The sequence below is a fragment of the Eubalaena glacialis genome, chromosome 3 (genome assembly GCF_028564815.1).
Source record: "Eubalaena glacialis isolate mEubGla1 chromosome 3, mEubGla1.1.hap2.+ XY, whole genome shotgun sequence".
In the NCBI taxonomy this organism is placed as follows: domain Eukaryota; kingdom Metazoa; phylum Chordata; class Mammalia; order Artiodactyla; family Balaenidae; genus Eubalaena; species Eubalaena glacialis.
This window is the reverse complement of record NC_083718.1, coordinates 114107505-114395862: the sequence shown is the minus strand read 5'-3', so window position 1 is coordinate 114395862 and position 288358 is coordinate 114107505. Positions and strand designations below refer to the sequence as shown.

The 288358-nt window shown below is 41.5% G+C and overlaps 1 protein-coding gene across 9 annotated transcripts; it reads right to left on the bottom strand.

Moving 5' to 3' along the window:
- Window positions 1-86117: 86117 nt before the first annotated feature.
- Window positions 86118-284371, bottom strand: TGFBR3 (transforming growth factor beta receptor 3). 9 transcript variants are annotated; one of them, XM_061183899.1, is made up of 18 exons: window positions 283987-284371; window positions 260190-260369; window positions 199312-199496; window positions 159910-160047; window positions 137247-137430; window positions 132665-132833; window positions 130243-130390; window positions 124427-124616; window positions 122352-122689; window positions 121772-121924; window positions 118882-119022; window positions 118552-118710; window positions 114113-114412; window positions 113520-113576; window positions 111107-111227; window positions 102495-102530; window positions 100006-100113; window positions 86118-89552 (listed from the first exon to the last, which is right to left on the bottom strand). In XM_061183899.1, the coding sequence occupies exons 2-18, from the start codon at window positions 260248-260250 to the stop codon at window positions 89434-89436; spliced, it is 2607 nt and encodes an 868-aa protein (XP_061039882.1). In that variant the 5' UTR covers window positions 260251-260369; window positions 283987-284371; the 3' UTR covers window positions 86118-89433. The 9 variants fall into 9 exon arrangements, with proteins under 9 accessions (XP_061039882.1, XP_061039881.1, XP_061039879.1 ...); XM_061183898.1 differs by having other exon boundaries at window positions 102495-102536; window positions 122352-122686; window positions 283987-284370; XM_061183896.1 differs by having other exon boundaries at window positions 102495-102536; window positions 283987-284369.
- Between the last annotated feature and the right edge of the window lie 3987 nt (window positions 284372-288358).

Sequence of the window (288358 nt, the reverse complement as noted above, 5' to 3'; positions counted from 1 at the left end):
CTCAGGGTCCAGCTGCACTGCATTCTCATCCACCCAGAAACACATGCAGATATGTGCGAGATCAAAATAGGCCCACATGTGGGCTTTAACAAAGAACAACCAGACAAAGCCCCACAGAGCGTCTGACCTCTCGGCCTCTGGGCCTTCCATGGAAATGTGAACTTTCCTTTGCCACTCAGATGACACCCTTTGGCCGTTAACAACAGTCCTATAGAGACTGGGCAGTGCCCTTTGGCTGCATCAAGGGCAGGGGGCCCAGTGCTGTAAATTACTGGCATTCACACCACAATTTCCCCTTATTTCTGGGACCCACCCTATTTGGAGTTTAGCTCCCTCGGTCCTTGAGGGTAAAATCATAAATTCAGCTGGACATTCCCCAGTCCCGCGTGGTGACCTTTACTGTACATGCCTGGCATGTTTTCCCAAGGGATCAGAGAAAATGTCTTCACCAGAGAGAGACATGCGGTGTCACGGGAATGCCTGGAAGAGGACCAGACCTGTGCACAGGTCTCCTTCGGCTTGTACTTGCCTTGCATTTAGCTTGCAGTGAGGGACACTCCTGTCGGGATCCATATGACTGTCTACCCATTCAAGCACTTACTGAGCCTCTGAGCATTAGAAACTCTGGAAAATGCGAGAGCAAACAAGACAGTCTTTGCCCTTCGATTTAAGTCAAGGTACAATCAGACCATGACCGAGAAGTTTAGAGGAGGGAGAGACAATTTCCAACTGCAGTGGTGAAGTTGCAGGAGGTGAAGTGTGAAGCAGACCTTAAAACTAATAAAATTTCCAATTTCAATGTTCAAGAGACTGGGGGTGGGGTGTGAGGAAAACAGAGGATTCCAGGTGGAGGGAATGTCTTGAACAAAGTCATGCATATAGTATATTATAAAATCTTCTGCAAGTTTAATGAGTAAGACTATGGTGGTAAGGAACCTCCATAAATGCAAGGAGGGCTGTCGGACCTCAGGAACTATTGTGGCCTATTTTATTTCCTTGTGGTTATTCATTTGTCTTTCAGAATGCCGGTTATCTTCTTTGCAAAGAAAGAGGGAAAGCACAGGGGTTAAAGTAGTTGACTACTGCTTGATAATACGTGCAACAGATTAACCAATCCTGAAAGTAGAATTTGAGGATTGGGTCAAAGTGATGTGGGGCGCAGCCTGGCTTATTGATACCAAAGAGGCTGTCTGCTAACCTCTTGAATCCAGCTTTTCCAATCTCATGTTGTATCAAATAACTCACCAATTTCTTGGTAAACAATGGAAGATCCACATGGTTGGTTTTTATGAACCTCGGCACTATGAACATTTGGGCTGGATAATTCTGTTTTGTAGGGGCCTGTCCTGTGCATCGCAGAATGTTTAGCGACATCCCATGCTTCTATCAACCAGACACCAGTAGCACTCGCCCCCCAAGTTGTGACAACTAAAACTGTCTCCAGACATTTCCCAATGTCCTGGGGGTGGGGGGGTGGTGAAAAATTGCCCCAAGCTGAGAACCACTGTATTATATGAAGAAACCAAAATCATATTAAAAGCTTACGTTTATTGGGTATTTATTACGTGTTAGGCTCTTTATTAAGTGTTTTCATACATTAACTCATTTAATCCTCACAGTACCTTGATGAAGTATAGGTACAATTATTATTCACATTTGACAGATAAAGAAATTGGGGGTCAGCAGTGTTTATCAACTTACCCAAACTCACACTCCTCACGAGTAGCCGATTCAAGATCTGACCTAAACACTTAGACCTGACACCCACCCTCTTAGCCACCAAGTTATACTCTGGAGTCCCCAGGCCTCGCTCTCCTGGTAGGGTAAACCAAATAGTGTGGGCACCAACAATACAGGAGCCCCTGCCAGCAGTCCCAATTTAATTGCTGGGAATCAGACTCAGCAGGCCCCCAGGGTGGTGCACACGATGCTCAGGATAAGATCTGGGAGCCCTCCTCCCTGCCACTCCCTGAGGACCAAGTGGCTTGCCTGTACCCTACACTGACAACATCCCTTCTGGAACAGCTGCTGCTACCCCTGTTAATGCTCCATGATCATACCCCTTTGCTTATCATTTGCCACCTTCTTAATGGAGAACCAGTCTCCCTTTGGCTTCAACATGGAGATGGGGGAAATTTACCCAGAAGGGACAAAAATTATCCTTTAGGGCAAGAACATCAAGGTTGTTTACACAGTCTTCAGTGGCCATTATACTTGCCTCCCAACATAAGTTTCCCCTCCCTCAGTAGCTGTGCTGATAGTCATTTAGGTATTCACACCACCCCCATGAAGCCTTGATTTTAGGCAATTGTGTAGGTGACTATTCTGAAAACATTCACAGATCCTAGTTCCACTAGGTACTAGATGTGTGAACTTGCCCAAATTTATCGCCTGTTTGAGCATCAATTTCCTCATCTATGTAACAGCATATGTATTTTCAAAAGGCTGTCATGCAGAATTATCATATGGATTAGAAATAATATATTCTATAAAGTTCCTAGTACACTATAAGTGCTTTTAGTGCTATTATTCCTATTCTCGGTCATTAATCTCCTCACAGGAATTGGTTTGCCACGTTGCATCTTAGTGTTATTTACAGTCAGCTGAGAGTAAATGGAATGCACAGATGAGCATTCTGATGGCAGATGAGGCTGGGAAAAGATGCAGAGCACAAGTGCCAGGGGGCAGCCTGGACTGAAGGGTGGCAAACATCAAAACTTTACAGGTACTAAAAGGATGCCTGGAAGTTTCCTGCTTCTGCATTTCTGACAACATGGTGCCATGGTTGTATTTGTAGGAACCAACTGCTGGAGAAACACTTTAGGGTGGGATAGGGTGGGATAGGGTTTTTAGTGTCCCTCAGGTCATATTGTGCATGTTCCACTGACATGTTCTCATCCTGGAACCCTGCTCCTGTGTGCTCAGCACCCACAAACCCACAGGAAAATGACGCTCAGCTCTCTGAGAGACCCAGACATTTCCTATTTCAATCCTAGTTCATTAACTTGGTTCCCAGTACATGAACTTTTATGGCTTGATCTTCATTGAATTGTGAGCCAAGACCAGTCCAACACGGTCCTGGAATTGAACTTCCCATTGCCTTATATCAATTTCTGAAGTACCAATTCACTTATTTCCTTTCAGTCTGTATCCATCAAAAACACAGATGACATAACTCATTCCTGAGTACAGAACTATTGTGAACAGGTGTTCAAATCATAACAACGTGTACCACTTAGTGGGCACCTATTATGTAGATTTGAATTCTTATATTGCCCTTGTAAGTTTTTTATCCCCATTATGCATCTGAGAAAGGAACAGAAGCTCAAGGAGGTTAAATGACTTACCAGAGGTCTCCCACCTAGTAAGTGTCTAGGCCAGAATTCAAAGCTAAGACTGCCTTCTTTTTGATGATTCTAAGCTACCTCCCTCTCCTATACTCCTTTGATGCGTGTGTATTAGGTGGGGGTGGGGATAGGGGTCCACTGGGCCCAGAACAGCTTGCAGAATCCTCTTTTATTTTACATACTGCTCATGGAGCCAATCAATGATTGAATTAATGATGGAATGATTTGCAAAGTAGGAGTAGGATATGGGAGTAGACCGCTCAGAAATGAGAGCCACAGGAAGGAAGGAAGAAAGCCAAGAAGAGAAGGAGGCAGAGAGGAAGGTAAACAGGGAAGGGAGGAAGGAATAGAGGAAGGAAGAATGCTGCTTCCTCCTGCTATGGTAAGAGTGACTCAGAGGGTTATTTCCAGATGGCTTGTCAGTGAAGGGGGTGGAGCCCATGACAGCTGGTGGGGTTCATCACTGTCACTCACAAAGCATGTGCCTTCTGAGGAGGGGTGCTGACAGCACCATTTTCACCCCAGAGGGAGGGCATTTCCTGCTCACGTGGAACGGCACATGTGAGGGGTATTTGACAAGGAATACATTACAGACTTAATGAAGAAGCTGTGTCCCCCACAAGAAGAGTCACTCCAAAGTGCTGTGGAGAAAATAGGACCAAGATGTTGTCTCAGACACTCACAGGAGGTTGCCAGAGACGCCCCTGAGTTCCCAGTTCTGAACCACTCTCTGTGTACCCAAAGCTCTGCATCACAAAGGCTGTATTTAGAAAGCAGAGATTTACAATTGGCACTTTTCTGTAAACACACAGATTTAATTCCAGTTTTACAGCTCAGCTACTCGCTGTAACACACAGTCCATAAAGCACGTGCAATGTTGTGCGAAATCTATTACCATTTACATTCCCTGCCCTCCAGCAGGTAGGATGCATCTAGGAACTTGGCCAGAGTCCCGGGGAAAGAGCCAGGATTAAATAGAAACCACAAAAACTACAGCAATATAACAAGAACCCCGAATGGGATGTGCAGAGAACAGGAAACTCCTAAACACAAGTCCCCTAAGTGAAGAGGATCCAGGTCACAACGGGGCAAGATCAAGGAGACAGGAGAACTTGGGGGCCTCCCTTAGGTGACCAGATCGATGTTCAGCCCTACCTCACACCCTACATTTTATGTAAATTTGTTTTTCCAACACTCCATCAAAAACCACTTCCATTTGGTACTCAGCAGTGGATGTAAATGTCCACTGCCTCATGTCATCCAAATTTCACCAGCAGTAACCTGTACCCTGGGACCTTTCTCCTAACGCTGACCTTGGTCAGTGCCCTGGGTACTGTTGATATGGAGACTGCACCCAACATGGTTTCACAGCTCAGCAGCCCCACCCACAACCCCTCAGGTAGGCTGACCCCAGAAAGCATAGGGGTGGCAGAATCCTTTGGCCCTAGAGTCAGTTCACTCCTCCCAGGAGTAAGCTGGGGTTTGGTGAGGCCTCAAGCTCCTATGATTTCTGGCCCTTTAAAACAAATGCAACATTACAAATACAAAATCAGGTACAGGGCCTTGGGAAGGGTCTGTTCAAGAACAAGTCCCTCAAGCTTAAACCTACCTTTGCAATAAACCCACTTTTGCCCCTCGCTGTGCTCTGACCACACGAGAAGATCTTTGATGGCTCCTGTCTGGTGGTAGGAAGCAAGGCTTGACCTAATTTCCCTGGCACACAGAGATGTCTAATTGTTGAGTTTCAAGTTCAGGGTGGAAATCAGAAAGCTCAGAGTAAGAAATAAAAAGAAACTGGGCAATGCTGAGGACTATTAATAGATTGAAGCACTGGGTTAATCAATTCCAAAGTAATCATTTAAGAAGGTCATTTTATCATAGAGAGTGAAGTAAGTCAGAAAGAGGAAAACAAATACCGTATGCTAACACATATATATGGGATCTAAAAAAAAAAAAAGTGGTTATGAAGAACCTAGGGGCAGGACAGGAATAAAGACGCAGACGTAGAGAATGGACTTGAGGACATGGGGAGGGGGAAGGGTAAGCTGGGACGAAGTGAGAGAGTGGCATGGACATATATACACTACCAAATGTAAAATAGATAGCTAGTGGGAAGCAGCCGGATAGCACAGGGAGATCAGCTCGGTGCTTTGTGACCACCTACAGGGGTGGGATAGGGAGGGTGGGAGGGAGACGCAAGAGGGAGGAGATATGGGGATATATGTATATGTATAGCTGATTCGCTTTGCTATACAGCAGAAGCTAACACACCATTGTAAAGCAATTATACTCCAATAAAGATGTTTAAAAAAAAAAGGTCATTTTAGAAATTTATCATGCAGAGTATTTACTGTTTTAAATAAACTTACGAGATATTGTTTACTAGCATATAGCATTTTACATTTAGAGATTTATGTTGTTGCTGCTGTTATTCTTCAATCCCATAAAACCCTGGAGACACAGATCACCCATTGCCTTGAAACCCAACACTCAAGAAATTGAGCTATTACTGAGCCACACAGCAAGCAATGCTACCACATTCGGCCTTTGCCTTTAGAGCTGGCCTGGCTGCCAATACGGCAAGTATATGGCATGAAGCACATCTCATCTCCTGCTTAGGTTTGATCCTTTGGCTACTGAAGCTACTGTGATGTGATGAGTAGAAGAAGGAAACATTTCAGGATCCATAGTGAACTGAACCAAATGAGCCAAGTAGCCACATCCTGCAGGGACAAATAGTCCCCATGCCAGCATAGGAGATGGAATCTAAGCCTACAAAAGTAGAAGCAGCCCCTTAGACCAATACAGGTCTTGCAAACAGGGGCTTCAGCCCAGGTCCCCAAACAACCTTCATTTGCACTCAGCATCTCCAGGCCAGGTGACTACACATCAGGCTCAGCTGGAAGGACCCCAACCCAGCAGTAAGACCTGGATTAAAGAATATGTCCTCTGGATGTCACAGTCTTTGTTATTGGAAACCCCAGGCCAGAGAGGGAACTGAAACTGCTAATTAGGGACACAGCAGCATGTCAGGAAACCATATGTGACCTTGGGAGCAGTAGAGTAAAGTTCCAGTTGGGAGGAAACTCAGGTCAGTAAGGGGAGGGCAGGGGGGAAGACAGACACACCCAGCGGAAGGAAGGAACCAAGATAGGGCCAGCCAGTTACCCTTGGCTCCAGGTCCTAAGGAGTCAGTGTCTCTTTGGTGGCCAGAAACAGTTCCCCAAGGGCTGGAGCTGGGCTGCCATCCAGCTTCAAGCTACCCAGGAAAGCAGGGGAGCCTGGGACCATCCTTCTGACCCCTGTTGACTGGAAGGGAGTAAAAAGGTTCTAAGGAGGTCTCTGCTCATATCAAATCTTCTCACTTTGGAAACTTCCTGCTGGCATTTCCTGGTTGTGTCTGGCTCCTTTCACCAGATTGGAAGGTCCCTGGGAGAACATGTCTTATCTAAATGATAATAGCTTCCTCTCATTGAACTCTTACTGTGTGCTAGGAATTGTGTCAGGTATTTTACCTTAAATTGTCTCACTTCACCCTCCCAATGCCATTTTATACCTCAGGAACTCATGACTCAGACCATATTTATTTGCCTAAGATCACACAGCTAATTAAGCAGTGTGACTAGCACACAAGCCCAGGATGTCAGATTCTAAAGCCATTTACTAAATATTTGTCAAATTCATTGAACTAGTTCCTGCTGGATATGAAATATGAATATAGCTAACTCCTGATTTGCACCTATTAAAATAATCCTAAAGCAATTAATCAAAAATTCATCAACATTTGACCTCAGAGTATACTTTCATCCATATATTTGAACCATATGTTTGAACATGGGTGTATTTGTTATTCTAGGAGTTTACAACTCTGAACTAAGTAATGAAGACACTCAGTAGAAGAGCTCAAAATTGTGAGTTTTCTGACTCTGATTTTCCTGCTAGAACTTCTCCCTACACAGAGATCAGTCTTGGGCTTGCTTCTCCTCTCCATCCCAGCCCTCTCCACTTTTTATTTCCAGCCTGAGCTCCCCAGAACTTCTAGATTCACATATTCTGCAGCTTATTTGACATCTGCACTTAGTTAACAGGCATCCGGGACAGCATCCACAGTAGAACCCTGTGTTCTACCACCTTCCCAAACTGTGCTCCCAGTCTTCACCATCTCAGGAATGATATCACCATCCCCCGCAACTGCTCAGATCAAAACTTAGAAGTCATCCCTGATTCCTTTTTCTCTCCCTCCACATCCCATCCATTGCTGATTCTCGTTGGTTCCTCCTCCGACATACATCCTGTGTCTCATCTAAGCTGTCGTCTGTTTAGTGCATTCACAGAAGCCTCAGTCCTCTCATCAACCAAGTGGGCAACCCAGCTATTTTATTTTCTTAATTTATATTTTGGTTATCAAACTGTTAAGAGAAATCCTAATGTCTTCCAGGGATAGCCCTGCTCAGGAGAGGGGAATGGTCCTTTCCAGTTCTGTGATTCTGATATATAATTTGAGATGCCATTCATTCCATCACCAAAATATTTCCTGGTATATCCACCAATTCAGTACAACAAAATTCCCCTCCTGGGAAAATCATTTACCTATTTTAAGTGAGGTGTGTTTTTTTGCCTTTCTGATGACAACTGTTTGAAAAATAATAAAACTTTAGAAAGATAATATAGGTTTATCATTTTTACATAAAAACAAGAGCCAACAGTTAACTCACTTGACAAGAATGTATTTTTTCTAAATGACAAAGATGGTCTCAAAGTAAACTGGGCAATCACCAACTCCCTTAGCAGCATTAAATAAATTCCTCTTCTGTGAAGTATCAGGAACTGTTTATTTCTCCATGCCCTCAAAGGCAATCTGGATTTTCAGTTAGCCCTCACAGAGGTGGACTGAAATGAGAGCTGTAGTCGCTGGTAGATTAATTATAATTTTTTTTCAAGTATTTTGAATATACCCCTCCAGTTATGCAATCAACCTTAAAAAGCAGATCTTAAAATCTTGGAGTCTATTACACTTTGGGTCTGTTTATATAAGAGAGAGAGAGAGAAAGAGAGAGAGAGAGAGAGTGTGTGTGTGTGTGTGTGTGTGTGTGTGTGTATGTGTGTAATCTTGCCCAGGATTCCTTAGAGATCTGCTGCTGGTCTGTGTGAACTGACGGGCCCCAAGCAACACTGCAGAAATACAGATAGCACAGCTCCAAAGCTGTGGTCTTTCATATACATTCCTGGGAAATGTAATCCTTGTGGTTTCCAATCTCATTTCTCTTAGGATACAGATATGAGTAAATTTTACTTTGAAAAGAACTCATGCACTTTGGTTTACGTTAAGACTAATTTCAGATACATAAAGAAAGTAGAGCCATTTGGGATCAATATTTACTAAATCTAAATCTCCATTATACTGCATCAGACTTAATTAGTGCTTAGATTCTAACTTAACTGTGACAGGCTTCCTTCTGTTTACATTTCTGAAATTAAACATCACCTCCTCGATGGTCCCTCTTGAAGAAGGACAGCTGGCTCGAAGTTAGTTTTTGTTCCCACTCCCTCCTTCTTTACCTTTTTCTCCTCATAGATTAAACAAACAAAAACATGGTTCTGCTCCCAGCCCAGCTTTTAAGGAAATATAAGCTTTTATTGACAATTAAATTAAACATATAAATATCTTCAGTCTCTTTAATTCAAAATTTGCAGGAGTGGATGGGGCAGTGGGCGGGGGGTGTCATAGAGTGGCTTATAATTTAATTCTACCCCATTAGTAATGGAGAATATGTCCTGGTTGTTTTTCTGTCAGTTACACAAGAAGCTACCAATTAATGGTTTAAACTTTAAAAATAACAGAAGCAATTAACTCACACTCCATGCCTTTCCATTAGACAGCTCTTGGTTAACTAAGGCTACCTACAAAAATACTGTAAGAAAAGTAGATCTCTCACTGGGATTCTGGGCCCATCATTTGGTATGTTATGAGACACCATCTTCTTAGATTAGATGGAGTGTGATGGGTTAGGGCTCTATTCAACTTCCTGGATAACTGAGAGGGGTAATTCTAACCGAGGAGAGAATTTGACTTCCAATCTCAGTGTGCTAAGTATGGAGATATTGATAATTCCCTAAAAAGAAAGACCAGTTTGAAGCAACTTGGAGTCATGGTTAATAGAGCAGAATGCATCTGTGGTCAGATACAACGAAGGGAGAGAAAGAAGGCAGTCTGAAATTGTAGGTATAGGTTAAACTCTCTGTGGTTAGGTGGCTTTTTAGGGCCGTGACTTTGGGTTTACATGACTCACTATCAAGTGGGAAAGAAGGTGTCGACTAAATCACAAACTGAAGGCAATAAAGCTGAAACCTCAAGTTTCCAATATGCATAAGTTTGCATCAACCTTTCTCCCACAGATCATGAGTCCAGACCCCTTTTATTTTCTTTATTAAATCTTAAATATTTTTATGCTTAGTTTTACCCACAGAGTTGCCGTGAAGCCTAGTGGTTCTATCAGAGGAGGCAATGGGCATATTGCTTAAAATCAGAAACTCAAGTTTGAACCTGTTTTCATGACTTTCCAGGTTGCGTAAACTCTTTGAGCTTCAACTTCTTCTTCTTTAAAATAGAGGTGATAACTCTGTGCCTACCTTGTAGACTTAAATGCCTGACACATACAAGAATGCAATGAATGGTAGATGTACAAGTGTGACTTGAAAGTACTCTTTCTCCCTCCAATCAGTTCTTCAGTTAACAGCCATAGAATTGGCTGAGAACACCTAGAGAGAAGATTGGGACACAGAGAGAAGCAGCAGCTAGAAGAGCTCATTCAAACCCAGAGGCGGAGCATGGCACGGTCCCATTCAGACCCTCCTGTGGTTTCCCGTCACACCTAGAGTAAAAGCAAAGTCTTCAAAGGCCTTCGTGATCTGCACTACCCCCTCAGCCTCTCTGACCTCACGTCCTCCCACCCTGTCTCCCTCACTCCCTCTATGCTAGCTACATTTTTCTCCTTGCTGTGGTTCCTCAAACATGCCAAGCATCCTTTCTGCCTTGGGGCCTTTGCACCTGCTGTTCCCTTGGCCTGAAACTCTTGCTTCAGATATCTGCTGGCTTGCACCCTCACTGCCTTCAGGTTTCTTCTTAAATGCCTCTCAAGAAAGGCCTTCCCCCACCACTTTAGCAAAAAAAAAAAAAAAAAGAAAGAAAAAGAAAGCACCTCCACTCTCCATTCCCTTACCCCATTTTCCATGACACTAATAACTACCTAATATTAAAATGTGCATATTTATGTATTAATTTGTCTCCTCCTCTAGAATTTAAGCTTCACTGGGGCAGTATCTATTTTATTTGCTACTGTATTCCCAGAGCCTGGAATCAAGCATGACACATAGTAGGTGCTCAATAAATATCTGTGAACTGAATAAGTGAACACCAGACAAAGCAGATTCTCATCGATCAGTATAAGCTTTGGTGTGCATCAGAATCACCTGGGATGCCCATTTCTGGGCCCATTCCCAGAAATTCTGATCCACTGGGTCAGAGGTGGGGCCAGGGATGTTCATTTTAACCAGCACCTCAGATGATTCTGGAGCAAACAGACCAGACTTTCAGAAACATTACTGGAGACATAGAGCCTATTAAATTGCAGCAATGAAAAGAGACCATATCATAACTATCCATTACTTTTAATGCATCAGGGTACCAGGTTAAGCAGACCTTGACACTTCTTTTAGCAAAAGCTGTTTGTTTAAAAGTTGCCAAGCAGTGCTCTAAGAGACAATAAATCGCCTTGGAGTAAATCTCTGTTCTGAGAAGAATCACTTGAGTGGTTCCTCTTTGGTCCTTAAAGCCCACAGACACATATTGCCCCAGGAGAGTGGGGTAAGAGAAACATTTTTTGAGCCTTGACAAAGGCTGCCCTCCCATACAGAGGTTATGAAGAGCTTCACATTATTAGAGCTTCTCTGAGGGTAGAGGGTCAAAACTAAGGTCTGCTTTTGGGAAAGGACACCATGGGGTTACAAGTGCAAACTCTTAGGGGGGAAAGGGGGAGTGGCGTGGGTCCTAGAATCCATACCGGAGCCTGAGCTGTCAAAGGGGGACAGGAGATGTAGGGAGGAAAGACTTGATCTGAAGGCTCAAACTGAAATCCTCCCCACTCTCCACCCCCATGATACTGGGCTCCTTGGGAACAACTAAGCACTGAATACAAAGTTATAACTTTGGGAGCCTGAGTTGTGACCTCCTTGGCCAAGTCTAACCCTAAGGAGTGCTGTCCTTCTTCAAGAATCACTTTGACCTTGTGCCAGACTTTGTACTAATTCGTGTTTGTTTTCTTTTTGTGTGGCACGTCCCAGCATATAGTTGCTCAATTTACCTTTGAAAGAGCTGGAGAGAGGACTTTGAACCTCTGGAAGTCCCCCCACCCCCTGAGCCTCAGAGCGGTTTGATGGCACAAAGTAAACCATCCCTTGTTGAAATGTCCAGTTCATTTAGCACGGTAATAAGAAACAGTCTCTTCTCTGTGTTGGCTTTCTCATCTTATTATCGTTCCTGCCACCTGATGTGAATAATGTGGTTCACTCTACTTGTTTGTGCCCTGTAGCATGTTAAACAAATGGTGTAAATTTTAAAAATCTGACTATCAAATCATATTGTTGCCATCCTAGAATCATTGTCTTTTGAAATCAAAAGCAGCCTTGTCTGTGTGTTGGTGTGTATTTTCCAAGACAGCTGTGGCAGTTTCCAAATGTCACCACTTTCCTTTGCATTTTAATCTCCCGCACTGTAAACTCCTTGGCTGGGTGCTGGGTGAGTGTTAACACGAAGGAAAAGCTGGTAAATTTGATACCAGGGTCCTTCACTCCCATCCAGACACCTAGGGTGTGCACACGTGCGCACGCGTGTGCACGCATATACACACACACACACACACACCACAAACAATAGAGAGCCCTGTGCTAAAAACAGAAGTCACAGTGGTTCTTTCAGGTTTTCTTATCAAGCCCCCCTTGGCTTCATTTGGTGGGACAGGAAACTGGAGTTCACAGGACATCTTTGACTAACACAGCCAATAGCACAGTGAAAAGCTACAGACATGGGATTTGTACTCAAAGTTCTCAACCAAGACTAATTTTCTCTCTCTCTCCTTTTTTAACAGCTTTTATTCATTAAGGACTTGGGAAGTATTGGGCTTTGCGCTTAGCACTATGCTTAGTGCTCTTCATGCATTATCACATTCAGCGCCCCCAAACCCTGTGATATTTATTTGTATTTTATAGATGGGAAAACCAAGGCAGGGCCCTGAGGGTTAGGAACTTCCCTAAGTTCACAGAGCCAATAAGTAGCGGAGCTGGAACTAGAACCCAGATCTACTGCACTCTTAACCAGCACATAATACTGCCCTTATGCCACTTTCTTCAAGACAGTACAATCCAGAATCGCTGGATTTGGAGTAAGAAAACTTTGCTCAAATGCCAGCTCTGCCTCCGAATGTACACTTGGGCAAGTAATTTGAGCCTTTTGATTTCATCTCTGTTTTTCCTGTCTGTAAAATCCCACTAGGATTATTGAGAGGTTCACATAAAATAATGTATGGAAAATCATTTTGCAAACCAAGTGTGCTCTAGAAGACATGATAACTATCATTGAAGCCCGTGGTCCCATGGTACTATTGCACCATGTCACTTTCCCTTTGCTTGAATTGTAACGAATACAATGGATAAAGGCCTGTGTTAACATAGTTCATGAGCCCTGTGGTTTGATTTTGCATCAAAGGGAAGAGTCCCAAAGGTTGTGAATCTGGGGTCAAGCTGTGCATGTTATAGAGTGTGGGTTTTGAGTCTGTACATCAGACTGCTCAGAGCAATGTCTGCAAGGAAGACACTGTACCTTTGCAAGAAGGAGAAATGAAAGACTCTCAGTGCCTCTGTAACTTTATAGAGTAGTAATTCTTTCTGAGCAGAGCACACACCACACTGTTTACAGTCTTTGAAGAGAGTGATCATGTATGCCAAGATGTCAATGCAACCAGAGGTATCCTTGCCATTGTAAGAATGCATCAACATAGAAATTATAAACAACATTTGCTTTATGATTTGTGGGTTTTCCTCTCCAGCCAACAGATTCTCATAACCCCAGCCCCCCACAAAAATTAACTTCTATTTCATTTATAATTTTGAGTGTATATAAGAGCAAAGGTTAGCATTCTAATGAAAAATATTTCCAGATTCAGTTTTGGTTGGGAATTACCCACCATTCCTCCAACCTGAAATCTAAGTGCCAGTAGTTCTCATGGAGTTATTCCTTGAGGCTTTCCTTGTTAGAGCTGGTAGCACATCCAGTTACTACCTCCTGCGAGGGATTTGCTGGAGAGTGCTAAAGCAGGTCTTCGAAGACATAAGAAAGCAGAAAATTGAGGCAATAAGCCAAATAATTAAAGGTGGAATATCTAACTTTTTCATTCATCAGAGAATAGGTAAAGAATGCTTTTAGAATTCCCCTTGACTCTTTTTACTGCATTGTTCTGGAATATTTGTACTATAAAGACCTTTAATGAAGGCAATAAAAAGAAAAAAAGCGGGGGAGAAATTCTGAAAGCAAATGACAGAATATATCTGGGAAAATCTTTCCCCAAATCCCTTCTGCAGACTTCCCACCTGTTACTGGGCATGATTGGATCACATGCCTGGTCCTAAACCAATCAATGAAACTCCCATGATTGGCTTAAACAGAAGTTGCTCGTGGAGCCCACCCCCTGAATCACATCAGGGAGAGACAGATAGCTAAGCAGAATCAGAGTTCTCTCAGGGAGGAGGGAAGAAGGAGGAGGGATGGATCTTGAGTGAGCAACCAACCAGGTCTGCTACAGAAACCCTGGTCTTCACTGAGCCTGAGTACAGCATTACCACACGCTTCATCCTCTCCAGACAACATTACTCAGTTTACTCTGCAGAATTTTCTATCAGATTTTTATGTGAAGCATCATTTTTCTCTGACCTCGTGCTGCAATCTTGTTTCTTTTTTCCTTAGCAGAGATCACAATGGAAATCCTACTATAAAAACACTCAAGTACTATCAAAGGATCAGACCATATAAGGTGCTAGGGACCTTTTTATTTTAAATAAGAAACAAAACTATTTATACTTTTACAAGGAGTCTGCCCTATTTTAGTAAATATTTGGCAAAGCTTCTTGATTAAAAGAGCAAGCTAACCCTTGTTCTGCAGGGTTGTTTTTGCCATAACTGAAATCGTTCATTAATTTTCTGAAAATAGAAGCAAGCGTGTGTTCTTTTGCACTGTGACTAAAGTAGTGCTTACTTGTGATTTGTTTTAAGCTGGATTTACTCAGGCATAATTGGTCAGGTGTCTTTTAAACCTTGGTCCTAATCAGACCCTGTTTTGAGTCACAATCACCAAATGGTCCAATTGGAAAATAATCTCCTGTGGATGGAGCAAAGATACATTAATCTGGCCCTGGGGAGTGTGCTGTGTTTGACAATATATTTCAAACTGGATTTTGGAGGTCCTGGATTTGGTAACAAGCCCCAACTGTTTTGAGAAACAGGGATTCCCTAGCTTATTAAACAGTGCGCATTCTGAGAAAAACATGTGAAGTACCATATGTTTTTGATTCATTGGCAGTTGACTCATTCTGTGTTGTGGGGTATGTAGGAAACACTCCAGGCCCAACCACCTTTGTTTCTTTAAAGGGATCTTCTTGCCAGCTGAACTTGGAAGGGTGTGGTGCAGCCACAAGGAGGGTCTTTTAAGTCATTCTCAGAAACTTCTGTAGGACGGCCATACTACTTGGAAATGATCCCAAGATGCTGCACAGCAGCTTGGGCTGAGGCTGGCCAGCAGGCCAGGTATGGGATTTGGGCACGGCGTGCCATCTGTCCCTGTTACGGTAGAATATAGCTCTGCCTTCAGCCCACATCCCCCGTCTCTGGTCTGGGCAGATCATCTCTGATCCTGAATCAAAGCTGCTCAGAAGAAAAGTTATCAGTAGATACCAAAGGAAGGATTTAGAATCCTCAAATTTCAGGACTGGAAATTGCCTTAAAAATCATCTAGTTCAACCTCATTTCTTAGATGAGTCGTGTGAGGTGAGGCTACTTGTCCTGTGTCGCACAGTTAGTTTTCTGTCTACGTATCATTCCCTGGTTCCTTGCTGCTTCCCAGTTACTACTGGGAAATCCAAACTCCAACAGAGTCTGGAATACACTGGTTGCTTCTGGTGCTCCACCACTTAACTAACTGAAAATGAGAGAAGAAAAGGTACCCCCCCCCCCCCGCCCCGTAGAGCCAGTGAAATTAAACAACTCACAACAGTGCATGGCATATGGTGAGAGAGCTCAGTAAAAGCAGCCATTGCCGCTAGTATTCTCTCTTGATTGTTGCCAGGAGGCAAAGTGATACAGTGGAAAGAGCTCCAAACCATAGAAGGCAAGAGATATCTAGTTCCAGCCAAGTGACCTTTGGTACGTCATTCACCTCAAATCCTCGGTTTCCTCTGCCTCCTCAGATGAAGAGTTTATTTGACAGCACTTTGTTAACCATAAACTCTATAGCAGAGCTTCTCAAACAATAATGTGCATACAAATCACCTGGGGATCTTGTTTAAATGCAGCCTGTTTCCATAGATCAGCTTTGGAGCCTGAGATCTGGCATTTCTAAAAGCTCCCAGGTGACTCGAATGCTGCTGGTCCAGGGACCTCTCCCCCTCCCCGCCCCCCCCCGCCCCCAGTCTTCTAATTTGCTGCGATACAGCATAAAGGCAGCATTCTGGTTATCAGGTCAACAGCAACCTCCAAGACCCTCAAATTGTCCAGAGGTACATCCATAAGGCAGTGCCGATAAGTGACATGCTGCTCCTAAAGATTCTGCAAAAAGTGGCTCTCTCTTGATATCTAGTTTCAAGGTCTTGCATGTTTACTGAGTTGAGCCTTCAGTCTCAGAGCAATCTCATACTCTGCTCAATACCATTTTGTAGATCTGTTGACTGTGGCGTCATCATTCTGAAGCCCCTTCCCTAACAGCTGGTTCTGATTCCTTGGCAGTTAACGCCTCGGGCTGCAGTTGGGCCAGGTACCAGAGGTTGCTATTAGGAGGACAGGTTGATACCAGGGGACGGGTGGACGATAAATTCAACTCTCAGGCTGGGAGCCAAACTATGTTTAAAACAGTTTCTGACCACTTTACAAGCTTTGGTGTGGACAGGGCATAAGTGAAAGTCGAGGCATCAGCAAAATCTAGCATAGCAGCCAGGAAAACTGAATAACAGGAAAGAGACTGGAAAGTGAAGTGTATTTGTGTTTTAAGAGAATTGCAGAAATGTTAACAGGCCAACACAGCGGAGAGGACTTAACCGGCTTTAATAAAAGTGGGTGGGTTGGTGGGCTCTTGAAACTTTACTTTGGGTCCTTCTGGAGAGTCAGGAAGTTAGAAGAGTTTGGCATTTGAGAATGATTTCTTTGCACAGGAGATGGGGTCCAGAGATGGCCATAAGAAGGTTTACTACCCGTTGCCAGACTCCTCCTTTCTTGAGATGGTCTAGTGGTCAGCAAAGGGCACAACGTTTGGGCAGAGAAATGAGAACCAAAGGACAAAGGAGACCACCAGGTAACTCCTGTTTTCGCTTCAAGACTCAGCTCACCTGGCTCCAGCCACCCCTGGTCTGCTCAGCCACGGGCAACGCTGTGTTTGTTAGTCTGTCCCCTGAGGGCAGAGGCTGTGTATTCTCAGCCTCCCAGCTCCCATCACAGGCCTGATCCCAGTACACTCTTGGCTATGTGCTTCTGCAATGAGACCGGAGGATGGATGGAGAAGAGTGGGAAGGAGGAAGAAGGAACTGAGGAGGAGGAAAGAAAAGAGAGATTGAGTAAAGCTTTGGGAAGCGAGCTTCATGGTTCCAAAAACGTTTTCCCAAATCCTTCCAACCCAGGTCCTATTAAATGGCTCTGCTTTCCAGTTTAGCTTGACTGCACATGTGTAGTAAAACTACATGACATCTGAGTCTGACTAAAATGTAACCCTCTCCAAGGCATCAGCTGTGTCACCGAGCTTAAATGCTAGAGGAAGACCTGGCTGCCTAGTTTCTGCTTGGAGTTGATTCCGTTTGCGTTTGAAACCAGATGAAAGATGAAGCAAGCAGGGCCATGCCAGAGCAGACGTGGTCCCCCCTGCCTCAGAACCAAGAGGGTTGACCCCTCCGCTGGCCACCTCCACGGAGAGGAGCAGAAGCCACAGGGCCTAAGGGCTAGCTGACGCTGCACCCCCAAACCTACCACAATGAGATTGTGTTATTTCAGCCATGCTTCGTTGGACTGCAAATATGCGAGCTGCTTTATGAGGATCCAAGACGTTGCCGAGCCTTCAAGTTCACAGCTGAGCTGCCCACACATGAGTTAATCACTCATGCCAGGCGCTGTTTGCGGTGCTGGCTGTGTAAGCCTCCCATCCCCCAGCGGGTCATGGTTAGGAGATTGTGCTGAGATGAGAAAAAGCTCCTGTAAAGCTGAATTTCCAAGCGCCCTGGGAACTCTTCTTGCCCCAAACTTCCTGCTGCAATGACAGTTGTAGAACAGTTGCAAGAGGAGTTCCCTAGGCATTTACGGCATGCTCGCTGCCGTTGCCATCAGAGGAGAGAGAGCACCTCAGTTCTCAGCTTGGTTGTAGGACCAGAAAACTAAGTGTTAAATGTCACCCTTCCTGCCGGAACAAGATGTGACTTTGGGCCCAAATTGTAACCTTTGGGCTGGCGTCTTCTGGCTCTTATAAAACTAAAATATTGCTTGCAGTCTACTTTGTGTACCAGATTCCTGCATGACTCTGTGGAGTGCTTTAAAGCACTTCTGAAAATAGGGAGTGTGCCTGGTAACTTTGAAAGACGACAACTCAACCACAATGAAGCCAAGTTTCCCGGAATTCCCTTCCCTATATGGTTCCAGGCGAGATTTGGGAGGCAAAAGTGAGGCAACAGCCGTTTTACGCTCTGAAGCTCCTGTAGGCACCAGGTACCTGGGCAGCCAGCACATGTTGTTAGCAACTGCCAGCCTACCTTGTTAGTGTGGGGCTCCAGGTCCTGGACTAGGTACGTGTGCAACTCTGACAAAGGGCAGGAGCTGCTGCTCAAGTCACCCACATCCTCAAGCCTGGAGACGGGGAGACAGACGTGGGTACCATTTGTTCTCAAGAAGTCCAGCCTGTCTTTGCTCTCCCTCGTTGCATATCCAGTTTTCAGTCCCTGCTGATCTACGGTGACTACAATCCCAATGCCAGATGCAGAGGCAACAGTCTTGCATAGACTTCTCCATCAGATCCTACAATTGCTTCAGTTCTAATCCACATTAAAAAAAAAAAATCTCATTATCTATTACACATATTGGTTAAGCTTTTCTGTTTGAACCATGGCGGATACAATGTAAAGAGCCAGTTCACTGGCCCAAACTTGCAAAGATAATGTGAATAAACAACATCTAATAATATCCAACCCTAATTTCCGCCTTTAGTTTTTGTCCCCTTTCTCAATGGGGACTTTATCATTAAGAGTGTTGTTAACCAGTTGACCAAACCAGCTGCTTTTAGTATTCTGTCTTTTTATTTCCTCTCTTCCCTTCCTCCACAGTAAGCTGTTCCCATGGTTTCCACTGCCCTGATCCCACTCCCAGGAGATGACCTGCTCCCTGGAAAAGATCAGGGCCTGCTGATACAAACTCCCACACCTCAACATGTCCCTACATTTTCACCCATGCTCTCATCTTCACATCCCTGAGCAATAACTACGTTCCCTTACCCGTGCTGTCCCCTCTTCCTGGCCCTCCCTCATTTCTGTGTGCTTCATCTTTCTTTCTCTCAGTCTTTTACATCATTCTCTCCCTTTCCAGGGAATTCTTCCCTCTGCCTTCAAACATATGCAGGTCACCTATTCCATTGCTAAAAGCACCTTTCTTCGACGCGGCTGCCTCCTCAGACTAAACTCTGTATGTCTTTGCCTTCCATCAAACTCCCTGGAGGGAAAACTTGTCTCCCCTCCCCAATACCCCTTTTCTTATATGGCCCTTTAAAGTGGACTTGGATCCTCATGTTCTGTACCAGTGGTTCTCAGCCTTGGCTGCACGAAGCCATCAGCTGGGGCCTGGGATGCTCTTGAAGTGGTGAGGGAGCAACTTCCTAAGCTGATGCAATTTAAGAAAGAAAGAAGGAAAGAGGGACATATTTGCCTTCCTAAAAATTTTAAGGCTTCCAGGTAAATTATTTTGTTATTAAATTAATGAGCAAATTTTACATATTAATACCCACTGCTGGTGAGAACAAGCTTTTCACTCAGGGCTAAATGACTGGGTAGCACGGTATATCTCTCGGAAAAACAATCCAGCAAACTGTATCCAGAGGCGTAAAGATGGGCATACTATTTAACTCATTATTTCTACATCTAGAAATCAATCCTAAGGAAGTAATTCAAATACTGAAATAAGCTAAAGTCCTCAAAATGTTCATTGCAGCATTATCTATAATAGTGAGGAATTGGAAACGATCTAAGCAAACAAAGAAAAATTAATGCTTTCATAGTGCATTCAGTGGTTGGAATATTAATGTATAAAGAATAACTTATGAAGACTACAGCATAGAAGATGCTTATTATATAATAAGTGGGGGCAAAAAACCCAACACGACGTAGTTAGAATGTAAGGAGAAAGTCAGTAAAGACATTGTACAAGTCAAGTCTGATTTAAGCTAATGGTGTGGCTTTTCAAGTGTCAACTTCACATTTTAATAATGAATTCTAATAACTTGGAAATTTGGGCAAATAGGCTTTAAAACCCCCTGTTTTTTTAAAAAAATCACTCTTCCACCCTCTGTAAATTTTTAGTTTGCTTTAATTGACTTTTTCAAATATATTTGGACAAGCTGGTTTTGTCCTGATATTATTGTGCTCACCCTACACTTGAGTCTTGTAAACATGGCTCAGGATGATAACACAATTCCCTTCAGTCTCATCCCTTTTTAGGGAAGCTGCTCTCATTTCCCCAGCTGGGAGATTTATGGGAGACATTTGACTTTATGCTCTCATTTCAGTTTCATCAGCAACACGATTTCTCCAGTGAATTATTTTTTCTCTTGTGGCAAAAGGAAGAAATATTCAGGCTTGCAGTTAAATGCTGATTCTAGAAAGTGATTCTAAGGGACGTTATTCTCAGCTTTTCCTGAATTCCCTGGGATAATAATTGACGATAGTTATATTTTGAGGTCCCCATTTGGCCTGGGAAAACAGGCTTGAGGTAAAAGAGAAAAATTAAAACGAAGCTATGAAACTATCATTTAATGACAGAAATACATCCCAGAGTAAAACAAATGACTGATTGTAAATAAAAGATGGCCTCTGAGATTTTAAAAAATCAAGAGAGAGAGGTTTATAGTACAGTAGGGACTGGACACCTCAGACTTCTGGAAGACACACGTGGACAGGTTTCTCCCACCTGGATTTTTGCCAGCTGTGGTCACCCTTCGCCACCCCCTCCCATAGGGGACTGAGCTGAACGTGAGTCCCCTTGTAAGCACAGTCTTGTTCCAGGTTAGTGTTTCACTTAGAGAAAATGAGGAAGTTGAGTTCTGAGAATAGGGGCCAGATGGTGTCACAGTGAAATACGGCACCGGCTGTACTGCTCCAGGCTTCATTCAGATCAAGGGGGATATTGTATCCTGTTGGGACAACCCTTAGTTCTTGGAGGGAAAATAAAGTGCCTGCCACCTGCCCCCACCCCCATTTCTGCTTTCTGGCCAGGACGTTTTGATGAGACTGCCTCCACAAACAGGTTTAAACACGCTTTTATGAACTTAACTGAAAATATCTTATAGTTGATGCTCAAAAGGTACAAACAGATTTCTGTTTTCTGTTTTTTTTGGGAAAAGTCCTAACTTGCCTGAAGCTTGATTCCTTTCAAGCCTGCTGTACTTTTCTCTGGAAGCCTGAGGTTGTGGTAAAAACCATCATTTAGCCCAAAGTCCAATATGAGTCCAACAACATCCGGTTTCAAAAGCTCAATCTTTGTTTACTTCTGTGACTTAGGGGCTGTCACTTGTTTTTTTGTTGTTGTTTTTGGTTTTTTGGTTTTTTTTGGTTTTTGTTTTCATCAGAGGACTCAAGGGTAGGTGCGTGATATGTGGGCTAGAAGCAAAGTACTACATAATGTTATGGAAAGAGCAAAATATGCAGAAACACACCTCTTTGGCATTGTAGTTTGGAAGCCTTTTGCATAAAGGAGAGTCATGCATATATGTTGCCTTTGGGAATAGCATAAAGTTTGAGATCAATTAGTTAAAGTGATGTACGGTGCACAATTTTCTACTTCAAATTACGGAAGCATTTATGTAAAATCCACAGTGTATTATAAATGCAGCCTCCTGAACTTCCTTTACACTCGGGTCTTTCCTGTCGGGTGTGCTCTGGAGACAGAGGGCAGTGGGGTGGACCACGGGGCAGCTCTCACAGCTCTGAGCCAATTAGGACAACCTGCTAACATGCTCTCCCGGCTGAGGCCAATGTTCATGGTAAAGGAAGAGGGACACTGGAGATAGCAGAAGAGAAGGCCGTCAACATCGACTGTGTCTGCATTTGCAATACAGTGAAGGAACTGGCAGGAACTCGCTGAGAAACGGTAGCAATGAGAGAATGGGGAGGCAGAAGGAACTGAGGCAGTGATCTGCAAATGCCTAACTTGGGACTTGGACTCAGAGCCGAGTTTCCAAAGGTTGGGTGTGTTCTTTTTAAAGTGACTTTTTAGAAGGTAAGTGTGAGTGTGGGCGTGTGGGGGCCGCAGGGGGATCTCGTTCGGGCGCAATGCTGAGACTCCAGACTGCGTGAAGTCCTCCTGGTTGTGTCAAAACCCACTGCGTGAGTTGGGAGAGTAGCCTTGTTTCTCTGAGCCCCGCTTCACGTGGTGGGGAGAGGACAAATTAGGGCATCATCAAAGGCTTAAGATAATAAAAGTGTTCCTCAACCTTTTAAAGAGAGCAAATCAAAAATGCATACTTCGAGAAAAACAAAGGGATTTAGGCTTCCCTTGGAAAATACAGTACATTTAAGAAAAAACATTAGCCGATGTTCCCTTCATCTACTTAAGGAACGTATCCTTTACACAGCCGGGAAAGAAGTTTCAAAAACACCCGACAAATCATTCTGCTTCTTTGCCTATAGTTCATCACTGACTGCCTGTTGCCTACAGATCACAGGTCAGGTTCCTGGGCTCCATAGCCAGGATCCTCTGCGATCCTGCACTGCCCATCTAACCTCTCTGGAGTCAGCTCCCATACCCCCTTCCATGCACTCCCTCTCCAGGGGCTCCTGAAGGCTGTACCCAAAGGAGTCAAAGGGGCCCCAGTGCGGTGGTCACAGTGGAGATGCTTCAGAAGACCAAGGTGATAAAAGGCCTCATCAGACCATCCACCCAAGGTCAGCTGCATTGTCCTTGCCCACTCTGTGCCATACCTCCACTGATCTTCAGCAGACGTTTGCCTCTTCTCTCTCTTCGCCCTTGTTCTTGACCCCGGTTTGCTGGAAGCACTCTGATCGTGCACATTTTCTGTTGGGTTTGGTGAGAGCTCGAGTCCCAGCAGTAGCAAAGGGCACGGATTTGTCTGTGTGGAACCTGAAATGCACAGAAACAGGTAGTGAGCTACTGCAACAGGGCAGAGACCAGGCTGCTGGTAGATTGCCAAGGGCAGAGAGGCACAGGGGTTTTGACCCAGCATCCATCAGGCCCTCCCCCCTCCCCTGGGGCCTTGAAGATGCCACATTGTCTGGTGTTTGCTTTCTGGGATAGGGGTAATTTTGCTCATCTTTCCTCAGGCCTCCCACCAGTTGGGTCTTGCTAGTTCTGCCCTAGAAGTAGCAGGTTCTCTCTGGACAGCCCTGCTGCCTAGTTACCCACAACCTTCAATTGCTTCACAATTCTACCCTGGTTGCACTGAGGGCACACTACTAGGTCGACCAGGCAGCAGCCACATCTCCCTCACCCTCAGATCGTTTGGACAAGTGAGTTAAGAAACCAGATGATTACAGCCGTCTTACTCTGAGCAGGCACTGCGCCGTCCCTTTACATACGTTACTGCTTTTAACCCTCTCCCTATTCTTCAGATGTGGAAGCTGAAACTCAGGCTCAGTATTTTGCTTGAGGTTATAGCTAGAAGGGGAATGGAGCTGAGATTTCAACCCAAGTCTGACTCCAAAGACTGCTTTCTTCCATTATGCTAATTATATTGTGTTTACTATGGGCTCGATACTCTTCTCAGCACTTTGCTTGTAACAACTCATTTATACCTCACAACATCTCTAGGAGGAAGGGACTACTATTTCCATCTTACAGAGGAAAAAAACCAAGGCTCAGAGAAGTTAAGTAATTTGCCTAATATCATACAGCTAGTAAGCGGCAGAGACAGGATTCAGCCCAGCAGCCTGGCTCCAGAGTCTGCGCCCCTCACCCCTGTGAGCCACAGTCTCTCTGAGCTCCAGCCTCCTAGGTTGTCAACAGCCAGCACTCCTTGAGTGCCTGTCATGGGCCAGCATGGCTTGAAGGCACTGAGAGAGAAACAAAGAGATAAGTGTCCTTGGGCTCAAGGAGCTTGCAAGGTCCAACTAAGGTCAAGGGGGCATGAGGCCTTTACAAAGACATGTTGAGGGTCATGTCTACCCTGCATCTCCAGGTTTACTTCTAAAAAACTATAACAGAGTTCTTTTTTGGAAATCTTTACAATGCACAGGCCTCTATGCTGTCAGGGGAGGCTGAGAAATAGCAAAAGCCTGCCTTTGGCTTTATCTCCTTAGATAGAGGAGAAATCCACAGTTATGTAAGATCTAAGCAGAGCCAGGCTTTTGATGCTCTCCAGCTCTGCCTGGAGAGAAAGGCAGCGGCCGGAGCCGAGGATGGAAGCTTGAACAAGCTTAGCTCAGCAGCAAATGAGAAAACCAGGTGCCCCCCACCTGTGCCCTAGTCTTCTGCAGGCAGCTAGAAGGCCCGGTCTAGACATCTGTTCAGTGTCTTCAGTCCCTCTGGGCAGAGTTGGGGCTGGGGTGTGGGCCGGGAGCTGCTTGGTCCAGGGACTGGTCTCTACCTCTGTTCTCCCTGGGGTTCTTTTGGCCAGCCCCCAGCTCATAGTGCATGGTCAGTTAAGGATGCAAACTTTGGAGCCAGACAGAGTGGGCATTAAGCTGTGAGTCCTGGGGCAAGTTCCTGCATCCGCTACGTCCATGGTTACTTTATCCATAAAATGGGGCTAATAGCAGTCCCTCCTCATAGGGCTCTTGTGAGGGTTAAATGCAACGGTCTTACAAAATACAGGGTCTGGCACATAGCCAGGGCTCCGAAAATGTTAGCTATTAATAATAAAATTCTAAATCCCAAGTCAACTGTTAACTCTTTTCTGAATCCTCCTGCCCTTCTCTCTATATCCTCCACCCCAATTAGTCTCTCCTGTCCCTGGGCTCATACAGTACTATATATATATATATATATCTGCTATGACACTTAGCATACTGAACGGCAATTGTGTCTATCTCCTCACCTAGACCATGAACTTTCATCTGAGGGCTGAGCCTCACCTGTGTGCCCACACAGAGGCACTGTCAGTGTTGGCTGGAGTAATTGATTAAACAGGCTCCCATCCTGCCTGCCTTACTGACCCGACAGGCCTCCTCCCTACACTCTGGCCCCACTGGCAGTGACTGGAGGTCTGAACAGATGTGTCTGCTGGCCCAGGAATAGTTTCCTCTGAAGACCCTCTTTGCTACCACATGGGCCTTCATCCAGCAGTGGGACCCAGGCAAGGAAACAGATAGGAACTCAAACCCTGAGCCAGGCAGGTTTCCAGATCGGGTCAGCAGGAGATGTGTAGATTGTTATTTCCTTAGCCTGCTCTCTGCTCAGCCTCCCTGAGTCCTCTGTATTACAACACTTTCCTAAATTAGCCCCTGCATTTTTTTTTCTCCTACAATTTTTCCGTTATATCAGTGCTTCTCGACGTTTAACAGGCACGCAAACCACCTGGAGATCTTGTTGGGCTGAGGCCAAGGTGCTGCCTTTCTAATAAGCTCCCGGGAGAACAGGTGCTGCTGGTTCTCATTCAACACTTGAGTAACAAGACTGTGCTCTGCTGCCAGGATAATCTTCCTAATGCATAACTCCGATCATGTCACTTGAATGGGTTTAAACAGATCTTTCACCCAAAGACAAAGGAGAATGGCAAACGAACACATGGAAAGATGCTCAACAGCGTTAGTCATTAGGGAAATGCAGGTTGAAACCGCAGTGAGATTCCACTACACACCTATTACAATGGCTAAAAGTAAAAATTACAGTACCAAGTGGTGGTGAGGGTGCAGAGAAACTGAAACTTCCATACACTGCTGGGGAGAATGTGAAATCTTACAGCTGCTTTGGAAAACAGTTTGGCAGTGGTTTTTTAAAATAAAGTTATACATACACTTATAAACATTTATTTGAACTAGCAATCTTACTCTTATATGCTTAGAAATTTGCCCAAGTGAATTGAAAACTTATGTTAATACCAAAACCTGTACATAAATGTTGTTAGTGGGTTTATTCCTAATCGCCTGAAACTGGAAATAACCCAAAAGTCCTTCAACTGATGAAAGAATGAACAAACCGTGATGTAGTCACACAACGGAATACTACTGAGTGAAAGAAAGAAGAAATTGTTGACACACAAAAACATGGGACATCCTGGAAAAGGCAAAAATGTAGAGACAGACAGGAGACCAGTGGCTATGAGGGGCTAGGGTAGGGGAAGGATTGACTGCAAAGAGACATAAGGAATTCTGTGGGTGCTGGGAATGTTCTACAGCTTGTTTGCGGTTGTGTTTACATCACGACATACATCTGCAAACTCTAAAAAGGATGAATTTTACTGCATGTAAATTGTATTGATACTTCAAAAACAATGATGACAGCAACAAAAAACATTGAGTGGCTCCCATTTGTCCAAGGAACTAAAATAAAGTCCAAACACCAGACCCCCTACCCTTTCTAGCCACTTCTACTATTCATTTTGTTTAAATGCCAGCTAAACTTTGCTGTCACCCAAACTTGCCTTGGGTTTTCTTCTTCTCTCGGTCTGTCTCATCTCCTGGAATATCGTCTTCCTTTACAAAATAGGTAGGTAATAAACACTGAATGGATGAATGAATGAATGAATTTTCCCAGTAATATTCCTTGATTCCCCACTGACCAAAAGTGGTGCCATGGAAAGATAAACCTGCAACCCTGCCCATTTCCGTCAGTGAGGAGCTCAGTCATTTGTAAGGGCTTTGTTCTACTCTGGTTGACTCTTTGGACACAGGCGAATCAACTTAAAAAGCCCCAAGAGTGCTCAAGAGGCAGTTTGCAGCCTTGGAAAGGCCTTGCCCTGGCAAGCATCCCACCCGCTCAGGATGCCGCCAGCTTCCCCACTGCCCGGCATAAGTGAGGAGACAGGCCAGTCCCGCTGCCAGGAAAGAGCTGCGGTGGTGTCACCGGCTGGCGGTGATTGAGTCCCCTGTCCTCAGGTGCGGCTTCCCAGGGCCGCCCCTCCCAGGGCCTCTCGCCAGTTCATCAGTCTCATCGCTCTTTGTCCACAGCCCCGGAGCACTGACAGACAGGAGGAAAAGGCATGGGGATGGATTCTAGGAGCTGATCCCACGGTTGTTAACACTGAGATGATAGTCTGGGGCTCCCAACCAAGAATCCCAACTCTGACCAAGTCCCTACAATGAAAATAAGTCTTGAAGGAGGTACACGTACACATGTACATTTACATACGGGCCGGGGGGGTGGGGCGGCAGTTATGTTCCCGATTGGATCTTTGGCCACAAACCTCCAAATCATCTCCTGGTGAGCTAGGAGGAGCCAAGATTTTACAGGCTATAGGCAGGTCTGCAGGCTTAGTGAAAATCTGAGGGTGGCCAGCACCTTCACCAGAGCCCTCTAGACTTGAGCATTCTTGAGGAAAGGAAAGATAAGTCAAAGAAACAAAGGGTGAGGCTGTATGTCCCATTCAGGCTCCCTCTGACAACACGGCCTTGCTGCATCTTTGCTTGGTCCGTGGTCCAGGCATCTCTTTCTCATGAGGGGGAGGTGAGGAAGAGTCTTAAGGCTCCCCTGGGGTCCAGTGACGATGATATGGAAAAAAATTTTAAACCTGTAACATGTACATAAACTTCCGGCCAAGGCCAGTTACATAATTGGTGGGGCCCCATGCAAAATAAAAATATGGAGTCCCTTGTTAAAAAAGCAGGAAAAAAAAGTATCTTAAAGGTACTAAAATATAAAGTTTTTCATTTCATCCATTGTCTCTATTTGCCATGGTTTTATATATTTTATATTTTATATAATGTTCTAAGTAAAGAAAAATTAACATTTTAAATTAATGTCATGAATTTTACCATTCCTCTCTATATTGTGTAATACCTGTTTTAAGTGCAAATATAAGAACAATTCATTCATATGTAGAATCACAGAAATTATACAGCTTTATTTCATAGTTTGTATGTGTCTATGTATTTCATTCTTACCAGAACAGTGGAGACACTGCACAAAACGAATGCAATTGTTTTTATTTCACATCTTTCTATACATATGTTCTACCAACACACTCTACCTTCAGCTTACTGATGAATAGGAAGAACTGAAAAGAAAAGGAACTATAGTTTGTCCCCTCTTTCTTTTTCCTTCTATGTCTTCCTCTCTCCCTCTTCCCAGCTTCTGGTAAGGTCACCGTCCCAACCCCGCTGCCCTCCTGGCTCCTTAGTATGGCTCTCCTGTGAGAAGGCTGATGTCTGCACAGAGGGCACAGGCCTTGGATCTCCCCCACCACCCGCCCCAGAGCTCCAGGCCTTCCAGATGCCCTGGATCCTCAGCACCAAGCCATGTTTGAAAATGAAATGTCCCTCTTCCTAATGGGGTCTCAGATTTTATCATTAAAATAGTGGTAATAATAGTTAGCATGATTGAGCATTTAGTTTACTGGACACAAACCCACATAACCATACACAATCAGAACTGCTTATGGCTCTGTGCAGCTCAGAGTGCTAGGCGATAGAAGTTTCTCTAGCTTTAGTCTGCAGGTCCTCCCTCCAGAAAGCTCAAACAGGAGTTCATCAGGCTGGGGTGGTGGGTGCATAGAAGATCGCAAGCCAGATCCCTACTGTCTTCTCCATCTACATAGGACACTGGTGCTCTTTTGAACTCCTTCCGGTCTCCGAAAGACTCACATGAAATCACCCCATTGGGTCCTCCTTACCAGTCAGTGAGACAAATCTCAGGAGGAGAAACAATTCAGGCTATAGTGGAGAGCCCAAGTATAAGATCTCACACACACACACACACACACACACACACGGTGGCCTAATTTGAATTTTAACACCCTTGGCAGAGGGGCATCTCCTACTTTACTGAGAATCATTTCCCTCTGTCCTCTCGTGGCCCCTGATGGACATTGGTGGCAATATGCAGGAACCAGCACCCCTGCCCTCAGGTACTCTCTATTACATCATGATGTTATAGCTTCATTATAACATTTAGTATAATTTATTACTTGCCTACGTATCATCTCTCTCCCATCACCCTGGAATGTCAGCTCCATGAAAGCAGGGTCCTTATCTGTTGTGTTCCCTGCTATAACCCCAGAGCTCACGGTACACCCTCAATATGCATTAGGTGAACATATGAATGAATGAATAAGTGGTATCTTTTGTTGCTTTTGCTACCTTTGCTTAGCACCTGCACTGCCCATGTGCCCTCTAGACTCTCAAAAGCCAAATGCTCTACATCACCCTAAGGGTAGAATCCCCTCAGAAACGAAGACATCCAAAGGGGATTAGGCCTCATGCTTTGTCTCTTTGGGAGGGCAAAGAAAGGGGCTTTTATTATGTTCAGCATCTGGGCAATGATCAGTGGGGCTTTTGGCTGATGTGAGAGATGTCTGGGACCCCGTGAGCGTGGCTGGCAGGAATCCCACACAGTACCCTCCACCCCATCACCACCAGCCTTTTCAATATCTTTCGGGCTGAGTGCTGCCATCTTGTGACTCCTTTCACCCTTCCAGCTCGCCCTTGGGGTTCATTTGTTAAGGTGAGGGTAAACAGGACCCTTTGGCTCTAAGGGTATTAATGTGGGTCAGCAAACCTTGGCCACCAGCAGGTGTTGGAGCTCCCCCGCAGATGCTGCCTCCTGGTCCCTGAATGTGGACTGGCTCCAGGCTAGAGGAGCGGCAAAGCAGAGGCCTGGATAACCCGTGGAGTGGTTAAGAATGTGAGTTATGCTGCCCTGATAACAAAGGGTATTGTTTTACTTTGTCGGCTGATTGAGGGCTAATCAGCTCAGGGCTATGAAGGGAAGGTTGCAGCCGTGACCCTGGCAATCCTTGGCCTGTGGTCCCTGGGCCCATACTATGTCATCAGCACTTAATTTCAGTACACAGTTTGCAGGTGCTGGTGGAAGGTCCAGGGTCTTACCCCAGGAGGTTCCAAAATATACAATCTGTAAGTGTCCTTTTAAAAAAACAATAACATTTTAAAAATTATAAAATTAATACATAACCAATGTAGGAAAACATAAGAAAGATAATTGCCTAAATATTGGTATATATGAGTTTAGCCTTTTTCAATATATACACACATACATCTATATAAAACATTGCTTTTTATTGGGTTTGTCGGGGGAGGGGTTCAAAATTCAGTTCATATAGAATTTTAGTCTGCTTTTTTTTTTTTTAACTTTTTTTTTTTTTTAACTTTTTTTTTTTTTTTGGCCGCACAGCGCAGCTTGCAGGATCTCAGTTCCCCGACCAGAGACTGAACTCGGGCCCTAGCTGTGAAAGTGCCAAATCCTAACCACTAGACCACCAGGGAATTCCCATAGAATTTTAGTCTGTTTTTCTTACTTAGCAAAATGTCATAAGTACTTCCCTATGTCATTATTCTGATTTTAATGGCTACAGATTGTCTCATTGTATGGATGTACCATAGTTCACCTTATCATTTCTCTGTAGATGGACATTTACGATAACTCATGAGCTATTAATATAATAAAAATACAGCAATAAACAAATACTGTGAGTCAAAAGTAGGCACATATATATGAAAGATGAGAAGCTACTGAAAAGCTGTGTGCTTGTTTCCAAAACTTGTGCTCTGCAGTATCCACCTCAGAACCTGCAGAATTTATAAGTAAATCATCTCTAAATTTATATATAAATATATAAATAACAATAGCTTTGGAGATCATGGAAAGGCTGGGATCCTGTCGGCACTTGGCACTTGCTCCTCCTCTTGAGAAGTTCCTGCAGGGAATGTCTGTGACCATCAGTCAGTGTGTGCTCTGAGTAGACGGTCTACACTCTTGTTCTCAGTTACACTCAGCCAGGTCTCAGCTGAATCTAAAAGCACATCTTCCAAGATGTCCATGGCTGAGGCTTCGGGCAGACTTTTGACTCAGGGCTTCAGAAGATACCTTGATGCTAAATCACCCCCCGAGGGAAAGCTGTGTCACCTGTGGGCTGGAACAGAATTTGCTATTCAGCTTAAAGATCCAGGGCTCAACTGTATCAGAGCACAAGGTACTGAGATCAGGAAAGATCCCTGGACCGAGGATCAGCCGGGTGCGCCCACCTGCAATGTGTGACTGAGAACCGTGTCCGCAGTCTCCCACAGGTAGGCCTCTGGGCTATGTAGATATCCCCCTTTACCCCTAATCCCATGTACACCACCCACCCTTCTTCTCTCTTCTTTGGTTAATAAATTAAAAATTGGCTGAGAGGAGAGGGTGGTCAAGGACACCATGACTCCCCACGAAGGAGTCTTCACAAATGTGGCAATGTCACTATATTCTGGTTGGAAATAGTAGCAGAATGCCGGTTCCTACTGCAAACCCCAGGGTGAAAGTGAAAGATTGGGTGGAAAGGTCTAGAACTTATTTCCAGCTCACAGGTAACACAGTCCTTCATGTGAAACACCCTTTCCTCGGGAGGCGTCGGGGGTGAGTTAGCACTGACACTCTTCTGACACTCTGAGTCACTCGGCTCTGGGAATTATGGGTGTGGACCAGACTGCGAACTTGCTGGATCCTTTTCAGTGTTTCTTGGACCCACCCTAAGCATCTGAGGGACCTGAAGAGGCCCATGTCATCTGGACTAGGCCCCAGTTGCAGGCACATGGTAGACAAGCTTTAGACTTTCTGGATTGCTCCACTTCTAAGCCCACAAGGGAACCCCAGAGGCTCAAGAAATGCCAGCACCATCTTGGACTTGCCTCACTTTCTGGCCCTGCCAGACAGCCAAAAAATCAGAATGAATGAAGGAGCGCAAGAACAAATATATTGTTGCCTCCCTTCCTCTGCAAAAGCAGAATTGGCAGTGTCCCTCTGCCAGGGCAAGGGGCGGCCTGAGGGACTTAGGGGGAAGGCCAAGATGTCCAGGGAGTCCTGAGGACACCTACAGCAGGGAGACAATGGCCTGCAGTCAGCAGCCTGAACCAGGATTCAGGACAGCCCCCAAGCTCTGCCCACAGGAGCCTGGACAGCCACACCTGTGTTCCTCAGTTTCCCTAGCTCAGCAATGGGAAGAAGAGCCACAGCTCCTACACTTCATTTGTGAGACAGTAAAGACCTAAAACATTTTCACTGAAAAACTGTCATGTGTAACCCACAACCTGGGTTCTCCCTGCTGACTCTGGGGTTGGTGAGTAGCCTTTCCCAATGTAACTGTGGTTCCAGAACTTGATTTGATCCATGTGATAAGCAAAACCATATAAAAAAATTAAGTTGAAATCCCATTTTTGTATTTTTGTGCAGGAGCTCAGAAAGAACTCAAGGTGGGAAGTGTGAGAAGTATGTTGATGAGAGGAAAGGAGAGAGCTGAAGTCTTGAATGAGTCACTGGCCTTGGGTTATTGTAGTAAGAAGGGCAAGTATTTTATGTAAAACATCAAAGGGGTTCTTAACAGAAAAAGTTTGCCTCTGCTGGTAAGTCTTTCATTAATTTACTGGCTCATTCATAAGTGTATTTCATATGCAGACCCTGCTACTCTTGCTTGAGGGGTGGAGAAGAGAAATAGAAAGCTGGATTTTGGAAGACTTGACCGTGGCCTTGAAGGCCTTACGTTTAGAGAGACAGTGTAGCTGGTAAAGGAGACAGGGCACTGAGGTGCCAGACTGCCTGGGTTCAAATCTGCCATTTACTAGCTCTGTGACACTGGGCGAGTTACTTAATCTCCCTGAACTTCAGTCTTCTCCTTTATAAGACGGGAATAACGATAGTAATTCTTTCATTAGGCTGTTGTGGGGAATAAATGATCTAATGCATGAAATGTACTTAGAACAGACTCTGACACATAATAAGTGCTCAAAAACATTAGCAGTTATTATTTCCTAGAAAGAGAGTATAAGGATAGGTGGTGTCATCATCCAATATCAGCAGATTATTCCATGCATCACAAAGTCATATTTAACATTTTCTTATTCTTAATATATATAATGACATTGTTTGCTCCATTTCTAACATTTGTCATTTTCAGCCTCCATTGTTACCTGCAAACTTGGACCCTGGCTTTCAACTCTCTGGCCTTAAGATCTTTGCCAACAAACTTTTTAAAAACTTAAAAGAAGATAAAAAGGCAAGACCCTAAAATCTGGCACTATAGCAACTTCCTCCCAGGCTGTGAATTTAAACGGATTAGGGCAGGAGGTTTTGCATTCCTGTCATGTTTGGGGAAGGTATATGGCGGGAAGTGGCAGCACCTGTTGTGGGATTCCAGAGCCTCGGAAGTCACTGTGCTCTGACTCCCTGGGGCTTTGCAAGTAAGCTGGAGTGGTCCCCTACCTCATGGTCACAGCACATCACAAGGCACCCCCCGCCAACCCCACCCAGGGAACCCACAGTCTCTTCCAAACACCATCTTGTTGCCAGATTGTTGGTTGCCTGTCTTGGATCTAAAGAAACAAAGCAGACGGGCTTGGTTCAGGGTCCGCCTGCTTCTCCTCAGTGTGCTGTTGTTAGTGACTACATATATGGGGCCACTGGGGGCTGCCTAGATTGGCTCATATACACAGCAGCCCAGGAGCTCATCAGGTGAAGCTGCTCAGAAAGGCATTCTCCCTTATGGATGGGGGCCAGGAGGGAAGAGGGCAATGGGGCCCACAGAACTCCTTCCTTTGGAGATAAATAAGGACTGGCTGTGCCAAGCTTCCTTCCTGCCCTCCTGGCCATGCATCCCCTCCTCAACTCTAATCTCTGTCCTCCCACAATGCAGAAATGAAGACAAAGGAAACAGAGAGAAAGTGAGACATCAGACTCCCTCTGGAGCCCTGAGTAGCTGTTCCACAATGTACACAAAAGGGGCCAAGTTGGGGTTCTTCTGGCTTGATGGGGCTGGTCAGTAGCAACTAAGATGTCCCAGCCTTGTGGTCCATGGTCAATGAAGCAGATCATAGGGACAGCCAGGTTGACTTTTCACGGAGCCTAACCCTGTCTGGTGACGGCATCCCAGACCCAGTCTGGAAATGAAGGACCTGGCTGAGTAAGAAGGGGGCTGAGTATTTAACAGAAGCCCAGCATTGTCAGCCAGCCTCAAACCCTCACAAGTAGGGCTCACCTCTGACATGCACGACCACCTGGGGTGTGAGCCCTCTCCAGCAACCTGGCCTGGAGTGACGTCACCAGGATCATCAAGTAAAGCATCCCTCATTTGAAAAACTCATATACAAATATTAAGGCCTAGTCTGCTCACCCTCACATTTTAGAAGAATAATAGCTATTATTTATCGAAGGCTTACTATGCATTAGATAATATCTAGCCATTTTGCATGCATTAGCTCATTTAATCTTCATGAAAACCTCGGTTGTTGTTTTTATTCCATTTTTATCCCCCCTTCAGATGACAAAATTGAGGATTCAAGAAATCAATAGGGAGTTCCCTGGCAGTCCAGTGGTTAGGATTCTGGGCCTTCACTGCCGTGGCCTGGGTTCAATCCCTGGTCAGGGAACTGAAATCCCACAAGCCACACGGTGTGGCCAAAAAAAAAAAGAAAAGAAATCAAGTAATTTGTCCAAGTTTATTTATCTAGTAAGTGGCAGAGATATAGGATTTTAAACCAGATCTGCTTGATTCCAAAACTCATGTCCTCTCTCCCCCCAGAACCCCTCATGCGTTGCACAGTGGCCATGTTATTATAGTTCTGATAAGGACTGAATTCTAGGGACAGAAAGGAAACAATGGAAGGACCTGGATTCCTAAGGTCTTGACTCAAGTGACTCTGGTTCCCTTGTGGAAAGTTAAGGTAGGGATGCCCAGTTACCAAAACCTGGGTCTAAGATCTGTGCTTCCAAATACCACAAGCCTTCAGCCTGGTGCAGATAAACCATGGGCCCACCTGAGACATAGCTACAGCATAAACTCTAATCCTCTCACACAGTCTGGAGCCACCTGCTGCTCTGTGCCCCCAGGACCAGCCTTCTGAGGTGGGCAGCCACTGTTTAGAATGCGCCATCCGCCTGGGTGTAGCTCTTTCCCCTAAATCACAGCACAGACAATGGCCACTGAAAGAAAACTTGCCAATTACGTCCACAGTGGTTTCAACTCTTACTCTCAGATGTTGGCTTCTCTGCCTTGGAGGATTTGACTAAGCTGAGTGGAAAGAATAACAAATATTTTTAGAGTACTTGATTCGGTTTACATGGAAAATTGCTGTTTTTTGTAGGTCAAAAGCAGTCAAATATCAGCAACTTCATATGGTTTAACTTTATGCAAATCTTGCTGATTGAATCAATCCATTAATCATCAATTAATCCAACCAGCCAGTTTTTTTTTTTTTTGGAGTATAATTGCTTTACAACATTGTGTTAGTTTCTGCTGTACAACGAAGTGAATCAGCTCTATGTATACATATATCCCCTCCCTCTTGGATCTCCCTCCCACCCCACCCCCATCCCATCCATCTAGGTCATCACAGAGCACCCACCGAGCTGAGCTCCCTGTGGCATACAGCAGGTTCCCACTATCTATTTTACACATGGCAACGCACATATGTCAATCCCAATCTGCCAATTCATCCCACCCCCTGCCGTGTCCACATGTCCATTCCCTATGTCTGTGTCTCTATTCCTGCCCTGGCAATAGGTTCATCTGTGTCATTTTTCTAGATTTCCACTGGGGAACAAAACTAACTCATGAGCAATTATAGGACTAAAGTATGTAGTGAGGGCATTGTACAAAGCAAAAGTTACATATGTTACTGAGGTCACCAAGCTCCTAAGTGGCAGAGCCAGGTGGGTGGCAATGTCCTTCTAAATGCCTCAACTCCTCCAAGGTGGCCCAGTTGGCTCCTGACGGTGCCGGGAGAATGGGTGGGACTTAGATGGGCAGAGGGGAAGGGAAGGGGATTCTGGATGAGGGGAGCAACATGGCGCAGACACTGGGTCCAGCTACACTCAGCGTACATGGGGCAATGAGAGAAAACAACCTGACGGAGTAGAGGAAGCATCCAGGATAGTGTGTGGGTTAGAGAGGAAGTGGGGTCAAATTTTGGAGGGTCTTAAAACTTAGGCAGGGAGTTCGCATTTTTAAAATCTTCAGTCCTAGTGCTGGAAGGAACCAAAAGAGATCATCTATCCTAGCCCACAGATTTCGGACAGGAAAGATGCTACCTTCTTAATTTTAAAAAACAAACAACTGAGGCTCTGAGATTTGGGTAGAGATGGAGGGTGAGCTAGAATTATGATTTCTTGCTTCCTCGTCTGTTACTTGTTATACCTCATCACACTGAACTTGACTTGCCCTTCAGATTAAAAAATAACTATTTTGCCTAACAAGCTGTCTTATTTATAGGCTGTTACTATTTAAAACTCTTTCACATTTCTAAAGTGGCAACAAGGAATCATAGGTTCTTAAGGAGAATTTCTTGGCAGTGATATAATAAAAGTGTTTTAGAAAAATTAGCCTGTCAAAAGCATTCTAAATAGATGAGAAAAGAGGGAGAGACTGGAGTTAGGAAAAGGGACAAATCAGTGAGGCCTCAGAGATGCACTGGCTATGGGCCCTGGAGGAAAGGCAAGAATTATAGATGATGCCAGAAGAATGGTGATCCACCTACAGAACTGGGGAGGGCCAGAACGAGAGCCGGCTCTGGATGGGGAAAGATGTTAAGTTTAGGGGAGGGAGGCTGATGTTTAGGAGAAGGTTGGAGATACGAGACTAGATATATACGTGAGGTTGATGGTGGAAACAGAGATTTAGAAGTCACTAATGCTGGGATAAAGATGGAAACTATGAAAATGGATGAGTTCACCAAGGGTGAGAGTCTTGCGAGAAAACTCAAAGGCTATGGCAGAGATGGCAATTGTCTTCCAAAATCCATTTCCCCTACCATAGCATAGAGTTGTTGCTGGGGAAGGGGCTTCCCAGCCATGAACTGTATTTTCCAACTCCCCTTGCATCTGGAAGTGGCCATATGACTAGTTCTCTCCTACAGAGAATGAGCAGAAGTCACTTCCAGGCCAAAGTCTTAAAGCAGATGTGCGTTCTCCATTCTCTTTTTCCTCTTAGGCTAGCGGGATGCAGGTAATATTGAGGGGGATGGTGGGGTCATAGAATGGAAGGATCCTGGGTCCCTGGGTAGAGGAAATCCACCTGCCAATAGGAAAAGCCACTGTGGACTAAAACATGAGTGAGAAATAAACTTGTGATTGGGCCATTATAATTTTTGGAACTATTTGTTATCGAAGGTTGGCCTACAAGGGCACTTAGGGAATGTCAGGTAGAAGGTGAATGGCAGGGCAAAGGGGATAAATAAGCAGAATATTTAGCTAAAGAAAGAAGACGGATGATTAGAGAAAGAGAAGGAGAACTCCCAAAGTACAGCGTTACAGAAATCAAGGGAGGCACATCCTCGAGCAGAAAAGAAGTTCTCAGTAGTGTTAAATGTCCAACGACAGGAGAGGAGGATTGATAATGAGGGCAAAAAATACTAGACCTAGCACTAAGAAGACCGTTCACAACCTTCCAGAAACAAAATACAGACATGGGCAGGCATATCGGAGAAGACCCAAGACCACGTGGCCAGTATTCTCTTTCTTTCCACTTGTTTTGCTGTTGGGCTTTTCTCTCCTGGCTCTGAAAGAGCTTGAACTTCAGAACATCCCCAAAGGACTAGGCAGCACAGTCCAAAACCAATGGAAAAGTGACGTGAACCCTGCCATTATGTAATGCAGTGGAAGAGCCCCTTGGTTGGGCTGCTTTACGAGAACCAACTCCTGACACATCTGGGACTGCAAGCCCAATAGGACAAACAGGGGAGGAATTTTTGTTTGTAAGAGGAAAGGAAAAAAAGGATTCCAGCCTTGACCCAGACTGACTGCAGCATCCCGCCTGGGAAGCAGCAAGTGGGGATCCTCCTGCGGGCGTTGCAAGCAGGGGCAGCATCTGCAGGTCAGAGGCAGGGGCAGCACCTGCAGGTCAGAGGCAGGGGCCAGCATGGGGCTGGAGCCAGAGTGGAGCAGGAGTGAAGACGGGCCAGCCTCCAGCCAGCTTTCTGTATTTGGGGAGTCTTCAGGAAAACAGGCCAAATCATGCAGTCTGCTTTCTCCTGCCTTATTTAGTTATATTAGTTTAAATGAAGTACAAAAACAAAACAAATCCCTAGTAACATTTAAAGAGGTTTTTCTGCTCACCATGAGGTCAGCCTGAGCTTTGGAATCAGACCAGTATTTAAATCTTGACTCGCCCCACATGATGCCAAGGAGTGCTTGAGGGTGGGACGGAGGGACTCTATCCTCATCTCCATCTGCCCCCACAAGCCACCCCAGAGACAAAATAAAAATAACACCACATATATCAACCCTTTAAAATGTCACTAAACGCATCATTAGAAAATGGAAAAGAGGCAAACGCAGCTTCATGATAAGTCTCCAGGTGCTCATTCCAACCCAGTTGTTGCCCCTGATCCCCTCTTATATTAAAACTCTGAAGCCTCCACTGGCTCCGTGAATGAATATCTTCTTGCTCTTGGCAAGTTGTCTTGGGTCCTTTGTCCGGGAAGCGACTTCCCGGGGCCGTGGTGAGGACTGCACGAGATGACAGAGAGACCACCTGTTTGCTTCCACTCCCCACTTTTCCTGACAGAAGCTTGGTCCCAGGCTGCTTCTGAAGTAGCCTTTGCTACTGTGTGAGCTGAGAACTGTAGAGCACAGGAGAAAGTGGAACTTGCCTCTCCTGGGTCCTCGTTTGTCTGGATGGAGCCCAGTATTCGGAGCAGCTGAGTTCTCACAGTTCCGTGCTTTCAGTGCTTCAGGAGAAGCAGAGCCCCTCATCCAGCTGAAGAGGCAGAAATCTCAAGGGCAAAACTTCAAAACTAAGATCATTAAAATATGGATCACAGGTTCACCCAACTTCCCACCCAATATCAGAATTGCTTCCACAGCTTCCTCCATTGGGTAATCAGCCAGGATCTTCTAGAAACAGCCAGGTGTTTCACAGCCTTCCTTGTGCGGTATCCACTCCACCGCCAATCAACCTTATGTTGAGCCAAATCCACTTTTTTGTAACTTCTTCCAACTGACCCTTGTTCTGCATTTTGGAGCAAACCAGAATAAGTAGACTCCCTTTTCCACACAACCACCATTGAAATATTTTACTGCAGTTATCAGGTCTTCCCCATTCCCTATTCACGTCACCCCTTTTTCAAAGTTAAATACCTCCACTCCCTCAACATGATACACAGACTTTTAGCATCCTGTTTATTTACTTTTTAACTTGCTCTTATTCATCAAAGTGTAGTAGGGAAGAACATTTTGTATTCTACTACAAGTTAACCACTAAAGGGATGCTGCCTATAAGCTTCAATTATACATAGTGGCCCATCTCTGGGAACCCTGCCTCCCAGGTAATGAGCATTAAGCTAAAATACCTTTGTTTAGCTCACAGGAAACATCCTGACCAGGCCCACCTATGAATGACCAGGCCCACCTATGGATGACCAGAACCAGGAAATGTTTGACTTTTAGTATAAAAGAAGCCTGAATTCTAACTCGGGCAAGATGGTTCTTTGGGGCACGAGTCCACCATCTTCTCGGTCTGCTGGCTTTCTGAATAAAGTCCCTATTCCTTGCCCCAACAACTCCTCTCTTGATTTATTGTCTGTCGTGCAGTGTGCAGTATGCAATCGGACTCAGTAGCAAAGGAACCTTTGGAGATTTTATCAACAATAGGGGCCATAAGTGAACCCAAAGCTCCCAGATGCAACTCAAACAAGGCAGAGTGTAATGAGAATACTGCCAGTGTTGATCTGTATATTAACATAGCCTTTTTTTTTTTTTTTTTTGCAGCCAAGTACATTATTGGCTCATATGTAGTTTGGGTCAACTAAAACTATTGGTTTTTACTTCTGATATTAAACAGCTCTAGACTGACTGCCCTGGTAGAAACTTGCCTCATTTTCTTCTAAAGTACCTATGAAGCCACAGAAAGATAAAAACCCCATTTACCACCAAAGGCGAAGACCAACAGAAAATCAGTTACCAAAGTCTAGAAGGAATTTACACTTAAAATTTTTAAATGAGCAGGGAAAACAATTGGCTGTCAGTCTGGCTTTTCCCCCAAGAAACAGAGGATCTCTGATTGTTTAAAAGACGGCAGAATGAGGTTTTGTTCCTCCTGGCTGCTCCATTTCCCTAATCAGAGACCTGGGATCTACACCACAAGAAACCTGGCAGCTATCCCTTTACCATGTGGGTGTGACATTTCTAGTTGATATAAATATTTTTTGCCATCTCCATCTCTCAACATTCATTTAGAGACTAATTCTAGGAAACGTACGCGACTGGGAGTGTTTGATTCATTGTATTCTTAAAGAAACAATCATGAGAAATAAAATGCTGTATCTGATGTGTAAAGAAGTGTCCCAGTAGCAACACACAGTGAGGAAGGTATCAAAGACCAGACATGGAGGTAGAAACCTAGCTCAACAGAACCATACAATGGGAATGCTAGCTAAATTATCAGAATTGGGCAGACACCCAGTTCTCATCAACTCACAGAGCTGAGAAGATTCCATTATTACCCCAGTGTCCAATAAATAGAATCAACTAAAGCCTACGCATCGTGTCTGTGGGTGAATCTGAAACTAGCTCTTTCTCTTTTCATTCAAAAATGAGTAATCAGAAAAAGAAAAACTGTCATTGGAAACATGAAAAACCATTACACAAAAGAAGACCAGATGAAGAACATTCCTCTGAAAATGGCCTCCTGCAGGGGAACCAGAAAACATTTTTAGAAAACTGTGTAATATCCTCAGAAAGATGCAAGAAGAGATGGCTTCCAGGAAAGAGGGGCAGATAGTCACAAAGAGACAAAAGGATGGGATACAAAGACAAGAGTGAGGCGAACAGCAATGAAAGATAGGATGGGTAAATAAGAATATTAACAACACCAAAAATATATTGTTTCATGTTAAATAATATAGCATGAAAGTGTACATTGGAATGAGTAAAAAGCAGCACCAGCCCTATGGAAAAGTAAGTTAGTATTCTGGAGATCACACGTGAGATATTCTTCTATAATATAGAGGAAAATGAGGAAATAAAAATGGTGGGTGAGAAGATGGTAGACATGGAGGATAGAAAACATGATTCAACCTAATAAGCATGATAAGAACAAGAGCAAGAGAAACTGAGATAAATCAAAGACATAATTGAAAATTGCTTTCTTGTTATGAGAAATATTTGAGTATGCGGACTGACAAGACTTATGATATTCTAGGTAAAACTAAAGAAAATGACCTATATCTAGATGCATCCTGAGCACATTTTTGAATTAAGAGATAAAAGAATCTTTCAGGTACTCAGGTTAAAAAAATAATAATAATTTACTTACAAAGAAGCAGAAACTAGTCTAATCTCTGACTCCTTTGCAATGCTAACTGCCAGAAAACAGTGAAACTGGATGTACAAACTTTTGATGGAAAAGGATTGTGATGTATGAATTTTGTATCTAACCATGCTGTTATTGATTAATATAGACAACAGAAAGACATGCTCAGATAATTAAGGACTCAGAAAATAGATCAGCCCAGGGTCTTTTCTTGGATGTTATTTGAAGACATACACTGACTAACTGATGAAATAATCAAAATTAACAACACATGCACAAAGAAGCAGGGCTTCCCTTACACAGTTTGGAACCATACTCGGGAATTCAGTAGATTGTGTGTGTTGTCTGGCACATTGTGTAGCACAGAGACTACTTAGCCTTTGTGAGAGATATGGTTGGTTGCTACCCAACATCTTCCTTCCTTCCTCCTTTCCAACACTACCCCAATTTTGTTCATATCCATCTCCTTATATAGCCATGAGCTTCAAAGAAAGCTAGCCTCTCCCAGACACAGGGCGTGGACTGTGATTGGGCCACCTCCAGCCTGTAATTAGTTTAGGTATGGACATACGACATAATCCTGGCCAATAAGATATAACGGAAGTCCATAGGTGGAGACGTCTAGGAAAGTTTCCCCACTCTTAAAAAGAGACATCTCGGGCTTCCCTGGTGGTGCAGTGGTTGAGAATCTGCCTGCCAATGCAGGGGACACGGGTTCGAGCCCTGGGCTGGGAAGATCCCACATGCCGCGGAGCAACTGGGCCCGTGAGCCACAATTACTGAGCCTGCGCGTCTGGAGCCTGTGCTCCGCAACAAGAGAGGCCGTGATAGTGAGAGGCCCGCGCACCCCGATGAGGAGTGGCCCCCGCTTGCCACAACTAGAGAAAGCCCTCGCACAGAAACGAAGACACAACACAGCCAAAAATAAATAAATTAAAAAAAAAAAAAGAGACATCTCATAGAATACAGGCTCATCTTCCCTGGTCATTGCCATTTCTGGACCTGCCATGTCTGGGAACTGCTGCTGTCATCACACAGCCTTGAGAGGAGCTGGCCTGAGGACCATGCCAATATATGTAGGATGGCAAAGTTGGAAAAGGAGAAGAGCCTAGGTCCTTGCTGACATTATTGATTAGGTGAATTAACCAAACCTGGGCCTGCAATGTAATACTAGGTGCATTTATTATTTAATCCAAATGAGCCGGATTTTTCTGTCACTTAGAGTCAAAAAAGCATCCCAAGTGACACAGCCCTGAAGTGTTAACTTAGCTATTCCTCTACCACTCCCACTCCTCTCTTAGTACCAAGAAGCATATTTCTTGAGCCATATCCTTTAACCTACAGTTCATATGGAATCTCTTGCCTTATTTGATGATCACGTATAACAATAACTGGTGCTGTTCTTGTCCAGATTTTTCTAACAATGGCTCAGCTTATTATATAACGAAGACCTTGTGCCAAGAAAATTACTAAACAAAAGGTCTTTTCTCTCCCTCTTCACAAAAGCAGCATTGCATAGAATGACATAATGAACTTTTTCATTGCTAAAGAACTTGAGAAATGATTTTAATCATTTAATCATTTTTAAGCCTCATGTTAAATGATCTAACTCATTGGAATTTATTTTTTAATGAAGAAAGACAATAAATCATCCATGGACAGACATTATATATCATTAAATGCCTCTTCTTAGATTATATGATTTGTGAATATTCCTGTATTAAATGACACTTAAAATCAGCATATATTATTATCTCAACCCAGTAAATGCATAAAAACTAAGAAAATAAATTATATTGTTTAGGATGATTCTTTCTGCATGGTGGAGCATGACTGATTATTATTTTCTTCTTTAAACTTACAGGTACTTGTATTCACTTTTGTCATATCTCTTCCTTTTTTTGTGAGTACGTGACCTTACTTCACCCAGGAAGTACATGGCAGCCCCTCACTTTCCTGAGAGGAGCCAAGTGGGCCATTCCCCCTCCTCTCAGCTCTGAAGAACAAATATATTTTCTTTCCCAATTCAGAGTTCCCTGAATTAGATTTACATCTTCTAGCTCTAGCAAGATCCCCCTACACCAAGGCTGCAGAGTTGGCCCCTCTCCCTTTAGTGCCCTTGATGCATTCACCCACACCTCTGAGGACTGTCCTACCATGAACCCCAAGTTCTGCATTTCACCTCTGCTCTAACTTCCTCCGATAACTAGTTTCTTGACATTCCCCTTTGGAATTCTTTTTTCTGGCTTCTTTCCTGGATTACCTCCTAGAAAACTAGATGACTAGAAACCCTTTATCGTTTGTGGTAAATTGAAGGGCAAAGAGAGGGGGTCGTTCTCCAAGCCTTTCATCTTTATCCAAATGGGAGATTACCTTGCATTGGTAGCACTCAGAATGTAAAACACCTCAGGCAAGAACATTGGTCTAGCGCACAGCCTGTAGGTCAACCTGACTGTCCAGTGACCGTATTTACTTCTTAGATCAACATGGTCCCCAGGAAACTGCCATGGCAAATTACCTATTAGTTCTCTCTGTTCACTGTCTAGACCTCTTAAGAAAATGCTTTTTATTCTCTCCTGGTACATTTGTACCTGAAGGGAAGATGGACTGGCTTTGATCACCTGATATTCTGGTTCCTACAAGGGTCTCTCCTAACCCTACTTCATGAGATGCTGAACACCATTTGACCCCAAGATTGGCAGGGCCACTCCACTTGGGCAGATTCTGACTGTAACAGTTACAAATAATCATTTGTTTTGAGGATGCCTATTTTGATGTGGAGGAACAGAAGCTTGACTCAAGCCAGTTCAAAAAAAGGGGAATCAACTTTCAAAGATAAACACAAAGCAAAAAGGGATCAGTAATGGCATAGGCATTCAAGGACAGAAGCTATAGTATAGCTGGGCCCCATGGGAAAAGGAGCCAGGAACTGGAAATCTACAAGGAGCAGAGGCCACTTTCCTCGGGCAAGGCATCTGCCTCTTTCTGAATGACCACTCCGTTCTCCTCCCTAAGCTGACCAGCTTCCTCTTCTTACCCATACTTTCAAATCCCTCATAACTTTGGAATGCCTATGGCTTATCATGGCCACCTACGACCCTACCTAATGGCAACTCTTGATATAGATACTTGGCTTTTGTCTTCACTATTCATTAGCTTAGTTTTATAATAGCTATAATTTAAACAGATAAGAATAGAGAGAGGATAGATAATGAAACCCCCAAAACCCATCATCCAGCTTGCAATTATCAACATTTTGCTAAACTTCTGACTTTCTCTTATTAGAATGTTTTAAAGCAAATCCCAGAAATAATTTCATTTCACTTCTAAATACCTTTGTTGAATTTCCATATTTTAATATAATTAGATCTTTTCCATCAAAAAAGAATCTGATTGACCTTATCTCATCATTCCAAACCTAACCATACAACTGGACTGCCCATAGATTGGATGTCTTTGGGTTAGGTGACCAACCCAGTCCAATCAAGACTGACTGGGGAGGACTGTGGTCATTGACACAAAATGACTCTAATGACACTGCTTCTCCACAGGTCAAGAGTGGAACCGTTTTCTGTATAAGGGGATCAGGCATAGTACACACTGTAAAATGTGATTAAGTCATCTGTGATCACAGAGGCATCTACCAGGGCCAAGATTACGGTGGGGCAGGTGAAGTACTTGGGTCAGGCACAAAATTTAGAGAGAGCCAAAACACTTAGTAATCAAGATAAATAATATCTTAATGCAATGTTTTAAAGGAGCAAAATAACTTTTAGAAAATCTACAATGAACAAAACATCAAAATGTTAAATAAGGACAGGCTCTGCCCGTAACAAGAGTAATGAACGTCCTACATTGAAAGATTGTCTTGTGTACTTGAGGTACTCTAATTCATTAGAGCATTTACTCCTCATAATGACCTCGGGAGGAAGGTATCATTAAATATCTTATTAAAATTCTTCGTATCAAATTATATTTTCAATCTATTTTTAATAAAAAGCATTTATTGGTAAAACTAAATGTAAGGCAACAGAAACTCAGTTAAGGCAAAAAAGTGACCATAGTTTCTGTTTTTAAAATGTCTTCTTTAATCTTCCCTTTTCCCGGTTTGCCCAGTTAAATGACCTAACTTGCTTAGAAAAATAACAAACCCTTTCCAAAAGAAACAACATTTAAATCAAAGAAAATCCTTACAACAACAGTGTTTTTAAACGTGATTGTTTTAAGCTCTGATATTTCCGACAGGCTGAGTTTTTGGAACCTTAAATTGGGGTGCTTCATCACTCAGGGGACTAATCCTTCAGGGGATTGGCATAGCTGCATTTGGAAAGTTTCGGGGAGAGGTTATTTTGCCTTTGAACTATGATACCTCTTCAACAAAAAGGAGGTTTCCATTATTATTATTTAAACTGGAACCTTAATGACAGGCAGCTACTATTAATCATTTACTTATTTTACAACTATTCATTGGGTGCTGTCATGGTCCAAAGCACTATGCTTGGGACACAACTATGAAATAAGACAACCAAAATTCCTGCTGTTCTGGGACAAACATTTGATTTTTAGTATTATGGCAGAGCTCAGAGTGGTGTCTGATTTAGGGCCTGATTTTACCATATTTAAAAGAAAAAGACAATTTTCATTTGTATAATTATATGAAAAATAGGAAATGCCTCAACTGGTTATAGTTTGAATGTACTGGAATAACCCCCAATCAGTAAAAATCCTTAGACCTATATTATCATTCTCCTAAATATTCTAGCTCATTCCCAAATAATGGCTTATTAATTCTACAGCTAAACATTCAATGATTAGCAGATTTGCTGGTGCTACATGGTTTGTGTGAATTGGGAAGTCATGATTTTCCCTTTCTTCTTCTAAACTGCTTTTCTGAAAACAATTCAAAAAAGCAATAAAGAATTAGTGAATTCTGTCTTTCATGATTTTATCATGTAAATGAATAAGGGTGGTTAATTTTACGACAATTTTAATCTCCTTTTCAAATTATTTCTGCCATAAAATATTCCCATACATTATCAGATAATTCTCAGCTGCTCTATGGGCTGAGACATGACTTTTTGGTAACGCCATGGGGCTCCAATGGTAGCAATCCCAATACACAGAGATGTTCCCTCTAATTAGCCAGGTCTGTAAGACAATTCTTAAGAATTGTGTTCCAACACTGCTGGAATAAACCTTCATTAAGATAGATGATCTTATTGGTTCCATAGTTTACATTATTCCTTTTGAAATCTTACAAAGACACTTGTTTTCTTGAATAAAAATGTCTCCAGTTTCCATAGTTATACACTATCTTTGCATTGAAATGCAATTGCAGCTACAATCAGGAATGAAAGAGGTGACATCACTACTGATCTTAGAAAAACAAAAGGATTATAAGGGAATGCTATGAACAACTGTATGTCAACAAATTAGACAACTTAGATGAAATGGACAAATTCCTAGAAAGACAAAGACTATAGAAACTGACTCAAGAATAAGTACAAAATCTCAGACTTCCCTGGTGGCACAGTGGTTAAGAATCTGCCTGCCAATGCAGAGGACACGGGTTCGAGCCCTGGTCCAGGAAGATCCCACATGCTGCGGAGCAACTAAGCCTGTGAGCCACAACTACTGAGCCTGTGCTCTAGAGCCCACAAGCCACAACTACTGAGCCCGCTTGCACAACTACTGAAGCCTGCGTGCCTAGAGCCTGTGTTCCACAACAAGACAAGCCACTGCACTGACAAGCCCGTGCACCACAATGAAGAGTAGCCCCCGCTCTCTGCAACTAGAGAAAGGCCTGTGCGTAGCAACGAAGACCCAACGCAGCCAAAAATAAATAAATTTATTAAAAAAAAAAAAAGAATAACTACAAAATCTGAATAGACCTATAACAAGTAAAGAGATTAAATTAGTAATTTTAAAACTTCTCTTAAAGAAATGCTCAGGCTTAGAAAAAGAGGGAGAAAGGAATCGAAGCATATCACTACAAAACTTCATCAAATCACAAAGGAAGACAGCAAGAGAGAAAGAAAAGAACACAGGAAAACTTTAAAACAGCCAGAAAATAATGAACAAAATGACAATAGTAAATCCTTACCTGTCAACAATTACTTTAAATGTAAATGGATTAAATTCTCCAGTCAAAAGAGATAGAATGGCTGGATGGATTAAAAAAAAAACAAGATCCAATAATATGCTGCCTACAAAAAATTCACTTTACCTTTAAGGACATACATAGACTGAAAGTGTAGAGCTGATAAAAGATATTCCATGCAAAGGTAACTGAAAGAGAGCAGGCGTGGCTATACTTACATCAGACAAATAGACTTTAAGTCAGAAACTGTCGTGAGACAAAGTCACTATATAATGATAAAGGGGTCAATTTATCAAGAGGATACAATTACAAATATATATATGCACCCAACATCAGAATACCTAAATATATAAAGCAAATATTAACAGAACTGAAGGGAGAAATAGATAGCAACACAGTAATAGTAGGAGCCTTTAATACCCTATGTTCAACAATGGATAGATCATCCAGACAGAAAATCAACAAGTTGGACTTGAACTATACTTAGACCAAATGAGCTTAATAGACATAACAGCATATTTCATCAAACACATTATTTTTAAGCATACATGAAACATTCTCCAGGATAAATCATATGTTAGGCCACAAAACAAGTCTCAGCCAATTTAAGAAGATTGAAATCATACCAAGTATCTTTTCTGACCACAATGGAATGAAATTAGAAATCAATAATAAGAGGAAATGGAAAAGTCATAACCATGTGCAAATTAAACAATACATCTCTGAACAACCAATGGTCAAAGAAGAAACCAAAAGAGAAATTTAAAAAATATCTTGAGACAAATGAAAATGGAAACACAACATACCAAAACTTATGGGAGGCAGCACAGTTCTAAGTGGGAAGTTTATAGCAATAAATGCCTACATTAAGGAGGAAAAAAGATCTCAAACAGCCTAACTCCATACCTCAAGGAACTAGAAAAAGAAGAGCAAACTAAACCTAAAGTTAGCATATGGAAGGAAATAATAAAGATCAGACCAGAAATAAATGAAATTGGAAAAAACAATAGAAAAGATCAATGAAAATAAGTGTTGGTTTTAAAAAAAATAAAATAGATAAACCTTTAGCTATACTAAGAAAAAAAAGAAGGCTCAAATGAATAAAATTATAAATGAAAAAAGAGACATTATAACCAACACTACAGAAAAACAAAGGATCATAAGAGACTACTATGAACGTTTATACACCAACAAATTAGACAACCTAAAAGAAATGGATATGTTCCTAGAAACATGCAACCTAAAAGTGAGGTTATGAAGAAACTGAATAATGAAGAAATAGAAAATCTGAACAAGCCCATAATGAGTAGGAAGATTGAATCAATAATTAAAACCTCCCAGCAAATGAAAGCCCAGGACCTGACAGCTTCACTGGTGATTTCTGCCAAACTGTTGAACAAGAATTAATACCAATCCTGCTCAAACTTTTCCAAAACATTGAAGAGGAAGAAATACTCCCAAACTAGTTTTTAGTTGGATCGTATCCAACTAAAAAGCTTCTACACAGCAAAGGAAACAATCAACAGTGTGAAGAGACAACCTAGAGAATGGGAGAAAATATTTGCAAACCATACATCTGATAAGAGGTTAATATCCAAAACATATAAGGGACTCAAAAAACTCATAGTAAGAAAACAAATAGGGCTTTCCTGGTGGTGCAGTGGTTGAGAATCTGCCTGCCAATGCAGGGGACACGGGTTCGATCCCTGGTCCGAGAAGATCCCACATACCGCAGAGCAACTAAGCCCGTGAGCCACAACTACTGAGCCCGCGTGCCACAACTACTGAAGCCCGCACACATAGAGCCTGTGCTCTGCAACAAAGAGAAACCATCACAATGAGAAGCCCGCACACCGCAACAAAGAGTAGCCCCCGCTCACCACAACTAGGGAAAGCCCACACGCAGCAACGAAGACCCAACACAGCCAAAAATAAATAAATTTATTTTAAAAAAGAGAAAACAAATAACCCAGTTTTAAAATGGTCAAAGACCCGAATAGATATTTTTCCAAAGAAGACGTACATGTGGACAACACGTATATGAAAAAGTGCTCAATATCACTATTCATCAGGCTAATGAAAATCAAAACCACAATGAGGTATCACCTCACACCTGTTAGAATGGCTGTTATCAAACAGACAACAAATAACAAGTGTTGGTGAGGATGTGGAGAAAAGGAAACCCTTATACAGTATTGGTAAGGATGTACATTTTTATGACCATTATGGAAAACAGTTTGCAGGTTTATAAAAAAAAATTAAAAATAGAACTACCATGTAATCCAGCAATCCCACTTTTGGGTATATAACAAAAGGAAATGAAACCAGGGTCTTGAAGAGGTATCTGCACTCCCATGTTCATTGCAGCACTATTCACAAAGGCAAGATTTGGCAACAACCCAAGCATCCATCGACAAATGAATGGATAAACAAGATGTTATATATGTATATTTTTATATATTATATAAATGAAATGTAACTCTGAGAAAGGAGGAAATTCTGCCATTTGCAGCAACATGGATGAACCTGGAGGACATTATGCTAAGTGATATAAGTCAGACAGATAAAGACAAATGCTGTATGATCTCACTTATATGTGGAATCTTAAAAAAAAAAAAAAATGTGGAATTTATAGAAGCAGCGACTAAAAAGGTAGTTACCAGGGACTGAGGGAGTGGGAGGTGGGGTGGGAATTGGGAGACGCTGGTCAAATGGTACAAAGTTGCAATCATGTAGGATGAATAAGTCTAGGGCTCTAATGTACAGGCATAAGGTCTATACTTAATAATATTGATCACTGTAAATAAGCTGAGAGAGTAGATTTCAGGTGCACTCATCATACCCACAAAAAATGGCAGCTGTGAGGATATATGTTAATTGCTTGCATGTAGTAATTATTTCACTAGGTATATGAATATCAAATCACCATGTTTTATACCTTAAATGTATACAATTTTCATTTTAAACTATATAAATTTAAAAAAGAAAGAAAGCCAGTTTAGCAAAGTTGAGTGATAGAGATGTAGGATAAAACATGAGAGGTCAGAGGGTAAGGTGTTTTAGGGGAGTACAAAGGAAGAGTGGGGCATGTAGAGGCATGTAGAATGTTATAGATTGTTATAAGCCTTTTCTTCTGAGCAGGAAGGGGAACTATAATAAGGTTTTGAGCAGATTAGGAAAATTATCTGATTTACATTTTAACAGGCTGCAGGCGGGCAGCAGCAAGAAGACCAATTGGGAAGCTGTTGCAGTGGCCCAGGCTCAAGAGAGTAATGTGGCTTAGAGTGACAGTGGAGAAGGTGGTGAGGAATGATTAGCCTCTGTATATGTTGTGAAGGAGGAACTGACAGAATTCGCTGACAGATCCACTGGGACGTGGAGAAAGAGGGAAGTCAATAAAGGAGAAATAAAAATGGGTTAATATATGTAAGATGTTTACTTACCATAGAGCCTGGTTAATAATTTCAGCTGTTATTATTATTATTACTACTTCCTGTTGTGAGAGTCATGGAAGGTAATGTATGGAACCTGTAAGTATTATCTAGAGTAAGGTGTTTAGAAAATGATTAAACTCTGAGAGATAGGTCCCAACAGGAGATTGTGCCTCTCCCCAGAGCTGGCTGATGGGCAGGTGAGGAAGCTTCAAGCCTCAGAGATGAATTAAATGACTTATCCAGGTCCTAGCTAAGACTGTTGAATAAGATCAATAAGTGAGCACACTCTTTGTTTCCGAGTACTTAGAATCTTACTTGCTTTTTCTTTTTTTTTCTTTTTTTTTGGCCACGCGGCACATCTTGTGGGATCTTAGTTCCCTAACTAGGGATTTAACCCAGGCTCTCAGTAATGAAAGCACTGAGTCCTAACCACTGGACCACCAGGGAATTCCCCTTAGTTACTTTTTTGAGTACTGTTTTTGTAATATTTATTATGTGCATATTTTTACTAAAAACAAATGCATATTCAATGCAGAGAATTTAGAAAACATAAAGGAAAAAATTTTTAACTACCCAGAAATAATATCACTCAGTTTTCTGAGACATATACATATTTTTTAAATTAAAGCTGGGGTCATACTATACATACTGTCTTGAAGCCTGCCTATTCATTTAACAATACATTGTTTCTTTGACAATATTCTTCCACAACATCATTTTCAATGGCACATAATGAATACATTACAATCATGTATTCCCTATTGCTCAATATTCAGGCTATTTCTAATTTTTTGATATTATAAGCAATCCTGTGATGAACATCACGACTATTTCTTTGCAGAGCTCTAATTTCATAGAAGAGCTTCCTGGAGGTGGAGCTGCTGGGTCCAAGTGCATTCTTAAAGCTTCTGTTACATGTTGCCACCAACTTAATATTGATGGTCCGGGACACACATTTTTACAACTGAAGACTCCTTGGGTCCACAGGCCTCCTCCTCGAGGAACATGGTAGAACAGAATTATGAACTTAAAAGAATTTCAAGTCCAGTCTTTATATCCTATTCGAAGATGTGAAATGACTTTACCTCTATTTTTCAATGCCTCTATTTCCCAAATGAAGCTAAGGCACTTTCTTCAATGCAGTGAAAAAGCCCCTTGAAAAGACTGTGACTTCCCAAAGTACATATTACCTAAACCAAAAAATCCTCAGAGACCAGGCTCTGTCCTTACAATCATCCTTCATCTGGAGAAGGGGGAACAAATCTCCTTTGTCTTCCAAACCATTATCTCCTGTTTTATTTTTAATCACGTCTGGAACTTTACTGGATTGAGAACTGGGAACAAGGAACCAAAGAGCTCAAGAGCTAATTGTTGGGAAGAGCAACCTTCATCCACTGTCTGGTGCGAGTGGGCGTTTCAGCCAGGAGGCCATGGGAGGAGGCTGAGGGCTCTGTCCTCTCAGCCACAAGACCTTGGCCTGGTGTTGAATGAAGTCTGTGTTGCACTTGGAAATGGTGGGCTGGGCTGAGCCAGCTGACCCAGGGAGGATGTCCCTACCCTCACCCCAGGCAGGGGAAGGTGGTGTTGGGCTGCCTCCGAGGGGGTGCTAGGAGACAGGGGTGGTAAGGGCAAAGGGGGAAAGCAGGGGCAGTGGTGCCCCCGGTAACTGTGGGAACAGCCCTTCCTCAGATCTCACACCCCACCCTCCACCTTGGACCTTAGACCTTCGTGAGTCCATATCATTGGGCATCCAAACTTTCTGCATCGGGCTGATGGAGCAGTCCCCACAGAGAAAGCCGAATTTCCTCATCGTGGTTGAATTGAAGCCATTCACTTGGATGACTCAGCACTGGAGTCCGGCACTGGACTTCTTCCTTGTCCAGGTCACAAGACCGCCAAGGACTTGCTGGATAGCAGTGCTTTCCCAATATACAAAGAGTCACCATGAACTTGTACAAAGGCCATGAACGTCGACTTGGGAAGAAGGATCCCTGACCAAAACTCAGAACTCTCTCCAGGAAATCTCAGGGCCCTTGGTCAATAAATTTGGAGTCCCCTGGAAAACCTCCAAGCTCCCCCAAGGCACATGGCTTTCACAGCACCCCAAAAGGACCCACAGTTGCTTTTTCCTATGGAGGCCATGAAGGCACCCACTTGCATGAGGTCACCTAGCCTAAGGGGTGCAGCAGGATGGCTCCTCTGATGGCAAAGCACCATCCTTCCCTGGAAAGTGCCCACTTTCCTCCCTCCCAGGTTCTCACATGGACCACATTCCAGGATGGTGCTCCTCTAAGTGCACCAGTGGCCCTTCATGTGACCCAAAGTCCCGTGGAAACCATAGCAACTGCAGAGACCCGAGGAGCCACAGGCATATGTGTCATCATGATCTCAGAGATCCACCCCTCAGGCAGCTGGCTGAATGTCACAAAAATCAATTAACTACATTAAATTGACAGTTGGGGTGTTAACCCAGAGCAGGCACTGACATCCATCCCTCAGGCTTCGCAGGGCAGTGAGAGCTGATCTGAGTCATTGTACAGTGGGTCCCAGTGGAATCCAAGTATAAACAGGGAGGTGCAGGTCTGGCCCATCCCCTCTGAGTCAGAGCAGGCCTCCCGCTCGCGGTCCCCCAGACCTGGCTGCCCCTCCTCCCTTGTGTGGGGCACACTCCCCGAAGCAGCTCACCCTCCTGCAGGAGAGGACACAGGGACACCTGCTCAGGAATCCTGGGGCTGAAGGGAGGGGACAGCAGGTTGTCCTTGGGTGGTTTTAATCCCACACCTCCATTTCTGAGCAGGTGCACTTTTCTTCCTCCTTCTCCTTCCCTCCTTTCTTTTCCTTTGCTTTGCTTTCTCTTTTCCCACATCCAACTTGGGAAGTAGGAATTGGCAATACTCAAATGACCCTATAGGCAGATAAGGATAGAAAGTCTAGAAAGATACAACATCCCAAGAATTGTTTGGAAAGTATCTGCTATTATATCATATACGTTATCACATACACAGATATACAGAAAAATCATACCTTTGTTGAACTTGTTGACACTTTCTTTGTGGTTTAGTTTAGTTTATCTTTTGAATTACAGGTGGGTCTCTGGGAACAAACACCATCATCTGTTCTTCTTTTCTGAGCTTAGAGACGCTAAAGTCCTGTGGGCGAGGTGAGTTTTGAGAAGCTGTGGCTGGGGTTAGTATGGATCAGGGGAGACAAGCTTTCAGACCTAAAGTCAGGTCCAATAGTGCAATAATATTCGCGATTGTTGGTAGATGTGAGTGGTCTCAGCTACTTTGGGAGGCAGCAGTAGAGCGTAGGGTTAAAAGCACCAAACTTGTGGTCACGCAGGCTGAGTTCAAAACTCAGTTTACACCCTAAGTGATCTCAGTGAGTTATTCAGCCTCTCTCAGGATCAGTTTTGTCACTCATAAAATAGGTGGTCCTGAGGACTGAACGAGCTAACATGAGTAAACTACTTGATGCATATTGTAAGTATGCAGTAAGTGATAGCTATTATTCTGTAACATAAATTTTTAAAATGAATCTGTTGTTTGTATTATTAAGACTTGCAACATGATAAATTATGTTTCCTTTAAAATGTTTTCTAGTAAGTAAACTATTGGGTTTAAAAAAAAAAACCCTTGTTTTTTAATATAAAAAGACCCTCTATTGAGTACTGTTAAATAAGCCAAATAAGCTCTTAGATTAAGAATGTAAACCTCAATACAGGTATAATTTATTAATTTTCTCAGTTGATGATATTATTATCATGGAAGACAATTAAGTTAATACATCAAGTTCACCTATAATTTAAAAAAGTAAAAAAGATCTAGAAAGAGTGGAAACACTTTCCTTACCTAGACTCTGGTCATTACCATCTTAAGTTGACTTAGATCCAAATGATGAGAAGTGAAAGGCAGCTGACCCAAAGTGACAGAGGGTAGGAAGCTGGGGGAAGGGCTTCCATCTTGGAAAAGACCAAAACAAGAGCTTCCGCGGAAGTAAAGATTCACACAGGAAAGGCCTGGAAAACCCACAGCTAAGTGGAGGTCTCCCACTGTGGTTCTGATCCCCCGATGGTGACTGATAACTCCCATTGTGTCCAGGCCTGGTGCTTCCGGGCAGGAAATCCCAGGCCCCGAACCAGGATAAGGCCAGCCTGGGAGCAGGTCCTGTGGGGGGCATCTCACTGCCACTTCCCACTTTCCTGACACGGTCAGGTTCAGGCTCCCTTTCTCAGGACCTCAGAAGTCCGAGAGGTCAGGGCTGTTGCAGGCTGGTGTGGAATTCAGCCTCTTCTGCGTGGGGGTCAGTTGTTAAAGCCAGGTCCGGGACTGGGAGTGGGGTGCTTGCCAAGGGATGGGGTGTGAGGAGGGTGAAGGATGAGGAGTGAGAGAGAAGACACGAATTTGAAGGTTCACAAGGTGGCTTATATTTGGGGGACATAGGGAGGTCAAGGGTCATGGTAGAAGGTGATTTGAGGGTTGAGATAGGAAGAATTATCTCTCCCTTGTATTTGAATATTTTTCCCAGTTTTAACTATATTTTGGTTAATCTAGTTAACAAGTGAGGACATAATAAATCTGTGTTTTTGCAAAATCTGCTTATTTTCATGGTGATACTGAGCCCTGGGAGGCCCAGCTGGGCGTCTTCCTGGCGTCCTTTTGGCGTATCCTAGTCACACATTTGTACCAGAGTCCCAAATAAGTAGGCTTTAAAATGCCTGACCTAGGTGTGCCTCTGCCTGTGCATTTTTAAAGATGGGATAAGAGAATCTGGGAGAATTTCTAATGATAAACTAATAATAAACTCATACAGACTGTTCCAAATGCTTTAGCTATAGTAATTCATTCAATCCTCATAACAACTCTTTGAAGCAGGAAGTAATATCTTCTCCATTTTACACATATAGAAACTGAATCACAGATAAGTAATTTCACCAAGGTCACACAGCTTATAAATGGTACAGCTGGGATTGAACACTGGCAGTCTGGCTCCACTGACCATGTTCTTACTGGCTACACTATGATGTCTTTCATTAAATTATAACTTCGTATCTTAACTTTAAAACAAGAATCAAAATCTGATAATAGCTGTTTTTTAAAAAATCATGTTACTGCTTTTTTTCTGAATATAAAATTTATAGTTATTGTAGAAAATTTGAAAAAAAAATTTAAACTTCACAAAGAAGAAAATTAAAACCACCATACTCTCGCCACACAGAAATAACTACAATTTACACTTTATTATATTTTCCTTCAGACTTTTTTCTATGCATAAATATGTGTACATTATTGAGCTAATGCTCTACATAGTATTTTGTAACCCGTTTTTTCCCCCTGAACAATGTATCACGAATGTATTTTATGCTATGCAGTATTCTACAACTTGATTTTTAACAGCTGTTAAGTTTTCCATCATTGCATTCCATGATTTATTTAACCAACTCCCTGCCATTGGACATTCAGTAATTACCTTTGTTTTTTCCACTTTAAAAAATAACTCTGTGATAATCATAATAATCACCACTTTTAAATACGTATTTTCATTCTGCTAAAACAAAGAGGGTTTGTTACTGTGACAATTATCCAAGAAGGTCTCAGTTTGAAAAGAAAGTTCTGAGAAGTTTAAAAGGCCATCTAAATGCAGCATTCAGGTCTCCCTGGCTTGCAGAGCACACTGATCCTAACCCAGGCCAAGGCAGCATGGAGTATTCATACATTCAGCTGGTTAATATTTGGGGGGCACCTCCTATTTGCCAAGCACTATTTCAGGAGCAGGGGATATAACCTCCAGGGCAATCATGGAGCTTTTAAAGAGAGAGACTAAGAGCCCAGGGTCCTAGAGTCAGACTGCTTGCTCTGACCCCAAGAAGTCTAGCTGTGTGACTTTGGGCAAGTAACTTTACTACTCTGAACCTCAGCCTATTCATCTGTGAATAACAATAACAGTACCTACCTCATGGATTGTTACGAAAATTAAATGAGATAATACCTGTGAAGGTTTCCTACAATGTCTGATACATACTAAGTGCTCTACCTATTATTATCATTAACTCTAACTCTGCCCTCCTGCTTTTATCATTGAACATTTGTCCATCTGAAGCTCTAGTCCCATCTCTCAATAATTCTAAATCTCTCTATTATCTACTGAAGAAAATTCATCTATTCTCCCACCAGCAGCCTAACTGAGCCAACTGTCTAACCTATTATCACTTGAGTGGTGCACACTGTCAAGGAAAAAGGAAACACGAAGTTAACAGATAAAAATAGAGTTCAACAGTTAGCCTTCCAAACTGCAGTAGATACTTGATTAGTCTTGAAACTTAGAGTCAACAAAACACAATTGCTTAAAGTTTACTCTGGACAAAGACATTTCCTCAGTGAGAGAAAATCCTGCCCAATGCCTCATGTTCCTTAGAGCTCAGTTTCCATTTTGAAACACTAAACCCTCCGGTTACTCTTCTGCAAATTACATCTGCTGTGGCCCACACAGCAACTGTATCACTAACGCTAAGTGAGGAGCACCGAATGCTTCATTCCAGCCAGCGTATTTTCCATCTCTTTTGTGGTCAAGAGCTTCATGAGAATCCAGTACTGCAAAGTAAAAAGGCACTGGGGACAACACTGCAATGGTTATTCTACCCTTTTTATTCCCTCCCCCTGCAAAAAATCAGCATTTCATTCTCATTCTTTGATAGGGTTACAAGACGAATCTTTTTCCCCTCCCCCCCCGTAACGTGTATTATTTAAATGGCAAAACACAGTCCAATACAGTGCTAGCAGGAGTGGAGATTTGCGAGGTGAGATGGGGAGGGATGCCCTCATGCATGAAGTCACAAGAAGCCCCAAGTTAGCTTACAAATCTTCTCAGCTATTTATTCCCAGTCTTTTAAAAATGCTGCAAACCGTGGGAAAATAAAGGTGGCTCTCTGTCATCCCTGAAAATTCACTGGGCAGGAAATGTGACTTTGGGGGGAACCAAATTTAGGAGAATTGAAGGGGCTGCGTAATCTAACAGGTGAAGGATCAAACTGGGTTTTCTCTTCCTTCGGCCGTTACCAACAGGGTTCTAGAGCTGGCACACTTCACTTCTTAATCCTTTAGTTTTCTTTTTTGTAAATTGAGAGTCACGCTACTAGGTAATCTCTAAAGTCTTGTACAAGTTTCTATGAGATATTTTTTAAAACATATTTTTGCACATTTATTAGAATTGGGAAGTCCGATAAATGTATTTATTAATACTGTGGATGGGCAAAGAGCATGAACAGACAATTCATAAGAAAAGAAACAAATGACTAATGAACATTTCCAAAGAAGGTTAAAGTTTAATAATCACAGTTTTCCTCTTACCCGAATAATAACTCTTAAAAAAAAAGTTTATATTAAAGAGGTTTAAAAGAATCCGGTGGAGAGTTGAGGTAAACTTGCTTGCTGGAAAGATCATGGAGATAACAGTAAGCTCTAAATCAGCCAGGGTCTAAGCGGAGTGGGGCCTGCTATCTCACAGCCTGGTCCTCCCACTGTTCCCTGTGTGGACTCCGCTGGTTTTCTTTGCCTGCAATCCGGGCCCCTTCTGCTGTCAGCACTTCTTGGGCAGCCACTCACCCCTGACTCTCAGGCCATTTGTTTGGGGGTTGCTGGCCAATCCCTGGTCACTCCAGTGGAACAATCCTGGGACTTTTGTCAGAATTGTCAGGAAAGTGAGGTTTCTTGCTGCTGCCACTAATATCTATAAGAAAATAGCAGAAAGTAGAAGCGTGGTTGCCAGGAGCTGGGGGGAGGGGGAAAGGAAGAGCTGTGTGTAATGGATATAAACTTTCCATTTTGCAAGATGTAAAAGTTCTGGAGATCCGCAGCACAACAATGCAAATATACCTAACACTACTAAGGTGTACACTTAAAAATGGTTAAGATGGAAATATGTGCTTTGTAACCACAATTAAATTTTTTTAATAAGAGAGAAAGAAAGAAGGAAGGAAGGAAGGATGAGAGAGGGAGGAGGGAAGTAAAACATAGGCCAGGAGGTCCTATGCCCCATGAAAAGGGCCTAACTAAAAATGAAGTCAAAACAGAGAGCAAAGCTGAGAAATCAAGCCCTGATAACTTTGGATAAGTTCCTGGATCCAGTCATGCCTGAAGCTGGCCCTATGCATGGACTTTTTATGTCATTTTTTTTTTTTTTTATTGAAGTGTAGTTGATTTACACATATCGTTATTATTTTTGAGGTAATATATATACAAGGTTTCAAAAGTCAAAGAATATTATAAGGTTTATAAACAACAACCACAAAAGCCCAACTAACTCCTCCCTGTCTCCTTTATCTTCCTCTTAAGTGTTTTCTTCTACTTTGTCTGATATTTATGTCTTTATTTTTAACCAATAGGGTTATACAGCTACTTTTCAGGTCAATAGTTTTATGTATTATCTATTGACTCTGCATACAGAAGATGAGAATTCAGCACTATTGCTTCTCATTATCCCTCACCCTACATCACTCTTCCAAAACAGATATGTTACAATTTTTGGTTAAATCACTACTTAGTGATTACCTTTCTTTCCTTCACTGTTTGTTTTTTCTATAGGGGATAATTTCCTTCCTTTTAGCATCTGTTCATTTTTCACTACCATAATTTCTTCTACACTCACAAGAACATTGTAAAAACCCCTGAATTCAACTTTCGTTTTCAGTTGAATGTCTCATGCTCTTTCAGTTCCAGCTTTTCCTAGAGACATTCCCTCCGGGAGCTTTCCATTGCCTGCTTTAATCTAGACTAGTTAACTTCCAGGCCTGCTATGAGAATCCCCTGACTTGACTTCCAACACTTCTTGGGGCAGACACTACAATGTGTTCACCCAAACAGATCCTTCTCCCTGAGCACAAAGCTAGGCTGTGTCCCTTTTAGCTGATGGAATGTGAGCAGAAGTGATGCTCTCCACTTGCAGACCTGATCCATAAAATCCTCTGAGAGTTCCTCTTTCTCTCCCCCAGGGTGACAGTAGAAGCTCCGTGGTAAAGATGGCACAGACTTTGTCAGCTGAGGCGTGAACAACTTTGTGGAGTTGGAGTCTCACCTCATTCTGCCATCTTTTTACCACTGATTGGACTCATGAATGAGAAATAATTTTCTTATGCTGTAATTGTTCCTTTGTATAGCATTCAGTTCTTATTTCAAGAATGCAACATCATCTGTATCACTTTGAGGACATTGAAGGGTTTTTGTTGTTTTGTTTTTACTTTTCTTTTGCCTCCTGCATTGTCTGTTTCCTCTGAGTTTCTTTTGCCATCTCTCTGTTTTGCAACTGTCTTTCATGTTGAGTTTTTCCCTAAATATATGAGTATGATCATTGACTCTCTGACCATATTTGAAATTGAAGCATTAAAAAACAGATTAAAAGCTATGTGACCGGGCTTCCCTGGTGGCGCAGTGGTTGAGAATCTGCCTGCCAATGCAGGGAACACAGGTTCGAGCCCTGGTCTGGGAAGATCCCACATGCCATGGAGCAGCTAGGCCCGTGAGCCACAATTACTGAGCCTGCGCGTCTGGAGCCTGTGCTCTGCAACAAGAGAGGCCGCGATAATGAGAGGCCCGCGCACCGCGATGAAGAGTGGTCCCCACTTGCCGCAACTAGAGAAAGCCCTCGCACAGAAACAAAGACCCAACACAGCCATAAATAAATAAATAAATAAATAAATAAATAAACCCAAAGTTAAAAAAAAAAAAATAGATGAAAAAAAAAAAAAAAGCTATGTGACCGTAGATCCAAATGAATAAGACAATTTACCAGCTTCATTCCTGCTGGGGGACATCCCTCTTGCGACTGTACATACACACACACACACACACACACACACACACACATACATATACACACTGTATCTGGAAGGATAGAGGAGAAAATGATGTTTATCTTTGGGCAAAAGGACCGGGAGATGGTATGGGAGTGAGAATATTTTACTGACTGTACCACTGTTTGAAGATTTCCTATATGTGTATCTATGGCCTAGCCCCCTCCCACACAAAAAAATATTTAAAAGAATAGCGTTAGATCCCCATCTACCGGCTTGTGACAGCAAGTTAAAGAGAAAGGTGAATATATGATTCAATTTTTTTTAAAAAATTTAAGAACATCAGTAAAAAAAAAAAAAAAAAGCTATGTGACCATGGGTGAGGTTTAGTGCCTGGTAATCTTCATTAGGGTGATAAGGTGACTGGCTGGCTTTTTTATTCAAGAAGCCCCAAATCTCAATATGGTAGGTCTTTTCTCCTGGGCTGGCCAATCTCTCTAGAGATGAATTTCCTGTCTAGACTCCCACCTAGTCTCTATAAGCCTGACTGCTCAAGTTCTGTGAGCTAAGTGGGGGAAGGAGCCGGAGGTCTCACATTCAGAATGTGGAATTCCCTGTTTTCCAAAGACTGTCTCCAACTCTTTCATTTTCAGGTACCTCCCCTGCACAACCTTGCCATATCTAGTGTCTCGGGGTCTAGAACCTCTCTGGTTAAAGTCTCCCCCCAACAGTAAATCTTCAGTGTCTGCCAGGGTTGGGGAGAGGAGGGGGCCTCCTCATATACCCTTTCAGACGCTGTCTCTGTTTTCAGCCTCACACCACCCCCTTGCCTTCAGAGGTTCCTTCATTGTTAGTTCCTCAGCCTTTCCGGGGCTCTGTGGCATGAATGGGCTTGCCTCTCCTTTGAATCTCTTTGTAGTGAGTGTTAGCGTACACCACCCAGATGCTCCCTTTCTGATGGAGACTCTCATTTCCCAGAGGCTGGAAGTATTTTCTGATGAAGGCTTATAGCTGAGTTCCTTCCCAGGAATTGGCCCTGGATGAAGGAACCTGCCTCATCCAAGATTATCTCCCTTCCAGGGGCAGCCACATCCAATGACTGGCCCGTGGAGGGGTACAAAGGCCTGAGTCCCTTGCTTCAATTTGGGACCACTCTGAAGAGCTTCCTGTGAGGTCAGTTAAGACTGCCGTGACGGCATCCCAGCTCCACTTCTCTCTCTGCCCAGCCCTGCATCTTTCACTCCCCCTCAGGTGTGGTTTCCAAGAGCTCTGCCCAATAAACCTCTAGCATCAGATCTCCATCTCAGGGTCTGTTTCACAAGGAGCTCAGTCTAAGACCCCTTGTAGCTCTCTTTTATCTGATTTTCATATTCCAAACATTTATTGGCATTTCTCATCTGCTGTTGTCTCCTCTCTTTGGCTTTGTGAGTTTATACCTATTTTTGTGTCCTCTACTCTCATTTCAGTGATATTGTTACAAGGTATCTGAGATAAACACATATGTTAAATCCGTTGTGTTTAACCAGAAGTGTGAAAACATATACATAACACATAATGAATCTCCCAGGTTCACATAGGTCAAGCGACAATTATTAAAATTCACACCATTTTTTGAGCACCATTGAGATGGAATATTAAGAAATAAGAAAGCACAGGGTAAATACGACAGATTCCGATCGATCATCAGTGGAAAAGCTAGAGAGAAGCCCCCAAGCAATCCTGGCACACCCCTCCCAGTGAATCCACACCCAGCTCAGAGCCTGCTCTCTTTTCTCTCTAAGCATTTGCACCAGCTGCTTTCTTGGCCAGAATGTCCTCCCCTTCATTTCACTTGGCCAAATCCTCCTAGTGTCCCAGAACCCAGCACAGAACACCATCAACCCCCCATACCCAGCATAAAGTCACCTCACACTTACCTTTATACTAGCACTTAATACACCAGGATTATAATTGCCTGTGACTTTGAGCTCCTTGAGCACAGAAACTGATTATTTTTCATCTTCTTAGACCTAGTATCTCTCACACTACCTAATAGATAGTAGATACCCAATAATGTGTGTGGAATAAGTGAGTCATTTGGATTAAATGGATTGATGGATGGATGATTCAAATAGGCTCTCCCTAGGGGTCAGCCATGGAGGAGGGGAGCCCTCATGCTTGGGGAGAAAAGAATTGTTCAATCATGAATGGGTTTCCCCTGTCCAGCCCTCACCCAAACCTTGGTGAAGCAGAGCCCAGAGATACTGGAGCAAAGGAATTAGTCCAACCAAGTGCTATTGATCTAGGTTGACAGAAAATGGAAGAAAACATGCCAGATTAGCTATTTTGGAGTACTAATCTAGAAAAGGCAGAAAGGGGGAAGCCATATCTAAAAATCATTATTACCAGCCTGAAGTTGTAAAAAATCTATAAAAAGGAACCTCCATAATTGCCTACAATTTCAATAAGAGCACTACTACTAACACATATTTTAGGGATTTTTTGGAAGATCTGTACATGTTTTAACTCCTTTTACCTTCACAATAGTCTTATGAGTTGGGTGCTTATTTATATTTTATAGATGAGGAAACTGAGCACAGAAGACTTGCCCAAAGCCATTCAGCTAGGAAGTGACAGTGCCAGGATTTGAATCCTAGCAGTCTCTTAACCACAAAACAAAAGCTCCCTCTCCTCGCATTTCCCGATTTCACCAACTCACCTCCTCCTCCAAGTTGCTAAAAAGGAAATTCGCCCTTTTGGATGGAACAGTAATTCTCCTGCTTTGGCAGCTTTCCCAGCTGCGTTCAGTCTCACAGCCCAGGTGTAAAAAAGTTATAACAAAAGTTAAGTGAAGAAGGGAGCTGGGAGGGAGAAAGACCCAGTGGATGGTGCTTTTAACCCCACCCCTTGAGAAATGAAATCTGAGAAAGAATCAGTGCAGAGGAAAAAAGGGGAAAAAAAGAATCCTTGGAAGGCAGAGCTGTCCCCTCCAGGCCTTGTCGCAGGGACCTGGGGGTCTGCTTTCAGATGACGAGCTTCGGTTTATGGACCCAGGAAGAAGGGAACCACATGCAGCAGGAATCAAGTCAGAGCCAGTGACTCAACCCACACGGGGGCCCAGAGGTCCAGGAACACATCACAAGATGCTGAGACACGTCTCAAACACTTGCCAGCTGAGTCCATCTGGAACATGAGTTCTGAGCATGAAAGAGCGAGAGCAGAGAGACGAGGGGAGGAGGCCCGAATGTGCAGGTCAGTGAGAGCTGACTCAGAGATGACTTTGAAGGTCAGCCGGGATGATCCTGCCATGTCTCGGACCAGTCCCAAAGTGCTGCGAGCGGTCATAAGAATCATGAGGCTGAACCTTGAGACTAGTTTCCCAAGTAGGGAGGGAAAGCAGCTTCAGTGTCTCCCAGCTTCTGCCCGTGCCCTCCCCTTAGGCCTCCTTACTCATGTCAGGGCCATCTGTTTTCTCAGGACAGCCCAGCCCTAAACATGGGAGGCAGAATAAAGGGACTGCCATCAGAAGTCCCCGGGGGCAGTCTCCTTACTGTTCCGCTGAATCCTTTCAAAGGATTCAGAAAGAAGCTTGTAAGCTTGGCCATGAAATTGTTCCCACTTGACTAAGCAGAATGTTCACACTTGTAATTATTGAATTTGTGATGTGGAATTATTTATTCCATGTCTGTCTTTCCCCCTGAGCTGTAAATTTCACCAGAGTCCATTTAGTCTCGTTCACCAGCACCTACGAGAGTGCCTGGTACACAGTACAGCTGAATACATATTTGATGATTGATATAATCATATTAATAAATAATGATGATGATGATGACAATGAGTGGAATAAATGCATGGACTTACTCCAGCCCGTAGGGATTGGTATGAACAAAACCCTCCCCTCGCCTCTTTGCAGGGACCAGCCTTCAGAGTCTTCAGATGCTCTTGTGCCCCATCCGTCGCCCACCAGGGCCTCCTTTCCCATTTGCAGAGCTGGCAGTTAAAGCTCCCCCCAAGGAACAACCGGCGCTGGAGCCCAGGTCACGTGGCTCGGGCCCCAGTTACAGCTCAGGTGTCAGGGCTGGGCAGAGGTAGGGGCTAGACTGGGAAGGCTGGATCTCTGGGAATCGGATGAACGACTCGGATGAAGAATTTAAGAAGCAGAGGAATCAGCTTTTGAAAGGGAATGTCAGTAACTCCGGGGAAAAACAGGAAAAACAAGGAGAAGGGCGAGCTTCTTGGCTACCAAGAACTATACTGGCTCCCTTCCAGGTTTCTATTTCTGGTGTTTGGTGGTTAAATTTTAAAAAGCTTATAAACTTAACTCCAGTTAGAAAAAAATACAACTATTTCAAATATTGATTCCGGATAATCCCCTCAAACCTGAGCGGGAGACCACCCGACGAGAAGGGGCGGTAGGAGTGGGGAGGCCCAGTGGGTGGGAACCAGGGAAGGGGGTGGCAACCGAGGCTGGCGGGTGCTGCATCGGAGCGGCACTTTCCCGACTGCGCACGCCGTTTATTGGTCACCTCCCTCCCTATCGTTGGAGTTTAAGGACCGAGGAAACAAAAAGTCAATTTGCAGGCCTGTAGCCTTTCCAGACTGCTCACATCTTAGCGTTGACATGTGACATTTGGTTACTCTTCCTCTCTTGGCAGAAGTAATGTAAAAATATTTATTTCTGAAGTGGAAATGGATTTAAAATACTCTTAACGGATCAATAAAAATATGACAAATCCCAAATAGAAAAATTGGCAGGGGATATGAACTGGCAGTTCTCAAAAGGAAAACAAACACCCAATAAACACCTGAAAAGCTGTTCACCCCCAATGTTGTCAAAGAAATGCAATCAAAACAATGAGGGACCATGTTGTGTCCCTCAGATTGGAAAGGATCGAAAGAAATAATGTCATTCGCAAATTTTAACTATTGAAAAACTAGAGAGAGTCAACTGGAAGATGCGGAACTGAGACCTCAGTCAACTGACTGGTCACAACATTCTCATTAAAAAGTATAAATATACAGGCATACCTTGGAGATATTGTGGGTTCAGTTCCAGACCACTGCAATAAAGCAAATATCACAATAATGCGAGTCACAGGAATTTTTTGGTTTCCCAGTGCATATAAAAGTTATGTTTACACTATACTGTAGTCTATTAAGTGTGCAATAGCATTATGTCTAAAAAAATAATGTATACATTTTAACGAAAAAATACTTTATTGCTAAAAATGCTAACCGTCATCTGACCCTTCAGTGAGTCATAATCTTTTTGCTGGTGGAGGGTCTTGTCTCGATGTTGATGGCAGCTGACTGATCAAGGCAGTGGTTGCTGAAGGTTGGGGTGTCTGAGGCAATTTCTTCAAATAAGACAACAATGAAGTTTGCCACACAGATTGACTCTTCCTTTCATGAACGATTTCTCTGTAGCATGCAATCCTGTTTGACAGCATTTTACCCACAGAACTTTTTTCAAAATTGGAGTCAAACCTCTCAAACCCTGCCGCTGCTTTCTCCACTCAGTTTACGTAATATTCTAAATCTTTTGTTGTTATTTCAACAATCTTCACAGCATCTTCACCAGGAGTAGATGCCATCTCAAGAAACCACTGTCTTTGCTCCTCCGTAAGAAGCAACTCCTCATCTGTTAAAGTTTTACCATGAGATAGCAGCAATTCAGTCCCATCTTCAGGCTCCACGTCTAATTCTAGTTCTCTTGCTGTTTTCACCACACCTGCAGTTACTTCCTCCACTGAAGTCTTGAACCCCTCCAAGTCATCCATGAGGGTTGGAATCAACTTCTTTCAAACTCCAATGAATGTTGATATTTTGACCTCTTTCCATGAATTATAAATGTTCTTAATGGCATCTAAAATGGTGACTCCTTTCCAGAAGGTTTTCAATTTCCTTGGCCCAACTCCATCACAGGAATCACTATCTATGGCAGCTATAGCTTTACAAAATGTATTTCTTAAAGAATAAGACTTGAAAGTCGAAATTACTCCTTGATTCATGGGCCGCAGAATGGACGTTGTGTTAGCAGCCATGAAAACAACATTAATCTCATTGTACATCTCCATCGGAGCTCTTGGGTGACCAGGTGTGTTGTCAAAGAGCAGTAATATTTTGAAAGGAATCTTTTTTTTCTGAGCAGTAGGTCTCAACAGCGGGATTTTAATATTCAGTAAACCATGTTGTCAACAGATGTGCTTTCATTCAGGCTTTGTTGTTCCATTTACAGAGCATAGGCAGAGTAGACTTAGCCTAATTCTTAAAGGCCCTAGGATTTTCAGAATGCTAAATGAGCATGGGCTTCAACTTCAATTCACCAGCTATATTAGCGCCTAACAAGAGATTCAGGCTGACCTTTGAAGATTTGAAGCCAGGCATTGACTTCTCTTCTTTAGCTATGAAAGTCCTGGATTGCATCTTCTTCTAATAGAAGGCTGTTTCATTTATATTGAAAATCTCGGAATTCTCTGGCTGTCCAGTGGTTATGACTCCATGCTCTCACTCCCAAGGGCCCAGGTTCAATCCTTGGTCAGGGAAATAAGATCCCACAAGCTGCGCAACATGGCCAAAAAGAAAAAAAAAGAAAGGCAAGAAAAGAAAATCTGTTGTTTAATGTAGCCACGTTCATTAACTATCTTAGTTAAATCTTCTTAAGATGACTTGCTGCAGCTTCTACTTGCACTTTTATGTTATGGAGATGGCTTCTTTTCTTAAACCTCATGAACCAACCTCTGCTGGCTTCAAACTTTTCTTCTGCAGATTCCTCACCTTTCTTAGCCTTCATGGAATTGAAGAGAGTTGGGGCCTTGCTCTGGATTAGGCTTTGGTTTAAGGAAATGTTGTGACTGGTTTGATCTTCTATCCAGACCACTAAAACTTTCCCCCATTATCAGTAAAAAGGCTCTTTCAAAAAAAAAAAAAAAAAAAGGCTCTTTCACCTAATTATCATTCCTGTGTTCACTGAAGTAGCACTTTTAATGTCCTTCAAGAACCTTTTCTTTGTATTCACAACTTGGCTGACTGTTTGACGCAAGAGGTCTAGCTTTCAGCCTGTCTCAGCTTTCCACGTGCCTTCCTCACTAAGCTTAATTATTTCTAGCTTTTGATTTAAAGTGAACGACGTGCAACTCTTCCTTTCACTTAAATACTTAGAGGCCATTGTAGGGTTATTAATTAGCCTAATTTCAACATTGTTGTATCTCAAGGAATAGGGAGGCCCAAGGGGGGAGAAAAATGGGGGAAAAGGCCAGTCGGTGGAGCACTTAGAACACACACAACTTTTATCTATTAAGTTCGCCATCTTAAAAGGGCATGATTTGTTGCACTTAAAAACAATTACAATAGGAACACCAAAGGTCACTGATCACAGATCACCAAAACAAATATTATAATAATGAAAAAGTATGAAATATTGCAAGAATTACCAAAATGTGACACAGAGACACAAAGTGAGCAACTGCTATTGGAAAAATGACTCCGATAGACTTGCTTGATGCAAGGTTGTCACAAACCCTTCAATTTGTGAAAAATGCAGTATCTGCAAAGCACAGTAAAGCACAATGCAATAAGAAGAGGTATGTCTGTCCTTTCAGTCCTTACGTCCTTCACATTTGCTGTTGTCTCTGCTTAGAAAATAAATACTCCTTCTCTCACCACCATGGGCGGCCATGTCTCCTTCTTCAGGCTTGAGCTGAGAGGCCTACTCTAACCAGTCTAATTCAAGACCCTCCTCACTCTCTATCCCACCAACATGTGCATTTCCTTTATAGCATTCAACAAAACCACATCTTATAATTATAAATGTATTTATTCATTTGTGATTCCAATAGAGAGTTATATCATAAGGGCAACACGGGAATATGCCTACCTCGTACACCAGCATAAAGCAGTACTTGGCACAGAGGCTTGCATAAGCCAGGAGGCAACGTACGTTTGCAGGATGTATGTTGCACTCCTCCAGGTGTTGGAGATATAAGAGAAAATGAGATAGAGTCCCTGCCCCCTGGAGCTGACATTATAGGGATTGGTTGGTTGGTTGGTTGGTTGATTGATTGACTGATTGGATGATGTATGGATTGATAAATGAATGAATAGGCTTGGGTAAGATTTTCATGAGAGTATTCTATAAGAATTGCCTACCTGGTTTTTGCCTCTTCCAGGGACCAGAACCTTGGCTTGAGGCGGGGTCCAAGTATCTTTATTTACCTTAAACCCTACCCTAGCCAGTACCCATAAACTCAGCCCCAAAGCACTGCTGCATTCACGGAAGTACAGTTCAATGAAGAAATTATTGAAAAGGACTTTCATTTGTTTCTCATATCTTGACCTTCAAGGGAGTCCAATTCATAACCCCTGCAGGACTTCTCATACCTTCTCTTTTCTCTACCCCAATTCTGTCCAGCCCCACAAGAATATAGATCAATCTAGACATTTCTTTACCACCTTCCTCATTTCCCTTCTTTCCTAATCCCACCTGGAACACATTCTCATGTTCTCTCCCACCCCAGCTATTTATTAGGACTTAACCCCTTTCAAAATCCTTTCCTTCCTTCGGTCCCCTGGTCTAGTCTCTCGTGTCTTCAGAACTTCTGAGCACAACTGTCTCCACCAAAGTCTGACTGAGGCATTCTCTTGGGAAGATGGGGGCAGGGGTAGGAGAGCAATGATCTGGAAATTACTGGAAGCTCTTTGGTGGCCTGGGGAGGGGGCAGGAGCAGAGAGGAGTAATCTCTCCATCATCAATAAAATCCCTACATCCCCAACCTCTTCTCTGATCTCTCCCTTCATGACTTGCAATGTCTGAACCCTGGGGGCACCCTGAGCACTCAGCCTCTCCTGGGCTGTCAGTCCTGCCACAGCCTGTTCCACAGAGCATAGGCTCTCACTCTTCTCTAAAATCTTCAGCTCTGAAGCTCATGACATCAGATGATACTCCCACCTAGCGTTCCTTCTTACATCCTGGTCCCTCCCCTCATTTCTTGCAGATCTCTCTCTCCCTCTCCCTCTCCCTCTCTCTCTCCCCACTCTCCCCTCTCTCCCTCTCTCTCTCCCTTCCTCGTTAGTCCTGTGATGAACCCTGGCTTGACCTTCCCGGCCTCCAGAAGTATAAGAAATAAATTTCTGTTGTTTATAAAAAAAAAAAACAAACCCTGGCTTTCTCATCTCCTTAGTCTCCAAATGTTGGAATGCTCTGGGGCTCAATTTCTCTGACCCCTTCTTTATCTATACTCCCTCCCTAGGTGATGTCATCCAATCCCATGGATGGTCTGTACATCCATAAGCTAATAACTCCCAAATTTATATCTCTTTAGACCTCTCCTGAACTCCAGACTCATATATCCAACGGCCTACTCACGTCTCTATCTGAATGTCTAACAGACATCTCACTCTTAACAGAACTCTTGATTTCCCCATGTTAAAAAACAAGACAACAGACTCAAATTAGGGTTACTTATGCTAAGCCCCACATCACCAAACTGAGACTTAATTACAATTTCAGCTATCCCAGGAGTAGAATTTTAAACCAGTCAATCAGGAATCATCTGATCAGCACTAGTTAGGTAATCTGCCTGCTACCCTGCCATCCCATAAAGGAAAGTAACCCTACAATAACCAATCTGCTCTCTTGCCTAGAATCACTTACTTGTTCCTGCTCCCTTTTGCCTGTAACAGTCTTTCATTTCATACAGCTCCTCAGAGTTATTCTATCTGCTGGATTGGATGCTTCTTGGTTCATGAATCACTGAAAAAAGCCAATAAGATCCTTAAAATTTACTCAGTTAAATTTGGTTTTTTGACATCCACAGAGCAATTATCCTTACAGTTTTCTTCAGCTCAGTAAATGCACTTTGCTCGGTCCCAAAACCTTAGCGTCAACCCTTACTCCTTTCCTTTTTTCACACTCCTCATTCAACCTGTCAACAAATCTTGTCCAGAATCCATCACTCCTCACCACTTCTGCCACTAGTCAAGTCAGGCGCTGTAGCAGACACTAGGCATTCCTGTCCTTTGTGCATTACTTACCAGTTTGGTAAACACAGTGTCCTCTAGGCCCTCCTGAAGAACAGAGCTGTTGGGTTTTCCAGTGTCATATGAAGTAGCCCCTCCTGCATGCCCACTGCTCTGAGCCTTCTGGTCCTTTCTTCCACCATCTGCCACAGCAGTGTGACATTTCTACTTCACTTAATGTGGGACGTTGCTTTTTCTGAGCAGCATCTTAGCACTATTTCCCAGGGTCCATGCCAGGGTGTTCCGTCCTGTATCACAGGAGAATTCTCCCATATCAATAAACACTCTGTGGCAAGAGACTCACGGTGAACCCCACAATCCTGCTTTCTAGTGTTCACACACTTGTGTAATTCCTCCCCTGGAGTGTGATCCGGGCATGTGCTGAGATATGTGTGATTCCTTTACACAAGATTGTGACATCTGTCTTGCTAGGAGGCTCTCTCCCTTGCTGGCTTTGAATAAGCTGTCAAGCTGTCATGTCATGAGCTGTCCCAAGGAGGGGGCCAGAGCAAAGAGCTGAGGCAGACAGCCAGGAAGAAACTGAGGCCCTCAGTCGGAACGTCAGAAAGGACCTGAATCCTGCCAACAACCGTGTGAGCTTGGAAGTGGATCATTCTCCAGTCGAGCTTTTAGATAAAATCTCAGCCCTGGCTGACACATTGATTGCAGCCTTGCAGAGGACCCAGCTCACCTGTGCTAGAACTCCTGACCTATAGAAACTGAGAAAAATAAATGTGTATTGTTTTAAGCCACTAAGCTTGTGGGAGTCTTATCATGCAACAATAGATAACTAATATACTTTCTCTTATCCAACCTTATGTCCTGTCCAGCCCCCTGCTCCCCGCCCCACCTTGACCTAGGAGGCTCAGGACCCAGTCCCATCCACACTCTCCCAGTTTCTATCAGTACATACTGGCCAGGTCCTGAAGCTCCTTTCTTCTCTTAGCAGGCCCAGCACTCCCCCAGCTGGGATTTATTATGACTTGACCGTTGTTATTGGTTTTAACAATTGACTGTTACCTATTGCCAGAGGCTATGAGTACTTCACCTACCACCAGTGATGGGGTCTTCATAGCCAACGTGCCAATGAGTGAGTAAGTTCAATATCCCATTTTAGAGCCTGCTTCCTAAGACTACTTTCTGTTCCAACTGTTATAGCTCAGGTACACTGAGAAACAGATGACAAGACTCGGAGATTTGCAGGCAGGAGGTTAATTATGGAGCTCTCTCAGGCCAAACTTCTGTGAGGAGTGAGGGAGGCTGGATTGATCAGGGGGAGAAGTTGAACTGCCATGTAGTTGCAACAAAGCTTTCAGCTGTTCCTCTAGGGAGCCATACCCAGCTGGCCCATGAGAGTTGTCCTGTCTCGAGACCAGGGGCCAGGACCTTATACGCCACCTCATCCAATCTTTGAGTGCAGGCTGCTCCCAGCAAAGGAGCACGACCTTGGGCTGGCAACTCTTCCCCGAGGGAAACTCTCTCAGAGGAAGTCAGCTGAGAGCACAGTTGCTGACAGGCCCAGCGGCTGGGGGATGGGTGCCTGGATCCGGAGGCACATTCCTGCATCCCTACATTCTCGCTAGTGGTCCTCCTTAACCTATTTCTACCCTACCTCACACTTCTTCTGCCATCCCACACAGATAACCGCCTCTCATACCTTTAGGACAATTCTGTTGACAGCCCTGTGAATCAGGCTTTGGGTGTCCCTCTGAGCTGGCAAAACAACCAGCTCCCAGGGCCACAGACTAATACTCACCATCTCAGAGCAGCATGAGAAATGATTCCATCTGGATCCGTGATGTTCAGGGGGGAGAACATGGGGGAAGAAGCCACTGGGAAAAGAAAGAAGCCCTCTTCTCTCCCTCAGTGGGCTGCACACAGCCGGGCCAGTACTTTAGCTCATTTAACTGTCACAGCTGAGAGTTTTTATCTCTGCTTTACAGAGGAAGAGCCTGGGGATCGGGGACACTCAATAACACAACTGTTAGTCTCTTTGGAGTAACTGCTCCGTCTCGGGCTACTTGCTGCATCCTCCTTATCCTGACCCTAAATACTGGAATAACTCAACTTACTAGGGAGTCTCATCCCATTCTATGGCTTTACATACCATCTTTCTACTGATGACTCTAAATTTGTATCTCCAGCTCAAAATGCTCCCTAGAACTCCAAGCCTGGTTATTTATTTTCCTTCTCAGCATCTCCACTTGGATATGTAGAAATGAACTTGATAGTTCAAAAAGAATTCTTGACCTTCTCTTCCAACTCTCACCACCCCCCATTCCATCCATTCCTACCAAGAAATGGCACTGCCATTCTTCCAATTGCTCGGGTGTCATCCTTGATTTTGCATTTTCTCTCATATCCCACATCCAATCCATTGCACATATTGTCAGATTTCCCTTTGAAACGTATGCAGAATCTGACCATTTCTTGCCAACTTTGCTGCTACCATTCTGGCCTAAACCGCTGGCAGCTCTCATCAGTACTATTGCAAGAGCAACTTCACTGGTCTTCTCACCTGTTGCTTCTCTACAGCCAGAGCGATCCTTTAAACATGTAAGGTCATCTCCTTCTGCAATTCACTTTCCTGTCTCATCCAGAATAAAACCCAAAGTCCTTGCCATGGCCTACAAGACTACCCGATCTGGTGCTCTCCAACTTCTATCCTCATCTCTTACCTTCCTCTCCTTACATCTCACCCTTTCTTTATCTCACTCTAGACATTATGGCCTCCTTACCTGTTCTCTACACCCCAGTGATGTTGCTCCCACCTCAGGCCTTTGCGTTCCTTGTTTCCTCAGAGATGTTTAATAGGCTCACTCTCCCCCTTCTTTCCTTTGGTCTCTGCTCAAGTACGCTCCTTTTAGGTGCCACCTCCCAATATCAAAAAGACATTTCTTACCAGTCTAGCCTATTCCATAACACTCTTAACTTGCTCAATCTTCTCTGTACATCATCTGTTTATTTGATAGCCTCCTCGCTAAAACATAAGTTCTCTGAAAGCAGGTCTGCTGTTCACTGATGTGTCGTCAGCACATAGAATAGTACCTGACACACAGTGAGAGCTCAATACATATTAGCTGCATGAATAAATGCATGGATGAGTGAACTGCCATGGATGAGACTTGACCTGGCAAGCTTCTTTCCAGGTTCTTGGAAAATGTTCTGTGAAAACCCAAGGAGCAGCAGGTAGCAACAGAAACTAGTACATCAGCTGCCTCTTTTGTGCAGTCTAGGGATTTCCCACCCGTATTTGTTATTGTCTAATCATCTCATTCAAAATACAGTTCTAAGACCTCATGGCTTCTACCCAAACCAGCAGGGTTTGTGACACAGCACAACAAAACCCCTTCTTTCTTACCCATTTCCCAAACACACATCCACATCCACACCCACGCTTAGCCTTAGCAAGCAAATTCTTCACAGAACACGTTAAGCCAACCAAATATACAAAAATCTGTATTTACAAAAAGATTAGGAGGAGTTTATGCATTTCACAAAAGGATCCTTTGCTTTGGAAAAGGATTCACCACAGGAATCCTATAAATAACTAGTTCACCAAATGATTTTAAAATAGGACTTGACTTCAAGCATCTCCCGTAGAAAAAAGAAAGAAGACTATATTTATCAAATACCTACCTATGTTCCAGTCACTGGGCTTGTCCCATTGGTCATTATTTTATTTAATCCTGATACTCCATGACTTAGTGATTTACACCAGGTGTATATCTAGTTATTACATCAGTTTGTTTATATCTTCTGAGTTTCTTTGAACTTTATAAACCATCATATTCATTCCCAAGAAAAAATATAAAAATATATAGCACACTGGGGTCATTTTGTTTGGTGGCAAATAGATCTTACCCACCTTGAAGGCGCTGAAGGAGGCAACTTCCATTTCTAGCTGTTGTGATACCAGACTAGTCTCCCATTGTAAACAACTCTTAAACTGGCAAAAATGTATAAAATAATTGTTCTCAGACACTGGACAGGACTGTGATCCTCAAGAGAAGAAAACAAATGAGATAAATCCCTCAACTGCCCTACCTTTCTGCCTGGAGGCCCCTTACCCAGTGGGGTACAGGGAGGGGGCATTCAAACAGAGTACAGTCCCCTTGCTGAGCTGAGAAGACAGTGATCAGAGGTCAGGGCTACTTAAGTGAACGGAATTCGTGGGGCAAAGCACTGGAGAGGAGGGAACTCTGCAGAGAAAGAACTCTAGACATCTGCTTAGGGGTCCCCATGAATCTATGGCTGAATACTAAGCTGTTTTTGTTTGGGGCAGGACTCCACAAGGCTGGGCAAAGAGCTATCAGGGAAAGAACAACCACTGGGGTGCTGTGAACTAAACAACTATTGAAACTCAAACAGGACTGGGAGACATTAAAGTTCTGACCAGCCAGATGGAGAGATCTCACTGAACACTCCAGGCAGTCAGTAGAGACCGAGGAAGGCCACATCTTAGGAGAAGGGTTAGTCTAACCTTGAGTAAAGGCTACTTTAGACCCACCCTAACAAGGCTTAAAAACAACTGTTGAAGAGACCAAGTTGATCCACAAGTAGATTAACTGCCTGCTAGAACAAAACTAAACCCTCTATTAAAGAAGACAACAAAATCCAGAATTCAGCAACATAGCATTCATAATGTCCAACATCCAATCAAAGATTATTAGACATCTGAAGAAGCAGGAAAACGTGAACCATAATGAGAAGAAAAATCAGTCAATAGAAACTGACATTCCCAATATTTTCCTTGCAATATAGTACAATACTTGCTTTTAGGAATGAGAATTTTAGTTCAATAAGAAGGTAAATGATGTTCTGTTTATTTGTTTAAAAACTGAAAAGTATGATAACCTTTAGGATTTATGCCCATTCCAAATGGAAAAAAAATAGGAAAAGAGTTTGTACTGAGAGGGGTAAACTTCATCTCTTTGAGAATCACATGAATGATTTACAGCTTCATAGAATTATCATACTGTAAGTGGCCACAGAGTGTATCTATTTCCTTACTTGAAAGATGAGAAATCCAAAGCCCAGTGACTAGCTGTGATGTAGCAGCTGGGTAATCACTGAGCCAGAATAGCTTCCTAGGCCTATGCTTTTTCCATGCTGCTTCTAGAGCCATCTTGTTAATTTTTAAATTTCACAGTATTTATTATAGTTCTGTTATTCTGGACACTGGACATACAGCCATGAACAAATTGGTTAAGGCCCCTTTCTCATGGATCTCACATTCTAGTGTGAAAGGCATACAACAAGCAAGAAAACAAATAACTAAGAGTTCCAGATTGGGAGAAGTACTCAGAAGACTATAAAAGCAGAAAAACATGATAGAGAGTGATTGGGGTGAGAGAGGTGTCTAATTTGGTTTGTGTGGTCAGAAAAGTCTTCTCTAAGGAGGTCATGTGCCCTGAGGCCTGAATGATGACAAAAGAGCTTGCCATGTGAAAATCTAGAAGGAAATAATTCCAGACAGAAGGAATAGCAAGTGCAAAGTCCTTGTGGTGGGAATGAGCTTGGCATAACCATGATAACAGGGAGTAGGGAGGAGGTTAGTGATTCAGGGGTTACAGATTTGCATCCTGGACCTACTGCTGATTTACTGTACCACTTAGTTAAGTCTAGGTGACCATTAAGACTCTATCAGGCTCTGACATATTATGATTCTGTGATTTATTGAGAAAGTATGGCATGCCAGTAAAAAGTAGATGCCATGCCGAAATTTAAGGAGTAAGATAATGTCCTAGGTATGGTGTAATTAGAAGAGAACGGACTTTGAAACCAGCTCACCTCACTTGGACTCGCATGTATATAAACCACATGTTCTTGGGCAACTTCTTTGGGGGCTTATTAGAGTCTCAGCTTTATTGATAAAAGTGAACATAATGCTAACTAGCTCAGAGTGACCAGAAGGATGAAATGACATGTATAATAAAACCTAGCCCAGTGTTTGGCACATATTGGTATCAAAACAAACAAACAAGAAAAAACCATGTTATTTTCAATCTTCTTTCTAGGGAATATGTCAGGCGATGCACATTGTAAAGGCATGTGAAGATGCCTGGAGAGAGGATGAAAGGATTCATTCATCACACAATCTGTCTGACGTGCCTACTACGTGCCAGGTCCTGTTTTAAGCTCTGTGGATAGTGTGATGGGCAAGACAGACCTGTTTCTCTTGGAGCTTCCATTCTGGATGGGGAGAGACTGACGATAAACAAACTAAAACGAACAAAAAATGCTAGTGAGAAATAAGAGCTACGCAAAGAATTAAGCCTGGATGATGTGATGGAGCAGAATTGGGTGTCTACAGTAGACTGTGGTCCAGGAAAGACTTTCCCATCAATACTTCAGCAGAGCTCTGAGTAATAAGGAGGAGACAACTGTGCAATGATCTGGGGAACAGCATTTCAGGCAGAGGGACAGCAAATTTAAAGGCCTTCAGGCAAGAAAGAGATCACAGAACATCGTGGCTGGAGCATAACAGGTGGGAAGAAGATTTATATTAGCTGAGGTCAGAGGTGAGGTCAGATCCCTAGGGCTTTAAATACCAGGATAATCACAGATAAAGATCTAATCTCCCTAATGTATAAAGAATTCTTAGAAATTGAGAAGGTAAAGGACAACAACCCAATAGAAAAACAGGTAAAAAACAGAACAGACAGTTCACAGAAAGAGAAAAATAAATGATCCATATACATATAAAAAGGTGCACAATTTCATCATCATAAGAAAAATGCAAATTAAAATTACATGGAGATACCATTTTTTATCCACCAGATTGGCAAAAATACCAAAATTGGATAATGTGCTCAACTTGTGCAGCTGTAAGAAAATAGGTATTGTTGATAGAAGTGTAAAATGGTGCAACTTCAATAGAATACAATTTGGTAATATTTATTAGAAATATAAATGCATTTACTCTTTGGCCTGGTAATCCTACTTCTGGGACTTTATCCTTGAGATTTACCTGCACACAAACCAAAAAACCTGCATATGAGGCTACTCAGTGCAGCTTGTTTGTAACAGCAAGAGATAGAAACAAACCAAGTGTGCACTGAAAGGGGCAGGTTAAATAGATCATGGTATATTCCCATTGTAGAACCCTATATGGCTATTTAAAAAAAAAAAAAAAGAATGAGGAACTCCCTTATGTTCTGATATGGAAACAAAATATATTAGGTGAGAAAAGCAAAATTCAGAGCATGTGTAGTGTGCTACCATTGTGTAATAAAGAAGAAAATAAGAAGCAATTCCTACTTGCTGGCATTTCCTTTAAGAAACAGGACAAACTTGTAAAAGTTTGGTTACCTATGGGGAGAATAGAATGGGTAGAAACAGGAGTAGAAGCAAGAGTTGCTAACATATACTGTTTTCTTATATCATTTAGATTTTCAAATCATATAAATTGTATTTTTATTAAAAAATGTAAAAATTAAAAAGTTAAAGACAAAAATGAGTAAGTAAGAAAACGTACCGATTGAGCTAAGAAAAAAAATAAAGGAATTTGGAACTTTTTCTAAGTGTGATAGGAAAAATTTGGAATTTACTCTAAGTGTGATGGGAAATCATAGAGCTTTAAACAGGGGTATATTTTGAAGAGAGTACTCCAGCAGTCAAGTGGGGAACAAATTGTAGTGAGAAAAGAAGGATGCAGAAGTCTAAGAGATGTGTTAGTTTATGTTTGAGGACAGGATGACTTAGACCAGGATGCGGTGGTGCAGATGGGGAGAAGCAGAATATGTTTTGGAAGTAAAGTCAACAAGACTTGCTGCTGATAGGTAGGCTGTGAGGGGTGGGAGAAAATAAGAGTTTTGTGCCTTAAGCATGGGTAGCATGGTGATGCTACTAGAGCTCAGAAAGTGATAAAATAACTCACAGATGGGGCAACTCATAAGGTTCCATGGAGAAGTTTGTGTAACAGCAGAACTATGAAGGACGTTAGGATCGGAGGAGATGGTGAGAAGGCCATGCAGATGGATAGGAGGGAATGGAGCAGGCCAGGGGCACAGGACAGGGGGCAGGGGGAGGGAGAGGGGATGGATCGCTCTCCTAACAGTTGCTTCTGCTTTTTCTCCATTGCAGCTCAGCTCAGACTCAAGGGCATGAAATGACTTGAAACCAAATCCTCTGTTTCCATTACATGCTTCTTTTAACTGCTTCCTACTCTTCCTATGACTGTTTCCTTGCAGTAACTGAAGAGTTCCTATCACACACATTGGCATTCTGAGAAATATACTAAAAGGGGAAAATCAGCCAGTCAAAATGGGGACTCTCTGGTTGGGTTAAAGATTTGTCGATTTTTCCTTTGCTGGTACAATAACTGAATTTCCTTCTCTTGGAATGTAGTTGTGAACTGTTAACTGTAATGAAACAGTGAAGAATGGTGGATTTCCCTGGAGTCCAGGTTAGACACTCCAACAGATGCTTCTACTTTTGAGCCTAATTGATAGGCTAAGAAGCTTTTTGTTTTCACCTCTCCATTCCATTTAAGAAAAAGATTTAATAACTAGATTCCTCAGTGGAGAGACTCCTCTGCAGATTCTGTATTTATCTTGAAAGACTAGTGACCCCAGAAGTTTGTGTTTCTGAATAAGATACTTGAAGCTCTTTTCCAATTTTGGGTGTTGATTGTTATTATCTGGGTTGGGTTTTAACACCAACAATCCAGTTTTCTCTCTTCCTACCCTTCCCCTCCACCAAACAGAATCCATGTGTTTTTCCGCTTTTAAAGTTCAGTATTATTTCAACACTCTCGTGAAGTGCACTGTGTTCTTTGCAGGAACTATGTCATACACAGTTTATGAACCGGGACGAGCAACAGATCGGCAAAAACTGCTCCACCCAAGTTACTTATGAAGACTTTCAGCTTTGGATCTTGGGTTGGTCAAGTGGAAGGAACCCAGTTGGTTTTTAAAGCTGAGACATTCTTGTTCTCCTTGCCCATCCTTCTTGTACAGATGGCGTGCTGTGGTCTGTGAAAGAATGATCAGTTCTGGGGCGTCTGAGCAGAAAAAAATATTGAGAACATGTTAATTTTTTTAAAAATGAGGAAAATGTTTGAGATACAAGTGTGTGTGTGTGTGTACACACGTGCGTGCTTACGACCCTCATCTCTAAGTCAAGGTAGAGTTAACTTCAGTCATGTAGTTCTACTTTTGAAAGTTTTTTTTCTTTTTTAATGAAATCTCAGAGGCAATAAATGGAGAAGGTCATTAAAAATCAATTCAAGCTGTGATCTTCTGCAGAAGGAGAGGTGATGTCATACGGCCTTTAAGGGTGAAATAAAATCTACATAAAGTGCAGTGTTTAGTTCCTCCAAAAGAGCTGAGATTGAAATTTAGACACGAAGGCAGAAAATAGGCAAAAACTCAAACTGTAGATTATTGATGACATCTATAAAGCTTAAAGCAGCCACTTGCCCATTTTCAAACATATTTTGTTACGGAAGAGCAATGCTATAGGTTTGGCTTGCTTTGACACAAAAAAAGATGTGTGCATTTTCCTTGAAATTGGCATTTGGTAATATTTCTTCACTTTACAGAATTATTGTAACATTCACAGTGGCTGGAAGAAACCAACACTTTATAAATGATGTTTGATTAGCTAATATTAATTTTTCTATAAACATTTATGTGGAAGGACGAAGAGGAGGAGTAGCAGTAAATCATCATGCAAATCATCGATTTCTATCTTAGCTCAGGCTGCTACAACAACTACCATAGAATAAATGGCTTAAACAACACACATTTATTTCTCACAGTTCTGGAAGCTGGAAGCCCAAGATCAAGGCAATGGCAGATCTGGTGTCTGGTGAGAGCCTGCTTCCTGGTTGGTAGATGGCTGTCTTCACATTGTATGCTCACATGACAGAGAGAGGAAGCAAGCTCTCTCCTGTCTCTTCTTATATAGGCACTAATTCCAATATGAGGGCTCCACCCTCATGACCTAATTATCTTCAAAGGCCCCTTTTCCAAATAGCATCACACTGGGGATTAGGGCTTCAACATATGAACTGTGGGAAGGCACAACCGTTCAGTCCCTGGCATTTCACTCAGACCCCCGCACCCCATCATGTCCTTCTCACATGCCAAATACATTCTACCCATTCCAACAGCCCCCAAAGTCTCAACCTCATTCCAGCATCGCCTTTAAAGTCCAAAGTCTCATCTAAATATCACCTGATATCAGTGAGAATCGAGGTAGGTACAATTCATTCTCAGGCAACTTCCTCTCCAGCTGTGAACTTGTAAAGCCAAACAAGTTGTGTGCTTCCAAAATACAATAGTGGGACAGGCATAGGATAGACATTCTGAAGGGCAGCAGAACATGCCACCCCAAGATATGACTGTAGGAGTTTAGGAGTCATACTACCCCAAAATATGCAGCTTTGGTATATTGACTATTTTGAGCTGTAGGCACTTGAAAAACAGCAAATACGGGAAAAAGCTTACTCTGCACTCCCCCTTATCTGCCTGAAGACAGATCCTCCAAAAGGACCTCAATTGTCATAAATCTTCTCCCCAGGAGTTTTATCAACCAGGGGAGATTGATTGACTCATCACAGTAGAGGAGAATAGAACATCAAACTTAACCATTGTCACAAACTCATCTGTTCATTTATTTATCTTTCCTAAAAATTATTTAATTATTTGCTCCCCTAAAAGGCCTACTTCCCCCTCTTCTTTCCCTAAGACGGTATCTAATTCTGAATTCTAAGGCCGCCTGCTTGCACTACTCATTTTTCCCTGGGTGTCTCCCATGTATATATAAGGCATACATGTTAATAAACTTCTGTTTATTTTTCTTTTGTTAATACATCTTTTATTAGAGGTCTCAGCTAAGAACTTAGAAGGGTAGAGGGAACATTTTTTTTCCTCCCCCACAATTCTCATTCCAAAGAGGAAAAATAAGAAAAAAGGAAGGCATGACAGGACCCAAGCAAGTCCAAAACCTAACAAAACAAGTTCCATGAGATCTTAAGGACCGACACAATCCTCTTTGGCTTGACGTTCTGTTCCAGACCCAGCAGGGTGGCGACATCACCCCCACAGAAAGTTTAGGGTAGACCTAATATTAATCGACTTTTTCTTTTTCAGACAACTTTTTCTCTAAATGTTTTAAAGGATGGGGGAGAAAATCAGATCTGTTTTTTTACAATGAAAATGGGACAACCTATAGCTCTTATTTTTGGTCTTGGATTTATAACCATTTTGGGGTCATGGAATCCTTTAAGAATCAAGTGAAAACTGTGACTAGTTATCATATGTTAAGGTCCCAATGAATTAGATCTCTTTGTGAATGCTCTATCTGTTTGAGAAATCTATTTAACTATTCCTGTGCTAATATCATACTATTTTTATTATAAGATTTTGTGCTAAATTCTAATATCTGCTAAGGCCAAATCACAGTCACCATTCTTTTTCAAAATCTTAATTCAGTGAGAAATAGATGAACTTTTAAATAAATGGTTCTGGTAGAATTGAATAATCATCTGGAAGAAAACAAAAATAGACCCCTAGCCTCATGCCATCACAAAAATATGGAATAAAGATCTAAATTTGAAAAACAAATTAATAAAAGTATTAGTATATGCCTAGAGTTAGAGAGACACTAAGCAAGACAGGAAACCCAGAACCCAAGAGGGAAAGGTAGACATATTCAACTACATAAAAATTAAACATTTTATCTTGGCGATATCTGTTATAAACAGAATGAAAGAAAAAACCATCGTGGATTAGAAAAAAAAATTTGTCATACATGACATGTGACATATAATGCCACTAATATGGAAAGTATTAAGAAAAATACAACTCAGTAGAAAAGCAGGCAAAGGAAATAGAAATGTACAGAAGAACCTGGAAAAAGCCAATAATTTATAACAACTTAAAACTCACTGGTTATGAGGATAATATGAAGTCAACTAAGGAGATACAATTTTTCATCCATCAGCCTGGCAAAATTTAAAACGTAATGCTGGTAACAATAATAGTAGATGATATTTATTAAGTGATTAGTATATGCTAAACACTTTATGTGGATTATCTCATTTAATGTTCATGACTGCTAAGAAGTAAATTTTTTTAAATTAAGGAAATAGTTCAGCTAGCAAATTGCAGAGCCAAGATTCAAACCTAGGCAGTCTGGGAGCCCAAGCTCTGTTTCGACATGCCCTGTTCTGATGCGGAGGCCTATGGCATTGTGATTTGTTACAACCTTTAGAAAAAGTAATGTGGTAATAGATATTAATATTAAAAAACTCATTCCTTTTGACCTGCCACCCCCCCAAAATAAAAGAGGCACTGTGATCCTGGCACTATCCGTTATCAATTCTTTGACTACTAGGTAGAAGTTAGCTGTAAAACCATGTGGGCTTAGCAGCTTTTTTTTTTTTAATTTTATGTTCTGTTTCGTTGTAAGTAGATTTTAATCCCTGATTTTTTCTTAATGGTTTAAGATGTATTTTCAATTTCTGTTGCTTCTTTCCCAGGAAATCATCTGTGCCATTTACTAAGCTTTTGTCTCCCAGATCCCAATCTTCCCTTCTCTACCTGCCTGATGATGCTGGTGCTGGGACTCTGCAAACCACCCCCAATTACACCTGCTGACAATCACTAATCCCAGGGATGCAATTCTTCCTACATTTATTAACTCTGTGTTACCTCAGCGTCCTCTCTTCACCTCTTCAGCCATCCAACACCTGCTTAACCAATTCCTGATATTGATTTCTCTCTGCTGAAATACCCAGTGTGACCTCTGTTCATCCAATAGGACCCTAACTGATATATTATCCATGCTGTGTTCAAATTTATTAGAAGAAAATTATTTATGGTGATCCCTTATTTATTAAAATCTCTGTAGTATCTGTTGATTTGTCCTTTTTCATTCCTAATGCATGCATTTATTTTTACTTAATTTTTGTCTATTTCTGGTAGTCTTTTAAAATAATAATTAGTTTTTGGCATTTTTCTTAATTTGCTATATTGAATACTCTTTCACTTTCAACCTTTCATTGCTTCCCAATATAAGCATTTTAAAGCTATAAATTTCTCATAAATTATTACTTTAGCTGCATGTACGAATTTAGCATTTTAATTCTTCAAAAGTCTATGTATTTTCTGATTTCTATTATAAGTACTCCTTTGAACCAGGAATACGTGTTTTAAAATTTCCAAATATATTGAGTGTTTAAAAATTATTCTTTTCTTATTGATTTCTAAATTACTTGCATTATGGATAAAGAACTTGACCAGTATGATTAAGTTCTATGATATTTGTTGAGAATTCCACTATGGTCTATTAATGGTCAATTTTTATAAATATTCTATATGTACAAAATTCTCAAATTTGGGGTCACAGATTCTATGTGTATGCCCAGTAGATCAAGCTTAATTTTATTGTTCAAATCTTCCATATCCAAATTTTTTTATTTATTTGCTTCTGAGAATGATATATTAGTCTTCTACTGATGAATTTGTCAGTTTCTCTTTGTGATTGTCGCTTTTTTTTCTTTAAAGTACTAGAATGCCAGGACATTCAAGGATGTTACAAGGATGTTAACTGCAGCAGAGTATCTTGGCAAAACCCTGAAAATAACACTTCTAAATGTTCACCACTAGTGAATTGGCTGAATTCATTACATGAAATACTATATAGCCACTAAAAAGCATGAATTTGTTCTATGTGTACTAACTAGAGGCAGGTCCATGTTAAGTGAAAAAGGCACGTTTCAGAGTTTGTATACAGTGTAAACCAAAAGAATTTCCTCTATTTGTGAACATGTATCAGTATGTTTGCCTTAGAAAAAAGGCAGTTCCTCCAGGGAAGTGACTAGAGGGGGTGGGAAAGAACATTAACAAATAACTTTGTTTCATTTCACCTCCTTTAATGGCCACCTTTTACTTTGGCAATTTATGGAAAGTCTAGTGCAAAAGTGATGATGAGTGCTCATGAAGCTTGATAGGAAGATATGCCACGAGGAAAAAGCAAGTCACAAATGTTATAATGTGATCTTATTTATTGTAGTGACATTTACATGTTGATATGAACATTAAGGAAATGTCTGGGAACACATTCACTAAATCAGTATTATTATCTCTAAATTTGAGGACTATGGAGGCTTTTTCATTGTTACGTGTCTATTGTTTGCATTCATTTTATACATATACATTAACTGTTTGCAAAAAAAAAATAATTTTTTTATTCGGTGTAACTACAAAAGGGCTATGGACACTTTCAACAAAGAAACTCAAAACTAGAAAAAAAGTCCAGACACATCAATGCAAAAATTTACATGCAATTTCAGGTAGTTAACAGACACTCTGAAGCTCATTTATGGATCAGCTAGGTTTCTGCTCCAGTAGATACAAAGAGTTTAACAGCAGAAAAATTGGTTGACCTGCCAATTTCCCTGTTTTTCCTCTGAGGGAGGAGCTGGCTCCAGGGCACAGTCTGGGTACCGGACATTGGCTGGACTCTTGTCTGTAACGAGGACTCCAACCTCGCTGGAGTGAGATGCTGCTTAAGCCCCTCACACTGCTCTTGCTGTGTGGACACCTGCCTGTGTGAGGTGTGAGCATGGGTCACTGGCCTTGATACATTTTTGGGTCTGTTTCTAACCATCTAGCTCACTAATTCTCAAAAGGGGAGGAGAGGCAGGGATATGAGAGCGCAGTTTGTAAACACATATTCAATGTTATAATTTCATCTCTGATAGTAAAAGAAAGCTATTCTTTTCATAATATAAATGTGTCTGGTGGGAGAGATGCCACATAGAACTTGAGTTCCAGAGAGGTGAGAGAAGTAGCTGGGAAAGTAAGAAGATTATTATTCTCTTTGAACCATGCTTAGGAGGTTGAACTTTATTCTGAAGGCAAATAGAGGAATTACTTAAAGGCTTTAAGCTGGGAGGTGACAAGACTTGAGGCTGTTCAGGACTCCTTTGGCTGCGTGGTGGAGAGAGAGTTGGAGGGGAGCAGGCTGGGAAGTGGGCTTGTGCAGTGATTCAGTTTAAGAGATAATGGGCCTTGGATTCTGGGTAACGGCAGGAGGAGAAGAAATAAGTGCATGGTTGGGAGAAAGAGATATTCGAAAGATAGAATAAACTTGGATTTATTCATTTGGGGGTGTGGGAACAAAAAGGAGTCCAGAGAGATTCCCAGGTTTCTGGCTTGAGCAGCTGGTAGATGGTGATGGCGTATTGATAGAGAATGCTAGAAGCAGCACTGAGGTGTTTGGAGGGATTGGAAACAGTAGAGCCAAAATACGTATTATTTCTCATTCCGTGCCTCTAGGAGATTGACAGAAAGCCCCTGAGCGGATTCCAGGGCTGACCCCCACTTCCAGGTCTCCTGCCATGTTTTTCTGAGAAGAGTAGCAGCTCCTGCATGCCCCCTCCGGTCTGTCTACCCCCCGACCTCTGCTCTGTGAGCCTTCGCCCTTCCCCTCCCTCCTCCTCATCAGCACAGTCATAGAGGATGATAAATTTAGGAGAAAGGCACAATGAACAAGGGTTATATCAGCCTGAGGGTAGAATTTAATGATGACCAAACAAGACACGTATTAATAATTGATATATATCTTTTTATTATGCACAGATAAAGGACTTAAAACTGTGGTTATCAAAACTATACATCTAAGCATGTTCACAAGATTGACAACATACTGAACAGAGAAAAGAGTATAAAAGGGGTGCTCAAACTGGCCACAGGGATTTTCAGGGTACTCTTTTTACCCTCATAGATGATGAAAAACAGCAACAAAATCAGGCTCATTCAGGAAAAACCAGAAGAGAGAAGTATCGTATTTGGAAACTGATAATAGTCCTTTTCAGAAAAACATCTGTCAGTTTCATGAACAACCCCCAGAAAACAAACAGGAAAAAAAAAATCACACGCACGAGTCACCCAACAAAATGTGCTCTGTTAACACAATCAGCAGTACAACCATCACTCAAATCATGAGGTAGTTACAGTACAAAAAGACTGGCACGCAGGTGCACACCCCCTCCCACACTCCCAAGCACGCCCACAACAGAACACACACAGGAAACGGGTTTACAATCTCATTACAGACAAGGAAAAGACCTTTTGTTTTGTTTAGAAAATGCTATAGAAACAGCTTACTCAGAAGGAATCTGACTTTCCAAATACAGAGCAACGGCTGGTACACACCACACGGTGAAAAGCTATAGGGTGTTACACAATCTGCCTTGGAGTTTAGAGCATTTCAACAATAGCTTTAGCATCAAATAAACAAAACAAAATGGCCTCTGCAAATGAAGGGTGTAACCTGCAGAAGTAACAGAAGACTTTGCAGATAGAGGAATTTAACTGGAATATAAAAACAGTTTTAAAGAAACTTGTAGGATGTGTTATAAAGTAGAGCTTATACTTTGTATTAAAACTGTGAAGTATGAAGCAACTGGAAATGCTGTAACAGGAAGCTAGGGAGAAAACACAATTTTTAAAAAATGTTCACTTTTTAGAAACATTTCAGAAATACTTAATGACGTTCCCTCTCCAATTAACACAGGATCGGGTTTCAACATGAATTTCTTGATCTGAATAATACTTCTGGATAGTAAGACCCAAACAAATAAAAGTTGATTTCTTCTTCTCTTTCTTTTAAAATCTTTTGGTTTGCACCCATAAATTTGTAAATTAATTTTAAATTATTTATAAAATCATCGGCAATGTAGCATCTCTCTCAAAAATATACATTTAAATATATTACAAAAGGTTTTAACCCTGTCCATCTAAGAATTGGACCTTTTAATACCTCTTAATAGCTAATCATCTTTTTAACAGGATGGATAGGGATTTTTAAAAAGCAAAGAACTGATCAAAAGAATTCACAGTAACTGAAATTAAACATTTCATATGGAGTAACTTAAATTTATCTAAAACACTTAAATATATCTTTATACACAGATTTTTGTAGTAAAATATAGCTATAAGTGACTTAAAGACTCTAGTCTTCTTTGAAGACATCTTTAAACTTTTTTATACATAGAATATGCTAAAACAATACATTCTGCTGAAGGTTAGGCAAAGCGCATTATTTTCAAACACAGGTAGCATAATCTAGGTCCTCCACTCTGATACCTTTATGTTAAAAAAAGTTAACTGAAGGCAAAATTTTTTCTAATCTCCTATCTTCATCTGTCTGTGAAAATCTGCAAAATTATCACTATAGATGGCCTGGAAATCTTAGCCCGCAATCTGTTTTGATTAAAATCATCCTGATTGAATGTCTATAACTATCAAATCAATCACAGCGTGACTCCATGATGGGTTAACGATTGTCAATCTCCACCTATTTGCCTTGTAGACACTGCCCTCAGGTCTCCGGTGACATCAACATTTCCTACTTAAGGTTCCATTCACAGAGAACCAGGCACAACTTCCTTATTTTAAGAGCAGTTAGATTTGCTTATGAATAGTTTGGGGGTAGAATCTAGCCTGTTCTATTTGTAGACTTCTGAGTTGTTCGGGAGAATTCTGGAAAAAGAATAATATTTATTTGCAATGAAGTTACCTTCAGTAGTAAATGATTTGGCATGGACATTTTCCTCTGGCATTCTTTTTTTTAACATAGAGGTATCAGTTGAGCTTATTTTAGCTGCAAAGTGGCATCATATTATTCCATTTTAATAAAATTCACCTCAAATTCTTTTTGAGTTTTGGGGGTATATTTAAGGCAAGAGAACTAAAGCAAACCAAATGAGTGTCTTTTTCCGTATCTCATCAGTTTCTTGGCAGAACTGGTGACACTGTTCAGATAACCGACAGGGATCCAAAAGGATCTGCCATACATTTGCATCTTACAAGAGCTTGGTGTTTACAAAAGGGTCTATTGAAAAGGTTGACATGTTTTGCATGGAAACACTAATTCTCTCAAATATATTTAAGAATAAGTTCCAACTCTGAAGGTGTACGACATTTTAAAAATGGGAATGAATTTTCTCTTCTTCAACTGAAAAAAACGAATGTGCCAAATGACGTATTATATACTTGTACTGGTACATATATCACTGTGCAAATTCCTCCTCAACTTTACAACTGAATTTTGCCCCCATTTACACATTAATGTAATAGAACACATTGTCATAAATGGGCACAAATATGCAGTCCCAGATTTTGGCCATTTTCAATTTCTATATGCCTATAAAGAAATGCAAAATGTGCATTAAGACATTTTTGCAGCTGGTGTGTGAATGTGGGGAGAAGGAGGAAGCTGATAAGGAAATCAGCACTGGTTTTGGCCCAGGGCACAAGAAAGGAATGTTGCCTTGAGGTGTGTCAGGATGCAGTCCGTGAGGGCAGCATCCATCAAGCCGACACAGCAGTCCCCACAAGTGTGGCAGCAAGGTGAGAAGTCTGCATCCAGAAGGTGCAAATTAGACATGGAGGAACACACTGAGAAAGTCTTGAAGCATTTCTGTTGTTTTACATCTTGGTTCAGTTATAAAAGAATCTTTGGCCACATCTACTCACTGGTTCTACTATCTGACTATTATCCTTTTACCAACTCTCTGCGTCTGGGTAAAACGTAGGGCTCCAAATTACGGATGTTCTTACCTGGACAAAGCAGCATTTTAAAAACTGGCATGTGTTTCACATTGAAAACCCCCAAGCCTGTGAGGGGCTGGTGGAGAAGGCCACCACCTTAGCTTTCTCACATGAATCTAGTGTGTTACAGAAGCCCAGGGGTCACATTTACATTAGTCCTGGGTGGGGGGTGAACACAACAGATGATCGCTATATTGAAATTCACTCTCTTTACCAGGGACCCACAATCTAGCCTCCCGAGTCTGGAATCTGGACCCAGGTGTGGGCTCCCTCCCAGTCCTGCCCTTGGCGGTGGGCGGGGCAGGCTAGGCTGTGCTGCTGCTGGAGCAGGGCGTGCTCTGCGTGCTGCCGATGCTGTGTGCAGCACTGCTGTTTTCCGAGGCTGGTGGGGAGGTGGGGACCTGCTGCCTTCCTGCAGTTTCTCCTGCAGTTAATGAAGAAAAGGGGTGAGGAGAGACGCATGTTACACACGTGCACTTCTGAAAAGACCTTTTACTCAGTTTTTGTTTTATCTTATTTAGTTATTTTTTTAACATCTTTTTTGGAGTATAATTGCTTTACAATGGTGTCCTAATTTCTGCTGTATAACAATGAAAAGCCCATTTTCTCTGATGTTCTTCTCACCCATGGGCAGAAGCAACTAGACCAGAAGGCCTTGTACCATAAGGCTGTTCTGCTTGTGGGTATTTTATTTTGCTTTTAAAGCCTCTTGCATGGGCAAAAGAGAACTGATTTCAAGCGGACTGACAGTTAATAGGGGCAAAGACCCCTGATAGTTGAGGACAAATGCCCAGGATTTCAGTGCCTGCAACCTTTGAAGACCACCATCATCTGTACTGTGTGATCCAACTGACCAGCACCTGTATTCAGGAAACACCTCCTCTCATAAAGGTATCGTAGGGTTCGGAGAGTGAGACCTTTAAACTGTAATAAGAGAATCTTGGCAATTTGGAGGCCTTTTTCTGAATACCCCTGGTCGAAATAGGGGTGGTGACAGCTAGGTTCCGCCCTAGCTACAGCGGAGAGAGCACTGTGCACGGAGCACACGACCCGCCTGAGAAATGCAGGTATAGAAGGAGCCTGCTCCCAGAAACACCTTTTGAAGAAGGGGCTTAGCTGCTGCACAAGGGGACTGTGGTTGCCAGGCAACAGCCCCTCCATTCGGAGGTTTACTGCAGGGTGCAGCCTGAGTCATCTCCTCACACATCAAGCACCCCACTTTTCATCACACACCCCACTGCATTTCAGCAAAGCCCATACCTCACGTCAAGTGCGCAGGGCTGTGGGGAGGGGGGGAACCTTGGGTCACACAGATGGTCTGCATTTAGCGCTGCAAAAGGCTCTAGAGCTGTCTTTTCTTCAACAAAACTGGCCTCAGGGCAGCCCTCAAACAATGGCTCTAGGTAGGGAAAAGTGATCAAGGCTCTCTGATGACAAATACTGCATTTTCTTCGAAAAGTCAAAGCATCAACTTCGTACACTTCTGGTCAGCGATCTCCCCGCTCCAATGTGGGAAGCCCCGGAGGGCCAGGTCTGTTTATGAATGAGCCTCCTCTTTCCTGTCAGGCTGAAATACACAGCACTCCGCAGTTGATAAGCAACCCTCTGGCCTCTTCCTTAAAACAAAACACACCAGCAAAGGCTCTGCCCTCCAAGCACAGGAACTTAGTCCGTTACTTCCATTCCCCTTTTGGGGCCCCTCAAAAGCCTCTGCCAAAACAGCAGTTCTACAAAATGTAGAAGCAGCTCATGCCTCTGGGTCTGGTTACAGCTTTCCCTGTCACCCATTTATGAACCACACAGCTACAACACACATTCTGGCCTCAACCTCAGGGCCTTCATATGCTTGCTGCATATTTGGCCCTTGCTGTATTTCCTCTGATTATCTATTCTTCTGGGATTGGTGGGATGGAGAGGGGAGAGCAGGTCAGTATTCCTCAGAGGCAGAGAAACAATGTATTTTCACTCTTCTTTTTTTGGCAATCTATATTTTGGACCCTTTCCAGCATTACCCTCTACCCTTCATGTGTGCATTTAGTTAAAGGTGGGGAAGTTTGCCTCAATGATAGTGACTTTCTGCCAGATATCCACTTTCCCCAGAGTGGGAACTTTATTTCTAAAAGGAAATTAAATCTGTTAGCTATTCTGAATTATGTCTACCCCCTCCCACCCCCAAAAAACCCCAAAACCTCCAGAGACTAGAACAACTCGTGATATACTTTAAAAGTTCAGCCCCCTTACAACCCACATGTTGAAACATACCCAGCTGGATTCTCAGGTTATCAATTAGCAGGACTAAAGTGGCTGTATGTGAAGCACATTTAAAAAATATCTTTTCCCCATTTCAATAAAGGATCCGTCAGAAAAGCTGGAGGTAAGTCAATACCCCACCTCCCCGTTTTGGCTCACCTGGCTTTTGTTTGTTCAGCCTGATAGCAGCTACAGCAAGATGGCTTTGGCTGTTCTATCGACAGTGAACAGGTTTGTCTCATCCCAAATGTGACATGTGCTTGATTATTCACATTCAGGAAAAGTGCCAGTACTACTCCCTGCCCAGGAAGTCTGAATATTTGCTTTCCGATGTCTATTTGCCAAATATAATTTGTTGCCATGTCAGTTTATTTTAATCATTGCCCATTAAAAAGGTCTTTCAACTTCCAGAGTTTTGGAAACTCTTGCGCTGCTAATACAAAACACTGTCCAAAATGAAACCCCAAGCAAAACAAAACAAAGAAGTCCCCTATACTCAAGACTACAGGATACATTTCACCAGGGTGGACAAGTCAACTTAACCTAATAATCTGCTGGCTTTGAGAAAACAGTGTGCCAAGGAGTACCTTTGTTTGAGAATCTGCTTGGAAATGTTGAAAATAGCTTCTTTAGACTATCCCTTCTAGCTCTGTGTCTTTTTTCACATGTAAGATGTGAGATTTCTCAGAATAACCGAGTTGTTAAAAACTTTTACCTTTGGAAAAACTTTTACCTTTGGAGAAATCAAGAAAAGTTTTCTCATTGTCAGATGCAAGTGGCACTACAGAAAAATTCACCATGAGAAAGAAAGTTTAATGTGCAGATGTTTCTGCTTAAAAAGCCAACAGAGTCCCTTAGGTTTTCTAAGATGGGTTCTTTGGTTTTCTGCTCTCTATCACAGTGACCTCTGATTTCTTGGAGCACTGAGTTTCTCTAAAATATCCCTTGGGTGACAAATACAACCGGCCTACTTCTGGAGAAGATGGATGGTCAGGGAGGACTGCAGGGCTATGCAGAGCAGGCGCGCTTAGAGAATGCAGGTTCAAGGAAGGCTCCCTGCTCATAAATATCAAACTTGGCCATCAGAAGAAATGTGTTCAGTCTTCATGCTTTGCTCCTAAAATCTCAAACCACCAAGGAAGACATCTGGCACACGGGATACTCAGGAGGAAGGTGTGTTAGGACAAGGATTCATTCCACCCGGCTCAGTGTGAGTTGGTGGTATAACGGTGAGCATGGCTGCCTTCCATTCCACCCGGCTCACATATTAGCCTGTGGCTGAGCTTAGATATTGCCAGAGACGCTTTTAAGAAAAAAAAAAAAAAAAAAAACCCCACATATTTTAAGGGATAACCTATTTCCTTTCTTTAGCTTGGCATGGAGCTGTCCAGATCCGATTTCCTGCCACCTCTTTGGCAGTCTACTTTACAACTGGATTCTTATCTCTTAAATCTTTCACCATGGCAGGTCCTGGGGAAGAAACTTAATCTAAAGATGTGAATAACATGGAGAAGCTCTATGGGGAAACAACAACAGAAGAATTTTAAAGAAAGGTGAGAGGAATCTCAGTTATTTAGCCCAAAGCAGACAGTTTGCAAATATTGCCCACAGAGGATTATTACAAAGAGGAGCAGACAGGTGTACTGCTCCCTGGAGAGCAGTACATGAGGAAATGAGTTTAAATGGCAGTGACAGAGATTTAGGTCACATAGCAGGGAACTTGCTGATTATGAGGATTGGCTAGTTATAGCGGGAATTTATGGAATTTCTTTCTTGAGAGATATTTAAGCATTGGATTGAAAACCATATGCCTGGCGGTGACTTAGACCAAATATTACTTGATGCTGCAGAGGAAACAAAGATATTTTCCTCTAGGCCTATGTGTTGGTTGCAATTTTGTACCAATTATTGTCTCTTGATATCCTAATTATAATTATTTCACAAGCTCACTCCAATAAGGAGAGTGAACTAGACCACCTTTAGTTTAGAGAAGCTTTCAATCACTATTCATCATTTTCAAAAATTGTCCCTCCTCACTTTTCAAGCTAAAGGACTTTGCTGTTGTAGGCAAAACTCTGCAGGAGGGGTGAATTAGATGTTGTTATAAGTTATGGAGAAAGGTTCCAAGGCAGGAAGTAAAATCTTTCAAAATGTTCTGCCTCCCACTTTCTTTCTATATTCCCGCAATATGGCCAACCTGTTCACACCTGCACTTTGGTTTTCTGTAGGCATCTTACTTTAACTTAACCTGAGCACTTGGGTGAAAAGAGTGGATCCTGCCCTCTCTCCAGGCATACCAGGGTTCCCATCTGTCCCACCTGCATCTTTCTGATCCCTGGGAGTTAGTCTCTTGTCTCCTACTTTAGTCACACTTTAGCTGATCTTCTTGCTGTTTCTTTCTTCACCTGGACTAAACTGGGGGGCTTGGAGAAACTTCAGATGTCTGAAAGCATTTGAAGCCTCCAGAGATGCTCCTAATTAAAAGGAGCATCCTAATTACCTGACTCAGGTGGACCTGGGTATGTGCTTGACTTCTGCTTTAAGAACATACAGTGTGTTCAACTCAGGATTGTTGAACAGAAGCCCGAGGGATCGGGACAGGCACACCTAATTCAACATCTCAGCATTTTACTTTGTTCTGTGAAACACAGTGTTCCTTCCACACTTAGATTTTTTTCTGCCTGCACATATGAGCAACCTTACATTTTTTGGAGGACTTTGGAGTTCAGAAAACTTTTCACTTGCATTTCTTGTTTAAATACTCTCACCTTCATAACCCTGTGAAGTACAGATCTCTATGTTTACTAAAGAGAAACATGGTTCATATTCTTGGCTCAGGTAACAAGATTAGCAGTTGAACAAACTAGTGCTTCAAGTCCAATTTCTGACAATAGCCCACACCTAAGGTGGTACAGACACACATATAAGGTGGCCTCCCTCCCACTTTTCCCCTCTTCTTTCTCTTCTGCCTCTTCTTATTATCATCAGACTTTGAGTGCATCCTGTTCAGGGACCACAAAGGCAAGTTAAAGTAAAGATAAATTATAACAACATCTAACCCACCCCCTCCTACAGTTTTGCCCACAAAAGGTAGGTATTTTTTCTTGGAGAATGGGGAGGGATAATTTTTGAAACTGATGAAAAGGGATTGAAAACTTCCCTAAACTAAAGGTAGTCCAGTTTATTCTTCTCACAGGAGGGAGCTTATGAAATTCAAATATCAAGAATCAAGATATTAATTGGTACAAAACTGCAAGTCATAGGCTTAGAGGAAAACCTTACCAAAATGACAATTTACAGATTTTTAAAAGGCATAAACCTATAAGAAGAAAGAAAACCTACAAGAAGAAGAAAGAAAACAGGAGTGGAGACAATAGCAATAAAATATTGGAAGCTAATGAGGAAATGGGTGAGTAGTAACTGACTTAGCAGATTCAAGTCAAGGCTTAGGTGGAAACTAAGCCACCAGTAGGAAAAGCTGAGAAACAGCCAAGTTGTAACACAGAACTCCTCAAAAACTCAGGAAATGGTGGCATCAGGTACCCCTAGACAAGAGGGTGAACATGGGGCTGTAAGAAGTTGGGTTGGCTAAACTTCTGTTTGAGAAGCAATAACATTTCTCTAAATCCCCTTCTTTACTCCATGGTGCTGGGACCCTGCCCTTCCTCATCTGGGAGGAAGACAGGAAGTTTACTCTCTAAAGAGGATGAAACTAGGGTTCCGGGAATGACCAACACCAGCACAATTGAGGGTAGAGAACCACAATTACAGAGGAGAATTAAATTAATGTCTACATGTTGAATGTTGTGACCCCCAGAATGCTGACAGCCAGAACTACAACCTCCAGGAAGGAAACAGGAAAACCTGTTTCACTGAAAACCTGATAAGCTCAAGAGGAAAGATCCAGAGATGAGATACCAGGAGTTCCTCAGTAAAAGGCCTAGCCAGATCACCCTAAGGGAAGTTCAAAATCAATATGTTCTACCCACAAGCTCAGAACTTCCCTATTCTTAAATAACTCTATATTAATATTCTCAGAGAGATAAGACATTGCACCCATAAGAGTAGGATATATTTTTTTTAATTCATAGGAAATACTTCTTGGAATTAACAAATGTGAAGGCAGTATTAAAAATGCAATAAGAAACCAAAAGATAAAGATGAAGAAATCTCCTAGAAAATAAAGAAAGGAAAAAGATGGAAAACAGAAAAGGAAAATTAGAGGACGATTCAAGAAGTTCAACTTTCAAATAAAATTATTTCTAGAATGAGAGAACAAAAAAAACAGGGGCAAGAAAAAATAAATAATTCTAAAAAATCTCAACAATGAAGGACATAGTTTCTAGACTGAAAGGGCTCAATTAATGCCCAGTATAATGAATGAAAATATACCTAAATCAGGCACTATTATTGTAAAATTTCTTCCAGAGAGAAAAAACAGCTCAGGAATCTGAATGGCTTTGCATTTCCCAAAAGCAATCTTCAGAGGTAAAACTCAATGAAGAGTGCTTTCAAAATTCTGAAGAAAAACTAGTTGTAACCTAAAATTCTATACCTTGCCAAACTATCTACCAAGTGTTTGTATAAAATGAGGATATTTGCAGACATGCATGGTGCAAAAAACATTTACCTCTTATGTTCCCTTTAAACCAAGAAGGGGGAAGACAGGATCCATGACACAGGACATCCACAACTCGAAAGTACTGAGGAAAATGAATCAGTAGAATATCTGATGTCTGAATGTGTAAGTGTTAAGAGGAGATTGAGACAATTGGCAGAGAGTCAACTGATGAATTAGTGATAATTATATACAAAACCAAGGTAATGTGGGGGTGGAGAGAGAGACAATTATTAATTCTAGGGAAAATTAGAAGTCATGCAGGAGAAGCAACACTATTATACTACATGGCTAAAGTGTGGTTAGTATTTAGGCTGTCAAAATAATGCAAACATTAATTCTGACTTAACCAAAATGTCAGTATAATTCTATTTGGAGGATGGTGGGGACAAGGGGGACAAAAAGGGCATGAATATATAATTGGGACACAGGGCTGAAAGAGAACTAAATTTTCATTTTCCATAGTAAGAGGTTGACAGAAAAGACCTAAAATTTTTGTCAAGAAGTGGCAATATATTCATGTTATTTAGAGATATGGATTGATGTCCAAGAGAATCAGCTAAGAGTCAAAAATGGTGCTCTGAAGAGACAGAAAAGGGAGTGGGGCAGTAGGAGACTCATGTTTTTCATAACAAGTCTTACAGAACTATTTCAGCCTTTAAACTATGTGCATGTCGTGATAAAGCTTAAAAGTTTTACTAAAAATTAAAAATAAATGCTTTTGCTCCTCTCCTCAAAAAATTAATAGATATAATATTGCACATGACTTTTGGGACCTTCATGAGTCAGGTTAGGGACCATGACCTAGCTAGGCTCCCAGGAGTATGAAGATTCTATGGCTCCATTCCAGCACCATTTCCACCCTGACTGCCCCTCCTCTCTGCACCATCTTAGTGGAGAATGTAAATATTAGAAATGGAGTTTTCCAAACAGAGTGAATATAGCCGTAAGGGAGTGAATATAGCCCTACGGAAGTATCCCTTATTGTGCCCAAAGTTGTCATATGATAAAGCAGGGACCCAGCTTTTTTGGACTAACACACATTCCAGGTGTGTAAGTAGATCTCCACAATTGAAACCTGTGACTTGGTTCTGCAATCTGTGCTGCAGATGGAATGGACAGCACAACAGGAAGTTGTCTAAATTAAGGATCATTTTAGCCATAGAGGCAGATGCTGCCTGAACCCCCAAATATACCATATAAGGTCTGAGTTCCACAGCTTAGATTATTGTGGAAACTGAATGGACTGAGTCAGTGTTTGTATAGACACCTCTTACCATTGGCCACTGCATTATGATCTTCTCTTTTTATCTAAACTTGCTGCTAGCTGACCCAGGTAAGAAACTGAGGGGGTTCTGGATAGGAAACTACCATTTGGTCCTAAAGTGAGCCTTTTTCTTGCTTGCATGACACTGGTATTCCTTATGAGCAGTCTTTAAAATGAACCATAAGCTATAGCTTTTAATAAAAAGTCATTTGGGGACTCCCCTGGTGGTCCAGTGGGTAAGACTCCGCGCTCCCAATGCAGGGGGCCCGGGTTCGATCCCTGGTCGGGGAGCTGGATCCCGCACGCGTGCCACAGCTGGGAGTCCACATGCCGCAACTAAAAAGATCCCGTGTGCTGCAACTAAGACCTGGCACAGCCTAAATTAATTAATTAAATAATTTTTTAAAAGACATTTAAAGCTGTGTCATATGTGATACTAACAGGTTTAGAGCCCAAATGACAGTGTCTATAAACCTTTCAGCTTCCAAATCAGCATAATTTATTTTGCTGGAAATCATCACAGGAAGGCCTTTGTGTTTTTGTTTTTGTTTTTTAATCTACTTACAAATCTACTTCTATATGAACAAAACTTAAAAACTCCTCCTTAAGTCTCTGGTTTGGGGGAGAAGGGAACAGTAACAACATACCTTAGAATTTAACAAGCAGCAATACGTACCACAGAATCAGGCTTTGCTTTTTCCCGGGTTTGTAAGCGTGGCCATGGACAAGAGTCTGGGATTATTAGAGGGAGTTCAGTGGGATCTGTTCCCATAGTGAGTGCCATCTGGTTGCCCTCTTCTGCCTTCACCTGGCTTCCTGGCCCTACTGGCCTGAGATTAGCTTTCGGGGTTTGGGGGTGTAGCTCTATGACCAAGGCCAGTCATGGCTCAGCAGGTACGTGGTAAGCGCCTGTGGGTGACTACCCCGTAGAAATTCTCAGGGCTACAGAGTCTTCTCGGCGTACTTTCAAGTTCATTCCTAATATATACCGCATAAGCTGCCCAACAGCCCTAGAACCTTACAGCCATGCAGGAGATTAGGGAAAGTTGCAAAGAACTGTGAGTCTGAGATGTGAATGTGTCAGTACTCCTGTGACAAAATTATTAACTCTAAGATGCCCCTCTGCTAAATGCTGTGCCTTCCAGTGTTTGTATACGCTGTTCATGAAGAAGAACATTCCTAAACTGATTCACAGGTGTTCATATATCCTCAGAGCCTTACACTTAAGAGACTTATTTCCTTTCTCTCACATGAAATATACACTTGACCCTTGAACCACGCGGAGGTTAATCTGCATGTAACTTATAGTCAGCCCTCCGCATCCACAGTTCCTCTGCATCCGTGGATTCAACCAACCGCGGACCGTGTAGTGCTGTAGTACTGTAGTACTTATTATTGAAAAATATCCGTGTATAAGTGAACCCTCACAGTTCAAACCTGTGCTGTCTAGGGGTAACTGGCTTCACTCAAAGGTTGCTGATGAGGAATCTGTGGACTCAAAGCCTACTATTAAACTCCTAAACTTTTGTTTTGGACTGTGTGACTTTCCCATGCTAGGCACCATAGGGTTCATTCTTCTCCTTCTGCCATAATTTAAAGTCAGTCAGTCAGAGAATGCAGTATTTGAAGGGAAGATTCTGATGAAGATTAAGATATGACTTCTCAAAACGCCCTTCCGTGCTTCTCTTCCCTATAAAGCAGCCATCGTTTCAGCCTGGCTAGTTGGATAGCCCAAGGTAAGGCCAAAGATCGTGGCATATGTTGGTTCAATGGAGAATTAATGAAATTCTAAACAGAAAGTCTGTGCCTGTCTCACCTGAATGATCAATCCAGCAGCTTACCTAGCTTCACAGTGTAAACAAGCATCCAAGAACAGACAGTACCAACTAGCTTCCTAGACACGCCTCAAAATGCATGTCTTTCCTTTCCATATTTGCAAGGAACCTAAGAAAGAAGCAATAGAAGGGGAGTCCATTTGTTCCTTCCCCTTGCACGACAGACTCTCCGAGCCTGGCCTGCATTCTGTCTTGGAGTCAGAACAGGTTCTCTGTTCAGGCCAGAATGTTTCAACCCTGGGACTGGGGGTAAGGGGCAGGAAGAAAGGCACATGAGAATGTTTAGTGGTGGAAGAGCATAACTTGAAAACAAACTGCTTTGTTTCACCATTTTTATCTGTTTACAATTCACAAAAATATATTTTGAAAATTTAAATAATTTTCAAGCAAGACATGAGAATTCTATGTTTATCAAAGAAGACATGGTATGCATTTTAAAAAGGTCGAGAAATTCTGGTTTATGCCGTTGATTAGGGCCTCTGGTGGACAGTGCTCAGCACCTTGGCTTCCTTTTTTACTTCCTGCCCATTTATATGTTTATTCTGAAGTTTTTAGCTTTGGGGGAATGTTTTGTTTCCAGTTTGCCTGCATTATCTTTCTTTAATTAAACCCTAACCACAAAATAGCTTTATTAGCAGCTAAACTTCAGCAACATCGCAAATGTAATTAACATAAATAGTTTAAACATTCCTTTTCTAAAAGGAATTTAGAGATTTGCTTAAAGCAAATTATATCTTTGCAAAACCCAATTCATGCCACATAGGTAAATGTGAAAATGGTGGGAATGAACTTTCTCTCTTTTTCATTCATTATTTCATCCATTCATCCATGCAATGAAACACTGAGTGTCTATAGTGTGCCAGGCACATGGAATGTGCACCAACTGATATGCAACAGTCACACTAACCTGTGTGAGAATAGATGTACCATAAGGCCCCTGTCAGCAGTGCTCCAATCACAAATGCTGCGAACGCAATGCCCATCACGGTTAGGGTGTCCAGACCATGGAATATCGCTATAATGAAGAGAAACCAATGCATACTTTGAGTGACTCTGCATCACATGCTGCAATTTTATATTGTTTCACAAGTATTGTCAGAAAGGCTGAGTACCAGCTAATAAAATCTGAGGATAAAAAGCAGATTCCAACAAAATACACTGTATGTGTAACTTGCAAATATTTTCTCAAGAGAAAAATGAAATTTTCAGATTTCCAAGATACCCTCAGTTTGCAATTTATTTTGAGCAACAAACTTACTAAATAAATCAGATTTGTCAACTCTGTAAAACCTTAGGTCTATGGTTCATTGTCTCAACCTGAGGACCTACTATTTGAATGGTAAAGTGGCTTGAAAAGTCAAAGGTTAAGATGCTTGGGAAAATAAGGTGAACTTCTATCAAAATCTGACTCACGGATTCTTATTCACTGAACACTGAGACACTACACAAAAAACAACAAGACACTACATAAAAGACACACTCCAAACACTTTACAAACATACCTTCATGAACATTTAAAAGTATGAAAGATAACAGGAAGAAAGGTGGTGAGAAGGAGAAAACATACAATAAGGATAAACTATTCTTATGGATTATAAAATTTCACTGACCTCCTCACATTAAACCCTCCATCTCAACAATTACCTATTGTGTCATTTAACACAACCTACTTTTTAACACTTTTCCAACCATGATCTTTCTATGAGGTGAATGGAAATACTCCTCAGTGGGGAGTGATGTCAATTTTATGGTCAGCAAAACATATAAATAGAACCAATTGTTCCTCCATTTGGCAAAGATTTTTATATTTGAAATTAACTCCAGGCCACAGAAATAGAACATTTCCTTTCATTTAAGAGAACTACCTTCTTTGAATCACTTATAAAAAGTAAAAATCAGTTTCCCAGGGAGAGAGGTTTTTGGTGGAATAAAATTTCTAAAGTCTCTCTTTTTTTTTTTTACTATAAATTGAAGGTACAGGATGTCCCCATTATTTCAATACTGTTTCTATGCTCCTCTCCAGTCAGAAGTGACTCCAGCTGATCGCTATGTAAATTCAACAACTTCAGTGTAGAAGATACAGGTGTAGACAAATGTGACCCTTGAGCAGCCCCAGCACTTGAAAGGGCTCAGGAAAAGTATAATGTGGTAGAGAAGATTCTGAAGGATCCAAATTCCCAAGTCCTGGTCCCTACTCTTCTAGCCATGTGCCCTATGGTGTTCATTTAACTTCTAAAAAGTGGGACAGCACTACCTCACCTGCTGAAGGCAGGGGGTAAACAAAAGGAGATTGCAAAGGGGCTGGGAATCCCCTAGGAGGAGTAAGAAGTGGGAAGAACGCTATGGAGGTTAAGACGAACCAAGCCGCCATCAACCTAATTTAGTCTGTAGGACAGATATTAAAAGATGACTTGTCTTTTCATGCCTACAGATGCAGAAGTGGGGCATGAGTAAAAGTTTTTAATGAAAATATTCTAAAATTCTAAAGATGAAGGTGTCATTTATGAGAATCAGACGAGGTGAGTACCAGAGAACGTGTCCATATGCATCTCTTTCTGGGTTCATGATACTGTTCCATGATATTGTTAAAATAATACACTTAATAGAATGGTTTATAAAGTACTTAGCATAAACGAACTCTCCAGACTGATTTTTACGTGTATGTTATGGGGTCAGCCATGGAGACTAACCTGGAAAGTCTTAAAGAGGAAAAAAAGTACAGACTCTCCTCACAAGGCAACATTATCTAGAAGAGCTCTGGGTGCACACCCAGAAAGCCCAGGCTCTTGTCCTGCCTCAGTGACAATTATAACCATGGGGAAGTCACTTAAATACTTCTGGGTCAGAGTTTTCTTCTGTATAAAGCAATGAAATTGGCCCAGATAATTTCCAACGCATCATTTTGCAGCAGTTGGTCTCTCTCCCTTTTTGTCTTACAAGCCTTCTCAGCACCCCTTGGACTAGTGATTGTCTTAATGGTATAGCAGCTAGTTCCTTTATCACTACTTCTCTGAGCAGGTAGATACTGTTGATGATACATAAAGCAAACCCCTCCCATAGCTGTATGTTAATGCTTTCAGATCACAATTGATATACGTATGCAGACGATGAACTTCTCTAAAACTAAGAAAGTTACTACATTCGCATTAAGGTGATACACACCAATGGGTCAACAAATTCATATTTTAAAATGGCAAAGGCAGAGAGGAAAAAAGAAAGGAGAATGAAGGAATGACAGAGGAAGGGAAAAAAGAAAGTACGAGAAAAATGGGGTGAGGGAGAATGAGAGCAGAAGTCTTCTTATCAAAACTCAAAGTTTGGCAAATGTTCCATAACCAACTCATTCTTATAAAAGCCCAGGAGGCTTTATTTCGAAACAGTTGCATAAAGACTTACGTGGAGAAACTGGAATCGGTTTCTTAATGCTTGGACCTGTTTCTGAAACAAAAACATAAATCACGATGCGTTCTACAGAGAAACCAAGTTCTAAGCAAAAGGTCATCGAAATCTCAGCAGAGGCTGACACTTTTCTATTTGTTAATAAATACTTCCTTTGTAAAAGCTCTGTCAATTATCCTCTTTAGATATCAAGACTATAACATGGATTACTCAGAAATTTTAAACACTGTACTTTGTTAATGATCAATTGTACAGTTTCTCCAATTTGAAGAAAAATTGAAGGCAAACACCTTCAAGGAATCTGAGTCTGATAATTCGTGTGTGTGTGTGTGTGTGTGTGTGTGTGTATACCTTTCTGTTTATTTAAAAAAGGATCCAATATCTTTAAATCCTGTGTTTCTCCAGTGTATTCAATATTATTCGACTTTCAAAAAAGTCTTTTAATGTACACAGGTGTTGTAAAGGCATCTTCATTCTTCCATCCTAATACTATCAATCATCCTACAGTTCAGCTCCTCATCACGCATCTGCATTATTACAGAGCTTTTCTAACTGGTCTCCTTGTCACCACTACTGCTCCCACCCCAAATGTTTCTCCCCCCATATGTGCCCCCAGAGTGACTTTTCCAGAGCTCAGAGCTGATTATGCTATTGCCCTGATTAAAACACTCAATGACTTCCCTTCGTTTATGGGGAAAAAAATCCAAACTCTCTCGCACGGCACAGAGAGGTCTGCCTCCCTCTACCCACCTCTCTCCAGCCTCCTTTCCTAATGGGCTCCTCACCCGTGCTGGGCTCCTTGTAGTTAAGTTCCCCCAATTGTCCATGCGGCTCCATGTCATCACAAGTTGCAAGTCATCCCCTCAAGTACCCCCCTCTCCCAGACCTGCTTTGCTGGCATTTTCACAGGGAGGCCTTCTCTGACTCTCTCATAGTCCATGCCCACCCCAGCAGGGCAAGTCTCTCCCACCTTTGCTCATTCCCTCCCTCTTCTGTTATAAATGTGCCACATCACATCGGAATTCTCTCAATTTTTTTTACCCCCAGGGCAGAGTCTAGATCTTATTCATCTGTATATCCTCAGGGCTCAGCCTGGCATAGAACGGCCTTACCAGAAATGCTTGGTGGAGGATGGTTAGAATGTTGATGCACTTTTTGAAAATAAAGGCAATAGAGGAAATTTGAAATAAGACTACAAGAAAATGCTTCTATGCTTTGACATTTCTATACAATGCCTTTGCGTTCAGAAAGTGCTAGACAGCCTAATCTCATTTGAGGTTTCAACCAGCCCCGTAAGGGAGGCAGAAGAAGAATTCTTATCACTATTTTACCAATGAGCAGCCTGAGACTGTTATCATGTGACCAGCCCAAGGTCAGAGCTGGAAAGCATCAGGGTAGGGGCTGACCAAGGATTCCAGATTCTGCCCTGTAAGCTAAATGACTGGTGAGTGTTGCTCTGTCCTTAGCTGGGGAAGGACTGATTAAGAAGGTACTTGTGCATAGCGACATGCTATTCTCAACAGTGAGAATATCATATACCAGGGGGTAGCATATAACAGCCAACCACTCTATTTTTGTTTAAGTAAACTAAAGATGAATTTTATATTTTTAAGTCATTGAAAAAAATGAAAATAATATTTTATGACGTGAAAATTATATGAAAGTCAAATCTGTTCCATAAATAAAGTTTTATTTGAACATAACGAGGCTCATTCATTTATATATTGTCCACCGCTGCTTTCACACTGCAACAGCAGTTAAATAGTCGAGGCAGGGACTCCATAAGCCACAACCTGAAAATATTCACCATTTGGCCCTTTATAGAAAAAATGTGATAAGTCCTCACACAGACTCTGCCCCTGTTCTTGAGAGTTTAAAAGTGATGTGTTTAGTGCCTCTCTTCATCTCCATTTTCATTCAATAAAGGAACACACACCTTGTGTTGGAATCCATAGGGAAGCAAAAAAAAAAAAACTTGTGAAAAATTGACCAAAACAAGCAGCATTTGAGTTGATGTTTATAAAAATAAAAAAAGCTAGATAGGACTGTAAATTCTCGGGATTAACCATCTCAGCTGGTTGATCACATTCTTGCAGCATGGGGTATCACGGTCCAGCTCTAAGGGAAGGAATGCTATGGGATGAATCAAAGCCACTACAACTGAACGGTGCCCCCTGGAGTTGTGCAGCATAGTGGCCCTGGGATCAGGATATATGCGAAAGTTATACTTAAATAAAATTACTAAGAAAATTAAAATAATTGTGTGTTTTTAAGAAAATCTATTTCAGTGTGCAGAACACACACCAACTACACAATGCACATAAGAGACTGTCTCCTGAGAGTTTGGCTCCACCAGCCTTACTGGCAGCAATAAAGTAACAACAGTGATGCCTTACATTTGTACATTTGTATAGTGTTCTACAATTGACAAAAAACCTTCACTTACATTTTCTCATTTTAAACTCTCAAGAGTCCTATGAAGTAGGGGTATCTAACCACAAAATTCTTCAAGAAGTAGTGGTTTGATACGCTGAACTAAGTCCAAAGGCATTTAAAGGTCTCTATAGCATTCATCATGCGAGAAATATACACAGTTCTGGGAAGAGTTCCATTCAATCAACCACCCATAGTTAAACTCTGTCACTCAAAATCCCCAAGAGGTTTCAAATAATGATTCTCCCCGAAGGAGACCTCATATGTGAGAATGTAGGTTTTATAGTAAGGCCTGTGTGATAGATGACATTGTTTTAAAATTCTTAATGGATTTACGTTATGACCTAATCCTCTCACCCCACCCCAAATAGGGGCCTCCTCATAGAGCTAAGCAGAAACAGTTGTTGCTCATTTCCCCAGAGGCGAAGTTCCTCCATGCGTTCTGTGCATAAACAATAATAAGCACAAGCTGCAGATACAAGGTTAAAGGATTTTTATCCTCTAACATTTTTGTTCCAAAATTCCCAATAACCCCTGAGTATAACTAAAATAGTTTGATCTCCACCGGAACCCTATGATCGAGTTGGCATGCTGAAAGGAAAAGAGTGGACAGAACAATATTTACTTTTGGTTTAAGGGTACGACTGCAAGAAAGGAATCCTAGCTATTACTATAAAGAGAATTTTAACAGTAAAGATTTCTTTACAGACAGAACAAACTATAATCAACATGTTGAATTAAATCTTTTCATATACTCTGAGCAAACTTTGGTCTGCCCCAGAACCAAAATTTCCCTCCTCAGACCGTTAGGCATGGTTTTCATAAAAGGGATATTTCTGGGGTTATGCATGAGTAACTGACCACAGCTTCTCAATTCAGTTCTCCTAAACATGGCAGGACCAGGCAGGCCCACAGGGAAATGAGGTATCTAACAGGCACCCACATCTATTAGTATTTGGCACAGAAGGAAGGATGGGGAGACAAAGAAGCTTGTGCAGGCCATTGAAGATATACTTTTTACTAACTTTATTGCACTCAATAAATTAATTAATCTCTTCTCTAGGTTCTTTCAATATCACTGCAATTGCCTATTCACTTATCTGCATCCTTCTACTAGATCAGTGGTTCTCAACTGGGGGTGATTTTTGCCCACTTGGCTCCTCAGGGGACATTTGGAAATGTCTAGACACATTTTGGGTTGTCACAACTGCTGGTAGAAGGGTTTGCTAAGGACATTTAGTAGGTAGAGGCCAGGGATGCTCCTCAACATCCTACAATTCACGGGATAATGCCCACAGCAAAGAGTTATCCAGCCCAAAACATCAGTAGTGCATTAGATTGTAAAGCCTTCATTCAAAGATAGGAAAATTTGTTTACTATATGCCAAGCATGTAGTAGGTCCTCAATAAACATTTCTGTTATAAATAACCATAAATATCATATATATCTTATTTTTGCATACATACCCTAGCAACTCAACTTCCATGCTGCTTTCAGAGTAGTCTTCCTAAACGATCTGACCATCGGTTCTCTACTTGAGATCTTTGATGGGTCTCAACTTTTAAAGGTGCATACTGGAATATTTGTGAATAAAATGAAATGTCTGGGTTTCCTTCAAAACAATCCAGGGACAGGAAGTGATAAAACAAAATTGGCTATGAATTGGTAATTGTTGAAACCAATTGAAGGGTTTATGGGAGTTCATTCTACTATTACCTCTGTTTCTGTTTATATTTGAACTTTTCTAAAGTAAAAAGTTTTCAAAATGTGAAGCACATTGAATGAAAAAAAACCCTATGATATCTCTTCCTTACTGGATAGAGACTGAATGTCTTGGTCTGTTAATTAAACATTCATACCATCTTTCTACTCAGCTTCCCCTCATCTCTACCTCAGCCTGAGGACAAAACCTGGCTGGTGCTTTAGACTATTTTTGTTCTGGAAAAATCAAATGTGTTCCAAAAAGTAACGCCTCTCTTGGATTAATTTCCAACTGACGTTCACAACTTTCCCTTCCACTCCCCTCTAATCCCCCGCAAAAACCCTAGTTTGGCTGAGATGTTAAGAGGAAGGAAAGGAAATTAACATTTACTGAGTGCCCATGATACGCCAGGTACTGTCCTGAGCACATTTTAATCTTTAAAAAGTTATGTGTAAAATAGATAGCTAGTGGGAAGCAGCCGCATAGCACAGGGAGATCAGCTGGGTGCTTTGTGACCACCTAGAGGGGTGGGATAGGGAGGGTGGGAGGGAGGGAGACGCAAGAGGGAAGAGATATGGGGACATATGTATATGTATAACTGATTCACTTTGTTATAAAACAGAAACTAACACACCACTGTAAAGCAATTATACTCCAACAAAGATGTTTAAAAAAAAAAAAGTTATGTGGTAGAAATATGGAGAAAATTCAGTATTTTAAACACTTAACTTGCTAAGAATTATATATCGTATATAAATCATGGCAAATTTGGCGATGTTCTTTTGTGCTGCCAATTTTTTTTTTATATATGCCCTAAATTTCAGAGAAATGATTACTTTTCCCTTTCACCATTTAAAAAAAAAAATCATCGCTGATGTGGTGTAATCATTTTTATTATGTAAGCCCAAGTGTTCTCAAATGCTGTAAAAAGTGGTCACAGCATCCAAAGCAAACAGCACTAACCTGCCTATACTTCAAAATGTTTCAGAAAATATGGTAGGATGGCACCACCTCAACTATTTTAATTGTTTTGCCATAAACCATAATCTGCATAAACTATTCACGTTTCCTGGGCTTTTTTGTGAGTTACAATTCAAAGTCACAGAACTTGTCCTAAATTTTAATACTCTCTTAAACAGTTTACATGTTTCCCAACATCTTAACCGTTTGGGGGAACAGACTTTTTTCCTTAAATTCTTTTTTTTTTTTTTAAATGAAAAGATTCTATATATTTGTATACGGTTATATGAACATAGAGAAAGGGATGGAAAGATATACACAGGATACAAAAACTGTTAACTTTCATTAACCAGGTGTGGGTTAAGGACTATTTATTACCTATTTTATTATACATTTAATATTGCATCAACTGTTAGAATGAATAGGTATTAATTTTATAATTAAAAATCAATAAAAATTAAAATGAAAACTTAAAATAAGTAATAAAATATATTGCTGGAAAACAGAAATTTTCTCAAATTATTGCATTTCTCCTCTTCCTTTAAACCCACTTCTTTTTTTTTAATTTTTATTGAAGTATAGTTGCTTTACAATATTGTGCTAGTTTATACTGTACAGCAAAGTGAATCAGCTATACGTATACATATATCCCCTCTTTTTTGGATTTCCTTCTCATTTAGGTCACCACAGAGCACTGAGTAGAGTTCTCTGTGCTATACAGTAGGTTCTCATTAGTTATCCATTTTACCCATAGTATCAATAGTGTAAATTCTTCAACTTCTTTTCATTTCATAATTATTAGAGTACTTGGGTGCTAACTTGCATACCAGTGTGATGCAGCATGAACAGAGGAAGGGGCCAGGAAGAGGGGTATGAAGAGATAGATGCCTATGTTGCTTGCAGTTTTTATTAAAAACTAGAATCAACCCCCCCCTAGGACAAGGCATAGGGTTTAAGAGCACAGGCTCTGGAATCAAAGTTCCTTGATTTGAATCCCAGACCCACCATTTATTTATATGCCTTGGCCATCCTTGCTCTATACTATACTTGCCTTACAGAGGGGCTATGTGGATCATATACTATTATCCACATAAAGCATTTAGCACAGAGCCTTGTACTAAGTAAATGCTCAATAAATGTTAGATCATTATTATCATCATCTCCATCTCCATCATTGCCACTACCATCATCATCTATTATTGAAAATTTAAGAAGCAAAAGAATTCTAATCCAATGTTGGTTCCCAAGGGACTGAGAGATCAAAGGTAGCAAAGATGTGCTGCAAGGTTCAGGAAAGTTCCATTAAAAACAGTGGCCCAGAGGAGGGACCCAGAATTATTTATTTAGTCTTGATGGCCTATTCTCCCTGTCCACAGAAGAAAGAAACACCACCTGAAATGTGTCCATGCTACTGGCAGTGGTAGCCACAGAGCAGCCCTGTGGCTGGCTGTGAAGTTGAAAACCTCTATCTGCTGCCCCAGAAAACCCAAGTGTTGAGAAATAAGATGGACCAAATGGCCAGGGAGAGCTAGAACTTTGGCCCAGTCTCCAAAGAGCACCCATATAGTAAAAAGACAGTAAACCGTCCCATTGGTTGGGAAATTTTTACCCCCAAAGTTAATCCCAACAAGAGATCTGCCCACTTCCAGAGATACTATAGTATGTTATCTTACTACAGTAACACATTAGGCTGTCTGGCAGGAAGAACATTCATGATCCTGTTATTTTTCAAAGAGACCAATGTTATCAGGCAAATGGCCACACTCCCCTTATAAATGATTATTCCAATTCACTGAGAGGTAGAAGGAAAGCACAGACCCGAATGGCCTGCCTGCACTGAGGAGAAATGCTTCTAGAGTCAAAGGAAAATAAACATAAAAGGTGAGAGGAGTCACTCATAAAGCTAAAAACTGCCAGAAAACCTACCCCATTCAGTGTAAAGTTAGAAAGAGCATTTGCATACAGCCTCTGGGAAGCCAGCCTACAGTCTAACCTTCTCAATTTGTTTAACAAACCGAAGCAATAAACTTTCTTCACCGCTGTGCTTCTCCACTAAAATCTACTCTCAATTAGCAAATCTCATGAAATTGCTTTGATATTTGGTAAAACTTTACTCTTAAACTTTTATGTAAAGAAAACATTGACCTTTCAGGATAATTACAAAGTTTAAATAAAAGAGGAATTACTTAGAAAAATACCACCAGACTTAAAAGAATGGATGAATGAATTACTGGAAGTTATACGGCTGCAATATTGATGCCTAATTATTGTCTAGCACAGGAAAAAGCAAGCTGCTGCCTTCAATTACCAGCAGAATGACCTCTCTCAAAATAGGTAAGAGTAACAGATGGAGTAGGAGGTAGCTGTTGCTGTTGTTAAACCACTTTCACATCACAAAACAGAGCCAGCTGTGGCCCAATTGTCACATATACTTCGCAACACAGTTAATTTATTCTTATTTCTTTCCCTTGGACCCAATAAACAAGGAACTATTTGGGCAATCCACTTAGAAAGACTGAGGCTGTTACAGCTGTTTCAAACGGTTGAAAACCAACTAATAACGTAAAACAGACAACAACAACAAAAACATTGATGAGGAACCAATAAACATCTCATATGTACATTTCACACCAACTTTAGGAGGGCTGGGAAATGAATGAAAAATGGTTTTGCTTCTTCAAACAGTACAGCTGAGTGTTACAGCTGAAAGGGCCTCTGGGGGTCATCTGGTCGAAACCCCTCTTTTTCCAGATAAAGAAAATGAAACCCAAGGACCTAAGGGGAGAGCTCCAAAGTGCCACGGCCAGCTAGCAGGGAAAGCCAAGAGCTGTGCATAAGATTCTAAAAACTAAATTATAAAAATGCACTTGAACAGTTCTCAGCCTTCTTTCGGCTGTGACACCTAAGATGGATGGTGTTCACATAGACAGTGCCCTCCCCAAAGGCATCTGCGGTCCTGAAAAAGTACTCTAATAGCTTGCAGCCAGCACAACCTTTACCAGTAGGTCATGGAAAAATGGGCTATGGACTACATGCAATTCCAGCAGAAACTCTAACCTTCTCCTATGCTTCCTCAAGGAAGCATATTTGCACGCAAGGGAGAGTGACATCGTGATGTGATGGAGGCAACCTAGACTTTGATCTAATATTTAGAGGAAATCATTGGGACTTCCCTGGCAGTACAGTGGTTAAGACTCCACACTTCCACCGCAGGGGACACGGGTTTGATCCCTGGTTGGGTAACTAAGATCCCACATGCCATGCAGCACACGGCCAAAAAGGGGAAGATAAATAAATAAATAAGGAAATCATTTGCAAATGTATCACTAACCGCATGCCAGCAGGAGAACCAACTAAATAAAATACTCCTTGGGCAAAGAATTCTATTCTAAAGTTACTAATTGGCTCTTAATTTATCTTTTGAATACAAGTGGACTTTGATTTACAGTATTGCAGCTTCTTTATGAGCAGCCCTCAGGCCCCTCTTCTCTGACTGAGCCTCCTTGAAACGCACCTTTAAATTGTACTTCATGGTGGATCACAGCGAGGGGCTTGGTGAACGTCTTCTTATTCTGCATCATGGCCCAGATCATCGAGGCATCCAGCGAGGTGCAGGCTTCATCAGGAAGCACACACTGCAGAGAGGCAGAGCAAAGCAGAGTCGGGAAGTCACTCAAAAGGGCCTGCACAAGTTGACCTGTGGCCCCTTATCAGACAGCTCACAGCTGTTTACCCCAGAAAAACAGGACATTGGGGTGGTTTCAAAGAACCACAAATAATCTGGGAGATGTGAGAGCAGGCCCAGTGTATTCTCAGCTGCACTTGAAGATGCAAACATGGCTGGACGGCTTCCCACAAAACAACTGGAGGTTTTAGTGTTATTTAGTCTGAAAAATAAAAAAACTACATGACGAATGTTGGCCCTTCACCAAGCTGGCTTCACATAAATGGTTCATGTTTGTGATTTGTGATTGTGGGAAACTTCATGTATTGCATTATGAGGGTGACAGATTTTACATGTGTTGTCCAAAAAGATAATCATGTTGTCGAGTACGTTTGATTTTTTAACTCTGGTATAGGCTCATGCAAAATGAAGCTTTCCAGGGTCATCTGCTTTTAATGTTCCACAATGAAGTCCTGGGGAGTTGAGCCCAGGTGTGGAGGCCATGAGATCAGCTGTTTCTAGCTATTTTAAGGCTCCAAACTTAGAACCACCATGCCCAAGCCTAGTGTATCTGTTTCCATTACCTTTTTCTTTAAAATAACTTTGGTTCCTTATCTATGCCCATCAGTGGGTAAAACGCTAATGTCAATGACATCCATTCCCTTTTGTTGGAAGAGGAAACATATCAATTATTTTAGAAGTCTATATACAGCAAGGTACCCAGAAAAGTTAATTAGCTTCCAGTTCTTCCAATCACAAAAGAGCAAAGGCTTGTAGCTTTATTGCCATTGCTGCTCTAGGCAACATGAAAGTCAGATACATGTTATAAGAAGACAACTCCCCCCCTCTCCCCACCCCCCCAAACAAACAAACAAGAAATGCCCTCTTGTAAAGGGAAACAATGGATTTTCTGTGGAGAGGAATCATTACTGAAAAGATTTGCATTTTAGGAAAAGCCTTCTTACTTTCCTACTAGTTCTTTGGTTAAGCAAGAGACTATGATTCTACAACGAACTCACTGCAAGACCCTGGGCAAGACACTGAACTCTCTGGCCTCAATTTCATCAGCAATGGGCAGGGTTGGACTCAATGATCTTTGAGAACTCTTCCTAGAAGATTCTTTGGCTCTGTCTATTGTCATAGAAAGCACTCACAGGAATGTGGAAATATTAACCACAGGCAGCAAACAGAGGGACAGTGGTAACAGCTCTATAAACGGTCCTCTGTCATCATATCTACCGTCTCATTTGCTCCTCTACCCAGGAGGGAAGCCCGTACTATTACTTCAATGGTACAGATGAGGACACGCAGGTTCTGAGAGGTCAGGGACTTGCTAATGTCGTGTTGGTAAGCAGCAGGCCTTCCTTCTCGGTCCTCCGTGCTCTTTCCACTCTATCTTGCCTTGGATATAAATAGCGACTTTAGGCTTAGGGTCACATCCCATGTCATCCCCTGTGACTTAGAACTCTCCTTTGAATGTTCTGGAAGGAAATATTAGGACTAATTTTCACAGATTAACACACTATGAAGCTGGGCTGCCACAGGCCAGGCTCACTGAAAGGTAACAGCCACAGCCATCAGTAAAGACCCCTGGTAAATGCCAGGCCTCCCCTCCTAGATCCCTAACTCCTAAAAGTTATCCTCTGGGTCCCAGCCATGCACGAAGCTCCGCATGGTTTTCTACCATGGTCCACTACACCCCAACCTTGATGGCCACTGGAAAGTGAAGGCCCACACAGCTAAGGCACCAATGTTTCCAAAGGCAACCTAAAGAACACAGCCTAAATCACCTTATATATATATATATATATATATATATACGTACTCCCTGAGGACTATGAAATCAGATTTGCTATATTTTCAAATGTATTATAAAATTTCCTATGGTCTTATGGAGAAATGGATGCCCAGGGGAATATAATAGTGCAAAGGATTCATATCAATGGTAATCCATCCAATAATAATAATTTTTCCTTCTCCCTCTACACCCATCTCTTACAACCTATGTATCAGGTGAGAAAATTCCATCCATACGATACATTATTAATGACATGACTCGATTATTAGACTTTTAGACATTAGTTGATATGTGATTATAAAAGGAATAGAAGTCAGCTTACACTGTGTGAGATGTCTAAAAAATAAATGCACATATGAAATTATACATAATTATGGCAGATCACAGAAACAAAACTAAGCAGAAGATACCCTTTGTGCACAAGGCCAAAACGATGAGGTAATTACCCTTGCTGATCCCCCCTACCTTGGCCACGCCAGCAAGGTCAAAGGGTTCTGATTTCTGTTGTGGCAATAGAATGTACTGGTTCAATGTGGGGAGTGACATGAGGCGAACATGACGAACCGATGAGAAACCAAGAAAAATTAAAATATTTGTTAGTTTCCCTTAGAAGTCCTCATGAGACAAGTCAACCTTATAACTCACACAGAGAAGGTCAAAAAACAACTGCAATACAAATCTCAGCGGGACCTGGAAAAATTAATCCTCACACTGAACTTGTCCTTCGGCTCTCTGTACTCTTGGCACTGGATACTATCTGAATAGCAAAGATAAAGCCAGACCTCTCCTTCAATGGAAAACAGTCTTGATTTATCATTCGTAAGATACTACTGAGTAGCACGCATGGAAAAAAAAAAAAATCATACTGTCAGGATTTATTCTCTAAGACTCCATAAAACTCACAGTTCCCTGCTAACATGAACTTTATGGCTTCAACTGGGCAGTTCCCAAACCCCAAACCTCAACCTGCTGTAACTTGTGATTAAACTTCTGTGGTAGGTCACTGCCTCACCTAAAAATGTCAAAATAACAGTACAAATGGATGAAGGCCCACCAACCTTAGGTAACTTCTGGGGGTCCTTTTCCTTTTTGGTACACAATGTGAGCTCACACTGTAGAAAGAGCAGGGAGGTGTTGAAGATGGGCTTAAAAACAAAGCTGAATCGTTTCTTATCTATCTCGGCTTGCGGGATAGGAAAGTGCACTCTCTTGGGATTGTAGAATTTCACAGATTCATCTTTAGGACAAATGTTCTCAATGATAGTATAATCAGACATCCTATCAGGGTTCGAATATGGAGAGATAAAGCACGTTTGGATGGCAAATCCCAGTTCTTGGTCAGCCTTGGTAACGGACACCTACAACAAAACAGAAAGATCAATTCAGAAACAAGTTAGCGTGTCACTTTCACTCTAGGCACAAGGGTAACATACCAAAGCGGCCCTTCTGATGAAAGACATTGCTTTACTTTCCTAACATATCTATATAGTCTTCCTTCTAATTACAAAAGTAACACACACTAATTGAAGAAACAGATGTTTTCCTTTAAACTTGGTATAGATGATACAGTGAATTATTTAGTTCAAGTCCCAGCCTGGAAGAGTCTATAATACAAGATAAATAAGTCTCTTCAACCTCCCATAAGTCCTCTGGGAAATAAAAACAAAAGTACATCATGCACCTAAGTGGATTTTCCCAAATAAACAAAACACCAGTAGGCAAAGCCCCTAATGTCATTAATAGTGTATCACCTGTAAGGCAAGTTCTTTTAAAAAATTACTCAAAAAATAAAGGACAGAGGTAGAATCTATTTAAACTAGGCACGGAAGACCAAACTTCTCAACTGCAGCAAGTCAGACTGAGCCTAAAACATTGCAGTAAAGCTATAGATTCGCCTGAAGTCCTGCTTCATGGTGAGCAGGCAGAGCTGGCCTCTGGGGCTGCATGTCGGGGAGGGTGCAATCTGGTGGCGATCACAGGCCTGGCAAAGTGTCCCAGCTTCTCAGAGGTCCAAACCAGACCTTGCCAAGTACTCTCCCTTCACTCTTTAAGCCCAAGGGTGTTTTAAGGGAAATCTAATCTGGAAATGTTTCCGACTCATTTACACTTCCCTCTTACAAAACATTTGTACGGGCTATGTCCAAACCTTGTTAAGGTTCTTTTCTTTAGAAACAGGAAGTAGTATTTGGCCAAGAGTAAACAGAATTCAATTCTCATCTCAACTACCAATTAAAATCTCAACTATCCTGAACTCAGCTAAAATCCTCAAACCAGACTGGATCCTCCATTTGGTGACACACGGATCACTGTGTGAACTGCTTCTCCCCTCTATTGCCTCATTCCTTGACTAAACTCAGGATCAAAATAAACTTAAACACTTTAGAAATAAAGTTGGTCCTTAACCATAGGCCAATAGCCCCAGAATCCTTTCAAAGGCATGAAGATATAAACACACTTTCCATTCTGAAATACCCAGGGGAAATCCCTGACATTGCATGGGGCTTTCAGGCCACGGCACTATCTTGAAAGATCCCTATGTGGTTAACTGCAAGATGCTAAACAATGAAGATGACTGTGATAATGACATTTTGTTGTGCCTTAAAGCTTAATCCCTGAGAATAGTCTTATGAGATAAATATTTTCATCTTCATTTTATAAATGGAGGAAAAACTGAACACACAGGATAGCTGACTTGTTCAAAATCATATCTAACAAACACTGGGTGAAACCAAGGCTTGAGCCCAGGTCTTCTGAGCCCGTCTATTTTCTCTTCACTATTTCACTACAGCTACAGGGTCAATTCAAGCCACCCATGATGTGGCCAGGGAGGGTGCTTGGTAAGAAGTCTTGCCAGGAAGTAGTATTTGGTAGTCTGAAAATATTCACACTTCATTATTTTTACAGTATTTCCAAAAATGAGATATTTAATCTTGGGAAAATGGCAAATTACATATACTCTATTTTAAAAAGTGGCCTTTAACATGAACTCAGAACCCACAATGCAAAAATGTGTGACAGAAGAAATGCAAACCTCTTCTCTAATCTCAAAGAAAGTATGCAATGGCAGAATGTCTAAGGTATTCCAAAAAGTTGTTTCGATGAGAGGAAAAAAATTGTCAACAAGTCTTTTCCTCTGAAGTGGACCGGAAATGAGTAGTGGCAGGACTCTGCTGCTCACGCGCTGTGAGCACTAAACCTTGGTTTTTCCCCCACAGAACGAGGGCACTAACACTGACTAGATACAGTGATTGTGACGATCTGTAAAGTCAAAATTACATGCACACAACACAGTTCCCTTCTAGTTAAGAAATGCCAGCTATTATTAATAGTATTAGTCTAGATTTAAATTTCGGGGGTTATATATAGATATATATTCTTTTAATTTCCCAAGACAAATGAACTAAAAGAAAAGCTGCCAACTATGTGACCAACTATCACCCAAGGATGACCAAAGACCAGGTGGCAAAGCTGATAATGTCTTGGATTAAAGGAAGAGACTAGGATCTAGAGGAAATAGAAGATTCTGGGAGGGGATGTGGTAAGGATGACCACGAGAAGAAACATGGAAATAGTTCTTTAGACCAAGCCAATGACTGGGTAAGTTTTATTTACTTTCCCCAAATAAAAAATTTTATTATTAGCAGTGGAGTCCAAACTGGGAAACAAGGACTAGGCATGGCTGCTATCCTATTTAGCAAAATATTTACAGATTCTCTCTCGTATTTCAGGTGGTTTAAAACAACTTTAAAATAAAGCAGTTTATACCATTTTCCCCCTCCCCAGATTCTCTTCAGTGTATTATTATGTATTATTATCATGTATAATGATATTTAAAATGGTACAGCAAAAAGATTTGGTTCACTTTTTTCCATCACTTGACCATGTCTTTGATTAAATTTAATTATGAACAATATAGATGATATATAAATGGGAAAATAAGAATGAAAAAGAAAATGAATTTCAAGCAAGCCAACACTGTGGGTGGCAGGGTGGGGGAGAAAACCCAAAACACCCAGGGTAGGATACATGAGGAAGATTTAAGGCAGCAACGCCATAGACTGGCAAAGCCAGGCACACATCTGGAAAAGAACAAACTGCAATGAAGCAGCACCCCTAAAATCCATAGCATAACAGCGAACCACTGATCAACCACACATGTGGATTGTGCAGCCGTAAAAGCAAGAAGAAAACAATGCATCTTGGATTAGGAGAGAGCTCTGATTAGGGACAGCATGTAGAAAGCAGTATATTTTCCCCAGCAGAGAAAGAAGGTATACCCAAAGAAAGACAAGATCTCTCAGAAGAGGGAATCAAAAAGAAGGAGACGATCCAGGAAAATGTCTAGAGCCAGTGGGCTCCGTCCCAGAATCAGTACAAATGTGAGTTATTTGTCTTTCTTAACTAGAAATATGTGCACTGAAGTCACTTTTAATATATGGAAGTATCCCATTTTGGCCCCTTAAGCTTCTCCCTCCTCCCACAGTGAAGGAGAACACCAGCTTGCAGCTCAGCACCAAAACCAGCTCAACAGAGGACGACTTCCATGTAAGACCAGCAGACATTCTGGGGCCATGAGGATATTGATCTTCTCTAGAATCCAATCTGTGAACTTGGATATTTGTACTGCTAAGAGGTTACATTTTCTCCCCCTTTCAAATGGTACTTTGAGGATAAACGATAGCATCCAGTGGATAACAGTGTGGGCTCTGGAGCCAGATGGTCTGAGCATGAACTCTGACTCTGAACTCTAGTAGGTACTAACTGTGTGACCTTAGACAAGTTTATGCCTCAATTGCCTCATCTACAAAATGGGGATATTATTAGTCCTGTCTCACAGAATTGCTTCGAAGAGTAAAATACTACAATACTTATAACTGAGCTTGGCACAAAATAAATCTGCAATAAATGTTAGCTGTTGTTATTTCATTATTACCATCACTACCTAATATTTTTGTAGTCATTCCAAAGATTTATGTTATGTGTGGTTATTACTGTTATATATAGGAAATAGTTTTAAAGAATTTATAGATACATTTTGATGATGATCTAGAAAAAGCAATTTTCATGAGATACAGTAACACACAGTATTTCACTCAAAAGTATCCACAGTTTAAAAGATAGTCTCTGAGGTGGTTTGAAATATTCCTTGGTTAATTCTGATATTGCAGCTACTGAACAACTGTCCTTAGCAAAAATGCTAAGGACAAAGTAAGGACAGGGCTTTATTAGAATTCACAGTGCCGATTTTTTTTAAACATTTATCCATTCATCTACAAAATAGTGTCTCCGTTTAGAATGAACGTAGTGAATCCTGAAATTTCCTGCTTTGGTCAGAAATCGACGTGGGAGCATTTTCTAAGCCACGCCCTCACGCAGAGCTGGTCAAAGCGGTGAGGAAAAGCAGGAAGAGGTCTGCCCCAGCTGCTTTCACTCATGCCCAGGAGCTACTACGAATCTGCGCTAACCTAACAGCCCAAGGCTAACATTTGGGTCTCACCTCAACAAAAACATGTCCGTTCTCTGCCACAGAGAAGACACCTTGGGAGGGCACCAGAAAGAGGTCAGTGTTGTACAGCTCCATGTTGAAGGTGACATTTCTGTTGGGTGGGTCCTGGAAGCTACTGGGATTCCCCACCTGCCGCAGGCTACAATTAAACTGGAAAAAAAAACCAAACACACAGATGGAGATAAATCACAATCAAATGAAGCTTGTAGCTTTATGAGCTTTAGGCTTTAACATCTGATTCTATTTTCCAATAGTCCCTGACTAAAGCTGACCAAAAAGACACCGGTCTCTACAAACTACCTACTACAAATAAACACATACCACCACAATTTCAGGTCGGCTGAAGAAGGAAGTATCTCCTCCATCCGTATCTCCTGGAAATCCATTATCACCTGACTCCAAATCTTCATAACCATCTGGCCAGCCACTACTATCCCCAGGGGGTTGAACCTGTATTACAATCTAAAAGGCAAGGAAAGCACAATGTTATAAAAACACCAAATCACGTGCCTTTGGTTCTACCTCACACAAACACCCATGTAATAATTCAGAGGCAAACTGAAAATCTGACTTAAAAAAAAAAAACCAACTTCAAGTATTTTTAGGACTTCATCCTAAAAGAGATGAAAAAGAAGAAGCCCAATGCATGTTCAAATTAAGATTTACAGTAAAATATGTATTTTCCCCTGTGACAAAATATAAATTATTTCAAACAGTGGGAAAACACCAGACACTGAAATGGGATTGGATGGGGTTGTCAATAGGCCCCCCTATACCATGGGGGGTGGGAAGGGGTTCTCCTTAGGAACCTTTATATGGAAAACCCTAAGAAATACTGATTTGGCTAATCCAAGGAGCTCCTGTAATTTGTATCTGTCAAGATTTGACCAAGTTTGGTTTGAGTTAGAAGCAAAGGACCTGATGTTTACTATTGAGCCATTCTCTCCTCACTGTTACTCCTGCACTCCTCCATCTCCCCAATATATCTTTTTTTAAAAATAAATTTATTTATTTAATTTTGGCTGTGTTGGGTCTTCATTGCTGCATGCGGGCTTTCTCTAGTTGTGGCGAGCGAGGGCTCTATAGGCATGCGGGCTTCAGTAGTTGTGGTGCATAGGCTCAGTAGTTGTGGCTCACGGGCTCTAGAGCGGAGGCTCAGTAGTTGTGGCGCACGGGCTTAGTTGCTCCGCAGCATGTGGTCTCTTCCCCGACCAGGGCTTGAACCCGTGTCCCCTGCATTGGCAGGCGGATTCTTAACCACTGTGCCACAGGGAAGTCCCCCAATATATCTTTTGTATGGTGTATAGATGCAGGAAAGAACATCATGTTTTATGCCATGACAACCTATCTTAACACTGGTTGAAATGATTATTCCTAGGTTAGCTCCAGATAAGGTGAAAAAATTTGCCCAAGGACCAGGGCTCCATAAATTAACTCCTAATTTCTTTGCATATATAATATAGTTATACTTTTTGTTTGATTTTTCACTCCACATCCTTAGATTTTTAATATGTTGCAAAACAAAAATACATACTAAGTCTGAAAATTACTACAAACAATTATAACTGGAAGAAATAGTTAAAATAGCCACTGAAGAGGTGAATGGGAAGGAAATGAAGGAAAACTGCCTCTCTATTCTTTACCAGGCCCTCAAAAGAAAGTACTGATGCAACTGAAGCAAGTTAGGTTATGACTTACCCTATCATAATTTAAAAAAAAAAAAAAGAAAGAAAGAATGAATATACGCTTCTCTCCTGAGGCAGATGGCACTTTTCTTTTACTTAACAGACTGATTACCATGGCCTCTTATTGGCATTAATTTAGATAAAAGTTTAAAATTCCAAAATCAAGTATACCAGTAATATATGACATTCATTACATCTGGAAAAACTCTATAACTGCAAGAAAATTAGAGTTGGAATTGGCAGAAGAGGGTTCATCATAGAAGTCAAAGGTTAATAAAAGATTTCAGTAACAAAGGGAGAGTAACTGCCGCTACCTAGAGTTGGGGGAAGATTAGTGGATGAGAGGTCAGGAAGCTGGATTCAGTCCTGGCTCTACTGTTAACTAGTCTCTCAAATCCAAGCAAGTCTCTTAACTCCCTGGATTTCCATTTCCTCACCTGTGAAATGAGGACGTTGAATGAGATCAGCTTAGGGCTCTTTCCAGCTCAAACATTCTAAGATTGTCTGAGGAACAATAACCTTGGCTCACAGGAGAGTCAGTCTCCACATGAGCCACACTGACCAGAGAGCCAGTCTCTTCTCTGGCTAGGTTGAGCCCATCTGTTGACTGGCAGTGGAATAAACAGAGCAGTCGGGGCCTCCCCGTGCCAAGCCAAAGCTGGGGTAGGCGCTGAGTGCAGACACACGCACCATGTCAAAGATGGACACAGGGATCTTTGAGCCCTATTTCCACCAGCAAAAGTACAACTCAAATTGCAAAATTATCACTTTAAAGTCCTTTTGAAATTTCATGTTCAAATTCTTTTAACATTCACTGTTAAGTGTCCATCTCTACAAGAACAGATTTAGATGAATCTGTTCTGACAAGATTCTGACAAGAATCATGTCTGGAAAGTGAAGGGTAGCTATTGCAATGGATTATCATTGGGAGAATCTGTGGAATCTCTCTCTGGGTAACTTCAAAAATAGAAGATTTTCTTCAATTTAGGGTCTTTCTTAGAGATGAAGAGAGATTTAACACTTTCTTGAAGGACCTTTTCAGACTTCTCTCTTTTGGTTCTTTTGTTCATGAGGGAGGGAGAAGTTCTCCTACTTCTAGACAAGACTCAGATGAGGCCAGAGAGACCACGGATCTGTTTAGCTCAGTTGTATAGAGGTGCTCACTCATAGCCCAAGGGCTTGGATTTTATCCTTACGTGGACCAGGCCATCCGAGCCTGCAGCTTAGCCGGAAAAAGTCATAATCACCTTGCCAGTGAAACTCTGCCAAGAGGAGATGGAAGGAAGGGTGGGAAAGATCACCACAAATGCTCCAGCCGAGAAAACAGGGCCTCCCAACTCCCACAGACTCATCAACAAAACAAATAAAAGAGTTCAGGGTCATACTACATCCCATTTTGTTGAGAACTGACACTTGGCTTTGTTCAGACCCTCCTCACTTTCCTAGAAGTCTTAAGACTAATTTTAAGGTAACAACACCCAGCAAGGCTCTGGCAAAGGGAAAGTTTTGTCCTGGAGAACACTCACGGAGTTGTAGTAAACCACACCATAAGGGGCTGATCGCCGGTGCCGAGTCCCACAGCCATTCAGGGGAGACTCCAAAATGAAGTGGGTGCCATTCATCTTGGCCTTGCATGTGGGATCCAACAGGGTGAGCTCCATCCCAGAGTAGCCGCTGGCCTGAAACAACAACGACCGAAGACATAAAGGGGGGCCCACAGGCCATTCTACAGCATGCAGTTAACACATTTTGCCTGGTCTTCCAAGTTGCAAGTCCAGGCCTTCCAAGTTGCTGGAGGTCTGCACTTCCCCTCCCCCCTTACCTCCTTTCAGCCTAGCATCTCTCAACAGCCCCAGAATTGTGTTTGTTGGCCTTGGAAATTCAATAGCAAAATATTGACACACAAGGATCTGGAACCCCCCTCACTGAGAACAACAGGAACCGGGTGAGAATCACAGCCAAGGGGAAGTGAGCCCATCCAACTGAGAAAACAGTATCAAATCTCTGGAGTTCAAAAGTGAAAGAGCTGGAAATAACTAACACAGACTGAGGCAAGATGGGGAGGGAGGTAGCCTTCTCTTCTCTCCTTTAAGAAACGGCACCCACCTGAAATGAATCTTTTTCTATAGCCACAGTCATCTTTTCATTGTCACATTTGACTGACAGGGCAACATCCATCCTCCCCTGCACCTCCTCGGCCTCTCTGGGACCAGGAAACAGTTGTATGCTGGGGATGACAGGGTCCTTTGGCCGAGGGATCCCATCTTCTCCCCCTTCCTTCCAGCCTGTCCTGGAGATATCGGGGAAGGGAAAGGGGAAACCTCCATTTCGGCCTCCCCTTCCCCGGATGGGTGGGTTGTCCAGGGCAGGTAGGGTGCCAGGGTCCAGCAGGATCCGTAGCTCAGGAGGGATGGTATGGACTTCCTCATCTCTCATCTCCTCTGCTGGTAAGAGAAGAAGGCAAAACATCATCAGTGTTTGATGCCAGGCCACAATCATATCATTAGAGGTAAGAAGAGGAGAAATTAGCAAAGAATGGGCATGTGTAAAATTACTCTTAACAAGCAATGTATAAAAGAGATGAGGAGTCTGGAAGCCTGAATTCTAGTGCTGATGTTCTTGCTAACTGGTTGAATGGCTTTGGGTAAGTGGCCTACCTCTCTGTGCCTCAGTTTCCCAATTTTTAAAATTAAGAGGTTGGATTAGATCAGTGGTTCTCAACTTTGGCTGCACATTAAAATCACTCTGGGAGCTTAAAAAAGAAAATCCCTATGCTCAGGCTGCATCCCAGGCCAATTAAAAACTGAACTCTCTTTAAATCATTATGTTTTAAAGCTCCCCAGGTGATTCCAATGTGGAGCCAAGATTAAGAACCACCGGATTAGATGATTTTTAAGGCCTTTCAAGCTATACAAATCTACTATTTGAATAAGTTATGTGGGACAATATTATTCCATTCGAATGCCAATGAAATACTTTCCTTGAATCTAGAGATTCTTTAGAACAGTTTCTCTAAAGATTTCTTGAAACAGTATTGGTATTTTGAAATGATTTTGCTACCTCCTTTTTGAGTGCTAAATTCTAACACGTATCTGGATACCCTGGCCTTTTAGAACCTAGTCCCAAAGGAAGAAAGAAAAAGTTGCTTAGGCACAGTTATTCCTTCAAAGGGAGAGACATATTTCCATACAATCCATACTCATTATTCTCTCATATTTTCAACAATTTAAAGAAAAAAAATTTTTCCCCGTATTCTCTACATCCACTATTCAAAGCCAACTGACGTATGCTTGAGGTCAATCCATCTCAGTGGGAGTTGGGAATAAGGATGACAGTGGATGTTGGCTCTCCTTCGATACTATTTTTTTGAAAAGGATGGCACAGTTGTATGGGTCCAAAAGGAGTCAGAGGTTTGGAGGTTTATAATTTGTACTTTGATTAAAAATACCCCTTCACAACCACCCTTCGAGGTGGGCCTGTTGTTTCCCTCATATGACTGAGAAGGAATCTGAGGCTCAGAGGTTAAGCAACTTCCAAACAGTGAACAAATGGCAGGGCTGGGACTTGAACCTGTACTCCTAACCTTCATTCTACCGGCACTGCACTCAGTAGTGGTACTGTGTGGTGAGCAAGAGGTCTGGGGATCAGAAAACCTGGGTTTCAAGTCTTACTATCGATCAGATTCTGGAGAACCTTAAGAACTTGTTAAGCCTCTGCTTTCTCCTCCATCAAAGTGGGATAATAACTCCTGCATTCCCTCTGGATGAGTATGAGAAAGCATGAGTGCTCATGACTATTTTCCTATAAGATCCAGCCTGAACTAAGACTTCTCTCCTGCAGGCCCAACCCCTCTGTATCTCAGCCAAAAGTGATCATTAGGCACCTCTGAGAAAAGAACCCAGGATAATTTATCCTTAATATAAGCACAGCGAAAGTGATCTATAACTAAGTTTTCCAACACGCAATCAACTCTGTTACAAAAAAATCTATATTAAAGATAATTTCCCCAAAATAATCTAGCACAATTCTATGTAACTTTAAGCTTTATAGTGAAAAGTAGTGAATGAATCATTAAAATTTGCAACAGAAAAACAGCACCATATAAGCTGAAATGAGAGTTCCTCATTGGAAAACTCATTTGGGGGATATTTTTTATACAAAAAAAAAAAAATCATACTTACCATTGTTTTCAAGCCGAAGATGAAATCTATTAGCCACAGGAGCCACTGTGTATGATGTTACTGGACTACAGCCATTGTCCAAAGCCCACTTGACCAGACTCTCTTGGGTTGAAGGAATGTCATCTCTTATTGATTTGGTCATTATCATGGATCTTTCACTTTCCTTCCCAAAGCCAATACTGTTAGGAGCCTGAAGATAATAGTAAAATTTCACTCATGAGTGTATGAAATTAAACAGTGCCTTAATATCTGAAACAAATAGATTATTGTGTATGAAAGAACTATTTACTCTTTTGATCCCTACTTTCCTTGGGCTGAGAATACTGATGTGAAAATCTGTAACAGCAGACTAAGAAACATCTACTCATGCTGACTGGTTATACCATTTGGGTTGCTTATGTTGATACAAATGGCATAATCATTTTTGTCATTGGTTGATAAACTAATTATCATAAGCATACCTGGTATGTCACTACAGAGTTAATGTTTAAATTATTAACACACACACCAAATATGATACCAAACTTTTCCTTATTTTTATTTAAAATTATATATAAAGTATACAGGTTTGCATGTTATATTTCCCCCAAATCCTATACCCTAGAGTTAAATGAAAGAAGGGACAACTTAGTTACTTCACTGTGGAGACTATCCCACCTTTGTAAACTACTGAATTCCATACGGTGAAACAGTCAATGTTCATACTTCATTTATAATTTATGATCAATTTAGGAATCCTGTAACTGTATACATTTGCCAATTCTATTAACAGAATATGCTTAGATTTTATGGTTTAAAATATTAATTAATTAAGTTGCCATCCCTCTAAGTACCTATATATATATATATTTTAAACATCTTTATTGGAGTATAATTGTTTCACAATGGTGTGTTAGTTTCTGCTTTATAACAAAGTGAATCAGCTATACATATACATGTATCCCCATATCTCCTCCCTCTTGCGTCTCCCTCCCACCCTCCCTATCCCACCCCTCTAGGTGGTCACAAAACACCGATCTGATCTCCTTGTGCTATGCGGCTGCTTCCCACTAGCTATCTATTTTACATTTGGTAGTGTATATATGTCCATGCCACTCTCTCACTTCATCCCAGCTTACCCTTCCCCCCACCCCGTGCCCTCAAGTCCATTCTCTACATCTGTGTCTTTATTCCTGTCCTGTCCCTAGGTTCTTCATAACCATCTTTTTTTTTTTTAGATTCCATATATAAGTGTTAGCATATGGTATTTGTTTTTCTCTTTCTGACTTACTTAACTCTGTATGACAGACTCTAGGTCCATCCATCTCACTACAAATAACTCAATTTCATTTCTTTTTATGGCTGAGTAATATTCCATTGTATATAGTACCAATATTTTTATCCGGCAGTACAAGTAACTGTTAAAATTAACTTTCACTTGGTAATCAGTTACAAACTTAAAACTGAATGACAGAAATCTTTCCAGGAAAGGATATAAAAGGACTCTGAGTAACAAGGACATGGAAGGTAAATTTTACATCACCTTCTGATCCTACAGCAGTGATCTTCTCAGATGGTGAGGGAGCTGAATGCTGCAAGGGGCACCCCAAAGGGAAGTCACCACATTTTCAACAACTGCTCCAACAGGGCTGGAAGGCCCTTCCAGCAAGCAGATTATGCCATCTCATGCCATATAAAAATCACTTTAATTTCCATGCCCAATTATTTTCTTCTGCATACATGCAGCATTTTTCCTAAATTCCCCATTTGTTTCCCATTCTGTTTGCCCCTAACATGACTAAATATTAATCCTTTCCCACTGTAAAACCATAGAAGATTCACAGCCTCTAAGTTCTCTTGGCCTCTCTGGTTGTGAGATATTGGCTGAGGACACACATTTTCAATTCAAAGCTTAAAGGATCTCACCCAGTGTATTTTTCTACTACCCAACGTGCTTATCCGAGGAAAAACTGCCAGATTGGCCATTCACAATGATGCATGCAAAGGGACAAGAGAGAGCTTTAACCAAGTTCTGTAGCCATTTGCAAAAAAAACCTCAGTTTCACAGGTTTGGATTATTCTATTCTTACTGGGATTCAGAGAAAACTCCTTCAGAGAAAATTCCTTAGGGAAAGGGAAAGAAGAAACAAAGGGAGAGAGGGAGAGAGGGAGGAAGGAAGGAAAGAAGGAAACTAAAATGAAGTAAAGAAGGATCCAATTTGTTCTTAGAACTTCTTATTCAGAGTCAATAGCATTTTCTTCAGCACAGCTTCTTCCAGCCTTTCAAGGCAGCCTGTTGTTTTGACTGGCTGGAGTTGCAACATTGGCCTAAACAATACTGCTTGGCCTCATCTGCACTAGTCTTTCATGTTGTTGGACAGCTGAGAAAATACTGTATTTCCAGAATACTATCATCATAACTGCCACCTATCCTTTTTGTAACAATATGGAATGACTTGTTTACACCTTTCCATATTAACTCTAGTAGCTGTCAGTACAACTCATACTGATTACACCTCGGGACATACAAGGCTAGAAATCTATCTACGCATTTGTAAAGCAGCAAGATTTGGGACAATGGCAGGCAAGTTGGTTCCCGGCAATGAGTGAATTCCTCATCCTGTATTTCTGGGAGTCCCCAGGCTTTTCCAAGGCCTCAGTAATAGCTACTTCCTATGGGAGTGTTCAAGGAGGTCTCAAATACCACCGCCATTTCCCACTCGTATCTTCACAAAGGACGATGAGCTAAGTACAGTCTGAGTGGCTTCCCCTCTCTCCCACCACCCAACACACCTGCATCAAAACTGCTGATGTCTGGGAGGGGGCATCTGGGGGAAGGGTTAGGCAAAGAGTTCTGCATATTCCCACTGGGATTAAAAAATGTCTTTTCTAAGAATAAACTCACTATTTCCAAACTTGAAGCCCTGAGGCCATATGAAATAGTACAACGGGAAATTTCTAACAAGTTATCTCCATCTATTCTTTTATGTGTTGGAGGTTCTTCCAAAATGTGATTATGCATGGTCCATAAGGGCCCTGAATTAAAAGCCAGAGCTGGGCATGGCGATGTAATGTGGACACTTCTAGTAGTCCCATCTGGCCCCAGCACACAACCCTTTGTGTCTCTTTGGACCATCCTGTCTTTTGGAGGGTGCATTCTACCCAGGTCCCATTCCTGACACACACATACACACGCACGCGCGCCTATGTTTTGTTTTGGTTTGGTTTTTTTAATTGGGGTATAGTTGCTTTACAATGTTGTGTTAGTTTCTGCTGTACAACGAAGTGAATCAGCTACATGTATACATATATCCCCTCCTTCTTGGATCTCCCTCCCACCCCCCCCATCCCACCCATCTAGGTCATCACAGAGCACCGAGCTGAGCTCCCTGTGCTGTACAGCAGGTTCCCACTAGCATCTGTTTTACAAATGGCAGCGCACATGCATCAATTCCAATCTCCCAATTCACCCCACCCCACCCCCCCGCCCGGTGTCCACACGTCCGTTCTCTATGTCTGCGTGCTCTTCTTTAAATTTACCCCATCAAGTTCCATACAATTCTTTTAGTAGTCATTCATCTTTGTCTTCACTTTGTTAATTGCTCCTACAGACAAACTTTTAAAGAGTTGTTAATAGAAGGAAGATGAACCCCCCCTTTTTATGGCAGGCACTGTGCTAAGAGCTTTACATGTGTTATTTAATTCTCCTCCAAAATATAAGGACTAGGCATTACTATTCCTTTCTAGAGAAGGGGAACCTGAGGCTCACAGAAGTTAAGCAGTACATGTAGCTGAGAACTCACCATGTGCAGGCAGTATGCTGAGTGCTTTAGACGAAATACCCAGGACACACTTAACAAATATTTGTTGAATGAATGAATGGACTCTGCTAAACTGCACAAGAACTCTCAAGGTGAGTATTATCATCGTACCCATTTCACAGGAAAGGAAACAGACCCAGAGTTCAATGAGATTGCCCAGTATCAACTGGGAGTAATGGCAATTGGAAATGGGATTTGAATCCAGTCCTGTCTGGCCCCAAAGCCAGGATTCTTTCCACTCCACCTTTTCATTAGCAGGTAACTTTTCCTCCCAGCACAGTCAGAATTCACATCTGAGACGGGAGTTAAGAAATCACAAAGCATGAAACTGATTGGGAGAATAAAAAAGAACATCATGAAACATTACCTAATTGTTTAGCAATGTTGTCATGCATTGTCCAAAATTGGCCTGGAACAGGAGTACGGCCAAGGAGAGCAATATAAACAGATCTTGCACTGGGATGAGCAATCTCATTTCTAGCCTTTCTGATTCACATGAGAAGTGGGGATGTTCAAAGTGAACTCCAGGACTGCCATGGACCAGGCACACGTACTCAGGGAGAGAAAGAGCCATTGAAGGGTCAGGGCCAAAAGAACATTTACACAAGAACTCCAGCAGGGAATTAAAATGTACCGTATGCTTTTGCCTTTCAAAGCATGATTCCCTTTCCTGTTTTTGTTATTCTGAAATTAAAAACATTTGGTTGGTGTGCCAGGCAGCAAAGGCTGCAGACACCCCTGGTCACCAACACCCCTCATGCCATGCCAGGGAAGGCAATCAAAACAGCTCTGACTTCAGAAAATCACTGCTGGGCTTTGTGCTCAATACCAAATTAATGTATCACCATTACACATGATGGCTCATTGGGATCCTCTCAAAGTTAAAAAAAAAAAAAAAAAAAAAAAAACCACAGGAACCAGAAATGATTACTTTAAAATTACGATGTGTGTGCTCATGGCTTTGCCTGCTGCCCCTGGCAAATGCTTGTACATGACGCTGCCCAGGGGACAGTTGGCTCTGTCACTGCATCATCACACGGAAGGTGCCATGAATGAATAATACCAACGCCAAAGGCATCCCTCTCCCAAAATAGTGAAAATGTAAAACCCACTCCAGTTGATTCAGTGCAGGTACTGAAAGAGGAATTGGCCACGGTTTTTATAAAAGACAATGCACAAAAATTTGAGCCCACAAAAGAGATGCTAAAGAGGTAATTATCTTCTTAAAAATGAGGAGGGGCAATTCTTCTTTAACTTTCAATATAATTTGCTCCAATATTCTGTCAAATAGTTATCTCCCTAAATACTTGAAAAAGATTTATTTTACCAAATTTCAACATTCATCTTTTCAGGAAACTAGCTACTGTTTGCCTGTCATGCCACCCAGCTAAACTTCTTAAGTATATTTCCTTCATGAATTATAATGCTTAGGGAACAGGCTGGGGGATGCTTTTCCAGCATCATCTCACTAACCTCTCCATGGCTATAATTCTTTTATCAGTGTTTTACCCTTAGAAGCAAGCAAAAAGACATGCCAATACCAAGTATTTATCTCAAAAAGAAAAATGGGCTGGAGTCAGCTGATTTCCCACACCTTCCTTAAATACCCAACCCCAAAGTGAGAGCTGACATTTAGGACCATGACACTGAGGCCCCTACAGGGCTCTCAGCCATGAAAGGCTTGTGTTCATTATTTTATACTTACTAAGTCTGGAAAGCACACTAATACGTTTCAGGAATTTCACAAATGAGGCAAGTGGGGTCCAGAGAGGTTAAGGGACTTGCCCAAGGTCACAGTCTGTAAATGGCAGAGTCTGAACTTAAATCTGGGTCTGTACTGACCGCAAAGACCATGTTTTTAACTACCACCCCGCCCGCCCTTGTCAGGAGAAGCCAAGGAGCAGCCTATTTTATAAAGTGAAAAATAACAGAGAGAAACTTCACAAAAATAACACATACAAACACAGCTTAAATTATCACCATTCATCAAAACAAAGAAACACTTAACTAACTTACGATAACTTTCAGGTTTCCCTTAATATCAAAAGATTTGATCACCCAGTTGACAGACTTTTTGCACTTCAATATCAGGATGAGATCTTTGACCACCTCAGGATCCTTTCGAGAAGGTCTTATGTCAATTATGATATCCACCTGGAAAGCACTGTGAATGGAAAACAAAGGCAGAGTTAGGACCCAAATGCCAGAAAGTTGCAACTATCTTCCCCTCTTCCAAGTCTTCATGTTTCCAGTGTCTGGCCAGTTGATTAAAAAGCTGGAGTCGATCCCAGGCAAATGACATGTGCAAAACAGATTGTTAGTGCACACATAACAAAATGGTTTTACATAACAATAGAAAAATATGCCTGTGGATAATTAGCCACTAAACTTTTTCTCTTTGTTAAAAAAAAAAAAGAGGTGGTTACTTAATGCAGCCACTTTTTTTTTTGTTTGTTTTTAACATCTTCATTGGAGTATAGTTGCTTTACAGTGGTGTGTTAGTTTCTGCTGTATAACAAAGTGAATCAGCTATACGTATACATAGATCCCCATATACCCTCCCTCTTGCGTCTCCCTCCCACCCTCCCTATCCCACCCCCCTAGGTGGACACAAAGCACCTAGAGCTGATCTCCCTGTGATCTCCCTGTGTGATGCAGCAGCCACTGTCTGAAATGGACGTGAACAAACCCGGAGAGTTTACTTTTGAAGCAGAACTGTTGCTTTTTCAGCCTCCAGCACCTTTGATGTGTAACATTCTAATCTGCTATGTGCTCAAAATCCTTCAGAGCAGTAGTGGGCAGCAGTTTGGTGAGTGGGATGACAGGGTGGATGGAAGAGGGAGGCAGTAAAGCAGTGAGGAAGCTTCAGAATAAAATAAGAGGCAAAAGGCTAGAGAATTTCTTGACTTATATAAGGTGTGCTTAAGCCATTAACATTTGTCACAAAATCATATCTACATTTACTTTCCCAAACTTCTGGATATACAGTTATTAAAATAAAAAAACAGATGGTCAACCAAGTGATTACTGGAAAATTAATGAACACAATCCAAACTTCTAAGAATCCAGTATAAAAGAGAATTTTTACCAAACAATAACATCTCTGTCATTCTGGATTTAGGGGAAAGTCTTTATTTCCATCTTGGTTTTACACACTTGTAAACCGTAAAATGAATGATATACAGTACTCAAATGAAGCCTTAGGCTTAATATCTAAGCACATTTGCCAGATTGCTTCTATTCCCATTCCCTTTTAATTTTCCACAAATTCTTCACATGGAACAGAATTCCATTTCCAATCCTACCAAAACCGATTGGTAGTTTATTCACTTTTGAAATCAAAGTTTCATTAGAATTTTAACTGTGAAATCCTTCTATAATATGAATTTACATTTTAACTCACTAGTCCCCATGAAATGCAGGTGAAAGTAGGAGAAAGGCCTACTTTCTCCCTTTTCTTTCTTTCTTAAATTCCATAATCATTCTTGATAGAGTTAAATTTCCAGTACTGGGGTAGGACGCTGGGGGTGAGAGAGAAAGAGGTAAGTGGTATCTAATGGCTCTTTGGTGTGTCACCATGAAGGGCCACTCCTCTGACACACACACACACATTCACACACAGCTTTAAACAGTTATGAGTGCAAAAGTGCTCTGAGGACACTATAAACAGAAATCTGTTAAAAAAACATAGTATTAAAAAAAACCACATAATATTGTTAAAATAATAATTATGTTAACAAGGCACATTTTGTAATTTTCTTAACAGGGATAACCTCAGTCAAAGGAGATAATAATGGAGTAAGAGTGACTGTTCTATAACTAGTACAGTCCACCCTCTGTATCTGCAGGTTCCACATCTGAAGATTCAACCAACCACGGATGGCAAATATTGGGAAAAGAAAAATTCCAGGAAGTTCCAGAAAGTAAAACTTGAATTTGCCACGTGCAGGCAACTATTTACATTGTATCTACAACTATTTACATATTGTATTAGGTATGATAAGTAGTCTAGAGATGATTTAAAGTATACAGGAGAACGTGCGTAGGTTATATGCAAATACTACGCCATTTTATATAAAGGACTTGAGCATCTATGGATTTTGGTATCCGAGGGAGATCCGAAACCAACCTCCCACAGACACCAATGGACGACTATACCAAGAAGTTCAAATCAGGCTTCAGAACTCATCTGGGATATATGGGATCTAGAGACAGATGCAGAAAATAAAATATGACACTGGTACCTTTACTCCCTTCTTCAAAGCTTCTGTGAATCTCACCCAAAGCATCAGTGGCTTCTTCCCCCTCACACGAGGGAGGGCTAAGCCTCTCCCTGTCTCAAGTCAGAATCATATCAAGTCATATCAGATCTTTGTTTTCATCTCTTAGTTCAGAAAACACACACAACACACACACACTCACACTCACACTCACTCACCTGTAGGGGTTAGAGTTGGGGGTGATTAACTCAATGATGTGTACTTCCTTATCTCGGGGCTGGCTGGATATCACGCACCCTTCTGCAGCTTTGGGCTGAAGGTACTCGGCAAGGTAATTGAGGGAGAGAAAATTCTTCCCTATGTTGCACGTGGGAGGGAACACTTGATCTGAAAGTAAAAAAACACATTGAACTACGTGGTAACCCGACTCAAAGGAGAGAAGATAACAGTGACACTGGGCAAGTGCAGGACACAGGAAATCACAAGCTTGTGTCCTGAAATGCTTCCTCTATGGTCACCAGTGGCCTCCTACTGACCAACTTTAGTGGCCTCCTTTGGTCTAAATTCTCTCCTTTCCTGTTCTCTGTGATTCTGCTTTGTCCTCACCCATTTCCTCTGACCTATCTTTTCGCCTCTCACTAGTTCCTCGTCTGCCCATCCTTTAAACACCAGTGGTCCTCAATCTTTGGTGCATATCAGAATCCACCTGTTTGGACCCCACCCCAGAGAGTCTGATTGAGAAGATCTAGGTGGGACCTAGGAAGCTTTCTTTTTGAAAAGCTCCATAGTTAATCCTGATATAAACCAAGACTAAGAATCTCAGTTCCTTCCTCAACTCTCTTTTTATTTCATTTTCTTCCTAGATGATCTCAATCACTCCCACGGTTTCAACTTATACCTAGATCATGACTCCTGAGCTGCAGACCTGCATTGTCATCTGCCTACCAAGCACCTCCCACCTAAAAATCCAATAGATATTTTAGTCAGCATACTCAACACTGAATCCAATGACCTATCCTATCCCCAAATATGCTCCTCTTTGGATATTTGCTATTTCAATTAATAGAAGAACCAGCAACCTAACTAGTTCTCTGGGGCATGGTGTAGAATTAATCATTCCTTCATATTTATCCCTCAAAGCAATTTATACTCTAAAAGCTGAAGGTAACAGTTTGAGGGAAACAGTGAGGGCAGACCTCTACTCTTTCCCATAATCTTGACACAGACAGCGAATGCTTATATGGCACTTTACAGTTTATAAGGTGCTTTCATAAACATTATCTCATTGTGCTGAGAACTGTTCATCACCTCCACCAGGGAAAGTGATGCAATTACTAACAGTCTGAAGATACTCCCCCAACGGCACATGCTGCTTACACAGCACCATGGCTGATGGGATTTCCATTTAGTGGTTTAAATGTTTAAACAGAACTTGAAACTGCTGGCAGTGTGACAGCTGGGACCAATGTCAAGGAAGTTCTAGGTGTAGCAAGCTTTTTTCAGAAGGGGTAATTAATCAGAGCCCTGGCACTTTAATGAAACAGACTTCTGCCTTTTTCATTTAATGGACAGCATGCCAGGGTTCAGATTCATATGCAAGTCTCACTTAGGAGTGAGGAATCAGCCCGGGAGTTCCCAAGACTGGGTTGGTAGTGCCCTCCCCTGCCTGCCCAACTGTGCAACCTCCCCTGTACTGAAGCTCACAACATACATTGTGGCATCCTGGCTCCGTGCACCATGGCACCCCCAGTGCCACCCCTAGAACAGAGGGGACCAGAGGAGTTCACGAGGCCCCTGCTTGGAGGCTCGCTTCAAGAAAGTGTTGGCTCTGCATTCTGTATTCTTCCCTAAAGACCCCCTCAGAGAGAAGAGGCCAGGGCTCTGCAGACTCAGGCCGCTGGAGCAGCCTCCCCTCCACATCTGCTGAGGGTTTTGCCAGATGAGCAGATGAGGGACGCACACCCTGCGGCTGCAGCCCTGCGGATGCCTCCCCCAGGTCACAGGACAGAAGACGATATTGGGGTGGCAAGGCTGAAACTTAATCAAGAATCAGAGGGTGGATGTATGGGCCAGGTACAGGTCAGTCTGGAACTCAAGAGACTAGAACCCTCCTGGGACTCTGGCCCGTATACCCAGTTCATAGGTGTGCCTGGGGTGCATCTGGCACATATAGAGTAGGCACATGGCATACGTTTCCTGAATTAACAATGGTGTGAGATTTGAGACAAATAACAAAAAACTCACCCACATCGTGACCCTCCAAAGCCACCGGGAAAGGTTTAATTGTTTAAAAGTTGATGTAGTTAAGGGCTTAAGTCCCAGCTGCCATTGTCACTAAGCTGAATGAGCTGATCACTTTTTGTTGTGCGTGCATGCATGTGTGTGGTTTTTTTTTCCCCCCCAAATGACCTTCCGTATGCCTGGCATCAAAACTTACACCAACTGCCAAGCAGAAAGGAAACCACAAAGGGGAATCCCCGGGTAGAAACCTGGCAAGTTTGGGGGAGGGGGGAAGTCACATGCTTATTTGTATTTTAGGAAAGGATTGACAAACCACTTTGAGAGCTAGAATAATATACTCTAAGAACCTGGGAGGTAATGTAAACACCTCATGCTGCCGCTATGGAAACTGAGGCTCCGGTGGTAGGTAAATCAGAGTGTTGCTTGAAGCCTCACAGGTAATGAGACCAGCTAGGATAAGAACCGAAAGCCCTCAGTTCTTCCACTCTAAGCATATAGGTTAGAGCAGTAGTTCTCAAACGTTAGCAAGCAACAGAATCACCTAGAGTGCTTGCTAAAACACAGATGGCTGGACCCCAGGGTTTTCAATTCAGTTGGTCTGGGGTGGGCCCAAGAACCAGCATTTCTGTAAGTTCCCAGGTGATAAGGATGCTGCTGGGGTGGGGACCACACTTTGAGAACCACTGGGGAAAGAACAAGAGGAGGCTCATGGCCTAGGATTCCCAACTCAGTTGGGTAGAGACAGGTCAGGTTCTGGGAAACCAGTGGATGAGGTTTGTTCAGTGGAGTCCAATCCATGGTGATAGACAACATCGCCTTGTGGTCCACCAACCTAACCAAGGACCCTCACTCTCCCAGCTGCTCCTCTCCATGGTATGGGCCAGTGACTTATACCCAACTGGTGGCTGGAGTCAAGTTTCAGGGGCTCCAAAGGTGTTGCCAAGGAGTTAAACAGTTTTTACTGGGTGGGACACCAGGTCCTTAAAATTCTTCCCTGATCCAGTGTGCAGCCTTGGGGAAGTCATGGAACCCCTCACTCCTGTACACAGAAGCTCATGCACCGTCAAGAGAAAGGAGCCCAACATTCTACATGTTACCATAACACATATTCTTATTCTAACAAATTCCAGGGGGGTAATCAATATTCAATCAATATGCACCAGAATTCTGCTTCAGAAATAGAGACTATTGGTCAGGGCTTAGAACTTTTATTAAAAGAGACTTTTTGTTTTGTCCCAATGGGACTTGACCTCTATGCTTAGCTACCTGAATACCATGAGAGTTTAGTAACAAACTTCAACTTTTTGAATCCAGTTTTCATCTAAAACTCTTCCTCCCTCTACTCAACTAAACAAGTCTTCCCATCCAGGTAGCCTACTTTCACGTTTAGGTTATGCTTATTTGGCTAAGACTTAAAATGCAGCATCAGGAAATAAGCATTAGACTCAAAGGTCAGGAAACCTGAGTTTGAGTTCTAGTTTTGTCACTTGCTAGTAATGTGGATATGAGCAAGTTAGGTTAACCCTCCACCAACCCCTCTGTAAAATGGTGGAAATAACAGTTTTCTCCTAGGATTACTGGCAGGGTTAAGTGGGGTGCATGTGAAGGCACCTGATAGGGCCTCTGCGCAGAGCACACACTCAACTTCAGGGTCCACCTCTTCCTGCATCTACATCAAACATCCCAGATCCAAAAAAGGGCCAGGAACTAGCATTCAATAATTCATTTGTGCTGCCACGCTGCCTGTGGAAGAGGTGGCAATTGCTGTGGGTTTCAAAAGAAAGCAGATGGACCCTGAGGACCTGAAATGCCATTTTCACACAATCACCTGACTGTAACAAGGACCCACTCACAAGAGTTGTTATTTCCAGTAACTTATTCGGGAGCTCCAAATATACTCAACTAAAAATAACGATTAAAAAGTTATTTAAGAAATAATATGCTTTCAAAGTTGAGTCACCAGATATTTATATCCCTCTGCAAGGCAAGGAAATTAAAATGGGCAATTTCTTATCAAGGCTAAACAGTTCCTTTCTCCAATAATTTGTCCTTGTAACAGGCATTAGTATTAAAAATATTTTCAAACACTTTTCCTCTGCTATTGTCCAAAACATAACTGATGTCTCGAGGCCATAAAGCTGACATTGGCTTCAAATGTCTACAGAATTATAGGTGGGAGGAAGCTCTAACTGTTGACCCATCCTGCTAACTCTTCCTGCATTCCATCAGGTATCCCTTCCTTTCCCACACCTCAGCTTCTCGGCCTCCACTCACTTCTTCTGACTTCTGTGCATGCGTGTCTTCTAAATTCTACACAACAACCTTCTCCTCTCTCAGCCAGGCTACTCCCCACTTCTCCCCATTACCAGGTCTGTTTCCTCAGAAGAAAAAAGGGAAGGAGGGCATGTGGTGGGGAGCAGGCCCCAGTGATCCCTCAGGTCTCTGCCAGCTCCAACAATCTGTAATTCTATAATTCCCTGCCCTAACCACCTGGTCTCAGAAAAGAAAAAAAACTGACTGTCATAAATCAGTCAGTAATTGAAGCCACATAAAATTTACCTTCCCCCACTTTAATATAAATGTTTCTTGCTATTTTGAGTTCAGTGAATGAAGTAACTGCTCCATATTCCTTTCGGGCCCAATTTAACAGATGCTCATTTCCATGTGGGAAGCTCCTTTCCTCTGTTTCTGCTGACAAGGAGAAGTTTCCTGATGAAAAATGGACCACAGAACCCTCAGACACCTAGAAGAAACAGAATTGCATATTTAATGTGGTGCAGTCACCCAGAGCTGAATCATAATTAGAGAAAGAACTAATCAGACAATTAATGGATATTTGTCAATCCAACCTCTTCCCTTTGTTATATAGGCACATCATCTTTTTTCAGCAGCTGATTCAAGAAATAATCACAAGCCTACCTTCTTCCAGGTAAAGACAAAACTACAAACAATGCAGGATGTCCTTTTGAATTTTTAAAGAACTTTGTGATGAGAGAGTGCATTGTGAGGAATCATGAGACTTATCATCACTATTTTCCAGATACCTAAATTGAAGGCCAACCTTTCAAGTAATGAGTTTCAAGTTAAATAGGAAGGCTTCGTGAGTGTTTTCATGGGCTTGTAATGGGCTTCTGGATCAGTGCAAGTGATCCCAAAGGCTTGCTAGCACCTGAACTTGACGTCCGAGTCTTCCACAGTTGCAGTCTCTGCCATCAGAGTCACCACTACAGGAACACAGCAAGAGTCCCTTTGGTTTAATGTCTCCTGAGCACTGAGATAAAAAATGGCCAGAGCTGGCCAGTCTTCTACCACTTTATACTACTTCCTCGCAGTGAGATGAATGTGTATTACAGTTTATTTTGTAAGACCCCCAAATTCCCATAGATAATGAAGTCAAGAGGCTGTTAGACTCATCCTCATAAAACTTTTGGGATGATTTATGCAAGTCCCACATTTTTGCTGGATGTATTTAGACCATTGCTGACCTAGCATATCATGGTATATATAATTAACACAAACAAAGGGGGAAAATTATCATCTTGTTGCTGTACTATAATTAAATTTAGCTGCTGGTGAAAATATGCATGTCATCTTTATTGGCTAGCATTTATAACTGATTTTATCAGTGTCAGGGTGGAACCTCAAAACGTGAGCAAAAAGGCTCAAAAATTCCCAGGCCACGGAACTCTCAATGTTTTGTATTAAATTTCACATTAACAACAGAACTACCATACGATCCAGCAATTCCACTTCTGAGTATTTATCCGAAGAAAATGAAAACACTAACTTGAAAAGATATATGCACCCTGCAGCATTATTTACAACAGCCAAGATATGGAAACAACCTAAGTGCCCATGGATGAATGAGTAAAGATGTGGTATATATACACAATGGAATATTTTCAGCCATAAAAAAGAATAAAATCTTGCCATTTGCAACAACACGGATGGACCTCAAGGGCATTATGCTAAGTGAAGTAAGTCAGACAAAGCCAAATGCCATATGATCTCATTTATATGTGGAATCTAAAAACAAAACAAAAAACCAAATTCACAGATACTGCGAACAGACTGGTGGTTGCCAGAGGTGGGAGGTAGGGGGTGAGTGAAATGGGTGAAGGGGTCAAAAGGTACAAACTTCAACTTATAAACTAAATAAGTCATGGGGATGTAATGTACAGCTTAGTGGCTATAGTTAGTAACATTGTATCGCATATTTGAAAGTTGCTAAAGACAACAGATCTTAAAAGTTCTCACCACAAGAAAAAAAATTCTGTACGTATGGTGACAGATGTTAACTAGACTTATTGTGGTGATCATTTTACAATATATACAAATATTGAAGACTATGTTGAACACCTGAAACTAATACAATGCTATATGTCAGTTATACCTCAATAAAAAATGTTTCCACATTAGCTATCATTAACAAAAAGCAAGCAGTTTCTGAAGTGGTTATAGCCAGACTAACAGCAGGTTGAGGGCAGGGATTTTGCTTAGGGTTCTACCCTTGCCAGCAGTGTTTTCAGCCTCCACACACATACAAAATAGTACTTACCCTAACTATTATGCTAGGCATTAATATTTTCTCTTCAACTATATATACATATACTTTTTAAATGCTAGCAAAGAAGCACTTCACCGAATTGATTCCATCACCTACTCATGCTGTAGTCGCCCTCTTGGCTGAGAACTAGAAGCATCTGAAGAGTTTCTAAATATCCTGAGGCCCAGGCCATATCCCGGATTAGAACTTGGGGGTGGGAGCCACGCATCAGGATTTTTTAAAGCTCCCTGGGTGATTCCAATGTTCAGCCACAGTTGAGAAGCCTAGCCTTAATGGGTACTGCGTGATCCACAGTGTGAAAAGCCCTACGTGCATCTCACAGTTTCCTCTACACCAGTGGTTCTTAACCAGGGGTGATTCTGCCCCCCAGGGAACATTTGGCAATGCCTGGAAACATTTTTGATCGTCACAACTGGGAGGGAGGAGCTACTGGCATCTGGTGAATAGAGGCCAGGGATGCTGCTAAACATCCTACAGCGCACAGGACAGACCCCATAACAAATAATTATCTTAAATGTCAGCAGCGCCATGACTGAGAAATCCTGGTTTATGCTTTGGACTGACCGAACGTTACTGCCACTCGAACATCTACTGGACCCCCAAATTGGATCCCCAAATTGACAGCTTTTTCTATCCTAGAAATTGGGCCGTTTAGTACTTAATAAAGAATAATAGAACCTTTCTGGTGTGTATTGGCTTGGGAAATCCGGAACTAATCATTAATAAGCTGAGCGTAAACTCTGACCACTGACAACAGTCACCATTTACTGTACACTTACTATGTATCAGGCACCATGAAGTGCTACCAAGGGTAGTAATGACACTTGCTGCATGTCCCAATGCCAGTTATAAGCAAAACCAGTGGGGACCATTTAGCTTTGACCTTGTTTTGACATCACCTGCATAAGAAAAAGCTCCTGAACCAACTACCTGCCAACAATAACCATGCCAACCCTATGCATAAATCCTCTGAAGCTTAGCTCCTCATCAACACTGAACTTCAAACAATGTTTATCTGATTTTCTGACTTAAGCACTGTAGTAAAATTTTCTTTTCACTGAAAAGCACTTGTGCTTAAAAGTCGTTTTTATTAAGCCTGTCACCGAAAAAACCCACAACAGCCCAAAGGCCTTTGTCCCACTGCCAGCACAGTTCTGAATGTTTAGGCAAGCATCCCTGGATGTTCTGCTCTTTTTTTCTCATTCATGTTACAGCCATAAAATAAAACACTTGGGCTTTAAATACGTTATGCAGAGAGTACATTTCTTCAGAGTGGAAGGTGGGATAGATCACCCTGGTGCATTCCAGAGGCAAGAATGTGAACAGTGTAAATAAGAGTAGAAATGGGGAGCAACTCGGGAACGTATCCTGAAGTAATTAAAAGCGACGCCACCGTGTAGCTGACTCCTCGAAAGGGGCAGCTCCCTCCGTGCGCTGTGCACTTCGCGCGTCCGTCTCCCCCAGGGCCAGCAGCAGCACAGATCATACACTCAGGGCTGAGGAATTTGGAAAAGGAGTCAACTGCCACTCCTCAGGCGCATTCCAGTGAGAAGAAAGCAAAGCTGCCAGGGGCAGGGAAGCGTCCCTGACTGTGGGTCAGTGGAAATTTTCTGCCGCGGCAAGGGGTTAGTCGGTGCTCCTTCTGACCACCAGTTCTCTCACTCTGACCCCAACCCCCAACGAGTTTTACAAGGTGGTGTTATTTCCACCTGATCCTCAGGATGACCTGTGAGGTAGGCTAGTCTGATTTCCACGGTAGAGAGGAGGAAACCTCCGAGAAGCTAAAGGCCTACCCAAGGTCAGAGAAGCAGCACTCCTTCCCTTACATCTTCCCTTACATCCTTCCCTTACACCAGCGCTTCTGTAATATAAATCAAACCAGAACAGGACCAGAACAGGACACTTCGGACTCTCGCTTACAGCTGGCCGCCACCTGAACCCTTCCAGAAAGAAGACCTGGGTAGCTCCCAAGGCAGAAGAGTTATCTTCCTACATTCTGCCTGTAAGATTTGCCCTCCATCCACTTGTCTGAGATGGGCCTTCCAGACCAAAGAATTCCTTCCTCTTTCTTCCATGAGATAAGCCTTCAAATGTTTGAAGACATCACTCAACCCCAGTCACGACTTCACTTCTTCAGGCCAACAGTCCCAACTCCCCCCAACTCCTCCCCAGACACCAAGGTTGTCAGAGCTTCATCAGCATAGTCTCTGGTATGTGGTGCCTGGAACAAGACCTAGGGTTTTGGGTGTGGTCTGATGAGAGTACTGTGAAGGTTAGTTTTAGGTGTCAATGTGACTGGGCTACAGGGTACCAGACACTTGGTCAAACATTATTGTGAGTATTTCTGTGAGGGTGTTTTTGGATGAGATTAATGTTTAGATCAGTAGACTAACTAAAACAGATTGCCCTTCCTAATGGGTGTGGGCCTCACCCAATCAGTCGAAGGCCTAAATAGAACAAAAGGCTGACCCTTCCGCTGAGTAAGAGAGGATTCTCCTGCTGACGGCCTTTGAACTGGGCATCAGCTCTTCCTGGTTCTACAGCAGCCTGCTGCCCTTCGGACTCAAACTGGGACATTGGCTCTGCAGAATTTGAACTTGCTAGCCTCCATAATCACGTGAGCCAATTCTTTACAATAAATATCTTTCTATATCTATGTGAACACTGCATGAGGCCCAAGATCACATCAGCTTTTATATCAGCTGAACCCTACTATTATCTCATAACCATTAATTTATGCTTTAAACATACATCCAACAAATATTTATTGAGTGCCAGGCACCTTTCTAGGTGCTGGGGATATACTAGAGAGGGCAACAGACAAAATTTCCTGTTTTGTGAAGCTGCAAAATATAAACAAAATATAAACAATTAAAATATATGTTAATAAGTGTGAAGGAATGATATAAATTGAGAGAAGAGGAGGGGGCACTATAAAGTGTTGTGATGGGACAAGTCTAACTGAGAAAGTCACTGAGCAGGTGAAGAGCTGAAGGAGATGAAAGAGCCGGGCACGTGGATGTCAGGGGAAGAGTTCTCGGGTGGAGGCAACGGCGAGGGTATAGGTCTGGCATGCAGAAGGGACAGCAAGGAGGCCGGTGTGGCTGGAGCACAGAGGTAAGGGGCAGATGAGTAGGAGGAGAGGTCAAAGATCACAGAGGAGACCAGTAGGTCCAATAGGACCTTATAGACTGTTGCTAAGGACTGTGGTGTTTAGTCTGGGTGAGATGGGCCACCATTGAGAGTTCATGAAAACATCTAACAGATGTTTTAACAGGATCACTCTGGCTAATAGGGCCAGTCTAGACTGCAGGGAGACAAGGAGCAGGAGACCAGTAGTAGACTTCTGGAATAGTCCAGGGGAGAAAGAACAGCAGCTCACACCAGGGAGGTGGAGGTGGAGGTGGACACGACGATACCTAAAGCCCCAGGTCTTTATTTTGTCAGCTTGAGACTCCTTCCCTTACACCTTCCCTTACATCCTTCCCTTACACTGGCGCTTCTGTAATATAAATCAAACTCTTTAGACCTGTATTTCAACTCTGTAAAGACCACATAAAAATCCTCATTCTGTTCGCTGTCAAAAATCTCTAAATTTCATGTGTGCGCCAGCTACACATTCATCTAAATCCCTGAGAAGCTGAACCAGACAAGGCTGAGGTCTGTGACTTACAGGCACGCTCCCACACTGACCCAAGCACGTTAAACAGCATTTGCCCAGGTTGTTCGCCAACTACAAAGTAACCCAATGGGATTATCCTCATCTTGTCTGTAAGGACGTCATGCTAGAACCTGTTAAGAGCCCTCTGGAAATAAAGACATGACACGTCAGTATCACCACTCCTATACCAGTCAGCACTCCAGACTCCAGTCCCTGCCTAATCTTCCTGGTGTGCTGTCTGTCCTTACCGGAGTCCGGCTTGGGTTAAAGTTTGTGGAAGAACAGAGATATAAAGAGAATAACAAAAAACAAGAAATAGAAGGAAAAATAGTATTTTTCTAATAGGAGAAGCGGTTACAACCACTATTGCAAGGATAATAACTACATGACTGAATATGGAATTGTTTTAAAAAAGTGTTAAAGAGCAAGGGGTTTTTTTGGTTTTTTTTTAAACACATTTATTGGAGTATAATTGCTTTACAATGGTGTGTTAGTTTCTGCTGTATAACAAAGTGAATCAGTTATACATATACATATATCCCCATATCTCCTCCCTCTTGCATCTCCCTCTCACCCTCCCCTTCCCACCCCTCTAGGTGGTCACAAAGCACCGAGCTGATCTCCCTGAAGAGCAAGGGTTTTATATTTGGATAAAGTGGCAGAAACTTTTCAAGGCAATTCATTCCCTCCCCCATCTTCCACCTTATGTGTAGGTCCTTGTGCTGCTACCACCATACTTCCGGCCCTTATGTCTCAACCAACCTAGTATCTCAACCATTAGAGTAACCTCCTGCTGTCCAAGCTGCCAACCCTGTCTCTCTTCAACCCTCACCCATACTGTCACCAAGGAGATCTTTCTACGAAGTAAACACATGATGAGGCAGGATAGCATCTAAGCATCTGAACTGGCACGTGACCAGAGAGGGCCTCTGCCTGCCCCACTTCCCACCACTCCCCCAAGTACTTGCCATATGGAACCACTCACAATGGCAGAACACATCATGCTGCTTCAGATCTCCTGGGTCTTTTTACATCCTGTTCCCCACCTGGCTTGCTCACCCCCCTCTTGCTCACCTGGTAACTGTTCCTTGTCCTCCACAGGTTTTCACTTTCTCTGTAAAACCTCCCAGACTCCCTTTCTTTCCTCGGGATGGAGCTACCCTCCGTGCCTTGTGCACACCACTAGCCCAGCCCTTCTCTCGCATGAACTGCTATTATTTACCAGCAAACCTGCCACCCCACTTGACAATCACTTGAAGGCCAAGAGAGCGCCTAGTTCGTTCTGAATCTCCTGGCCTGGCAAGGTGCTGGGCACAAAGCAGGGACTCAGTAATTGCTCGTTGAATGAAAGCTCAATGGTGTTACTTACAGGAAAGGCTATGCCATAATTTCTTCATTCTCACAACGCTTACTTCCCTCACTGCCCAGAAATGATCTTTCAGCCAGGCTTTAAAGCTAGTATTTGATTTTTCACCTAATAGCTCTACCTAAAAACCAATTATTAAATCATTTAGTAGTTCCATGTCTCCCCGCAGAATCCACTAAACTTTCCTCCTGCTTGCTAATTAAAACCCAGTCCTCTGACATTCCCTGACATGACAAACATCTTCCTGTGGGAACACACAGAGCCCTGAGCTCTGAGAATCCTGAATCTTAGCAAGCATCCATTGAAGGGGCAAACGTGAAGCACCTGACTGTCCAACAAGCCCCAGGCTTCAAAACGCACACGGAGCCACCCCTTCTCCCGACTGCTCTTCCCTACTGAAACCACGCACAGCATTTGTATTTTACATTCTGGTTATGCTACCAGACTTTTTAAAAAAGCAGAACATTACTCTCTCTGCCAGTGCTGGGAGTTTTATTACAAGAACTTACGGCTAGGCAACAAGAGCCAAGTTTATTATTTTTTCTGGATCAGATTCAACAACCCTGTCCAAAAGAGCAAGAAACAAGCAAAAGAGGCAACCAGCCCTTTTGTTTCCACACCTGCGTTTAAGCTTTAACTCTTAAAGTCCTAAGCAGACCCACCGAAGCCTCAAGATTGATCTCCCAAGCCTCAGTGAAGGGAACCAAATGCCGGCTAATGGGTGCAGACACCATTTTCCTGGAACTGAGGCTCTTCGTCTTAGCACTTATCTCAGCACATCAGCTGACTCAGAGGCCTGGCGGTTGCCTCACAGTCTCTCTGCGGCCTCCCCCAAGCTGATGTGGTCTTTAGTGAGGAGGGAGAGAGAATCTTTGCTGAGGATAATGCCATATTGTAAGGCCTCACCTAGTCCTACCCACCTCCTCCCACCTCGTCCACGCTCCCAGATGAAAACGCAGGCCGCACGTAATTGCACGGGTGGCAATTGAGTTTCCTCTGAAGTTTCCCCTCATCTCCTTCATGTCTACTCACATGTTACCTTCTCGATGGAGCCTATTTAAAATTACAATCCAACCACCCGGCAGCCCCCACTCCAGCACTCTGACTCCCTCACACGTGCTTTACATGTTCTTATTTCTAGATTAGAGAATAATATAGCCAGCTTCTAAACTATCGTGTAATTTACTTACATATTATGCTTATAGCCCATCTCCTCCCACTAGAATGTAAGCTCCTTCAGAGGCTGGGATTTTAGCCTGCTTTGTTTATGGGCATATCCCAAGCGCAGTGTTGGGTATAGAAAAGACACTCAATAAGCATTAAATGAATGAATGAATCCTGAGGTCCCATTAATTGGCAGTGGCTACCTAAAGTTCTGTGCTGGGAAGAATTCTGAGGTCATATTCAGGAGCAGTGGAGAAAGGGGAATGAGTGCCATGGTCAATCATGTGTCTGCCAGGGGCTCAGGGCAGGCGCTCCTGGCTCTACGGCTGTCCAGTACAGTAGCCACTGGCCATTGAGAGCTTGAAATGCTGCTAGTTAAATTGACCTGTGTCATAAATGTAAAATACACACCAGATTTTGAAGACGTAGTAAAACCAGTGTTAAGAAGAAATCTCACTGCTTCCCGAAGTGTGATCCTCAGATCAGTGTATCACAGACAAAAGTATGTTAAAATGCAGGTTCCAGGGTGGGGTGGGAATGTAGGGTCAGGCAACTGCATTATAATCCTCTGCCCACTACCCCATGATTCCCAGGCATACTTGAGGATCACTGCTCTGTGCCATAGATAAAAATATTATGTAAACTCCAATCTTTATAAAGCGTGAATAGGATTGCTTGGAGAACAAGCAAGAATTTTCTCCCCTGCACTGGTTAAAAAAAGCTAAGAGGGTGAGAGTTAAGCCAAGTCATTTTTGGAGTCATCTTCTTCTATATCTAAAAAGATAGAAATGGGCCCTGTGAAATGAGGAGCCATAGCTCCCCAATGATAAAGAAATGCTTGCTGAAATCTCAGAGGAAAATCTGTTCCAGGAATCAAGCTCTCTCTCTCTCTCCCTCTCTCTCTCTCTCTCTCTCACACACACACACACACACACACACGCATGCACGCATGCACACCCAATAGCTGGGCTGTGGTCCATTTGGAGCCTGAGTTATCGCTTGGGTGAGCGCCTGCTATTCAGGTTACAGCTCCGTGAGGCTGCTTTAACTCGCACACGCAACTTCGCACATTTACATGACTTTGGCATTGCTGAAAGTTCAACACTTGCACAATCAGGATCAGCTCCTCTCCCTCTTCTGTCCTGCCCTACCCCCAACCTTTACTATTCCTATTCCTTTTTCTTGACTCTTGCACTGACACATCTCTTTCTGGAGATGCCTGCTTAGGAGAACAGGAAGAGCAAAACAAGAAAAACAAATACAGCAAAGAAAAACACATGGGCATTTCAGAAACACCTGCCATGCCAAGAATTTGCTAGTTCAACTCTAGGGGAAAAAAAGACTTATGGTAAAGTAGAATAGGTATTTCTCTAGAGTTTAGGTTTATGTATAAGTAGGATCTATGCAGATTGGTCTGAGAACTCGTAACAGTGCCCACACAGAAAGGCATTGAGGAGATTATGCTTTGATGTATTTTGTGCACCAAGTCCAGCAAAAACAAACTTACATAAAGTGCTAGAACAGTCTTGAAATATTTACCTCCCAAATGAGGATGGAACCCTACATTCTGAAAGAGGAAAATCACACGTTCTCCCTACCCCAATTCCTGGGAGGACTGTGCTTGCCTAGTTCCTCCAAAGTCTCGTGATATGAAATGTGATCTGAAACATGTTTTTCTACTAACCATATATCATGACTCAATGTTTTTTTCAAAGTTTGTTTTAAAGAAATAATAACTTCCATGCCCATGAACCTACAGTCATAATTCGCAAAGCTACATATTCATGAGCCATGTGATTGTGGTCTCTGCCAGTAGAGCACTCAAGAAACACAAATCCATGCAACCATTTAAAAATTCTTGGATGTTTTAATTTTGTATCCACAACCATATTTACTCTGTCCAATAAAATGAATTAAAATATATTCAACAATTTTTCTCAAAACATTCATGATGATCATCCTCTGCTTTTAATTTTTATTCCTGTTGAAATATAAAGAATAAAGGATTGAAAGTGCCTTCTGTTCTTAATGCCCTACATGTTTACACATGTCCAAGACGAAAGCTCTGAGATGCTACCCTCCAAATAGAAACACGCACAAACTTGAACGTGAGCCAGTACAAAAGCAATACTCTAATCTCCCATGGAAATGTTACAAAAACAATAGTGTATGTGAATACGTATATACACAAAGACAAGCAAACTAATTCACTGCATCTGAAAGATGAACTCAGTCCCCACAGGTTACCAAATTAATGAAGCATAAGCTGTTTTATAATATAGAGTTTTCCAAAGTAGACCCCCAGGCCACACAGGGATCCTCAATGACCTTACAGAATCATCTCTTGAGACTCTTAAATTTATCCTTCCCCATCTTCCAATGCAGCATGATGTGAGAAGGAGCTTCACCCAAAATTTAAAGTGTATTTATCATCTAAAGGGTGTTTTTCAGGAAAAAACAATAAAATGTTGGCATCATTACCAGTACTTGCCATGATCCTCAATCTATTGTGGCCCTCCAAGTGTACTTCTGGGAAATCCCTCACTAAGAAGGATTCTTTCTTCTATTTTTCTTTTAAGTTACATCCAATCTGCCAACCCAGGTTCAAGGGCACAAACTGAATTTTACAAACAGTTGGCTCCAAATGGGTACCTAGAATTCTCTTTACAGAGTTCCTCTTCATCAAGACTGACAATCTAAGTTCAATTTTGCAGACAAGGAAACTGAGGCTCAAAGAAGCTAAAGAATCTGCCTGAGGCACAGAGTTGGTAGAAAGCAGGATTGACCACAGAACCAAACACCTCATTTCTCACTCGAGAGCTCTTTCTACTCCACCTCCATGAAGTAGTTGCTACTAAGCTCAAGAAATCAGTAGAGTAGGGTAGACAGGAGCCCCTGGACCCTGGATTAATAGAACACTGGGAGAGAGAGTCACATAGGCACTTACTGATCATTTAGTGCATGTTTCATAGATTCTGAATCCTCACATCTGACAACTGAAGAAACTGTTGTCAGAGTTTCTTCTGAGAGGTTAGGTAAAGCCCCAGATTACATAGTTTTAGCAAGGGATGAGTGCACATTCAAACTGCGTCTGCAGGACTCCAGAAACTATGCAATACAAACCCAGGCTTTTACAAGAGTGACAGGGGAAAGCAGTAAGGCAGAGGAGTGGGTTGTGCCTTCTCCACCTCTTGCACAGTCTCTCGGTCAGGTTGTTTCCTTCTCTCTCTCCCTGCCACCTTCCCCAGAAGCTGGAGGAGCTATGCTGGTGAAAGTGGAGGAGAAAGGGAATGGAAGGGGCAGACAGAAAATCGTAGTGACTGTTATGGAAGCAAAAAATTGCTTGGCTGGAAGAAGAGAGATCTGCTATAGTAAACAACAACAGCAACAAAAACTGCCAAAGAATCTGAAAATGATCGAATAGAGACTACAGTAGATCTAGCATGACGAGAACATCAGGCTGTAAAAATTTTAAATACAAATGCTTCTGTGACGTTCAGTTTTATATGTCAATTTGGCTTGGCTATAGTCTCCAATTATCCAATCAAACACTAATCTAGTTGTTGCTGTGAAAGTATTTTGTAGATATAATTAAAGTCCACAATCAGGTGGCTCTAAGTAAGGGAGATTATCTTAGATAATCCGTGTGGGCCTGATCAATCGGTTGAAAGGCCTTACGAGCAGAGCTGAGGCTTCCCTGAGGAAGAAGAAATCCCACCTGGAGACAGCAGCTTCGGCTCCTGCCAGAGAGTTCTGGCTGCCCTTCCTGACTACCGGCCCTACAGGTTTCTGACTTACCTTGCCTGTCCCAACAGTGTCATAAGCTGATTTCCTGCAATAAACCTCTCCCCGTATATACCCACAGCTGGTCCCCTTTTTCTGGATAACCCCTGACTGACAGCTTCTGTGAATGGCTGATGTAGGCCCCAAGAGAAATGGAGCTGCATATTCTGGCCCAGAAACCACAGATCTAAGAACATTTTGGGGGAAAAGGGTTCTAAAGGACATTTCCTTGGGGGGCAAGATGAAGGTGGGGACTCCAACCCAAAACAACTGTTTGGAGCCCTCTTGAACTTCCTAAGCTTAGCTTTCAACCAAAGGCAGGCCGTGTATTTGTGCCCACCTCCATTTTCCTGTCTACATTTCACAGTCTCTGAAGACGACTACGGTGATCTCCTATGCCAAAGCCGAGAAGGCTGAACTGAACACATTTAACAGCAATGAAGAAATGATCCCCAGAGGGCTAAGAACAGATGCAGATATTAAAGCAGGGCATCCTGGTGGAGCTGATCCAGAGACAGGACAACCAGAGGAGCCCAGGGACACAATATTGCTGGGAAAGCAGCCAAGAAGCAGTTTTTAAATCCTTACCCGAATGACGTCCCTCAGAAGGGTCACCCAACTACCTTCCTTGCACTATCTGTGACTGAGGGATAATGGCAAGGGCTCCAAGCAAAGGGGGAAAAGAAACAGGGAAAGAGGGGCTCAAAACACCTGGGGGGTTTAATCACTTTTAGAATGCTTTGCTACTTTTAAGGCAGCAGCCACTATAGCTCACTTCCAGCTATTGGTAGAGCAACTGTAGCACTATTTCAGAAGCTTCACATGGTGTCTAGGAATACTGTTGTTATGTACAGTCAGATGTGGTCAGGACCACCTCCCACATCTAGGTCTTGGGGAAAATCATTTATACTAGGTATCTTCCTCTGCAAAGGAGAGCCCTGGACCAGATGACAGTGGGTAATTAAAATCTAATATCCTGGACTTCCCTGGTGGCACAGTGGTTAAGAATCCACCTGCCAACGCAGGGGACACGGGTTAGATCCCTGGTCTGGGAAGATCCCACATGACGCAGAGCAACTAAGCCTGTGCGCCACAAGTACTCAGCCTGCGCCCTAGAGCCCGTGAGCCACAACTACTGAGCCCGCATGCTGCAACTGCTGAAGCCCACACGCCTAGAGCCTGTGCTCCGCAAAAAGAGAAGCCACTGCAATGAGAAGCCCGTGCACCACAACGGAGAGTAGCCCCCACTTGCTGCAACTAGAGAAAGCCCGCATGCAGCAACGAAGACCCAATGTAGCCAAAAATAAATAATAAATAAATTTATTAAAAAAAATCTAATATCCTTGCCTCACCTATTACTCCCATTCAAAGTATAACTTCATTCAATCCCAGTGTCAAAATCTGGGATATGTGATGTAAAGGGAGAAAGTAGGGGGAGTCTAGTCCAAACTACTAATCCCCATCATTAAAAAAAAAAAGATTTTTTATTATTATTTTTGCTAATATTTATTGAGCACTTACTTTGTGCCAGGCACTATTCTAAGCACTTTACACAGGTTATAGCCACCACTCACTGTGTGACCATGCACAAGTTAACGCAACCGCTCATTGTGTCAGTTTCCTCATCTTAAAATGAGGATAATAAGAGTACTTACTTCATAGGCTTGTTATGAAAATTAGAGATCAAATGGGCAGTGGCCACTGTGGGCTTTTGCCAGAGATGGCAGATGGATAAGCCCCCGACTTCCAGGTACAACCTGCTTCCTAGTATCGCAGCTATGTCATTCACCACCCAAAAAGGACAAGGCAGAAGGAAGCAAACCAGTGATGACTCCTTGGTCCAGGGGCATTAAAAGTTTGCAACAAAGACCCTAGGCCATCTGGGGACAGGGTATAAGGATCAAGGGCAAAGGCAGATCCTGAGATATAAATTCTACTCTGGACAAAGAAATAAGGAAGACTAAAGGGGTTTCTTCCTCCCCTGAAGAAATCTGCTCCCAAGCCAGAGAGCTGGATGACGGAGGCCTGAAATGCCAGAACTGGGTTGCCTCAAATAAACCCAACGACTCTCCCTAGGAAGGAGTCAGGCCATCCTGCAGTCATTTTCAGAGACAAGGAATGTCAGCTACCTGTGGGGAACGCTTACCAAGGGCCTCACTGTCTGCAATTTATGAGAGAACCAAGGCAACGCCAATGAGCTTTCAAGTCAGTCTCACTAGAATTTCCCAGGAGACAGGTTTCCCCCATCCCATGACATGAAAAAAATATTCTGCAATCTCTCTTAACAAAACATTTGCTTTTTCTACCAAACAGCTCTCTGGAGGCTGTCCATCACATCAACCAAGGGCACTAGAGATGTAACATTTGATACAATTGCCCAATGCTTGGGAAGGGCAGATTCATCAGATTACCAGATCAGCCTTTAACAGTAAAGCCTTAAAGGGCAGCATGGGACTCTACACAAAAAAACATCAACCTTCCGCCACAGAGCCATGACAAAGCAAGTCCAACAGAGGCAGGAAAAGTCCACGCTTGCGTGAACCCTTCAAGACAGGATGTCTTGATCAGGAAGAATACACCCAGGCAAACCTCCTAAGGCCAAGGGGCCACTCACTGACAACATTCATCAGCTTTAATACAACGAGTTAGGATAAATCCTAGGAAGTCTTTCAAAAACTCTTTCTGGACCAGGATTACCAGCCCAAACTGGACTCTTTCCAATGCTCTAATTACCTCAGTGACATTTAGGAAGAGCTCTCTCACCACAAAAGGGCCAGAAACTCACTCCTAGGAAATATGGTAGTTGACCGACCCTAGTTCATGAGAGGATCAAGCCCCTTATAATTAAGGCTCTTATGGACAAGCCACAAAACCAAGAGATAAGCAGCCTCTGGAACAAAAATGCCTGGTACACAACCACTTGGAATATCCCACAGGACACAGTGAGTCATTCCACAAGAGATATTTTTAAAAAAGAAAAAGGAAGAACCAATCTTGAAACATTTAGTTATTTAATCTGCCTTTAAGAGAGAATTTATGTGGGGAAAGACCTCACTGGAAAATCCAAAATGGTATATTCAGACTCCTATATATAGGGGTGACACTTCTGGTTGAGCGAAAAGCCGTGCTTGGGTCTGCAACCCTGAGCCCTCTACCCCACGCTGCTCCCCGGTCAGCTTCACAGAAGCAGCTGCCTTAACTGCACTTGGAATAAGAGGATTCTCATTTTCTCCAGTTTTCAGGATCCAACGGTGGTACTTCCCAGTCTCATAACCATCTCTCCCACATCACGGGAAGCTCCTTGAGGGCAGGGCAATCCACCCCATTTCTCTCTGGAGCCTCCACACTTAGCACAGTTCCCAGCAGGCACTGAAAACTGGGTGTTGGATGAATGAACAAGTAGATACAGAAACCATCATACCAGGTATGCTAATGTCATGTTTTTCTAAACATGGGGAGGACTGCCAAACAAGAGAAAGGAGGAAGATCGAAAAGAAAAAAAAAAAAAAAATCATTTCCAGGTTTTTAAATGCAACACAGTAGAGAATACAGAAATTTTTCAAAAGTTCCCTCCTCCACAAGCAAACTTGAATGTCTGAGTTATTCAGAGGGCATTTTTGGACGCTCCGTGTCCAGTTACACATCACTTGGATTCAGAAAAGGAATTTCTGAACATGCGCTGTGGTACAGGCCGTGCATGTCCCTTCCTAGAGCAGCGCTAAGCACACATCTGGGGCTATTTAACAACTGATTGGAAATTTCGCCTTCTGATTTCCAGTTAAATACTGGGCACAGGAAAACAAATAGCACTTGTTTTTCACTGAGCCTTGTTAGTCATCCAAACTGCAGTGCAGACCAGAGAACTGCCTGCGGTTTGGTGGCAGAGCCCCAACATATTTGGACCTTTTCCCCCCCAAGTTTAAGTGAAAGGAATAAACCGATTTTGGCAACCTCAGCTTCTTCACCCACCCACCCCACTCAAAAACACAAAACAAGGTTTTAAATATTAAGCATGTTCCTGGTATTAATTTACATTTATCATTAGGGTTAAATTTTTATTTGTTTTTAATCCAAAGCCAAGAGCATAGCGTTTGGTTTCTCTCATTTATTTCAATTGCCCTACTCTGATATTTACTTGGATTTGCTGAAGAGGCAATGTTCAGATTACCATTTTCTGTTTCCAGTTAAACTGGGATATAATATGTAGCAGTTGTACTATCAAAGAATGAGAGTTTGAAAGCCGGGGGGAACTTCAGAGATTGACTAGTACCACCTCCTCACTTTAGAGATGAGGAAACTGAGGCTTGGGTAGTTAAGTGATTTTGTCCGGTGATTGATGTATATAACTGGTTAGTGGCAGAACTAAAGACAAATACGTGGGCCTCCTGACACCCAGGCCAGAGTGTTAACTAGAAACAAAAATCTGAGTTACCTCTAGGTAGAACTGCCAGATAAAATCAGGACACCTAGTTAAATCTGAATTTCAGATAAACAATGAATAACTTTTTAGAATAAGTATGCCCCAAATATTGGAAACTCTACCTCGAAGACCAATATCCCCTTCGACTCCCCACCTTCATTCAAACACACACACATTTACATGCATTTCTTTCCTGATTTTACTGATAAATGGCTGGGAAAAATAAATCATAGTACTGTAATCCCAACAGTGAATGAGGTTGGAAGAAGTTGCTGCTTATTTCTTGAGACTTTCCTAATCTTAAAATACATTTTCCCCCTCACGAGCATGCAAAGCAACAACCCTCATGTCAAAGGGCTGCAAAGACCCCTGGATTAGACATTTCATGTTATTAGAAGCCAGGCATTAGGGTCTCATCTAGAGAATTTCTTCTTGTCCTAGGGTTCTAAGTCTGTAGACCTTTTAGGAGAGAGTGCTTAGGTTTGTAATACAAATAAAGCAAGATTTTTTTTAATAAAAATCATGGAATAAAGTAAAATGATTTTAAAGTTTGGTTCACTGATTTTACAACCTCACTTTTGAAAAGAATGCTGCAGCAAGTTTTTTTTCTAACAGTTTTATTGAGATATAATTCAACCTTATTATAATTCTATTATATAAACTACATAAACATTATATATTATAATTCATCCTTATAATTCACTTTATTGAGACATCATAATATTCCTCCTTTTAAACTGTACAAGTCAGTGTTTTTAGTGTATTCACAATTGTGGTAATAATCACCACTACCTAATTTCACAAAATTTTTATCACTCCCCCCGCCCCCGCCCAAAGAAACTTCATACCGTTAGTAGTCATTCCCCATCTTCCCCTCCCACTATCCTTTGCCAACTACTGATCTACTTTCCATCTCTATGGATTTGCCTGTTTTGGACATTTCATACGAATGGAATCATACACTATGTGGCCTTTTGCATCTGGCTTCTTTTATTTATGTTTTCAAGGTCCGTCCATGTTTCGGTATGTATCATACTTCATTCCTTTTAATGGCCAAATAATATTCTATTGTATGGATATACCACTTTTTTATCCATTCATCAGTTGATGGACATTTAGGTTGTTTGCACTTTTTTATTATTATGAATAATGCTGTTATGAACATTTGTGGACAAGTTTTTCTATGGACATATGTTTTGCCCAATTGTCTTCCAAAGCACCATTTTACCTTCCCACCAGCAATGTATGAGAGTTCCAATTCCCCTATATCCCCAACACCACTTGTTCTTATCTGCCTTTTTTATTATAGCCACCTAGTGGGTGTGAAGTGGATTCTCATTGTGGTTTTAAATTTGCATTTTCCTAATGACTAATGATTTTGAGCATCTTTTCATGTGTTTATTGGCCATTTGTGTTTTTTCTCTGGAGAAATGTCTATTCAAATTGTAGCATGTTTTTAAAGACAATCTGGTACTGTGGCTCTTCCCAATCTTTTTTTAGCAACCTCAAGTTAAAAGTTCAGACATCTATTACACAGTTGAGCTACCATACTTCTTCTTTGATGCAGAAATAATTGCATAAATAAAAATAAGCTTAGATGGTCCTTCTAAGAGAGTTTTACTTGTAGTTTCAACATGACAGACTGAGAGAGTAGGATTATTTTTATTTCTGATTGCTCTGAAGGATAACTCTAACCTACCCAATTTTCTCTGGGCTATCCCTACACCCTGCAAAAGAAAACCTTTGAGGCTGTGAGAACTCCACTGCGCGCGTGCGCGCCTGTGTATGTGTGTGTGTGTGTGACATACTCAAAGATCCACTACTTCACACTCAGCCTGAGATAACCACTCTCATCCATTCCCATTTCCTGGGTAACCAGAACAACCAGATAAAGGAACTGCACTTGCAGAGGAAACTCAATCCCACTTTCTCCCTACATGACACACTCCCTCTTGCCTGCACTGTGGAATCAAGAGAAGGACTAAAAAGATTTGACAGTAGAAAACAGATACCTTTTTCAGACGGTATTAAAATATAATGTTTTCAGTCACCCTCATGGGTGGCTGAGACATTCTGAGTAACACAAGTTCCTGCTAACTAATTATGAAAGGTTTCCTTTTTTAAATTGGGCAGTTACAATAATGCAGACATGACAACTTAAAAGGTTCATCCTGATAGATGAGTAGATGCCATTACTTGAACTTTTCTCACAACCCTACTTAAAAATAATTATAATAACTGTTGGGAATTCCCTGGTGGTCCAGTGGTTAAGACTGTGTGCTTTCACTGCTGAGGGTGCGGGTTCAATCCCTGGTTGGGGAACTAAGATCCCACAAGCTGCGCGGCACAGCCAAAAATTTTTAAAAAATTTTTAAAATAACTGTTAAAGTATTGTAACTCTACACAGAAAGTAAAGACAGCTTTAGGACAGTAATGCAAATCCTTCAGCAACATATAAAGGAGGAAGCAAGGACATACACATCTTCGAATGAGAGTCAAGGGACCCACCCTCTCTCCTCAGCTCCCTTAAGCTCTCCAGGTAACCTTGGAAAAGACACTGATGGAAATGGCTAAGCCTCAGTTTCCAAAGATTCCATGGGCCTTCCGAAGTGTTTGGATGAAACACTTTATGTAAAATAATTTAGTTATCTTATCCCTAACCTTCAACTCGTAACTACAATAAATGGATAAGTGAAACACACCACTGATTTTCTATCCAGATCCCTCTGCTGCAATGGCTGTCAAGTCATTCATTTCAGGTTACAGAGAGCAAGGGAAGAGCTTGCCTTGCCTTCTTTCTTTCAGCACAGTCTCTGTTAGGGAGAGCTGCCCAGCTTGTGAGAGAACTTGTATCACTCGTCGTCTAACGATCTGAGAACCTGAATGAACAACAGATGCTCCACCATCTCTTCCAGGCCATGAGGGAATGCGCAGAGAAAGAAAACCATTTTCCCTGAAGAAGGCCTGCTGGACAGCAAGGCAGAGTTCATGTGTCCCACAACTTAAATCCTTGACTTCTCCCAGTGCTGCCTCCCTTGTGTTGGTAATTTGAGATTTATCACTTGATCTACAATCTCCTTACATGGCATAAACTCCAAATAGGGTCGATGTTCAATTGTTTACTAAAACCGTCTCCTGTGGTTCATTGTTACTGCATCTTAAGCTGATGGCCAAGAAGCAGTTCTTACAGATATTAAACAAAATTAAAGCAAATAAATAATAACTAGGAGTAAGATACTTTCCCTTAAAAGTCACAGAGAGGCAGTTTGAAGAAAGAATCCAGAAAGTGATCAGTACAACTATGATATATGTGGCCCACACTTTTCATCTGGACCTACAGCCCAGAGAAATGGGAACTCCTTTCAATCTGGGGTCGGCCAAGCTAGACATTTCATAATTAGAAATGTAAATTCAACACCCTTCCCAAGTGTTCTTTACTATGACTAATAATAAATAGCAACAAAAATGGTAGGTAATGTTTATGAAATTATCAGTGCCAGGTCCCATACTAAATGTTTTACATGTAATCTCACTTAATCAAGAAAACAACCTCATGATGTAGGGACTATTATCATTCCCATATTACAACTGAGGAAAGTCAGGTTTAGAGAAATTAAATACTTTTCCCAGGTTCTGCCTGGATTCAAACCAGGGTAGGCAAAGCCTTTGCTCATAACCTCTCTATAACCTGCCCAATGTGGTAGCCACTAGCCTCTCATAGCTATCGAGCTTCTGAAATGACTAGTGTGCTTAAGGAATTGTATTTCTGATTTTAGTTAATTCAAAAAAATTTTTAATATTTATTTATTTATTTATTTAGGCTGCGCTGGGTCTTAGTTGCGGCACACAGGATCTTCGTTGCAGCATGTTTAGTGGCAGCATGCAGGATCTTTAGTTGCGGCATGGGGACTCTTAGTTGTGGCATGCATGTGGGATCTAGTACCCCGACCAGGAATGTAACTCGGGCCCCCTGTATTGGGAGTGTGGAGTCTTACCCACTGGACCACCAGGGAAGTCCTCTGATTTTAGTTAATTTAAATTCAAATAGCTACACACAGCTAGTACCTACAGTATTGGACGGTGCAGCTCTGCACGATAATGGCTAAATGAGCATATGACTTTATAATCATGGCCCTTAGTCTTACTATCACAAATGCCTTTAATTACAGGAGATTGACAACGCTTATAAGTATGAAGGGAGCCAGTTTAGCATAAGAGCTTGTAGAGTTAAGTCCTATATGGGTTTGAGTCTCAACTCTGCCAGTAATTAGTCAAGTGATTTGGGTCACTACTTAACCTCTCTAAATCTTAGTTCCTCATCTGTGAATGCATCTGTAAAATGGAGTAAATCATCACAGGGTTATTATGAGAATTAAATAAGATAAAGCATTAGACCACTTATGCAATACCTGGAATGTACTAAGTGCTAAATAAATGTGCTGATAATAGTAATAACAACTAATTCTGACTTTTGGACTTTTAAATTTAGAAGTAATGAGAGTTTCAATTCTCAGAAAAGGCTATAATTTAAGTTATTAGTAACTCTTATCTTGTAAGTGTACTTTTGAGTTTAAAAAAGTTTTATTTTGAAAATAATTCACATTTACCAAGTTGTAAATATAGTACAAAGACTCATGTACACTCTTTAACTAGATTCCCCAGTTTTCAACACCTTGCCATATTTGCTTTATTATTCTATCTACACATTAATTTTTTTTCTGAATTATTTGGCCCTTTAACCCTTAATGCTTAAGTGTATTATGTTTCCTAAGAAGGATATTCTCTTATATAAGAAAAGTACAATTATTAAATCTATGAAATATAACATTGATACAATACTTTAATCTATAGGCTCAATTCCAATTTCTCCTATTGTCCCTATAATGTCCTTTATAGCAAGGGTACCACTCCCTATCCAGGGATCACATGTGTCTTTTTAGCCTCCTTCAATCTGGAATGGCTCCCCAGTCTTTCTTTGTCTTTCATGACTAACATTTTTGCAGAGTACGGGCCAAGTTATTTTATTGAATGTCACCCAATTTAGTTTTCTCCAGTGTTTCCTTATGATTAGACTCAGATTATATGCATTTTTGGCTAGAATAATAATTAATTTAAGACCATGTAAATATACTGTTCCTCAAACTCCCTCCACCACCACTAGATCTAGTATCTGTTGATGACTCTTGCCTAATCAACTTTTACTGCGATGGTTACCAATTGATGATTTTCTAACTCCATCATTCCTTCTATATCAATTGATTGGTAATCTATAAAGGGGAGCTTTCCCTTCTCTCCTTTTTACTCATTTATTTATCTACTTTTTAACTGTATTGACTATGGATTCTTACCTTATTCAATGGGGACCTTTGAGTTAAAAGTACTCTTCAAATACAAGTGACAAGAAACTACAGAACTGAATTAAGAATCATTAATTAGGCAAAATGTATTCATTGTGCAAGACGAAGACTATTAACTGAGGCCTCTTCTTGTTTTGATTGCTTGTAGGCAAGAGAGGTTTAAGAGTCCAAGGCTCTGCAGTTGAGGACATCAGCACGTAGCTCCAGCAATAGACAACGTGAGTTATCACTGTGAAGTGCACTGTTGCTCATCATCAGACATGATATCATACCCCAAATATTCTATCCAAACAACCCATCAATTTCTCCACAACTAGCAAACTTGAATGTTCTGGCAAACTCAAAAGGACATGATTTACAAATAGTAGGTAATATTTGGATCCTTCCACAAGAGCTGGGTTCCAGCTTTTTTATAAAATACAAATGTTTTCATTTTGGAGCTCACTGTGTTACTTTCTCAACAAACAGATCCTCATATCAGAAATTAGGCCTGTGTTATACACAAATAAAATGGGTTTGTGCGTATTTATTTTGCAGTCAGAGACCACACACCTAATGGCTACTTACGATATTTACATTGCTCCTGGTACTATGGGGATGGGGGGAGGCGGTCACAGAGCTGAGACCAAAGCTCAGGCCACACAAAGTATGACTGCAGATCCAGCTCTATCGTGCAAGAGAGACCGGACTCTCCATCCACAGAAGAGGGCATGTGAATGGTATTTGTTTTCTGCGAATGCTTATCGATGCCATCCAAATATCACTAACAGCAAAATCCAAATTTAATACACTGTGGACTCTGGTATTATTTCGATGAAATAAGCCTTTTAAAAAGCCTTGCAAAATTTTAGGGTCATTATATCCTTATGCTAAGGATCACTTTGGGAGGGTTTCAAACACTTACCAAGAAAAGTCTGGAGACGCCAATTGCAAGTCTCTCTGTCTTCAGATGCCAAACCAGGGGCTGTGGGGAGTTGAGCAGGAACACGACAGGCTTGTGGTGAATGTAGACTGAGGAGATGGGATTCAGGTGCAGAGTAACCTAGGAAGAAACAAAGAGAAGTCTTAGCACTGGCTTTCCATTAAAATCACTTAGCACAGAATCTGGAATTCTTTTTCACAGTTCACCATTAACAGAAACAAGCTATAAGCTAGTTCAGATTCTGTGGATTAGATATATTAGGTTGAACTAGATGATACTGCCAATATTTGACCATTTTTTAACTACAAAAACTAGCTATATCGTGTGGTTCAACCCACACTAATCTCAACCAAAACATGAATCAGCTCCTAGTAATGGCAGAATACAAATAAACAGAACACTTTTTTTTTTCAAAGTTGGCAAAGGCAAAATAAAGGTTACCTTCCCTCAGGACTACCTTATCCTTCAAGTCAAATGACCAAGTTCAAAATTGGAGTACAGAATCAGTCACCTGGGGGCATGTCATCCCTCTGGATCACCAAAGAAATGACTTTGTTCTCTTCCAGGTAAACTCCAACCTCTCTCTATAAAGTTAAGTGAGTTCTGCCAAAGAAAAGTGCCGAAAGCTAAGGGAAAGGGGCTGCCAAGGGGAGCTGCCAGTGCTTTCATCATCCCAGCTATTAGCTCGAAGGGATTTTCCAAAGAAATGAAGCATAGAGAACACACAGAATAAAAACTGATTGTACACAGTCCCGAGCCAAAAAAAGAAAAAACAGGGAAGAAAACCATGAGTCTGGATAGGAAAACTGTGGCCAGTTTTGATAGCAGATCAAGGACTACTGTAGGTTACACTGTCATCATTAGCATCATCCAAAAGCACCTGTGAGGATATCTGGAAACAGTGGGTTCAGCAACATCCTCCCAGAGCACATCACCCAAGGTCAGTCAACACAAACATAGAAAAGCAAAAGGATGAATAAAGAAATACTGAACAGATGCTTTCATATAAGCATGTCTCACACTGGCTTTCTGTACAGAGGGGTGAGGCAAGACCCAAGAATCACGTATTTAAACAAACTGAACTCACCAAAGAGCACCATAGAGTGATAAGAGAGGGAAAGAACAAAAAAGGACTTTAGCTAAAAGGACACAGACTGAGTGATACACTGGGAATGATCGTACATCTCAGCCATAATCCTTATGAGGATTAAATGGTCTAGATCTATGATCTGAATCTATACAATCATCAGGGGTAGAGCACTCAAAGCTGGATTACTTTACTTGATATCTTCCCAGTGGCTGCTGACTCACTCTGATCTCAATGTAAGTCTGCCTTTCATTGCAGAGACTGCTTATGACACCAGTGTCACTTACTACAGTGTACTCTCAAGTCACTGATAATAAGGCACTAAACTTAACTTTCTATATCCATGCTTTAGCGCACGATAGGCACTCAGTAAATGCCAACTGGATGTTTGTCTCTACTTTTCAAGGCCACAAAAGTACCTTATTCTATGAATAATTAGCACTATGGTATATAATACCATCTCATTCATTTGCTACTGAGTGTATGTGTCTTAATTTTCAAAATAGACTGCAAATACTCAGTAGGCAAAGATATGTCTTACGTTTAATACTCTGCTTGATATAGAGTAGATAATTTTTTAATGATGGATTTATCACAACAAATTCATAAATTTATGTTACCTAAAAAGTTTTTTTTAAATCTGATTAATAGGCTCAAAGGAATTTAGTTAGCTAATTTACCAAAAAGTGAAAAAACACATGAGCAAGACTCCAACTGTTGTAAGCTGGGAGTCATTTTAATATTGGCATAAGCATAGGATCATTTTAATACTGGCATAAGCATAGTACTAAAAGCAGAGTACTAATGAACAATGATGTCAAGTACAGCTACAGCAAATTAACATGTTCTTTTATTGTACAGAATCTACCTCACAGCATTTTGGAGATGCCGTCCACATCTAGAAATAATCAGACTGATCGCCACTATAAACAGGAGAGGCTGTAGAAACAGAGCAGGGGCAGAGATTCATCCTGCAGCATTAACTAAACAGAGAGAGGCACACTACAGAAAGCATACACTATGGAGAGTGAAGAAAGGAGAGATGAAATCATTACTTGTCCAGGAGTACTTGAAAATTGCAAAGAAACACTCTGTCACTTATAGTATGTGAAAAGTTTCCAGATTTATTCTTTCCAAAACTGTTTATTGAGCACAAAGAATAGCAATGTATACCCACAGAGGGCACATCAACTCTTTTTTGGATGATTTTCTTTGCAGCCCTCAGGCATATGATTCTTCTTGGAGCTCACAGATAAAATAGTAATAAATATATATCTCAAATGAACAAGAATTTAAAAAAAAAACCTTAGGAAATGAAAAGAAAAATATGTATGAGACACATATTGGTGCTCAAGTCCAAAATTTTCCAGATGGTCAAAAGTGTTGAGGCCTGGCTCATACCATCAAGGAAAGATTTCTAGGAGCCATGGCTCTCTGAGCTTTCCTGGAATCGGTTCCCTCTTCAATATGTGGCAGTGTCTGGCCAAGATGAATCCCCGACTCTGGCACATGGGGCCCAGGCAAAGCCCCAAAAACCATTTGGCAAAGAAGAATTGACACGACGATTGGGAAATTAAAAGAAAAATACTCAATACTTTTTTAAAAAGATCATTTGGCAGGAACAGAGAGTCCCCCAAGCACCTGCTCACCTAATCCCTCAGCAACCTTCCTCCACTTGAATAAATCTTGCTGAAGGGAAACTAGAGGACAACCAAAAACAACCAACAAAAGAACGAAGGTAGAAAAGGCCCCGGAAATGTGGGGAGAACATACCCGTAATAGCTCTGAAAGAATTCCTGGCTAAGGTGCCTAATTTCTCTCAGGCTGAAAAAAAGAAGAAGGTGGGGCGGGGGGGGGGGGGGGGAAAGAAGAGAAGAAGAAGGAAAAAAAAAGAAGGAAAAAATAAAGAAAATCCTCTTTAGAACCAATTATAGATCAGGATAGACTATAGTTACAAAGGTAAGAGCGTTCTGCTAAAGTTTTTTTCCCCTGGGTAAACTGTCCAGTGATCATGGTCTGAAGACCAGAGGTGAGACAGACTGTAGCAAAGAAATAGCCCGTGGAGAAGTGATACAAATAGTATTCAGTAATTTCCAACTTGGAAATCCAAACAATAGTTTAAAGAGTTGACTCTCAACCCTATGTCAAATTTACACATAAAAATAAGGGTCATCACTTAGTCCATGGGCAAAACTGAACCCACGTAGCTGTGAAGCTAATGGAGCAAAAGGGATTGCATCTCAAATGAGGGAACAGTGACTAGTCTCTAAATTAGTGGCTTCTTTCTTAACCTTTGGGAGTCATAGAGCACTTGAGAACTTAAGGCAAGTTATGAACGCCGCCCCCCAAACACACCAAAAAACCCCATATGCACATAAAACTTTCTGACCATGTCAGGGAAATACATCCATTGCAGGGCCCATAAACCCCAGGTTAAGTAACCATTAACCCAGGTTAAAGAATCCATTATAGAAGAGTAGGAAAATTCTAATGACAGAATCAGAAACAAAATTACTCCCTGTAATTAAACTAGAAATTACACCTCTAGTCTTAAGATATCATCCCCTCAGGGAAAGAACATAATAGATGACAACTCAGAACTAAAAAATTTTCACATGCAGTTTCTGGGGTTTCAGTGACTTCTTAAAACCATACTTTGACCATATAGTGGTCCATAAAGTCCTGTCCAAGAATTCCAGCTTTAATCACGTTTGTCTCAAACAGTGCTGAATGTTCAGTCTTCCTAATGTCGTGAGAAAATACAAGTAAATCTGATCTGTCACATCCCAGATGTAGACACTGTTCCTCATGCACTGCTGACCCCTCCCCCAAATAAAGAAAAGCTAATTGGTTTAATCTGTTCCATGACATCTATTTATATTAGGTCTTCTGAGGCTATCTGTGCACTTCAATAAACTACTAGATGCAATTAATGTAGTTCTCCTATTTTACAAAGAAATTCAAAGTAAATCTTTTTTGAGTACTCTTCTGGGGAATCTGAGCACAGTTGTAACGAAAGTCAAGATCAACTCTCAGGTGCATAAAGCCTCTGAGTGGAAAGACAACCTTCCTATCTCCCATTTAGGAAGCATGTCCCTGCCCACATTATCACCAGAAAACAACAGGGAGAGTTTTCTCTGGACCCTTGTTTGGGTGAAGACTCTCAGCTCTCCAAAGATTATCTTTGATAAGCAAAAACTATACACTGTAGCAAACTCAGTAAATCACTTTATCTAAATGAATTATGTACTTTCTTACAGAAAAGAAAAGAAAAAAAAAACACCCTACTCTCTTGATGGAAAGATGCCATATGAAAATTGTTTTGAATTTCCCAGGATTCATGGTAGAGATGCAAGATATTTCTACCACAGTGACTTCAAAATTTTCTTATTAGTTAGATTCCCTACTCCTGGGGTTTGTTAAAACAAGCAAAAGAAAAGCGAGCGAAACAACTGATACGAGAGTCTAACAGTTGTCTAATTTTGCTAACGTGTCAGTGAATTTCCAGCTCAACATTTCTGATTCTTGTAAGAGCCTCTACGGACCCATGAAACGGTGAAGTCATCCAAAACACTACCAGAGGGACTCCTGTTCTCTAAAACCAGACCAAATACTGCTCTGAAATGGATGATCCAATAATCAGTTTACATGAAGACAGATAAGAGAAGCACTCCAGCACTGTGTCTATAAACAAGACCCATAAACTCCCACCCTGGTGTGTGTATAGTCATATCTATGCCCTCTTCAGAGGTAAGCAGACATCCATTTAGCAACAGTGTTCGCAGTAACTGAAAACATCCTAAATCTGGGTCCCATAGCACTCATAATTTACACAGCCGAACAGTGAGACATGAACCTACTTCAGGACACTAGGGTAACCACAGCAGAACTCAAATTTCACTTACATTTGGGCAAAAGGACTTTTAGGAACTCAAATCTGGCCCAGATGCATCTGAAATACACAACCAATTGCTGGGAGTGGGGAACAGTAGTTAGTTAGTTGCTTTGCAGTGTTTTAAAGTGTATTCCAGTCTGAGGAACCCCTACAGCTGACATTTTATTTACCACTGCTTGTCTTTTGCCATCTGGGAATTGGTATAAAAAGATTCCCTTAAAATATTCTAGAGGGGTGGATTCGGAACTTTAAAAAATTTCCATATGATTTTATTTTTACATTTCTCTGAATTTCTAGAACATCAGTTAGCATCAAATTCAAGGAATCTCAACCCCCATAAGTGTCTCTACGCTACCCGGGAAGTCAGCTGACCATTCACCCTGGTCTCAGCAGCATTAAGGTCAAAGACTTCACTGCTATGACCAATGATATCAAGTTCCTGCCCAATGGTTTTTTCTTGAAACACTTAACATGATGAGAGGGACAAAGCCGGTCAATTCCAAAACTAATTCCTCCTCCCCTCAACAAGGACAGGATTCAGGATTCCCTGGGAACCTCTGAAAATAATCTAATAAAACCATAAAATAGGGGGAAAAAGCCCTAAAATGAAAGACTGAAATATAATGCAGAAATAAGTCTGCCCTCTCTGCTCTATATTTTGAATGCCCTGGAAAAATACTCGGAACTAAATTTGGGTTGGGGGTTGAGGGACAAGAGCTCATATAAACAGAAGAGTATTTCTGAAACTACAGGTCATGACCCTCTAAAGGAGTCCTGGGAGAGTTGCAAGGGGATTCCAGGGACCCTGGCCCTGCCTTCCCAGAGTAGCCCACTGCTCAGTCACTATGGGGAAGGGAGGCCGAGAAAGGGGAGACCCCAGGTGTGGGTATGTTCTGAGGTACAGATGCTGCTAATGGCAAGTCTGGGAACACCAACAAGCACTTTCCCATTGTCCTGGAGCATTAAGCTTCTGCCATCTGAAAATGGGACTGTCTGTGTCAGTAACACACCACGGCCCTTCAGGACTGTAGCCTGCAGCACCCTCCCGCCAGCCGCTGGACTGACATGTGTGTCCAGCTCAAAATGCAGCCTCCAGAGAAATCTTCCCTGTCCTGCAGGCAGACTTGGGTCCAGCGCCGCTCCCACAGACCACACTCCTGTTTCTACCTTCACATGGCACGGCAATGATCTCGTCAGATGTTTGCCATTGACTCCCCGCCTTACATTGTGAAATCCTCAGGGCATTCTTCAAGGGCAGAAACTAAGTCACACTCATTTCTGCATCCTTGGGTCTAGCACAGGGCTAGACATCTAGTAAGCAGGCAACAAGTTTTCTGAAAGATGAATAAAAGGAAGCAACAATAACAGTTATTCATGAAATGTGACTCAAGTAATGGTTACGGAGTCATATGGTTGCACTCTCCTGGCCATAAAGTGATGGGGGGATGCATCTAGTAAAGAGAACATTAACTTCACTATCAAGTTCTACTTGAACTTTAAAACACAGTTAAGAAAAGCAAACAGGGGCTTCCCTGGTGGCGCAGTGGTTGAGAATCTGCCTGCCGATGCAGGGGACACGGGTTCGAGCCCTGGTCTGGGGGAATCCCACATGCCGTGGAGCAGCTGGGCCCGTGAGCCACAATTACTGAGCCTGCGCGTCTGGAGCCTGTGCTCCGCAACAAGAGAGGCCGCGATAATGAGAGGCCCGCGCACCGCGATTAAGAGTGGCCCCCACTTGCCACAACTAGAGAAAGCCCTTGCACAGAAATGAAGACCCAACACAGCCATACATACATACATACATACATACATAAATAAATAAATAAAGGTTTAAAAAAATGCAGAATCTCAGGCCCAGTCCCAAACCAACTGATTCAGATTCTGCTTTAAAAAAAAAAAAAAGAAAAAGAAAAGCAAACAGATTCCAACTCGTGCTTCCAAAACAAATGGTAGGGGCTGCCTGGAACGTGAGTCGGACAGAATTCTGAGGCCACGCCCAGGCTTTGTGAGAATAAATGCCCTGATTATCATCCTCTGTTGTGTGTATAGGACAGGGCAGAGCACCAGTTATGCCATTTAGGGGAATCACACTAGGCAAACAAAGAAAACAGAATGTTTTTATTATCTTTTACAGTTATGCAAATACAAATATGTGAAACGTGAAGAAAACTTTGGAGCATGTTTACCTTCTCAGGGGTAGATGACAAAGATAAAATTTTGACCAAATATTCTACTATCTTTTACAGGCATAGAATTTTAAATGATTTTCATTCAGGCAATGAAGTGTGTTAGAAACTGAACTTCTAGACAAATTGAAGGAACTCAATATTGGCAAATTGACCAATGTGAAAAAGAAGTTTGCTTTTATTTTTTCATATTCCTTTGTCACACTTAATAAACAGATCGATTCCAAACACTTTATTATTGTTTTGAACACTAACAGATAATCAAAGCTCCATATAATATGTACCGTGTCAATTTATTTCCTCTCAATGTCTACTTTTTGCAATGGGCTTGAAATTGTTTTTGCTACCTGTTTAGTGAGCCAGTCCTTTGACATGTATATGTCTATAATAATAGGATGTCAGGATGGCCTGCTTGTCAGTACTACGGTAAACAGAACTGTGTAATAAAGAGAATCATGGGGTGACCAGTAGAAGCTAATTTAAAAGGTAGGCATAGCAAGAACCCAATTCCCACATGACCTGAGTACTGGATTAATCATTTCCATCTGCCAATTGTAGTTACGGATCTCAATAAAGATTGCTGCCTATGCACCATCTTAAAGTTAGCACCAGTGTTCAGGTAGTGATTAAATTTAATTTGATGCTCTAAGCATCAAAAGATGGCATTTGGATTCCCCTGGGCTAGTACATTAACCTGAAGCTGGTAAGGAATTCTGAATGGGCACACAGTGTTAGCTTTCTAGAACAAAAGAGAAATCTAGACAGGGGTAATTACTGAGATATGGATGTTCAAAAACACTACACTTGGAATTGTTGTTGTTAGTAGGAATAGTGGTGCCAACGGTAGTGATAGCCATCATCTCCCAAAGAAAGACAATAAGCAGTCCCATGGGTTCATCTACTGGATTAAGACTCACTACTCTCATCAAGAGATGCTTTGCATAATTATCTAGTTATTCCCATTTTAAAGATGAAGAAATTGGTGCTTAGAGATAAATAATTTATCCAAAGGTATACGGCTAGAAAGTGGCAATGCTAAGAATAGAATGAACATCTCTCATTCGTAAGAATATTCATATTCTATTCATAAGAACAGAATGAATGTCTGACTCTTCCTTTCTCCCTACCTTCCCACCCCACTCTTAATCTTGGGTGTTGGCCATAGGGCATAGGGGTTGATGGGGAGCTGCTCTACAGAAGTAAGAGGCAGGAACTATTTTGCTTCTGGAAAAGAGGGAAAGATAAAGAAGAAAGGAAGGGGACTGAGTTGTAAGCAAGACGACAGGAGGCCAGCACAAGCCGTGAGGTCAGTGAAACTCCACAGGGATGGGTCAACAAGTATTTTTATGAATAGTGATGTCTACAGGGCAGCTAAAGTTGTCTGAATTGCTTTGATGTGAGTTCTCCTCTATCTCCTCTACAAAAACTCTAATAATGCTTACTGTTCTCATGAACGAAGGCACTATGGAACTCAAGATAGTGTTGGTTGCATTTCAAATCCAAGTGAATCAAGTGTATCTCAGCCATGTAACATCTAGAGTTATAAACCCAGGAAGTGGAGAGGGCCACAAGAATGCTAAGGCTCTGGCAATCTGGAGAAATATACCCTCCTCTGGATTTCTTCATTCCACAGAATTAGCAGAGGTGTGAGCCAATCATTCCTTGAGCTCCAGGGCCTCCCAGTTGATATGTGGATTAGACCAAATCACTCTCTAAGGAAACTAAGTTCTGATCACAGTAGCATTGGGAATAATGTGAAGTCTGGTTTCCTCTGAAAGCTCTAACAAAAACAACTCCTGAAATTCACAGTACCAGTCCCCTAAGAGTATTCTGGTCTCATCCAGCCAGGTTATAATTTTAAGTGGAAATGTTTTTAGAGGAACTATAGTTTCAACATTACATGGCCTATCTGGAGAAAGGGAGAACAAATAACCCAGAGGTCAAAGGTGGGAGAACATGTTATCTGTCTGTGTTTTGGGAACATTTTTCCTGAAAAAGCATTATTTTCTTTGATCAAATGTTCTATTATCTCTTAGAGGCATAGAATTTTAAATGCTTTTAATTCAGGCAATGAACTGTGTCAGAACAGCCTAATGCACAATAGAGCAAATGCAGTTTGCAGTGTTTACATTAGTGTTCAGTACTGTTGCCTGTTTTCCTCCTCAGAATCAGTTCTCCCTAAGCCCTGCAATGAGTTTTCAGGGTAAGAGCTATGATCACAGAAAGCAGAGGGAAAGTTGCCAAAATATGCATACAGAACTTGGCATGCTGTAGTTGATAAGTGTCTAAGATGGGATCATATCTTCCTAAAGCCAGTATTGAAGGGTTTAAATTTCCTATTTTCTTCAGGCAGAATTAAAAGTAGTTCAATACATTTGTTCTAACTGGAAAGGGACAAAGCTACAGTAAAGAGGTGGACACCTGGTAACAAATTCATTATAGTTACATTATACCCTTAAAAACCTTTCAGCACTTAATTAATAACCTGAAGGAAAAAGGAAAATAAAAAGTAAAAAAAAGAAAGAAGCAAAAGACTAAGTTGTAAGAAGTCTGAACAACATTCCTTATTTAGATCAAGAATGAACCTCTTGGGGGCTTCCCTAGTGGCGCAGTGGTTGAGAATCTGCCTGCCAATGCAGGGGACACGGGTTCGAGCCCTGGTCTGGGAAGATCCCACATGCCGTGGAGCGGCTAGGCCCGTGAGCCACAATTACTGAGCCTGCGCGTCTGGAGCCTGTGCTCCGCAACAAGAGAGACCGCGATAGTGAGAGGCCCGCGCACCGCAATGAAGAGTGGCTCCCGCTCGCCGCAACTAGAGAAAGCCCTCGCACAGAAACGAAGACCCAACACAGCCATAAATAAATAAATAAATAAATAAATAAAATTTAAAAAAAAAAAAAAAAAGAATGAACCTCTTGACATTTATTTACAAGTAAATCAGAATTGAGTGTCATAGCAGGGACGAGGAATAGATTTCACCTCAGAATGAAACAAGTGCAAATTCTAACACAAACCAGGACTTCCCAGGTGGTACAGTGGTTAAGAATCCGCCTGCCAATGCAGGGGACACGTGTTCGAGCCCTGGTCCAGGAAGATCCCACGTGCCGTGGAGCAACTAAGCCCGTGCACCACAACTCGTGAGCCTGTGCTCTAGAGCCCACAAGCCACAACTACTGAGCCCACGTGCCACAACTACTGAAGCCTGCGTGCCTAGAGCCCGTGCTCTGCAACAAGAGAAGCCACAGCAATGAGAAGCTTGCACACCACAACGAAGAGTAGCCCCCGCTCGCCACAACTAGAGAAAGCCCGCACACAGCAACGAAGACCCAACGCAGGCAATCAATCAATCAATCAATAAATTCAAACACAAACCATTTGATTTTCAAGTCATATAACGTATACACAGTCATTCGTTTCCCAATAATGAAGATACTGTAATTCTGTCAACACCATACACGTAGTCAGCAAATTTAAACCCTGGTGAATCAAGTCATAATACTGGGAATTAGTGAATGTGCAGAGCAACAGAAAGGGGAACAATATCGGTTCATTTCTAAGTGAATAATTAAAACTGCTTTCCCTATTTGACATTAGGAAATATGAGGTTCTGCCTTAATATTCGTAAATATTGTCTTAACTTTTTATACAGTCTCATTTTTTTATATGTAAAATGACTTTTCAAAAAGCTTATAATCTCTGAATTTTACTCAGTATGTTAAACATGGAATGCACAGCTGGAGCGCTTGTATTTAAACAGAGTTTGAAAGTACTACAAAGGCTTAGTTTCCCATGCAAATAGAGAAAGTGCAAGCTACTCTTCCATCATACATCTCTAAAGAAATGTTCTAATACTGACCAAAGTCTGGAAGGTCCTAAAAGATATCAAAATCAGACAGCTTAAGCTCTATTTCATAATTCAGGGAAGACCCAAATGCCTATTAAGTCAACAGCCACTAGTCTTCTACTTCTCAACTGCAGCAAAACTACTATAGTCTACCATTCTGTCTTTGACTCGTCCTTTGAAAATACCATTAATAAGCAGTAAATTGAGCCAAAATGGGAAAAGCAGAAGGGGTGGGGGTGTTGCATTATAAAACATTCAGGCTCAGATTATAAATTTAAATATTCCAAAATTACCAGGATCTTGTAGATAATAATGAAGATTCTCTGCCATTCATGATATTTGGCCAGAAATAAGAAATCTGACTCACAATGACAAATCTCTCTATAAAAATATGATCTGAAATAAGCAAAATGTGGTATATCCATATAATGGAATATTATTCGACAATAAAAAGAGTAAAGCACTGACACATACTACAACATAGATGAACCTTGAAAACGTTATGTGAAGTGCAAAAAGCCAGACACAAAACGCCACATGTTGTATGATTACATGTATATGAAATGTCCAGAGCAGGCAAATCCACAGAGACAGAAGGTAGTTTCCAGGGCTGGGACTGACTGCTATTTGGTATGGAGTTTGTTTTTGGAGTGACAAAAATGTTCTGGAACAAAACACTGGTGATGGTTGCACTACATTGTGAATCTACAAATGTCACTGAACTGTACACTTTAAAATGGCTAAAATGGTAAATATTATGTTTTTTACCACACACCTAAAAAAATGTGATTTGAACTTTCATACAGGATGAACCTGACCAAGTCTTGAGTTTCAAATCTTATCTAGAAAGAGCTTCATGTGACAGTACAAGGAACTCAAGAGTATCTTAGAAGTCTGAAGGGTCACATCAATCCTCAGGCTTTCAGATCTAAGGTGATCAAAGCTAAGGCACACACTAAGCTAGCTTAGGACAGTAACTATGTTTCCTGTGCATGTTTTTCATTTATTCAAACAACATAAATTAAGTCCTATGATGCGCCAGGCACCATGCCAATTACTGGCAACAGAAACATGAGTAAGATGCAGCCTATCTTTCCCCAGTGTGCTCACCACAGGCCAGAGGAAGACAGACACGTGAAGAGATGGTGAGAATACAACACCAAGACTGAGATATGTCCAGGGTGTGTGGGGAGAGAAGATGTCAAGGGTCGGGAGAGGCAATAGCAACTTGGCTGGGCGGGGCTCCCAAGCAGGACAAATCAGACCTAAACTTCTTTCAAAGAAACAGGCAAAATCTGTCAACGTGATCAATTTTCTTGTTTCTTCCAATCTTTCCCAATTTTCTGAATGACTTGGATTGGTTGGACGAGCACTTGCCAGAGATATTTTAGAAACAAAATTCACAAACAAGGAATAAATAAAATAAATAAATAAACTGAACTGGATGACCACAAAGACCCCTTCTGATCCTAGAATCTAGGGATTCCATGACTTCATTACTGAATACTCTTCTTAAGACTTTCAGAATCACTTCACCCACTTCCTATTTCATTTACTCTCTATAGAAGTTTGCTAAATTTGTTTTTTAAAGTCCATATATTTAGTAAGCAATACATTAAAATACTTGAGAGTACTTCTCAACAGTAATTATTTCAAAAGAAAATGATACTAGGATAAAGCAAACCTATTAGGGAAGTGATGACAGTTCTTTAGTATCTCATAAAGAGTTCAGAATACTATCCTGGTAGGTTCAGGTCACATCTGTCCATGTCTTGGTATATTTGAGTCTGTGGGAGCTTGTTGTCTCTTGCTTTTAAGCCCAGATTCTAAAATTAGAACTAGCTTTGAACAAGCCATTATTCTTCATAAGATATTAAATTAAATCTCCTCTAACCTTAAAAGAGATTAAGAGCAATCACATAGGACAGTTGAGAAGGTTAAATAATTTACATTATGACAAATATAATTCTTTGTGAACTCTAACGTGTGAGGGAAATGTTATTATTCTCTGAAAGAAAGATGAGGAAAAGTTAAATTTTTCAGACCCATTTTCGAGGGATAATATTCTAAAATAACTTTGTTTTTAAAATAGAGAAACCTGATAAGTCACCATCAGATTCCACATTCTTAAGCAAACAAACTTTTCAACCAGAGTTAACAAGTAGCTAAACTCTACGATTTTTGTTTCTTTTTTCTATTAATTATCCACTTACTATGGAAGGTTCCCAGTCAGCCCTGAGAAATAAAGCATGATGTGCAAAGTAGGTATCATCCCTTTTAGAACAGTGGATGACCAGATGTTTCATGGGGAGGAGGGGGTCTGACATTAGCCTCAAGCTAAACTTAAGAATGCCTTTGCATCTAACAGACTACCTTTATGGCTTAAAATGAGACCCATAAAGTGAAATATGACTAATCAGCAATGCATAATGATTGAGAGCATGGACACTTGCACCAAACTCCCTGTGTTCAATTCCAGCTCTATTAATTCCTTAGCTGTATGACCTTGGGCAAATTGCTTGACCTCTCTGTGCTGCTATTTCTTCACCTAAAAAACAGAATAGTGCCTACTTTTTAGAGTTATTACGAGGAATAAATAAGTTAATACTTGTAAAGCACTAGTAACATGCTTGCCCCATAGTTAAAAATCATGTATTAGTTACAGACAGGCCCTCAACATATCTCAGGAACTTTGCACAGTCATCACCTGAGGCATCATGGGAACTTCTTCCTATAAAGATGGATCTCCCAGGCCTTCTCAAACCCTTTCCTTTTTGTAAAGTGCTCTCCATTGGTACCCTGGAACCCTCTCCTGCCAGTGCTGTTTACAAATTGGACATCCTGCTCTTCTGTGGTTTGGAAATCCTCAAGAGCAAACTATATCCAACTATATGTAAACTCATCAAATGAGACCTCTCAATTCTGTTTAGAAAGAGGTAGAGGTATGTACTAACATACTGAATTTAACTACAGTTTCATATTTTCACCTGGGATCAATTTTGTCCACCTCACAGAAAAATACCACACTCTTTAAGAAGGCTTCGTGTCATCAGTGCCCTAGAAGGCAGAAGGAAGCTCTTCCCAGTGGATGCTCCTGACCTATGTCCAGTTGACCTTCTTATAGCATCTAGCACCTGCTGCCTTGTATGAAGTTAACATGCACATTATCTGAGGGGAGGGAGTGGGACTTGTCTTCTTATATCTTAGAGCCTAGTCTAATACCTGGCACTTAGAAGGCACTACATAATATTTAATGATGAATGAATGAACGAATGAATGAATCAATAAGCACATTTTAGAGCATAATTTAATTTCTTCCAAGATCTACATTTTCTTCCAAGTTGGTCAGTGTCTCCTGTAATCCAATCCTTTGGGTCATTCTGCCTTCCTTCCTAAATTACAGACAGCTTGACATACTGGTTAAGAGCTCTGACCTACTGGTCAGAGCCAGTTGGACTCTCAGCTCTCCACTTACCAGCCTTAGGGCCTTGAGCATGTTAAGACTCTATGGGCATCAGTTTCATCCATTGTAACATGGGGATAATACTTGTGCTTATTCCATCAAATGTCAAAGGATTAAACATGCCATATGCGTAAAACACTTAGAACGGTGACTGGCACATATAGTAAGTGCTCTTTCTTTTTTTTAAAAAATTTATTATTTATTTATTTATTTATGCCTGCGTTGCGTCATTATTGCTGCGGGCTTTCTCTAGTTGCGGCGCACAGGCTTCTCATTGTGGTGGTTTCTCTTGCTGCAGAGCACGGGCTCTAGGCGCAGGGGCTTCAGTAGTTGTGGCTCAGGGGTTCTACAGCGCAGGCTCAGTAGTTGTGGCGCACGGGCTTAGTTGCTCCGCGGGATGTGGGATCTTCCTGGACCAGGGCTCGAACCCGTGTCCCCTGCATTGGCAGGCGGATTCTTAACCACTCCGCCACCAGCGAAGTCCCAGTAAGTGTTCTTTAAGTGTTCACTATTATTACTTCTACCCTCTAAAATCATGGCAATTTTTCTCCATTCCCTTGGTTCCTATGGAAGGAAGGTTTTGTCTTTATTGTTCTCCACTGAAGTTTAAAGTCAAAACATTTTTTCTCACTGTTCCCTAAACATCAAACTGCTGACATCCTTAGACTCAGCCTGCCTCTCTTCCTTAACCAGCTTCTCCTGTCTGGGCACACACAAGCCCCATTAAGCTTCTCCTTTGCCACCACTTTCTTCCCCACCTGGCAACTCTACAAACTTCATCAGTCATTCTCCCAAAGCTCTTACTCGTATCATTATCATGACCAACAACATCTCGATGGCTCACTAAACTCTGGCTTCAGCAGGACTTGGAGATACTTCAAAGTCCCCATATGATTTGGGAGAAGGATAGGGGAGCTATTTGTTTTGAAATACAACATGTACTGAATGAGATGTCCTGTTTCCACATATTTGTTTACGCTGACACAAATCAACCACTCTCAGGCTTGCTACGGAGCTTGGTGAAGACCTCCACCGGATACAATACCAAAAAGGTTGAGACAGCTGCAAAGGTTTCTGTTTCCCTGGAGATGGAGTTTCATGGAAGACTAAGAATCACCACAGCAACCAGACTACAAAAACAGTCCATGGGCTTCAGCCCCATAACTCTGGTAAAGCAATTTGTACTGCGTGAAAGGCTGGGGCACAGAAGTTGAAAAGTGATCAAAGTAAACACTGCTCTCCGAGCACCATTTTGTTGTGCTGATTTCAAGGCATCAAGTCACAGCATCAAAGTTCTGTTATGAAAGATGCACATCAAGTGCCAAGGTTTTGCTAGGCTGAACTAACTGCTCTGGTGCGAAGGTCTAGAGATAAATTCATAGCACATTTTCCAAAACAACCATTTCAAATTTGCTCTAAGAGCAGACCAGGGTAAAAATGTATGCCATTATATCAAGTTACCCTGCCCATGCTAGAACAGCTGTTGATCCCAACCCTGGATTTAAAAAAAAAAAGAGAGAGAGAGAAAGAGAGAAGGTGATTTTTCTGATAAAATCTTAAACAGACTTTATTCCATACTGACCTTACCTGGACTAATTCCTATAAATTTAAGGAAAAATTATCTAAACCTTATTTAACACTAAGGGAGAAAATGACCTGTTCTAGGGTCTCTGATCTACTACCATCAATCTATGCTATAATTTAAATAGCAAATAAGAAACTATATAAGAATAAGGATATAGTATATTATATCTGTACCACATAGAAGCAGCAACTACAGAGTATTTCTTCATGGATTTATAAAAGCCTTCAATTTTTATTAACATGATTAAAGTTAATTATTAACTATGTTTATGATAGCTTTAATATACAGAACATTTTTATTTTAAGGAACTCAAAGTGATACACCTGCGTAGCCTTACAGCATCCTCAAAAGTTAGGTAAGAAAAATATACCATTATTCCCATTAGCAATAATTTATGGAAGAAATTCTCAGAACCTCAATTATATTGGTAGTACACAATGCATTAATAAAAAAAAAAAATTTATTGGTAGGGAGAAATCTGTAACTCGAATTACCCTGAACAGAACATTTAGAAATTTGATTAGAACAATGTGATGTGTACACACACATCACATTCCTCTTCTCTAGATGCATCCCACGTATAGTGCTGCTTCCTGAATCTATCGTGAAGGGGAGGTCCACTTGCACAAGTTCTGGGGTTTGAGCAAGATGCTCAAATGTAAATGTGTCCAGGGGAGCAGAAAGGGGGCGCTGTTGCTAGGCCCTGAGAGTGAAAGGGCAGAACAGGCAGAACTAAGGGGAGAGGGCAGGAAGGAGGGCAGGGAGAGCCTCGAGAGAAATGTCAAGACAGGGAAGGCAGCGTGAGTAGGTCTGGGGAACATTTAATTCAGATAGAGCTGAGGAAATATACAAAAGAATATAGAGAAATAAAGTTGGAAAGGTAGACTTGGGCCAGATCTCAATGGGCCGTGAAACCCAAGCTTAACTAATCAGTGAAGGCAATTGAAAGAATAGCATGTAATATAATTCACTGAGATGTGACCATGGCTTGCCTCCTGATAAATAATGGGTACGTCAACTTTTGGCATATCAAGTATGACTTAGTTAATCACATTAGTACATTAATTTATTAAATCCCCTTCAATCACTTCACTTTTTTGCCCAACAGAATATATGTCAGTAACAGAAAATTCTTTTAATCCCATTTTGTATAGGATCCCATTCCAAGTATTATACGGTATCATTATTAAGGAATTACCAAGGAGTATCTCACAAGGGGAGAAAATTAAATCTTAATCCTCAACCCCAAGTCTCCCAGACCTGAGGAGTTTGTTCCCTGGCTTTGTCCCCAGCTCACAGGACCTCAATAAACACTTGTTGAGTTTGGGATATGTTTTAACCACAAAAAATGAATAAACCAGGCAACTACTATGAGTTACTAGCCTTGAGCATTTTTACAAGGAATAACTCACGGGCCTGGTAATTCAGTCCTGATGATAATATTCTATGCAAAAATCTTTAAATCCCACCCTTAGTTCTCTACTGTCTAAGAAATGAACCAGCTCATTTGCTCCCTCTACTTTACTACCCCTAAAGTGAAAACAAGTCTCCATTCTCCACCCTAGGAATGTCTTCTTGAGATGCCCTCCTAAATCCTGGCAAGACCTAACAATAAGTTTCCAATATTTCCAGTACACACCTGAAACAAATTTGGGTCATAATCTCTCATACAGTATTCTTTTCACAAGAGAAAGCAAGTAAACGGTTGGTTAGCAATTTTGGAATGAAGATGAGATTGTCTGATTTACAGAAAATGATTTATTGTCTGCCCTTGGGGGGAAGTTAATTACCCTTGCCTGAGAAACAGAGAAAAGTAACTTTCATTATAAACCACAAACACTGGTACTTCCCAAACTTGTCTTTTTCCTAGTGTAAGATTCTGGACATATCACTCATTTAAGGAAAAAAAGTTCTGCCTAAGAACTTTGGGATTCAGTTTCCCCATAAATGAAGGGGCTAAACCAAAGCCTACCGTTCTTTGAGCAACTGGTGGAGTCAGTAACAGTCTTCAAGGCAGATCCCTAGGAATAGACGTAGCTGATGAAAAAGAATGGGCTGATGTGACTGAGTCATCAACTCACAAATGCCAGGTCACACTAAATGATTTGTGTACTCAATTAAAAGGAAAGATTGACAAAAGTTTAGTTGAATCTGCCAAAGTGAATGCAAGAGATTAAAATAGAAGATTTTTCTTCTTTTAAGAACTGAAAATATTCCAAAATGAATTTATCAAACTTTTCAGACCAATGTGAGCATTTTTAGAGAATTTCGTTCTTTTCTTTTCTTTTTTTTTCACTTTAACTCTGGGTCAGTGTATGCCCTATAGTCTTTTATGCTTGGCAGAAGCAAAATAAATCATAAAATACTCAAGGCTAATCCTAAAGGTAGATCAAGATTTACAGGGTCTTTTAAAATAGGTAGCGTTGACAAGATTATAGTCCTAAAACAAGTTAATTTATTTGGTTTTGTTAATTTCTTTTAGATATACTTTTGAATAAGAGACCTACATGATTTATACCAAATTTCAGGAAGACTGGCAGATTTTTCTATTTTCTATCTTTCCAATAAATCAAAATATGATTTAAAAATAAAGGAGTCAACACAAACATTATTACATTGTCAGGTTCTAAAAACACTATTATGATGGGATAATCCCCCTTAATAAGGACAACGGTTGCTCTTGGTTAACCATAAATCATTAGGCTGAGAACAAGTCTTAGTCACTACAATTGACTCATTCAATGACCGTGGCCAGCTCTGAATCCAACGTGTGAAGTTATGAAGTTCTCTCATTTTCCCCCCACTCTTTACTTCTTCCTGCCACTTTTTGAACCAACAGACTTGGTTACTATAAGCAGCGCTGATAAAAAGTCTGAAAGAAGAGGATAAAACACAAAATGAAATTTGTGTATAATAAAATCATTGACTTTCAGTGATACAGGAGATTTTAGATATAGTCTACTCCAAATATTTATTGTAAAGGAAATTGAAGCCCAAAGACGTAATGGCATGCCCAAATTCCACAGCTGGTTATGACATCATTGGGACTAGAACCCAAATATCCGTTCCAGCGATCCAGCTTCTACTTATCCTGCTAGTGGAACTTTCCATGTCTCTCCTTACAGAACCAATTCTCTGATACTGGAGAAGAAGGTCTCCCTGAACCTTTAGAGTTCAGGGCCAGCCTTTTTAACCACTGGATAAGAACACAGAAACATAAGGAATGCCAAGAAACAACTTCTCCCCCTGCAAAGTACCATATGATCTGACCCTTGACTAACTAATCCAATCTCCCATGCTTTCCTCCTTGCTCACTAGATTCCAGCCACACCGGCCTTCTCATTCACCTCCAACAAGTCACTTCCAAGCTTTGGGCCTTGACATAAGCAGATCTTTTATCTGCCCTATTCTTCCCTTGGATCTGTGCATGGTTCACTCCTTTTCAGCATTAATGTCTCTGTTCAAGTGTACCTCCTCAAGGAAGCCTTTCCTAACCACCCGAACGACCACACCTTCGTGTCACTTAAGTACCTGGGTACCTCATGTTCAAATCAATGTAAGCATTACAAACGTTGAAACTCTGCCTGCTTTACCACTGTATCTCCAGTCCTAGAACAATGCCCATACATGGTAAACACTCACGCATTTTTAGAATGAATAAATGAATGAATGTATGAAAGACAAAGGAAAGATGAACCAACATATGGGGTGACTCCACGACATGGTGCTGGGAAACCCTTCCATTTATGTTTTTATAAAATGAAGGGCAAAGAAGGTGGCTGTAGATATAGAAAGTTACCAGAAACCCTGTTGGCATCTATCTAAACCATATCTCACAGGCATTTCTTACAAAACGTCATTGCCAAGAAAACAAAAATAACCAACTTTCAGCCTACTCCAGATATGCAAGAATTCAAGATCAAGCCATAATATATCTCAAAGTTCACCTTATTCTGCCAGCAGGAGCCTTGCAGTGCTGAATTTTGGGGCATGTGAATGATACATTGTTTTACTGAAATATTTTCCAAGATTCCTTTCCAAATTCAACTCCATGGTCTTTTTTTTTTTTTTTCCCCCTAAAGGGTAAAACACCAACCTGTTTCCAAGCTATTTGGTAATATTTTGGCACAGATAATCCAGTAAAGAAAGTTGTTTGTATAGAACAGAGCTATCGGGAGTAACAGTACATCCCAACCTGCCCCTCTTTCTAAGCGCTTAACCTATAGATAACAACCCAGCTAGTCACATGTAATTCTTACCAGATGGCTATTTTATTGCAGCTCAAAGACCTCCAATATGATTAAAGTTAACAAACAACAGTGGGAGCAATACTTAAGCCCACGGTTAAGAAGAGCAAGGAGGCTGAGATCACCTAAACGGGAGCAGGAACAGGGGGAGAACTTGCTACCCACTCTATCTTTGCTACCTTTGGCAAATTCTCAAGGGGTGTCAGGACTGCCTAGTAACAGGTGCTTAATAAACACTGATTTAATGATCAAACAAATGTCTAAACCTTGGGAGAGCCCACCTTGCCCACAGCCACTCACTGCACATCGACCCCATCTATAGGAGATGTATGCTGCACATCCAAGCTTGGGCTCTACCAACTACTTCCTAGCTCATGACCTCGGGGAGAATATTTAACTTCTCTCAGCCTCAATTTCTATCTCTGTAAACTAGTGCGAATGACTCCCTTGCAAGGGTGTTGATGAGATTGACCAGAATGCCAGTTTTCTTAAGCCTCTGAGGAAGCAGTTTACCAATGTTTGTGGCTCCGATCAACGTGGTACCGTTACCTCCTGCCTACAGGTCCCTGGATTTTGAAGCTGGATGACAAACTGATTACAGCCGCATACACGACCCTGAGATTCCCAATAAATAACTAGCGGCTCTTCTGCCATTCCCCAGCTTTCCCCTCAACCTTTGGGATTCCGGTCTCATCAAAGACGAGGTCCGAAAGACAGCGCACAAGCAGCACAAATGCGATCGATCATCTTCACCAGTTTTTCCTGTTCAGGTAAAGCTAAGCTGGGCAGGCTCAAGTCTTGCTCTCCAAATTTCATTGCAATTTGGGGGAATTGTGTTCAGAATCTAACAAGAAACAGTCCTGAGAATACCACATTCATTCCACGCTTGACCCCAACACCACATCTGCTCTAAGGAGACCCCAAATTTCTGAACAGAAACTATATCGCCTGCCTTTCCATCCTGGAGTATGCCTTCCAGAGAAACAGGAACACAGGAAGTGCTAAAGCCATGAACTCCTTCCAAGGCAGCTGAAGTCACTGGATGAGGTAAAGCTAGAGGTTTGTCTCAATCTGTGGCTGGGAAGTTTGGGGACAAACATTTATCTTTAGAGGTCTACCTAAATTTCCCCTTCCAGCGTTAAAGATTGAACCAATTCATCTGGCTTTGAAAACCTGCATCAGTACAGCTGGGCACCCATTCTCCCACCGTAAACACCAACCGTCAAGGCCATCAGACACAAGCTTTCACAGCTGCCAAGGTACTTGCTGTCCTAACTTGGTTCCTACTCCTCAATTCGGCTCTGTTTTATTTACCAGCCTCCTCCCCTAGTCTTGGAAAACGCTGCCTCTAGCCCTCAGCCAAACCACATCCCTATTTCAAACCTCTCCAAATTCTCACCTCCAAGTAGCACACCCGGCTCCAATTACTCCAGCAACGCGCCTCCCCAGTCCCAGCTCCTTCCAACACGCCTGATTCCTTAGCACTTGTGTGTTTATCTCCGCCCAGCTGCAGTTGATTAAATCTACTTGGTTCCGTTTCTGTCATGTATGGTTAGGGCAATAATATGTTTCTACGTCTCTGTCCTCTCTGTTCACAGGTGGTGTTCTTTGCCGGGGTCCGCCCTGCGAAGCCCGAGCCCCGCGGGCTGCGGCCCTCCTCCCTCCCACCATGCTTCGCGCTGGGCGACAGCGCGCGGAGTCGGCGGCCCATGGCTGTGCAGCTGGCTGGTTCTAATTACGTGGGGAGGGGCCTTCGCTGGAGCAAACTGAAATGATTCGTTCCTCTAATCTTCTGTATTTCAATAAATGAAAGAGAGAGGGAGAAAGATTCTTTGCGTGTACTCTGTCCTGATGAAACAGTGAGCTGTTTGGGAAATCATGAAATTTCTACTGTGCAAGGCAGTAAAATCTAAGCAGTGAAACTGAAGAGCATTTTCCCAAGTATTTGGAGGCCAGATTGGCCCCCGGATCTGGAAATCCTACTTAATACGGGTTTTTTAAAAAACACGTAAGAAAAGATATCATTCGTTTACATTTCAGCTTTTAGGTGGTTCCTAACCCACTGTATGCTGAGGGTTTCTTTAAGGCTATTTTCTAGCTTAACAATTCCAGAAACACTTTCAATTCTACTTTTCAATGGGTATTTTTCACTAAATGCAAGTTATGCTGTTTTTTATTTGGAGGCCTGGACTAATGTATTAAAAAAATATATGCCTTAAACTCTCAATGTAGACTCAAAAAAACAATAACACTGAAAGAAATATTAGATCTCAATCTTCCCAACCTCTTCATATCGACAAATGAAGAAACTGACTCACATGGGTCTACAGATTTGCTCAGGTTTAAATAGAATCTTGATAAATGAAGAACCAATCATTTATTAAGATGCACAATCCAGTAATCTATTTTCTACACCTTGAAACCTGGATTAAGAAACATTACTTTAGGGAGTTCCCTCGTGGTCCAGCGGTTAGGACTCAGTGCTTTCACTGCAGTGGCCCAGGTTCAATCCCTGGTTGGGGAAGTAAGATCCCACAAGCCGAGCAGTGACCCCCCCAAAACACAAAAAACATTAGGACTGAACCATACATACCAATATCAATAACCAAACATTGCAGAAAATATAATTAATATAAGGAATTTCCAAATAAAAAATTTCTAACTCAGTCCATTGAATAAAGCTAAACTGCTACAATCAACATATTCACTTGTGCATTCAAGTATTTATTTCACATATATTTATTGAATGCTTACTATGTGCTGGGTATGTTCTAACTACTGGAGATAGTGCACAAAGTAAAACATCTCATGGATGTTCTAATGCAAGGGACAGACAATAAACACATCTAAATATAAATATCAGGTGGTGATATGAGTTATTTTTAAAAAGTAAAACAGGGTTTGGAGACAGTGGGGGCAAGGGGATATGGTTATTTTAAATGGGGTGGTCTGTGAAGGCCTCTCTGTAGAGGTAATGGCTGGGCAGGGACCGGAGGAAGGGAAGGAACAAGGCCTGTGAATAAATGCAGGAAGTGCTCCAGGCAAAGGATGAGAGGCAGGAACATGCTCTGCACCTTTGAAAGACATCTGGGCCAACAACTGCAGTATCGTGAAAACAGTGAGAGTGATGGGAGAGGGGGTGAGAGTTACACTGGGGATTGGGGATTTTACTCTAAATGTAGTGGGAAGCCACTGCAGGACGTTTGCACTGGTGAATTTTGTGATTAGACTTAAGTTTTTAAAGGATTATTCAAGCTGCTATGTGGAGAATAGATTTTTACTAGCTAATAATAATAGTAGCTGACATTTATTCCAAGCACTGTTCTAAGCACTTGTCCTATTTTAACTATTTAATTGTCAGAGCAACTTCTGAAGTAGATACTATTCTTATCCCCATAGAGGGAAAATGAGGCATAGAGAAGTTAAATAACTTGCCCAAATTCAGCTCATAAACAGTGGAACCAGGCTTCCAACACAGACAGTCTACCTCCAGACCCTGCCCTCTTCAGGGACCTGGGTTAGGGGTCCACTGCACCTCAAGTAAAGATGTGATGGTGGCTCAGACCAAAGATGGGGGCGGGTAGCAAGGGTGGGAGAGTGGGGGGCCAAAGGTGGGCGGATTCAGAATATATTTCTATGGTAGAATAGATGGGATTGGGCGTGACATCCGAGAAAACACAGGAAATCATGGATGATGCCAAGGATTCTGGCCTTGGCAACCGGGTAGTAGAGTCCTTTACAGAGATGGAGAACACAAGCTGTGAACAAAATGGGGACAGGAGGGCTGCATGGAACTCAAGATAATCCCCCAAACTAAGGTGAGATGGGGAGTGAGTGTATTCGTTTCCTGTGGCTGCTGTAACACATTACTAAAAACCTGGTGGCTTAAAACAACAGGAAATTATTCTCCTATACTTCTGAAGGCCAGACGTCCAAAATCAGTGTTACTGAGCCAAAATCAAGGTGTCAGCAGAGACACCAGAGTCTCCAGAGGCTCTAAGAGAGAATCCGTTCCTTGCTTCTTCCAGCTTCTCATGGCTGTTGGCATTCCTTGGCTTGTGGCCCCGTCACTCCAATCTCCGCCTCCACAGTCACGTGGCCTTCTCCTCTTCTGTCTACATCAAATCTCTGTCTTAAAAGGACACATGATTGCATTCAGAGGCCACCCAGCTAATCCAGGAGAATCTCACCTCAAAATCCTTCAATTAATCACATCGGTAAAGACTTTTTCCACAGAATATTCATATAGTAACATTCACAAGTTTTGGGGATTAGGATGTGAGCATATCTTTGGGAGCCATTATTTAGCCTACCAGAGTCAGGAATACATATAATAAGAAAAATAATAAAATCCACAATGGACAAAGAGTTGGCAAAGTTTATCCCTTTTTCACGTGAGAATTTGATCTTCTGTTAACTCTCTTATCTCTATAACCCTGGTAATCTAAAACAATATGTCAACTATAATAAAAGGCCACTTGCTTATAATAAAAATTACCCCTGGGATTGGTAAATTGTATGGGGATTGGAAAATTTTTAAATATCTGATAAGAAGAGATATTTGGAGGCTTCCCTGAGAGCAGAGACTCCTGTAAACCAGGCATGTTTTTCATGGACATCATGGAAACTATTCCTATAGAGCATAGTTGCCTATTAGCTCCTGGGAAGTATGAGTCTTCTAAACCAGAACACACACACACACACACACACACACACCACGTAGATCTAGCATTTGAGCCATCAGTTGGAGCACTCCAGATGGCTGTATGAACTCATATGTATATAGCCGCAAGCATCAAACAAAAGAGGAAGGCCATGCTGCCCTGCTCCAAGCTGCAGCCCCTACCCTATATCCTTTAACAGACTGAAGCTACCTGTGGCCTGTGATAATCTCTTGGGTCTAAGTGTTTATCTGAACCCAAGAAGGCCCCCCCCCGGATGTTTGCTGCCACATGTAATACAGATATCATTTCAGTTTAATGATTTCCATTTCTTCCACCACCAAACTCTTTAACATAGTTACCAGCAGGGAAAAGGAGTAGCACATTTGTTCCATCTAGTCACCCTCTGGTGGTCTCACTCATAAGCAGTAAAATGGCTAAAAGGGGCAAAGGGAAAAGAAAACGTGGAAAGCACAAATTAATAAATTCACAAAAACTGAGTTGACTGTTTCCTTAGGCAGGAGAAGTGAGTAGAACCTTAGATGAATATGTCATGCTTCCTGCACTATGCCTTCAAGAGGCCTATCCTACAGGATTAAATGCAAAAGTCCCAACTCACATCTCTGCTGGAAATGTACAAGTATGCTCATTACTCAGAGCCAAGATAAAGGATAAATCTTTATGAGTACCGTAAGTATGAGTCATCAAAAATAGGAAACACATGTAGGACATATACACAGTAATAGTACCAAGCCAGGGAAAGTGTTTAGGAAATGCGTATAAGAACACATGGCAAAAAGAGGACTAAAAATTACCCTTGTACACTGCTCCAAAAACATCAAAAAAACTCACAGCAAATCAGGGGTCCATATCATTCTGGTCTCTAATAAACATAGGTCATTTCCCTACTTGGAAATAGGCTTTTTTTTAATGCAAAAAGGAGGAGAACTGAATCAAGAAAAAGTAACTTGGAGTAGGCTTTGAAAGATTTTATGAATTGGGAAATTTGAACAGCTTCCAACTAAAACACTGGGAATTAGATATTAACAGCATTAAAACTGAACAAAAAAGATCTTTTCAGAGAAATACTTGTGCACAATGGTAAGATTACCATTTCACTGAGTTTCTCACTATCTTAACAACCAGGGGTGATAAGGGAAAAAAGGGTGGAATCTTCAACCCATATGAAAGTAGGAAACAAAAGAAACAGCAACACATGCACTAACAACATACAAAGAGCAATAAAGGGCCAGCAGCAAAGCCTCTAAAGGCCTCTCGGCTCAGCAGAAAGAGTTCACACTGGGGAACAGGCACCCTCTGGTCAGCTGCACCAGATGACAATCTGGGGGGTGTTCAGAGTAGAAGGCAGGGTAATTGGCCCCCAGAAGTCCCCTGGGGCAGATGACGGAGGCAAAATGCCCCCGCATGACTCCACTGGAAATTAAGCTCTTCAGTCGCCTTGGATTTTGGAAGACCCCCAAATCTGAGACTCAGCATGGCAAGCAAAGGAGACATATGTCTCACACCAAAGCATGCATGTCCGTGTCCAGATGGACCCTGGGCTCCCTTGGACTTCAACTTTCTCCTTTATCTTCAGAAACTACTCTCTCCCAAGGAAAGCCTTGCCTACATGTCTATCTACTTGAGGCTGAAAGGGGTAAGAGAGAAATGTGCAAAGTATTGTTTTTAACTTCATTAAGGTTTAAATTTACCAAAGACTTCAAGAAAAGTCAAGGTTCTTTAGGAGCTATTCTGAGGTAGGAATCTCATGTAACTTCCACCTCACAAAACATCCAACCGTAGACCAGAAAAGACAACAGGAGCATGACTAGAGCTGAGAAGTGAGACACCTCATTTTCCTCTGCCTCTCATTTCTCAGTCCTCTCAGCAGCTGCCATATCTCTTTATTCCTTTCTCCCAAGGCACCTGCATATGCACTTACATCCCTAGGAGTGAGGCCGTGTGGGGGGGTCACCTCTTAAGATATGAACGCAGCTTCCCTTTAAATCAGTGCATAGGTGCTAGGCACATGAAACCTACAGCCACATCACCAACTCGCTGTGCAAATTCAAAAAGAATCAGATGCGTGTACACCTGTATCAACAAATAAAAATTAATATGCACAGTGTGGTGTTTGGGCTCTAGGCAAGAATTAGGCTATTACAGTGATCCTGAATCCTATAGCTGGCTCTCCTTGGCTTATTGTTAGACCCAGTAACACCTAATCTAGTCTATCTTCAAAAGAAGCCAAATCTTACCTGCAATTTGCCTCTCTTCCACCAAGGGATGTAAAAATTCTAGATCTAGTCAAAGGACTCCGTAGTTCAGGTGGAAAATGCCAGAAATATAAAGTACTATTGTATATCCAGTGATAAACCATAATGGAAAAGAATATGAAAAAGAATGTATGTAAAGGGCTTCCCTGGTGGCGCAGTGGTTAAGAATCTGCCTGCCAATGCAAGGGACACAGGTTCGAGCCCTGGCTGGGGAAGATCCCACATGCTGCGGAGCAACTAAGCTCGTGCTCCACAACTACTGAGCCTGAGCTCGAGAGCCCGCAAACCACAACTACTGAGCCCACGTGCCACAGCTACTGAAGCCCGCGGGCCTAGAGCCTGTGCTCCGCAACAAGAGCAGCCACGACAATGAGAAGCCCGCGCACTGCAACAAAGAGTAGCCCCCGCTCACCGCAACTAGAGAAAGCCTGCACGCAGCAACAAAGACCCAACACAGCCAAAAATTAATTAATTAATTAATTTAAAAAAAAAAGAATATATGTATAAACTGAATCACTTTACTGTACAGTAGAAATTATCACAACATTGTAAGTCAACTATACTTCAGTAAAATAAATCTTAAAAAATAAACAAATAAATAAAGCACTATTGTAGGGTGTCTTGGACTAGAACCCAGATAATGCCTGACGACTGTGGGCAAAGAACAGTACCCAGAAGTCAAAAGTACAGCCATTTCACCTTAGTTTTAGCATTCTAACTCAGGAGTGCACTCGGAGCAAAATCCCATCAGAATACTAGCAAATAGTGCTAAACTAATAAAAGACAATTTATTTTTTAAAAATTAACCTCATTCTTATGAGTTTTAAAGGGCTATCTAGTACCTGGGTGTTGATGTTTTAGTATTTCAGACAAGGCCAAGGAGCTTCAGGGAAAGGGCTATTTCAATTAACCACCCGTCTAGCTGAGGTGCCTGGGCAGCCTGGAAAGGAAAGCACAGAGCACACAACTGCAATGGAAGCCAAAGCAGCAGGTCTTCCAAACAGATTCAGATTCCTGTATCTTTAAGACCAGACCCTCATAAATGGATTGCTTCTGCTGGACACCATGCTTTAAATAAACAGACTCTTCTGGCCGACACACAACTTCCTGTAGGGTTCTGGTGGGTAAAGCTTGAAAAGGCTGCCAAATCCAATGACCAGCAACTTTAGAGCTGACTTAGAAAACAAGCTACGAAGACTTGAGTCCAGAGTAAACAAAGGAAAAAGCCACATTAAACAGGGAACAAATTACTATAGAGGCAGGGATATTTTAAGTGCTCACTGAGCAAAAAAACAAAATAAAAAAATCAAGTTATTAAGTATTTAACGATACAGGGTAGAGTAAAATGTCCTCTTTCAAGTGGAGGAATCAGTTTAATTAATTCCAGCAACATTAAGAATTGGCCGGGAATCACCGCCTACATCATGAGGACAGATTGTTCTCAATGGCCCAACTTCAAACCAGGCTCAGCTCAAATGAGCTACCCAAGGGAGTAGCATGGAGTCAAAAGCCATTTATAGCTTTTACCCATCTGAGGGAAAGGACTAACTAGTGTACTAGCAGAGGACTAAAATCTATAAGAGTAAAGAAAAATGTGGGGCTTCCCTGGTGGTCCAGTGGCTAAGACTCCGTGCTCCCAATGCAGGGGACCTGGGTTCAATCCCTGGGCAGGGAACTAGTTTCCACATGCTGCAACTAAGAGTTCGCATGGCGCAACTAAAGATCCCGCGTGTGGCAACTAAGACCCGACACAGCCAAATAAATAAATATTTTAGAAAAAGAAAAATGTAACAAAAACTCAGAAACGGGCTGACACAGACATCTGGAGAATATACAGTAAATTGCAGTAGCATGAGATTTAATTAGAAAAAATAAATCAAAGCCATAATACAAAGTGGAGGATACCTGCTCAGCTATAGCAGTTAAGGAGGACTGGGGACAAAACACCAAGTCCACTGATATAATGAAATCAAATAAAAGTACACTGTGGAAAAGGGGAGGAGCTTAAGAAGACTTACAGTGATACTTTAACGTCCTCGGCACTATGCAAAAACCCAATATCACAATGCAAAAGAGTCCAACTTGGTTCCTGGCCTTAAGAAGTCCACTCACCAGCAGACTGTGCAAGATTAACACAGGTGATTCAGCAGCGAATAATACAAGAAAACATATAATCCCATACTCTGCGGAAGTTCAGACTGGAAGGGGCGGGGGGGAGGAATTCAGAGCAACATTTAGAAAAGAGGGAAATGGAGGCGGATAAAGGAATCAGGAAAGGGTTTGCTGAAGAGTTAAGACTTAACGCGTGGGCTTCAAACATGGCCAGGATTGAGAGAGTTAAGAAAGAAGTTCAGGTGGAATTAAGAAAAAGCTGTGGGGCAGTAGATTCAGCTGAAAGGTCAGGGGTGAGGCTCAGGAATCTGCACTTAAGCATTTCCAAGGGATTCAGATGCAGGGGGTTCACATCCCACACACACTTGGGGAAACACTGATCCACAGGATTAAGTCCAAATCCTTACCTGTTCGGCCTTTCCAGCCTCATCTTCCACTCCCAGGCCCCAGCTCACCCCCATCACTGTTCCCATCACTGCCCCATCCTCTATTCCAGGGGTTGGCAAGCTTTATTTGCAAGTGGCCAGACTGTAAATATTTTGGGCTTTGTCAGTCTTGTTACCCTACTCAAGTCTTCTACTGTCATGAGGAAGGGGCCACAGACAATACGTAAACAAATGGGCATGGCTATGTGCCAATAAAACTTTATTTACCCCCTCCCCAAAAAAACCCTTTATTTACAAAAACAGGCATCAGATTGATGAATGGATAAGCAAGATGTGGTATAGCCATACAACAGAATACTGTTCAGGAATAAAAAGGAATGAAATAACTAATACACGCTACAGCATGGATGAATCTCAAATGCATTACGTTAAGTGAGAAAGCCAGTGATAAAAGTCACCCATATTGTGTGGTTCCATTTATAAAAAATCTCCAGAATTTCAGATCTATAAAGAAAGTAGATTAATGGTTGCCTAGGGCAGGGGTGGGAGCATGGGGAATGACTGCTAATGGGTACCAAATTTGGGAGTGCTAAAAATGTTCTAAAGTTAGATTGTGGTGGTAGTTGCACAACTCTATAAAATACACTGAAAACCATTGACTTGTACGCTTTAAACAGGTGAACTTTATGGTATGTAAATTACATACATACAAAAACGGGCAACAGGCAGGATTTGGCCCAAAGGCCATAGTTTGCCACTCCCTGATCTGTACATCAGCCACACCATGTACAAGGAAGAACTTTCCTCCACACATGGTTTTGCTCTTCCCTCTGTGCATGTTGAAGCCTCCCTTCCCTTCTGCCCAGTAACTTCTACTTGACTGTCAAGCCCTTCATCAAATGCTCTCTTCTGGATCCTTCCCTCCCCTGCAGATAGAGTTACCACTCCCTCTGTTGGGATCCTGCAAACTTCTGTTAATTTTATAACAAATAATGGTCATATTATTTGTCACACTGTATTAAATTTATTCTCCCTCAACCCCCAGTAAGTGCTGAAGACATAAAGATGAGTAGGAATCCAGCAGAGTGTCTACCTAGTATACAGTAGGTTCTCAATGAATAATTCATTGAATAAGTCTGTAAATGAATGGATGAATGAATCAATTATAGGAGTATTATTTAGAGAAAATCAGTTTTATGAAGTGGTCCACAAGCTGAACCAAAAGAATCAGGGCCTAACGCTGAAGGCACCAGTCCCCGGAGACTGGTTAAGGAGCTGCAGCTAAGTGGAGAGGAGCGTAGAAACTCGGGAAATTCCAGAGGAATGTCAATAAAACTTGGTGACTGACCAAATATAGGGTTTGAGCGAATGGTTCAAAAGTCCCCAGACAGATGGTAGCAGTGCCATTGATGGGACAGGGAAGTTGGACTGGTAAACCAGCACGGGGGTAAGGAGAAGACTGGCTTAGAAAGGTTCTTATAGTCAATTTTAGAGATAAGAAAAGAGCTAGTGTTTGACTGTTTATTGTGTGCCAGGCACACATGCCAGCTCTCGGGGGCCAGAGAGACGTCTCTCGATCCTCAGTGAACCCTCTAAAAAACTACTATCATCTCCACTTTACAGATGAGGCAACTGGGGCTCAGAGAATTAAGTAACTCACCCAGAGTCACACGCTTGGGAAGCGACAGGGCTGAAGTCAGCCCTCTATCTGACACCAGGTAGAACCACACTGATAGCCACTCCTCCACAGCACAGCTCAGGCACCTGGGAGCTTGAGGTAAAACATGAGAGGTAGTGAGCTTGAGGTAAGACACAAGAGGTAGGGTGCTTTGGAGACCCTGGAGAGAGTTTTGGGAGTTGCTGGCATGGAGGTGACAACCCAAATCCTGAGAACAAACAAGCCACCTCAGGGAGAGTAGACAGGGGAAAACAAGGGCCAAGGACTGCACTTCAGTCAAGACCCCTGAGAAGGAAGAAAGACCAGTTGGGAAAGAAACAGAAAAACACATGGAAAGGTAGAAGGAGAACCAAGCTAAGGTAATATCCTGAAACCCAGAGAGAGATGCCAGAAAAAGGGGCACAGAAAAAGGAGCCGAGGAGGAGTAAGAGTGGGGAAAGGCTAGGCGGTAGAAAGAACTCTGCAATAGGAGTCAGGGTCCCTGGGGTCCAGTCCAGCACGGGCACCAATTCTTGTTTGACAGTGAATAAGTCATCGCTTCACTCCCTGGCCCTACAAGGTGGTTAGGACTAGGTTGTCTCGAGGGCACCTCTCCAGTCCCAGCATCCTATGAGTTGGGTCAAAAGGGCATCTCCAGAGACAAGTTCAGGAGAGCAGAAGTCAGGCTGCAGAGAGGAAAGAAGGGAAAGGCAGGACACACAGACTCACTCATTCAAGGTGTGGGACAGGTGAGGAAAAGAGAAACAAGATAGTACAGAGAGGCGATCAGCAGGGCCAAGTTCATACACGGTCTCTTCACTGTGGGAGAAAGGAAAGTAAAATAATTAAACATGTGTCTAATTTCCACAGAAATATTTAGAAAACACAGTGAGGAGTGGGACTCTTGAAAGTAATAAATTCTTCTGCAGAATTTGGGCATTTAAATCAGAGGTATTAGCAAGTAAATTCACATTCTCAAATAAAATGTCAAGATAGCAAATCAGCAACGGAAACAAGAAAATACAAGTTGGATATCTGGGTACTCTGCAACACAAACTGGGCCTTTGCCCAATCGGCACATCGTGGTCTCAGATTTGCACACCCGCTCCTTACTTTGGTCTGTTGCTTTTTAAAAATACTCTCCAAAAAGTCACATTTTCAAATGTGGAGGGTGCTCCTAGAAAATGTTAGAAACATTTTCTTACGACAGTTTTGGGAAATTATACAATCTTTTAAAAGTCAAGAGAAGTTACCATGGCAACAACAGTATGGATCAGGGTTGTAACCCTAACCTCCATAAAGACAAACACCACACTGGTTGGAAAATGCTGCTGCTGGACAAGTTTTAGAAGGAGTCAAGGCAGCCTCTCCTCCAGACTGGGGAAGAGGCAATAAGGAGAGAGGCTCTTTCAGTCTGTCAGCTCCCAGCCAGCAAAGAACATAACCGGCATCACCTCATGCTAAAATGGCAGAGTCCAACCACGCTCAGTCCTTCTGTGGGGCAGGGGGCATGCTTTCCCAGGGCAGTGTTACTGTGATACATGGCAAAGTTTAAGCCACATGGCTAACCAGCGTGTTGGTAGGAACGTTGTAACTTCTTCACTTCTTCTTGTGTCCTAATTTATTTGCTCTATCTCGATGTTTACTATTATCGCTCTGATTTCTGCTTTCACTTCTTTCTAAGATTCCAAGACTGGGTTTTTGGAGAGTTCTCATTTGAAAGTTAGCTGTAGCTTCAGATTGAACATCTTGCCCCAACGTGTTAGAAACCATCAATGACTAGCGTGGCCAGTTCTACCCGGCCTGCATTGCCTTCTGTGGAAACAGCAGCCGGAGGTCTAGCGGCCTGGCTAGCCCCAGCCCTGCTCCTCTCTCCAGTCCTGGCCTGGCACCTTCATACTGCGCAGCAAGGTGTCATCATTTAACCTGCACGGAGTATCTTCAAGTGAAGTAGCAACTTGTTTTAAATGATGTGACTGCCCTATTCATTTAGGGCCTCCAATCCTACGTAAGAGCCAGGTTCAGTGGCCTTTCAAGTTAACGAAATAATTTCCAGAACAACAGTCAAACGAATTCGGGAAGGGAGGAGGAGGGGAGAGAGGGAAAGAGGAAGGGAGAGAGAAGAGAAGAAAGGGAGAGGGAGAGGGAAGAGGAGAGAGAGAAAGAAAAAGGGAAAGAGAGAGAAAGAGAGATGAATGCCTTTAGAGAAATGTGACCCTCGTTGTCGGTGTAACTTTCTCATAGATCTGCTGTAGGTCTGTGACAAAATGCAGGTTCAAAGATAACCTTACCTGTCAGCCTGGGGTGATTTCCAAAACAACTTCCATTTAAACAAACACCAGGCAGTGTTTACACATGGAAGGTGTTTGTTTAGTAACTGAATTTCATCAGTATATAGTGTCTGTGTGTGAGGAGTTTACTGTGACACTTGCTTATTAGCACACGCTGCACACAAGATCTCTGAAATATAAATAGCCTTGAGTTTGTTTGAGGTTTTTTCCCCAGCATATACACAGGACTAGCACTGGGAAGTCATTCATGAATAACAGCAGAGGGGAAATGTCCCGGATAAGAGAAGGAAGGTGACTAGTATGCTAGTGTTCATTTGATATTTCTGCTCCCATGTGTATACTCTCCAAAAAACCAGTCTTGAAATTTTTTATCAGTTCTTTTAGTGGTGATGGGTAAAGGTAAGACACACACCCATTCCCCCTACCCCTGCACTGTTCCATTATATTTTAATAACTGAGGGGGAGGGGAACAAAAAGAGAGAAGTTGTCAACCTACTAATATTGTGGAAATGGGAAAGACGACAGATAGATAGATAGGTAAGTAGGTAGGTAGTAGGGCTCTCCAAAATGTTTAATCCCTGAACTGCAAGATTCCTCAAAGTAAGCAAAAAAGATGTCAAATCAGATGGCAAAGTCCACACACTGAAGGTCCTGCGTTTCACGCATAGCAGGAAGAGTCCCTTAATGTGTTTGTTCTCCTTTGTCACACAGTTCAAGCAAGTTTGGTTACAAGTCATGGATTACTAGCAGAAGACAGGTGAGTTACTTTTTGTGGAGGCAGTTGAAAGCTTTATTTGGGGTGGTGGTGGGGGGAGGAAAATGATCAACTGTGAAAAACAGATGGGAGGTGACATTTAGTGTAGGATTAACAGCCACATAGAGTGCAAGGGCTCCTGAGCTTAGTCCTGCATTTTATAATTACTGACACTTGATGTGATAACCTTCTAAGTCAGAAAGGAAAAAAGAGACAATGCCACACAAAAAAACACCCTCATTACTGCCCCAAAGCCACAAGGAAGGGAACGAAAAGGAACTCTGAGCATCAGAAAGAGCTATCACAAGCCTATGCAGGAAACCCAAACCTTGGGTGAGAGATGTGCTGCCTCGTGGAACAGGTAGAGCCAAGTGAGACAGGGTGGCAGGTTTCATAGCTGGGAGCAAGGTCAGAGCTAAAGGTGAAAGGGAAGTGGACTGACGTGTGGGAAAACCTTGGACTGTAGAGTCACACACCGGCTCAGAGATGGGCTGCATGCCCTAGGGTCTGCCGTGAACCTCCCTAGGCCTCCCTCCCTTTCCGGCCGACAGTGAGGATGGGCGGAGATGGCACAGGTGCCGGGCAGGTGGCTGGCCCACAGCTGGCACTTCATCACCACTGTGGTCACTGTTACTGTTATTTGGGGCCTACAGGAGCTGTTAAGAGGCAAGCAGAACTGTTAGCATTTAGATGCGTTTACTTCCTTCTCTTTCTCCCAATTGTGGTCTCTCCCGCCCTCAAAGAGAACCAGGAAAGGAACAATTGTATGCCACAGTCCTCAGAGAAGGTACCAAGGAAAAGTAACTTGGAGCCACATATGTGATTAACCACATATCCCATTTGGCCCTGCCTGCCAAGAAGCCTGGAGCCAAATTTCAAACTCAGTCGTACCCATCACATAACCCATATGGCTGACAAACTGCACTTCTCTTTTGTCCTCATTTTGCTTTTCTGCTTACACTCTTGGTATGTCTATTGTTGTAAGCCCATCCCAAATCCCTTTTTGGAATGAAGCAGAGAATAAGTAAATACATACAAGCATGGAGGGTTCTGAGCTTTCTGAAGGATGCGGATAAAGTTATTAAACCTGGCCCCTTTCCCATGACAATGGATTCTCCCAGATCCGCACTCCACCCCTACAGCCAGTCGCTGGCATGGCACGCCCATTAACAGTCGCTTCTTCAATGTCAGAACAAATACGTAAATTTAAACGTCCATATCTGTTATACACATATGTACTGCTAACTAAGGGCTTTTCATAATAAGCGAGCAGTTAGATAGATGGGAAATAGAAGAGAAGCATCGCCCTGAAAAAGCAGGTCACAATAAAAATTAGATGATCGGAAACAAAATTGTTGCCATTCCAACAACTAATGAAAGTATGTTACTGTAAACAAGCCTCTGGTGGTGCTACAACCCTTCTCAGGAATCAGGAAACACCCAGAGGGACCGAACTCAGGGGTAGGGGCAGGGGATGGAGCCTGGTCAGAAAAGAGTAGGGGCAGGAAGTGAGGGAGGGGCGGGACATTTTACCTTGAAGTTAAAGGGCACAGGCAGCTGGTTTTCATAGGGTGAAACCGATGATATCTCCCCACTTATTCTAAAAGACAAAGCTGGTCTCTCAGGGCTGTTTACCCTCTTCTGCCCTCCTCTGTCGCCAAAGAGTCTTTTTCCAGTTTCTGGTTCACTTCCAGGACTGTTGTTTCCAAAACCAATGATTACAAATGAGAGGTGTGGTCTCAGATGAAAAATACGACTACAGGTCTGTGCTGTCCTGATGAGAACCCAGCAGGGAAGTCAATGGCAACACCATGCTTTGCCATGGCGGTGGGGGGTTGGGGGGGCTTTGTATACATTATTGTAGCAAGTATGTTTCTGATACAAATTCTCTGCTGGCCTATAAAATTGTTTGTCTAATTAAGTATAACTGTTTCCCCAAATCTTGTCAACCTGCTGCGGTTATTACTTCCAGTTGTAGGCTCTGTCACCTCCTCCACACAGGAAAAGCAGCAGCCTCGCCTCAGCTGAGGAACCTTAAGGTGCCGGGGAGGTAGGAATTTAGTAAAATGTTAGAGAAGGGATGATTTATAATAGATCTTAATGCTAATCCTGCACCAAAACAAGCCGGTCGGGGTGGGGAGTGGGGATAGGGTTGATTTAGTAATTCCCTCACATTTAAGGAGGACATCATGAAAAACGACGACTTCGGTCATAAGAGTCAAAGTAATTATGGCTTGGAGCCAGTAGGGCATTCTTTTCTAATTTATAAGCAACAACATTTATCATTTCATCTTGAAAAATATTTGCCCTTAATATTTCGTAGAGACATGCACAAAGGCCGCCTCTGATCCTCCCACTATAACCTCCAGAACTGACTGGCTGTGGCTGGCTGTGATTTTTAGCACTGACCATATCTAATAGCATATCTATAAAAATCAAGTCATCCATTGAGAATATCAGAAAGAGTTGGATGGGTTTAGGTTGGAAGAGGAAGCGATCCTAGTTTAAAAAAAAAAAGTGGATATAGTTAAGGTAAATTTTACGGGTAATTAATATACTGACAGGTTGAATTAGTTTTTTAACAGCTTTACTGACATCAAATCCACATGCCATAAAATTCACCCATTAAAAGTACAACTCAATGGTTTTTGGTTAGTCACATTTATTGACATTTATCAATGGTATTTACTATATTCATATTCAATTGTGGAACCATCATTATAATTTAATTTTAGAACATTTCTGTCCCCCCAAAAGAAACTCTGTACTCATAAAGTCAGCCCCCACGTCTCTCTTTTGCTCTTCAGCCCTAAACAACCACCAGTTTACTTTCTATCTCTATAAATTTGTCTACTCCGGACAGCATGTGTGTTTTGTGTCTGACTTCTTTCACTCAGCATAACGTTTTCAAGGTTCATCCACGTTGCAGCATGTATCAGTATTTCATTCCTTTTTAGTGCTGAATAACATTCCATTGTATGGATATATATATGTACCACATTCCATTTATCCATTCATCAGCTGATGGGCATTCAGGTTGTTCCCACTTTTTAGCTATTATGAATAATGCTGCTGTGAACAATCGTGGCCAAGTTTTTATGTGGACGTATGTTTTCCTTTCTCTTGCGTATACACTTAGGTGTGGAACTGCTGGGTCATGTAGTTCAAATGATTTTAAAAAGCTGTTGGCATGGCTGCAGTCCTGTATCTCCAGAGTCACACGTGAAGAACATGAGAGATACCTAATTGTTCAGGTTTTTAAACAAGTTTTACAGACTATCCCCCGTAGGCCCACTTTACTTCTTCACTGAACGTACGACGTCCCTTGATGCCAGCTAATTTTCCGTATCTTCAGTACAGCCATGTCTATTTTGATCTAACACAGTCAATATAAGTGTGGGAGAGCTCTGCTGTCATTCCTTGAGGTATTTTTCTTTTGTTTCAGTAGTCTTATGTGCATCTATTTTCAGAATCAACAACAGTACCACACAATTTAGCACGCAGAATTTCTGCCGCTTCTGTAATCGCTCGGACTTGCTTTTCTTTCTTGGTTCTTCTGAGAGAGCATATATAATATGAGTAATTATTGCCACTAAAGAATTGCTGGAGTCAGCAAGGCTTCATAGGAACTGCACTTCCTCCTCCCTTCCTTTCCCTCCCACCCAAATTCTCCCCCATAAGTTAAGAATTAAAGACGCATTACTAGGATAAAGAAATCCGACCTGAAATATGTGTTGCAGCAACAATGGCAAGCAACCAAGAGTATTAACAATAATTTCCAATGTAGCTGGAAAGGTTAGATGATTTGTCTTTGAAATGAGCCAACTCTGCACACTTTCACAAGATTAAAATCAGTTTGCTTTTCCTTTTGGACACCTCGCCTCTCCTATTCCTACCCGCACCATCCCCCCCGCCACCCCACAAAAAGAAGAGTGGTTGAGGCACATAAACAAACAGTTCTGGAAATTAACTTTCCTGACCAGAAGAAAGCTCAAAGATAAATTCTGCTCTGTATTAGTTTCTCTACACTTCACTGTGATCATGGTTTATTGTGGTTTCTCTCTTCCTGGAGAGATAATACCTGAGTGATAACATTTCTGACACAGAAGCTTAGAAACAGAAAGAATGACAACTGTGTGTTATCTTAAAAGAAGCAGGGGGACCATTATCCACAACCCAGGTCATTTCTGAGCCACCAGAAAGGGAGGCCATTTCTCTCTTATGGTAATGACCTTGGGCAAGTGAGTTACCATTGCGCCTGTCACCTGTAAATTGAGGGTAGTAATAGGACTTCATGCAATAAGTGTATGAGTGCTTCAAACAGGGCTGAGGATAGAGGAAATACTGAGTCACTTTGAGCTTGGGTCATCATCACCACCACCAAGACCACCACAGTCTTCAAGAAGGTGCCTGGATAACATAAGGAGCTACCCACCCCCAGCGCTTTCATGCACATACAAGGTACTGCCATCCTTATTCCAGAGTGTTTCTGTTTCCTCTGACTCATCCTGCAGGAGCAATAGGTCCACAAGACAAAACAAAGAAAGATGAAAGACAGGGCACAGGAGAAGATGAGAAAGACATTTTACAATAACAGAGAAATGGCACCTTATTTTGTTTTTTCACAACCATGTTTTAAAAATGAAATTCTTAAGAACATTCTTTCCAATATGAGGCAGGGAGGGGGACCAGGAAAGTTGAAAAGCTGAAAAATCTCTCTAGAGAGAAGTCTTAGAGTTGCCCAGTCCAGAGAGCAATCCTTCTGCATTAACTGAAATCCTTCTCTGTCTCTTGAGTGTACTTTGTGTCCTCCTCCCCACTTATGTTCATACATGAGCATCCTCGTTAAACCCAGAAAGGAAGAAAAGGACTCTTCATCCAGAAAAATGTCTTTACAAATTCCTAGGGTCAGTGGGTAGAAAGCTGGCACCTGCACCTACCTCTCTCTGTGGCTGGCCGGGCCCCTGGTCGGCAGTGCGGAGGTTCAGGACGTGCACCTCCTGGGGCAGCCCCACCGTCCCCCTGCTGGCACATCCCGATAAGACGGTGAAGCTCTCCATCAAGGCCTGGACTGGATGGGAGGCATTGACAGGCGACAGTTCACACTGGGTGCTGGGCTCTGGACCTGCAGAGGGAATCACAAACATGAACCCCTCAGAATCAGCAATTAATTGTGCCATGATTAAATTAATTGTTCTGAATATACAAGCCACTGCCAACCCACCAGAGGTGCCTTTCCAGGTAAGTTGTTTCCAGAACTAAATGGCAATAAAGCTAGTCTATTCTTGTAAAATCCCAATCTCTTAAATTCCTTTTGGATGCTTTTGATGTGTATTTGATTAAATTCCCTTTTAGACACACAAGCCACGAATGTATTCCTCTGGATGGAGGAAACCTCCCATTTGACATCTGTGTTCAATTCTTCCTTCCCCTCTTAGAAGAAAACCAGAGATAAATAGAATAAGTTGTGGAAAGCCCCAATGATATTATGCATAAATATTAGATGCCTAAAATTGCACCCAAAAAGGTATAAGATGCAGATTCTACCTTTTTAAGTGCTTCCCCTTCTTAGGGAAAGCAAAACAATCTTAAGAACATACAAAAGCAAGATGCAATGAGCAGAGGCAACTGAGGCCAGAGTTGTACAGCAAAGTTTGAGAGAGGTCAGAAAGATCCTCCCAAGAGAGGTAGGATATGAGCAGAGCCTCAGATAGAAAAAGTAGAACCCTGGGCATGCTTGGCTCCTGCTTCCTCATTCTCGCTTCCTCTAAGCAATCAGAACTTAAATCTGAAATCCATCCTTTCCTCCCCGTCTCTACTTCCTGCAGCCCTCACTGTCTCCGTCCCTAGACAACTGCAGATCTTCCTGAAAGGAGCCTCTGGTCTCAAGCTCTCCGTCCGAGCTGCCTTCCAAACAGACATGGTTCACCTAACCCAGGGTGGTCCTCAACTGAATGGTTATTCCAGATGCAAAGACCTGCCCCGCCCAGCCCTGCAGTTATGTCCCGTCCCTTGAGAACTACTGGTCTGCGCTCCTTCACCTGGCACACGAAGGCCTTTCTTGATCTAGCCCCTTCCTAGCTCTCCAGCCTAAGCCCTCCACCTCCAGGAACCCCACGTGGCTTAAAGGTCTCGAAACATACCATGATGTTTCTCACTCTATGTCTTTATTCAAGCTTGTTTCCTTTTCCCAAATTCCTTGTCTGCTCTACCTCCACCCCCAAAACGAACATCCCAAACTGAGGAAGGTGCACTTCCTCTGTGCTCCCATAATTCCTCTGCCTGTCTCGGCTGTTTCATTTTCTACACTGTAACCACCAGTGTATATGTCCGTCTTTGCCAGTCCAGTGGGACCTCCCTGACAGCTGTGGGTTACTCTCTTTGTATCCTCAGCACCCATCACAGTGCCTCACATGTAGGAAATGCCCAAAAAATATTTATTAAATGAATCATTGAGCTTAAAGAAAAAACTGCTCCCTCTCTGATCAGTGATTAGGGCCCCATTCTGGGGACTTGGATTTGGCTGTAAGGAGCTAATACGGGAAACAGATTGCTACAGTGGTGTGACATACATTAGCTGAACTGATAGGGAAGGACATCCAGAAATAAAAAGGACTCAGCGATACTTAAACCTTACATACCTCTGTAAGCTTGGTGCTGTCCTCAATTAGCTGAGGAGACTGGGACTTGAACATACAGCATCCTAAACCCCGACCTTCCAAATGGAACCCGATAAAAGACCTGAATGCACTCCAAGTAGTTCTTCCTGACTTCTACATAATAAAAATACTCTCTGGGATTAGCCCCGGTCTAAAATGCAAACACAGTTCAAAGCAGACAATCCTGTATCCCCACTGCTGTGCTATACGCAGACACCCCAACTGGTGTGCAAGTCTATTTCAGAACTCATGGAAATTATCTAGGTTGATAACAGTTATCAACTGTTATCTGAAATGAAGTATGTACCTTCTCAAATAATCACTGCCACCCTCTGTATTGCTCTCCTGTGCCCAGCTGCTTTCTGAGAAACAGAGGTGGTGAAGGAAGATGTCACGGCAGCAAAGTCAGGAGGTACTGGACGCATGATTCCCTGAATTCCCCAAGCACGGCAAACAGTATGAGCAGGTGCCCCCACCCCCTCCTCCTGCCCTCACCAGTCACAGTGACATATTTCACAGCCCAGAGCTCCAGAAGAAGTCTCCTACTCCTAATCAACCCTGGCGACTTGCAGCAGCTATTGCTACCCACACTGGGAAACCCTTCTGAATTGGTTTCACAGTCTCCTGCCATGAATTTCCCATTATCACAAATTAAGCACAAATAAAAATACTTTTCAGTTCCATTTTTGTATGTATGTACAAAGCTCTGACTGGACTATAGTTCCACCTAAAACACATCTGCAAAAGGCTTGCAATCTGCTTGACTTGCCCTCCTCCTTACATACCACCATCACCCATTAGGGTCTTCCTTAAGTCACTACACTGCTCATCTCCACACTGGGTGAGAGCAAAACTCACTGGCAACAAACCAGAGGATAAGGTCTTACCCAAAGGGGGAGGGAATCAGAGAGGGGATGCCCCCAGCACTGAAAATGGGCACTCTTCACCTTAAGAGTGTCTGTTCTCTGTCCTACCAGAGTCTAAGACAGGGCAGACCCCCACTTTATGGGCTGCAGCTCCAGCCATGTGTTATACAAGTCAGTCTAAGGTGAAAAAAAAAGAGAAAGCAATGTACAAGGTGCACTCTGATCAAGTGACAGAAGAGCTGCACTTTAAAGAGACCCCCTGGGGTCAATGTTTAAATATGCTCAGTATAGAGTGTCCCTGACCATCAGACACACTAGAGTAGTGTTGGTTGTTGAGATGCCTTGATGAATTTTTTGTCCTCCAAGTTTAAAAAAGAAAAACGTTCAACATATTATTAATACATCCTGAAGCCAAAAAGACCCAGAAAGGAAGGAAGGAAGGAAGGAAGGAAGGGAGGGAGAGAGGGAGGGAGGGACGGAAGAAAGAGAGAGAGAGAGAGAGAGAAAGAAAGAAAATGGAAGGAAGGAAGGAAGGGAGGGAGGGGAAGGGAAGGAAAGTAAGGAAAGGAAAAGGAAAAAACTAGGAACTATCTACCCCATCCTCCAAGGGTATATAAGACATGGTGCCTTCAACAGTTCAACACACAATGTCAGTCTGGTCTAGTAAGTAAGTAAAGAAAGTAAGCAAGTAAGTAATAAGTAAGTAAGTAAATAAATAGCTCCCATTAAGTGCTCACTGTAGGCTGGGCAGTGCTAGGTGCTATACATCCTTTCAATACCACCATAAGGCTTCGTATTATCCTCATTGTAAAGAACAGGAAAGTGAGTTCAATGAACTTAAGTAACCCTTCTGAGCTTGCCCCAGTCGCTCAAGGCCTCAGACTCAGACCTGCCTCCAGGGCTAGTATCTCTGTAAAGTGAAAGTTTTCATTAAAAAATGTTGGGCCCAGAACAAAATAATGCCATTTGCAGCAACATGGATGGACCTAGAGATTGTCATACTGAGTGAAGTAAGTCAGACAGAGAAAGACAAATATCATATGATATCACTTATATCTGGAATCTAAAAAAAAAAAAGGCACAAATGAACTTATTTACAAAACAGAAATAAAGTCACAGATGTAGAAAACAAAATTATGGTTACCAGGGGGGAAGGGGGGGATAAATTGGGAAATTGGGATTGACATATACACACTACTATATATAAAATAGATAACTAATAAGGACCTACTATAAAGCACAGAGAACTCTACTCAATATTCTATAATGACTTATATGGGAAAAGAATCTAAAAAAGAGTGGATATATGTATATGTATATGAATAAACAATTCGCTTTGCTGTACAGCAGAAACTAACACAACATTGTAAAGCAACTATACTCCAATTAAAAAAAAAAAAAAAAAATGTTAGGCCCAGATGGGCTCACTGGTGAATTCTACTGAACATTTCAGGAAGAAATTATACCAATTCTCTACAATCTCTTTCAGAAGATAACAGCGGAACAAATACTTCCTAACTCATTCTAACTCATTACCTTAATACCTGAGCTAGACATTGCCAGAAAACTACAGAACAATATCTCTTGTGAACATAGGTACAAAAATTCTCAACAAAATATTAGCAAATCGAATCCAACAATGTATACAAGGAATTATACACCACAGTCAAGTGGGGTTTATCCTAGGTATGCAACATTTGAAAATCAATTAATATAATCTATCTCGCTAACTGGCTAAAGAAAAAAAAAACACATGATCATATCAATAGAAGCAGAAAAAGCGTTTTACAAAATCTAACAGTCATTCGTGATTAAAAAAACTCAGCAAATTAGAAACAGATGGGAACTTCTATTCTAAAGAACGTGTACAAAAAATCCCGCAGCTAATGTTGTACTTAATAGTGAGAAACTAAAAGCTTTCTCACTAAGATCAAGATCACTAAGATCAACAAGACAAGGACATCCCCTCTCATAACTCCTTTTCAACATTGTACTGGAAGTTCTAGCTAATGCTTGCAGCTAGGTATGGCCATGTGACGAAATTCTGGCTAATAAGATGTAACCAGAGGTGATACATGCAATTTCTAAGAAGTTTCTTAAGAAAAGAAGGAGTTGTGCTCTTCTGCCCTTTCCTCCTTCCTGCTGTTTGGAATACAGATGTGATGAACGGAGCTAAAGCAGCCATTTTAGGCCATAAGATGGAAGCAACATGCTGAGTCAGACAAAGCAATAAGACAGAAGTTGCCTGGGTCATGATAAACATGGACCTGTTGAATTAGCTCTGGACTGTTTTTTGTTTTTCTTTTTTTTAATATGAAACACATGTAACTTTTCTCTTATTCAAGCCAATATTATTTTGAGTTTTCTGACACTTACAGCTTGACCTGCGTTAATTAATATACAGGCTTTATTTTACTTCAACCTTCTTCCCACCGGGACCTGCACATACAAGGTTTCTTTCAGCAACACTTTCCCTACCATTCCTATCCCTTTCCTCTGCCTTGGTGTGATGAACTCCTACTCAGATCTCTCAAGGAAGCTTCTCTTACCTCTTTTACAACATTAGATATACATTTTTCATACTCTCTATTTCTCTTCACTGCACTTCATGTGGTTATACTTATATAATTATTTGTGCAATTATTTGTTTAACGTCTGCATACACCCAAAGACTACAAATACCACAAAACAAAGGAACCCAATCATTCTGTTTTTTGCTGTATCCCTTAGCCCAGCATAATGTCTGGCACACAGTATGCACTCAAATATTAATGACGGAAGGGAGTAAGAGAGGAAAAGGGAAAGAACAATGAGGTGATCCATGTGCAAAGGATTTCATACCAATAGGAGACTGTATCTTAGAGTTCTTCCTTCGACTCTTTACCTAGTAGCCAAAGCTTCGATCTTACGGTAAAGCGAAAAAAATCGATCCTGAGCTGAAGGAGGTGACGTTTTTGGTTGCTAAGAATCAAGTCTTCATCAGGGCTTCCCCACCCTCAAATGTCACAGAAAGCAGGAAATGCAAACCTGTTTTTGTCCTCTCATGCCAAACACGGTCTGGCAAGACCTTCTCTCCAGGTGGCGTAACAATCCTCCCTCTCCCATAGCACAGCACACCCCCGGCCTCATCCTGCCACCCCCTGGGTCGGCCCCCAGGCCCTCCTGCCCCTCTCCTGCAGCCACGGCCTGCCTCCAGAAACTGGTCTCCCATCCTTCCCCAACGGCCTCACGGTGGTGTCCACAGCGGGCTGCCCACACAATGCCAGCTCCAACTCCAGTTAGAAGAGCTTCCACCTGGGAAGAGTTGATCCCCTCCCCAGGCGCTACCACACAAGCCTGAAGTAGGCAGGTGGCCATGATTCTCACACGACCACCACGGGGCCCAAGTACAGTACCTCACAGTCACAAAGGCTCAGAAACCAGGAAAACATGCTCCGAAACCCTATCTGACTCAAGTCCTCACTTTTGTGGTGACCTGTGAGCTCTGCTAGTGTAGGCTCTCACTGACAGCCTCAGAGGGCTGGGAGTTTCTCTTGTGGCCACTGCTAGAAACCCAAAGCCCTTCCTCCCCTGAGCAATCTCTCCCTCACACTCCAGAGGCAAGTGAGCACATGCTCTGGTGATGACGCTGAGTGGCACAGCAAAAGCTACTTTACCACAGTAAGAATCAACAGGGCACAGATGACAGAGGAAAGAAATGCTGGCTGAGGGACTTCCTTGGTGGCGCAGTGGTTAAGAATCCGCCTGCCAATACATGGGACACGGGTGTGAGCCCTGGTCCGGGAATATCCCACATGCCGCGGAGCAACTAAGCCCGTGTGTCACAACTACTGAGCCTGCACTCTAGAGCCCGCGAGCCACAACTACTGAAGCCCGTGCGCCTAGAGCCCGTGCTCCGCAACAAGAGAAGCCACCACAGTGAGAAGCCCACGCACCGCAATGAAGAGTAGCCCCCGCTCACCGCAACTAGAGAAAAGCCCACGCACAGCAACGAACACCCAACGCAGCCAAAAAAAAGAAATGCTGGCTGAAAGCAACAATATTCATAAGCAACACTCCTGTTAACCTTGCACTGTACTTTATAATTAAAAAGCGTTTTATAGAAATTCTGTAAAGTGGGTAGAACGGATATTATTCCCACTATAAGTAAATTGCTGCAAGCCACAGAGCTGGGTGAATATTTCAGTAAAGTGCTTCCTGACAGTAACACACCCCCAGAGATGTTCCTCACTGTTGTCTCCCAATCTGGATATTTCTGTTTATTCCAGACATCTAGTACATGGCCTGTCCAGAATTCTTTGGGGGTAATTCTCAAAAGAATCCAACTTAAGTCAGACTCTGTTTTTCCTGCTCAGTACACCCTCCTTGGCCACCAGGACAGACACACAGCCCCTATTCATCTATAAGATGCTACTTCTATTGAGTAAAAACGTTTACTGCCCTGAAGGCAGCACAAATTCAAGTAAACCCTGTGGTGAGAAACTCACCAGGTGGCCCTGACCAAGTGGCCTCCTTCCCCAAGCAGGGCCCTCTGTTCAGCAGCTGGGCCACCTGGAGGAACACTGTGAAGCATATGGTGGGAGCCCTGTGATAAGCGAGGGTTTAATTCTTCATGAAAACAGTTATCATGCACCTTCTCTGAGCCACATGCTGTGTACATATTGTTTCTAATCCTCACAACACCACTGTAAAGATTGTGCTAAAACTCCCACTTCACAGTGGTGGAAACTGGGCCTCAGAGAGGTTAAGCAACTTACCAAAGGTCACATACCATCAGTAAGTGGCAGGGTGGGATTCGAATCTGGGGTCTCTCAGACTCCAGATCCAAGTTCTTCCCATGACAAGGCAATGCCTGCTTCTGCCCTGCATTCTCCAGTCCTTCACCTCAGGACTTGATGAACAGGCCAATGCCTTAGCCAAACACAGACATTAATTCATGTCTAATAAAATAAAATATAATAAAATAAACTGCTTGGTTCACACTTGCAACCTTTTGGTTGACTTAAAAGACTTCATAAATTTAATGAGAAAGCACAAGCTCATTTCTCATTTTACCAACTGTCTTCCTCTTTCTCACTAATGCTTGCTTATCTGCACACATGGGAAATGTTCCTAAGGTCTGGCTATAACATGAATGTCTAACTTCCCAGTTCCACTTAAAGAAAAAAATGTAAACGGACTCACCCTTTCATTATATCCTTTAGCTGCAACATAGCATTCCAGTCTCAGTTACAGAACCCCACATCCCCACTGGCTGCAGGCCAGCCCTCAGACTTGACAAAATGCAGACAAAGCATTTGGGAACAGATGCATTTGCTGCACACACATTAAATTTAATCTGTCCCCAAAGAAATTAATATCACACCTCATGCAACACAAAGAAAAATATTGGGGGTTGGGGAGGGGGAGAGTTATTGTTTAGGGGAAGGTATAGTAAGTAATTTTCACATTTAATAAATGGGATCCTTAAGCATTCTAAACACCAATGCATACCAAGTTGACACAAACATCTGGTACCTATTCCACATAATTTCCAGCACACTGATTCCCCGTATCACCCAGAGTACTAATGAGGAGCGTGTGTTCAGCTGTAATAAAAGTGGTAAAGATGCAGAGGGAATCAAGGGGTAACATTATAGTCTGGGACCAAGACACTTCAGTGGGGAGATTTTATTCCAACAACACCATTGGCTAATAAGGGTTTCTGTTATTGTCCCACAGGGACTTCCGCAATGCTGTCAGCTGCGAAGAGGGACAAACTCCCACAGACTGTGGGACTGGCACCGCAGGATCTACTCTGCCCCTGAGCTGAAAATCCCTTCTACCTCCACAGGATGCAAGAATCTGTAAGAAAGGACACCCAAGGTGATTTCTCGGCCAATAGCACAGCCTGGCTCTAACTGAGCTTTATGAGAGGGAACGTGACAAGCATCAGGATATGATGCAAAAACAAAGCTCCAGGAAAAAGCACCTGGAAGGCCCCAAGCTCATGCAGTGTACACAACATATGTTCGTGTTTATACCATCTTACATTACAACTCACTGGAGCTACAGCTCCTTGGGGATGGAGCTGTGGAACGCACCACCATTAAAATCCAAAGGGGGACCTTCTACCACAGCTCCCACCTGGGTTTTTCAACAATAAAACCTGGCTTACGGCTGAAGCTTATCCTTGATAGGAAAAAGATAGGCAAAAGAGCGTATAACGTTCTAAAACCTGCACTGTGGATTTCTCAGGAAAAAACAGCCAGATTTTTTTTTTTTAACAGAACAATTCCTCAAGCATATCTTATCGTAGTTTCATTCATTCTCCAAGTGAATATCTAAATCCAAACCTTTCTCTTGACAAACCAACCCTCTTCCAAGAAGTCAACGCCAACTTCTGGGGCCAAAAGCCATTGCATAGCTGCATATTGTTGCATTGAAATCATGGTGCAACCATGTTGAAGAACTTCCTGTGTTCAAGTTGTGTCTTTAAATGTTCAAAGGGAAACAGTGGGCAGAGCTTCTTTAAGAATCTAAATTCTCCAAGTGTTGGGAAGTGCCAAGCTATAAAGGGCACTCTACTCTTCCATCTAAGCAAGATACCACTATACAACGGAGAAGTATCAGAGGGGATTTACGCAACTCTGTGAGGATGTGGGGTTGTTTTGTTTCATATTTTTTTATAACCTGAAGAGAAAAGGTAGCAGAAGGAGCACGTCCCAGAAGTCACCACTGGGCGTTGCAAGAGAAGAGTCCTTGAATTAGAGACATAGTGGTACAGGAGGAGCACTGGACCAGGAGATCCAAGAACTGCATTCTAAATCCAGGTCTGCCAACTATTAGTTGTTTGACCTTGTCTTTAAGATTCCCATAATCTCTCTTTCTCTTACTTTATGACAGGCTCGACTCACAGATCAAATGAAACCCTATACATGCAAATACTTTACAAATTTCACTTACTATTAGAGATATAAAGCCCCCTGAGGGGGGGGAGAAATAAATAAATGAAAATATTTTCTCCAATTGAAAAAATGTTTTCTTTATGAGCTTTTAGAATGATTAATAGAATATCTAAGATAAGATGTTCTCATACTACTCCCTAGCCATTACTCCCCAAAAATTATTTCTAAGAATTGCCCTGGGAAGGATTAAAATAAAATTATGTTCAGTATTAGGGTAAAAATTCCTATTCTCTGAGCACAATCTGGAAGTACAGCTCCCAAAGGTGAGAACAGGCCATGTTTCTGCCTCCAGGGAATTCCCACAATCCAGAAAGACAGCAATCTGGCACCATCTTGGCCAACTTTCTCATCATTTACTTTCCATCGATAAGATGGTGCACTTGTTCCTGTTTTTTTGACAAGTCTAAAGGAAGCTGGGAATGAAGGGAAAACCGGCTACAGAATTCATTTATGAGGAGATTAGATTTATGGAATGTTATTGCCTAAATGGTTCAGCACAGGGACCAAGAACAAATCTGAAGATCTGGAGGATGGAAGAAAATGAAATCTGTTTTCTCCTACTGTGTTTTTGAGATACACAAAATAGGGTTTTTTAAGAATACTTCTTTATTAAAAGAAAAATAATTGATCTGGAGTCAAAATATTAAATTCAGTTTAGGTACGTAACCAATAAAAATTATAATTTAATTCCTACTAATGCAACATTTTATGGTAAAGTGAAACTTGCAGGGCTGGAAAGCCACTCCTCATTAACCCTGAGGGATAATGTCACCAAATTTGTTTGTCTCTCAGACTTCGACTTGTACTTAAGATAGTCGCTAAACTAATTTTCTTTCCTTTTCTTTTCTTTTTTCTTTTTTACCTCTAGTAAACTGGTGTCTGATGAGAAAGAAAAAAATGGGAGAAAACAGAGGTAAGGACATGCACAGAAACACAGAGGTATAACACGCTGCAACAAGCATTCTCGGGGACTGGTGAGCCCTCGGTTAGGGCTGGGGTGCAGGGTCTGGGTAAGTGGCAAGACAAGAAGCTGTAAGTGGGGGAATGGTCAGAAAGGACGGAAGGGGGAAACCACAACTGTTCGGGAGTTGAATCAAAGGCTGTAACCACTGGTCCTGATTATAAATAGGAGGCAAGAGATTAAAAAAGGAAAATCTACCAACTTTTGGTTTGGCCATGCAAAATATTACTAATTACAGCCATATGTACAAACTGGGCCATGAACTAAAATACATTTACTTTAAGGATTGTATATATAGTCAGGGCACTCAACAATTGGTTGTTAAAGGAATGCAGGAATGCTTAACAGGAATGCCAAATCACCAAGCATCAGTGATACGTCAAATCCAATTACAATACGAAACCATAGTCCTTCCTCAAGCAAGCTAGCTCGCTGCTCAGGTGCTTCTGTTAAGAAAGAAACAGCTGATAGTTTGTAGAGAAATCTATGAAGAACTAATGTGCTCTTGCTCCTTTCACAGTGAGGCTAAAAGGCTCAGGAGTATTGATGGAGCTGAAATTTCCAAGGTTCACAGTAGTTATGGGCCAATCAAACAGCACCATTGATAGGACTTCTCAGTGTAGACCGAGGGACAACAGACCTTCAAAAGACAGAAGGATTGTGCCCAGCTAACCAGCCCTGGCCCAGAACCACATTTTCATACCTGATTAAATTTAGCGACTGCATAAGCCTGTCATACCTATTACACTTTTCCTTTATACCCAGTATCAGCTTTTAGTTATAAACCTATTGTTTCATTTATTCTGGCATGTGTTTGTGTGTCTTCTACTTAGCTGGAAACCCCATGAAGGCAGGGACCATGTTCCTTTTGCTAACTCTCTATACACCCAGGTGCTTGGCATGGTGCTTGGCATGAGGCAGGTGTTCACAAAGACTTGTTGAGTAATGAATTCTTCAAACAAACAAAACCTGTTCTTAGGATTAACTCATTTCTATTATCATATAACTATAATTATTATTACCATCTCTCCAACTATGGAATATGTTCTGAAAAAAATACTTCTTAACCTATCTCAACCTCCTTTTGCATTAGGAAGCATAGAATATTAGAGTTTAAAGGAACTTTGGTACCATGTAGTTCGATGCCCTCACTGTCACCCTGAGAGTTTGAGGCCTCTATAAAATCTTTGGTAAAAAGACCTTTGCTTCCAATTCCTCCTAATTTTTAGATAAGTTCTGCCCTGGCTTCTGGTCCCAGAGATGCAAAATTAATGTACCAAGACAGGTCTGACCAGAGTCCCCAGTTTTAATGGGCTCTATTCCTAGAAAATTACTGATCCAACCAAAATGTCATGCTATATATTCCTTTATTATTTATATACTCAACTACTTCTAGAAAGGAAATTGAGGGGCTGGTAATAAAAAATTTAAAAAAGAAAAAAAAAAAAAAACAGGCCCAGAAAACTTCAGCTGCCAATCAATTAAAAAGTGGATATGAAAAAAACCAAACCAAAACAAAACCTTATTGAAGAACTTAGGAAACAACTTCATTTGAGCACCAGACCTAGCTCTGAGTTTCCTATCAGTCGAGGTAGAAAAGAAAATGTGATGTTCCCAAGATCTCATAAAAAGGAAACAAATCAGTTCTTTTGATAAGAAAATATTCTTCCTAAGTCTGAATTTAAGAGGCCTATTATAAAGCAAGGGTCAGTGATTTCAAGAGTTATTTTACAAAAAGCATAGGTGCATAACTTTTCTTATACAGCCTCATTAAAAATAGAGGAAATACACTCTATAGTGAATTTCATTCAGGGATCTAGGCAATTATCTCTAGTATGCACAAAAACTCCTTTCTAGAATTGGAATATTTTTTTTTTTTTTTTACTTTTAAACCAATAATTTACATTACGGTAGGTACGAAGGCAAAAAAACAAAGTGGCATTGGTTTGCTAAAGGTATTTAGGGAAATCTGTGATCTCAATTTTTTAAAACATGCCATGCAATAAATCAAAAGTTTTGGATATTCCTGGGTCAATAAGCAACTTCTGAAAGGATAAAATCTAAACAGAGCTATCAGTTTAATAAAAGGCTAAAAGAGAGGGGTTTGATTCAATCACATTGCATTTAACCTAAAGATAAATATAAAATAAATTAATGTACTGTTGTTTAATAAACTCTCCCCCCAAATTTTAAAACTGGGATAAATGAGATACCTGTTCAGAAAGATATCTACTGAGCATGCTCATGATAAAACTCCACACACAATAAAGTACTGTAAAACACACAGCTGTATCTGACAAAGCAACCTTTCAAAACAGATGTGTCATATGATGTTTCAAAGCTCAACTTTTTTTTTTAGTTTGTCACATTCAATCAAAGCAATTTTTGTTTTCCTGAAATCTGTGTGTTATTTTGGGGAAAACTTTTCTTCAGTGTTTTTCCACTCTGGATCAACTAGCTCCTCTCTTTTCCTCTCAAGTGAACCTTCGGAGACCACTCTGCCAGAAGGAATTCACCTTTTCTCACGTGGAGACAAGTTCTAATACTTTCAAATGGTCAGTTTGAAAATAAAATCCTTTGCATGCCAGTTCCTAAAACAAAAAGGGCTTTGTTTCAAGATCTGCACAGAAAAATATACCAAAACTACACTAATCCATTATTTACAGTAATAATTAATTCCTTCTCTCAGTATTTTATATCATTCTCCCTCCCTTCTTCCCACCTACTGCAACTGGCCCAAAAAACCACCTCACTGCCACACAATCAATGCCTCATTAATTAGCACTGACTAGCAATGAGATAGCCCACATAAGCAAATCTTCCAAACAACTAAGGCTTCACTCCTTTTCGAGAAAGTGACTTCTGTCATTTCTAAGGTAAGTCTACCTAAAACATACTACATACATAATTACTTCATGGTCATCTTATATATTTTGAGCATCCTAAATATCACTTATTAATTCTTTTTTTTTTTTGAGGACATGGGGTCATCATTATGAATACTAATTACAGTTTATTAAACTTGGTGTGGTATTTTAGTTTTTATCTCTACATCAAATGGTCCCATATTTCTCTGTTTTATAGTTCTGCTTATACTTTCTATACTTCTGTTTTTATCAACTCTGGCTGCAAGCCTGTGTCTCTGCCTCAAGCCCATGACTTGCTATCTTTTATACTCAATTGTAAGCCAGCAAGCTCTGGATGAGGGCCATCCCACCTCCAGAGTAACTTATATGGGCTTTTGACAGCTATCTTCCTTGTAACTCACCAAACACTTTGGCTTCCTTCATGTGCTCCAGATACACAAACCTGGTGTAGAATTGACCATGTATAATAACGTGAGTGATAATATTAGCAACAATATTAGAGACACTGTCCACACTAATCTAATTTGAATGGCAAGCATCAAAGAAAGCAAAGCTTACACACTAAGGGTGAACTGTTGGGAATTTAGTTCACACAACCACTGTGCTAAAAGCCCTATTCTCCTAGTGCTCTAGGGCTTCAAGTATTTTTGGAATTTTATCTTTTCAAGAAGAGGCGAAAGCAAATATATGATTAGGTCTCGTGTATATATGTAAAGTTCTCATGATATCTCCTCCTCTTTTCAGTTTTCAGGATGAAGAGATATTTAACCTGCACATCCCCAATTAATTACAATTTTAGCATCATTTTCACATTCGCCGTTCTCAATGGAACGTGTAACTACCATTCCTTCCGTCTTCACTCTCCCCTCAATGCTAGCAGACACCGTCAGGGAGATCAGACACTCCCACCAGTGGTCCCTATTCCCAGTCAGTACAAATGATCCACGGTATAAATACAGTGCAGGGCAGGCTATGTGCTGCACAGTGCCATTTCACAAAGAAAACACACAACAAAGCCACTCAAAAAGCCCCTGTACAGGACAGTGATACCATCCTGCAGCTTTCTGAAATCAGGTCATGATATGACTCTTCCCTGCCTTCTCATGTTAGTTTGAGTTACGGATCAGAATGAACTCCTTGCAAACCATGATTATGTATGGAAAGGGATATAATGAGGACTACTGCAGTTTCAGACTCAGGGAGGCTTACTTTTTTAAGCTTTTTCCTGAAATGAAATAGAGTTTCTTTGCTCCCAGAGATAACTCATAATTTATCCTCAATTTCAACCTTTTTTACTGTGAAAAGTATAGGAAGTTGCAGGGAAACAATGAATGGAAGTGGCCTTTTTATCAAACAAGAACAGGAAACTTTCAGTAGTTTATGGTAAAACCACATATTTGAGCCAAAGAGAAAAATTAAACTAAGCTCTTTAAGCATAACTTTTCATCCTCTCCCATCCAAAACATATAAGAACATGCAAAACTGATACCTATGACACAAATCTCGACACCAAGCAAAAATTAACATTTACAGACTTCAAAAACATATTTCCCCCAAATTACTTAATGAGCCTCTTCAAACAGGCCTACACCTACTTCTTCTATTATTGGATGGCCAAAATGAGTCATAGTAAAACTTGGAATATTAAAGACAATAAGTGAGGAAATTCCAGAAAATATAAAAACTATTTCAGGGAGCCAAAACAGAACTATATTTATTTTTCTATCCTAATGCATAGAAATGAATAAACCAGCAAATAAAACGGGCACTCACAAAAGTAAACATATATCTGGCTACAGTTCTATAACATAATGTCTTCCAAATTTACCCCCTCCTCCATACTAGAGAAATGATTTCCTTAAACAAAAGTAACCCCCAGCACCACCCCACAAACTCTAAAAACCTCTGGCATACTGTGACAAATTTTAAAACAGGTGTTTTTTTTCTTTTTAATTTTTTTAAATTGGAGTATAGTTGATTTACAATGTTGTGTTAGTTTCAGGTGTATAGCAAAGTTATTCAGTTATATGTATATTCATTCATTCTTTTTCAGATTCTTTTCCCCTTATAGGTTATTATAAAATATTGAGGTTAGTTCCCTGTGCTATACAGTAGGTCCTTGTTGGTTATCTATTTTATATATAGTAGTGTGTATATTGTTACTCCCAAACTCCTAAAAACAGGTATTTTTAAATCCACGACATCTAACATGGCAACTGGCACACTACAGAGGCTCCATGTATGTTACAGAAAGGAAAGGCTCACATTTAATTCTCATTCACTTTAGTCTTAGTCCAACCCGGTCTGGGCTATGGCTCCAATTCAACTAATAACATTTCACTTCACTGAGCCTCAGTGTTCTCATCTTTAAAATAAGGATAGGGGACTTCTCTGGCAGTCCAGTGGTTAAGACTTCGCCTTCCAATGCAGGGGTTGCGGGTTCGATCCCTGGTCAGGGAGCTAAGATCCCACATGCCTTGTGGCCAAAAGACCAAAACATAAAAAAAAAAAAAAAAAAAAGGAATTCAATAAAGATTTTTAAAATGGTCCACATTAAAAAAAAAAAAAAACCTTAAAAAAAATAAGATAAAATAAGGATAATACTTGTCCTAGCTAATCCCCAGGGTTGTTAGGAAAACAATGAAAGGGTTTTTGGGTTTTTTTAATTAAATCAGGAAACGCTATACAAATATAAAGAAATTACTAATAAACATAAGAAAAATCAATAGGAACGAAACACTTTTTTCCCTACCATCCTACCTTCTCCCATCAAAAAAGAAGCTCATAACATACCGTATGGACCATAGAAACACAGAAGAAAGAAGGCTGAACTTGGATTTAGAAGACTTGGGTTCTACACTAAGCTCTGCCACTAACGAGTTTCTTGACCTGGGCCACCTCACTTAGTTTCCTCCCCGTAAACTGGGGCTAATACTACCTGTCTTGCCAAAATGAACTAACATAATGGATAGCAAAGAATTCTATAAGCTTATAATTCTTTAAGAATTCTATAATTCTTATAAAGTGAGATATCTATATAATAGATTAATGAATTGGATTTGCTTAACAAAGAGTTTGGAATTTAATAGCTTTGTTATAAAATCCACTGACAAGCAAAGAAGCTGGCTGTGATAAGATCCTTCCTAAACACCTGAAGATAGAAGGCTAAGAAAAGACAGAGGAGTGGAGAAGCCTAAACAGTGGTAACTCATGTACTTATTACATAAAGTAATGGGGGCTTTAGAAATTGGAGCTTAGACCAAAGAACTGGATTAGGACCCCGTTGAGTCCACTTCAACTTGTGAATTAAAATATTGGGTCAGATTTTCTCCATTCCTGGTTAAGACAGAGGCAGGCAAACACTAATTCTACATATGGATGCCCAGCATTCCAGAATAAACAGCAGCCCCTGCAGAAAGCAATAGAAAGAGAGTAAGAGGAGAAAATAGATCAAGAAACTACAAAAGGTTGGTCGCCTGGTAATTAAAAAGAAAAAAGAAAAGAACGTATCTCAAAGTTCAACTCAAGGCTGAATTCCTATCAAAAAACTACTGGAGGGACTTCCCTGGTGGCGCAGTGGTTAAGAATCTGCCTGTCAATGCAGGGGACACAGGTTCGAGCCCTGGTCCGGGAAGATCCCACATGTCGCAGAGCAGCTAAGCCCGTGTGCCACAACTACTGAGCCTGCTGAGCCTGCGCTCTAGAGCCCGCGAGTCACAACTACTGAGCCCAGGTGCCTAGAGCCCGTGCTCCGCCACAAGAGAAGCCACCATGATGAGAAGCCCGTGCACTGCAATGAAGAGTAGCCCCCGCTCACCACAACTAGAGAAAGCCCGTGTGCTGCAAGGAAGACCCAACACAGCCAAAAATTAAATAAATAAATAAATACATTCATTTAAACAAACAAAAAAAACTACTGGAGGCCAAAGTCTACATGTACATAATACTTTAAATCTGAGGCTGGTCTTTGAGAACATATTTAACAAAGATTATCAAAACATCGATTTTTCTTTCCTTCTACTCATTTTTCTCAATTATTTTTCATACCTAACCCTTGAGCTTCACTTACCAATCCTGCTTTCTCAACTGCAAAAAGAAAATACATATATATGTGAAGTTAACAGTGTATAACATGTTCTTTTATATCCTTTTTTTTTTTTTTTTTTTGGCTATTTTGCTTTTGTCATTGAGTGAACAGCAAACATCCATACAACTAACGGCCAACAACATGGGCTGGTGCACAGCGGTGGTGTTGGAATCACTTCTGACAGTGATGAGACAGTGTCGGATTCTTTCTGGACTCCCAAATGTTCACTTAAACTGAGCACACCACCTGTTTCAGTTGTGGGGTCTCTTCATCTTTATGGGATTGTATTTTGAAAATCACTAGAAACCGTGGTTCCCATCTATTGGCTGCAACTGAAACTTTAGACTCACGCTATGAGCGTTAACATTCAAGTATAACTTCACCTGGTGCAAGCACATCAAAAGCAAAATGAAGCATTAAGAAATTTAATTACATGCATTCTTTTATATCCCTTTATATGAGCAGAAAAAAAAGTAATTATTTTACTTTTTTCCCCTAAATTTATACAGGATTTCAACTAAATTATGATTATTTTCAATTATGCCCATATAATGGATATTCTTATTAAAGACAATATCTTCATGTTGCCACATATGAATCCATCTAATCCCTGATTACCTTATCATTTATCATCTTTGCAACAACACATCTGACAGAATCAAACTGGCCCTAAGTAGTGGGAATTACTGACCTCACTAAGTACTCAAAAACCCAGTATACAACAATAACTCTAGTTATGTATTTGCTTTAAAATAAGAATAATAAGAGGGGTGGGAGGAGGGGAAACTGGATGAAGACAAAAGGTACAAACTTCCAGTTATAAGATAAATAAGAACTAGGATGTAATGTATAACAATTAATATATTGGATTGGCCAAAAAGTTCGTTCGGTTTTAAGTAAAAATAAAAGACATATTTTTCATTTTCACCAAGAATTTTATTGAACATATGCATTAACTGAATGAACTTTTTGACCAACCCAATAATTAACACTGTTGTATGTTATATGTGAAAGTTGTTAAGAGGGTATATCCTAAGAGTTCTCAACACAAGGAGAAAAATTCTTTTTCTTTTATTTTGTATCTTAGATAATGGATGTTCACTAAACTTACTGTGGTAATCATTTCATGATGTATGTAAGTCAAATTATTATGCTGTACACCTTATACTTACACAGTGCCATATGTCAATTATATCTCAATAAAATTGGAAGGGAAGAAAAAGTGCCATCTATTAAAGTAAAAAAATAAACAGAACAATAACTTTTAACTCTTAGGCTTTGGACTCTGCCTCTGGCCTAAGCAAAAAAAGCTACCATGAGGCCTAATTCCAGTTAATATTAGTATGCTAAGGCAAATCCTAACCATCTGACAATATTTTTACAAACAAAGCATCATGAAGAACATATTGTTCAAAAGGCATGGAAATTGTGCTCTTTCCATGGTCCACATTTGACAGTCAGAAGAGGATTGCAGATATTAGCACAGTGTAATAAATGAGATGCAATCCCCTCTTCATGACAAGGTCATTTGCAAAAGAACACTCTGACCTTGAGAGAGTTCTCAGAGGTTTAGACAAATAGGAACTGCAAGAAGTTTTTTTGTTTGTTTGTTTTCAAATACTGCCTGTTTTAAATCACCCCCTTGATTTTTTAGTCGGAAAGGTTGCACATGTCTGAGTTACTATCGTCCGTCACCTTCCTCCCACTACTTTTAATGGCCTATAAAGCAATCCCTGAAAACACCAAACTTAAACTGCCCTGGCCTTGCCAGGACAAATGTTGGCCCATATATTCCAGCAAGGCCATGAGTATTCTGAAGGTCAAACAAAATATGGATTATTTCCAACCATAAAGGAAGTCTGTGCTTTCTGGAAGGTGGCCCCCAGCTTAGCCTTGACTTAGTGTGATATGAGGCAAGTAAACCAAGAACTGGAAACGGCCTTCACTTTTAATCAGTACTTTCTGAAGGATGCTACTGATAATAGGGAAAAAATGTGAATGTACTTGATGTTCACATCTTCCTCTGTCTTGGCTTTTCTCCTTTTACAGATGCATATACAGATTTTGAAATAATACTTCACTAACAAATCTTTCAACTTAAACTACAGTATGTAAATTTGGATTTCTGCGCCATTCATGAAAAAGGCTTGACACATCACTTAGGTTTTTTCCCCTCTTTACCAAATAAGTTTCCACAAGCCCATCCTATAGTAAATAGTATCCTAGTGATAAAGATGCTAAAGTAAGAAAATAATAAAAAGGGGATGAAAATAATTTTTTAAAAAAGAAAGAAAGAGGTGGTGGAGGAGAAAGCCTTTTGATGTCTACTTTTTATAAAGGGCTAAAATCCTATTTGTTTTCAAGCACTAAGGCCTAAGACCAGTGGCAGTTGGCATGCCTGGCCACAAACATAATCCTCTCTTTCTTTCTTTGGCACACTGAAACAAAAAGAAATTTCAACAGTCTTTTTTGCAGAGGAGGAAACTGAGGACCAGAGAAATTAAGACACAGTTTAACTTGATGGTCAGCACATACCAAAACAGAGTCCCACTTTCTTCTGCGGCCTGGTCATCCAAAAGGCCTCATGCTTCCCCAGCTCTGGCAATTAATCTTCACTCCCCATCTCTAAAAGCCCACCCGGCCTTTAAAGCCCACCTCAATGGTATTCACTGCCTCTAAGAAGCCTCTTTCAGCTAGACATAACCATACCCTTTCCTCTGAATTCCTGCAGCAGGCTGGTTCTTCCCTCATGGGCACGCACCATAGCAGCAAGCTGCAACGCGGAGCGTTTCTTCATGATTCCCCCAGCATCTAAGCATATTAAAGTCACACAACATGTTTTCTGATTGATCTAACCCTCCACAGCACCTAGATAGGGCCTTGAACATAATCAGCATTCAATAAATATTTGTTAAATGGAATTATTTGGGGCTTCCCTGGTGGCGCAGTGGTTGAGAATCCGCCTGCCAATGCAGGGCACACAGGTTCGAGCCCTGGTCCGGGAAGATCCCACGTGCCACGGAGCAACTAAGCCCGGGTGCCACAACTACTGAGCCTGCGCTCTAGAGCCTGTGAGCCACAACTACTGAGCCCGCATGCCACAACTACTGAAGCTCATGCACCTAGAGCCTGTGCTCCACAACAAGAGAAGCCACCACAATGAGAAGCCCGCACACCACAACAAAGAGTAGCCCCTATCGCTGCAACTAGAGAAAGCCCGTGCGCAGCAACAAAGACTGAACACAGCCAAAAATAAAATAAATAAATAAAAATTTTTTTAATGGAATTATTTGATTAATGAATAAAAGTGACATTTCCAAGATTCCACAGCAAGCGGTCAGCAGAAATAAAACTAGTACTTCATGATAACCAAATACAGCTTGTACCACACCACCATGAAAATCCATGACTGCGTGTGTACTTACGTGTGCAGTGAGGTGTTTACTATGTTGTGTGAGCACATACGTGAGTCTTCACAACCAAGCAAAGAACAGTGAGATTTTTCGCCATTGGTTCAGTTTTGATTTTTTTAATAAGTGTCCCCACAGTCCTGGCTGCTATCTGATATTTTCACTCTTCACTATTAGGATTTTTAAAACCGGATCATTTCCTCTTTTTCCTTGGTTTTTTCTTTTTTTTTTAAAGGAAAGTTTAGGACAGCGGGAAAACTGCTGAGCTGAGACACAAAGTAAAGCTGACTCTGCACATGCCTCATTGTTTTCTATTTTCATTCCAGCACAGTTGTGGCTGGAAACCAGCGTTCAGGATTCCCAGTGGACCCACGTCCCTGGTGTTTCAAAACATTACACTTTATACACTACTCAGAGAGGTGTTTCCTCATATATATCAGGTCTCTTTAGGGAAGTAACCAAAATATGTGTTTGTGGACCAGGGAGTATTCAGAGGTGTAATTCCACATACACAAGTGGAGCTTTTGTGAGTGTGTTTTGGAGGTGGGAGGCTGAATGTAAACACTGACTACATTTGTGCTTTTGACTTGTATACACATACTGCATCACCACACGCTCGAGTACACTTCTGTTAAAAATGCTGACACATTCATTATAAGAATGTTATTTACTGTTATGGGTTTGTGTTCTGTTGTGTTATGTTTTGTTTTCAGATTTTCTAAGCTTTCTTCCTCAAACACATTTGATGACTTATTCTCAAATTTTTTTTTTACTGCCAACAGGATCAATGGATGCAAATCATTTTGCCAGAGAGCAGAACTGATTCCCCTTACCCAAACGGCTCAAATTCTGCCTCTAGGAGAAAAGGCTGTTCACATGTACTTCAGGGGACTTACAGCGTCCAGGAAGAGCTTGAAACAACCCTTAAATCCTGACCATCACCCCACTCCACAGCGCCTGTAAAAGGGGCCACTTCTCAAAGGGCCAAGCCATCCCACGGGTTGAAAATAACCCTTTGATCTATATAGAAATTAAAACTCAAAGGAAGCTGAGACAATTCATCCACTGAGGGCCGTTCTCCTGTTGGGAGAGGGCCTCCAGGAGCCAGCTGCATCTAAGCACACAGCCTTTCCTGGTGGTGATTTATTTTTCTCAGCATGATATTAAATCCACAGCTTACAATAGCAGGACATTGCTGTCAGGGCACCAAGGCCTCTCACTGTCGCCACTACCACAACCTCCTGAAGTCATGAATCTCACTTCCAAGCCTGATGACAGGAGCAGAGGCTTCCAGACCACCCTGACCCCCAACCTACAGGATACCCTCTCTTCCTTTCTCTCCTCATGCTACAACTCCATTATTTCAAAGACATTTTACCTTCTACAGTTTTTCTCCTTAAAGGCTCGTAGAAGGAAATGGACCAGCTTCAGAACAATGGGGAAAGAGACACTGAATTGGTAATCAGAAGATGAGGTTCGAATTTTGGACCAGCTTCTTAGAAGCCATGTCACATTACACAAGTCACAATCTTTCCAAGTCTTAGTTTCAGAAAATGGTAAATAGTAGCACATTTTCCTTGGGATTATTAAAAGCTTTAAATGAGATAATACATAAGAAAGTACCTACCACATATTACGTACTTACTAACCTTTTACCTATAAAACAATGATAATGCTCAATTAATACTTTTCAAAGGGTGTGATCATTCAATAATAAAGGCCAATAGGAACATTTTGAACCTGTTACAATCTCCTCGGATAGGATTGGTTAGTGCCCAACATCCCTGTAAAGGTATTACACCATAACTGTAATTACACCTTACCAATTACAATTGGTATAATTGTAAATACACCAACTGTATTACACCGTAACTTTACAGCGTTAACCGTAAAGGTATTACAGTGTTACACGCATAGATGTTAACTGCCATAGTATTTACAATAGAGAAATACTAGAAATGATGTAAACGTTCATGCGGGTACATCTGTACCATGAAATACACTTGCTGCAGTTAAAATAGTCTATTAGTACTGACAAAAATATCTTAATGGCATGTTGTTAAGCTTCTATAAAAATTGTAAAAAAAAATATGTAAAGAATGATACAATTTATTAACCTCCTAAAACAATGTATATGTCTACATGTGTATAGAAAAAAGATTAGACACATAATTCTAACTAAAATAGTTCTTACCTAAGGTGGGGATGGTGCTAGAGTGGGGTCAGGGAGATGAATGGGAACTGTGACTTTGCTCTCTGTCTTTCCACATTATTTAACCCCTTTACCACGCAAATGTATTTTAAGCATTACTTGTATAATGAAGATAAACAATTGTATTTGTATAATTAAAAACTAAGAACATATACCATACTTTATCATACAAATAACTCTGATTAAAGCCAATGCTGGTTGATTACTTTTCTGCTCTTGATGTCTCTATTTTGTGACAGCATCATAAGTGGTTCAAAAAAACCACCACCCAATGTCTAAGCAGCAGAGAACCCTGGTCTACTCCACCTGTGTCACAACAGCCTCTCCTCTACTTGAGGACTTTGGCCCAATTTCCTCCTTCTCTGTGGTCAGTGACCCTGCAGACCTAGGGTCTTGCCTGGGCTCGGAAGGATGCTATACTGAAAAGATCTGGCTTTGACTCCTAGCTCTGCTGTGTACCATCTGAGACTTTGCCTGAGTTTTCTCATTTGTAAAATGGGGACATATCTACACTTTGTAGGGCTGTCACAGGGATTATATGACACACACTAAGTGCTCAACAAATGGCAGCTTTTATCATGACTATTATTAACCAGGTAACTCTATGGGTCTCAAGATCAATTCTCATCTGTTAAACAAGAGCCTGATACCTGATTATTTTGAAAGCTCTAATATTCTATGAACATGTGCTAAAAAAGAAAAGTGGACAAGTACATGTTAAAAACTGCAGCCAGGTGTCTGGGACCAAAGAGATCAGACAACCTCCCAGGCAGAGCCTTGGAAATGGTGGGACTTGTGTGACCATTACCGCACAGGGTAAGAGGAAAAGAGGATAAAAGAAGCCTTTTTTCTCCAGTCTAGAAGACTTAGAATTTGGAAAGGTAATAGACAGACAGACACATTCATATTCTTCTATTGCCAAATGAAAAATATCCCCTAGTGTCTGCGGTGGACTGGGAATAGCAAAGCATTACAAAATAGAGGATCTTAGTGGGACCTTCCCAAACACAGCCTTCATTTTCCATCCTCTCAGTCTTCTGAACAGAAGTTCAAGTCAAATTCCTTTAGAACCAATGTATAATAATACCTCTGTACATCTAAACCTATCTTTTGATGCTTAGCGGAAATTCCACCTCCCTTATTAACCTTCCCAAATTCTCCCCATTAAAAGTCATCTCTCAAAAAAAAAAGTCATCTCTCTCTTTGAATTCACATAGACTTTGTTCTTCAACTCTATCAGCTTCTATACATTACAGTTCTTTGCATGCCTGTTTCAACTCCTTTACAGGGCTGTAAACTCCCTTATAAGCCAAATAATGTTTAATTCAGTCACCCATTCACAAACATTTACTGAGCACCTAGCTAGATGATAAGTATCCCCCATCTTGGGGATACAGAAATAATAACACATTCTCCATTTTCAAGGAGCTCACAGTCTAATGAGAAAGATGGACAAGTGAACAATTTCAAAAACCAAGGTGCAATAGGAGCACAAAGGAGCAGCCTCCCCAATCCATCTCAAGGAAGGGGAAAGTGAAAGGGTCAAAAAAGACTTCCTAGCAGGTGATGTCTCAGTTAATTCTTGGGCTCTTTTTCATGCAGGATCTTAGTTCCCCGACCAGGGATCAAACCCGTGCCCCCTGCAATGGAAGCATGGAGTCTTAACCACTGGACCGCCAGGAAAGTCCCTCAGTTAATTCTTAAGAATTAGTTGAAGTTACCTAAACAAAAAGGATAGGAAAGGACAAATCTGTATTAAAATCAATATAAGTGCATCTACTTGGAGAACTAGGTGGTAGTTTCTTATAAAGTTAAGCATACAGTTACCATGCGACCAAGCAATTGCACTCATAGGTATATATCCAAGAAAAATGAGAACACATGTGCACCAAAAAGACATGTCTGCAAATGTCCATAACCACTTTTTTCATAACATTCAAAGGGACCAACACAAATGTCCGTCAACAGCTGAATGAATAAACAAACTGGGGTATATCCATTCAATGGATATGCTCAGCATCAAAAAAGAACAAACGACTGATACACACAATAACCTGGTTGTTAACTCTCAAAAACATTCTGCTGAGCAAAAGGAGCCAGACTCAAAAGAGTACATGAAATTCTGGAACAGGCAAAAGTAATCCATAGTGACAGAATGCAGATCAGTCAGAGCCTGGGACTGGGGATATTGACTACAAAGGGGCATAAGAGAACTGGGATGGTGGGGGACGGCGGATAGGACAATATCTACATCTTTTATATCTTGATTACAGTGGTAGTTACAAAGATATACACGTTATCAAAATTCATCATACTGTACCCTTAAAATGTGTGCCTTTTAATCTATGTAAATATACTTCCATAACACTGATTTTAAATATATATTTATATATTTAAGAATACAAACTCTAAAAAAATAAAATTAAACAAATAAAATCAAATTAAAAAGAACACAGACTTGGAGCCAGACTGCTAGCTCTATGACTTACTGGCTGTGTAAGAACTACCCAGTATCATTACTAGTATTAGCATTAGCATTAGTATTCATATTCCAGGCACAAGGAAGAGCACAAGCAAAGGCCTAGAGGTAAGAAACAACACAGTAGTGTGGGGACTACAAAATAATTTAGTGTGTTTGGAATATGAATTAAGAGAAAAATACATGAAAGAGATGAGGCCAGAAAGATGGAAAGGGTCAAAAGTTACTCAATGTCTTTTTCCCTAACAGAGAGCTTCTGCCACATCCAATTGTTTATTTTTTTTTTAATCCATGAACATGTAACGAGATACCACTTGACACCCACTGGGATGGTTATAATCAAAAAGCAGATAATAACAAGGGTTGGCAAGGATGTGGAGAAACAGGAACACTCAAATGTTGCTGCTGGGAATGTAAAATAGCAAAACACTTTGGAAAACAGTTCGGCAGTTCCTCAAAAGCTTAAACATAGAGTTACCATATGATCCAGCTATTCCTAAGTATATATATACCCAAGAGAAATAAAAACATATGTCCACACAACTTGTACACGAATGTCCACAGCAGCATTATTCATAATAGCCAAAAACTAGAAACAACACAAATGTCCATCATCTGATAATGGATTAATAAAATGTGGTATATACATACAACAGATTATTTGGCCATAAAAAGGAAAAGGTCTGATGGAAGGTGAGAATGGGGAGTGACTGTTAATGAGTATGGAGTTTCTTTTAGGGGTGATGAAAATGTTCTAAAATTGATTGTGTTGGTGATTGCACAACTCTGTCAACATACTAAAAACCATTGAAATGTACACTTTAAATGAATGAATTGTATGGTATGTGAATTATATCTTAATAAAACTGTTATAAAATAAATTAATGAACAACAGGATATCAGTGGTCCACTTATTTCAAGTTTGATAAAAGTTAAACACAAAGGAATTCAAAGCATCCCTTTTCAATCAATTTGTTTAAACCCCAAATTAAGTCCCTACGATGTGCCAGGTACACCCACAAATACTGAATAAGACAGAGTGCCTTAGTCTTAAGAAGCTATGCTCTAAGAGTGGGGAGACAGGTAGGTCCACAGTGCAGCGCCACATTAGAGGGCCCCATAGAAGGATGTCTAGGGAACTGAGGGAACACAAATAAGGGCCAGGACCTTCTCTCCGTTACTTCTTGACCTCTTATCCCTACGTCAGGGTCCTACTGGATTCACATTTCTTCTATTGTAAGGTACACCCACATTTACTTTGGTAGGAGACCCCTGTGGCCAGCAATGTGATTGAGTCTCCAGCTGATCAGTCTAAGCCAATCACAGCAACTCCATTACTCTTCACCAGTGACTGTTCCTGGATGGGCGGGGCTAAGTCGATTGCCAGTGAATGCAAAGAGAGGCATGCTTGGAGTTTGGGGAAAAAGGCTTTCACATTCTTAAGAAAGCCAAAGGCAGCATCACACTTCCTTGAACTATAAACAAGCCCACAGCCCTGATACCTACTGCCAGCCATTCCTACAACCACCAGCAGATCCGTCTCCAGTTACAATAACGTTATGGCCAGGCAAGCGGAGACAAAACAACCTAAGAACTGAATGAAATTAGTCAAGTTTCCATTTTCTCCTGTCCACCTTAAGTTTAAGAAGCTCCTGACAACGCCATCTGATGTTTTTTCTTCCCTCACTGGTCAGGAAGCACCTACAGAGCAGAGACTAGAGGTTACATCTCTTGTTTCATTTCCTCCCTCAGAGTCTAGCACGTAGTCAACCATTGCAAGTCACATATTCTGAAAGAACAGAAAACAGTGAACAGAGGTGTTATTCTGTTCTTGTTACACCCAACCCTAGACGCTTTAAAGAGCAGAATTTAACAGAAAAAAATTTTACCTCAGTAAAAGCCTTCCCTATTAAAACAGACGAACACAGTTCCCTTTATTGACTCAAGCAAGGACCACATTTCACAAAGGGAAGGTTCCTGTTCCTTCCCCTCAACCACTTCCTGTGGTGCCAATGTGGAAAAAGCCCTGGGCTTCTAGGGAAGGTAAACTGCTTGGAATAGGGACCATGCAGGTGTGATGTAAAGTGTCGAGCTAATGGCTGACATTTGATGTGAAGCATCATAGCAACAATCACAACAACAGAACCAGTGGGGCATGTATGGACTAGCGATTACAACATGGAATGGTACTAGTTTCTATTCTCAGCATGTGTCACTGACTTACTGACAAGACAGTTAAACACAAAAAAGGTCCATTATCACTGGTAACTGGGACAGAGTTCCTGGGCTAAAAGAAATAAGAAAACTCCAGCAGTAATCCCCAAACCTCCTGTTTCTCAACAGTTTCAATTTCCTTCTCCAAACCTTTTCTAAAACTGCTATTACCAAAGTAAACTGATTTAAGTCAACTTCCACTTCCTTTCCCTGGTGTGAAGGCACCAAAGGATGGGCAGGAAGACACACACGAGATCCCAATTACCCTCCTCTTCTTAAGGCTTCTTTGTATGCTTCCTGCATGAGATCATTCATTAACTAATAATAAGTTACTCGTTGTGATAACACAGCCCCTGGCACACAGTAGGCATTTGATAAATGTTTACTGACTAACTAGGAAACTAGGAGAACACATCTGAGCGTTGGAAAAAGAGGAACAAAGCCTTGACTCTTCCAGGTTCTTTTTAGCCAACCTGTTAACAACAATAATAATACATGTCATCGAAAAGCTGAAAAGAGCTGGTTCTGCAGCTAAGGCCGCTGTTACTCACTGCTCACTGAATGAATAAATCTCTTCAGTTTCTCTGACCCCCATCCAGAATACAGGTGAGTTATGACCAGTGCAGGCATTGACTCCCAGCTAACTTGTTATTAACCTCACCGGCTAACTGTGAATAGATAATAGAGAAACCTGTTCAGCTTCAGACCGTCCAGAACATCATTTTAGTTCATGGCTTCGTCCAGTCCAGGGTACTGGCTTTTCAGCTCACCCTGAGGTCTGCTTTTCAAAGCTGACAGCACCAGCACAGGACATCCTCTAACAAACCCCTTCCTTATCCTTTCCCCAAGGAACATGAATGTCATGATAGTTACAGAACAAACCTGGAAAAGTTTCCTTCTTCCCCTGATTACAATTACTCAGAGTGAAACACAGGATTTACCTGTACCAATATTCATGCCCATGAAAAACTCTCAAAAATAACCAATCAACCCGTCTATTTTAGCTTCACTGACCAGCCAGAGGAAACTCACATTCCACACAGGTATCTCAGCCAAGACAGCTCAGAAACATCAACTCCACAGCCCAGTGTACAAATGTTCAGCACTGACATGAATGAAAACTAACAGGATACTTGTGGTTATACTTTAACTTAAATCCTCAGTTAAAGGAAAACTACCGCTGACTTGGTTTGATTTATCAACAGGAGAGTCCATAAGGAATTACCATCCGCAAACAGCGGCGCCATTCAGTAACTGCACAGGCCTGACCACTGAAGGAGCAAGGGCTTAGCTCTACTCCCTTCCCCGCAGGCAAGGGTCCCTCTCGCTGGGTCGCCTTCATGAGGGGTAGGAGCTGTTCAAACCCCAGGACATGCGGCCAAAGTTAGGGGTAAAGGGCTGCTGGGGCAGAGGCGGACCTGAATTCTTCTGGGAAGGAGCTCTGGTTCAAGCCCATGTTCTTCTCACTGCAGTCAAAACCTGTAGCACCCCCTCTGCGGGTCCCTCTCCCCCTTTATCCCCAACTCCTTGACATCTGGTCAGATCAAGAAGAGCAGGTATGGGACCTCAAGGCCTCCTCAATGCAGCAAATGGGTATTTCAAAATTTAAAGCTAAAACTGACTTACATGGATGTGGAGGAGTCCCTCTTTCTTTGAACATACATCATGTTTCTAAGCATCTCTGCTCTGTTGGCGAACCATCAATGCCAGCCCTCTCAAGCTCCCCAACTCTCCCTGCTCCACCTCGGCCATGGCCCAAGCAGACCCTCACAATGACGAAGCACGGTGTGGGGAAGGGAGCTCTGCAACGGCATCAGAAGACCCACGCACTGGCTCTGGCTTTGCCAAACTAGCCACGTGAACTTTAGCCTTGGCTTACATATCTTTAAAATAAGGGAGTGTGGTTTGATGATTTCTACGGGTCCTTCTAGCTCCATATCTATCTGTACTTCAGTGAAGTACTCCAGTGAACATCTAAGTGAGGCCAAAGGACACATATGCTGGACGGGTCCAGCCATGGAATCATAAAACCTACGAATGCTAGAAGCACCCAGAACATAGCAGTCCTCTCAAAAGAAGCTCCAGTTTCAGAGTTCTCAAAGACATCCATGGTTCACCATTTCCCAAGGAGAGTTATAACTACTAAGGGTGCTTTGGACACTGTGAAAGCAAGGACTCAAAGAGGACAAACTCCAACCTCAGTTGTTCCAGACAAGGGTCCATTCCAAAGGTGCAGACCCAAAAATAGCTTTACAGTTTACGTAAAGGCAGGATCTAAAACAAGCTTTTCGAAAAGTCAGATCTTTGGTACTAAACACTGCTTCTTTCTAAACCCACAGCTAGAGGCCTGGCCAGTGCAATGCGAGGATGAGCTCAGAAAACTGCCCAGACCAGTTCCAGGGTCTTAGCCTCAGTCTTCCTCTAGCACAACCGAGATAAGCTCACTCTGGCATGGTTCTGCTTGGTAAGGGAGGATAATTAGGCAGTTAAGCCACGGCGCATGTCTCTCCAGGGCAGAACACTTCCCTGGCTACTTTTGTTTGGTTCATCTTTGTTTTGGTTTAGCCCTGGCAATCTGGCAGGCGATGTATTTCCAGGGGGAGCTCTGTCCATGGTGTGGATGCCCCGGGCTTGAGGTCCTCATTCATTTCCATAAACAGAGCCCAGTTGCCACAGTGACTGGTGCTAGGAGCAGCTGCTAAATAAGAGAGGTCACCCAGAGCTTTCTTTGGGTTCTACAGTCTGGGGCTATCTGTTCCTATGCCTCTGTGAACAGAGGGTCAACGGGAGCTGCAGTCACGCCAGCCAGTATTTCAGACAGGAGTCCGGGCCCCGAGAGGGAACGGCCAAGCAGGCTGCTAAATACAAATGTGATTTTGGGTGAGGCCCAGACCCACCTGACAGATCTCAGTGTGGAGGCACACGTAGAGTAAATGGCATGAAGAATGGCAACTTCCTTCCTGCAGCTCCCACAGTCCCCAGAGCTGTGAAAGGGGGCAGGGCAGACCTCAGGGCAAAGGGAAGGATCTTGGAAAAGTGAATGTGGAGTTGCGAAGTGATGCTTCTGAATCACACGTGCCAATCAGATGCTTTCTCCCTTCCCCACGAGGGTGGGACACCGCTCCCCCCCGCCCCCGACCCTCACAGCAGGACACACACCCTACTTCCCACCTGGCACACACAGGTCAAAAAACTTGTGGACTGGAGTCCCAGAGGTCTTTCTAAGTTGGAAACCAACACTATTGTGTTTCCACCTTCCCAAGGCAACCCTGTCCAAAGGCCACAAGATCTGCTTGACCAGTAACACAAGCAGAGCAGATGTGAGGCACAACCTGTGTCTAGAAACACGTGTGTCCCTGCCCACCTCTCTGGTGGTTGTCCATTTGCTAAGATCAGTCAATAATTGTCTTTTACGCTGCAAAGTAGAGCTCTGTCCTTGAGGTAGATATTTTCAGATTAAAAACAGATATAAAAAAGGGTCTACTCTTTAAGCAAGGCCTTCTTGGCCCTTACAAAACCAAGTCACCTTGGCTGGGGCCCAAGGAAGCTATAGAATAGAAATGGACATAAACCTCACTTAACATCTTTCAGATCCATTCCCATGTTAACAACATGGAAGTAATAAATATCCTTTGGTCCCTGTGCCAGTTCCAGAGGCAAGAGATCATTTAAAACTTAAACAAATGAAGGCTTACCTTTCCCAGAAACACATGCTTCTGTCTTTATCAACTATGAGCCAATTAGACCGCTACAAGGAGAGGAAAATGGAATGAAAGTTCCCTAATTCGTCAGCGTAACTCAAAGTGAAACCTGTAAATTTGGATCAAACATTCTTTGCAAACAGACCCCAAATGTTTTACGCATAGAATATTTTTGTTTTTATTTCCACCCCTGTAGTTTACTACAGGCCAGAGGAAACCTAAACAGTTAAGAAGTTTGTCCTTAGGCAAACAGTTCAATAATTTAGACTTCAAAGACTCTATATTAACCTCTTTTTACCCAAAGTAATGTGTTTCCTTTGCCTGCTGAACATCAAAATACTTCACAATTAATTACCTCTATTTTTTTAAAAACCTAGATCCTGTTAAATATAATGCCAATATATTTAAAGGAAAAAAAAAAGCATGTTCAAAATCTCCATTCTCTGCATAAACAAAGTGATAATTAAGATACAACATCTATGGAATTTGATTAATGTAGACAATTATTTTTTAAAACTTTTCCCTTCAAAACTTTTCTCCTTCGGGACTTCCCTGGCGGTCCAGTGGTTAGGACTCCACACTTTCACTGCCGAGGGTGCAAGGTCAATCCCTGGTTGGGGAACTAAGATCCCACAGGCTGTGTGATGTGGCCAAAAAAAAAATTTCTCCTTGAATCGTCTATTTTTTTTCCATTTTGCCTCTGAACACTGTGACTCTAAGAATGGAATACTCTTTTTTTTAATCCCCTTACTTAGAAATTCTACAAAGTTAAAATTCCAAGTAAAGGTATAGCTTAGAAAATTCAAAGTTATTTCATTTTCTAACTAGCCAGTACTTAAACTTCTTTTCCTCAGAGCATTCCTGGCTCATGATTAAGGAAACACCCTAGGAATTAACTCCACACCCCGCAGAGAAACATGTAAATGGAAGCACAGTGAGTGGCCCTAAGTGCAAAATAACTTTGCAATACCATGGAGACAAATAATCAATACTCCTTTGAATTTGTATAGAGATTTTAAATCTCCAAAGCTCTTTTATCTATTTTCCACTGAATTACCTTCAAAATATCCACAACAATGATATTACTATCTATGGGTTGTTTACAATGTCCCACGCTCTCTTCTAAGCACTTTATATGTGTTTATGTGTTTATTCCTTACAACAACCTTGAGATACAGTTCTATTATCTCCATTTTACAGATGAAAAATCTGAGGTAGAATGATGTTAAGTAACTCACTCAAAGTCACAAAAGTTACTGACTTCGTAAGTTATAGACTTAGTCAAATAACTAAGCCAAGACCAGCATACGGGGGAGGGTGGGACCTGGGCTAGAATGCAGGAACCAGCCTTCTGGTTCCAAAATCAAAGGGTGTTTCTTCCCAGAGAAGATGCCAAATCAAGATATCCCAAGGAATATGCCAATGAGTTTTGACCTAAATATATATCTTCAAGCTACAGAAAACTCAGCTACTAGCACGTTAAAGAGAGATACACCAAAAAAAAAAAAGAGGTTCAGATTTCAACTAATGTCATTTTAATTTTACATATATTTTCTACAACCTCAGTCTTTGCAAATTACCTAAGAAAAATCTTTAAAGCCTTCAGAAAAAAGGAACCATTTAGGCATTATATGTTGGAATTTTCACTACATTTTTCTTCTACATTGTAATGTTTTGATGGCTTTTTACCATTCATGTGTCTGGCAAACTTGTTTCATTAGCACTCAGAGTAGAGCTAAGTTCATATAACATTGCCCAGGCTACAGTCTGAAGCTGCTATCCAGCTGGGCTGATTTAAAAACCCAATTCTCATAGCATGGTATACCTCTGGCTTTGATAATATCAGAAACCTCTATTTTCTTTCTAGAAAATCCTCACATATCAAAACAGGAAAGATACTTTTCTTCTGAACATATTTGAAAGTTGCAAATAATAATAACAGATACTTTTCTCAATCCTATCCTCTGACAGGTTCTCCTTCAGCTCAAGACCCAAAGAATGGGCCATGACATAAAAGTGAACGTGACATTTATTTATTTAAATTGAAACTATATTCACATTTAAGTGTTCAATCTTTGCTTCCATCATTTGAATATTGAGCACCTACTATATTCCAAGTTCTTGTAGCTGCTAGTGATACAGCAGTGAACAAAGTAAGCAGTTTCTCTTCTGCTTTCGTGAAGCTTCCATTCTATGTAAAAGAAATAGACAAAAAAATTTTAAATATGGAAGCTCCACACAAAGAAGCTCCACCTCCAGGAAAGGACATGCACAACAATGCATGGGGGTGTTTTGTACAAGGGGGGCCCAGAGATCCAGGCACTGCCTTTCCCCTCTCTGGTTTATAGCCCCAACACAGGCTCAATGATACAAATTTCTATGCCAAATGTGTTCCCAACTAGCTCAGGGCGACTCCATCTACAAATAGGAGCCTTACTTCTTTTACCAACAGGGAGCAAAGTCCATTGAGCCCCTCAACTTTGAATTATACTATCTGGTCACTTCTAGACAACCCTGAATTATCGAGAATCCATTTGTTTCACGGTCACTATTCAGATGGGTTATTTGTTAGCCAAATTCTATGCAGCTCTACTGCACAAAACTTGGTGCTGAGAGTGGAGGTTACAGCCAGGTGGATTGCACAACACAAGGAAGAATTTCCCAAGAGTCAAAGATATTTTAAATTCAAGCAAAGGCTGGGGGCTCAGTCAACAGGATATTAGAAAGGTGATTTATGTATCAAGCTGAGTTGGACCAGGTAATCTCTAAGGATCCTTAAAATACCAGCAACATACCACAAATCTAGAGCTATAGTGTGCCCTATGAATGTAAAATCTTTCCAGATGTAACTTTTCCTAAAACATTACTTGAGGAAAATGTCACTAATGAGTTAAAAAATCAGATGTCATGAAGAAATAAGGAACCAAAGATATACCATGTATTAACTAAGCAATAATTTTAAAAGCATACAAATACTAAAAGCTTCGGCCTTCTTATCAGTGCTTAACAAATGCCAGCCAGTGTTTTGAGCACTTGAAGCATATTATCTCATTAAATCTTCAAAACAACCCAGTGAGATGGATACTATTATTAGCTCCATTTTACAGATGAACACTGAAGCAAACAAGGCTACACAGCTGCTTAATGGCAGACCTGGGATTTGCACCCAGGCAGCTGGTTCTCAAGTCTGTGCTGTGAAGCACCGTGCTCTGCTAAACCGTCTTGTTGGGAGCTGGGGAGCATTTTTCTCTTAGACTGAGTGACATGAATATCCTAAAATAGTTAACTACTTAAAGGACCCTTTCAAATTTGATAAGTGAAACTTTTTTGATATAAGATAATCATAAATTTCTGTTCTAGATATAATATATACTAAATTTACCTTATCATAATAAGGTAAATTATTATTATTACTACTAAATTGTAGAAGTGCTCAGAAAGTTAGTTCAGGTTCCAAGTCTTATTTCCAAGTAGTAGCTTAAACACTAGAAGAATCTGGCTCAAAATCAGTTACAAAATTTTCCTGTGACAGTGTAACAAACACACTCTGCATTGGCTATTTATATTTCTGTTAAACATCAGAGATGCCCAAATTGGTGATTATGACAGAGCTGGCCCTCAATTGTGGCAGTTTCCATTACAAAATCCATTTTACAGGAATGCAGGATCCTGTTTAAAAACTGATTTAGACTTATTCTTAATATGACAATTTACTATTGGCTTCTCTTTCCCTTTTGTTTCCTCGTCTTAAAAAACTATGTCATCAAGTCTCCTTCCATTTAAACTAAAAAAGGAAAAGTGTTAGTTCCAAAGTTTGGGATTCTTTTTTTTTTTTTTTTTTTTAATTTATTTATTTATTTTTGGCAGCATTGGGTCCTTGTTGCTGAACGCACTCTCTCTCCAGCTGCAGCAAGCGAAGGCCACTCCCAGCTGCGGTGCGCGGGCCTCTCACTGCGACTGCCTCCCCCGCTGCAGAACACGGGCTCTAGGTGGGCACGCTTCAGGAGTTGTGGCACGCGGGCTCAGCAGCCGAGGCTCACGGGCTCCAGAGCGCAGGCTCAGCAGTTGTGACACATGGGACCAGGTGCTCCTCGGCATGTGGGATCCTCCTGGACCAGGGCTCAAACCCTTGTCCTCTGCATTGGCAGACGGATTCCTAACCACTGTACCACCAGGGAAGCCCAGATTGGGATTATTAATACATTCCACCTGGCATTTTTCTAAGTCTATATTTGTAAATATCAATGATGTCCAAAGAGTCTTAATCATATTTTTTAAAAACCAAAGTACCAAAGTAACTAATTAATTTCATGAAGATGATCAGTAAGTATAAAATGGATATACAACTTGAGCCTGCTTCAATATAGATATCAGTGGTATATTAAGAACCCTAAGCAAATAAAAATGATTTATGCAAATACTTACAAATATTCACACAAAATAAGCTTACACATACAGGGAGAAAGAATATTATAGCAAAAAAATTCTAGGAAATCATGCACTTCTTAATTTGTGATATACATAAACTGACAAAAATATTCGGCAATAACTTAAATCTTTCCTCATTATAGTAAAATTTAGTATAATTAAAACTATAATTTTTTGAAGGTGACAATGAAAAAATAATTTTACAGGCCCAAAAAGTCAGAACAAGGTTCTTACAAATATTACTGTGTCACATCCTCCACATGAGGTCTTCATCTTTAACCTTGTGAATATCTAGAAATTACCTGTGTTGCTGCATAATGTCCATGCTGCCACCATGGCTTCTTTGACAGCCACAGTGATTTAGAGTCATAGTTTGGGAGTTGAAAGAAACTTGGAGATCCCTAGGCCAACCTCCCTCATCTGACAGGTGAGGGAACTGATTACAGAGATGCTAAGTAAGTGACTTCCCTCAGGGTCATGTCTCCTTTGAATCTTCATTTGGGCCAGAAGACAAGATCCGCCAGGGACTCTCCACGCCTACCCCAACATAGCTCCTCTTTAGTACTCAGTAAACAGCAATTCTGAAACTTTTTGGTCTTAGGATTCATTTATGCTTTACGATTACTGAGCGCTCCAAAGAGACTTTGTTGATATGAGTTCTATCTATCAAGATTTACCACAACAGAAATTAAAACAGAAATTTTTAAAATATTTATTAATTCATTTAAAACCAATAATAATAAACTCATTGCATGTGAACATAAATAGTATCATTTATTAAAAAACAACTGTTTTCCAAAATAAAACTTAATTTAGAGCAGAAGCAAGAAGAACTACAATCCTGCAGCCTGTGGAACAAAAACAACATTCACAGAAAGATAGACAAGATGAAAAAGCAGAGGGCTATGTACCAGATGAAGGAACAAGATAAAACCCCAGAAAAACAACTAAATGAAGTGGAGATAGGCAACCTTCCACAAAGAGAATTCAGAATAATGATAGTGAAGATGATCGAGGACCTCAGAAAAAGAATGGAGGCAAAGATCAAGAAGATGCAAGAAATGTTTAACAAAGATCTAGAAGAATTAAAGAACAAACAACAGCGATGAACAACACAATAACTGAAATGAAAAATACACTAGAAGGAATCCATAGCAGAATAACTGAGGCAGAAGAACGGATAAGTGACCTGGAAGACAGAATGGTGGAATTCACTGCTGCGGAACAGAATAAAGAAAAAAGAATGAAAAGAAATGAAGACAGCCTAAGAGACCTCTGGGACAACATTAAACACAACAACATTCACATTATAGGGGTCCCAGAAGGAGAAGAGAGAGAGAAAGGACCAGAGAAAATATTTGAAGAGATTATAGTCGAAAACTTCCCTAACAGGGGAAAGGAAATAGCCACCCAAGTCCAGGAAGCGCAGAGAGTCCCATACAGGATAAACCCAAGGAGAAACACGCCAAGACACATAATAATCTAACTGGCAAAAATTAAAGACAAAGAAAAATTATTGAAAGCAGCAAGGGAAAAACGACAAATAACATACAAGGGAACTCCCATAAGGTTAACAGCTGATTTCTCAGCAGAAACTCTACAAGCCAGAAGGGAGTGGCATGATATACTTAAAGTAATGAAAGGGAAGAAACTACAACCAAGATTACTCTACCAAGCAAAGATCTCATTCAGATTCAATGGAGAAATCAAAAGCTTTACAGACAAGCAAAAGCTAAGAGAATTCAGCACCACCAAACCAGCTCTACAACAAATGCTAAAGGAACTTCTCTAAGTGGGAAACACAAGAGAAGAAAAGGACCTACAAAAACAAACCCAAAACAATTAAGAAAATGGTCATAGGAACATACATATCGATAATTACCTCAAACGTGAATGGATTAAACGCTCCAACCAAAAGACATAGGCTTGCTGAATGGATACAAAAACAAGACCCATATATATGCTGTCTACAAGAGACCCACTTCAGACCTAGGGACACATTCAGACTGAAAGTGAGGAGATGGAAAAAGACATTCCATGCAAATGGAAATCAAAAGAAAGCTGGAGTAGCAATACTCATATCAGATAAAATAGACTTTAAAATAAAGAATGTTACAAGAGACAAGGAAGGACACTACATAATGATCAAGGGATCAAGCCAGGAAGAAGATATAACAATTATAAATATATATGCACCCAACATAGGAGCACCTCAATACATAAGGCAACTGCTAACAGCTATAAAAGAGGAAATCGACAGTAACACAATAATAGTGGGGGACTTTAACACCTCACTTACACCAATGGACAGATCATCCAAACACGCAAATTAATAAGGAAACACAAGCTTTAAATGACACAATAGACCAGATAGACTTAATTGATATTTATAGGACATTCCATCCAAAAACAGCAGATAACACTTTCTTCTCAAGTGCTCACAGAACATTTTCCAGGATAGATCACATCTTGCATCACAAATCAAGCCTCAGTAAATTTAAGAAAATTGAAATCATATCAAGCATCTTTTCTGACCACAACACTATGAGATTAGAAATCATTTACAGGGAAAAAAATGTAAAAAACACAAACACTTGGAGGCTAAACAATACATTACTAAATAACCAAGAGATCACTGAAGAAATCAAAGAGGAAATCAAAAAATACCTAGAGACAAATGGCAATGAAAACACGATGATCCAAAACCTATGGGATGAAGCAAAAGCAGTTCTAAGAGGGAAGTTTATAGCAAAACAAGCCTACCTCAAGAAAGAAGAAAAATCTCAAATAAACAATCTAACCTTACAACTAAAGGAACTAGAGAAAGAAGAATAAACAAAACCCAAAGTTAGCAGAAGGAAAGAAATCATAAAGATCAGAGCAGAAATAAATGAAATAAAAACAAAGAAAACAATAGCAAAGATCAATAAAACTAAAAGCGGGTTCTTTGAGAAGATAAACAAAATTGACAAACCATTAGCCAGACTCATCAAGAAAAAGAGGGAGAGGACTCAAATCAATGAAATTACAAATGAAAAAGGAGAAGTTACAACAGACACTGCAGAAATACAAAGCATCCTAAGAGACTACTACAAGCAACTTTATGCCAATAAAATGGACAACCTGGAAGAAATGGACAAATTCTTAGATAGGTATAACCTTCCAAGACTGAACCAGGAAGAAACAGAAAATATGAACCGACCAATCACAAGTAATGAAATTGAAACTGTGATTAAAAATCTTCCAACAAACAAAAGTCCAGGACCAGATGGCTTCATGGGTGAATTCTACCAAACATTAAGAGAAGAGCTAACACTCATCCTTCTCAAACTCTTCCAAAAAATTGCAGAGGAAGGAACACTCCCATACTCATTCTATGAGGCCACCATCACCCTGATACCAAAACCAGACAAAGATACTACAATAAAAGAAAATTACAGACCAATATCACTGATGAATATAGATGCAAAAATCCTCAACAAAATACTAGCAAACAGAATCCAACAACACATTAAAAGGATCATACACCATGATCAAGTGGGATTTATCCCAGGGATGCAAGGATTCTTCAGTATACGCAAATCAATCAATGTGATACACCATATTGATAAATTGAAGAATAAAAACCATATGATCATCTCAATAGATGCAGAAAAAGCTTTTGACAAAATTCAACACCCATTTATGATAAAAACTCTCCAGAAAGTGGGCATAGAGGGAACCTACCTCAACATAACAAAGGCCATATACGACAAACCCACAGCAAACATCATTCTCAATGGTGAAAAACTGAAAGCATTTCCTCTAAGATCAGGAACAAGACAAAGATGTCCACTCTTGCCACTATTATTCAACATAGTTTTGGAAGTCCTAGCCACAGCAATCAGAGAAGTAAAAGAAATAAAAGGAATACAAATTGGAAAAGAAGAAGTAAAACTGTCACTGTTTGCAGATGACATGATACTATACATAGAGAACCCTAAAGATGCCACCAGAAAACTACTAGAGCGAATCAATGAATTTGGTAAAGTTGCAGGATACAAAATTAATGCACAGAAATCTCTTGCATTCCTATACACTAATGATGAAAAATCTGAAAGAGAAATTAAGGAAACACTCCCATTTACCATTGCAACAAAAAGAATAAAATACCTAGGAGTAAACCTACCTAGGGAGACGAAAAGACCTGTATGCAGAAAACTATAAGACACTGTTGAAAGAAATTAAAGATGAAACCAACAGATGGAGAGATATACCATGTTCTTGGATTGGAAGAATCAATATTGTGAAAATCACTATACTACCCAAAGCAATCTACAGATTCAATGCAATCCCTATCAAACTACCAATGGCATTTTTTACAGAACTAGAACAAAAAATCTTAAAATTTGTATGGAGACACAAAAGACCCCGAATAGCCAAAGCAGTCCTGAGGGAAAAAAATGGAGCTGGAGGAATCAGACTCTCTGACTTCAGACTATACTACAAAGCTACAATAATCAAGACAATATGGTACTGGCACAAAAACAGAAATATACATCAATGGAACAGGATAGAAAGCCCAGAGGTAAACCCACGCACCTATGGTCAACTAATCTATAACAAAGGACGCAAGGATATACAATGGAGAAAAGACAGTCTCTTCAATAAGTGGTGCTGGGAAATCTGGACAGCTACATGTAAAAGAATGAAATTAGAACACTCCCTAACACCATACACAAAAATAAACTCAAAATGGATTCGAGACCTAAATGTAAGACCGGACACTATAAGACTCTTAGAGGAAAACATAGGAAGAACACCCTTTGACATAAATCATAGCAAGATCTTTTTTGATCCACCTCCTAGAGTAATGGAAATAAAAACGAAAATAAACAAATGGGACCTAATGAAACTTAAAAGCTTTTGCAAAGCAAAGGAAACCACAAACAAGACGAAATGACAACCCTTAGAATGGGAAAAAATATTTGCCAATGAATCAACGGACAAAGGATTAATCTCTAAAATATATAAACAGCTCCTGCAGCTCAATATTAAAAAAACAAACAACCCAATCCAAAAATGGGCAGAAGACCTAAATAGACATTTCTCCAAAGAGGACATACAGATGGCCAAGAAGAACATGAAAAGCTGCTGAACATCACTAATTATTAGAGAAATGAAAATCAAAACTATAATGAGGTATCACGTCACACCAGTTAGAATGGGCATCATCAGAAAATCTACAAACAATAAATGCTGGAGAGGGTGTGGAGAAAAGGGAACCCTCTTGCACTGCTCGTGGGAATGTAAATGGATACAGCCACTATGGAGAACAGTATGGAGGTTCCTTAAAAAACTAAAACTAGAATTACCATATGATCCAGAAATCCCACTACTGGGCATATAGCCAGAGAAAACCATAATTCAAAAAGACACATGCACCCCAATGTTCATTGCAGCACTATTTACAATAGACAATAGCCAGGTCATGGAAGCAACCTAAATGCCCATCGACAGATGAATGGATAAAGAAGATGTGGTACATATATACAATGGAATATTACTCAGCCATGAAAAGGAATGAAATTGGGTCATTTGTAGAGACGTGGATGAATCTAGAGACTGTCATACAGAGTGAAGTAAGTCAAAAAGAGGAAAACAAATATTGTATATTAACGCATATATGTGGAACCTAGAAAAATGGTACAGATGAACCGGTTTGCAGGGCAGAAATTGAGACACAGGTGTAGGGAACAAATGTAAGGACACCAAGGGGGGAAAGCAGTGGCGGGTGGGGGTGGTGGTGTGATGAATTGGGAGATTGGGATTGACATGTATACACTGATGTGTATAAAATGGATGACTAATAAGAACCTGCTGTATAAGAAAATAAAGTAAATTTCAAAAATTCAAAAAAAGAACATAATTTAGTGAGAATAGCGGCATTGTTTTACATTTTTGCAAATCTCTTTAATGTCTGGCTTAATAGAAGACAGCTGGGTTTTCAGATCTACTTCTGCATTCAATTTGTTGTGATACATTGCTCTGGTTGAAGGATATTAAGAAACCTGGCCTCACACAGATATGTAGTTGGAAAGGAGAGGCAAATCTTATTAGTGTTTTCATATACTTGTGGCCTCCTCATCTTGTATATTATACCTAAACTCAACAAATAAACAGTCATTTCTTAAAGATTAGTTGCAAAGTGTAATCTGAATCACATAATGAACTTTTCATAACTTGTTACATTAAAATCCATTGTTTTCCCCAAAATACTGAGTAATTACAAAGGGAAAAATAGTAACTTTATAGCAGAGAATTCTGACAGACACCACTTTAGCCAAGTGATCAAGATTGATATCACCAGTAATAAGACACACTAACATAATGTAACCCTGATTTGATACCCTGAGAGGGGACCATTACCTCTGTGGCATCCTTGTCAAGAAAACATAACCTCAACGCAATCATGATCAGATAAACCCCAATTGAGGGACATTTTCCAAAACTGACCGGTACTCTTGAAAAAGTATCAAGGTCACTGAAAGACAGAGAACTGTCACAGATTGGAGGAGACTAAGAAGACATGACAGGGATTTCCCTGGTGGCACAGTGGTTAGAAATCCACCTGCCAATGCAGGGCACATGGGTTCAATCCCTGGTCCAGGAGGATCCCAAGTGCTGTGGAGCAACTGAGCCCGTACGCCACAACTACTGAAGCCTGTGCACCCTAGAGCCTGCGCGCCACAACTACTGAGCCCACGCGTCGCAACTACTGAAGCCCACGTGCTCTAGGGCCCACGTGCCACAACTACTGAGCCCACGCGCCTCAACTATGAAAGCCCACGTGCCTAGAGCCCGTGCTCTGCAACAAGAGAAGCCACCGTAATGAGAAGCCTGCACACCACAACGAAAAATAGCCCCTGTTCGCCACAACTAGAGAAAGCCCACTCACAGCAACGAGGACCCAACGCAGCCAAAAATTAAATTAAATTAAAAAAAAGAAGAAGATCTGACAATTAAATGAAATGTGAGATTCTGACTTGGGTCCTGAAACAGAAAAAGAACATTAGTGGGAAAATTGGTGAAATTCAAATAAATTCTATACTTCAGTTAATAATATTATATCAAATTAATTTCTTAGTTTTGATAATAGCTCTATGGGTATATGAGATGTTATAAGGTGAAGCTGGGTGAAGGGATTATGGGAACTCTCTGTAGTATATATGCAACTTCACTGTAAGTTTAAAATTATCTTGGGAATTCCCTGGCAGTCCAGCGGTTAGGACTCCGTGCTTTCACTGCCGAGGGCCCGGGTTCAATCCCTGGTTGGGGAACTAAGATCCCACAAGCTGCACAGCATGGCCAAAATAATAAATAAAATAAAATAATCTCAAAATATGAAGTTTTTAAAAAATCAATTGCTCTATCTTGTACTATGAAGATGTGGGATCTTTTATCCACACATGATTTTATAACATCAGGTATTGGTCATCTGGAAAATAATGGTTCACTGAGTTATACAAATATGCCAAATGTTGAGGTATTTCTTATATGATATCAAAAAATCACATTTGTTAATATCTCCATTGACCTCATCAGAAAAGCATTTAACTATTGAGAAACTGCCATGGTCATGGTGATGGATATAAATTTTCCAAAATTTTAATATTTATTTGAAAAATAAAATTGTATCATTAGCAACAAATACAGTCAGTTGTTTTCCTTGAAATAATATGCTCCCTCTGTTTATTTTTGAATAATACCTGCCAAATAGCAAAGTCTAGTTAACCATCACTTGTCTGTCACTCGTTTTTTTCAAGCAAAATGGTATTCGATGATGAACAGACTATTTCAGCTCACAATTCAAGCAACTGCACAAGTGCTTTTCCTCAAGACAACCATTGTACTTTGAAGTATCAAAGTGCTACCTGCATACTTCCCATTTCATCATACAGAATATGAACAAGACATGTATTTGAGGGGTTTTACTGCTTCATCAAGAGTATTCTTAAATGAAGCTGGTGTGTGGCAGTGAAGCACTGCCTCAATTCCTGATAAGGCACCAGCAGTATTATCCAGTATTACTTTTATATATCATCAATACAATATTAACCCAGGGAAAAAGACATCTTAGAATTATTATAAAAATAGTTCTGACTTCACAGACATCCTGAAAAGGTCTCAGATCCACAATTCACGCTTTGAGAACCAATGGTTTAAAGAGTTAACCTTCAGCTCCTGAATGAAATATAGCACCACTACTTGAGCCAACATGTAGAGTACTGTCTTATGCTGTGTTTTTTTTTTTAAGTCTTTATTGAATTTGTTGCAATATTCCTTCTGTTTTATGTTTTGGTTTTTTGGCCACGAGGCATGTGGGATTTTAGCTCCCCGACCAGGGATTGAACCCGCACCCCCTGCACTGAAAGGCGAAGTCTTAACCACTGGACTGCCAGGAAAGTCCCTATGCTAAGTTTCATAGAATGTTTACCAAGAAACAACAGCATCTTGGGGCTTCCCTGGTGGCGCAGTGGTTAAGAATCCTCCTGCCAATGCAGGGTTCGAGCCCTGGTCCGGGAAGATCCCACATGACGCGGAGTAACTAAGCCCGTGCACCACCACTACTGAGCCTGTGCTCTAGAGCACACGAGGCACAACTACTGAAGCCCGCATACCTAGAGCCCATGCTCCGCAACAAGAGAAGCCACCGCAATGAGAAGCCCACGCACTGCAACTAAGAGTAGCCCCAGCTCGCCGCAACTAGAGAAAGCCCACGCGCAGCAATGACGACCCAACGCAGCCAAAAATAAATAAATAAAACAAATAAATTTATATAAGAAACAACAGCTTCTTGCCGTCAAAGACTCATAACAAGCTAGTGACAGATCGAGTATCTGTCTTTAAATAGACGCCCACACGTCACTCAGACACTGTTTTATGTGAAAAGACAGTGACCCTCACCCGGTCTTCATGGAGTAGCCTTGAGATTTATTATTTTAGCAAAGTTGTTTCTCTTTATTGTACTTTATGAACAAGAGTTATAATTATTGATTTATTCAATAAATATTAAGCACCCACTATGTGCTGGGGACCAGGGATTTATCAGTGAACTGTCCCCATGCTCTACCTCGATGGTCACATTCAAGCAGGGTCAAACAAAAACATAGAAACTCCTCTACTTGTGAATTTTCATATAGATGGAAGAGCTATACCAGAGCAAAAGCAAACCAACCTGACTTTCGTGGAGCTTACACTTTCGTGGAGGAAGACAAGTAATAAACAAAATAAATCATAAACTTGTTTTAAGGTGATAAGTGCTACGAGGGAAAAAATAAAACAAGATTATAAGAATAGGAATACCAGGGGTTGAAAGGGATTACAATTTTAAATAAGGTGGTTAGGGTGGGACTGAGCCCAGGGGTACCACCACAGATGAGGAAAATTGCTGATAGGTGGTCTCACTCCATTGTTTCCAAGTTCTCCTGTCCTCAGCCAGGCATAATCCTCAGTGCCACTACTACCTTTCTTGAAGTTTCAGGCTTACCCTCCAACTTCCAGCTAAAGGCCAAGCTACTTCCTCAAGAGGAACAAGGTCTTTTCCATCCAGGCCCCAGATTTAGTTCTTCTCATTTCAAAGCCACCTGAGCCCTGGTTCAGCCAACAGCAAATCAGCCATCTCCCAGAAAAATACCCTGACCTGCCTTTTCTCTGCTGGGAGCACAGAGCTAAACAGCAAACTCATTCTGCCCGTGCTACATTTGTTCTAGCTCTCTTTCTTTTTCTAAACACACAGATTCTCTAAATAAGGAATAACTTTTTGAAGACCTACTATGTGCCATAAACTGCTGGCTGCTTAACATGTTATTTAATTCTCATAACAATCAACAGAATAAGTATAATTAGCAATAATCTATAGATAAGGCAAGAGAAGCTCTGAAAGTCATAAATTTGGGACTCAAATTCAAATCTTCAATACAGAAAAAAAAAGAAGAAAGTTTTTTATTCACAACCTCCTCCCAACTTCATCAGTCCCACTGTACTGCTTTGAGCAGAACATATGGAAAATAAAGAAACTGGGCATTGATAGAGTCTGTCTTATCTGCAACACTGGATTTCAGGATCAGATATGATTTTCGCACTAAAAATATGCCTAAGCAATAGACTTCCAACTTAAAAGACTGGGTAAATATGTTCAACATGCTCATATTTTTCAAAGAACACCATTTTCAATAGTTTCATTTAAATAAACATGACCCTCTGATTTACATGCATTATCTCATTTATAATCCTCACAAGGACACAGTGCAGTGGATATAATCAATATCTCTATTTTATATATGAGGATACTGAGGCTATGGTCATGCAGCCTTCAAATAGCAAAGCATGGGCCTGAACCTGTGTCTGAATCCAAAGCCCATGGTCACAACTACCGTAAGATCCTGACTCTCTGACTTTAATACATCTCTGTTAAGACTAGACATTGTGGTAGAGAATTACTTTTCCTACATAAAAGTGTAACAGGGATCCTTAGGCATTGCTCACATTTGGAGGGTAAAATCTCTACAAAATCCTTTAGTTACAAGTCCCAAATAAAGCTTCACTGGTGACTATGCGCCAGCAAAAATCTGCTTGGAAAACCCAAGGGCCTGGCAAAAGGGCACAATTTTCAATCTTTGGGTTCTGAGACTGTCCAAAGGAACAAGAGTGCTCACTTTACCATACTGAAGAGGTGCGATGGCTTCCCCTGCTCAGCAACACCAGTTTAAGCCTCAGCTAAAGGACGTATCTCTTATAGTACACACTGAGCTCTGAGTTCCTACAACTTAGAGCAAAGCCAGCAGGCCAATAACTCACTTTAGCAGATGGCCTTAGTTATCTGTGACTGAGCTCACTCTCCAGATGGCCAGAGGGAGTATTAATTTTTATCACTGTTAATCAAGGGTAGTTTAAAGAAGATAGAATTATTATCTCTAAAACAGAGGTTCTCAAATCTAATTCTAATGAAACAGACATGCATAATGAACACTGTTCACATTTGGACACACTATAGTCTTCAAAATAAATTCCTGAAAACTCCAAGGAGTACTGAAAGAAATTAAAGAAAACGTAAATTGAGGGGTGTACCATGTTCATGGATGGCAAAACAGATATGACATGCTACAGATTCTGTTCTTTTCATTCTTTTTTTCTTTAATTTTTGAATTTTATTTATTTTTTATACAGCAGGTTCTTATTAGTTACCTATTTTATACGTATTAGTGTATATATGTCAATCCCAATCTCCCAATTCATCCCACCACCACCACCACCCCCGCCACTTTCCCTCCTTGGTGTCCATACGTTTGTTCTCTACATCTGTGTCTCTGCCCTGCAAACCGGTTCATCTGTACCATTTTTCTAGGTTCCACATATATGCGTTAATATACGATATTTGTTTTTCTCCTTCTGATTTACTTCACTCTGTATGACAGTCTCTAGATCCATCCATGTCTCTACAAATAACTCAATTTTCTTCCTTTTTATGGCTGAGCAATATTCCATTGTATATATGTACCACTCTTTTCATTCTATCAATGGCAATCCTAACCCCTCTTTCTCTCACTCGGATATATTTAAATGCAAATAACCATGGTTAGGGTAAACCTGAATCTTGTCTTTTTAAAGAAAAATCACTCTTTAAAGTCAGCACTTTAACTATTAGTAGTAACATTACTCATGGTATCTTACAACTTAACTGGGATATACCAGCAAGTCTTGACATTGTGGCACAGAATTACTTTCTAAAATAAAAGTGTAATGAGATGGCAAAAAATAAAGCAGCAAAGAAAAATCACAGTCATTTATTCATTCAAAGGCTTTATTCCCAACTTTAAAAATATCTTTCATGATTCCTCACAGCTCTGAGATCAACTCCATCAAGTTGCCTGGGGACCACCTGCAGAAAGGGTTAAAAGTCAAAGTTGCTACTCCATGCTTGCTGGCTGAGGAGGAAGCAGGTTTCCTGGAACCTCAGGATGGCCAGCCTCACACAGAGTAAACAGAGCCGCTGTGCACTCAGGAATAAATTCCTCAACCAGCACATACTCTCCTGAGGTTTGCATGTAAGTTTTTTCCAATAGATTCCAAGTTGAGGAATAAACAGAAATAATAGATTTTCTTGGGCCTTCTTGAGTTCAGGAAGATCTGACATTATCATGAAATAGCTCAGCACAGTCCTCTGAAATTTTTCATTAGAATTCTTTTCTCCTGAATCATGTTAATAAAGTACAATTTGGCCTCGGATTCATACGTAACTACTTACTCACAAGCAGCTCAAGCCCAGAAGGACGGGAAAAGACACTGAGGCCTGTCAGTAGGAGGCAGAGCCAGGCCCAGGCCCAGGAATTGTCAGATTTCTGGATAAATGTTTTCCAACAAAGCTATATATTGCTTAGAAAAGAGCTCCCTTACAGAACACTTGACTGGCTCTGAGATAAGTCTGAAATACTCTTCTCTGCTTTCATTTTCAACTGCCTACACTGCTCTCAGAGTCACCAGAACTGGCACTTGGCTCAACAAGCCTCAAATCTCTTTCATCTTTAAGGCGCAGGGACTTCCATTATTTTTCTATAATTCATCAGGTTGAGCTAATTCTAGGTATTATTATTCTATAACATATGTCAAATGTAACAAAATAATGCAAGTCTATTTTTCTCCTTCATACATACAGTATACTCTGAACTTATATTGTGTGCACTTGATTTCAAACTGAGATTTTTGAATACCATTTTCCAAATGCAGTAGCAGTTTGCTGCCCTGGGCCGGCCAAACAGAGGAAATGAGGAATCTGATTTGTTTTATTTTAAGAGGAAGAAAAAAAAACTACTTAAGGCCTGATCCTGGTACCTTTTGAACAGTTAACACTTGGAACCTAAACTGTTTCATAATAAACTAGAGCTCCCTTTCCTCCCTCCAAGAAGAGACCCTTGGGAAGTATTTATTTAGTTAATGAATGTTAAGTAATTGTGTTTTACTCACAAAACAAAAAACAAACAAAACTTCTAGAAGATGCTCTTTGGGCTCCCTAGCTCTGCAAGGTCCATATGAGCTCCATCAGCCACGAGCCTGGAGCAGTAAACTGGGAATTCAGGGAACAATGTGACCACAAGCACTTCTCCAAAAAGAAAAACAACTCCCCTCTTGGCCCAACTCCAAAAGGCAATTGAGCTGGGTAAGGTCCAGGCTAATCTCTGAACAGCCTCTCTGCCAACTTTCTCCTACAGTCATTAGGTTTTTCAGCATGGGCTTTGCAAATGATCTAAAACAATTAATTAGTGCTTTTGAATTCACCCCATACCATTAATGAAATATTGCCAGACAGCTTTTGATAACATATTTCCAGAGCTCATTAAACATGGCAAACCAGAGGACACAGACTCCCCAGGAACCCAAGAGGGCCAGGCTGAGACCTGGTTGTTGACAGTGAAGCCATCCTTGCAAACGATCCTGGGGTGACAAAGTGGGGGGCTGCTGGGGTCAGGCCCTTAGGGTCCTCCACAATATGCCAGACCCTGCTCTCAAATTATATCATGATCAGGCTCTTAAAGTTCAAATTATTCTTTCACCCTAAAGACTTTTTTTTTCTTCTAATGAGTGGAAATTCTTAATTTGATACTTAAAAGTTTCATATTGCTTCTAATCCACACCTCCACACCTCCATACCTCCATCCTCCAAAAGACTGGTTTTAATTTTTTAAAAGAGGGGGGGAGATGAATAATAGTTTTAAAAACTAAATATTAGGGCTTCCCTGATGACGCGGTGGTTAAGAGTCCACCTGCCAATGCAGGGGACACGGGTTCGAGCCCTGGTCCGGGAGGATCCCACATGCCACGGAGCAACTAAGTCCGTGCGCCACAACTGGTGAGCCTGCGCTCTGGAGCCCGCGAGCCTCAACTACTGAAGCCCATGCGCCTAGAGCCCATGCTCCGCAACAAGAGAAGCCACCGCACCACAACTAAGAGTAGGCCCCATTCGCCACAACTAGAGAAGGCCCGCGCGCGGCAATGAAGACCCAATGCAGCCAAAAATAAATAAACAAAATAAATAAATTTATTTTTAAAAAAAACCTAAATATTAGAATAAATCTTGTCCCAAAATTCCCTTCTTTCAATCAAAGAGTCCTGCATAATCCAAGATTTCCCACTCCCATAACCTCAGTCATGTGAGAAATCTTTCGATTTTTTTTACTATCTAATGCCACACAGAATTCCAGGCTGCTCTACATGCATGGCCAGCAAGATAAACACATTTTTGGGAGGCCTAGAAAAAAGCTAGCAGGGGGGCAAGAAGTAAAAATGTTGTTGCATTCCTCTGGACTTTTCTGTTCCAGTTTCAAAAACAGAACGACTACCACCTGGGGCTTGTGGCAAGCTCCAGAGCCAGACTTAAGCTGCTTATCGCTGCCCACCCACCCAGAAACCCACCCCCTACCACCCCGCCGATGACAGTGATTGGATCTGAGAAAGCAAATCAGAAAACTTTATAAACTACTCAGTGGCAAAATAAATAAACAGAAGTTATTTTAAAAGGCAACTTTTCAGGCACAGAGGTTAAATCTTCGCAGTGTCTTATTCCAATTTTTAATAAATATGATGTTGATGCTTAATAAATATCAATAACAACTTTGGGGAGTTTTTTCCCTTCTGTAAATTGTTAATTTTTTTAAAGTTCTAGCCTAGAATCTGATTACAGAAATAAAATAGGAATCAGTGAGGAAGCCAGAGCTAAAAACTAGAACGGCTCCAGCAGAAATGGGGTGTGCCCCACTTAACATTCCGGTTTTTTTTTAACACCCTTGTTAACCTACCTCATCTCCTCCTGTTATCCAGTCAGCTGGTACCATCCCGCATTACCTAGAGTCTCCTCAGTCACAGCTGCCTGCACCAGTTGTCCCCATGCTCTACTAAGTCACGAGGCAAGAAATGGGAAAAGGCGAAAGAGGCACATGAAAGGAAGAACTGAGGGAAAATTCCTTCTTCTTATAGCTACGGCCATTATTCCAAGGTGTAGCCCCAGCCAATAAAGATGCACCTGGTGTTTGCAGGTGAACCACACCTACAGCTGGAGAGCTAAAGGTGTCAGTGGAACTCACTCCCTCAAACCAATCTCCCTTCCAGCACATGGATCCCTCTGACCCAAATGAGTTCACTGAAAGGTTTTCAAGGTAGCTGTTTCAAAGGCATGCTAAAACCAAGCTCCCCTTATGACAGTAAGACTTTTTCTAGAAGGTGTTTTCAGGTTCTGTGTTACAATTTGTGCATAGAGAAAACAGATGATCTATGCTGTCAAATGTGGTCCTCAGACCAGCAGCATCAACATCGTATGGGCCTGTTAAAAAAAAAATATGCACACCTACTAGAGAATGGACTTGAGGATATGGGGAGGGGGAGGGGTAAGATGTGACAGGGTGAGAGAGTGTCATGGACATATATACACTACCAAATGTAAAATAGATAGCTAGTGGGAAGCAGCCGCATAGCACAGGGAGATCAGCTCGGTGCTTTGTGACCACCTAGAGGGGTGGGATAGGGAGGGTGGGAGGGAGGGAGATGCAAGAGGGAGGAGATATGGGAACATATGTATATGTATAACTGATTCACTTTGTTATAAAGCAGAAACTAACACACCATTGTAAAGCAATTATACTTCAATAAAGATGTTTTAAAAATATATATATGCATTGAGTAATTAATTAAAAAAAATAAAGCATACAATTCAATGGTAAAAAAAAAAAATATGCAGTCTGTTACCCTATGAAAACTGAATCTGCATGTTAACAAGACCCCCAGGTGATTCATATGCACATTAAAGTTTAGAAAGCACTGGTCTAATGTCTGTCTGTTTATAACTTCCAACTCCAAAAGCGAAATGGGTATACCACTCTCAGGCAAAAGCAATATGAATACCCATACTATAAAACATATTTTAAAGTAATTTTTTGCTCTACAAAGTTTACTGTAAGTATCCAGCTCCTTGCTCACACCTAATATGTAATTTAATTTATAAAAATGAGTTTACACACAACACGCTTATTTACTATGTAAAGCTGGATGCAACTGTATTTCTCTGAAACACTAGTTTTGCTATGAGAAGCAATTTTGCAAAAGGTGGTAAAACCCTCAAAATCCATAATCCTGAAAAACAGACCACATGGGGAATGAAAAGGATGAGACTTGGAAATCAGGACAGTAGGTAAATTAGGAAGAGAGGGTCCAGGCTTTTAAGACAGTGATTTTTCGAGGACAGTCATTCACAGTGCAAAGAGATTTTCTCTAGACAGCTTGGGGGGTTGTTCTGTGTTTTAAGATACAGTTTTTACTGTTACATAGAAGTAATTATCTTTACTATTAAGTTATGGCATAGTATTCCACTGATATATCAGTCTTTATAATCTCTTCCTCAAAAGGAACAAATTGGGGCTTCCCTGATAGCGCAGTGGTTGAGAGTCTGCCTGCCAATGCAGGGGACACGGGTTCGGGCCCTGGTCTGGGAGGATCCCACATGCCGCGGAGCAACTGGGCCCGTTGAGCCACAATTACTGAGCCTGCGCTTCTGGAGCCTGTGCTCCGCAACAAGAGAGGCCGTGATGATGAGAGGCCCGCGCACCGCGATGAAGAGTGGCCCCCACTTGCCACAACTAGAGAGAGCCCTGGCACAGAAACGAAGACCCAACACAGCCATAGATGGATGGATGGATTAATTAATTTAAAAAAAAAAAAAAAAAGGAACAAATTGAAAGAAAACCATAAAATCATTCTTAATTTCATAAGCATTTCACTCCCAAGGGTCTTGCCTTCTAAAATCTGATTCTGGCCACCATCATCTCTTGCCTCAATTATTACAATAGCCACCAGCCAGTATACCCAAATGCACCATTACCCAACAGTCTATTCTCAACACTGCAGCCAGAGCAATCTTGTTACAATATCTTTCAGATCACACCATTCTGCTGCTCAAACTCTCCAATGGCTCCTTCTCACTCAGAGTAAAAGTTTAACAATGGCCTACAAGGCTATATGCAGCCCTACACCTGTCCCCCAGGTAACCCTCTGACTCTTCACTCCAGCAGCCACCTGGCCTGTTTACTAGGGCTTGGGCACTTCAGACAACCTCCCACCTCAGGACCTTTGCATGTGCTTTTCCTTCTGCCTGGAGTCCTCGTTTCCCCAGATATCCACTTAGCTCACCTCCTTCAAATCTTCGTTCAAATGTCATCTTCCCAGTGAGGCCCTCCCTGATCACCTTACTTTAAATTGTACTCCCCCAGGAGTAATTCCTAGCCCTGTTGCTTTTTCTCCACTGAACCTGCTAAAATACGCATAATTTTTTGTTTCTGGTTTCTCTCTTCACTAGAATGTAAGCTTCAGGTGTACAAGAATTTTTGTCTGTTTTGTTCATTGCTGTATCTCCAACACCTGGAGGAGTGTCTAGAGTACTCAGTAGATGCTTTCTGAATAAATCAATCAACACTTTAGGAAACAACCATGTTAGAAGGTGGAAAAAACTCATTATTTGCACTAACTCCAAAGTATCCCCTTTCTGTGCCACAGAAGCTAGCAAAGTACCTGAGACCTGGTATGCACTCAAAGCTAATTCACCAGACTACAACCTCCCACCTGAACATAGCAGTATTTAAAAGTTGAAAGAAACGGTGAAATGATAAATGGTTCTTTCGTCTAAAAAAAGAAAGGGGCAGGTGGGAGCTATGTGGCATTTTGTTTCACCAAGCAGCAACGAAATGCCAAAGTGGGCCACACAGGTGCGTCCCGCTGGAAAAGCTCATCGCAGGAGCAGCTCTGGCACCACTGGAAGCAACAGAGCAGGAACTGACTCCAGAAGCAGGTGCTCTGCTCTCTCCTGAGGCCTTTGCTACCTGAGCATCTTTCCGGATGGGGCAGGAGGGTAGGGAGGAAGGGAGGTGTTACTACTAATGGTTCATCTATCGTCCAGACCAGGACTAAGTTATTCAGGCACGTGAGGACAAAGGGAAGCAACACAAAGAACTCAGAGCAGTCTTATTGGAACTTTTTCCTTTTGCCATAACTATACCACTTATCACTATATGGTTCCCTTCATTGCCCACAGAGAGAATAACTTTTTTTTTTTTTAATCAATATTTTCCTTTGAAGGCAGTAAGATTTTCCACATTCTACTCTAGTGTTTTTGTTTGTTTTTTATTCCTTAAGATTTCTAAGAGTTGGCAGGATAGGACAGGAGAATAGCTGGGCCTCAGTCTCCAGAGCACCTGCTGCCTAGTCCTTGGAAGGAACATTCTGAGAGCAAGTGCATTTTTAAGCCTTCTAGAATGCTGCCTGATTTACAGTGTCCTCTCAGAGAACAAAAATATGATTATATGGGACTTCAGGATAAATCTATTTTAGGCCACTCTGGCAGAGAATGTTTTAAAGAGAATGAAAGTCAGCGGTTCACGTGGATGCAGTGCCGGCCAGGCCAATCTTCCAAGACAGGCAAACTGTTCCATGCCTTGAGGCCCCCATGTGCAGGGCCGGTCCTGAGGGAAGGCACCACAGTGAAACACTTCCTGGAACCCGCCTTGTTCCTACAACACTTCCAAAACCAGCACTCGGAGCTCAGAGCTCTAGCAATGATTCAAGGTGGCCCCAGAGTAGGAAGGTTTAGTTATCAAAGCAAACAAGCTGGGAAAGCCTAATTTCCCAAATCCACAGTGTGTGAGAGTATAAGCCCTGAGCAATTAAACAGCTATGTGGTCACATACAGATAGCTCTGTCCTGATGGAAAAGTTGATCAGTGTTTATAAAAACGCCCCATCATTGGTACCCTAAAATAACCCAGATAAATCAACAATTCAGAAAGCTGGGTGGCAATAATACAGTCTAGGATAAGGATGCAAAGGAGAGAGAAACCTGGGTTCTGTGGACCTGTCTAACATCAAATCTATGTATAATCTTACTCATACTCTTGGTAAATATCCTTCTCATACTATATGAACATCTGCTTACCCAACTATCTATTCTCCTTGCAAATGAAAAAAGAAAAAGGCCTTTTATTTGATATCATATCATATTCCACCTCTGTGGGTGGAATATGCAGGGCAAGGTAATCTTTGAGAAATGAACTCATATTTTTCTTGACTACAGCTAACAGCCCCAACTCTGTGTGTGTGTGTGTGTGTGTGTGTGTGTGTTGTTTCTGTGCAAAACTAAAGAAAGGGAAGCAGAGACCTCATCGTGCTAAGGTGTGCATGGTCCCCCCAAAGAGATCACTACCTAAAATGCAGGCCATGGTATTCACTCTGGGACTTTTAATAACATTTCTTTGCTCTTTAAAATAAATAGAAAGTTGGCACCCTGGTGATAGCTGGCATCACAACTGACAGTATCTTTTGCCTATGTATCCAAAAGTGGAACTAAACACAAAAGTGGTTATAATAACCACCTAAAAACAATAATAATCACAGACCAAATCAACTAGCTGTGTCCAAAGACTTAGGGGTTAGCAAGAGAAGATCTTTTTGCATTTGCTTTGAACCTTCAAGTCTACTCCTCCTCTACCCTTTACATTCCCTGGTGGCAGCTCCCACCGGCACCCTCCTTGCCTTTCTGCCATTATGAGTTACAGCCTCTGATCCCTCAGTTGGCAGAGCGGGGAAACTATGGCAGAACCACCTCTGCGGTCCTCAGGCCATTGATCTCAAGTCCAAGAGAGAGAGTGCCAGTTCCCTTTGGGCAGCACAACGGAAAGAACACGAACTCTGCGTCTGCTGCCATTGCTGCCACTTACTCATCGTATGACTATTACTACCTAAAGGACCGTTTTAACTTTTTTAAAAATTTGTCTCTCACTATATATGACATTTTTCTTCTCTAAGCCTCCGTTTCATCATTTGTAAAATTAGTATAATAATAATGGTGGGGTGGTGGCAGTAGTAATAATTACAAGAACAGTGATAATGATGAACACCTACCTCACTGGGTTTCCGTAAGGATTAAATGAACTGATTGGTGCAAAGTACCCAGCAGAGCACCTGGCTGCATTGTTTCAAGAGGTGCTGAGGGGCGCACTAAGACTCAACAGTGCAGTTCATCTGCAGAAGTGTGCTGGGTTCGGGTTCAATCAAGAGGCAGACCAGCTTTCTAAATTGCTTACCTTCTCTAAAGCCCCTTACTCCCATTCCATAAATGAAGAAAACAACCCTGCCCACCCAGGGACTGCTAGGAGAATCAAATGAAACACTAGACACGAAAGCATTTTGGAAGCAATAAAAATAAAATGATATTACTATGTTTACCTCCCCTCAAGGCTGCCAGCTTGTCCCATTCCAAACCAAGTATTAACCAGCGAGTGTCTCTGCTTGCTGTCCTACGGACCCAAAGAGTTCAGAGCTTTCTTAGCAGGAAAATAGCTCCAACTAAAAACATCCCTATTTTCCTGTGGACTGTACCTGGAATTCCAGGTACATCCTGGAATAAAGATAAAAAGAAATGAGTTTGTTCAATAGAAATAAATGTGTGTGCGGGTCATAGGCAAGCCTCCAAAAGGATGCACCTAGGCACCAAATGGAAACCACGGAATGAAAGAAAGAGCCGTGCCATCAACACTGGCCAGCACAGAGGCCAGCAGCGTTTCTGCAGAGCTCCCCTCAGCAGCACCCCTTTGGCCTGACACAAGGGACCAGTAGGGCGCAGACAAGTCCATCCCCTCCTACCAAACTGTTTTCCCTGAATTCTCCATACGTGCCTCTTTTTCCCATTATTAAGGCTCCTGGGAACACAGCCCTACCTAACACTGGCAAGCCTCAGAGGCAGCAGTTAATATTTTTTAAAGATGTGTAGCAGAACAGTTTTTAAAGTGAAAACGTAGTGAGCCTTAAGCCCACAGGAGCAAGCATTTACCTTTATAACTTCCCACTTTTCTTAGATACATTACAGGACCTAAGATAAGGCACCAAAAACCTAAGGTAATTTCTAATCAGGAGGCATTAGGGTCCTTACACAGTTCTTGTTCACGAAGAGCATGGCCCTCTCTCCCCACATGCTGTACAATAACCAAGGAACAAGGGAGGGAAGGAAAAGTATGAGTTTTGTCAAAGCAACCACTAACCCTGGGCTGTGGCTTCTGCCCCCGCCTCCTTCACCCTCAGCCACAAGCAGGGAAGGAAGGCTTTCACTGAAGGCCCACACGCGGGCACCTACTGTTCCAGCTCGGGCTCATTTTAGGTGCTGTGCTGTGCTCTCCTCCTCCCTGGCCGCATGTCTAAAGGAGGCCTTCACCCCTTCTGCTGCCAAGAACTCTACAGTAGAGCTCCACAGCCCCGTCAGTGAAACAAGAACGCGAATAAAGAAGGCCCATTACTTGAGGGTCTTTCCATTCTGATGACTTACATACGTCTCTTCTGAGGCCAAAGGGGTTTCATCTGGTTCCAGAATGTCTCACTGGTGGCTACTCATCTGGTATTGAATCAATCAAGGGAAGAGGCTCATTCATTCCGCACTGAGTGTCTCCTATGTAGAGGCTCTAGTGGAGCGGTGGATGGGCTGGAGTCTAGAGCCAAATTGCCTGGGTTCAAGTCCCTGCTCTGCCACTTATTAGATATTTTTTTAATAAAATGTATTTTTTTAAAGATTTATTATTTATTTATTTATTTATTTATTATTGCCTGTGTCGGGTCTTAGTTGGGCACGCAGGATCTTCATTGAGGCACGCGGGATCTTTCGTTGCAGGGCGCAGCCTCTTCGTTATGGTGTGCAGGCTTCTCTCTAGTTGTGGCGTTCAGGTTTTCTCTTCTCTAGTTGCGGTGCGCAGGCTCCAGGGCGCATGGGCTCAGTAGTTGTGGCGCGCGGGCCTAGTTGCCCCGCGGCATGTGGGATCTTAGTTCCCTGACCAGGGATCAAACCCGCACCCACCCCATTGTAAGACGGATTCTTTACCACTGGACCACCAGGGAAGACCCACTTATTAGTTACTGAGTCCCAGTTTCCTTGTGAGTAAAATGCAGATGATGATAATAATACTAATACCACCTCACAGGGTTTTCTTATAAAAACAAAATAAATCAGCTGGCAGAGAGCAAGCCCTAGCTGAATGTCAGCCTATGTGCCAGGCACTGTTGCCTTTGTAGCCAAGGAGGCCATATTCTCAGTCTAACTTTGTGAGGCCGCAGTTTGAATTCTAAAATTAAACAGTGCATGCTTTTGGCTACCGGGGGATGGAAGAAGAGAGAATCCAAACCTCAGAATGAAATCCACAGCCTTGTTCTGACATTTAAGGTCCTCCACAATCTACCCCCATCCTTCCTTCCAAACAGACCTCCTCTACATTCCCAACCAGTTCTCTGGGTCATCCGTTCTCTAAAACAACATCAAGCACCTAACCGCCATGTTCTGTGCTAAGCACTGTTCTCCCCTCTGCTCACCCCAATGCCTTTCCCTTTCTAGATCCTGCCTGGTCTTCAAAACAGAGCTCAACACCTACGCTTCCACAAAGCCCTCCCCAGCTGCTCTAATCCACCCTCCTGACCCCTCTGAGGTCTTCTGGCTTTTCCTCACCATGCATTGATTACTTTGTTATATGGTTATATTTTATATGCCTAACTAAAGTATAAGCAACTCAAAAGAAGGATGAATCTTACATTTCTTTGTATATCCCTAAGTGACTAGTACTGTGCTTTGCACTCAGCAGAGACTCAGTGAGTAAGTGATTTACTTGACGCTTCAAGAGGGCACAGACGACACACAGCAAACCCATTATCGTTTTTTTAAAACACCTTTCTGATCAAGACTCCCTCATAGTGTAGAGATTAAAGGCTCAATCTGTAGACCTAGACTCAGTAGGTTTATGGTTAAATCTGCCACTTAGTAGTTGTATGACCTTGAGGAAGTTACTTAACCTGTCTATGCTTCAGTTTCCCCATCTATAAACTGAGGATAAACAAAGAACTTACATTTCTTAGGGGAGTAATGAGGATGGAATGAGATAATACATTTAAAGCACTTTGAACAGGGCCTGATACACAGTAATTAATTAATTATTATAAATATTCATTATTATATTATCTTCTACTATCTTCTTGAAATTCAGCTCATCCAGAATGCCCCAAAAAAGTATTTTGTAAAGTATGCTGAGCCTATACAGAAAGCTACTGGATGTCAGTACTATATACAAAACATTTCTCCCTTCTTCTTCATTCATTTGGCCCACCAGCTTGTTCAAAAAAGCATCTCTACCTCTGTACTATTGATCAGTTGCCTCAGTTTGTTATAAAATCTGTAATTCTACTGTACCTTCAATCTTACTGTACACTTCAGCAAAGCTTTCAGTGTGTACACAACTCAAAAAAATATTTTACCAGTGGCTTGAAAGAGGAAGGAAGGTCTCAAGCAAAACTGATTCACTATCAAATACATCAAGGCTATACAGAACCACCAAACTCACCACATTCCCATGAAGTACCTTCTTAAGTTATGTTTTTTCATCAATGAAAGCAGAAAATTCTGCCTCAAACCCACCAGGTATAATTATACATCTTGTCATCAAAACAGCACATTTTTCCATCAAGCCATTTCTCTCTCTTTTTTTTTTCTACTACTTTTCAGTGAGATTTTAATTAAGATCAGCTTTAATACACAGGCTAAAAGGCAAATAACTTTTCAATCATGAGACAAAATGAAACTGCTGACAGAGAGAATGGGCAGTTCAAATTCACACACCAGCATTCAAAAAAAAAAAAAAAAAAAACTAGCAACTTTCTCTCAAGATATTTGCAACAAGGGGGACATTCTGCTTTCCAATCTCATAAACCAGTTTCTGCAAACTGGCTTCCACTCAGTCTGTGCCTGCATATGGCTCCTGGTCTGAGTCAACTGGAGCATTAATGGTGGTCCCGCTTCTTCAGTGTAACGCAGAGGTGAAGAGCAGAGTTGTGACTAAGTGAGCTCATGAACTAAGAATATCCTTGCTCATTGTTAGAGGCTATAATTGTTTAGCACAGTACCTGGCTGCAGTGCACACTCAATACATGGTTATTATTATCACTCTCATGTCATCTGTATGTGCAATTCAACAGCTAAAACCAAGAGGCTAATCATTTTTTAAGTCAACGTGTTTCTTCCTGAGGCCAGCCAGTTTCCAGAACTGGCCCAACAAATCAGTTCTATGTAGCTCATTATAGAAGAGACACAAAGCAAATTATAACAAAATAGAGCAAATTAAGTTTCCAAATTTGTTAAGTAACCCTGACTGCCACACTAAGACACTTAGGGGATATGATACTCTTATTTAAGCAACAATGTTCCAACCAAAATTTGCTTCTTCTCATCTCCGACCTCCCATTCTGATGGCCTCTAGGAAGCACAGCGTATTTCTGTACATTTTTAATATTTTTATTTTGTTTTGTTTTGTTTTGTTTTTGGCCGCACCACGTGGCTTGTGGGATCCCAGTCCCCCAACCCGGGCCCTCGGCAATGAAAGCATGGAGTCTTAACCACTGGACCATCAGAGAATTCCCTCTGTACTTTTTAAAAAATTACTTTTTAAAAATTACCTGAAATAGGCAAAATTAAATATTTCCTAAGTAGCCTATGCTAGGAGTGTCACCTCTATGTAAAAGATCTATTTATTTTGTAATAAAGAACAAAAAGGCTTCCTTGAAATTCTTATTCACGACAAGAAAGTAAACGTAATCTATGCATGTAACAAAATTAAGTGGTATTAAACCACATATTTGTTCTCTAGCCACCTCAACACTGAAGGTTAGTTAGTTATCTGTGTCACTGACATTAGAATGTCTAGCACTTGTCTAGTAAAATATAACATGGGCAAACATACTATGTATCTGTAGTCAAATATTTTATTTCCTTGAAGAACATAAATACTCAAGTTTTGTATAAATATCCCATGTCCTAAATTTTTCTAAACTGAAGAAACTGAAGAAAAATATATCCAAAAGAATATAATGAACATGCAATTTATATTATGCAACTTACCTGCAGTTGCTAAACAGGAACTCATCAGGGCAAACATGGCAATCACACAATGAGAAGCCATTTTTATTTCTCCAAAAGTGTGTCCCGTTCAGTCACCTCAGCCTGCAGTTCTTCAGATTATAAATAATCTTTGCAAATTGGAAGTGGCCTTAAAATCTTTCTTTCCAATTTTCAAATTGCCTGTAAAAATAAACATTTTAAGAAGAAAACTTAATGCAGGTATTTCTTTTCATAAATACACATCAAAGTGAAATGAAGAATTTCTAAAAAGTATAAGATAAATTTATCTTGTGTGCCTAGACAGCACTCAAGCAAATGCTGGGGGTGCAGGGGAGGTAATTACCTAATAAAGAATTTTATAGCAAATACTTTTGCAAATACATGCTTGTTTTGACATTTTAAATCTTTGGTTTTATATAAAATTTTCAAGAATATAGAAGAAAATCAAGGTACACCTATAATATAACATCATCAGTTATAAAATAATCAGTGACACTTGATACATGAACTCCCTAGTGCCAGCAAAAAAAACACAAACAACTCTGATTAGAACTCAATCTAAGATGCAAACTATCATATATAGGATGGATAAACAACAAGGTCCTACTGTATAGCACAAGGAGCTATATTCAATATCCTGTGATAAACCATGATGGAAAAGAATGTGAAAAAGAATATATATGTGTATAACTGAATCACTTTGCTGTACAGCAGAAATTAACACAACATTGTAAATCAGCTATATTTCAATAAAATTTTTTTAAAAAAAGAACTCAATCTAATGTTATAGTGACAGAGTTATCACAGGGATCAAATTGAAACACATTTAGAGTCAACCTGAAAAAATAAAGAACCATTAAAAGACAAGATTCTTATTTCAACTGTTTGCCAACATTTTAAGAAGCAAAAATGTCTCTCCCTGTCTCTCAACCCCATCTGAGACTATCTGCTTGCATGACTAGAGGATCCAGAAGGTCTTTTCTAAACTTTTCCTATCCAGAGCCTTGAATGGTGAGTTTTGCGAAGCTTTGCTGAACTGGAATATCCTCCTATGGCCCTAAAGATCACCTCATTTAGACACTCCGAAGTATTTCCAGCCTTATCTCGTTGAGCCTGGCACAACCCACAGAAGTTGCAATTCAACAAATGTTTACTGAGCACCTACTATGTTCCAGGCATTGTGTAAGGACATGATTCCTGTTAACAGGAAAAAAAATTATCCAACAACTGGATAAAAGTATAAAGACCCTGCCTGATCTAAGCCCTGGGCAAGGCAAGATCTCAGAGTTTCTAGGACCCACCTCAAACAGCTAGAGATCGCAGCCTTGTTACTCTCACCCAGAAAATTGCATCCCCAGAACCAGTTTGCTACCTTTAGAGACAAAGCCAGTTTGGGCACTTGTAGATACAGTATAAAAATATAAAAACAATGGAAAAATGAGTTTCTAACCAAATGGTCTTAGTTCACTGCATCAAGTGTTAAGAGAAAGATATTTAAAATGGTTCCCTGTAGTAGTAACACTAATGGCCCCTGAGAAGGGGAGAAACAGGGTGATTGGGGGACAGTGGTGGGAGGGGGCAGGAACCTTTTCACTGAACTCCCATTTGGGTTTTACAAGTATTACCTACCCAGAAATAACAATAAAGTTCTAATTTCAAAGATAATTTTTAGATATGTTTTAAAACTAAACTATTACATATGCAGGAGGCACTGCAGTTCAATCTTGGTATGACAGTGATTTTAAAAGCCTAGTGTGAGTAAATACAGATTATGATGGCAGTTAAAGGTCTGCCTAGGTGTGGATCCACTCTGCCACCTACCAAATGGGTGATGTTGACCAGAATACTCTTCATGCATGAAACTATCCTATGGACTGTTGTGAGGATTAAAGGAGTTAATATATATACATTGCTTACAACAGTGCCTAGCACATAATAGGCAATGAATAAATGTTAGCTATTATTATCATGCTTGTCCATTCCCTTTGAGGTGTATTTACACCAAGAAAGTGGAGAAATTAGGGTGTGATTATTCACATAATTCTTAGCTACTGGAAAACCAGTTTAGTCTTTTGTTTGCTGCTAAATAAACACTGCAATGGACACAAAAAAGAGATAAGCTAAAGAGTGGAATCACTAAGAGAAAAAAATTGCCAGTCAAATTGAGGCACAATCCATTGGTGGCACAATGGTCTTATCTCAAAAACTGACTAAATTATAGACACAATTTTGGACACCATAAAATTGACTTCAATCATCCCCTGAAGTCCAACATTTCTGTCACCATAATTCCACATCACCTCAGATGTAATGGAAGTCTCTTCTGTTAACCTAAAAGTCAATGATAGCAAAGAGAATTTGTCCCTATTTTTTTCCCTTCGAAAAATTAGATTTCCTGGGCTTCCCTGGTGGCGCAGTGGTTAAGAATCCGCCTGCCAATGCAGGGGACACGGTTTCAACCCCTGGTCCAGGAAGATCCCACGTGCGCGGAGCAACGAAGCCCATGCGCCACAATTACTGAGCCTGCGCTCTAGAGCCCGCGAGCCACAACTACTGAGCCTGCGTGCCTAGAGCCCGTGCTCCGCAACAAGAGAAGCCACCACAATGAGAAACCCGAGCACCGCAATGAAGAATAGCCCCCGCTCGCCGCAACTAGAGAAAGCCCGCGCACAGCAACGAAGACCCAACACAGCCAAAAATTAATTTTAAATTTAATTTTTCTAAAAAATTAGATTTCCTGAATGGATCAATAAGAAAAACTCTAAAATAATATGCTATTTCAACAAATGCTAAGGGCAACTTTTATAAAGCAAAACCCTGTAAGGAGATTTCAGAAGAAGACGACTTCCCAGAGGATTTTTATGGTGCGCACAAACTATATAACCAGCAGGAGGCTTGTGGGAATATTTAATGAGCTTGTGTCACCCCCTGCCCGCAGCTGCAGAGGCTCTGTGGAGCTGTGCACGTTAATCTGGGGCTTAAACCAGGTCTGAATGAACCTGTGGAAAAGAAAGGCAAACGGTTCTATTAAAAATATAGACTGCAAATTGCTGACAAGAATATTGGGTAATTATTAAAATGCAGCAATTACTGATATAATAGAGCCAAGCTAAACAGTTTGATGCCCAAAGGCAAACCACAGCAAGTTTACACCGGATCTTAAAACATCTCCAAGGAAGTCCAAGACAAGTTGAAACTTACACACTGCTGCTTCAAACAAAGAGGGAGCTTTTCTTCTTTTAGCTTAAAAGTCCCTCCCTAATGTAACTTGTTCAAAAAGAAAATAAACTGCAGAGAGTTTTTGTCTAATCTTCCCAATGTGGTGACAGGATCCTAAGGCGGAGGAGAATAAAAAAAGGAAGCATGTCGTTCCATTCAGTGGAACTCCAGTTTTGGCCAAGACTTGCATACGTCAGCGCCTTAACACACGACTTAGGGATCAGTTCCCCAACTAGAAGAATGCAGGATGATCAAAGGCTTCGGAAAAGTTGCCGATCTTGAATAAAACTAGGGAAATACAAACTCTTCTCCTTCTCTGAGGTTATATCACACTCAGTCTGCAAAGACCAGGGACTCGCCACTCTGGTTTTCTGACCTCACTGTATCTCTTTGGACTTTAAGAACTAAATGCTTCCTTTAGAATATAAATAGGGTACTCTGAAATCTTGAAAGAACAATTTGGGGTCTACTGTGTAGTAGTCATTTCACCCACATTTCAAAGTAATGTATTCCATTCAAAGGGTACCAGAACTTATAGTATCCGCAAATGAACAGAATACAATTCTGAGTGGGACTTTAACGGATTTTTTAAAAAAAGAATGTGATACTAATTCTTCTAATTTCCCCTGTATCTATTTCTAAGGCCATTAAACTGTGTGCTGCCCCACATTCTCTAGTTATCCAACAGAATTCACAGGGAAAGACCAGGATAAGCTGAAAACCCCTACCCAAACAAGTCCCAGAAACCATCACGGGTTAAACTAATGTTCAAAAGGAATTGGTTGGGAACAGTATTCCCTGGGTTGACCAGGATGTTTTTTAAAGAGAAAATCTTGCTCTTAGTGGAAAAATGTGGTGAAATGATGTCTGGCAATAGGCTAAAAGCCAGCAAGAAAAATTGCTAACTTCCCCTTAGATGGCTAACACAGTGGCTATGAACATGAGATTATTCAAAATCAGAACTTAAATTAGCTTCCAGCCAATCAATTTCTCAATTAAAAGAATTAGCATGCTAAAGATAACATGAACAGCTTTTAAAGTTAGAAGAAGTCAACAGGATTCATGGATGAAGAGGAGCCCAATCTCCAAGCCCAGAACTTGCCCCAAATAATAAGGCAGAGTCAAGACTAGAAACCAGGTCTTTCCATGACCAGGACCCTACCTTGCAGTTCCAGGTCTGTTGCCACAAACTAGGAACCATTTTCTCTCCCTCCGTACTCAATCTCTGGAAACAGAATGTTTTTTCCAAGAGAGGGGGAAGCCTGCCATGGCTGCCACCAGACATTGGTACTTCCATGTTGACATATGTACTCTGCACAAATCATTACTGATCACAAACTGTGACTTGACTTCAGGACTGTGCGTGGCGGCTATAATAAATAAACAATCCTTGGTGATGTTGTATGACTCAAGTTCTGTGAAGATGAAGCACAAATCTTTGCATAATCATATCTTAACACTAAGACTGTTTAGCCCCCAACAAGGAAAATATTCAACAAATGTGAAGAGCTTAAAGACAGAGATATAATGAATGGAATAAAAAAATGGCCATTCCCTAAACTCAAATAGTAAATAACACCTGATTTTCTGGTACCTTCAATATGAAAAGGTTTTCTAGCAGATCATTAAATTGTTTCTAGTCTGCCATTTAAGTGAATTTTTTTGAGAAAGGTATACTGTTAAGTCTGCAAATGGTTAAATAAAAGCTGGTAGAAGAATTGTTCTGATGGGTATTCAACATGTTATTCGGGGGATTTAGAAAAGAGGCAGGATGGAGGACATCAATATCTAGCTTGGCAGCTGGTAAAAAGGGGTGTGCAACATGTAGAACAGATACTGTTGTTTGTCTGATGACATTTGGATGCCCTTTAAGACTTGTACACAGAGGGAGCAAAGCCACCTTACTGAGTCGCAACTCTCAGATTTCTCTACCACACAGAGAAACTAGCTAATTCCAAATCCCCATTTTCAGACAGATTTGGCACAAAGAGGAGAAAAATCCTGGATTTGGATAAGAAATCTTTGGAATTGCATCTAAGTACAATCAATATTCAATAAATATTTACTACTAGGAGCCAGGCACTGTTGAAGATATCAAGGATATAGCAGTAAAAAAAAAAAAGGAGCCAAAAATCCTGCCCTCATGGTGCTTATATTCTAGTAAAAGTAACACCATTTACTACATTAGGCAAGATATTTAATTTCCTGAGCTTCATTTCTCCCTTCAGTAAATCTTTATTTATTGCTTACTCCATGCCAGGCAATGGGAATATAATGGCCATGAAAAGATACATGTTCTTTTACCCTCATGGGCTTAAAGTGTGGTGGGATAAACACAAATGTGTAATTATACACTATGATAAGGACCCTAAAGAAAAGGTATCCACAACCTGAAGGATAAGCAGAGATTTAAAAGCTCTGGTGAAGGATGACATTACAGTAGAGGAACCATTACAGGTCACTGATGCTGAAGGGAGCATGGCTGCAAAGTCAAAGGGAAAAGAGAGGAATAGGTTCAAGAAAGAGTTTAAGCAGGAAAGTGGAATGATCCGATTAGGTTTTTAGTTTCCCTGGTACAGGCACTATGGAAAACAGTATGGAGGTTCCTCAAAAAATTAAAAATAGAACTACCATATCATCCAGCAATTCCACATCTGGGTATATATCTAAAGGAAGTTAAATCACTGTGCTAAAGAGATATCTGCAAACCCATGTTCACTGCAGCATTGTTTACAATAGCCAAGACATGGAAACAACTTAAGTGTCCACTGACGAATGAATGGATAAAGTAAATGTGGTATGTACACAGTGGAATATTACTCGGCCATAAAAAAGAAGGAAATCCTGCCATTTGCGACAACATAGATGGACCTTGTGGGCATTATGCTAAGAGAAATAAGTCAGACAGAGAAAGGCAAATACTGTAGGACACACTTATACGTAGAATCTAAAAAACTGAACTCTTAGAGACAGAGAACAGATTGGTGTTGCCAGAGATGGGGGTAAGGGGTGGGAGAAATAGGTGAAGGTAGTCAAAAGGTACAAACTTCCAGTTATAAGATAAATAAGTTCTGGGGATGTAATGTACAACATGACGACTAGAGTTAACAATACTGTATTGTATATTTTAAAGTCGCTAAGAGAATAAATCTTAAAAGTTAACACAAGTAGGGAATTCCCTGGTGGTCCAGTGGTTAGGACTCCATACTTCCACTGCAGTGGGCACGGGTTCAACCCCTGGTCGGGAAACTAAGATCCCGCATGCCGCGTGATGCAGCCAAAAAAAATGTTAACATGAGTAAAAAAAATTAACTATGTGAGGTAATGGATGTTAACTAAACTTACTGTGGTGATCATTTTTCAATATATACATACATCAAATCACTATGTTGTATTTTATGCAATGTTATGTGTGAATTGTATCTCAATAAAACTGAAAAAAATTTTAATTAAAAATAAATAACAATTTCCCTGGGTACCATGTGGAGAAGAGATTGAAGAGAGCCCACAGTGCTTGGATGTTCAGTTAAGACTCTGACAGCAGGTCAGATAAGAAAGGTGGTTTGGATCAGAATGGAGCCTCAGTTTCTTCATTTGTAAGAAAATAAACTAACCTTACCTACATCACAGGGCCGTTACAAGAATCAAATGAAATTGTACACATAACAGCATAAAAGCTATCATTACTTAATCATTAGCAGGCTATCTCTACCAAAGAGAATTATTATCCTGAAGCCTAAGAAAGTCCCAATATTCTATGGCTGCCAGTGGAAGGGAAAAAAAAGGAGGATTACTCTTGAACTACCTATACTTGTGGATAGGAATTCCACATGAAGACCCAGTAAAGGAAGGCAGGAAGCACAGAGGGTACAAGATGTGCAGAGAAACTGGGCTCTGCTCTCCCCTGCCCCCCTAGGACCTGGCCTACCCTCACTCCTGTTGGTTACAGAGAGTATAACCAACACATCTCTGGCCCCAGCATCCTTAGTTTTCTTGGCGCTGACCTTCAGTCAGTCCTTAAAAGCCCTCTGTCTATCCCAAGCACAGCAGACCTCACTGCCCAGGGAAAATACAGCAAAAAGGGGAGGGTGAGCATGTACACATCTCACAAGGTTGTGAAGACCAGGTTTTGTTCAAGTTCACAAACTAGGACAGATTTTCTTTCTTTATTTCTTTATTTATTTTTGGGTGAGTTAGGTCTTCACTGCTGCGCCCAGGCTTTCTCTAGTTGCAGCGAGCGGGGGCTACTCTTCTTTGCAGTGCACGGGCTTCTCATTGCGGTGGCTTCTCTTGTTGCGGAGCATGGGCTCTAGGCGTGTGGGCTTCATTAGCTGTAGCACATGGGCTCAGTAGTTGCGGTTCGTGGGCTCTAGAGCGCCGGCTCAGTAGTCGTGGCACACGGGCTTAGTTGCTCCACGGCATGTGGGATCTTCCCAGACCAGGGCTTGAACCCGTGTCCCCTGCGTTGGCAGGTGGATTCTTAACCACTGCGCCACCAGGGAAGTAGGACAGATTTTTTTTACCCACCCTTGCAGTATTCCAGGAACTACCTTTCACATTTAATATTTCTGCATCCAAAGATTTTCGTTGCTTATAATTTTAAGCTAGAATTAATAGAGAACTATCCTTGGGGTTCCAAACCTGGCTCACCCAGATGTCTTACACTGGACAAGTCATTTAGCCTCCATCCCCCCTAATCTGTAAAACAGTAATGATATTTTGATTGTAATATATGAGACAGAACATGGGCATGATACCTAAAACAACACCTGGCCCACACAGTACATTTTTAAAAAATAATAGTCATTGCAGTTATTATGATTAAAATACATCTAGTCTGTCAAAAAAAAACCAAGCAAACTACCAGTAACAAGATGATATAAATAACGGTTTACATCAAAGTTTGTATTAATTTTAAGATTAGACTTTGTCATCTAGAATTTCAAAAATTCCCTTCATCACCAAAAAATAATGATTCCAAACCTAATATAAGATATTAGTCCTAAAGATAGTCCTAATATTGCAATGCTGTTCCCAAAGGGTAGTAAAGCTGCTGCCTCAACAGCTCTGGTGTTAAGTTACAGGGATGTGGCTGCATGGCCCGCCTCAATTCTACCTTATGATTCCCAAATTAGCTTCAGGGGTTTAGCCAGGGGGCTGCGGAGCTCAGCCTGGCACTGCCACCAAACTAACCCAGCTGCCTAGAGAAAGGAATCAGCTATCACCAAAAGGGCTTATTAAATTACAAAGCTGCAATTATTCCACCAAAGTCAGCACAGCTGAATATTCTCAGGCCCTAGCAAGCACCAAGCCATTAAAAAAAGCTTTGGGGAAAAAAATTTAAAAATAAAACAAACAAAAAAAGGCTTTGGGGAAGCTACACCTTCTAGACCTCCAATAGACTATTTTGTACAATATATACTAATTTACTAAAATATTTGATTCAATCTTTATTTATATTTGCAGGGATTCTGCAAATATATGAATTCAGAATAAACACTCCAGCAACAGACTATTTTGCTAATCACAATTAAGCACATTTTTTTATTCCTCTCACTGACTTCCAATATAAAATTCTTTCCCTTGGGTGGGGGTAATCCCTCAACAGATACATTTCAATCACTTAACTGATATATTTGGTAAGGAAAGGGCTCAGCAGCCCAGGTATTGTGAAACATTAAGAATTAAAACCCTTAGATGGTTGCCCACTGCGGTCAGGATAAAGACCAAAACACTCTGCATGGTTGCTGGGTGTTGCCAACTTAGTCCCACATCATCTTCTGCCTCTTCCCCAGCCATGCTCGCCTTAATTCAGTTTTACAAAAGGGCCAAGCCCTTGCTTCCAGAAGCGATGTTCACATTTTGCAACTCAATGACCCTCCATGGCCCCCCTAATATGGTCAATTTCAAACATCTTCAAGGCCTCAGGTCTTTGTATAAGCATTACTTCTTTAAGGTGGCCTCCTCTGATTCTCTCGAAGTAGAACGTAGTGCAATTCAACCCTGTTGGTAAATCTCCATGTAATTATTTCCTTCCGGGTATGGTTTTCACACTCATCTGTTCACTCCAGAAAGAGGGATGACAGTCTCCCTGGCTCACTTGGCATATAGTAGGCATCCAATGAAGGTACCATATGGATCGCAAGTATAAAATACTATCTTGTACATTACAATGAGAAACAGTATGAAAAGATGGTGAATTATCAGAACATTTCTCAATAATAAATGATACGCCAACAAGTAAGAGTTGTATATAAGAAAGAACCTACACCTCAGGCAGCCTCAAAGGGACAAGAGAGGCAAGAATTGTGGCATCAACATGTGTTACAAGTTCAGACAAGTCACTTCATTTGGGGCTTTAATTGCTTCATCTCTAATATGAAGAGATTAAACAAGAAAATCTTTTATCCTCTACCTTACTTATGATTGCCGTTGTAAGGACTAACAACTAATCCTGAATCTCTCCCACAAAATGAAACTTCACACACACTTGTGGAAATTTGAAATGCATGATCATGTAATGGCTAGCAGGAATGACAACAAAACTAGAAAGTATTATCCCAAAAAAAATTCAACCTGACAGTGTAAGTGTAAATAAAATACTAATACTACATTAGCTATTTTTAACATACAACTTACAGAAACAAAAAATTTTTTAATGAATTATCTTACAAGCAATGCAAGCAACCACAAAACCTGAATTTTGTCAGATCTGCCCATTTCATCAAAACTGCCATTTTTATTCCACTCCTCCAACTCCACGAACTCTATTCGTTCCCCTCACCTCATTCCAAAAGCCACTTCTGAACAATCCCAGCCCACTGTAAACACTGTCTCCTTAACATCTTGTGTATGATTTGTTCCATGTTATCTTCTGCTCAGAGCCAAGTCAGAATGTTAGAAATAGATAACATGTACTCCAAGCCTTTAATTTTGCAGATTAGCAAACCAAGAATTAGAAAGGCTCGATGACTGGTCCACTGATACACAACTTGTAAGTAGCACAGCCAAGACTTATCCACAGGCTGCTTTGTAATTATTCTGTGGTAATTCCCGTGTTTCTACAACATTTGTCTTCCGATTAGAGGCTAACACCCTGCTTTCTTCTTCTGACCTCACAAAACATCTCAGTTAACATCTACTGAACACCTACACTGTTTTTCACAATTTCTCATTTCAACCTCTCAACAACCCAAGGAGACAGATGTCCTTAACTCCACTTCATAGTGAGAAAAGTAAGGCTTAAGATGCTAAACCACCCCCAAGGTCACCACCTAATAAATCCTGGCACCAGGATTTGAGCCCAGGTCTGTCTGATTCCACAGCCTATGCTCTTAACCACTACAAACAGGAGCTCCTCCACTATGGACACCAATCAGGCCCTGCACAGACATTCACTTTCTGATAGGGGCAGTCTGATTAGATCTGGCATAAGGGATAAGTTATTTTGTTTTGAAACCACGGCGGCAAGGCTCAATCAGCAGTTTTATTTTACTTCATTTATTCATTATTTATTAGCACCTACCATGTGCCAGGCACTGTTCAGGGAGCTGGGGACACAGCAGTGAACTAAACATGACACTGTTTTCCTGGAGTTTACCTTCTAATGAGAGACATTATATATTTATAATGTGTCAAATGATGGTAAATCCTGTGAAGGAAAAATAAAGCAGGTTAAAGAGAAAGAATGATGAGAGGAGAAATGTTATTTTAGATAGGGTGGTCAGGGAACGTGTAATATTGTGATTTATAAGAAATAGGTATTTGGTCTTCATCCTGTTTCTGGCACAAAGCTCTTAAAACCTTTGGAATTTCCTAAGTGACAAGAGAGATAAAGGTGTCTTTTGTTATGTTAATGAGGTCAGTTTTAGACCCCACCTAAAGATGGGGGGTGGCTGTCAGGAGAACTAACCACGTGATTAGAGGATCGGAAATTTTAGTCCCACCCCCTACCCCTATCCATCCTCGGGAGATTACCAGTGGCCAATAATTTGATCAATTGTGCCTATGTGAAGATGCTTCCATAAGAACCCAAAAGGACAAGGTCCAGAGAGCTTCTGGTTGGTGAACACAAGGAGGTGCTGGGAGAGTGGGGCACCTGAAGAGGGCATGGAAGCTCTGCGCCCCTTTCCCACATACTTTGCCCTTTGCATCTCTTTCATCTAGCTGTTCCTGACTTATATCCTTTTATAATAAAGTGGTGATCTAATAAGTAAAATCTTTCTCTGAGTTCTGTGAGCTGCTCTTAGCAAACTAATCAAATCCAAGTTGGGGTCATGGGAATCTCTGATTTATAGCCAGCCTGGTCAGAAGTACAGGTAACAATGTGGACCTGCGACTGGGACTGGTGTCTGAAGTCCAAGGAGGAGGTCCTGGGAACCTCCAATCTGCAGCCAGTGGGTCAAAATCCCAGGTAATAACCTGGGCTTTTGACTGGTGAATGAAGTGGACAGTGGTCTTTGAGTCCTTAACCTGTGGAAGATGATGCTATCTCTGGGTGGACAGTAGATAGTGTCAGAGCTGAGCTGAATTCTTAGACACGCTGCCAGTGTCTGAGAATTGCTTGCTGGTGTGGAGGGAACACACTCCCCCGAAGTGGGATCGGTGACCAGAACCCTTTTTAGAAGGACTCTCAGATGAGGTGACATTTGAGCACAGAGATCAGAGGCAGAGCTATGCATATCTGAAGGAAAAGCATCCGAGGCAGTGGGGATAGCAAGTGCAAAGGCCCTGCACTGACAGCATGCTTGGTGTGTTCTGGGAGCAGACTACAGTATAGTATAGTGGAAAGGGGGGGGGACCCAGCCTACCTGGGTTCAAACCTCTGTCCTGCCTCTTTCCAGTGGTGTAACTGTGGGCAACTCAATAAACACCTCCATGCCTCGTCTATAAAGTAGAGATAATGATTCTATTTCCCTAATGGGGTTGTTATGAGAAGTAAGTAAGTTAATAACATATAAAGCACTTAATACCTCATATGTTCTTAGGGTTCAGGAAATGGTAGCTTTGATTTTTAACTAGGTCATTGACAACAACTCCATTCAAGACAATTTACTTTCAATTTGATGGTTTTGAATCCCAGGGTTAAATTATGCTGCAGCTTTGTACATGGCCAATAACATCCTACTAAGCCTTTGACTTCCTTGGCTGGGCTTCCTGTCCTGACGAGGAGGGCTCTGTAGGAACCATACTGATGTTATCACAAAAAGAGAGGGGGGCTAATGCCTCTACCATCACCGTTACACTAACATAAATGAGCTCTACACCCAACCCAACCCCCATCCACAAGAACTGGATGCTTCTTCAGAAGTATAATTTACCACCCCTTGGATTTAAGTCATTGGTTTCAAAGGACCAGATCCCCACCAGCACCACTGAGAGAAGCAAGTGGTAGTTTCTTTTTTTTTTCTTTTTGGCCGCACCTCAAGGCATGTGGAACTTCCCCAACCAGGGATGGAACCCGCGCCCCCTGCAGTGGGAGCGCGGAGGTCTTAGCCACTGGACCGCCAGGGAAGTCCACAAGTGGTAATTTCAACTGCTGTCTTGAAAAGGGTTAAAACCTCTCTGCAAAATTAAGACAGTAATTTAATTTTTAAAAAATCCTTTCTCCAATGTCCTTTTTGTCTAAACTAAACATTTCTTTTCAAAGAAATAAGAACATCAAAGCAAAACTTAAGAGTCTGGCCTGGCAGTCTCCAGACTGTTCCTTAGAGCACAGCCCCAAAGCAACTCTAGAAGGTCCGGTGAGCAGCCCTGTAGATGGGCCCAGAGCCAAGGGAAGATGTCAGGGCCACAAGGAAATTCTGCTCCTCTGCCCCATACCCTCTCCCCCAGCTCTTTTCTTTAATGCTGTGTTTACTTTTCATCTTTGCAGTCCGATGGGTTAAAGGGCAAACCACAGGCAGAGAGAAACCACAGCAAGCCCTAGCCTTTTAGAGGTAAAATGGGAGTCTTCCCAAACCACTTTTAAGGCTGAGGAGAACCCACGGTTGCTGCTTCAAGTCAGACAATTAAAGATCAAGTCAGACAATTAAAGAGATCAGTGTTCTAGTCTGACAGGTCTAGAATGAGGCTTTTTAAAAATCAGATTCTCCTTCTAGACATATCTGATGGTTTTCCCTTTTTAATGCCATAAATGTACATTTAACTGGATTTATAAGAAATCCACAAATCTTGCTTCCTCTCATTTATTTATTCATCCAACAAATATTTATCTAGTGCCTGCTCAGTCAGTGCAGGACTCTTCTAGGTGTGAGGATTCAACAGGGAATAAAACATATAAAAATCCTTGCCCTTGTGGAGCTTACATTCTAGTCAGGGGAGACCAACTATTTACAAGATATATAATTATACATGACGTAGAGATAAATGCTAAGAAAACAAATAAAGCAGAGAAGAGAGAAAGGAAGTATTTGGGAGTCTGTTTTTTTTGTTTTTTTGTTTCGAGTAAGGACCTACAAGAAATGAGCTCTGTAGAAAACCATAATTCAAAAAGACACATGCACCCCAATGTTCATTGCAGCACTATTTACAATAGCCAGGTCATGGAAGCAACCTACATGCCCATCGACAGACGAATGGATAAAGAAGATGTGGTACATACATACAATGGAATATTACTCAGCTATAAAAAGGAATGAAATTGGGTCATTTCTAGAAATGTGGATGGATCTAGAGACTATCATACAGAGTGAAGTAAGTCAGAAAGAGAAAAACAAATATCGTAGATTAACGCATATATGTGGAACCTAGAAAAATGGTACAGATGAACCGGTGTGCAGGACAGAAATTGAGACACAGATGTAGAGAACAAACGTATGGACACCAAGGGGGAAAGTGGCAGGGGAGGTGGTGGTGGTGTGATGAATTGGGAGATTGGGATTGACATGTATACACTGATGTGTATAAAATGGATGACTAATAAGAACCTGCTGTATAAAAAAATAAATAAAATTAAATTCAAAAAAAAAGAAAAGAGCTCTGTAGATATTTGGGAGAAAAACAGTCCAAGCAAAGAAAACAGCACATGCAAAGGCCCTGAGACAGTGTGTCTAGTATGAGGAAGGTAAAGCAGGTCAAGCAGCTGGAGCAGAGTAAACAAGCCAGAAAGCAGAAGAGTGAGGTCAAAGAGGTAACAGGCAAGGGAGTCACCGGCTGGTTGTATAGGGCTTTATGGATCATTATAAGGATTTGGGTTTTTACTCTGAGAAAGACAGGAACAAGAGAGTGTTTTAATCAGAGGAATAACAGCATCTGACTTAGGTTTTATCAGGGCCATTCTGGCTACTGGGTGGAGAATACTGCAGAGGGGCAGAGGGAAGCACTACCCCCAGCTGTACAGTCTTGGGCAGACCACCTAAACTCTCTGTACCTGGTTATCCTCCTCTTTAGAGGGACCTGAAAATTCTCTTCAGAAATAATTCTCATTTCTAAGCCCCAATCTAATGCTAAACTCTATGATTCTGAGCTGATTATTTCCTTTGTCTTTTCTACAAAAAGTTGTAATTTATATCAGCTGTAAACTTGATCTTTCCCCCAAGCTTTAACAGAAATGGAACCAAGTTGAAGAATTCAATTTGATAACATGTATGTCATGCCCATGCCACACACCTAGGATACAAAGATAGTAAGACTCAATCCTGCTCTAGAAGTCTACAATCTGGCAGAAGAAGAAAGTAAGTTCTCACGAGGCAGCAGGAGAAACGCTGCAAGAGAAACACAGGGAGGAAACAACCAACCACCTGCCAGGAAGAGCCATGTGAAGCTTCACCAGAAAAGCTGACCATGGAGATAGCCTGGATGAGTAAGCAGGGGGCCACAAGGAAGGAGGGAAAGGAGGGGATGCTAGAGAAGAGACCAATACTGAAGAAACAGGGCATGAGAGCACAGAGCGTGCTCTGGAAACCATAAGGAGTCTGGTATGAACACAGTGAGGTTCGCAGAAAAAGTGAAGGAATGATGGCTGAAAAAGTGGGCTGAGCTACATTGTAAATAACCAGACATCCCATGCCAAGGATAATGGAACAGCAGACACTTTTAAAACGTAAGAAAACACAGATCTGTATTTTTGAAGGTACCAATCATGATGGATGAACAATTTGAGATAGAGATGCTGAAGCCTGGAAAACCAACTGGAATACGTCTGCAGTAGTCCAGGTGAGATGATGATTTGGAAATGGAGAAGAAAATGTCAATTGCAGGGTTTGACCTACAGGCCTATTTTGCCAATTCCTACTCTAGAGCTAAGATTGGTGTTTACATGTTAAAATGATGGAGAAAAGTCAAAGGAATAATAATACGTCATGATAAGTTGAAAATTATATGAAATTCTAATTTCTGTGTCCATAAATAAAGTTTCCTGGAACTCGGGGGAAAAAAAGAAAATGCCAGTTGAGATCTGCTAAAGGTAAGACACCATGGGATTTGCGGGATTCAGCTGGGGGAAGTAAGCGAAAGGAAACTGAGTATGCCTGAGGCTCCTAGCTTGATAACTGGTGCCACTTACTGACATGGGAAATAAAGGAGTTGAGACTGGGGACCACAGAGAAATTGTATGTCGGATTTGGGACTTAGTTCTAACAGTAAAACCTACAGAATAGCCAGGTAGCTGCTGGAAATAGGGTATGGCGTATAAAACTGGGAGTTACTGGCATAGACGTGGCCACTGAGGCATGGAAACATGAGCCACTGAAAAACCGAGGAGAGGAGGGAAAGGGCAGATGCAAGCTGGAGAACGCCGACCCGCACGGAGCCAGCACTGAGAAGGAAAACTGAAGACAGATCGGGCAGGAAATGGGGAAAACCAGGACAAGTAGTTCCCGGAAACCAAGGTAATAAAACGTGGTGGGCGGGGGGGGGGGGGGGGGAGCGGGGGGGGGGCGGAGAGTAAAGCAGCAAATGCACCAAGGAGAGGACAATGAAGATGCTGACTGAAAACAAGCACGGAATTTTGCACTTCGCACCTTTTCTGGCGCCCGCCCATCATGGGTCACGGTGCAGTGGGCGTGGGAGCCCGCCTGCCGCAGGCCGAGTTGTTAACCCGATGTGAGAAGAAAAGAGCCAATAGCTGCACACCACTGGCCCCGACGGACTACGTTGTTATCAAAGATTCTGTACCATCAGGAAAGTTTTATTCAGCACTCTGGAGGTGTAAGGTGTGAGAAACAGGAACTAGGATCTGTTGGTGGTGATCTTCTGGCGGTAGAAAGGAGATTTCTTAGTTAACACCTGGGTCTCATGGGACCACTAATCCTGAAACTAGCAGCAGGCTTTATTTAAGAAAGGCTAGTGCTTCCGACAAGTGCTGAGGACAATATCTTCACCCACACATCATCCAACTCCCAGTTAGGCTTCTCACCTCTGATTCTTCTCACACTAGCATCGCTAGTCTTTCTCCCCGAGCAGAGTAATGCTAATCCACAGGGACTACATCTCCGTTCGAAGCATAGTATAAAGTATTAAAAAAAACCATAGCATCAACTACCTGGTATGATGCTGGAAGCCCATAACCGGGCACCATTCAGACAGGAAAAGGCTTTACCAGTATTACCAGCTGGGTCCCAAAACACTGAGACCAAGCCCCTCAGGCTCAGCAGAAGCTGCCTAACTGCTCTTCTGTTTGCTCTCTGAGAAACAAAAAGGAGCTGAAGGAGGAAGAGTCTTTAATCCTAAAAGTATTCTTAATTTCCAATATAGAATGCTTGAAAAACATTTGAAAACCAACAGAATAACTAGCAGATTTTTTTAAAATGTGCATCTATGGTCCTTTCTCCTTTACCCTCTGAAAAAAAGCAACCCAACCCCCAAATGATCATTTTTCTTGGCCTAATTTCCCTATTTTTGTGATTTATAATTGGAAACAGGCTGTTTTTTCCTGGCTTCAGAGAACAGGATCTTCAGAGTTAAAAGAGTTGCCAACTACAGAACCTCAACCTTAGCAAAATTTCTTTTGCAAATCTATTACCTGTATAACTACTTGAAATATATATTAATTCCAAAGAAAACATTTAAATGCTTATTATTATGCAAAAGTGATTTTTCTCCTAATAAATTAGACACTCCCCTCTCTCTCCTAGCCTCCCTACTCAGTTAAGCTAAGTGGGACCCTGCTGTGTGTTCAGTTATCTCCCATTTGAACATTACCAAAGCCTCACCCAACAACGTATCCATATATGATACTTTCTGGAAGTGTTTTTTTTTTTTTTTTGGTTTTTTTGTTTGTTTGTTTTTATTTAGTAGAACTGCCTCTACATGAAACCTCCCTGTTTGCCCACACACTGAATGAAATTAAAACCTTGAATATCATAGAGAGCAGCCACTCTAATAATGAAATAAAGACGCCTAAAACTGAAAAAGGCATAAGTACCAAAAAAAAAAAAAAAATGAAATGTATCAAGTAGGTCATCCTTCCCCTGGCTCCTGTGTCAAAAACATGATGCATCCAATGGCTGCACAGCATTGTAATGGGTAAGTATGATGGACTCAAAACAAAAAGGCAGGTGCTACGTATTTTTTCGTGATTCACATGGTATATTATGAATACACAACAAGTAACTATCTCTATAAAGACACAAAAATAAGAAAACTAAGAGGAATGTCTGCTCAGAAAGGCTTTGACAAAAAGAGATAGACCAGCAATAGTAAACATGCCCATTTAGAAGATCAGAAACTTCTCCCACACACATAGGGAAGACCTTACACTGCAGTGATGCAAAATGTATGTAATGAGTCAATGGTGCTTTCCCTCGAAGTTGAATTTCATGTGCCAGCCAACTGCACAAAGTAGAATATAACAAAATGAGACGTTTATTCTTTATGGACACTTAGAAGGAGAGTTTTGTGTTTGAGTATGTTTTGTTTTAAAGAAAAAAAAAAAAACAGAAAAGAGATAACTCAAAACAACACAGGGAGTATCACACAAAAGTACTTAGGGTACCACATGAACACAGGGTTTTGAGACTGGAATCTAAGTATTTCACCCCAAATAACCTTCCAAGTATTAAAAAAAAAGCAACATTCTGCTCCAGCCATCATCATGCAGTTAATTATGAAATGAAATTTGCAAATAGTCACCAGTGTATTTTTCCATCCAATGACCAATTTCATATGTCAAAACACATAAATTACTAAAAATGCTAACTGAATTATACTCCCAAAAGGGAATCTTTTCACACACCAAATGAAATTAAGTATTCATCAACTTTCCATTAATAAAATAGTATAATAAGAATTTTAAAAAATAACTCCAAAGTTCTGCTAGACCCTCCACCTGGTCCGCTTGGTGTTCTTACCCATCACTGGTGGTTAGTCATCATGCCTGTAAACTCCAGAGCTTCTCCCAGGACAATCTGATCACAGGAAAACTCAAGGACTAGGATCTGTAAAGACTATTTTCCAAAGATCATTTTTTTTCAGGGACTAATCAACTTAAATGTGTTTTTACAAATGGTCCATCTGCAAATTCAAACAAAAACCTGACCTTCAGCATGTACCAGAAAAATGAATTATGTGCTTGGAAGGACATAACAAACAGCACCCAATTCTTCCTTCTTCTGCAAACAGCACCGAATTCTGAAGTCCCCTTTCTCCCAGAGCCCAGTGTCCTAGAGGTAGGGAAAGTATATGCTTCTGGATTACCATCCTTTTCCTTAAAGTGAAGACAGAGCTAACACTTCAGACTTGATTCTAAATGATTACTGTGGCAACAATTTAACATTAAATCCTAAAAATGAACTTTTATATCACTCTGAGTCCTCTTCCCAGACTTGAAGCTTTCAGCATTAAAGGAATTACCAGCACTAACAACAGACTCTAATCTTTTTTTCCTATAATTATCTTAAACAGGAGATATCAGGATAGCCTAAGGGCGTGCTTCTGGAGCCCATGTTTCAGACCTTCAGGGATAATCTCAATTTTAAATATGGTCTCCATCCCTCATACCCCTACTTGTCAGCCTATTAAGTCTTGCTGTTTGGCCTGGAAAACTGAAGAATAAAACAAGTAAAATAAGGTCCAAATAAGAGGGGCCTCAACGCAGAAATTTTATGAATGTTGCTTCAAACATTAAATACTGCACACATCTTGGTTGAGAAATAAAAATTTCTCCCTAAGAGAAGGAAGAATGCTCAGAAATCTGTGCTAAATCTTAAAACTTTGCAGAGAAAATAAATCTCAATGTCAGTTAACAAACAAATGTGCTATTTCAAAAGATATAAAAGAAATCTAGAAGTGGACAGAGCCCAGGAAATGGACCCAAATCCTTTTTTGTAAGGCACTTCCAAGCTGTGTTGATTTATTTCTGCTTTACTAGAAACCAAACAAATTAGCAAAAGCTTGTGTTTTATGAAATGCTACAAAAAGACAATGCTATCATTCCAAGTGTTACTCTGAAGATGTGGAACCAGAGAAATTACTGCCATGAATCTTGGTGCAGTAATTTTCTTCCAAAGCCACAAATGCCTTAGATTCACTCTTTTATATTCCAAACTATCCATGTTCCTAAAGGCAATATAAGATTGCTTTTAAGTTAAAGACCCTTAAACACATTATCTAACTTGAGTCATGCAAAGTTCAAAAAGTAGTTAACATTTTTTAAGTTTCAAAATTTCAAAAGAAGTTGAAAAACATAAGAAAAACACTCCAGTGGACAGACTGAAACAGTGATAAAATCATTTTCAAAATAACTGTTGAGTAAAAAAAAAAAGAAAAACACGAAGACTGTCCTCATTAACTAATGAGCCTGACGATTATAATTAGTTTTTGTCCAATAGCAATGAAAGAAGAAAAAAAATACATTTTCAAAATGGATTATCAAGAACAGGGGTAATTTTAAATGACCACAGAGCAAATTCATCCAGGAAAAATATTACAGCAATGTTAACAGTTAGTAGTCATCCTCTAAATTTTAACGGTTCTGTCTGTTAAGCTTAAGATGTAAAGTCAGGAATTTCCACAAATTTATGATCCCAAGAAATTGGTCATCACTTAGGTACTAAAGAAGTCAGCAAAGATCACCTTCTTAGTACTCAAAGGACATTTGAGTTCCCTAGGCACTTAGGCCCAGAGCAGGCCCTCAGAAAAGCAAGAGTCACCTGACTTTTACAAGATACAATCAAGTTTGCATGCAAAAAAGAAAGATTAATTCCTTTGAGTCTTCAAAAGAATGGGACAGTAGTTCTCTTTAAGCAAAAAATTTTGAATGTGTATAGGCTTTCCTAAGCCCTAGGAAGCCTTAAGGTCTCCTGCTATCAGAGGACTGAAAGAGGATGGTTAATTTGCCAAACTCCAACACCAGGAACCTTAAGCCTATTAGGGAGTTGGGGCCTGATAAATGTTTGCTGAATAAGTAAACTAGATGAGACCCTGGAAGACTAAATTAGACTCTAAGCAAAATGCTACTCTGAAGTGTAACTGCAATGCTGAGATTTAGAAAAAAAGAACTAAATTTGAAAGGTATTTTAAAATAAGGTCCACGTGCTTCCCTGGTGGCACAATGGTTAGCAATCCGCCTGCCAGTGCAGGGGACATGGGTTCGAGCCCTGGTCTGGGAGGATCCCACATGCTGCGGAGCAACTAAGCCCATGCGCCACAACCACTGAGGCTGCGCTCTAGAGCCCGTGCTCCTCAACAGGAGAAGCCACCGCAGTGAGAAGCCCGTGCACCGCAACAAAGACCCAACGCAGCCAAAAATAAATAAATAAATAAGTAAGTAAGTAAATAAAAGAGAACGAATTATAAAAAATAAAATAAAATAGGATCCACCTGACCCCTAACTTGGTAAATAAAGTTAAGTCCCTACTACCTGATACTCAAGAAACAAGAAAGGAAACTGGCCTACAAAATTCAGACAAAGATTGAAAACCTTTTTTAAAAGTCAGTTTAACTGTTTTTGCAAGCATGCTAATTCCTAAATATGGTTTATATATTTATCTATAGACACACTGCATCTATACTAAACAAATATGATACTTCTGAACTATTGCCATACTAAAATACAAGCGTCTGAAAAATGCACTGAAATAGAAATGCTGTTACTCAGCATAACAATCCCTTATTGTCTTGCACTCAGATGTTAATGAAAAATGATAATGACAGGATTGTGAGTACTCCAACCTCCCTGAGAACAAAATTCACTATATCCAGTTTTCTACAAAAGACAAATGAGCATCATTACAAAAGGATTCACAATGGATCTCTCCAGACTCCCAGTTCTCCTAGATAATCTGAAATATCATTCAAAGTACACAAAATTATTTTACATATGCCTCTTAAGGAAAACAAATGGCAATAAACTGTGTGTGTACTTAATATCTATCCGGACACCAGAGAGTTCTTGACATATATCCAACATATAGGCCCTGTTCTCAAAGTCATTCTTAACAGTAATCAGTTGAAATTAAACCCAGTTCTCCATAGTCAACTCAGAAGGCAACTTGGTTATTTTGCTAAATAAAGCCACAACATTGTCCATTCCTGAAAAGTATGTTTAATACTCTAAAAACTGGTTTAGGTGCCTAATGGACATCAATACATAGTGTGTTATGCTCCCCCTATTGGTTAATATTCAACATAACAATGAATTCCCCAGGGGCTGCCTTTGAAGTGCTGGGGTTCAAAAGTAAGTTGGTGATTTTTATGTTTAAAAACATGAGCTGGATCAACAGTTGTTAAGCAAGCTGCCATGTAATGGTCAGATTCCATCAAAACAGGAAAAATTAAAGTTGACAAATGACAAAGACAAACTGAAGAGCTGAAAACATGCTGAAGCCTTGAAACACTAAACAATGCAGAATTAAAGCCAAAAGCAGAGAACATCAAGAAACAGAGCAACATCCTTTAGCTGACACAATGGCATGAAATCAATTTCATTTTAATAGCCCTTAAGGGGGTAAGAATTATTTCCCTGCCTCCTGTGCCAACCCCAAGCTGTTTCCTAAAGAAGCCAAGTAACACTGACCAACGATGTCCGGAGAATTAATAAAAGAAATGAAGATTAAAGATCCGAATTAATTAATACAAATCAGAGTTCTATGTATAATTACTTGGAGTCAGTTTCAGAGGAGTTGTAATTTGGCGCCCCTCTGGGCAGATCACCTAAATTGATCACAGATACCTGATTTGCGTTTCAAGAGATTTGCGTTCAACTCAAATGGGAAGCTGAAGGATGGGAGAAGTCGCCTGGACTCACTGCACACAAATCTGACTGCACTTGCTGCTCTCTGCTGAGTGACTAAGCTAGCCCTGGAGTCAGACAGAACTAACAGTTGTGTAACAGCTTGGGCAAGTAACTAACCTCTAGTGTCTTACCTGTAAAATAGGGCTATTAATAGTGTTTTTTCCAGAGGGTTGGTGTAACGATTAAGTGCCCGTATTAGGAGAGTTGTCTGGCACAGAGTTTGAGCCCAATAAACGTGAGCTATTATTATTACCGGAAATTAATAGCTAATTTCACACTGAAGTACCTGTTTGCAATCTAAAGTACCATTTCAGAAAAATTAAAAGGTCTTGACATGTGCTTTGCTACTTGCAGAGACTTCTCTCCTCCCAAACCGCTCGCTTACTTCTCTTGGAAGGGATGCGGAGTTCAGAAAAAGCCTGGTGCCCTATCTCAGTCTGTCATTCCTACCATCCCGTACCCTCCCTGCTCTTCTCGTCCCCACTGGGCTCAGGACAAGCACCGCTAATAGCCATGCAGCGCTTGCTTGGCGCCGGGCACTGCTCTAGTACTTTGTATATTTTAAATCATTCAATCCTCTCAGTAACCTTATGAGGCCAATACTGTTATTATTCCCATTTCACAGCTAAGAGAAATTCCCATTTCTCTCAGCTCTTTTTGTAGGCACAGTAAGTTCTACTCTGTCAAGGTAATTCAAGCTTGACAAGCCGGTTCCCTACACTAAATGATTCTGGAAAGTGGGGCAAACGCCCTAATAAGAACAAGACTGCAAGAAGATTCTCCTAGCAACAGTCCAAGTTTCCAGCGTATTCTAACCAAATAAACTGGCTAAGGTGGCTAGTAAGTTAACGCGGGAAGGAGGATTCTCTGCGGGGCTCCGAGCTGCAGCGCTCGGCGCCTCCAGCACAGCACCCCGAGGGCGCGGCCCGCAGGGAGCGTAGCTCACGTCGGTGCTCGAGTCCCGGGGCCGCAGCCTCTGCAACGGCAACTGCGTGCAAACCCACAACAAATCTCTCCCACCGACGCTGTCACGAGCGCAGTGGGAAGTGGCCAGCGCGCCCCGCGGAGGTCAGAAGAAACCGCGGAAAGGAAGAGTGAGGGCAGGCGCGGAGTAGATGTCTTCGCCAGCACAGTGCAGCGCCCCGAGCGCTGCCCACCCCGGGACGACCGCTGCCCACGCACCTCGGAGTGTAAACACTAACAGACCAACACCGCCCCCACAAGCCCGGGGGTCCGGGCGGCCGGAGCGACCCCCAGCCGGGAAACAGGCGCGGACCCCCTCGCAACGCCGACAGGCACCGCGCAGCCTGCAGAGCCCTCGGCCGGAACGGGTGCTGGGCTAGCGGTGCGGCCAAGGGCGTCCCGGCGCCGGCTGCAGTGCCGCGGGGCCGAGCCGGCGCGTACCTTGGAGGCGATGTGTCAAGCGGAGATCCACCCGCCACAAGCTGGAGGAAAGCAGAGCGAAGTTTCCCCGCCCCGCGCCCGGCGGCGGCGAGCTCCGGCAGCTGCTGCGCCGCGGCGCAACTACGCCATCCGGACCCGCCGGGGACTTTCTCCTCCTGCAGGGAGCTCAGGGAATCGCGCAGGGAAAGTGGCCGGGCACGAGAGCCGCCGACTTCCCTCCCTCACTCACTGGGAAGAGGAAAGCGCCGCTCGGCGTCCCCGAAACCCTCGGTTACCCCCATCGGGCCGACCCAGCTCACTCGCTCCCCCTCACACGCGCGGGCGGGGACGGGCAGGACGCCACAGCAATCAGCGTGCGGGGGGAAGGGCGCTCCTCCTTCGCCGTCCCCGCCGGAGCTCCGGGCCGCCGAGAAACTCCTCCTCCCGCCGCCCGCCTCCTCTCTCTCTCCTCCCCCTTTTCCTCTCAGGCTGACGGATGAATCCCGAGCGCTGCCACAGCCTGCCTTTCCGTTCGGACCGCGGAGGGAGGGAGAGGAGAGGAGTACCGGGAACTGCGGGGCTGCTGTGCGCCCGGGCTGGGGCGTCGGGTGGGGGTCCCAGCCGTCGGGGAAGAGCCGGATTGGGGCGGGGGGCGGGGGCGGGGGCGGGGGCGGGTGGAACGTGGGCGCGAGCTGCAGGGATTCCCTCCCTTAAACTAGGTCCTTCCCACTTTTCAGGGCACTCTGGAAGAGTTGGGTTATTTGGTTTCCTCCGTCTTGATCTAAAAATTCTAAAACCTCCAGTAATCTGATCACGCCCTCTTGCCCACTCGCTAGCAAAAGTCCCCACGCACACATTCATTCTGCCCCTGGTTGTTTTCCCACCTCCAATGCTGTTTGCTCTCTCAAGATGCGCTCTGATGGTTGGTCTTGCCTCCTCCTCTTTAACAGCTGAGAGTGCTTTACCCAGCCATTCCCCCACCCCCCCCACCCCCGCTCGCTAAATAAATGAATACAAATAAAGGAGTCAGGTCAGCGATACTGGCATTACCCTAAGGTTGGCGCGATATAAGCGAAGGTGTTGGCGGCGTGCAACTCCCTGCATACATGCGCGGATGAACCGGTCGCTGCATGAGTTGACAAATGCTGTCATCAGCACGCCACTTTGATTCTCCTTTTTTACACCCGGTTTGTCTATTAAAAGATATGCTTAAATCAAAGGACACTGTTTTACCAAGAGGCTGGGGAAATGACTCTGGGCTGACAGGTTTCAGAGACCAGACTTCCAGTCCTGACTCTGCCCTTCGACTAGCTGTGGAACCTTGGACGATAGGCTTAAACTCTCCAAGTCTGTTTTCTCCTCTGTAAAATCAGGAACTTGGCCTAGGAGACCTCTTCCAGTCCTAAAATGTTATGGTCTTAGGCCTTCAAAACGTTGGAGAGTAGAATGGGGAGGTTTCTGATATTATTACTTACACAGTATTATTATTTGGAAAGTTACTGGGTTTCCCTACTTGGAGAGATGAGGAAGTGTTTCTCCTCCTTTTTCGCTTGTACCTATACATACAGAACTCACCCAATTGGAGATAGTTTGACAAAAGTCAAATCATTATTGATCAACTGGATTCCTGCAAAAATCTCTAAAATGAACAATTCATTCCTTACCAATATTTATTGAACACCTACTGTGTGAGAGGCTTGAGTGAGGCCTTGGAGAAACCCATAGGCATAATGCCCTGTTGGAGCAACAGTCTAGGTAGAGTTAGCCTCAGCTGTGATACAGTCTCTGTAGATTCAAGGCCTTAGATTTCTCATAGACTCAAATGACATAGTATTCGTGCCTCAAATTGTCAAGTTTTAGTTTCAAGAGCAGACATGAACACGTGAGCTGTGTTTGGATATTTAATCCTACATTTAAACATATCAATCACATTAAGGCTTTTTAATTTCTAAATAAAATGGCATAGAAGAAGAGAGAGAAAAACCAAGTCCTAGATAACTTAACAGTGTCTTGTCTTTAAAGAGTGATGAAGTAACTGTCCACAGTAGTCAGATTCTCAATAGTGTAACCAGTTATGTGTAACTCAACAGTGAACACTTACTCTGTGCCAGGCAGAGTTCTAAACATTCTATACATATGAACACAATTACTTCTCACAGCCCTATAAGGCTGTATACAAACTGAGGCCTATGTAGAAACCTACCTATATACTGAAGGCCTTACAACTTGCTAAGACAGTACAGCTAATAAGTGGGAAAGTCAGGATTCAAACCCACATCCATCTAGCTCTGAGCCCAAGTCTTCAACCAACAGGACATACCACCTGTCATCAAAAGCTTTACATTATTGGCAAAATGAAAGGTTTGGGGGGTTTGTTTGGTTGGCTGGGATTTTTTTTTTCTCAAAACATCTTTAAAATTTAGGGCTATTTAATTATTCTCTGTAGATGATACAGAAAAACACAAGAAATTATATCAGTATTTGCAAACCCAACAATGTCTACATAGGTGTTTTCTCTAAATCTTTACACTGATAATGTGATATTATTTGCAGAAATACAGACACCTGAAGCATAGAGCAAAGGTTTAAAACAAACTAAAAATTCTGGTTCCCCAGCAAAGCTCTAGAAAAGGGGTTTCCCCTACATTTTAATAATGCAATATTAACTGATTTCTAGGGGGAATGAATCCTCTCCTTTCACTGGTCTCTTACAAATTAGGACTTTGTTCAAGTTACAGTATTTGTTACCATAAGATACAAACTTTCTTTGGTTCACGGTGGTATATTGGTCATTCGTTCCAAATTTTTTCAAAAAGAATTGCAAGCAGGGGGGTGAGATAAAGAGGTGCACTCTATCTCACTTGCATAAAAACGTTTGACAGCAGAGCATCAAATTTACTGAGGCTGTGTTTCTCGCAAGGAACCACCCTTCCTATAGGTGTGGACCCACTTCTTTATGACAGTGGCATGTCGCCAGATTCTGTTGATTAGCAGACAGCTGAACAAATTCATAATAACCTGTCTGTGTTCCTTACAGAAGCAAACACCTCAAAGTTCTGAAAGACTGTATCATTAGAAAATCATCTGGTTGTTTTTCTTTTTTAACAAGTCCTCATATAGTACTGCATATGCTTTGCACTTTACAAATCCTAACTCATTAAACCCTATAACAGCTCTATCATCCTCATTGTACAGATTAGAATGAGGATGTGACTTGGCTGTGACTCCAGAGTCCGCCCTGAACCTCCTCTTTGTGCTCCACAGGTGAAAATGAGCCCCCTTTCCCTCAGAGCGAGAGTCTTATATTTTTAAAGCTCAATTCTTTAAAAGTTTCAAAAGATAAAGTTTGTTGAGGAGAAATATGACCCTCGGCCACCACATAAAAATCGATTCCTTTCACCCAAGAAAGAGAGGCGAAGGGACGCTAACTTCAAAGTTTGTCTGAAACAGCCAACATCTTGGAGGCAGTTGCGTAACTACTCTTAAGAATGTGTGACAGAACAAGAACCAAATGTTCCAAAATTGTTGTGACAGGATACTGGTCTACAAACTACAGCCTGTGCTCCTATTTTCTGCTCGGTTGACCTGTTATTACAGACAGATTTAGTACCTTATTTCTAAAATTTGCCCATAAAGATTCCAATTCATACCTGTAGGTGTTTTATATATCACCATAACCTAAGGCCATAATCTAAAGCCACATTTTCTATATCTGTATCCAAGATTAGAATATGGTTTTCACTGATAATATTTGCGGCCAGCAAATTTCAAATTAATGAGGAAAAGATACTGTCAGGTGAACCCGTTTGCAGAGCAGAGCCCAAAACAGACACCTGATTCAGGCTGGTGGATTCCTCACAGAATTTGGAAATAAAAATCCAAAGCAAATTCCCTTCCAGTAAGCCCGAGTTCCTGCCCACTTGTCATTTCCTGTGCCTGTGCAGAGCCTCCAATGGCAGTTTCCACAATGCCCCTTTAATTTCCCCCTCAGCGGGTCTACTGACAATGCAGGAAACCTCACACCATTTCAAAGGAACAGCAACCTCCCCTGAGATCCCTGTGGTCTTAGCTCCGTAGGGGATGTGGCAGAGCCTCTGCTCTCCCTGCCTCAGGAGCAGGGGTTCCAGAGGGGAGGCTTCGTCCTGGCCCCCACCTCCATAGCTGCCCCGCAGAGAACTTTTGTTTTGGCCTGGAGGAGAGAAAAAATCAAAAACGTTCTTTTGTGACAGGGGGACCAAAAAAAGACCAGGAGCACCCAGAACATATATTAGCATCTGTGAATGTTACAAATCTTATTACCTTCATTTAACAAATATAAGAAATGCTGAAACTCCACTTGTAAAAACACCAAAATTTAAAAATTATTATTGCTATTGTTATTGATCTTCTGTTA

Coding starts and splice junctions, on each gene's coding strand:
- TGFBR3 (XM_061183896.1), bottom strand. CDS start 260,250: ATGGCTTCTCATTGTGTGATTGCCATGTTTGCCCTGATGAGTTCCTGT. Junction 122,690..124,426: donor TCTTCGGCTTGAAAACAATG/GTAAGTATGATT, acceptor TTCTCTTACCAG/CAGAGGAGATGAGAGATGAG. Junction 102,537..111,106: donor CCATGAAGTACAATTTAAAG/GTGCGTTTCAAG, acceptor TTTTTGTTTCAG/AAACAGGTCCAAGCATTAAG.